Source organism: Pelodiscus sinensis, chromosome 2 (assembly GCF_049634645.1).
Source record: "Pelodiscus sinensis isolate JC-2024 chromosome 2, ASM4963464v1, whole genome shotgun sequence".
In the NCBI taxonomy this organism is placed as follows: Eukaryota; Metazoa; Chordata; order Testudines; family Trionychidae; genus Pelodiscus; species Pelodiscus sinensis.
Window position 1 is genome coordinate 56,219,527 of NC_134712.1, and position 288,358 is coordinate 56,507,884.

General features: G+C 40.7%; 1 protein-coding gene across 7 annotated transcripts; it reads right to left on the reverse strand.

Annotated features, from left to right (window-relative positions):
- Positions 1–3,588: 3,588 nt before the first annotated feature.
- SULF1 (sulfatase 1) lies at positions 3,589–157,358 on the reverse strand. 7 transcript variants are annotated; one of them, XM_075920559.1, is made up of 23 exons: positions 157,028–157,358; positions 121,119–121,215; positions 77,469–77,516; positions 77,144–77,203; positions 76,585–76,818; positions 69,206–69,445; positions 60,858–61,009; positions 58,716–58,885; positions 46,559–46,709; positions 44,999–45,174; positions 44,324–44,452; positions 43,994–44,050; positions 42,385–42,514; positions 26,365–26,581; positions 23,638–23,890; positions 20,818–20,914; positions 20,634–20,728; positions 20,135–20,200; positions 17,694–17,866; positions 15,385–15,527; positions 15,150–15,273; positions 14,126–14,248; positions 3,589–5,967 (listed from the first exon to the last, which is right to left on the reverse strand). In XM_075920559.1, exons 5-23 carry the CDS (start codon positions 76,754–76,756, stop codon positions 5,138–5,140), a joined length of 3,498 nt encoding a protein of 1,165 aa, XP_075776674.1. In that variant the 5' UTR covers positions 76,757–76,818; positions 77,144–77,203; positions 77,469–77,516; positions 121,119–121,215; positions 157,028–157,358; the 3' UTR covers positions 3,589–5,137. The 7 variants fall into 7 exon arrangements, with proteins under 7 accessions (XP_075776674.1, XP_075776673.1, XP_075776672.1 ...); XM_075920558.1 differs by lacking the exon at positions 77,469–77,516 and adding an exon at positions 155,772–155,869; XM_075920557.1 differs by lacking the exon at positions 77,469–77,516.
- Positions 157,359–288,358: the final 131,000 nt, after the last annotated feature.

A 288,358-nucleotide genomic window follows, 5' to 3' on the forward strand; every position in this document is an offset into this window, starting at 1 on the left:
CAGAGCTTAGAATAACGTTCATGATGTATAACATGCTGTGGTTAATGAAACGTATCGTCAACATTTATTGTAAACATGTGTTTACAAGCAACCCTTGAATACTTGATATTTGAAAATAAAAATAGTACATTGAGCCTGTTTTCTTTATGTCCAAAATCAGATTGTGTGTGGGGGCGCGGGGTTGATATGCAAGGCTGTGCACAGCAGTTAATTATGGAAGATTTGGATTCAGTTAGGCCCACGTCTATGCACACTGAAATCAATGCAAATCCTTGATTTAAGTGGGCAGTGGAGCAGGTTCTTAGGGCCAGATCCTGATCATGCTGAACTCAATGATGAAATCTCCTTTGGCTTCAATAGGCTCTGGACCGGGCCAAAGGAATTGTCACAAGCAGTGAAGATGATTATTGCAGTACAACATTTGGCTTAGGAATGTGGAGGGGGGTGGGATGGATAAGGTTCTTTTAAAATATGCTGTAACATACATTACATCTAGCTATTGGTTGGCATATGCGCATATTTTAAAAAAATACACCATTTTGTGACAAATCTCACACATTTATAGGAACAATTTATCCTGGAAGTTGTGATCGGCCAGCTTTACATAGATCTTCTGTATGGTTATGAGATAAATGCTCGATAAATGGCAATATCTTGGATGACTCAGCTGTTTGGAGAAGGAAAGCACTGAGGCTCTGTCTAGACTGGCCAGTTTTTCCGGAAAATCAGCAGCTTTTTCGGAAAAACTTGCCAGCTGTCTACACTGGCTGCTTGAATTTCCGCAAAAGCACTGACTTCCTACTGTAAGAAATCAGTGCTTTTTGCAGAAATACTATGCTGCTCCCGTTCGGGCAAAAGTCTTTTTCCAAAAGACTTTTGCGCAAAAGGGCCAGTGTAGACAGCAGAGATTTCTTTTCCACAAAAAAGCCCCGCTCGCGAAAATGGCAATCAGGGCTTTTTTGCGGAAAAGCGCATCTAGATTGGTCATGGACGCTTTTCCGCAAAAAGTGCTTTTGCGGAAAAGCGTCCTGCCAATCTAGACGCTCTTTTCCGAAAATGCTTTTAACGGAAAACTTTTCCGTTAAAAGCATTTCCGGAAAATCATGCCAGTGTAGACATAGCCTGACTGTTCCTGAACACAATAGGCTTTGCTTCAAGGGATATAATAGTCCAAATTTTAAAATAATAAAAAAAAATCAACCTAAGCCTACATGTAAACATAGATATATATGGATATTGTCATTAGGGGTGTGTCTAGACTACATGCCTCCTTCGACGGAGGCATGTAGATTAGCCAGATCGGAAGAGGGAAATGAAGCCGCGATTAAAATAATCGCGGCTTCATTTAAATTTAAATGGCTGCCCCGATCTGCCGATCAGCTGTTTGTCGGCAGATCAGGGGAGTCTGGACGCGATGCCCCGACAAAGAAGCCTTTCTTCATCGACACAGGTAAGCCTGGTTTCACGAGGCTTACCTGTGTCGATGAAGAAAGGCTTCTTTGTCGGGGCATCGCGTCCAGACTCCCCCGATCTGCCGACAAACAGCTGATCGGCAGATCGGGGCAGCCATTTAAATTTAAATGAAGCCGCGATTATTTTAATCGCGGCTTCATTTTCCTCTTCCGATCTGGCTAATCTACATGCCTCCGTCGAAGGAGGCATGTAGTCTAGACACACCCTAGTTGGCAATACAGGTATAGAACTCCTGTTCAGATGGAACTCCTGTTCAGATCAGAACTTCTAGATCAGATAAAGTACCCAGTAGAAATTCTGTTTTTCATCACAAGCTTTAGAATAGCCTTCACACTGGAAGAACGTCCCCAAAAGCTGGTACTCAGCTCCCTACTATGATACTTTCTCTTTATTTGGTGTTTGCTAAATGGCCCAAAACAATAGTTCCATGAATTCCTGTTGATTCAAGGCTTAATTCTGTCACCCTGGAAAAGTATCTTATTCCTACTGATTTTAATGAGAACTCACAAAATAAGGTGCTGCTGAAAGCAAGCAAGGGGAACAAACTCATGCCTCCAATCAGCAAGGTGTAATAGATGCAGCCTGTACGGAAGAAAATGAAATTAAAAATTAATAGTTTTAATTGCACACAGGCAACAGAAAATGCTGGAGTCAATATTCAGTGGTCACTTTTCACTGCAGCTGCAAAGTAAGAATCTTGCAGTTTCACTTTTTAAATATAAAGAATTATAAAAAAATCTATATGGCTCCTAAGGTCCAACCTTTTGAGCTGCCCCAGCTCAAGTTATTCCCAGGCATGATTGCTATTTTAAAAGTCAGTAAGACAGCAGGTTTTTGACAGAGGCTGAGAGCACTGCAGCATGATTTGCTGAGCTCTCCACTCTCTGGAAGGAATGTGTGCTGCTCTAAAGTGACATCTACTGGTTGATCAAGAGTAGCTAACTAAGTGCCTACAAAAGCTCCATCCTCGGAGCAAGAAATGTCACTCAGACCATGTCTATATTTATGCACCGGAGCTGGAGATCAATCTTCTGGCATTTGATTTAGCGAGGTTAGTAAACACCCGCTAAATCAAATGCTGAGGGCACCCCTAGTCAGCGCCAGTACTTCTTGTGGTCACAAAGAGTAAGGAAGACAATGGGGCTGTGTCTAGACTGCATCCCTCTGCTGACAGAGGGATGCAACTCAAGCACTTCAGAAGTGCAAATGAGCCTGGGATTTAAATATCCCGGGCTTCCTTTGCATACTCATGTTCCGACGCTGAGGAGTACAGGATCTGCCGGAAAAGCCTCCGCTGTTGGCAGAGCTGCGGCTACACTTTACTTTCACTTTCGACACTGAGCCTGATTGCCACAGCGTCAGAACGTGAGTATGCAAATGAAGCCCAGGATATTTAAATCCTGGGCTCATTTGCACTTCCGAAGTGCTTGATTTGCATCCCTCTGTCGGCGGAGGGATGCAGTCTAGACGTAGCCTGGGAGCATTTGCTCCTGTCAGCTTCCCACTGTGAAGACGGCACCAAGCTTGGCTTAAGGAATGTGGATTCTAGCTAGGTTATTTATCTACTGGAGTTGCGTAATTTAAGCTAACCTTCTCAGTCTAGTATAGACCTGGCCTCAGTCTGCAAGGTCAGCACAAAGGAAAGGTGAGGCTACCTGCGAACAGTCCTTGATGGCACTGACCTGTGGTCCATGCTGCTTAAACTCCCTCATTCCCAGCCTTGATCAGAATGCAGCCTGTAATGAAGGTTACATTACATGGAGTAAAGGCAAATGTCAATTATAGCTCTGGAAAGGACGGGAAAAAAGAGTGGGGACACTAAAGGGCTTGATTCTGTAAACCTTTAGTCATGTGAGCAGCAGTTGCCTCCTTTACTTGAACAGCAGTAAGGGTTTCCTGGTTTGGGCCCTGGTTACTTTGCAGCATCTCAAGAAGGGGAGATATATTATTCACAGTCACCATGAATAATTTGTAATTAAGTTTTCTAATACTTTACCGCACAGGTTTTTCTCCATTTGTGCCTGGATTCCTATGACAATACATGTAAGTAAATTAGAATTATTTTAAAAATGCAAATTTACTATGAAAACTGGACCATGTGGACTTCTCTGAAGGAAGTAGAGTAAAACACCTTTTATTTCAAGAAATATTGCTTCTAGACTTCCCTGAAGCCAGAATTGTTCTATAAAAGTATCACAGAAATATTGTACAAGATTTAAAAAAACCCACAGTTTTTATCCTAATAACTTGAAATCTATTTACAAATAGCATCACTCATGACCATAAATACGTTTGTTCTGTCATTCAACCCATGGCACATACATCAGATACTCAGCTAGTTAATTTTTAACATATTCACAGAGTTCATCATAAAGACTGCTTCTTAAAATTATTAAAATCCTACTAAAAGAATCTGCTTTTAAAATAGTTCAACTTAAACACTTAAAGCAAAAGAACATAAATTTAACCTGCAGTGCTTGCAATAGCCTAAACCCCCCACTAAGCTAAATACATATAACATAAGGAACTTTAATGTGAACTGGAAATGGTGGAAATACATCTGTATGAGGTGATTCTTTTTATTTTATTTGTTTGCTCTTTATGTTAAAAAAACTAAAATATTATGTTACCAACAGTACAAATTTTCAAAGTCAATTTTGTATTCTATGTTTGGTAAAATCTAGGGGAAAAAATTCTTTAGAACACAATCATAACAACAAAAGAAGTCTAGCCTACTATTCTGACCACATTTTATGCCTTTTATATCTAAAATATGTAACTTCAATATGATTTTACCATGCCCTTTACTGCCTTTAAAAACATTTTAAAGTCTCAAAATGATCAAAATACTTTCTGAAAACATAAAAATATTTTCCAGAATAATAAAATAAAAAATGGCAACAAAGCGTATTCTACTCATGTAAATCTTTGCAAGGATATCAGCAAATAATCTAAAAAAGTCATGGATTTTTAATACTGATGGTATCAACATGTAGGGAAATAAGCCAATTAAAAAAATCCTCATCCAGTAAGCAAAATAAATTTAAGAAATTCAAGGCAACGAAACATGCAATATTCTGCTAAAATATTATTTGACCAATTTGTCTTGGTCCATGCTGAATATCCATGCTGAATAGCTCTTTCCTGTCAACTCATTTTATTATTTCACAATTGCGTCTAAGAATTAGGAAACCAAGAACATATAAAAGATCATCTTAATAAATGGTCTGGCAGACAGATTACAAAAGTGCAATATCATTTACTCAAAAGCGTGACAAGAAATTCCAGTGGTTAAAAATAATTTATCAAAAATACATTATGCCGATCGCATGGGTGGGACTGTGACATTCATTTATGTAGGACCTTTTAGAAACAAAAAAGTAATTCAATGCTCTTAGTAAAGGAAATCATTACAAGTCTAGGAAATGTGTGCATCACTGCACTATCAAGTTAACACTGTTTCTTTTTTAATACTGCCGGAACCTAGTTTCTCAGTTATGGAAAACTGGTGTGAAATATTGTGTGTGTGTGTGTGTGTGTGTGTGTGGGTTCATTTCAGCTGCAAAATGTATCTGCAATAAACATGGAATGTCATTTGTCGTGATTACCATTACTAGTCTACTGATCAAAAATAAAGGGACTCATATATAGTTTGCAATTTGATCTAATCCAAGGAGAGTGGAGATGAGGCACTGCCTTCTACATTGAGTATTTGTGAAGACTCTCCTTCAAAGTTATGTTCCATCTTTTCCCACACAGTCTCCATTTTCTGAGACCTGATAGATAGATCCCTGATGGAGACATTTACAGCTTGATGAACAGTGGGTTCATCAGAACTCACAGGAAGGTATAGCTGATCTTCAAAAATTTCCTCTACTGGGTCACCATCCTGGTGAGAGTCTTTCTGAAGAATGCTAACTGACTGTAGAATGAAGCTATGCCTGGACTCCAGCTCTGTCAAACCGTTTCCACTTAAATCCATTTCAAAACTGCCTAACTCTTTATCCTCCAACCATTTTTCAGCTTGATGATTTCTCCAGTGTGCAGAATTCAAACTACTTTTCTCAGGAATATCATTATTTAATTCAAGTTTCCTCACTTGACTTAAAATTACAGTGCTCAAAGCTAGGGCTGCCAAATCAGTTGGCACGACAGGCTGAAACTCTTCTGCAATCAGACCACTTGAGTCTTCGTCTGACTCGGCAGAGGTCAGTTCCCCCCAGGTTAATGGAATATGTGATTCATCTAAGTACCCATTGTTCTGAGCAGTTTTAGTTTTGTCTGTTTTATTTTGCTCATAGTAACTGGTCAGCAGTGCAAACATTCTATCTAGATCCTTCAAGTAATTAGTCCAGTCATCCAGACTAAGTCTATAGTTGTATCTGTATTCGTACAAACTTTCATTCACACTGTATAAATCTTCCAGTCCTTGCCAGTTGACGTCCTCTGTGAAATTTGGCAGGTTAGCCTTCCCATCCATCCCATAGTTGTCCTCTGTTAAAAGAAAGAAAAAAGTCTAATGGGGACCATCACCTTAGAAATGCATGCAAAGATTCCACATACATTTCTTTGCTGTTCAAATTAGATAAAAGCACTAACCATTCCTAAGATACTTGTCTAATGAGTATTACACTCAACATTTTCCATCAGATCAGTAATATGGCCAAACAGGTTAAATTCTCATCTTATATGTGCATACACGACTCCTGCTGAGCAGAAAGGTACAAATTCTGCCTTCAGCTACTCCTGTTTAACCACAGTAAAGTCAATAGTGTAACCGAGAGCAGATTCTGGCCCAGAGGGATCTTTGTGCAGGAAGCCAAGGCCAAACCTGCTCCCCCCCATTCCACCCTAATACCACAGATGTAGACAAACTGCTCCAATCTATTGGCCTTTCACAACTGCCATGGTTTTTTTTTTAAATACCCACACTGGAATGGGGAATAAATAAATAAGTGATCAAATGGGCAGTCAAGCCTGCAAACCCTCAATGAGCTGATCTTCCATAAAGCAAATGGGAATTTGGTGCATGAATACATGTGGCATCTTGTCAGAGCTACCACTTATCTGCCTGAATTCTTCCTTCAGATACTGAAGAGAAAATGTTCTTTAATAAACAGCAGTTATGACTAGGCTTGGAATGATTTTTTTTTAATCCACAAATGTTGATTTCACCGTACACACACAAGTGCATGAAAAAATATTTTAATTAATAATAATCAAGATTCACGGAGAGGCACTGTAACAAAAATATTGCTTGAAAACTTAATAGAATTTGATTAAATGATATTTGCCTTGCATATTTTGTCATGTGATGTTGACAGTTTGTTCTTTAAGTGTTAAAATGCTTTAGCTTTTTGAATCTCAATTATTAGTGTTGTTAACTGACCTCCCTTCACCCTGTAAACTTCCTCAACTGTAAAATTTTAACATCAATACAAATGTAAAAACATCCCATAAACATTAATATAGTTCATCCATATCATTAAACCAGAATTCTGCCAACAGTAGTCATAAGAGATTTTTTTTTGTAAGCATGAATCTCAGTTGACAGAGTACATAGATAAAAAAGCTTTGTAAAAAATCTTCAGTGGAATCCAATTATAGGACTAATTAATTTTAAAGCAATAGAATAGCAAATTTTGTGAAAAATTATGTAGCATATAATGTTAGAGGTGCAGTAGTTTAAAGTTTTTTTTAAAAAATTAAATGCTTATTACACTGTCTCCTTTTTTGTTTCTTTGTTTTTTAAATTTAAGGCCAAGCCTACATGGAAAATGCTGCAGCAAAAACGCTATTATGCTGACAGCAGAGCCTCTCCTGGTGGCATAGTTAATCCATCTCTGCAAGAGGTGGTAACTATGCCAATGAGAAAAGCCCTCCTGTTGACTTAGCACTATCTACAACAGGGTTTGTGGATTTTTTACATGCCTGAACAACACAGTAATACTGATCTATGTCTATCATATAGACCTGGTCTAAGAGGAACATTTAGCTATACAGGCCTGATGCTGCACTCCTTAGAAAAAAAAGACATGAGCAAACTTTGCCTGGGCAATGAATGTCATCAGATGCCTGTAACAGCAAGTCAGCTGGATTTTATTATAGCTTATCCAAGTGGGAAAAAAAGACAAAATATTAAGGAAACCTAGCTGTGGCAGTTTTTGAAATATGATCAAAGTCCCCAAAATATTTACCCGTTGTAAAATATATTACCCTAATTGAGTGTAATTTAGCTTGACATTTGTTTTATAACATGTAACATCCCTTACTGATGGGCACCACTAGCTCATTGCATGTATTATAAGGGTTCTGTTCATCTCAAATGTTTAGTCTACAAGGAATACAAAAAACGATGAGACACACAGTGGAAAACTCAAAGAACGCAGTAGAAATCGCCTCTCTGACAATTAAAAAAAAAAATTAATAGCTAATGAAAGAAGAACCTGCCACAGTGCAGGCGGGATGCCCTAAATAACCTTTTACAACAACATATGTAATCCTGTAGTTTTATTTAATAGTTTTAATCTACATTGGATCCTCCATGTTTCAGATGGATCCTTAGCAAGTTTATGTCTTGTACTTTAACTTGCCCCCTTCCGTTATTCATGAGGCTGAAGTTGGAATCTTCAGCTCCTTATGGATGGTTCCTCGTTCCTTATTCAAAGACCAGAATTATTTTAAAACATCGCTGTAAGATTAATTTTTCAGAAATTTCAGCAAATGAATGTACTGCATGTAATAAAAGTTTAAATGACTGATCTTTTATTTATTAATTAAATACAAAAGTGGATTTTGACTGTCTATACATGACAAAATGTCTCAGGTCACCCTGGACCAAAACTTTGTTCCTGCCCATTATGCTTTTTCACAACATTCCTCCACCCCCAACTGCCACATTGAACATAGACCCTGAATAAGAAGCTGGGTATGTAACAAAACACATATTAGAGTTGCCCCAAGTGACACGTCCCTTTGGCTGTTATTTCACTGTAAAACAATGAAGATATGCCACTCCCAATGGTAAACCTTTAATGACACATACATTACCCCATCTTTTGTGTCTTCGGTGTTAGTAAACACACCATCATGTATGTAGAATTCACCTAAATTCAATATTCAGCCAACTTGTTGCAAATCCAACTCCAATATTTTCACAAAGATTATATGATGAGTACAAATTAAGTCTCTAGGAACTTTGGCTTCTTGTTAGATGAATTAAGAAAAGGGAAAATGAGTAAATTTATTGAAATGTGTTTAATTTGTGTTTCTGATATAAATAATTTGTTATGATTTCCATGGCATCTTTTGTGTACCTGTATTATACAACAAAAATATGAAAATCCATGCTGAATATCAGGCTGGTCCCAGGAAGAGAGGACTAACTTAGCCCTCTCTCACCGCGGCAGCTTGGTTTGAGGGGAGACGCGCCTCTACATGGCCGCTGTAGCTCCAATAGAACACATTCAGGGGAGGGATGCATGTCTCTCAGCTGGGGCAGGTCCATGTTCATCTGCTCCCTAAGCTTCCTTGCCAGAGTGATGAATGCAACAAACAGTGCACTTTCCCCTCACTCCTGATGAAGCCCAACAGCCAGAAATATCTCTGCATGAATTGGAGGGGAAAGGGAGAGCTTCAGCCAACCTGCCCTTCTAAAAGGCACCTTTTGTTCAGGGGTGGGGCAGTCCTGGACAGAGGCGGGGCATCCCCAGCCAGCCACTCTTACTTGCCTGGTGATTCTCTCTCTTTTCTGTATGATTTTATGAGACTCAATCTCATTCCAGGCACATCCCATTGTCCTGGCACAGCCAAACCTTTACCTTGCTTTTAAGTTATGATAAGAAGAAGCTATATACCAAATGTGGTGATCCTAGCTCAAACTGTTTAGTAAGAATTCTTGATCAGACAGACAGATGGACAGACAGAATGACAGACTCTGTCAAATCTATAGTAGAACATAAGAGCATATGAACATAAGAATGGCCATACTGGACCAGACCAATGGTCTATCTAGCCCAGTATCCTGTGGCCAATGCCCAAAAGAGAGTGAACAGAACAGGTAATCATCAAATGATCCCTCGCTTGTCATCCATTTCCAGTCTGTGTCAAACAGAAGCTAGGGATACCATTCCTACCCATGCTGGCTAATAAATATTGATGGACCTACTCGCCATAGACTAGCAGATTTACCTGGCTTGGGTGTGTAACTCAAGAAATGATTGGTGGGGTTTTGTTGGGAAATAAAGGGGAAATTTATGTAAATTATTGTAATTTTCAAAAAGGAGGTCATGGCCTGGTTCCATGAGGATCCATGCAGGGGTGGGGGGAAGACGGCATCCCTCAGCCCAGTGAGAAGCCACACGAGGGGAGGAGGGGAAAGGAATCCCCAGGCCCTGTGAGAAGGCATGGCGGGGAGGGAGCGGTGGAGAGATAGGGAAACCACAAAGTTGTATCTTAGGCCAGATCTTCACTTGCCATGCAGGAGATCGATCCTCTGGCATTCAATTTAGCTTATCTAGAAGAGACCCACTATATCAAATGCTGAGGTCGGCTCTGGTCAGTGCTGGTACACCTTGCAGTTGCGAGGAGTAAGGGAAGCCAATGGGAGAAAGATGGTGCCAAGCTTGGCTTAAGGTAAGCCAACTCCAGCTATGTATTTTATGTAGCTGAAGGTGCATACCATAACCCAGCCTTCCAGGTCTAGTGTAGACCTGGCCTCTGTTGTGAACCAAGTTACCCATAAGGAAGACATATTTTAATAGGAAAACCACTCAACTGCAAATGCTCTTAGGCAAGTTTTGACACATATTTTAATTCTCTGGGTAAATGCAAGTGGTGGGGTAGATAGTGATAGTGTAATTTATAATTTAATATTCTGGTTCACTGCTAAGTGGCATACCCTAGATAGACAATGCAATCTGGCATTATCCACACTTCTCAGCTAGAAGTGGAAATGCGTCCCCATCTTCCTTTCAGAGCGCTACAGACAAAATCTTAAAAACTTGACTTTGTGTTTGGGTAAGAATTTTATCCCTAGAGTAGCTCAAGGAATAAAACATCCACTGATGGCAAATCTGGATCTCACTCATAAGTCACATCATACAGCATATCAGTTTAGTTTGTATTCCACAATATGCACCACTTCACCAGCTACTGAAACTAGGCCAGAAACACCTCTCTTAGTTTGTTTGTGTATTAACAGATATGATTATGAGAACATCAATCTGGTGGTGAAATGTGCCATTTTGGGGATTTCTGAAAAAGGATAAGAAACAAAACCCAACAATAAAAAGCTCAAGAGAACATATAGGCCTATAAAATTGCAACACTGTAAACACAAAGATCAATTTTCTTATCAACATTCTGGGGACTTTCTAGGTGGGAGGAAGAGGGGAAGAGGCTAGATGAAGTAATAGAAGGGAGGCACTATTAATGAAACCTCCCAATGCATCAACTTAAGTATAGATAATACAATAATGACAATTGTACTATGCTCTTATAGTAGCACAACTGTCATTTTGTCCAATTGCCAAATGAAATACTATTCTGAGTGAACTGATATACTGCAAATCCCATTGTCAACTAGCCACATAAGTCATTTCAGGGCCAGGATAGCAGCAGAAGCTGTTTAATGTCTTTAACGGCAGCCAAAAAGTAGAACATCTTTCATATATAAGAAAAAACAGAATAACTTATACAGCAGTTTAAGCAACAGGAAAGCGATATTTTCATTCCCTAGAATTGACTGCATGCTGATTGGGTAAGTGAGTTACTTCAGATGCTGTAAACCCACATTAAAGAATGAACTTGGCATAAATTATGATAAAAATATAACAGAATAACAGAAAAATGTTTCCCCCTGCAATAAATCAAATATTGTTAAAACTAAACATGGAGGAGGCAAATAGGGAAAAAATTATATGATGAATATCAAAGTGCTTTTGTTCTTGAAGTATTTTGCAACTGATCAGATAAATAGGATAAGAACCAATGCAGAAAAATGCTGCCTGCTAAGGCTACATACATTAGCTTACATCGTGGCTCTCTCTTCTCAAACATTGCTCCAGCTATAATTCATGGCTGAGATTCCTTGCAGCTTCCTAAGGGATTTGGATATTCACATCACATCAAGAATAATGGCAAATGGGCCTCAAAATCCTGCAGCTTTAAAAGTCTCAGCCTGTTTGCATAGCTCATGGTTACCCTGAGCAGCTGTTTATGTAGAGGCAAGTTCTGCCCTTCAGCACAGAGCTCCCATAATAGGTGCTTCCTGAATGCATCAGGTAGAAACGAGCACGCAGTGTTCTCTCTCGATGCTGGCATTAAACAAACTGTACTGAGTTCTGGGTGGACATATACACAACTAATACGGTTATACTAGCTATAAATGAACATATTTAATTGTATGTTAAATTCTATATTAAAGCATTTAAAATATCAACATGTCTAAGGTGAGTTATTAAGCAGGCCCACATAACACCCAAGCAGTATTTAAAAAGACTCATAACAGCATGGAACTACAAGTTTAACTTCTGTTGTCTGGGACACGCTGGTATGCCAACATCTGTGGTCCAACAGGATCACAGCTGTTGCTGGACCTCAGAGCCCCAGTGAAAGAAGTTGTCTGTGGCTGGGACCAAAGCTGGTCTGGCAGCAGGTAGCATATAGGAGCAGTGGCCTGGGAGCATGGAGCCCGGCCAGCAGACGAAGCAGGATTGGGTGGGGAGCTTCACCGGTCCCATTGCTGCAGCTGCTGGGGCTGTGGAGCTGCTGCTAGTTGGGGCCATGGAGCCCTGGCAGCTGGGATAGAGCTTTGTCAATTGGGGCCAGGGAGCCCTAATGGCCAGGAGGTGAGCCCCTGCAGCTGGGGACATGGAGCTGTTGCCTCCAACTGGAGGCAGGGAGGCCCAGCAGACAGAGACATGGAACTGCTGCCAGGCAGAAGTAGAGAGCCCCGGTGGCTGAGAACGGGGCTGCAGCCTGGAGGGGAGCCTTGCCTTGAGCCAGGGGCAGGGCACTGGCTGGGCCAGTGGCCAGAAGGGGACAGCCCAGTGCCTGACCTTCCCTGGTCTGGTAAACTCCCTCCTTCGGGGCCACTCAGGTCCTGAGGGTGCTGGATCAGGGAGGTCTGACCTGTACATTCTTTTTAATTCTGTGGTACATGAAGAATAGATTCCTTTCAGAGATTCCTTTAAATGATTATTAAGAAATTGTTAAAATTTCTTTTATAAATAATATCACATATTCACAAGGCTTGTAGGAGCTGAACCAAAAGTTCTGGGTACAAATACCTTTGACCTTTGAGAAACTCTGGGTTGACCTGTGATTTACAGGTCTGTATTATTTATTCAGCCTAAAAAAATAATGTTAAATGACTTGGTGAATCAGTGGTTATAATGAGTTCACTACTAAACTTTATGACAAAAATGTCATCTAATGATACATGGTGCCATATTATTTTATGCAGGCCTCCAACATAAAAAAGCCATCTCTGTTAGATGTAAAGTTAAAAGTAGCAACAAAAATGCTTGCAAGAATGTCTTCATATGTAAGATTTATAAAGGGCAGTTTTATTTTAAAAAATAAAATCAACAGAACTGAAGAATCTCATTCTGCTTTTGTAGTAAATAACTGTTTCCCATCAGCCTTTAACAAGAAATGCACAAAGCTTTGAAATAGTATAAGGTTACACCGAACAGCTCATCATATCCTCAGTCATGAATTGAGACAACTGGGAAAATACAAACTTGGTCCCACAGGGCAACAGCTGATTAAATTAGAGATTTATAAAACACCAAGATGCATTCTTTTCATTGATTCCTGACTGCTGTGTTTGATACACACAACCACCAATCACACACTCTGCTCGTCTCATAAAAAGGACCAGTTACACAACTGTTGCCTCCTGAGACCCAATTATGCCCTCACATACACTGGTATAAATGACAAGTAATTCCAACACAGGGAATGAAGCTGCAAAGGTATTAAACTGATTGACAATGAGAACAGAACCAAGTCCAAATATCCTGGATCACTTGCTACCCTTAACTCTAACATGCAAAGCAGTGCTGCAGATAACCGGTAGAGTGATATTATTACTTCAGATTTCTCAATGTCTTTGCCCCTTTTTCTACTCTCTCTTTGAATCAGTTTTCCTCACTGGCAGCCATGAATAGTATGCATGTAGTATGCTTACTTATAGTAATCCTACCCCTAATTCTACCAGCGGGGGTCTCATCCAGTGCCCATTGAAATTAATGGGAAGATAGTTACTGATTTCAGGGAGTGCTTATAAATCAGAAATTATATTTAAACACATTTTTTTTATATTTACAAAACATCTATATAGTCTTCTTAAATAAAAAAATAGACTCTTTTTGCATAGATTCCCAATATAAGCATATAAGAAATACAGGCATGGAATAATTTAAATGAGCTGCATGAAATCTTGCTGTGATAATGAGCTAAGTTAAATGCAGAATGGCAGATCTAATAACCAATGGCCAGGTTCAATGGAGAATATTGTTAGAAAATGCATGCACCAAAGCTATGTTGTTTGCAACATGGCAGGATACAGACATTAGTTGAAATGGACTGGATCATGCAATTATTTGGAAAGAAGCTGCTGAGGAGAATAAAAAAGTGTGGATACCTGTGTGGATCATAGCTTCTTCCATCTTTATTTCCTGATATAGGAAAATACAAGAGTAACTTTTGTTAGTGTTTAGAACTTGTAAACCATTCACAATGTAGTTTCCATGCACAGCATCTAATCCTAAAAAGAAATGTATTTGTGTTAAATATAGACAGAGCTGCAGTCCAATAATAGTTTTCTGAAAGATGTGTTCAAAGAATAGAAAAAAATCCCACAAAAATCAGATTAGAAATGATAAATTGAAGGAATTTTTATGGAAAAAAGAGAAAAATAAGGTAGCAATGGTAGAACACATCCAGGGAATATTCCTGTAAAAGCACAATTTAAGATCAATCAAAATGAAGTGCAACAAATTCCAGATAAGGAAAGTATAAATTGCTTGGTTTTGTTTTGTTTTTTTAAATTCAGGAACACTTGTAAAAGGACTGTTCATATCTTGCTCTCCTTAAGCACAGAGAAAACATCTGTTCATTAAAAGTCTGCAACGTACATTCTCGGTTGCATTGTAGAGTTTGCAGTTAATTACATAGACAGGTAGGAACAAGAGGAAACAAAGACTTTAACACACGGTATCCTGTGCTTCTGGGTGGGGATGCTATTGGGAAGCAAAGACTAACAAAATTAATCCTGTAGGCAAGAATAGAAACAAAGTCCTACAAATCTATCTAGAGTGTAGCAACTAAGCAGCATTAACATGTTCTTCTATTATTTTTAGTGCAATGCTTTTAATCATCTTTCTGCCCAACATATTTAATATCCATTGTAACCCATACATATCGGCAATGAAGCGTTCAAGTTTTTAGCCATGAAACAATAATACATAGTATGTACTGATAATTAGGTATGCACAATTAATCACAAGGTTTTCAGAGAGAGAGAGAGAGAGAGAGAGAGAGAGAGAGAGAGACAAATAGATGTAACTGATCCACTTAGTAATTAAAAAAACAAAAAAAACCCCACAAAGACATCCTAACAAAAACATATATGAATAGATTCTTCTTTCTTATTTTTTCTTTTTTACCTGTTTCAAGTCCCTTGGGTCGTGGATTGCACTGCTTGTAACCTTGACAACTTCTCAGTTCCATTAGCTGTATATGTAATTGATTCAAAATGCCTCTTTCCACGGTGTGTACTGTGTTTGTCAGCTGTGCATCAGAAAAAAAATATTTGTTAACAAGTGTGCAAAAATACAATATATTAATGCTATTAATGGTCCTGATGATATTAAAGAGTTTGTAACATGGAAATAGGTTTACCTGATAAGGATCAGTGTTCATATCAAAATATTCCAAGAATCCAGTTGCAAACTCACAGAAGAGAAAATTGTGTGTCTCATTAATTGTTCGCAAACACCAGTAGGTGTTGTTATTTGAACTTGTGCAAGCACAGAAAGACCCCACTGTAATTGGAAGAAAATGATTAGCTTTAGACCGAAAATAATAAACACTGATTTTCTTTTAGTAAAACCTGTATTAATTTTAGTTGTTTTACTTTATTTTTCTGAAAAGTTCTTTAGCTGTTAGATTCTATTCAGAAACATGAAACTTCCAAAATGAATTAAATAAAAAACATATATGAATACACATTTTTTCCTTTTATTTTGTTATATGTGACCACAAATATTTATATTTCCAGTTTGAAATATTTTTATTTTGCAAACTGGTCTGAAGACTAAGGGCAGAATTTCAGCTGTCAGTGGAACTATGAGAATTTCAGCTAGTTGAGTATCTGTCCCTAGATTTCAATGAGGTCTGGACAAGTGAACATTTTCAATGTCTACACAACAGCTGTTCCTAAGTTATACATGTGCAACTCCACCAGCAAACACTGAAAATAAATGAACGGATTTTGATCAATGTTTTAAGACAAACCAAACAAATAAACAATCTCCTTTGCATTGTGATCAAACCAAAATTCTTCTTTCTCCTTCCAAATTTTGGCTTTGCAAGCATATTAATGTGAATATTTTTGGCTTTGCAAGCATATTATTCTACAAGAAGAGGCTAAAACCCAAAGACAACAACAGCCCTGCACCTTTAAGCAGAGGAAGTTGCTCTGGCCTGGTCAACGGAAGGGAATAGTGGATGATATTAGGGGGAGGAGGGAGGGAAGAATTAAAAATGGCTGCAAAAGCAGCAGCATGGTCCCTGACTCATCCCCTGGGAATGCAGGGCTTGAAAGGGGGCAGACCAGTGCCTTGAGTCATCAGAGTGGTAGCAGGAGAAGCAGAGATAGCTATGGGAGCAGAGGCAATCCAGGCAATTGGACATTGGCATTTGGGTGTGCATCGAATCTGTGTAAGACCTCAGGGAGTAAGCTAGCATTAATTTGTTGCAATCTTAATACAAATGTTGGGCAACTGGCCATGCAGACACTGGTGTGGATCTGAGGACACAGCATAGTCTTTTGGGCCCATTGGCTTGTATTCAGGTTGCCTAAGGGTTCCTAGCTGGACTTTGGTGATGAAGCAATACTCAGCTGGCATGCAAAAAGGGGCATGTTAGGGGATCAGCTAATACCAATGCGGTATGCTCTATGAGCTTGTCAGTGGGCCCTAAATATAATTGTGGTGCATCTATGATTTGGGGGAACATGATTTGGAAATGCTTAAAGCTGTTGAGCTAAATCTCAGAGCAAGGAGGAACTTGAACTTTTTGCAGGAGTTAACTTTATTTGGTTAGACATTCCATGAGTCCTGCCCAGGGTAAATAAGGCAAGGAAGTATTCCTATATAGGGAGGTGGCCAAATTCCTTGGGTTCATAGGAGGGGAAGTAATTTCACACCCTGGCATAATATATAGGACAGCTGAGTTGCTTTGGGAGGATGGGGTTCACTAGTCTGACTTAGGTGCTGTCATGTTTTTAACCAATATAAAAGATGGCATTAGAAGATGACCAGGAACCCGACTAGGGATGAGGAGAATGCAGCCAAGCTAATTGCTAATAGTGGCAAATGTCCTGTGCAGGTACTCCATAAGAAAGGAATAAATGGCTTGGAAAAGGTCTTAAAAAGAGACACCTTTTTCATTAAAGGAATGAATGTGGGGCATTTGGGGATTCTTGGGACTGGTGCAGCAAGGAGCCACCCCCCATTCTTATAGCCTACCTTAGCCCTACAATTGGAATGGGGGGTGGTGGTAAGGTCCCAGTAATGGATTTATTGAAGGGACCTGGAGGCAAAAAAAGTGGGAGCAGGTAAAAGCCTGCAGGTAACATGGGTTATCTGCTGGGTAGTCCCAGACATCTAATAACAAAGTTGCAGCCTCATTAAATCAATGTCAAATGTCCCTGAACTCCTTTTGGTATAGTCAGATGAGCACAGGAACACGTCTTTTTTGTATCTCTACAATCTGAACAGAGGCCTTTAGATATTTATATTAAAGTATAAATAAGTAATAACTACAAGTGCAGCTCTTCATTATCTTCTTTACACAGCAGTTACTTCTTTCTGCATTCTATGGCAGCAATGTAAGTGCCTTTATTGACTCTCCTATCTGGAAAATATCACATGACACAAGGGAACGAACCTCATTAAAGTCTGTACATGGAGATAAAGAATACTCACAGTTCCAGAAGGGTGCTGTCTGCCAGTGGTTATTATCGTGGGTAAAACATGTGAGTCCAGGAAGGCTGCATTCATCTCCTTTCTTCTGGCGCCTCTTTCCTTTTCTCTCCTTCTTTCTCCTGCGGTTCTCTTTGAATAGCTGAAGTTTGCTATCCACCTCCTGCGCTGCTTCTCTATTCAGAAGGGAAGCAGTTTGTAGTTCCCATAGAATAATTTCTATTTGTATCACAATGATGTGACACTGTATCCATATTATTATGTTATGATTATAGCATAATTACAATGTATATTATGCAAGGTATCATTGGAAAAAGTTCTGATATGCTGAATACGATTATCCTGTTTATAAACATGCATCATTTTTGTAGATGAATTTATGAATATTGACTATGTAGCTCTATGTGAAATATAGTTACACCTGGGTAATGCTCACTGGACAAGATGCTTTCAGTCTACATAGCTAGGTGAGGAAGGGCCTATTAAGAGTAATAGGTCATTGGAAAAATAAAAACAGGCCTTAGAAAAAGCTTACCCCTATCCAGTTAGCTCTCTTGAGTATGCTTCAAACAGCCTGTGAGTGATGGCTTTTATGACTCTACAGGGACATTAGACCAAGTCACATGATGCAAGACTCTATCTTGAGAGGTCAGTGTTTTCCCAAAATTGGTCATGGAACCAAGCTTTCAAACAAAGGGTTCCTGCCATATACTAGTCCTGGGGAAATTCTGCAATTGTTGCATTTGGAACAAAAGCTTACGAATATATAAGGTAGGGAGTGACATCATCCACGATTCTTCATTTCCCACTTAAGAAGATTACTGGAAACCCCTGAGAAACAAGACTGAAGTAGGGGAAGCACTGGACCCAGGCTAAAAGGATTTCTAGCCTGCAAATGAAACATCTGGTGATTCCAAATTGTTAAGCAAGTGCAATTTGGCCATTAAGAATCTGCAGTCTGCATGCATCATCTCTTAGGGTGAGAATCTGCTATTCAAAAACAATCTATTTAGTATATTAAGTTTGGTTTACTTTTATGTTTATTTGCTAAGTACAGGCAGTCCCCGGGTTACGTACAAGATAGGGACTGTAGGTTTGTTCTTAAGTTGAATTTGTATGTAAGTCGGAACTGGTACATATTGTAGGGGAAACTCTACCAAACATTTTTTTTTTAGTTTTGGATAGCATAGGGAAAGGTTAACTCCCCTCTAATGTTTGTTTTGCTGTCTGTTCCCCTGTTCAGAAGATTTCACATCTATTTCTGTCCCTGTGACAAACTCAGGACTAAAGGAGTAACTCATCAAATACCAAACAGCTCTGCACCATGCTTTGAGCTAATAGCTTTATTTCCACACACCACCCAGGGTTCTAGGAGGAGGGTCCTTTTTTTGCTAACACAATGAGGCCAGCACTTTGTTTGTTTTGGTGGAGTCTTTGTTTGCCCAGGGAGCCCAGCATGTATAGGGGGAGGAGGGGCGGAGAGGCTGCTTTTGTCTGCTGTTCGGCAGCCTGTTGCTCAGGGGAGGGGGCAGCCTGTTGCTGGCAGGGGGGGAGGGGGGAGGCGTGCAGGATGCGAGGCCGCGGGGGGGGGGGGGGGGGAGCGGGCGTGGGGAGGCACTTTTCCTCTGCCCTGCAGCTCTGCGGGATCCCTGTCCCTGTGGCCAGCTGCTGCAGGCAGAGGCCAGTTGGAGCCGGCCGAAGAGGAGGAGAAGGTGGATTCTAGGACCCAGGTGAGCGAGCCCCGGGGACGCTGCTGCGCTCCGGGAGCCCGGCATGTATAGAGGGGAGGAGGGGCAGAGAGGCTGCTTTTGTCTGCTGTTCGGCAGCCTGTTGCTCAGGGGAGGGGGCAGCCTGTTGCTGGCAGGGGGGTGGGGGGAGGCACTTTTCCTCTGCCCGGCAGCTCTGCGGGACCCCAGTCGGAGCTGGCCCGAGGAGGAGGAGGATCCTAGGACCCAGGTGAGCGAGCCCCAGGAATGCTGCTGCGCATGTGCAGGAGTTGCCTCACCCCGTTCGTATCTAGGGATCCGACGTAAGTCGGATCCACGTAAGTCGGGGACTGCCTGTAATCTGCATTGATCTGTTTGCTGTCCCTTATGATCACTTACATTTTTTTGTAGTTAATAAACTTGTTTTGCTTTATCAAACCACTGAGTTGGAGTGAAGTGTATGGGAATCTTAGCTCCAAGGACCAAAGTTGTTGCATATTCACAGAATGATTCATTCCATCCATTTCAATAGGATTTATGCCATTGTTTTTAATTTCCCAATGCCCATCCTGAGCTTCTGAGGTTTCAAATTCAGCAGCTCATCAGAGGTTGTCATCTTCTGTTATCCATCAGAAAACCACCATTTTGGAATGTGGATCAACACTGATATTTCCCAGTTACTAAAAAACAAAATAAAACTAATGCCCTGCTGATAGCAAAGGAAAAAATTACACTTACTTGAATGGATGAAGGTGGCTTTTCAGTTTCTCTCGGGCCTTCACACCTTTTTCTTTGTTGTAATAGCTACAGATAATATGAAAAACAGCTGCTTTGCATGACTCGATAAAACTTAACTCATTTTCTGAAGTTAATGCAAAAGCCATTCTGTTTTGTTTCACTAGCAGGAATGACTTGCATGACCACACCACACACTACATCAAAATTATTAATAGAGATGGATACAAATATATGACCAGAATCCAAATGCACCAATATTCTAAAATACAGATCTGGACCGTAATTCATTCATGATGGCTTCTATCTCTACAATGGGTTAAAGCAAAACCCTGGATCCAAATTTTGAGGAATTTTGGGTCTGAATCCAATTTTGCAGCTTGAATGCATATCTAGATATTAAGCTCACATTTGCCAATGTTAACTCTTTCTCACGGCATAAAAGCTCATAAGTTCCTAGAGAAATCAGTAAGACAAAGTGCTACTGGTAAATTTTTCTTACCTTTGTTTGCTACAATCACATTCATCAGGTTTTCTTCTTTTTAGGTGTCCTCTCACTTCCCTTAAATTCTTAATTTTATCTTGGAGAGCTTCAATCTGCAAAGCACATGTATATGACAAGTTACACTGTGATGACATAAGAATTCAGAATTTTTATTCTGAACAAATTTTGAAATCCTTCTAACCTCCTTATCAATGTAGGTCTTGTGGTCCTTCCAGGCTCTCGGTGATTGGTATAGTTCCCTCTCACAGTGAATGGTATCATTTGGAAGAATAAAACACCTAAAGATGCAAATATTGGGAATCATTTAACAGAACATCAGAGAGAGATCCATAGCTTTCCTTCTGTCCATCTGCCTCTTCCCCCTTCTTCCAACATCTCTTCGGGTATGTTTATACTACGGGACAAAGTTGAATTAAGATATGCAACTGCAGCTACGATAATTGCATAGCTGAAGTTGAAGTAGCTTAACTCAGCTTTTGGCGCTGTCTACACAATTTAATTAGTCAAAGGAAGAACACTCTTCCTTACTCCTTGTGAAAGCAGGGTTACCGGCATCGATCTTCAAATTAGCTGTCTTAACTTGACTGCTAATTCAATCCCTGGAAGATCGATATTGGCAGCTTTGATCTTCCTCTGAAGTGTAGACGTACCCTTCCTCTGTAGTGTAGATGTACCCTTCCTGTCCTCTCCTCCCCATAAAGTTTTCCAGTTGCACTTTGCCTTATGGTAGGTAAGAAAATTAACCAGAGGTGGCCGAACGTATTCACCCTTTGAGCCACAGACTATAATCTTCAGAAGTTCAAGAGTTGGACACCCCTGCCAGGTCTTGGAGCTTCTGCCCTGTGTCAGGTCATGGAGTCTGCAACTGAAGCTCCAAGCTGCAGTAGATGCCTCCAGTGAGGCTGAAGTCCCTAGATCCTTTTCCCTGATGGGTAGACACTTCTAGCTCCACCACCCTACCTCAGGACAGAGGCCTAGAGCTCTCCCGCCCTCAGTCTGGTAGGTGTAGAATGGAAGAGGTGGAGGTGAGGAGGGTCACAAGTGCACTTTCATTGTAAAAGAACTGCTTGTGACTTAGGTGCCACAGTTTGGCCATCCCTGAATTAGACTCAGTAATGACAGCCAGCGATGGGTGTTGGTTTGGCAGTCCCCTCAAATTGCCTCCTTCTGTTTTCTCTCCGTCATGGAGAAAACTCCTTTTAGACATCGGCTCTATGCTACATTAAGCTACAACCACATTCACATGTCAGAGATGCTCATCCCAATCAGAAACAAACCAAAGTATAAAACTGCATCAGCTTCTTAATCGCCACTGCTTATACAAGCACCAGCTGTGGAGAGGTAGGGTTTTTCCTATCTTTTCACACGTAGTGAATTTCCACTTAGAAGTTTCCACCTAGGAGCATAAAATTTCCACCTAGGAGCATAAAATTGGTAAGAATGTGACATGATTGTCTAAAGTAATGAATGAACAACTCATCAATTTGCTATGTTACACACTTCAAGTGGTAAAAAATGCGAACAGTTGGGCGCTAAAGTATCTGTAACTGATGAACAAAATAACTGGATTAAAGGCAGCTGTTTGGGATAACAGTTCTAGCAAGGGAAAACAACAATGAAAAAGCCAACACTGACTTAACTGAGAATATCTAGTGTTTCTGTAGCTGTACTGGCCCCAGAGTTTCAGAGAAACAAAGGTGGGTGAAGTAATATTTTTTATTGGACCACTTCTGGTGATGAGAGAGACAAGCTCAAAGCTACACAGATCTTTTTAGGTAACCTGAAAAAGAACTTTGCTTAACTCAAAAACTTCTCTCCCCCACGCCAACAAAAATTGATCCAATAAAAGATATTACTTCACTCACCTTGTATATTTCACTGAAACTAGAGAGAAACATCAACAGACTGTTTCCCCAAAGTTTCCCTTATTGGCATTCCCATACTGCTTCTTTAACTGTACATTTCTATGAATACACCCTTCACCTGTCATGCTTCAGTTGACTCTCTAGCTATGACTATACTACCAGGTTATTTCAAAATAAGCTTATTTCGAAATAATAAGGTGAGTGCCCACACTACCAAGCCTATTATTTTGAAATAATAACTACTGTTTGTGAAGCAGCAGCAGCTTATTTTGAAATAGTTATTTTTGGAGTGATTATTTCAAAATAACCTGGTAGTGTAGACATAGCCTCAGGCCTCTCCTCCAGAAGAAAATGGAAAGTCATAGACTCATAGGAGTTAAGAGATGGAAAAGGTATACTGACTCTCCTACTCTTACTCTTGTCATTGCAAGTGAGTTATTAATTATATAGCTGTGTGGACATTTTCTGATAATTCATTCTTTATTTGGAAAGTATTGATTTGTTTAACCCAGAACTGTTTGTGCAAAAGAGCCAGTTGTGATTAATTTCCCGGTTTGAAAAACTTTGAAAAAATGTTTCATTTTCTGGTCTGAAACAACATTTTGTTTGGGAACATTAGTTAATGTATAGTAAAAAATTTAAAAACCATAGATAGTAAAAGCAGAAACAAACACTTAAGACATTATCCAAATGAAATGTTTTGATTGGCTTTGGTCCCTTTTTTGATTGAATTATTGATTTTCATTTTTTGAGAGTTTTACTGTTTGTCTTGATTTGGGATGGGAAATTTTTTTAAATTTCAAAAAGTCTTGCAGGATAGGAAAACTATTTGCTGTTCACCTCTATTCAATGGTGCAGAGGTTTAACTTGCTTTATTTAAGTCTCTGGTGCCAAGTCCATTAATTAATACACACAGCCGGGAAAACTGGAAGCACTAGTCCCAATTCTGCCCTCACTTACAGAGGTACAGATGTGTAGGAGAGGGCCAAAGTATAAAATAATTATTTTATTATATTACCGAGTCGTGTTATGTAAATGGTAAAATATTGAATAACAGAAAGAAAAAAAGATAAAGAAGCAAATGCAGAATATGGGATATAATTTACTTTAAGGATAACCAGACAAAGCATTCATACTTGTGTGTCACTCTGACAGAATCAGATTGGCCAACAGCATTGGTGCCATCAGCTATCATTTCCTCTTCCACAGCACCACCACCATCATCACTATCTTCTGAATCCTCATTTTCAGTGTCATGACGCTTACTAATACTTTTGGACTGTAACACCTGTAGTTCTTCCTCCTCCAGGTTTATGTCAAATATTTCACCTTCAAATTCCACAGACAAGGACCGAGTTTGGCGAGTGTGAACAAATCGGGGTTTGTATTCTGCACAGAAAAGGAAAACATATTCATGCTCATAGGTATACAAAACAATGGATTTCATAAACTGGCAGCAAATTTCAAAAGGAAAGAAGGAAGGATGGATTTGCAATAAAGCACAAACTTGTAGATCTCACATCTATTTCTGGCCTTGCAAAGACTGTCTTGGTGTTCTTTAGCAGGAAATTCAGGTCCACATTTGCAGAGGTGATCTCTTATTTTGGGTGCTGTAATTTTTACGTTTATACATCTAGGGCCTGATTTTCAGACAAGTTGAGCATCCACATCTGCAGCTGAAACCAGTGGGAGGAGGGTGCAGAGGTCCAAAATCACTTGTTTAAGAGATGGCAGCTCTTTTTGCTTTCAAAGTTAGACATTAAAAGGAGAAGATTCATTTATGTAGCTGAGGTGGCTTTTCAAGGTATAAGCAAATCATAGCTCCCTCGTATTTTACTGCACTGCAGATCTAGAAATGACAAGATTTTCCTATTCTCATTGAGATCCAGCACTCATTTCTATCCCCAGAAAGACCTAAGCCTCTGGACTTAGAAATGTCACAACTTTAAAGTACAGAAATGTATAGGAATACAGACATTTTTATGGCTTGCTGCAAGTGCTGTACATGCTGACTTGTGGTAACTAGGTCACCTGGCTAGAAAATGGAGATATTAAAAAAGCTTCCCAAATAACATATTACATACCCTCTACAGCATTGTTAAGGTGGTTTTGTTTGGCTAGTTTTTTACTGTTGAACACATGGCATACATGGAATATATGATGGTATATTAAAGTTTATTTGCACTAAAATTGCATGACCTCCACTACACGTTTTACAGTGTATGAGCAATGTTGATATCCCAAACGCACTTTGATAAAACACATAAACTACACCACACTGTGTTGCATTCTACCCCTGGCCTCCCCATACCCCTTACTTGCACCAAGTAATGTATTTACTCTATATTTGAAAGAGTTTCCCTGTCTGTCTGTTCAAGAACTCCTCCTAAACAGTAAGAGCTAGGACAACCAAATTTGGTATGCAGCTTCCTCTTATCATAACATAAAGCCAAGGTAAAGGTTTGGTTGTGCCAGGAAAATGTAATGTGCCTGGAATGGGACTGCCTTTCAGAAAACCATACAGAAAAGAAACAGAATTACCAGGCAAGTGAAAAGGGCTGGCTTGGGGTACTTCCGCCAGTACAGGATTACTGAGAAGAGTTATAAAGGGATTTCATGTAACGGGGTGTCAGAGCAACAAAATGGCAAAATGAAGTTCAGAGCTAATGAAAGTAGTGCATATAGAAAACATAATCCCAACTGCACATACAAAAAGATGGGGCCTAAATTAGCTGTTACCACTCAAGAAAGAGATCTTGGAGTTACTGTGACTAGTTCTCTGAAAACAACCACTTAATGTGCAGTAGCAGTAAAAAAAAAAGTGTTTGGAAGTTAGGAATCATTAAAAAAATGGATAAATAATAAGACAGTGAATATCAGAAGGCCACTGATATTTTCATTGATCTCTCAATGAAATTAATAGGCAGAAGAATTCAAAACAAACAAAAGCAAGTACTTCTTCACACACAATTGTCCTATAGAACTCGTAGCTGTGTAACTATAACTAAATTTTAAAAAGAATTTGGTAAGTTCATGCAGGATAGGATCATCAGTGTCTATTAACCAAAATGCTTTGGGGTGCAACTTTATGCTCCAGAGGTCCATAAGTCTCTGGCTACCCAGATGCTGGGACTGGATGACAGAGACAACTTGATAATTGCCCTTTTCTGTTCATGTCCTTTGAAGCATATTACTTGCCACAGTTGGAAGGCAGGATACAGGGTTTGATGGACCACCAGTCTTACCCAGTATGGTCACTCTTATTATCTTATGTTAATTTACACCTGCTTTCTAATTATGTTTTCTAGTTATGTTTCTCAGTCCTTAATATAAAAAATTAATTTTGAAACTCGACGGCAGTTTCTGTTTCTATCAAACTCCACTAGAGGGCACTGGAGTCTAACTCTTTAAGTTACAAGCAGGTAATTTTATTGACCTTTGAAAGCTTCAGCTATCATTTTGACAGAAATCAGTATGCTTTAATGTCAGAGTTGCAAAAACCAAAACAACAAAAAAGTCTACCGTAAATATTGGGACAATACTACAACTGAATATTAGCGATAAAAGAAAACACTTGCTCAGGCTACCTCTGCAATAATTACAGAGATTTTGTAATTTACAGTACTCTGTTTTATCCCCAAAGCATACAATAGGTGGCACCAAAGCATCATCATTGCTATAATAGTGATAACGGATTCTGGTTGTTCTGAGTTTTTTAAAAGCAGTAATTACTCAAGAACTGACTGCAAACTACATGTGCATTTAACATATAGCCAGGTGAAAATAATTCCTTTCTGATGAAATGCCACTCAGTAAACCCAGTGCCCCCTTCCTGATTACCTAGGAGAGTTGAGATCACCTACTTTGGACACTGGGGTTCCTTGGGAATTGTCTTTGATTTTTTCTCTGGGTCCTGCTGGTTCGGTAGTCAGCATCTGCACAGTTGCATTCTTTGTCTTTACTGCTGTACGCCTGGGCGTGTATGCTTCGTGTTCTCTTTCTGATGGTGAGCATGTCACTAGATCCCTTACACTTGTGAATGCGAAGCTTTCCAGAAGAATCCTCAATGCACTGCCACTTCTGTGAGAGGAAAAATAAAGATGCATTCCCAGTGCTATTCCAACCTCTGTCCAACCTTTTTTTTTTTTTTTTTTTTTTTGGTAGAGGATTTAAGAACACTGTAAAGATTAAATTCATACACATTTGTCTCAAACCATTCTCTCATCCTAGGCAAACATGAACTTGAATGAAATCATTGGAAATCTGCATAAAAAATACAACCCAGCCAAAAAAGATACATAAATCAAGGGAATCTAGACTAAACACATCCTTGAAAAGAACAAGTAAAAAGCCTTAATTTACTGAGCCACAGAGTCCATCTGTCAGGGTTGTCTTCAATGACCCTCCCTCCCCTTTTTTCTTTGAAAATACAAGCACTGTTTCTTTGTTCTGTGACTTGGAATTTCTAACATGAATCAGGAAAAAAATGTAGATGAGCGAGAAAGATTGAGATAGGTCAATTAGAGGGTTCAATGAAAAAGGGACAAATTCTGATCTGATTTATGTCAATGCATGGAACAATTAACTCACTCTCTTAACAGAGTCCAGTGTCATGACCTACATCTTTTAGTGTGTCCACCCAAATCTTGTAGCCACAAACACCAAAAATTGCTGTCTCCATACATTTTATGTGCAAGGACGGAGGAAAAAAAGCAAGTGTATTACATCCCCAGTCATGCTCTACTAGACTGCACCACAGGTGTAACCAATATGCCAAACATCTGCAGAATAGATCATAGGAAGCATATTGGAGAAGGGAGGGGAAGACCCTTAGGGATAGACAGAGTGTGAGCATGGACATTTTCATCTGGATGACTCTGCTTTGCTGTTTATATCAATCTTGAGGGAAAGCAGTTTGCTCTGGAAGGGAATTGCTGAGACCAGCTTTGCACACTTTGTGAGATTCATAGTGAGGAATTAGAGAAAGCAGAATTCCTTCCAACTGGTCTGCACAATGTCTGTCTGGTTCTAGTGCCAACAGCCCTGAATCCAAGTGGAAGATTCCACCTGAATTTTTGCACAGGGGTCCACTGTTTTCTCATTTGAATATTAGAAAGCAGTTGGGCTTTTTCTTCCTTTCCACATGGTATTTGTCTTAAAAAGCTATGATCAAGAAAGACATTTAAAGCTCTTAGCCCACTTCTATTAGGAGACACAGAGCTATACTGCCACAGATTGCGTTATTTTAGTTATTTTACCATGGCAAATGTTTATTGTGGACCATTTGCTTAAAAGTGCCTCCAAGGGACTGAGAACTGCCTTGCTATTGGTTCATAGTGCTCTGGACACAGTCAATGGCAAGGTGTATATATGGAAACAATCTGTTGCCAATATAATTCCTTGTATGTCAACATAACTGGTTGTACACAAGGGTCTTGCACTGATTTAACATTATCTGTTTCTAAACTGACAAGAGTTAAATCAGTGCAAACAGTGTATGTAGGCAGGCCCATCAGTCAACATGTTCACAGGCTTTAGTACCTAATGTTAAATAATAAATGCATAGTTAGGCACCTAAATAAAATTGGCCTGATTTTCAGAGCTGCTGGACATCTTCAGCTTGCATCTTATAAACAACTAAATGAAGCAGGCCACTTGAATTAGGTTCTTTGGTAGGAATTTGAGTGTTTAATTCAGTGTTTGAAAACTGTGGTCTTAATGCATCTCTAACAAAATGATGGGGGACAATACTGTGAGGAGTGATTTAGAATCTTATACATTGCTTCCAACACATTGTTATTATTACTACTAATACATACCCTTGAAGCTGGGCATACTAAATACACTGCATTACCATCACAGATACTTTGTTTTCTTGCAATGCTTGGACTTCTCTGCCACTGGTGGTCCTCCATGTGGTGGTTCTAAGGCTCCTGAGGATTTCCTCAAACTGACGTATTCCTAGTGGGAATTATCCTTATGGCAAAATGAGAGCTGCATGCAGTTCCTCCTGGAATCCCTCAACCCTACTCCCACAGTACAGCCATACAACTTTCTTCCATCAAATAATGGCTTCTCTGTTTCTGAGGTATTCCCAGAATAGTTGAAGGGTGAAGGAAATAGACTGAATGTGAAACTTACACACCTGTCTAGCATCACTGCTAAAACAAATCCTGAAATGAACTTCGTATATGTCCCTATGAAAACAATAGCCATATGGTTTACAGCAATGTAAAAGAGAAATAAGAAGCTAAGTCAATTCTTTAGTACCCTATATATAACCATAGCCAACTTTGCAAATAAAAGCTCAATGCCTGAAGTCAACTGCAGCTTAGTTTAATAACAGCAACACATCTTTATTCACTTATGTTTTCCAATACTGATTATGAATCACAGCACTGTGATAGCTCACTCCGGCTTTGTGTGTCATGAAATGAGCTAAAGATCCTATATCCAATAAGAAAATAATCTCTTCAATATGTTTACCTTATTTTGACTGATCTAGTTACAGTAAGTTACATCTGAAAGAGAAAACCCTATATGTATTTGCTTGTTTTCTAAAATATTACAGTTGTATAGACACTTCCATATAAGGCCCTACTAAAAGGATTGGCAAGAGCCATAATCATTTGCACGTACACCTCAAGGTTAACTTCTACATGCTTCTTAATTCAACAGAAAAATGTGGCCATCATTATAGATATTTACAGGATGGTAGCAGAGAAGATATAAATATTAGATATATGTTAGGTAAACATTAGAAATAAAAACCTGGCATTATTTTACTACTATTTAAAAATGCAGGACTATATAAAATGCAGAATAATTTTATTTTTTCCTAAAATGAAGTATATAAGCAGCTGAAATACTTAATTCCTCCATTAAAGGTTGATTCAAAGTTTTATTAAATCTTTCCCACCTCTTGTAGGATCTGTTTAAAAAGAAAACTACCTATGCACGGATTTAAAATATGTATTAAATATATTTCATAGCATGAATGAATGGTGTTCATAAAAAAAGGTATCTAAGCATGAAACCGTTTAGAATTCTACAATGGAATTTTCTTAATATCAGAGATTCCATATCCGTGACAGAATAGTTATGAACTGACCACGTGCAGGCCTGCTGATGAGAGTGGTGGTGGGAGGGAAGGGCAAAGGGCGTAACTACCTGAGGGCTTGGTGATTCCAGGTGTGGCGGCCAGAGATCTGGGCCCTTTAAATTGATGCCAGAGTGCAATGCCGCACAGTCCAGGCAGCCCTAAGGGCTAGAGAAGGGCACTTCAGGAGACACTCCAGGCTGGCTTTCCTGTCCCCGCCCCTGCCAGGAGCATGAAGCTGGCACCCACCCGCACCTTCCCCAGGGGCCTGCAGAGGCTGTTGTCACCCCAATGATGTGTTATGCAAGATTTCAGACTAGAATACTATAATGGTCCCTTCTGGTCTTAAAATCTATACACAGCATAAATGAGTAGAAAAAATTTCCCCCAAAGATGCCCTTTACCAGGTCTCTGGATCCCTCCACCAAGGTTATATCAACACAAAATGTAGGCACATGCACAAATGAAACATTTATTTGATGACTCATATGTTTTCTTATTTTTCCCATACTTATTTTCTTCCCAGTTTCTCATTCTTTTAATACTTTTCTATTCCCCCTTACAACTTCCTTTTTTCTTCTCAACTACAGGTGTCTACTTTTTTTTTTCATTCTCTTTTCGCTGCTCGTGTGTCAGTTTATTTCTTATCTCACGTTCTCTAATCTCTTTCCTACCTTCACCTGTGTGCTCTCCTTTCATGTTTTCCCCTCTTTCTGGTTTCCTTCCTACTCTTCAACTTAACTACTGAAGTGAATGTATGGGAGAAAGTGACTATTCAGCACCCATTATGGATGGAGTCACGAGTCTTTATAGAGTCTTTAAACACAGGACACATGTTTATGTACATCAATTTCAAGGGAGTGGTGCCAGTTTATATCAGTTGGAAAAATGGTCCTTACTCTCCACCTGGAGCTTAGATGCCTTGGTTTCAATAGTATCTTGCAGGTGCCTCTGCAGAGCTACCTCCTCCACATGGATAGAAGATCCAGTGGCAGCTCAGAGAAGGAAGATGTAATGAAATAATAAATGTTGCTAATAAGCAGCAGCCACTTGGCTTTGCTCAGGAGCTGAAATTCAGCTGCATGACAACAGATGCACATACCTCAATGGGAATGCTGGATCTGGCATTACAGTTCAAGAGCAACAATAAAAAAAAGAAAGGAGTACTAAATCTTGTCCTTAGATGACTTCACTGGCAGTTATGCATTTGCACTTGATGGCAAAATTTGGCCCTGATTGGGTAAATTTAAAGGTGCAGGGGACCAGAGGCACCAACTAAAAAGTTGCTGTGAGTACATGATTCCTTAACTATATATTAGTTCTGGCCCAGCTCCAATCTTAACTTAAACTCTCCATTAACAAGACACACAACTGTGAATAAATTAACAAAAGTATTTCTGCCTGGGCTTTGAATTTCCAAATTCCTATTGGTTTGTACCTCAACCTCAAAATAAGTCATATGGCTTTATTCAGTATAATTCAGGCACTATGTACGTGTGTGCACACATACACCAATATCTTTCCTTACTGCATAATAAATACCCCACTTAAGAAGCATTTAAAATGAACATTGTTTAACCTAATAGACTGTGACAGCTCTGAGAGAGTTGCTGCAGCCTATCATATAGGGAGGAAATTAGACAATTTGTGAAAGGTGTCTTAGCAGTAGGCATTCTCAAAGTTTTATCAAAGGTAATTACTGCGCATTTGCACCAGACACTTTCATGTTAAATACACAGGCAAGTTTTATAACCAAGCTATAAACCTCTGAAAACCAGGCAACCGGAAATATAACACAGCTACAATGCTTTTACAGGTGCTGTCTAATTTCTGCAATGTTCCCTTTAATAAGCAACTTTGAATATTGCTTTTCAGGCTGGAGGTGTTTAAGAAAAAGCACGTGGTAGGGTAAAGAGTGCATTTAAAAGCAACTTTAAAATCGCACTCCCTTCACCTTTCTGTTAGTACTGATTATGACTAATATAAAATGGTTTGGATGGAAATATATAGTGAACTGCTCAACACAAACAGAAGTGGTTTTGTGTCACAGGTGCTATAGCACGAACAGCTAAGGGAGTTTCTATTTTAGCTCAAGTGCTGACAGCTTGTGCTACTGGAGTGGGGAGATCTGAGCTCCATTTCAGCTTTCACCATGAAGTTCCAAGTGGTCATGGTGTGCAGAATATTGCCAGACATACTGTACTTAGCTGGTGATAATATATAGTATAAACCAACAGTATGGCTACGTCTACATTGGCCCCTTTTCCGGAAGGGGCATGTTAATTTCAGAGGTTGTAATAGGGAAATCCATGGGGGATTTAAATATCCCCCGCGGCATTTAAATAAAAATTTCCGCCGCTTTTTTCCGGCTTTTAGAAAAGCCGGAAAAGAGCGTCTACACTGGCCCCGATCCTCCGGAAAAAGCGCCCTTTTCCGGAGGATCTTATTCCTATTCCTTTGAAGTAGGAATAAGATCCTCCGGAAAAGGGCGCTTTTTCCGGAGGATCGGGGCCAGTGTAGACGCTCTTTTCCGGCTTTTCTAAAAGCCGGAAAAAAGCGGCGGAAATTTTTATTTAAATGCCGCGGGGGATATTTAAATCCCCCGCGGATTTCCCTATTGCGATTTCAAAAATTACCATGCCCCTTCCGGAAAAGGGGCCAATGTAGACGAGCCCTTATTTGTCTGCTGAACTGAACCCTGAAAAATCAATTCAATAGATATGGTAAATATTTGGGGGTTAGAACCTACAAGTTCCCATGGGATTCCATAATGTAGACTTGGACTCTGATCCTCACTGAGGTCTGGGCAATACTGGTATAGAAATATAAATGTACATTGTGCTGTTTTACCACTATAAAAATATTACACACAAGGAGAAAGGGAGAGCAGCTGTCCCCAAGATGTCCTGTGTCAACAGAGAACAGGGAAGACAAATTTGAAATTGACAGATTTTATGGATAAACTTTCCCAGGTTTCTACATTCCTAGTTAGAATGCTATCACTGTTAGCACCCTCATTTATAAAGTTAAAATTCACCCTGTTGCCATTATAGATTCTATAGCAAATCAGATCACTCACAGTTCTGATGTCCACTGACAAAAGGACATTCAAATACAATAATCTATAATACTAATGTTGCAAATTTCTTCTGTTGATCTGTTTTACACCTTCCATGTTCATAACGTATTTTTCATTTATTAAATATTATTTATTGCAGGCTAAAAGGAAACCAACAGATTTAATTTTTAATCTTGTTTGTATCTCACACTTATGAATAGTCTCTGAGATATATGTCCACTGATTTATTACTGTAGGGTAGCTCACAAATGCTGGGCTACAGGCCCTGGTATTTTTTTTTTTTTATTTTGATGGGAAGTAGAAGTATTAATGCAGTGAATTGACTAAAAAACCCCTATAGAGATCATATTATTTTAAATTTGTAAAGTTATTTAAGACACTTTAAAATATGATTCACAGAAGATGTAGGAACATTTAAAATTACATAAAAATTATTCTGTGTTCATCGCTGCAAAGTACTCAAGAAACTTTGCACTTGATCTTCAATCTATTTTTCAAAAAGTTGATCTTCAATCATTTTTACCACAAAAAAGGTAACTAATTAAGACAACTTAGTTTCTAAAATATAGAGATAAATATAGATATTCTAGGGTCAGGAGGGATAGATGAGGAATCATATTTATTTGCCAGTTTTTCCATTAGGGATATTTACTTTCCCCTTGACAGTACTGTAATTTGGAAGAAAGTCAATACTAGAAGCATATGCACTTAGGTTGCATGTTAATGGATATCAAACAACATACGTCACTTAAGTAACCTTCTCTACTGGATCTTTCACATGTTCTCGCCAGCACTGAAGACTCGTCTTCAGTACAGACTCTTCTCTGATCTTCCATCAAATGTGTGACAAATAACCTAAAAGGAATGCTTCATGTTCAGGCTTACATGATGCACCTGAATAGCACCCACAGATGGACCTGAATAGCACCCACTGACATCCACTTTATACATCAAGTTTTAACAGTAATGGAAATAATGTTATTCCTAATGGGTCAAAGGATTCTTAAGACTTAAAGCCATATTAGACTAATGGTTGAATTTAGACCACAGTGTATTGGACATGCAAGAGTCCTTGGAAAGAAAGAGAACTACAATTACTGTAGTACTTAGGAAAACTATGGAAAAAGTCTAGAGCTAAATTCATGCATAATCCGGGCTGTCTCTAGGCATATACAAAATATGCAGCTGTGTAGAACACCTGAAAATGTGGGGGCACTAAATTTTCGGATGTAGCCATTTGTACTTGAATGCCTGAGGATTGCACTAACCAACTCTGCTGTTTCCTCTCTGGCCTCCCCCCATGGCTGCTGCAGGGCTATTCCCTGCCCCCTCCTCATGTGCTCTTCTCAGACAGCAGTAGCTGGCTAGTGAGGGCTCCCTGCTTCCAGACTGGGGGCAGAAAGGAGCCCCCAGCTTCTGCAGCTCTGATCTGGCCCCAGGGAATCCCTTGAGTCCCAGTGAATTGCATGGAGCGGGGAGGAGAGGGAAGCAGCATGGGGGGGCGGGAGGCAGGAGGGAAGCCCCAAGCCCCAGGCCCCTAACAGAAGTTGCATATATGGGGAGAGGGAGGGAAACCCCATCACCTAGCAGGAGCCACATGGGGAGCGGAGGGGAAGCATCTGGACCCCAGCAGAAGTTGCACGAGGGCCCCTCAGTTGCATAGAGCTTCAAAATGCACTGAATTAGAAGGAACTATCAAACATGGAAAACCTCCATTCGTTTAAATGAAAAGCTACACAACATTGTTAAAATATGTTATTTTTTCACAATTTGAAGGATTATCTCTGCTGATAAAGTTTTTCTTATCATCACTTTGGGCTAACACGTTACAAACAGGATGGTGTATATCACAGTCAGTTCCTGGTGATCCTTAGGAATCACTGCTGTTTCTGTCAAATAGGTGGGATTCTGGGTACTCGGACAGTTGTGTGACAGAAGAAGGACAGATGGAAGGGCACCCACAAGGTCCAATTAATAAAAGCACTTATGTACATGCTTAAACTTTAGGCTTATCCGTAGCCCCATTGAAGGCAACAAGTTTGCTCAGATGCTTAAAGTCAAAGCATGTGCTTAATTGTAATGCTGAATTGGCATCTCAGAATGGGTGGCAATGGGGAGCAGGCAGAGAAGCAATGCTGGGCTGATGTGGATACAGTGGCAGGAAAGAGCCACCACATACCAAGACAAGTGGCTACCACGTTAGAAAGCCACTAATCTGAAACCTGACTTGTGTAAAGATGAATCAAAGAAACATGCCTAGATTTGCATACAAATCAGATCTAGACAGGGTGCTCATCATGTTCCTAATTTTAACCCTGTAATTGCCACTAACAGTTTTATAATTGTATGTCTCTTTTGAGCAAAAAGGGAATTAAAGCAGCATTGACAAAATAGGATGATTGTACAGTAAATCAAACTGACATCGGTTATTGGAATCTATTTTTGGGGACATTTTTCAAAAATTATTTAGAGCAGACAGAACATGAATCACTTATTTGGAGAATGACAAGCTTAGGTAGCAGGCATTATTCATCATCAATGCCTTAACACTGCTAGAATAGTTGGGAAGTTGTACTGAAATCAATTGGTTTCTTGAGTGACGTTATTATGTTGTATTATAATTTTATCTGAGTTTTAGTGGGTGCCTGGGATCTGGCCATCAATTTCTGGCTAGCTGTCTGACACTTCTATTGAGCTCTTACCAGCTTATGTGTTTTTATTCATATGCTGCAGCTGGCCATAAAGTTGACCTTTACAGATGTATGGTCTGAGGGATATTTATTTTATGAGAACACAGATCCTTGAGCCAAACCAGACTGCACCTCACAAGCTACATTCTAATTTCCTCTACAATATTATCTGTAGGTTGATTGATGGAAGGAATCCTCATCACATTACAAACAGACAAACCTTTGGTTTGATATTGATATGAGAACACAAAGTAAAATAAAATGAAGTGCTGTCATTAGAAAACAAATGTAAAAGCATACATGAGGAATAAATAGCATGTATAGCCTATGTAAAATGCTCTTTGGTTTAAGGCCAGAAGAGTCTTACAAACTTACCACAAAACTCACATCTGGATTCAGCAGCATCTCTCTAGTGACGATCAGAGAAGACTTGTAAGACTATAAAAATGTTCTAGCTTACCCTAAGTGAATTTCATTATACAGGCCTTTAGCCAATTTTTTAAAACAGACCCAAACCCGAAAAATGATTTTAGGGCAGTTTCAACATATAAATATTTAATATTTTGCACCACTCAGTGAGAGGTGTGCTATAAAGGAACACAGGCAAGGTTGGTGAATTATAGCATCATACCTACTAGATGGTTTTAGTTCATGAGCATACATGTAATACAAACCCATATGTGCAGTTGCACCATCTTTTCTGTTCTACCAACAGGCTCAGTTCATTTGAACGGTCAGCAGATTGACACCTTATAAGTGCAGGATTCTTGCAAGATTCAGTCCTCTGTTGTCCACAAGACCAGAGCTGGCAGGTAGCATGGTACAGATGATACAAAGATGTAGGCCCATAAAATAAGCAAGCCCAATGCCAAGTTTAGGGTTGTTGTGTCACTCAACTGAGGAGTTGGAATCTTAACATTGAGCTTCACAATCCTCACTTTGGAGAATTTGATTTGTGTGTGTGTGTGTGTGTGTGTGTGTGTGTGTGTGTGAGAGAGAGAGAGAGAGAGAGAGAGAGAGAGAAGATTAACATATCAAATTTTAGACTTGGAGAGTGCTTGTTTAATAGTGGATCAGATACAGACTTTAACAGTAGATTTCACATCAGTTAAAGGTATCCTGATTGTTTAATCAAAGTTTTGAGACCCTGCGGTTCTGCCTGTCTAACTGGCCCCGTGCATCGAACTAGAAGCATTTTAGAGAATGATACCATACAGGTTCTGAATTTTAATCTCTTATATAGCAGACTAAAATTGGCCTCTAGGACCTTTCTTCTATCTTTACTATATCATTGATACCTACATGTACCATGGCCATGAGCTCCTTCCTAGAACTGTACATGAGTCTTTCTAGATCTTTTGAGCAGTACATAACCTTTGAACCTGGCAGGCAATTCACCCTCCACTTCCTCTGGTCATCACAAACCTATCTCTAGTTCTAATAATGACATTCTGCATTACTATTTTGTCATAATAATTGGAGTCCCCTCCCCCAGAAGGGTATTATCTGTGTGTGAGGATACTATGACATCTCTTAAAGGAGAGACCCAACTATGGGATAATTTCTCTCTGCTCTGGCTTAATGTTCTCCTTTTCTGTGACTTTCATCCTCCTCAACAGCACAAAGGCTGTGAAGCCTGTCAGACTAAAGGTGGTACCATTTTACTGTATCTCTGACAGTGTCCTGTGTGTACCTTTCCGTCTCCCTTAGCTAATCCAGTTCTGCCACTCTGGTCCTAAGACCCCATACTCAGTCTCTGAAGGCCATAAGTGGCTTACAATGAATATTCACTTATTCCGCCTGCCCTGAATGAAGTACATGTTGCATTCAATGCAATAAACTGGATAGCCCTCATAATGCTGCTGGACCTTTGCCTGCATGGTTTGTTCTTGTAGGGAGGCTGGCGGGGAGAGAGGGGGGAGAGAGTTTATAAGATTAGAGTATGTATGTTAGGTGTATCTGCCTCTCTCACACATTCTCTAAACTCACTCACAATCCTCCCCTATTCACTAGCTCTTCTAGTAGTTTTGGCGCTGTCTCTTTAAAAACCTGTTCTCCCTAAATTAGCCTGTCCTCTTATATAGGGATCCTGATGGGAGAACCTCATTAGTAAGCACTCTTCCTCACCTATCTGACTGCTTGATCAGCACATAGCCCCCAGAATACACCCTACCACAGTAGTGTTTAACTTCAAAAAGGGGAACTACACAAAAATGAAGAAGCTTGTTATATAGAGGTACAGGAACAATTTGTATAGTGGGGATGCTGAGAGCCAGTGACTCAAACTACAAATTCCATATACGAAGCCTAACTTCAGTCCCAGGAAAATAGTAAGGAACAGAATTATCAGAGACATACGTGCCCATGATATATTAGGGAAGAGTCAACACGTGTTTGTGAAGGGAAATCATGACTCAATGATCTATTAGAATTATTTGAGTAGATCAAAAACATGAAGAAAATGGCCATGCAGTTGATACAGTGTAGTTGGAGTTTTAGAAAGCCTTTGACAAAGTCCCCCATCAAAGGCTTTTAAGCACAATAAGAACTCATGGGACAAGATGGAAGGTCCTTTCATGGATCAATTACTGGTAAAAAGACACGAAACGATGACAAGAATAAATGATCAGTTTTCAGAATGGAAAGATCTACATAGCAGAGTAACAACAAGGATCTATTCTGAAACCAGTGTTCTTCAACATATTTCCTAAATGATCTGGAGAGGGGCATAAGACGTGAGGTGGCAAAGTCTGAAGACAGTACTAAATGATTCAAGATAGTTACGTTGAAAGCTTACAGTGTAGAATTATAAAGGAATCTCTCAATACAGGATGACTGGTCAGAAAAATGGCAGATGAAATTCAACATTGATAAATGCAAATAAATGCACATAGGGAAAATAATCCTAACTATAGATACAAAATGATGGAATGTGACCAACCTCTGTAATATGAATGGTGTGTAGAAAATGACTTGGGAATTGTTATTTACCTCTGCGCTGCGGTTTCCGAATGAAAGTAATAAACAGCAGGTTTAAAACAAACATAAGACACACGAAGAAGTACTTCTTTACATAATTCACAGCCATCTTGTTGCCAGGAAATCTTGTAAAGGCAAAAAGTATAACTGGATTAAAAAAAAGAATGAGTACATTCATGGGGGATTGCCTCTTGATAGCTATTAAGCCAATGTGATTAGCGATATAACCCCATGTTCCAGGTGCCCCTAAACTTTTGCCTGCCAGAAATAATGACTGGATGATAGGAGCTGGATCATTCAATAATTTCCCTGTCCTATTTATTCCATCTGAAGCATCTGGTACTGGCTCCTGATGGAAGACAGGATATTGGACTAGACAGAGCATTGGTCTGACCATTCTTGTGTTCTTTCACAATTATTGTAATAAATAGTCCTAGGGCATATACACCACTGACTAGAAGAAAACTTTAAGCCACTACAATGACTCCCCCATAGTCATAATCAATACTCAGTTAACTGTGTTCAATTCCGCTCTGGTCATAGGTTTATAACCAATTAAGCCACAGACAAATTTAGCTCATAAACTACGTAAAGAGGAGATATATGGGCTCAGATTCTCTGTGGTGTCTCGCTTCTGGAGGGGATAGCAGATATGGGGGCATGCAGGCTATGCTCCAAGAAGCCATCCACCAGCTGGGGATAGCAGGAGCACAGTACATTCTTGTCATGCCTACTCTCCACCCCTTACATTTGGTTTGTAGGGAAGAGGCAGGTAAGGAGCCTCCTACTCCAGCTCTACATGCTAGGGAAATGTCTAGCAGAAGAAATATGGACAGCTTTCACAATTCAAGCTGTGCAAAGGGAGCAGTGCGGCCAGAGAACTTGGCTCGTGGTATTGATACATTGGCCTGGATCTGGACCAAAACCTCTGGGTCTAACCAACCAAATAAGTTAGGTGGGGAGAGTGTGGCAAAGGTTGGAGTCTGAACTTTAACCAGTATCTGAATTTCTCAGCAGGCCCCTAGCTCACTTACAAGCCAAAGAAAAACATCCCAAAGTATGACAGAGAGCAGGAGAGGCTTAAAAGCCAACTTTGTAGATATAGTAAATCTGTGCAAAATTTGGAATTTATGCAGCCTTGTGGTCAGGCATGCATGTAACTGCCTATGTACAAGTGACCACATCCAATTTGTGTGTACTTACCATTTGGGTACATGTTAGTATATGTTCTGAATTACATGTACTTAACTTTGAAAATCTGCCACTTTATGCTGTAAGCAGAATTATTGTTAAGAAACACATTTAGTATTTTATCCTGGTACATCTTGTTCTATATATGCCACACGAACAAGTTAACTCTGCTGTGGGAATCTGGGACCAAATCTGTCCTTGGTATTACTATACAGATGTCAACTGCATTACCACAGGAATGATTTAGCTCATTAACTTTAGTTTAGGCTGCGGGTCCCTGATAGCTGTAGAGCCCTAGAAAAGTCATGGCTGCTGTTAGCCTATTCTTTTTCTATCTGATTTTCTTGTGCCAATATCCTTATAAAAGTAAAACAATCATTAGGACAGAAAGTTGGTCATTGATTTTTTCCTAAATATCTTTGAGTATGAACAGATCCTCATCTAGTACTTCAGGACTGGCTTTTGGATTCCATGAACCTATGGCTACAGAGTCCTTGCTTAATTCAAAGGAGCTCAAACCAATCACAGCTGTGAGAGGCAGCATCAAATGCCATTGCTATTGTAAGCTCCCTCCTAGCTTGGTGCTTGCAACTAAAGAGATAAGTCCTTCAAAAGAGGGGCAGCTCGATGTCTTACTCATGGGGATTAGGCATAGCATTGAGGGCTCTTCATGTTGCAATTCATCTTCATGTTGATCACTTCACTTAGTCTTATCTTTTCCATGTGTGTAATAAAAAAGTTACTAAAAACATATTTTGGTATAAGACATAAACATAAAATAACTGAAAAGAAAATATTTTGTTATTTACAAACATTTGAATCGAAAGGTCTAAATGAGATCTTTGATCTCTGTTTTTGTAGAAATAATCAGCTTTCTTCCACCAGTTTTAATCAATTTTTGCAATGGCAAGCACTGGAAACTTTAAAACTGTGTCCTTCAGTGAGACTGTGACATTGTGAATGTTCTTTCAAAAGTGGCTGTATTTTATGAGCTTGTGTGAGGTGAGAACTGTGGTAAAAGGCTTTCATGATGGTGTGCCAGTCAAAACATACTTCAGACCAATCTGAGATTCACTGTAATAGTGAGTTTCAATGAATGACAAGAATAAAGGCAGGAGTGAATTATTTTTCAGTGTAGGAGCTATGGTGAGTGCCATTCTGTTTGTTTTACAGAAGTCCACCTGTTTCGGATAAAGCATCAGAGGTGGCTACTGACTGAAACTGGAAATTAAACATAGCAGCACTTTTTATTCTCATTCAAAAGGATTTTCTAATATTTCTTTTAAATGCAATGATGGTAATTAGCAAGAATACCATAACTGGGCTTCTGAGAGAAAAATACACATATATTTTCAATCTTTATTATTAATAGGGAATATTTTTGTAAAACTCAAAAAAATACATACAGAATTCTACAAATCACAAGAGAGACCTTTTCTTCATATTATCACTAAATGTACTATGTTAATTCAGAATCAATTAAATATTTTGTGTCTAATTTTTTAAAATTCTTTAACCCAGCGCCCATTTTTTTTGGTAAATATTAGTGAACAGCTGTTGGTGCAAGTTTACTATTTGACATCTAGCTATCTGCTCCAACTAGCAAAAGAGCAGACAGATAATCAAGTTTTCATTTTACAAATGTCTATGATAGGTACTTGAATCAGCTGCCGATGTTGCTTTCACTATACTAGAGTATGCCAATACCTTAGCTGATGTGGTTATGTTACCCAACTGGTAGCATAAATGACTGCACAAAGGATAAAATCCTTTGAGTAGAGTAGACACTGGTCTTCCCTTAAGTCTGTCCAAAATTGTGCAAAAGGGGTTTTTGATGCAAAAAGGAGCCATCTACACAGCCCTTTTTTGTGCAAAAACCTTTTGTGCAAAAGGGATCAGAGGAGGAAATGCAAATGCAAGTGCAAGTGCAACACTATGCAAATGAGCACTTTATTTGCATTTCCTCTTGCGGAAAAGGGAAGCAGTGTAGATGTAGCCTTTGCCAGGAAAGAGCTCTTAGTTGAGTGTTTTCTGCAAGCACTTTCTGAATATCCTTCAAAGAGGATCTCTCAAATGGTGTTAATCACAAAGAATCCATGCTGTGAGACGGAGGGCTGTGAGGACAGGATACAGAAGGCAACTGTTGGCCTGGGAAATAATGTCTGCTCCCAATAGGAGAGACAGTGGAGGTGTGTAAGGTTGAGCACCAGTGCTGATGAGGCAATGCTGGTGATATAAGGATGAGGCAAGCATGATATACTTTGACCTTGAATAAGAATCTTTATCTCAAAGAAATTGGATTTCTTACAGAAGGGATTTCTTCCAGGATAGGAGAAAAGCATCCATCAGTGAGCCTGGGTTGAGACCTCCTCAGCAACAGACCCAATGGCATTTTCTCACTAACACACGAGAGCTTTGGTGCATTTGCTCTGACTCCATAGCCTCATCTGATGATGAGGGAGAGGATGCTACAGGCTTTTGAGATTGTGGCTGATCCATGTCTTGCTGAGGAGTAGCTGCCTGAGTGACTTCTGGTTGGTTAGTATTGACCACAGAATAGTACCTTTGGTGCCAATGGTACCAGGGTGCTCTCAAGATAGAGAACAAGAAGGAAGGGGAGGATATTCCCTTGAGTCCAGAATGATGAAGAATTTGGGAAATAAGGTCACCCTATTTTTAATGTAATGCACCAAGATATTTTTATATTTTCTTACTTGTAGAGACTCTAAGCACATGCAGTCTCTTTAATCGGTTTCAGCTAGACCTCATGCAGTATGGCACCACATTGTTCCCAGAAATACATTCCATTAAGGTACATACAGTTCTAGAATCATTTATTGCTCACCTGCCCTGGTTGCTCACAAGCCGTCTGATACCTCGCTTGCTGGCATAATTCCTTTACTCTTTCATATTTTGGTAAATGGTTAGACTGTTGGGCATTTTTGCTGGATTCCTCCTTCTTGCGCAGAAATTTGCTTTTAAAAAGGAAAAAAAGAATTAAAAATTGCATAGGCAATGCACTTCAAACATTGGAGGGGACCCATTTCATTAAAACAGCAATGATATTTAAGATTTAGTATTTGGTGGTCATCTTCTAAGACAGCAGTTCTCAAATCATGGCTTGGTTGTCCAAAAAGGGTTGGGAATCTCTTTTAATGGGGTTGCCAGGGATGGTGTTAGACTTCAGTCCTGGGTGGTGGGGCTCAGATTATAGTGACTCAGGCTAGGGGTGTAAGAAAGTAGTTGAACAGGAGCTGGTGCCGGGGAGGAGGGGGAGGGAGGAGCTGGCTTAAAAGCCAGTTCCCCCAGCACTATCTCTGCTGTATTGCCTGCCCCCCTCGCTGCCTCTATCAGAGGCAGTGAGGAGGTAGAGGGGGATACTACAAAGCAGCCTCTGCCCTTGTGGAAAGGGGCTCCTGTCACAAAGCTACTGCTGCTGCTGGGCTCTTACTACATTTAAAATGCAGAGCCACAGTGGTCGCAGAGTGAACCTCCCCTTTCGACTAATCATGTAGTCGATACAATTGTACATGATACAACTGTATCGACTACACAATTAGCAAAATACCCTTAACATCCTTAGTTCAGGCTTTGGCCCCTCCTAATCAGGGTGGCAAGACTTGGGCAAGCTCAGGCTTCGATGTCTCCCCCCCCCCCCCCCCGAGTCATGTATTAATTTTTATTGTCAGAAGGGCATTGTGGTGTAATGAAGTCTAAGAACTTCTCTTCTAAGTTAAAATCATCCACGTGCTTGTGAGACATAGCGATAGGAGCTTTTGCAGTTCAGGAATGGTCCACGTGCCATACTAGAAATCCACGCTAGCAGTCACTGCTTTAGGAACTATTACTGTGTCATCATATCCACAAGTTGATATGCACAGACTATCATGTGACAAGGACAATACAATGAATGATTGTAATACTTTTCCTCAGCGAATGTTTGTAGTAATAAGGAGCACAGCAATGAAAATTATAAATTGTGTGAGAAAAAGTTGAATAGCTATGTTTACAAATCTCATTTACATATGGACCTTTCTTTTACTTAAATCAAAAGGAGAAGGATTCCTACTTGAGGTGAAAACTACACAATTAACTGGCAAAAGAATGTGGCACCATCACATCAACAGCAGGACTTGGAGAAGAGTGATGGGGTGGGAAGGAAAACCAGCCAGGTGACCAAGTGAATGTCTGTGGGTCTGAGGTTAAAGAACAAATCTAGGCAAGTCTAAGGGATAAGCCCATGAAGTTACTGTGGAAAACACCCCTTCAAATCTCTTATGAAACAGCCTAAGAAGAGCCACAGGTAGCACAGCTTGCACTGGGGAACAAAGTAACCCTTTTAATTTACGTGCAGATTTTACAGCCTAGATGACCACTAAAAAGAGAAGAGCGCGAGCATAAGTAAGCTTGCCACTAGGCAAGTTTCCCAAACCTCTCCCAGCTTTAATAATTACCCTCTTTCCACCAGAAATGTGTCACGCCAAATCTTGGCCTTCTTGTTTGTCCGAAACCTGAAACCAAAAATAATAATAGTTATTGCTGGCATCCGGGACTGTTTCTGAATAGCTGAGTTAGTGTTAAAAATTTATTTGTTTAAAAATGACCTCTCAGCTCACGTATATGTGCAACTTTATAAATGTGCTATTTAGAGCAGTTTTGAACTGTGAAAACTGTGGTCACAGGGCTTGACACGGCTTATTTTGCCACAATTTCTTTTCCATTCAGCTGGTAATTTACTCAGGTGTTTGCTGCTGAATTGGCTTTGAGAAATGGCAGTAACCCACCTGTTTCCTGGCTTTTCGAGGTCCAGAAGTTTTAGGACAGACTTGCCATCCATATCTGGAGGCGCGTCAAGGCCTGCAATATCCAGAACAGTTGGAGCAAGGTCAATATTCAGCACGATCTGAGGCACTCTGCAAATTAACAGAAAAGGTCAGAGATGTAACCCTTCACATTCCTTCAGATTATAATAGTAATGAATGTTTCTGAGTACTTTGAAGCTCTAAAGCTCTAAAGTGCTAAGTGCAGAAGTTTTCCTCAGAGGAGCTGTGACTTTGAGAAGGACAGATCAATATCATTGGATATTGTCATAAAGAGCATGTGATCATGGTACAGTTAAAGGATTTGAAACAGGCCCATTATTCCTCCCAGCTCACTCATAATGAATCCATTCTGCTAAGCCAGAAGATGAGCAATAGCTGTCCTCGTTTGAACCAACTTGCTTTTAAACAATAAAGGACAAAGCCTAACTATTCAGGGCTACAAGTAATATAATTTCCTATTACACATTGCGATCACTTTATAACACACAGACAGACATGCTTTTATTCTTCTAAGGCAGTGTCCTGCAATAACAGTATTTATGAAAGGAAACCAAACACTTAGAGTGACCATCAGATAGGCTTAGAAACATTTCAGATGAGGTACAGCAGCTGTGCTGCAGACATAGGAGAACGTACACTGATCCCGGCTCTATACTTGGCCCACGAATAAAGAAAGGAACTCGAATATCAAAGTCATATGGCATTGACTTTCCCTTGACCAGTCCAAACTGCCCAATATGGTAACCATGGTCAGCAGTGTAAATGACGTAGGTGTTCTCCAGTTCTCCCGTGTCCACAAGCATATGGTACAACTGAAATATAGCATAGGAAAAACTCAGTCTCAGAATCAAGTATTTCAGAACATTTTTTGTACAACCATGCATGCATACACACACAGTTTTCCTATTTAAAATTGTTGTGCAAAATGTACCATTGGGAAACTATTGAAACAGTTATGCCAAGGATGAATTTGGCGCATCATGCCCTTAGCATGGTGTAGTAAACTGAATACAATGTTATTTTGCTACTCACACACTAGGTCTACATCTTGACATATAAGAGTTAGCTTCAGGGGGATTTCAGAAGTTTACTTTGGCAATTTATGGTGATATCTGACTTGTGTCTCCACTACCCACAAATCTCTATGTAACAATCATTGTAATACACTGCTTGGTAAATTACTAGCTCTATAACCGATGCATACTCAGACTTGCTCAAATGTGTTAGTTTGTAAGGGTCTCCTCTCCTTCATTGAAGGGATTGGAATGAAGCTATTTTATTGTTATTTGATTGCTACTAAATGTAACGGTGTCCCTCCTTTACCATCGGTGGAAAATCCTTTGGATCCATAAAGTCAAAGAGAGAGGGTTTGGAACAAAATTCTACTATGAACACCTCATGTGTCATATTATATGTAGTTAGCTGCCCCCTGTATCATCTATGCTCATAAACACTTTCAAGTAGGAATAAGAGATCCTCCGGAAAAGGCTTTATTTTCCCGAGAATCACGTCTAGACTGGAGCTTTTCTCCGGCTTATCTCCAAGCCGGAAAAAAGCGGCAGCCATGTTAATGCAAATACCGCGGGGGATATTTAAATCCCCTACGGATTTGCCTATTCCAAAGTGCTACATTAGCATCCCTTTTCTGGAAGGGATGCCAGTGTAGACACAGCCAATCAGTCTAACACCTGATTTTTGCTCTGTACTTCAGTGAACCCAGTTGCAATAACTTAGTTGAAGGATAAACTGTGAGGGAATTAGGGTGAAGTAGAGGTATGTGTGTATATGTGCCATGACCCTCTACAGATAAGGGACCTGATATTTCTTTATATATTTGCTCTATTGGCTGGGAGAGTTAAACTGATCCTGTAGCTTACTGGACACGTGTTAATGTTTTTCCTTTAAAAGCTACTTATTCTACTACCAGTTACAAAAGTGGACAACAAAATGGCTGTGTAGCATTGCCAGTCAGAGAATTTGTTGGAATCTGTGTTTTCACAGGTTTATTTAGGTTCCCTATCACTTTAAACATAATTATCTTCTCACTTACATAGGGTAAATCACAAGTGACTCCATTGAAGTCAATGGAATTCACCAGCACAAGGCAAGTAAAAATGAGAGAAGAATCAGACTTGGCATACCAGTTACAACAGTTTATAATAAAACAATTTATCTATGACTTTTTCAGTTACTCACCCTTTCCATGGAGTCATCAACTGACATCAATGTCTGAAGCCTTTTGCGCTGTAAGACATTTGTAAATTCCATGTGGATAGGCAGCATAGGCCCAGTGTATTGCATGATCCAGTGTTTATCCATGTTTGGTGCATAGTTATAGCTTGGTGTTCTGTAAAAGAAAGGAGGGAATTTGGAGAATTTCACACAGTATCACAGAAATTACAGGAAAAAAAGAACTGATCAGTGATCCACCTAATCTGTACCCTGTTAGTGTGTAGTGGACTGTATACATATATATATATTTGTATGTGATTTGTATGTTTGTGTATATGTATATTTATACAGATATAGATTTCAGGACATAAAACAAAAGCTAACTGATGGGTATTTAGGAAGAAATGTCTCCCTAAAGGCAGGTTATATCATTACATACAAATTAGTGTATGTGTGTGTGTTCTCAATTATAATAACCATAGTAGAATTCCCTAAATAATTTCGGAGCTTAATCATATTTTCACCAATGACTTTCAATGAGAATCAGGCACCTGAGTCACTTTTGAAAATTAGTTACATTAAACAATTTTATCCCATCTTTCTAATTCGATCTCATTTTACTTCTTATGAGTCATTTGTTCATAGGAAGCTTAATTCAGCAGGGTCACAAGTTCTGTTCTGCAGTGGGCCAGGTCTAGCTTAGCCATATTTATAGGCCAAAGAGGAGGATTAGCACAGCTATGCGAGATAGAATTTGGCTTTGTGCAAGCTAATACATACTCGGAGTTATCTCATACTTCCATGTCCTCTAGAAGCCTAACTCATCTTTAAAAATGCTCATGTCACAATCACAAGAAATCCATTCGATCAGGTGCCTTCACATTACATAAGCTAAAAAATAAAGTCAGCAAAACTAAAGGATGAAATTCAGAAGTCAAAGTGGACTATTTTCCCAATATTATTAAGGGAGATTGCAAGCATGCCTCACTACCAAGAACTGATCTCTAAATTAAACAATTTATAATTAAGCTTACAACAAAGACATTTTCCCACTAGTACAAGGAAATTATTATTAGCTTTTTTTGATTCATTAGAACAGCAGCGACTGTATCATCAATGTTTGGTTTTTTATGTCCCCCAAACAGCTGAAATGCTGATTTCATGACCATAATCAAATAAGGACATGAACAAGTAAAAGCACACATGCTTTGAGGCTTTGAGTTTTGCAGTAACCAGTAGGGTAGATACATTTGCAATTATTATCTATAATAAAAATATATTTATTTCCGTGTGTGCTAAATCCGGAAAGGATATTATTTTTGTGTCTGTATCAAAAGTATCATGCACCTCTATTGAAATATATAGGTGAGCTAAAGCATCAGGACAATAATAATAATCATTAAGAAGATCCTAGAATGGACTCTACATAATTTGTTGGGATGATGAAGTTTACCGTTGCCAAATCCCACACCATTATTTCTCAAAGTTCCTACAAAAGTCAAGAAATAGACAGAAACTGGTGGTTGATGGCATGTAAAATTTAGCATGAGAGAGAAATCAGGGAAACACAAATATTCCATCTGAAATAAATCACTATTAAGGAATGTAGGCAAAAATTAAACATGCAATATCCAGTGTGTCAGAACAGCTCATTAGTTCCAGTTACCCTTTATATGCAACAAACTTATATGCCTCATAAAAATTAAAGACAGAAACAAAACAAAATCCTGCACTGTAATTCTGACATGTGAATCACTGCCCCTGATTAGCTGAGTTTCCTTCCCCTATGCTGATGTCATTTGTGAGACTGGTGCCTTAATTTATATTTTTTAATATCTACCCTTTGTTTTTTTTCCTCATAATTATGTCTCACTATTGCATTGCATATTTCATTATGTAATCTTGAATCAATCCATCATTCAATTGAAAAAAAAAATGCTATGTGATGTGAAGCCAAATTCATTTTATAGCTGCTATATATACTCAATGTATATGGATATATTTTTACTAGTTTAAATAGATGATGAAAATAATGATTACATGTTTAATACGCTTAAATTGGTAGATTTTTTTAACCCATACATTACACATACAATGCATATGTAACACATCAGATAAAAGATTGCATATGTAGATTTTTCCTCACTCCCCTTCCATGTCTCGGCCACCAACCCAATTCTTCAGAAGAGCATCAAATAAATGAGCCACACCCCCTTGATTAAGACATTTGTTTCTAAGGTTGTCTTTACAGCATTCTGGATTTCCAATGTATACAGGATCATACAGAGCGTTGATGTTCAATTGATTACAAGACATGAAGGAAACACTGAAAGCACAGGTGTGTCAGTGCAGCAACAAATGCATGTGGCATTGGATGCAAGCTTTGGAAAGGTTTACACCCATGAGGGCAGGCAAGTTTGCAGATTTAGTTTTGGGGCCCATGCAGCATGTTCATGCCACAGCAGTAAGGAAAGGGCTCCTGGGGGAACCAGCATAGGGGTAAATCAGGTGCCACCCACAGGCTGGCAAGGGCACCATATCCAATTCAACTGGAAATGTTAAAATTGCTCAGTTGGAAATAGCTTAATAGAGCAGATGGTGGCCCATTTCTGTGGGTTTAGGATTCTGTTTTATGGGGATTCTAAATAATACGCTGTCAAACAAAACACAATAAGTATGTAATATGCTGTCAAAAACAACTTAGAGGTCTGGCGTATGGTTGGGCTATGTGGTTTGAACAAAAGAAAACAATATAAAAACAAACAAACAAACAAGGATTCCACCGGAATGAATTGAGGACATAGGTGCAGGGCCCTTCACACAATGGTCTGTGCATAACTTGCAGGTTTATCTCCTGGGGCTTGGTCTTCAAATAGATTTCAAGAAATTAACTTATTACTTTATTATCTTTCCTGGGTTTATATGGACATAGCAGATGCCTGGCCTCATTTTTTAATAACAGGTTTTTTGGAAGCCACACCAGGACCCATACAAGAACCTGAGCGAATTCCTCTAGCTACCTGGAACTTGGAGGTAGGAGGGTTAGCATGGAGCTCCACTGCCTGCTTTCAGATGGCAAAGCGATGTAGACAAATCTTAATGAATTCATGTAATCACAGAAATGGAAAGACTGGTCCCGTAATAGCCCATTACAGAGCAGCAGGTACATAGGGTCATGGATAACTTGTCAACTAGCGACTTCAACAGTCTTGGGAATCTCCTCTCTGCTATTACATTTGTCAGTGGGCTGAATGGTTATCCATATGTACACAGCAGTCTTATCTCAAAGTGTGCACGGGTCCAATGACCCCATCTGGCAGTCATATGGGTACTTTAGTTGACATTTTAGGAATCTAAATGGCTTTACTCAAAGCAGCATTCTTAAAAACATTTTTGGTACTTTCCGGATTGGTGAGCTAATGCTGGCGTTAATGTAGGGGGACTTTTGGCGAAAGAGGGCCTTAGAACTATGTGATCTACACCTGGAGGAGCAAGCAAGGACATTAAACATGAGATGGACAATGACTGATCAAGGGGACCGGGCAGCAATTGTTATCTTCTGGAAGGTAGCAAGCCAGGTTCTGCCCCATGGAATTTAGCTCTCAGTAATTCATAGTTAGGGGCCACAACAGCAGTGGAGCAGCAGGATACAGACAATTCTGATAACTGGGCATTGGGATGCAGAAGTATACAAGTCGTGTGTACAGCCTGAGATAGTCAGTTGCCATTAATCTGTTGGGATTCCATTCCAGATATTGGCAGACTGGCCAAGAAGGTGGTAGAATGGATTTGTGAGCAGAGGATTGTTTTTCTTATGCACATACATGGACAACTTTGTGGCCCTGGCAGCTGTGCTCCAGTGACAGGGCAAGTTCGTGTTGGCATGGAACGAGAAGCATGTTATAGGACCACTGTTTTATGCTAAGCCAGTGGTTCCCAACATTTTTTATGCAGCAAACCTATTCACAAATGTTTGGCGGACTGGTAACATTTTATTGGCATATTTATTATGTAAATAATGAATATGCAGATATGCAAATAAAACGTTACCCATCCACATAGACCCAACCCAGCCCCTTGTTCTCCAGTGCCTAACACCTTTTGACCCCCACTCCTATGCCCCATGTCCTTTGACCCTTTACCCTCTGACCCCTACAGCCCATGCCAACACCCTGTTGCCCTGTGATCCCACCATGCCTTCACCCAACACCCCTTTGACCCCACCCCACCCCTGCACTCACCAGAGAGAGGCTGCCCCCTCTAGGGAGTGTGGCTGTTACTGCTGTGTGGGCAGAGAGAGTGGCCTTCCTTTGTGCTCCCTCCCTCCCCCAGCGTGTCTTGTGCCCCCATTGGTAGAGGGGGAAGCATGGAGCCCTGGTGGTTGCCATTATGGGGGAGAAGAAGGGAAGGAGGCGCCTCCTAATTCTCCTCTTCCCTCTGCCCCAGTGCTGCCACCAGCAAAAGCGGCTGTGCAAGGGACGGGGGAAGCATGGAGCCTTGGGGAGGTGCCTCCTGGTCCACCTCAGCCCCAGCGCCACCACCTGCAAAAGTGGCTCACAGATAGGGGGGGAGTGTGGAGCCCTAGGGAAGTGTCTCCTTTTATGCCTCCTCCTGCTGCTGCTGGCAAAAGCATCTGTGTGGGCAGAGGGAATGGCTGTTGGCGGCATAAGCACCTCTCTCCTTCTTCGTGCCACCTCCCTCCCCGAGCACAGAGTGGGAAAGCGCCTCTTGCTCCACCTCCTGTTGCTGCTGTCTGAGCCACCACGGCTGCCGGAAACAGCCAGCTTGAGCTCTGAGAGATGCTGCGACCGGGCAGCCAGCGATTCGTGGCCCGGCAGCAGGCTGCAGACCGGCAATTGGGAACCACTGTGCTAAGTAACCCATCACAGGATGTGGCATACATTCAGAACACTCTTTGGGTAATGTGTAAAGGAGACCAGTTACTGCCCAGAACAAAAAAGAGATGTAATGCAGATCCATGCTGTCAGACATTCATTCACACAGGATCTAGCCAGCAGCCAATGAGCACCACCTTGGCAGCTAAGGCTTGATGGATTCTAATTGGGGTGACCCAATCCATTGTGATCATAAAAGGCTCAGCAATTTGGACTTCCTGGGGCATCAAATTATTCAGGGAGGATGCGGTTCCCCTGTAAAAAACTTTGGAGTCCAATTGTTTTGGCTGATATAAAAGGAGGCAGAAGAAAGGTCTGGGAACCCAACTGGATTCGTGGTGTGGGGGGGGGGGGGAGGGGGAAGGCAGCCATGCCAATGGCTGATAGGACATCAATGCTGGTACTCCATAGGAAAGGTCTACATTAACCAGATAAATGGCTTGGAAAAGGATTTAAAAGAGGTGTTCATTAAAGGAACAAATGGGGGACTCCTATGACTGGTACAGCAGAAAGCCAATCCCCCAATTCCTATAGCCCACCTTAACCCTCCTATGAGAGGGGTAGATTTTAAGATCCTGGCCATAGATTTGCTGAGGGACCTGGATGGAAAAAGAGGGAGAGCTGGTAATAGCCCTAATTACAGAATAACCATGGGTTATTTTCTGGGTACCAAGACATCTAATAATACAGTTGTGGCCCGATTAAACCCATGTTAAATGCCTCCTCTCCTCCTTTCAGTATAGCCAGATGATACAGTACACATGAAAACATCAGATAAAAGATTGTAGGTGTAGATTTTCCCTTCATTCTCCTGGCATAACTCTGCCAATCTGTAGCAAAAAACTATTTTTGGCATCATGTCAACTCTTTAGCTTTAGAGATTCAAATAAAGGAGCCACACACTTCTTCCATCAATTCTGACAGTTTTAGGGAGAAATGACATTGCAACTAAGTTCTTTAAATAACTCTCTCTGATCTGTAGAAATGGACACTGTAGAGAGAGAGACATTTATAAGCAGACATATGTCACATATTAAATAAAGTGTAACATTGTTGACTGTTCATATCAAGCATAGTATATTATAGACATATATATTAAAAATCATACTAAAATGACAACCCTGACAAAGAAAATTGTCCCAGTGTATATATTATTTGAAGAAACTAGCAATTTCCCACACTGTCCAACTAGTATTCCAGAGCAATATTGATCTGGAGTGGTTCATTCTCCATGACTCATTCGCTAGCTTCTCTATGGAATGGATACCGAGTTGAAACATTGGGTAATTTGGGAGCAATCCCAAAGAAGAAGGTATTTTCTCATGGTCTCTATTATCTCTTTTTAAATGTGTCAGATATATCCATGGACACCTTGCCCATGGACACACATATTGACGTTAAAATAGCTTCCCACCAGCTATTCCCCCCCACCCCGATATCCCCCATTCCCGCTGACCTCCTCCCGGCCAGCCCCACTCCCCTCCTGGCCGGTCCCCCCCATCCTCCATCTGAGATCAAGTGTGGCTGGTATTTTTTTGAAAGCATCTGGTATCACTAGTCTCTATTGTCTCGCCTCTGTTTACCCATAAACAAATCCAGTGCTCTCCTTGAACTATTGTCCTGTCCCTACAAAAACTCCTACCCTTGTCCAAGAAAAACGGTTCTGATACCTGGATTTAAACTGAATCAGTTCCATTGAGACTTTTTCATCTCCTGTTTGATCGTGCTGGGGGCTCTGCTTTGCTTGTCTCCTGCCCTCTGGAACCCCAATCAGTGCAAGCTTCGCAGAGTGGTGAGGTCTCTTTCTCTCTCTCTCTCTCTCTCTCTCTCTCTCTCCTTACACCAATCTACCTCTCTCTAACCATAGCCTCCTGACCCTGCCATGTAAATTGTTATATGTTTAGCTAGCCCTAACATTTGTAACCAGTTTCAATTTAGTTTTAATATTGTAGCTGTTAGATTTAATATTGTAACTGTTTTGTGTGTTTGGCTCCTCTCTCTCTCTCCCTATATTATATATATCTATTCACTACCGAGAAATAAATAACTTTCATTGTTAAGCTGGTTGCTTCTCTCTCTTTTCCTCTCTCTTGCTCACTCTTCCTCAGGAGTGTTGTTTTGCCTTCCCCATTCATTCTGCAACAACGCTTCTTGTACTCAAGCTAAAGATCCCTGTAGTGCCCAAAATCCTGTGGGATTTGCTCATCACGTGATTTACCAGTGAATGATTGTGGTGTGAAAGTGGTGATAGGGAGGTGCTGAACCTGGGGGTATATGAGGATGGCAGCTTAAAGTGCTGTTAAATCTAGCCTAACTGAGTCCAAAGGCACATGAGGGAGCAGTGTGGCATTACTGTTAACCCAGACTGTTGAGTCAGGGACAACTAAGGGGTCAGCTTGTGAGTGCTGATTACCCAATCCTCTCAGGTATGCTCTTTAGTGGGTGTAAGTGTCCATGTGTTACTAAGGTGGGAAGAACCCCATCCTAAGGAACCTAGTTCCTGCAGGAGAGCTCCAGTGGGAGGGGGAATTGGCAGCAGGGAGAAGTCAGGGAGAGCACAAGTAAGCACAATGATAGAATTGTCAACATCCCCCGCACCTAAGAAGAGTAACCCTAATAAATGAGCATACCCCAGAGTATTGGGCAAATCTGGTAACGGGTTAGTCACCACGATATTCTCTGCTGTGGTGGGCTGAGCAGTCAGCTGGAGGATGGGTCACCTGTTGTTTTTCAGGTGAGAAGATCACCTCTGAACGCTGTCAGCATCCCCTGGCTCGTTTGAGAGGCCAGGTGGAGGAGCTTTTATCAGGCAGGTTTTTGGTGAGGGAGTAGGTTGCTCCTGGCTGATGAAAAGGGAAGGGAGAACAGGTCTCCAGCTTCCTTTTCCATACTGACCTAGAGCTACATATGAGTACACTGGCACAGCAGATCACATAGTTATAGCTTATTTCACTTAGAACACAAGGTTTTAGTAAATGGTGGAAATTCTAAGGTTTTCTTGTCTCTTCATTATATATGGTTCCTCTCCTTTTAAAACTCTGTTTCGTGTTTCCTCACCAGACACCAATATTGCATATTTTACAGAATGCCAATTCTCGTGCTGCTCCATAAATAATCTAGAAGACAAATTTGCCTTGTTTTGTAAATATCTGCTGTTTCACCCAGAGATTAAAAGTACCTTTGGAAAGTGTTTGTGAAAGGTTTTAACTGTACCACTCATCCCTGGAGCATGGCTGTTGAAGAATATCCATTATAACTAGGATGCTTCTGACAGTGGCCTTGGGAACAGGAGACTTAAGCCTACCTCGGCAGCTGGCTTGCCTTCTTGGCAGCACAACAGCCTGTCATTGCACTGCTGGCTTAACTGTAGCCAGGAGTGAACAAACATATTATTTATGTAATTATGTATTACAATGAGAAATTTACAAATACTAGCACAACACTTAATATCTTTGCTATTTAATAAACGTTGTTAGATACAGCAGTCAAAAACTGCTGGATGCTCTCTACTTGATACACATATGTAACGGCTAGGAGTACTGTATGCATATACTGAAGAGACAATGGACACTACGTAAACATGGTCTCTAATTAAAATGTGGGAGCAAATAGTTTATTATATTAGTTCACTATTACATACATTTAAAAGCTAAACTGTTTGATTTGACCTTCAAAAACATATTTGCAGATGCAAAAGGTAACATAGAAAGGACAACTGCACCCAAAAGTTTGAGCCTACATTTAATTGTGGAAGTAAAATTGTGCTTGCAATATTGAAGGCCAGTTTAATACACAGCACCTTGAATTGTACTGCTTAACAAAATTCTCTGAAGACCTGGATTAACAACTCTTCACATTACTTTACTAAAGATTAGCCCATGGAAAACAACTGGGAAAAGGCGACATCTATTTTTAACAAGAAATGTTGCTCCATGTCAGGAAAGGCAACAAGAATTTACTTGTGTAAGGCTCTGGCCCTACAAATGCTTAACCATGTAAGTAGATTTACACTTAAGTAGTCCCATTGAATGTGCACATTTGCAAAGTCCTTCAATTATTGCCATCATCATCTGGGCCTCCAACTGCTTATCCTATTTATATTGCAATCTCCTCATGAAAGGCACATAACTTCTTTTATGATTTGTTGACTGCTGGCACTGTAATATATTAAAATACATCTTGGTATAAATAGCTTCACAGTGGCTGCAATCAATAGGGAAACTGCACCTATAGTATACAGACTGAACTAAAGGTTAAATACCCACTTCACTTCAGTTTGTAGTGGGAAGGGAAAAAGGGAATTATATAGGTTAATAAATCAGTCTTTTTACAGTATTGACTCATTTTTCTCTTACTCCTGAGTTGGTCCTGTCAAGGTTTTATTTTTAAATCTGTAATTTGATTTCTAAGCATCGATATAAATAAAAAAGTCACTTGAAATTAGATCGAAGGGAAAGGACATATAACTTTTACCTCATGACAATAATATGTCACAGACAGTCTCTGCAACAAAGGATAAATGGACATAAATCAGTACCCAGTTATTTTGAAATAACTCCCCTTATTTTGAAATCATAAGTGGAGCATCCACACTACTAAGCGCATTATCATCTCTGTGACAGTCATAAGGATCTTGCGCAAAAGGGTTTTTTTGAGCAAAATGGAAGCAGCTTCATTGCTTCTCTTTGTGCAAAACCCCCCTGTGCAAAAAAAATTGGCAGAAAATATGCTAATGACATCTCGACTCATGCTAATGAGTCCATCATTAGCATACTCTCTGCCGCAAAAACTTGTAGTGTAGACATAGGCCAGGAATTCTTTTACCTCTGAAAACACTATATGGCTCAGAAAAAAAATCCAAGAGCACAGAGATGATCTTCTTTGTACTTATTAAAAAAGATGTAATCCTTTATTGAATCTGAGAGTGTTTGATTTTCACTTTAAATTGAAGATGATGGGGTTAACAAGTGAACCCTCAGAAGTAGTCACAGCAAGTATTTCCATTTTGCTTGTCTTATTAAGTGTTTTCATTCAATGGGTGCATGTTCAATTGCATGGAGGAAGTGGAAGGATGGGGCTGAAAGATGGCAGCTTTGTGCAAGTCTATCTTTTCTCTTTGGCATGTCTATTTTGGACAAGAAAAGATTAAAAACAATATGGAAATTTCTACCTGTGTGCATTTGACTTTCCTCTTTGAATCAAGAAGGTGAGGACAAAAACACCTCACAAATATTAAATCAAAGAGGAATAGAAATCTCACAATGACAACGATGCTGCCCCTCATATAGGTGAACCCCATATCTCATTCTGAATCAAACTAACCTCTATTTTTTAAAACAGATAGTATTTTAAACAACAAGCAATAGAGACTCTCTACCAGCAATGAAATGATACATAATTTAAAGGCTCGTTTAAGCTACTGTCTTGTTAAACAGAATCTCCTCTTGCATGTGGCTGAGAGACTGAATTCTTGATCTGTAGGCATAACCTTCCAGCTCAGTTTGCAAAGCCAGTAAGCAGCGTTCAACCTGGTTTCCTTTCTTTACTGGAGAGAGGGATTACAGTAACATGATATCACAACTACATTTGAAAAACAAAATTGAAGGTCAGACGGCTGTAACCCAAGGACAGACAAAAGCGATCCAAATGATGCTTGACCACCAAGGTAGAAAACCCAAGGGTTAAATGTTCAAGTTACACTAACCCAAGAAAGAGGGATATTATTGCTCTTGCACTGTTTTCACAGGACAGCCACATATTTGTGTGAGACATGTAACTTCTTTCCTTTAGTCAGAACATGTTGCTAATGCTTTTGCTCTAGAAATTAGCTGTTTAGTAGCTTCATGCACCCAGATTGGCAGTTTGTCTTCAATTTGTCTCACTTCTTTGTCTGCTGACTGAACTCTTAACCTGCACAGGCATTCACAAGAAATACAAAACAATCCACACAAGTCTCTCTCTCGTGGCAGCTAGAGAAGGAACACTTTACAACAAAGATGTCAGGAAATCCAGGCCACCAAGATAGACAGGAAGAGACACACCTGATTCATGCTTTCTGGTTTCCAAAACAAGCAGCTTAGCAGATAAAGCTATTTTGATGGATAGTTTTCCAGTCTATACAAATAATATGAAGAATAGGTTGCACAAATACTCAGAGCAAATTAAATTTTCAAATGGACAACTGCAATCCACATGGCCTTGCAAAACAAAATTTTAATTGTTCCTTTACTGTTAAACCCATGGGAACTTTTTTACTTTATTGGTTCCCCCAATGCAAGCCAGGTGAATCCAGACTCCAAACACAAGAAGTCAGAAAGTCTTCAGAAACAGGATAAAACAGCACAGAGTTCCTGCCGGGCTTCTGGTTCAACCTGCCAGGTCCTAAAATAAGCTGGGTGTCCCAAGGACAAGAAAGGCCAGCCCATCAGGGACAAGTGACTGGGGAAGTTAATCCACATGATCACGAATGAAAGGATTAGTAGTAATTGGAACAATGTCTGTGCTTCACTGATCCATATAAAGGGGTTAGAACAGAAATGTTCCAGTCCTCTTATGTTATAATCTAAAACAGAAATAAATTGATTAGGATCTGCTGCTGCCTATAACCTACTTGCACACACACACTCACACACACACACACACATACACACACGACAACACACAAAAAGAGACACTGTGCCTGTGCCCCCAGTTTCTCAAATAAACACAAAACCTTTTAATCAATCATTTACTGGTCCCAAAGCCAATAGGAACAGCTATTAGAACAGCATAACCACTTTCCAAAAATAATAAGTATGTTATTGAAAAGACCAGACTGACGGGTTGCTTGGGAATCATGTAATTGCTGCTCTGTCAGCAAGCCTGGCATGAACATCTGCACAAAACCTGCTGAAGGACACTGCCACCATGAGCATAGTTAGTTAATCAGCTCTCAGGAAAACTATGTCCTACAGGAACATGAAGGAAGTAATATCTTTGCAGTAGGTTCTCCCACCATCAACTCTTGTGTCAACATATTGTAAGAAGCTGCCTTAACAAAGTGGCAAAGAACCTTGTGCTTTTCCAATAAAGAGCTCTTATCCAGAGAAATGAGTTCCTCACAAGTGTAAAAATTGGTATTGTCTATCCTAAAGGAACCAGTACAGTATACAGTGAGAATAAAAAAAAGGACTTGTATTTGCTGCTCACTATAGATCCCTCAAATTTATGTTCCTGCAGAGTTTCCATGAAAAATAATAAACAACAATACAAACTCCCAGCAATGGCACAATCCAAATTTTACTTACATGTGCTGTGAAGCATTTGGATAAAGCTCTGAAAATTGTGGTGCAGAATCCTCAGGGCCATGAGGTGCAGCATGGCTGATAACCATCATTATGGGCCTATGGGGATACATTCTCTTAGACATTTTGAAGTAATTAATGCTCTCATTAGTGATTAAGTCTGTGAAGTAGTCCTGTAACATACATTTAACACAAAATAAAAATTACAAATTGCACATCATTAATCAGATCACAGTATTTTGTTATACCAAGTAATCATTAGTGCTTAGGTCAGGAAGTAAAAATGTACCTTCAAAGAACACATGACCATAAAGAACACAGGACACACTACGCACTAATTACTTTCTGAGGAAGGTATATTAGATGGGAATGTATTTTGCAAAATGTGCTTACCTGTAAGATTATATTAACTGAATAATATTACCAGACTTGGGAACATGGTGTTTTTGAGCACAAAGATGTCTTAAATTTTGTTGATAAAGTTCCTTGTAAAAACATGATTCCAAAGTGAAAGAAACCACCCATACCGAATATCATTTCATATTTACAAGTAAGTCTTTATTGCATCCTTTCTTCAAAATATAGATTTCCCTCTATGCGATTTGGGAGAAGTCTACAACACTGAACATATTGCAAAAATATGGTTGTCTAGGAGTGGCTTTATCAAAGAAATTGCATTCAAACATATAAATATAGGGAGCATTTGAATTCCTGCAGGGTCTGTTCTTTTAATTGTATAACATAAAGAATTGCAGCTGTTGAGGTGAAGGTTGTTATTTGCTAATAAACTGGCTTAACCCACAGCCAAGGTGGCAAATGGGACTCTACAAGGGAAAAGGAGGAAATGGAAAGAAGAAAAAAAAAGGATGAAAACTTAAATTAAACCACCTGCCACCTCTAAGCGTTCTTTGTTGGCCTGGAGCTCCAGTGTGAGTTTCATTGAGAAAGTTCTGAGATGATGTTTGCAATTTCAAGCACTTTCAGGCATGACTAATCACATGTTGTGGATTCAAGGCCCTAAACAGCTGCGAAAGCAATGCCTGAGGGACTGGATCTGTGTCACATGCATATCAGTGTTAGGACAAGCCAACCAGCTGTAATCTCTCTCTTTCTCTTCCCCCCTCCTCTCTCTCTCTCTCTCTCTCTCACACAGCAGATACAGTAGCCTAGATGTCAATTCTCCTGTAGTGATGTGGAGAAGACTGACTTCATATTAATAGGAACCATGACAATCTGGTCACCTCCTACGGTACCAATGTTTTGGCAAGTTCTGATAGTCTGTTAAAATGAAATGCCCTAACAGGACGACACTGAATGGGTTATTGCCCTCTTACTTTTTTCCTATTTTCCTAAACATCATACATTCTTGCTATTCACAGAAGATGTATAAGGAATTTATAAATAACCAATATTCTTTATTTCCTATTTTACACTTTGTATCAGTGTCATATTAAGGTTGGGGAAATCAGAAACAGCTATTGTGAGTTTCCAGTGAAATCTCATTACATAGGTCAGAAACCACAGCTGCAGCATCTGTAGCATCCTCTACAAGCTCTGTTCTGAGGAAATTCCAGCTTACATAAAGTGATTTGGAAACCACAGAATTTCCAGTGCTGCATGGTTCTGAGAAATCTCTCTGCAGTGGGCAGGTCCCCTTGGCATACATTCCAAACTTTGTCAGGAGTACAAACAAAGTGTGAAGTTTCCCAAACCTTGTTTTTTGCCCTTATCTATTCTCATTCTCGTATCCAGAGCCTGACATCACTAGCACACTGTTTTTCCTCTCACAGTATAATGGAAAACAGTTCCAGATAAGCTGTGCTTAATATGGATAACAACTGGCAATACTCAGCAATACCATCATCTTAACATAAGAGATCAGTAGCATAAGGCACAATATTTACTTCAAGATAGGCCTTTCTTATTTTTTTTCTTTCATGGGACCATCCATTTCTTAGAGAAAAAGAGAAACCAGATTAAAGCCCCTACGTAGCTTTTTATCCATTTTACAATGGCACCTTTAAATTTGAGAACTGATCTCAAACTATCTGATTCTATGACTGTGAGAAAATGACATTTATTCCTAGGATGTAATCAATCAAAGGTGAAGTCATCTGATGCAGTGTAAATGTGTCTGGATGATACCTTTTCATACTCAAATCCATGTTTCTCTTTGTTGCCATTGCGACAAACTGTATAATTATAAAAGCGAGAGTTCTTGATTAATCCAACCCATTCTCTCCACCCAGGAGGGATGTAGCTGCCATTGTATTCATTGAGGTATTTCCCAAAAAAAGCTGTGAAAGAGAAAAGTGCACACATCAGAAAAAGTTTAGATTTTCACTCTGAATTTTCTAGTTCAACTCAAATGTACAAATATTTGAATGAAGGTTCTATTTTATTGTGCATCACAACATAAAAATGTGTTGGTATGAGTAAAGATGTTGCACATTATAAAACATCTGCCAATATTAATAGTTTCATTTTTAATTAAAATCACAAAACCATGCCTATAGCTGCTTTTGCCAACTCTGCTGATCTTAGGTGTTTTTCTTAAGCCCCAGATCTGGAGTCATATGATCATACGAGATTCTCATTTTTCATTTAAAATGAATTAGTTTCTAGCCATCACGGTTGTAGAGAAAAGTCTGAAATAGACTATATGCTCAAAACATAGAAGGTAAATTAAAAAAAAACCCTTTTTTAAAACACTCACAAGGAAGCCAAATTTCATGTTGTTTAGGATTTGGCTCATGATTTTTGAATGTTTGTAGTTGACCCAATTCCTACACTTTCTGGCTGGACAGGGGAGTTAGGGACATTGGTCTATTGCAGACTCATATCAATCCTTTGGAACAGATGGACAAAAATACAGCCTAAGGACACTGCCTTTGGGAAAGAAAATGCATCTTAGATAAGCCTAGTTTGAGAGGGCAGAAGAGAACTCTTGTCACCCCAAACCCGGTCAGTCTGCTACTACTGGTTCTGTGAGACAGAAATGAAGGAGATGAGACAACCAAAGAACCAGGCTATAGGTCTGCTGCTATTAAGCGTAGCTTTTAATAACATGGAAAGTTCTATCTCTGAGAGTTGCTCCTGATCTATTGCCAGAAGACACCTTCTTTATCCAGACCTGGCAACTTATTTGTTATTTCTTCCTTCACCCCTCTATGGATATAGATATATTTCATAGCTGCCTTCGCTTCCACTCTGAATCAGGTCATTTTTTAAACTAATATGGCCTTCTTCCTCAATTGTGGCTTTTTGGCCATCTAGTAAAATGCCATATATCATTCACATTTGATGAAATTCCTCCTCCCAACTGGTTAGTTGTATAATTGTGACAGTCACACATTTGCCTTGATGCCACTATAATGACACTTCGAATGTTATTCATAAACAAGGCCTGAACACAGTGAGCAAGATTTTCTGTCAACTCCTCCTCCCTCCAGCTACTGGAGGCTATCCTGGGACTGCTTGTGGGTGGCCATGTCTCCCTTCTCACTGCTCCACCTGTGATTCTTAGGGAAGCCAGCAAGGCAGGAAGTGGGGTAGAACAGGTGCCAGCTTTGCTTCCTGGAGCTGAGTATCAGCACATTTCACTCTCTGCAAGGAGCAGTAATGGTAGTTCGAATTAAGAGTATTAATTTGAACTACCTAGCCCATGCCGCGTGTAGCCGTGGGCAGGTAATTCGAGCTACCGGGCATTTAAAAATGGTGGCACTTGGGAACATGCAAATGAAGCCCGGGATATTTAAATCCCGGGCTTCATTTGCAAGTTCGAATGACTGCATTAGCCACCTTAGTTCAAACTAGGATGGCTAGTGTAGCCATACCCATAGAGAGGCAGCAGTGTGGGGATCCTCAGGAGAGGGGCTGGGAGCTAGGGTTGCCAGATGGTTTCAACAAAAATACCGGACACACTTGATATTACATCACAATCTACATGACATCTTATTTAGAAAATAACGGACATTTATATTTTCTCAATTTGTTTCCCGAACAGAAAGCTCAAATACTGGACTGTCCAGTTCAAAACCAGGGTGGGTGTAGGCACTCATGAACAGTCGTGTGGGAGGTCCAGGCTGCTCCTCCATTTCTGCAGCAGCAGCAGCAAAAATGACAAGTCCAACCCATAGAGCCACAGGTGTGTAGGAATAAGGTTGAGAATTGCAGGAAGAGAAAGATGGGTGTCATGGTTCACGCAGCTGAATGCTGCCCTGGAGAACTGGATTCTATGTGTTGCTATGGCCAATCACAAACTGAATTTTTCGCAGGCGATCATTAATTGTGTGTGCCTCTTTTTCTGGGCTCCCTACTTAAGATCCTGGATCTGCTTTGAAGAAGTGTTGAGTATTCACAGCTTCAAGTAAAGAATTGGGAGCTGTGCTTCCAATCCAAGAAGTGCTATATAATGCTAAATTCCCTGAAAATCATGTCTCGGGTATTTCAAATTGGGCACCCAATATTCTGCATTTCCTAACTTTTGAGAGCTAGAGTTTGCAAGTTTAATAGTGCTCTTTAAAATGCAGTGTTGGGGTTTATTTGGCTATGTAATTAGAAATGGAGAGTGACAGGCAGAATCAAAAGCCTGATTATTTCACTTGCTCACATTTGGAAAAATGTCACTCGGAGCTATTTTAAACTTGACAACTATGATATTATTTCTGTGGTAAAATAGTAAATAGTAATTAGCAAAAAACTAACACAAAGTTGTCAGAGGCACTTACACAACTACTACTCTAATGTATGGTGAAAGGCTGAATACTAGTGATCTGGGAACCACAGCAGCCTTGGTAATTGAGTTTGCCAATTTACATTAGCCAAGGTCCATTTATTGGTTAAAAGCTGAGGAGGATAAGAATAATTAGACATACTGAGGGACAAGACAGTCTTTTACTAAAACCATGAGTTTAGCCATGTCTTCAATGAATTTTCGTAGCATTACTGAGGACAGAGCACGCCAATAAAAGAACAGTGCCTGGTTCTCTGCCCGCAAATGAACACACATGCCATGCTGAACAGAACACTCAGATGTTACAGTGGCAAACCTTTTGTCTGTGAGCACACACTATTGCTATTCTGTGTGAAGTTCAAAACTGAAGAATCATAAAAGAAAATGGGATGTGCCAACGGTCTCTTTGGCAGCTGGCACTGTAATGCCCAAATGTTCTCCCGGGCTCTTCGAACACTCTGCTCATATAATCAACCCACATCCTTGATTTGGCTCTGGCTTTAAAGTTTCTGACTTGCCCAGACAAACTAGACTGTAGCCTCAGGGCATGCATAATTTTAGAAGCAGCTCAGCAAAGCTATGGGGCTTAGGAATCCATTTTTGTTTGTAATGAATAAAACTGATTATGATTCAATGGGAAAAAAGTCTAATTAAAAAGCAATGTCATTTTCATGAGACATCTTTTCACTATTGTATGTAATGGCCCCCACAGGAACAACAGCAAAGATGCATGCAGATTTTCGCATTTAATAGGACAGGTTTTATCTGCATTTTGGCTGTTTTGCTAACTGTTCCCAGGACACAGTATTTGCTACACTGGGATAACTGCAGTAAGTGTGTCAGCATTCAATTAAGTTTAAACAAACAATAACATGGCAAGGAGAGAAGTTATCTGGATATCCTTATGATTTAGGAATGTTTTTGTCATTACAAAAGATAAGCATCTGGTGAAGTGCAAGCGTCTAGTATAAAGGCAATCCTTAAAGCTTGTCATTGATTTTTACCTTTCCCACCAAGAATTAGGTAAAAGGCATTTAACTGGATTGGAGCTCCCCTCCACCCCCCAAAAAAAGTGGTATCTAAGGAGTTGCACGGAAGCAAGCCTTGGAGAATTTGAGACATGTATCTTATGGACTCTAAGGGTATGTCTGCACTTGCACCTTCTTTCGAGAGAGGGATGCAAATGAAGAAATTCAAAATTGCAAATGAAGCTGGGATTTAAATATCTCACTCTTCACTTGCATAATTGCATTATGGCACTATTTCGAAATAACAGACGCTGTTAAGACGCGGTTATTTCGAGAGAAAACCCTTCTCTCAAAATAACCCTTATTCCTCAGACAATGAGGTTTATCGGTTATTTCGAGAAAAGGGTTTCTCTCAAAATAACCTCATCTTAACAGAGTCTGTTACTGCAAAATAGAACTATTTTGAAATAGCACCATAACATGATTATGCAAATGAAGCAAGGGATATTTAAACCCCGGCTTCATTTGCAATTTCGAATGTCTTCATTTGCATCTCTCTCTTGAAAGAGGGTGCAAGTGTAGACATACCCTAAGTGTGAGATTTTACTTAGCTTCACCTTCTTGCAATATTAAATGTTTATACAATATTTATACAATTTTTTTCCCAACCTCTTTCTTACCATCAAACTATTTTGAAGACACTGCTCCACAAAATTAGTCATGTCACTAACATCTGTGCTACTGGGTGCCACATAGCTAGGCAGCGCAAATACACTGCAGAAATAGCCCTTTTCTTTCCATCAACCAACAGACATCTAGCACATGAAAGCTTCAGCTACCCATTAATGTTTGCAGGAACATTTTAGATTTTAACAAAACAAACAAAAAACCAGAGGATGAATTAAAAAAAAACCTCACCGCACCTCTAAAGAGACATGCTACACTAAGGTTTACTCACCGTGACCCAGACAACTGCTTTAGGTAGACAGCCCACTTCCTTTAACAAAACTAGCTATCAGGAAACCATTTACTGGAGTTGCAAAGAACTATTTGTATGAGATTTCAGCACTGACGCAGAATGATTCAATGCTTTTGGGGACAGAGCCCAACACAACTAAAAGGCCAGTACTATTCCAGTCAACGCCTCCTCACTTTTTTCCTATTAACTGAAAAACAGTTTCAAAACCAGAAACTTTGGGGTTTTCTCGTCCAGAGGTTTTTTTCCTTGTTACACTACTTTGAAATATTATAGTACTGCTATCAAATCACAAACAACACTGCTGGGGAATAGTATAAGCAGTATTCCACTTATACATATGGGGAAACTGAGGCACAAAATGAGTTTAATCTACAGCTTGCCCAAAGTGACAGGGGAAGTCTGTGGCAGTGCCAGAAAGAGTACTCAGATTTTTAGTTCCCAGGTCTGTAACTTAACCACAGTACCATATTTCTATTTTTACTGCTTTGTGGATATTTCTCAGTACCTGTCAATGTTGTCATTGTAAGATTGACATATTTAAGGTTTAATAACTATAACCTGATGCACGGGTTGTTAGTCCAGTCTTTTTATATATACATCTATAACAAAGGCATTTGGTTTACATATATATCAGGCTGGGAGCAGTACCTATTTTTTAAGGTTGCTCAGTTTGCCCCATTATAAGACTGTTTTCAGTGGTTTATGACTTTGCCATACTTCAATTGTTTGGGCTGAAATTTTATATGTGAATTATCTGTCTCAAGTGGAATTTTACAGGCCAGACCATAGTCATTTCCAACAACAAGGCTACCATGTTCAAATTCCTGTGAGTTTTTCTTTGAAAAGCCAGAGATTCCCCGCTCTTTGCAGCAGGGACTTGAAATTTATCTGACGGGAATGTGCTTTTGCTGTCCCAGCAGAAATCGACTCAAATCTGGCTTAGTTACAAGCTTTTGAAGAAAGATCAGTTTGCCCATGCTCACTTGAGACTATCTGGGTTCCCTGAAAATTCTGTCAGCACTGAGCATGTGCCAGCCTGGGGCTCTTCCTGCAACTGCAATGCAGGGCTGTGCCATGTCAACATCAGAACTGGGAGCCGGAGCCTATCTCTCTTGTACTCTCTATGATCTGACCTAGGCAGTGTGAGTGTCCTAGAGGAGGAAAGCTGCCAGATTTTAATACAGAGGGGACAACACAAGGAACTGGGGAGAGCACATGGGGAAGCAGCCTGGAACAAGGAGCTTGGGAAGGGTTGGAACCTGGGACTGAAGGCTGGCAAGGAGACTGGAGGTGGGTGGAAAGCATGAGGAATGGAGAATGGACTGCCTAATAAAGAAGAATGGGACTGAGATGACATAGGAATAGAGGAATGGTGAAGAGCGGGAGAGGTAGAAGGAGACAGAGCAAAAGGGATGAAACTTGAGGAGGTAAGGGAATAGGTAGGAAGATCTGTCTCCATTACGGTACACTCCTAGAGCCTGGAATGGAGCCTAAGATTGCGGAGCCATTTCTCTGCTGGCAGCAAATATTCCCGTAGCACTGGCTGGCACAGAGCTTGACAACTTGCAACTCTATCCAGTATTCCTATCTTAAGGGTCCGAGGTCCATGAGAGATCTAAATGTTTCAACTCTTTTGATGAACCATGTGGGTGATAATCTGAGGCCATATGGTGGATTTTTTGTTTTTTTTCTATATTTTTTAAAAACAGGAAAATTACCCACACAAATAGCACGTGATCATATAATTAAAGATGGCATCATAACATATAGATACCAGGGTATAAAAATTAAGGTTGCACAGGGAACCTGAACTTTTACTCCAAAAGAGAGTCTGCTACTGCTATCGCTATCAATTTTGCATGGAAAGCATTCAGATACTTTAGTGATGAGTGGCAGCATGGAACCCTAAATGAGCTAGTAAACACGTTTTAAACACCGAGCAGCTTTTCAGATGGATATGGTAAAGGCTTGTGAGGCAGGTCCGATGTGGATTACTAATCCATAAATCAGGACATGTTTCTAGCACATAATGCAGAATGTGAAGGCAGTGCTACAAAACACACGTTAGCATCTAAGATCCATAAACGTCAGAAAAACAAAATGGACTAATCCTGCCACCCTTATTCGCGTTGAACAGTATCATTAGACATTAAGGAGAATATTTTTCTCCTTGTAAAGTACCTAAAAGTTGTTACTTCAACAGTAATCTCGCTGAAATCAGCAGAACCACGCAGAGTAAAGTAATATTCCGTGTGAGTGACTGTGGCAGAATTAGGCCAAAAGAGGATAAATACTTGCTTGGTTTTGTATTTTAAACAGGATCAAGGAGCTCTGCAATACTATGTCAGAGAGACATGTAATGGGGGGAGATGAAGTGGAAGCCAATAGAGGTTAGGATATTAAATGCTGCAGCACTAGGAGAACTGGCATAAAGAGACATTCATTCTCTTGCTGTAAGAAGAAATCCATTCCTGTGCCTAACCTGTTAGTGGAGACAGATGTCTTTGCTGCCAAATACATTGTGAAGATTTATGCTTTTTGGTCCTATAGAGCAGAGTCTCTGTGGTCAAACAGTATGTCTGGACAAACTGCACCCTTATACCTAGTGAAGCTCTGTATCTTTATGAGAATCAGGCTGGAACCTAAAATGTTTACAGACTTATTCTTAAGGGATAGATGATGCATATATGAACTGGAGGTTTCACATCAAGTTGAAGCATAAATGAGAGGAATTAGAAGAGTTCTTTGCAGATAGAAAAGGGAGCATGAATGATTACAGAAAACCACCAAGAATTTAAAGAAAACTATTAAATCTTATTGCTGCTCACCAGAACAGTCCTCCTTAAATACATGTTTCTGTGTACAGTTATATCTCGAAAATCCGGGACTCGCTGGTCCGGTAACATCCATGGTTCAGCAGGGAGATTAAGGGCAGGAGAGCCAGCCGGGTGGGACATCAATTGGCAGCCAGGCTGGGGCAGCGCCAGACCAGAGCCAGAGACCTCCTGCAGCCCCCAGGAGCACTGGGCCGATGCCAGAGCCCCATGGCTTCCCCCAGCTGTGCAGGGCTGAGCTGGGGCTGTGCAGTGATGGGGATGGAGCCTGTGCTGTCCAGTCAGTGAGCAGTAGCTGGGCAAGCAGTCCAGTCATATTGGGGGGGCGGGGCGGTTGCCCACCTGGCAGCCTGCCAGCAGCAGGTGATAGGCTTGGAGGCCAGTGGCCGGAGATCTTCCCTGGTCTGGCAAATTCTCTTGTTGATGAAGCCAGACCAGAGAGGTTCAACCTTCAGTTTCAGAAAATGAAAGTGAAGATTACCCCATAGTAAATTCTCATCTTCATTTTGCTCACTCCCACCATAGGCAGCTTCTCTCCCGTGGGGCATTTGGTGCTAGTTTCCACTGTGGTACTAATATATTCCCACCTCCCATAACTGCTTCTACACAACTGAGCCTGAGTACTGACCAAGAGCTGCTTGCTCAGCATCACTGCACTGCCATGACAACATACATCTCTCACCTAGGTGTAATTGCTCAACAGCCTAGTCCTCACTCGAGACACCCAAATGTGCAAATACACTACCTAGTACAAGTGGGATTCCTTATGCAATCTTTGGCTGTAAATCTGGCATAGCCAGTAGTGGTACCCTCTCTCATGACACACACCTTTTCCCTGCTCCATCACAGCCACTGCTTTGCTCCTGATTTGAGACCACATTTGCCTTATTTTAGGCAGTGATTTAAAGCCAGTTACTGTATACACTCGGAATGTCCACCATCTTTTTCTAGAACAGAGGGCTGGACTTGTCTCTTACCTGTCCGATAACCAGTGTTGTTGAGATACACTGCAAAGGTCCGTGGTTCATGTGTTGCTTGCCAGGAAGGAGAAGAGCAGTTTTCGTTGTTTGTATATATGTTGTGGTTGTGAACATATTTCCCCGTCAGCATGGAGGACCGAGATGGGCAGCACATTGGTGTAGTCACAAAGGCATTGACGAAAGTAGCACCTCCATTCTCCATGATCCTTCTCGTCTTATTCATTACTTGCAAGGACCCTGACATAAAGTATAACTGATCTTATTATACTAAGAAACAGACATAAGAAATATCTAAAATACATTGATGTCATATCACCTGATTTTTAAGCATATTCATATATAATTACATTTCTCTTCTCCTATTGTGTTGAGCCACTCCATTGGCTCGCTCTAATTTTAAAGGAAAAGCAATTCCCTCCTTTAAGGAATAAGAAATTTTAATGTTTTAATATTTGCCCCTTACTCATGTGACCGTTCCTAAATCATGCAAGTGGTTTCCCATTGAAGTCTGGGGCTTCTCAAACACATACTATTTATAAAGGGCTATTTGACTTCTCAAAAGGATTAAACAAATATTGTTTTACTGCACCACATGCAAAACAAATAAACCCTTAAAATAATTAGTGGAGCATTAGGCTTCAATAGCTTTTGCAGTCACTCAGCTAGAAGTGACTTAATTATACGTTTATCTAGTGACAGGCAAAGCACAGAGGTTGTTTATTTGTTTTTTGTTTTTGTTTTTAAATCACACTAAAAGAGACCCCAACCAGTGACAATAACTTCGCTGGGTGAAATCTGTCCTGGTGCAGAGGAGCAGCACATTGGCCTCTGCAGTATCTAACGTGCTGTGATGTGAGTCAGCTTAGCATTTGCCGCTGAATTAGCAAAATGGTTTTTAAAAGCAGTCCCAAGCCAGCTCCTGTTAATTATGATCATGTCATATGCCCAGGCCTAGCTTAAGGGCTTGGAGATGGTTATCTTCATTTTTTTTTAACCCTTTGAAGCTCAACAAACTATTTCAGAGAAAAAAAATGAGGGCAGTAAGTAGGATCTTCAGGTGCGAAGCAGAAGCAGCCTTCTGCTGTGGAATGGTGAGCCTGGTCATTTGCACGAGGGTCTTGGAATACTTGCTGATAGCTACCAAAGTTTTGCAATGATCAATTGACGAACAAGACAGAAACTTGGGAGGTGGATGTGGCAATAGGCTAACAAACAGTCCCTAGAGGGTTTTGTACTTTTATAGCTCTGGGGAATTTTGAAAAGTGGATTTAGCTTCTCTTGTTATATTTTTAGTTTACTTTGCACAGCTGACATCACTTTGCTTACAGTCAATTTCACTGTTCTTTTGTGTGTGTTTATCACAGAGCAACAGGAAATAGATAAATACTTAAAACCCATGAAAAATGTGGCTATGAAGTTACAAAACTGCCAGGAAAGTTCAGGGGCAGATGTAATATCTGAAATTATCTTTAATTATTCTTAAACGGTTAAGTAGATGTCAAGTTAACCGGCTATCTGAACACTAGTTTGTTGGTATAAGTGTGGTTGAAATATTAGCATTGGCAACTGAAATTCGACTTAGAGTGTATCTACATTGCACCATTATTTCAAGATAACTAGCGTTATTTTGAAATAACATTGTGAGTGTCTACACAGCCATTCCATTATTTCGAAATAATTTCAAAATAACAGACGACTTATTCCGAAATCTGTAAACCTCATTCTACGAGGAATAACGCCTATTCTGAAATAACTATTTTGAAATATGGCATGTGTAGATGCTCCACTACTGCTATTCTGAAATAGCCCCTCACCAGGGACATTCTAAGTTATTCCTTCCTAGTGCATCCTGGGCTCTAAGTCGAGATAGCATGTCTACATTAGGGAAGCCTGCCTTGTACTAATTTTAAGACTTCCCTGCAGTGTAGACGTGCTATTTCGAAATAAGCTATTTCAGAATATTTATTCCAGAATAGTTTATTTCAAAATAAGCATGCAGTGCAGGCATACCCCTAGTCTTTCCCATCAAATTTCCCTTTTTTTTGTTTTGTTTAAGTGGGAGATGGAAAATGAGGTGTTGGACTAGATATTTTTGACTCTGTGGGAGCCATTACATCTCTCCTTTGAATAATTTGCTTTGCTGCAGTACTTGGATATGTGACCTTTAAAGATGCACACTTTGCAAAATTGGACCATAGGCAGCAAAGTTCATTACCCTTTCCCTGATGTTCTTTACACCCAGCATACCTGTATCGACACGGGTATAAGAAAATGTTCCAACTAAACATAGACCAATAGCAGGGAACTGTTCAGTTCTGCTGCTGCTATATCTCCCACAGCACATTACTGTCAATAGAAAGGCAACTTTCATTGCAGTGAGAGTTAGATCTGGCTCGTTGTTATTGTGTTTATTCCACCAGGTATGCACTTTACAAAGCTGATTTTAACAGATTTTTCCCCACTGGACATTCTGTAAATAGACACTTCAAAGGCAGGTTAGGCTGCCTCCTTTGCACAGCAAAATACATGAGGGAGATGAGACTTGCTGGTATTAACAAGTTACAATCTTCTACCATCTGTAGCTCGCCTCATTGCCTGTGTACCTTGCCATCTGGAGACAGTCCTCAGAGCCAATACGCAAATTATGTCAGACAACAGGACAATGATGTTGTACATGTCTAAATTGGAGAGGACCTGAAGTTTACCAGATCCCAGTGAATATCCTGTCTGGACATATGAAGGAGGAAATTTTGTCAGATGAAAAATTCAACTTGACTGCACAGCATATATTAATGGGGAGCACGTCTGGTAGCCAAAGCTTTATCTCAGAGCAAAAGTTTATGGGATGAAGCATTACTGCGGCTGGAGATTTTCTTCCAATTGCCCAAGAGATGGAGTTCTCTGAAAGTGCATCGGCTAGCCAGCTCTAATGATCACAAAACAAAACGTATTTCTTAGGCTCCCATGGAAGGATGCAGCCAGCAGAGAGAACCTTTCAAGATTCTTGAATAAGTCCAGAGTTTATGTTCCTGTGTGTGACTCTCTTGGTACTTCAAAAGTTCTAGTGAAGGTGATGAACAATAAACCAGGAAGGTGCCTGTCTAGGGCCCCATTACTGGCTGGACAGTCTATGGTTCTAATGTATTTTCAAGCTCTCAGTTGCCCAACCTAGAAGATGTTATTTCCTATATGTGAAAAATAATACATCCTCATTCCTAAAAACTGATTAACTTTGATTTCAAGAGCTGGTCATTATTATGTTTATTTTTTGCAGTGGGGAAGGGGGCAGGAAATACAGCCACATTAATTCTCTCTTACTACTATATTGGTATCAATTTACATACACTATTGCAATGGTTCCAAATCTGTGAGCCATATCCCCAAATCTGGTTCCCACCAAAGATGTTTTCCATCAACTGGAAATCCCAATGAGATTTGACAAGTCCCATTTCCTTCATGATATTATACATTGTATAATGTACTTGTAACCCACACACCTGGGCTATGTCTACACTGGCGGGTTATTGCACAAGAATGGCTGTTCTTCTGCAGAGCGTCCACACTGCCCACCCACTCTTGCAGAAGAAGATTTACAGTACGGCGTGGTAAGAGAGGGCTTCGAGCGCAAAAGCTATGCTCTTTTCTAACAGGTGTAAGCTCTCTGGCGCAAGAGCTCTTGCACAAAAGGGCAGTGTGGACACGCGGCAGGGATTTCTTGCGCAAGAAAGCCCTATGGCTAAAATGGCCATCAGAGCTTTCTGGCGCAAGAGAGAATCCACGCTGCCATGGATGCTCTTGTGCAAAAGGACGTCTCACACATGGCAGTGTGGACGTGTTCCTGCACAAGAGTTCTTGCACAAGAACCTTATGCAAGATGTTCTTGCGCAATAACCCGCCAGTGTAGACATAGCCCAGGTGTGGTTACTGAGCAATGCAAGTAGTACCTAGACCACAGCAACAGTTAAGACCAAGAGACCTCTACAGCATGGGCTGGGAGCCAGCTGGCTTTTAGCTCAGAGCGTAGAGGCTCCTATACTCCACTTCAGAGGTCCCAGGTTCAAATCTGCCTGGTGGTGGTTACATACTGTTGTAGTGAGGCTAGGGGGATGCCTTGTGTGTAACAGCCACCCTTCACTCAGGATAAATGTAAAAAGCTATTAAGCACATTTATGGAATAGATAGCTGCAACAGTAGAGGTCACCCCTGCTCCCCATTCTGCATAGAAATCTGAACTATGTGGATGGAGGAGTTTGACTGGGGACTGGTTGAAAATAGATGGGACTATTTGAGGGAAATGTTTAGAGAGAGAAATGTTTGGAGACAGTCAGAGAAGGCAGCTAGAAAGTAGTCCCGGAGACAGCCAGGAAAGCACTTGGGTAGCATGACTCTGAAAAAAACATGAAGAGACTTTGGGTGGCATGATAGCTGAAAAGAGGCTTGGAATTGTGAGCAAAAAGAAAATGTCTCCTGCTGTTTGATTCCTACTGTGTTCGGGGTAGTGACACTTTATGTACAGTCCTTGTAAAATACACAGGATTGCACCAAAGATACTGCTGGCTTCATCAATTTCTTCTAATTGAAATAAGCAATGCCCAGCACCCTAACTGCTTGCATCACAAAGGGTTACATTATTACGCACACTGTGGTACTTCCCAGCTTTCTGCAAACTATGTTCTGGATTTTACTTCCCTGTCCTATATACCGGGGAAGTGAATTTCACTTATTTTCCTTCAGTGATTCTATACTCAGAAAGCAATTTTCTTCTATTACAAAATATGTGCTCTGAAGCTGGAACACCCACGGAAAAAAAAGTGGGTGCTGAGCACTCACCAGCAGCCCCATAAACTCCTCCCCTTCCCTCATAGCACCTCCTACTTGCTGCAACCAGCTGTTCTGCAGTGTACAGGAGTCACTGGGGGGAGGAGGGAGGAGTGGGGGCAGGGCATGCTCAGGGGTTGGGCTTTGGGAGAAGGGTGAGGATGGGGTTAGGGTTTGGTGTGGAGCCGGGAAGGAGCAACTCCCATTGGCTGTGATTCCTGGCCAATGAAAGTATGGAGCCAGTGCTGGGGTGGGGGCAGAGTGTGGAGTCCCGTGACCTCCCCAACTAGGAGCTAGATCTGTTTGCCACTTCCAGAGTGAAGTGTGGTGCCAGAACAAGCAGGAACCTACCTTAGCCCCCCCCTCCCTATGCCATTGATAAAGGGCCAACCAAGGTAAGTCTGGCCCCCAACTCCAAGCCTCAACCAGCAGTTCCAGCCATGAACCCCCCAAAATTTATAGCACCATCCTGTATCCCAAGCCCATCATTACTGGTCTCACTCCAGAACTCGCTCCCCCAGCTGGAACCCCCACCCTCTCTGCACCCCACTCTCTGCCTCAACTGCAGACCCCCCACTCTCCAAATCCTTTGGTCCCACCCCCCCGCCTGGAGCCCCCTCTTACATCCCAAACCATCCCTGGCCACACCCCCATCCCAGAGTCCATAGCCCCTCCCACACTACAACCCCCTACCCCAGTCTGGAGTCCACTCACAAACCCTGAACCCCTCATTTATGGCCCCACTCCAAAGCCCGCATACCCAGGTAGAACCATCACCTCCTCCCATACCCCAACCTCTCTGTCCCAGACTAGTGAAAGTGAGTGAGGGAGAACAACCCACCAAGGGAGAGAGGATGTTGTGAGCAAGGAGGCAGGGTATTGGGAAGGGCCAGAAATAGGTGTGGCCTTGGGAAGTGTGTTTAGTTTTGTGTGATTAGAAAATTGGCAACCCTACTTGATTCTTGTACAGAAATGTGCAACATTTCTGTAACTGTAAGATACAAATCTACAAAATAGCTCTAGAAACTCTTAGACTAATAATATAGGATTGTGTATAGCCACTGGATATCTATTTATTATGCTGCATGGTTAAGTAAACCAGTGATTGGAGAAAAAACATGTAAAATAGGTTAGATAGCTCTGTGGGCACAGTGGGAAACCTCATTATGCCCGATAGCAGGATCAGTCCTAAGATAAGAAATATGAATTTCTTAATTATGGACTAACAGCCCAAAAAGTTGGATAGTCATTATCAAATCATAACAAATACAAAAATGCCCATAATTACACCAATGTAATGGTTACTATCTTTCTAGAGTATTTAAGGGAAAATATGCCAAGAAGGACTTCTTGAAGAATGTAAATATTTTAAACTTCTTTTTCTTCAGAAAAATATGTGAAAATCATTTCCTACATGTTTTCCAAGTTGTGTTCAAATACTGCATATACGTGGGACAACTAAACTGGCCTCCTTTCCTATACTTGACATGGGATGAAAATAGCTTGACTTTAAAAATATTTAAAAATTATATAAAAATCATATAAGCTTGTGAACTGCAATTAGGTCCATTTTGCATCTGTGTATAACATACGAGATTATATACTGCATATAACAAAACTAAAGTATAGCTCTTTATCCATCTGGTACATGCAATATGTAACACTAACTTCAACTTTTTAAAAAGTTATACACGTTCTCTAAAATCTGGGACTCTCTGGTCCGGCAACATGGATATTGCTGGACCAGATAGCCTTGGCTGACCAGGTTTAGAATCCTAGCCTGGGCTGGGCTGGCAGTTGGGAGCCCAGCCCCAGTGGGGTCAGTGTGGGGGAGAACACAGCCCTGGGCTTGGCTGGGGGCAAGGAGTGCGTAGCAGGGCCAGGGTCCAGGAGTGCAGCCCCAGTTGGGGCTGGCACTGTGAGAAGGGCAGCTTCTGGCTGGGGCTAGTGGCGGGGAGCTCAATTCTGGCCGAGGCTGGAGTCAGCTGGGCACACAGGGAGGAGGGGCGCAGCTTCTGCCAGGTCTGGAGGCAGCAGGGCTGGCCCCTGACTGGAGTTGGGATGGTGGAGGACGCAGCCCTGGCAAGGCCTGGCATGGTGTGGGGCTGGAGGCAGTGGCAGGATGCGCAGCCCCCACCTGGAAGCAGAGCTTACAGCCGGATAGGGAGTCTTGACCTCCCCACATCCGGCAAACTCCATTGTTCGGGACCACTCACATCCTGAGGGTGCTGGACAAGGGAGGTTCAACCTGTATAAAAGCAGATTGTTGAAACTAACAAATATTAGGAATAGACTTTGTTTTCTGAAACATTTTTTGGCTCTGTATTCTTAGAACAACATGGCTGATTCCCCTAAACTGGAATTAGTTGAGTTAAACCAGGTCAGCAATAACACATAGAATATATTTTTATCAATGTAATTTCCAAATTGGTTGAACATGTCTGATAATGTTGCAGAATAGACACATTTTTGAATGTCAAGTATCATGTATATAGCAGAAGCTACTGAAATAAATGTGTAAAGGAAACTGAACAGCAAACAACATAATTATGTCTCACCGAGCTCCACATCTTGGTCATCTGTAAGTACAAGAATAATGTTGGGTCTAATATTTTTTCGCTCCTGCTGCACACGTCCTCTGAACCTTGGGGATTTGACAGTAGTGCAGCGGCTTCTTAGCAATTCAGCACTGAGAACCGTCAGAAGGAGTGCAAAGCAGTAATACTTCATTATTGTTTCAATATCACAAGCTAAATAATTGCCCAAAGTTTCTGTTCCTTCGTTTTCAAGATCTGTGAAGAGAAAAAAAAAGAGTAGAACTGAAATAAATAGTGAATCAACTTGCAGAAACATTTGGAAAAAGGTAATATTCAGAAAAGTCAAAACTGGTAAATCTAGAATAGTGTGACAGCAACCCATGTAGATTAATTGTTACTTTATACTAAGCTAAGTCGTCATCTGAGAATACAGTAAGATGTTTTGCAGCTTCACTTTCCATTTTGCTTTCACTCCAACTTAGTCTACTGACTGCAATTATTATTCACACAACTTCCAATATATACTCACACTCCTCCCTCTCGTTCTTTTTTTCAGCATTAGAAACCTTAAATGCAGTACCTGCGTATAGTAATGAATTTCTATGATGCAGAGCTGTTCAGAACATCTGTAGGAGGAGACCTAAAAGAAGATAAAAGCAAAGACATGTTAGTCAAACAGCTCACAACTTATTGTGCTCTGAACTCACTCTCTAGTATTGCACATTATAACTTTTCTTTTGTCTACCAAAAAAAGAAGAAAATCTATCATTCACCATTGCTTACATAAATTAGATTACATAATACAATATCTTCCTTGTTGATTAGACTACATCTCTGTGTTTTTAGTGGTTAGTAAACTATATAATCATGTAATTGCCATATGTCAATACAAAATGCATACTCACCCTGTGAATGTCTAAGAATAATAAATACTAATTTCATCCCAATCACATCTGGAAAGCAATAGAATTATTTTAGGTTAACTCACCTGCATGAGACATTAAAAACTCATGAACAGACAGAATAGCATGGTTGTCATTTGTAATCTGCATTGTATCACTACACTGAGAAGTCATCTTTGTACTGTGAGATCTCATATTAAGTGACATCCGGACAATCTTACCCGTAACTGTCTCTCATCAATCAACGATAGAACTGAGTGCATCATCTATAATGCACAGTACCTCTGGCAAACCCTTCTGCTCAATACTCCCTTTTCAGAGTCAGCTCAGTCTGCCTCTCAGAACCCCTCTCTTGGTGCTTGTCAGTCAAACAGCCTTGCTATTGTAAGACCTGATGCAAGCACAGAAGTTTTGCTTTGCTGCAGCAGATCTAAACCTGCAACTGAAAATGATTGATTGGTCTTGAGACTAAAGGTTAGCCACTTACACTTCAACATTTTTTGCATGACTGACTGAAGCCTTGTGAAAACATCACATTACACAATATGGGAAAAAAGCCTGGAGTAATGCCATCTCACTTTAGGGCATTAACATGATGAATGCAATTTTTTTAATAAATTTTATTTTGGGACTACAGATGCATTGCAGAAGCCTCATAATAATAAATAAATAAATAAATAAATAAAAATAATAATAATAATAATAATAATAATAATAATAAAAGCAAGTCACATGGGAAAGTCTGCATGGGAATTAAGTTGCACCAGCCTTAATTAGAATGGAGCACTATTCCTCAGAAGGTCAGCACTCTCACACCTGAGACTTCATATCTAAGCATGCAGCATTAGCTAACAGCAGACAAATACCTAATTTAATGTGAGCAATCCATAACAGGAGAAAAAGGGATCCATCACTCATCTAAGAAGGTGATATACATCTTATGAGGGAGAACTTGACATAGACTGCTAGAAGAAGGATAGCTTGTTTTCACACACACCTATTATTTTAAGCTTCACAAGATACCCTATAAACAGTTTCATACCACTCACTCTGCAGGCTGTAATGACACCAGAGGAGTGTGAGTGTCTTTAAAACAAAAATCCATGTGTCTGGGGCAGAGTAATCCCGTCTTCCATTGTCTGTTCACCAACAAACATTCCGGTCTATGATTGACATTAGAGCAATGCAAAGCCAGTATGCATCTAGTGTTAAATGCCATTTCAGCGATTACACGACACTCAGATAAGTAGACTGGAAGTCTGCAATTAGGCTGGAGTGAGCTTTAAAAATACTTTAGTTTCCACATATTTGTTCCCGCTCACAGAAAAGCTGACAAAGAACAGGATTGCTGAAGAAGTAAGCATTCTTCTGACAGACACCACAGGCTTTTGACGAAAAAGCAAAAATACAGTTTCCCTGTCTGATCTTTAAATAGCAAATCTTTGAGTCACCTCACAAAGCCTGAAAAGATGTGTGAAGTGAGAGTCAAAGTTTAGTTTCTTATATCAGTTGTACTGTACAGCAAACTTTTCCAGACAATGTTGACCCAGAAAGTCACTGGGCAAAGTCACTGCACTGAGCAAACACTGGCACCAACATGTTTGAATAGTCCCCCACAGTAGGAATTGCAAGTTTCTGACAATTGTACCTCAGTGCTAATAAAATTTAGAACAGTCCAAACCAACAGTTAGTTATCTTATCTGGGTTACAATAGTTTGTCAGTGAGTTAAAAAAAATCCTTTTGGGTTAATTCTTTATATTATGAAGCAAACACTCTTGTTAGACAATTCCTTTTCTAGAAATAAAAGTATGAAGTACTTTCCAACTATTTAATATAGTTTTTCTCTTGAAAAGGGGGGAAGAGACAAATAACTAAATTGAACTAAATCTTAAAAAAAGCTTAATTTTATTTTTAAGTGTTCTTGCACAAGAGCACAGAAATTGATCACGCACAATGCTCTGAATAACTATCTTTTTTTTCTTTTGCACAGACAAGTCTTTATTCAAAAGTGACCTTTTAAAACCTTCTATCCTTTCACAGGCTGGTTTCCAGCTCCAGAAGGAAAGGAAGTAAAGAAGAAACCAGACAAAATGCAGAGCTTGATAGAGGAGACAAGGATGCAATGTTTATGTTGGATACGCTTTCGGAGCTTACAAGTGTGCTTAGAGTGAGGATATGTCCTTAGAGACATAGCAGTTGGTCTTGAAAAAGTCAAAAATAGGAGGGATTTTTAAGAGAGATCTTTTTTCTTTACATATTGCCTGCAGGAGCCATTCAAAGTGACTGGTGCAGCTTCCAGCATGCCAGGCACTGAATGGCAAGTCTAATATCAAATTGGACAGCCTGGCTGGATGGAAAAGAGAGCATCTTCACTGGCACCAGCTTGGGGGTGGCTTGGCAAGCCAGGCTCCTAGTCGAAGCCAGTCTACATGCTTCCCACCTATCACTTTCAGTCATTTGCTCTGAAGGCCATAGAAAAACCCAACAGTGATTCTGAAATATCTGTACTGACAAATTGTGTGGTATATAGTTATGCACAGTATTAATTTAAGTAAATGGGAGCTAGCATGCAGAGAAGCACCAGGATGGGGTAGAAGAGATCTAATTTGTCCCTCAATAGATATGCATGGCTTCTATTAATTTTTAATGTGCACATCAGATGGAAACAAGACCCTTCATCTTAGTATTTAACACAATTTGGTCTATAACAAGTACGTTGTTAAATACTATGCCAGGATCATGAAACTGTTAATTAGACAAGTATTTGCTATATATTTGAGAGTGTTTGTGTCTGTCTGTCTGATCATCCGTCCGTCCATCCATCCATCCATCCATCTGTGAGTTCGTTTGTTCAAGAAATCCTCCTAACCTGTAATTGCTAGGATCACCAAATTTGGTATGCAACTTCCTCCTATCATAAAACTTAAAGCAAAGTCAGGATTTAGCTGTTCCAGGACAATGGGATGTGTGTGGAATGCAACTGTTTCTCATCAAACAGAAAGGGAAGTCTGTGACATCAGGAACAGTTATACCCCGGAAAGACACAGAGGGAAAGCGAATGCCACAGCCCTGGGGAGCAGCCACTGGCCAGCCACCATGGCCTCTGCTGCCCCTGCATGGTTCCAGGCAGCAGCCACTGGCCAGGCAGCGCAGATTCCCATCATCCTGGGTCAGCCCTGGTTCCCTCCACCCCACTGCCCTGAGCCCCCCACCTCCTCTCCTGAATTCCCCCCCACCACACACACACACCTTCCAACCCGCTGGTCTGACTCCTGCATCCCCCACCCCTACCTTGAGCCCTTTCTCGCTCCCAACCCTAACACTTGCACCCCACACAACCTGAGTCTCCTGCCCTGAGCCATCCATATTCCCAAGTCCCTGCCCTGACTCCTGCACCCCTTACATCCCCAGACACCTGCCCTGAAGACCCGAGCAACAGCAGGTAAATCTTGTAACATTATATAACAAATGGTCATGTGAGGCTTTTTATTAAATTTGCATCAAACCAACCTGGTAATTTAGAAGACATTATTCTTTTCAAACATATTGCCTTGATGGGCTGTCAAATTGCACAGAAATAATACAAATAAGAAGTCTGAATTCCAGAGTTATATTCAAGTACTTCAGTTAAAAAATGCTGACAGACATTACTGTTATGAGTTAAGTAGTGTTAATACCTTTCTCCGGTTCTATGCATAAATTTGCTCCTTAAAACAAAGCAAACAAATGAAAAACACAGCAATCCCTTACTGACTATGAGGCATAACAGAGTAAAGCAGCATTTCAATTTCCTGTGGGATATCAAGCCTGAAGCCATGGAAAATACTTGTACAGTACAACAAAATCGGGAAACAGCAGGATCCAGCACCTTCTCTTAAAGGTTAATCCACTAATCTTCCTTGTAAAGCATAGGATTTATAGCAAATACAAAGTATGTAGTTCCTATCTAGCTCTAGCCTCTATCTATTTGATATATGATATATTTTGCCAGTCAATCAAATTTAGCTGCTCACCTTCAAACTATAATCTGTCCATTATTATGTTTATCAGGCTGGATAAATAGATCCACTAACTATAATTTAAGGTAATTGCAGGCTCAGAGATTCATAACCTACACTTTAACAGCATAATTTCACAAACAACCGCAGACAGGAGATTGCCACTAGCTGATTTGAAAAGGGAAAAGCCTGGACTCCTTTGTAATCATGTATTTTTTCTAACCCACTTTTATAATTGTATAGAATAAAGAGCATTTTTATTAGGAGATTTCTAGTTGCTCTACCATAGTAATTATGGGCAATTCCAAATTTCAATGAAATTCTCAAAATGCAGAGTTGTGTGAAAATCAGCTTACTGGGGGGGAGCAATTTTTACTTCAGTGCTATAGAGCTAGAGCTGAATCAATCCTTTAATAATCAAAACAATTCAAGCTTTATATTTTATATTAACTATGCACTACATGAAACAATAGTTTAAGGAAAACTTCTACCATATCTAGCACAAGAAAAGTGCTTTCTTGTTAAGTTACATACTTCTATTAACTCCATTTCCTAAATGTATTTTCTCACCATTTAATTTATTTTAAAACTTCATATTTCAGCACAAACAAGAAGTGCACTTGTCATACAAAGGAGGCTGATATAATTAAGCAGATGACGTGCCCCACAAGAAAAATCAGCCATTCATGAAAGCTGGTCACCAGAGGCCATTTCAAACAATGCATATTTCAAAGTAATCTAAAGTAATCCCTTCTCTCTACTGATTTGGTTTCCAGGCAGTCTTAAGCACATATGTGCGGAAAACAAGAGACTTATTAAAACCTGATGTTATATTGGAAGTTATAATGCAATAGGTTTATGATTGAATTCCCTGTCTCTGAGCTTTTAAAAGAAAAAAATCAGACAAGTTTATATGCTTATTGAGTTTGAGTGTCACGATATTTGTAGTTTATTAGCATTTGCTAAATAATTAAGACAAAGAAAAGTAATTAGCTGTGCACTACGTTTTAGAACACACTTCTAATTTCAGATTTTGATCTTTTAAAAAAGTTGACTATATCTTGACTTTCCAGCTACAAACTAATGTAATGAGCAAAATATTCTAAATATTTTTCAGCTTAAACAGTGACCTTTGTGTATGGAGGAATTTAGGTAATTTTAAAATTCCTTTTTTAAAAATCAAATATCTTTTCTGTAATTCTGCTCTGTTCAACAATGTGGGACATTATTAAAACATACTGTAGAATAACATACTGAGGATTCAGTGATCCAGTAAATAGTCTTGAGTCAGGCAATGATATCACAGCAGAGAAAAAGAGGAACACAGTTTTTGTATTTTAAGCAGAACTGGGGTATATACATTTGATTTAAGTATAACCAGGATGACTTGTAAATTGTTCAGGAATACATTATAGATATGTTATTTTCCTAGAAATAAAATAAAAGACTCTTTAAATTCACAAGGCTTGATATTTAGATTGGTTTTGATATATTCCCTCAAAAAACTGCAACTCTGATCTGAGGACCCGAGGACCTTTTAAAAAAAATTTTTCTAAATACTTTGCCTTTTGTATACAAATGTATATGGTTGTTTAGTATTTTCTTAATTTGAATATACACAAAACAACATGTTTAGTACAAAATTCACACAAATATTTATGCCTTTACACACTACACACACTAGGCAGAATATGCTGACATCCATATTATAATGTATGTTTAGATACACAACATAAGGCACTGTATTTTATTTATTTAAACTTATATCCCTCCCTTAGATTAACTAATTGCATTAGAATTAATGCATGTAACTGATTGTTAATATACATCTAGACATAGATGCAGACATGTACAACTGCTATGAATATCCACACTTGATACATTCTAGTGTTATTAGGGCATCTGCTGACTTTCCAATTTAAGGCCAAACCCCTGAAAATTTGTAGTCATGTGAGTAATTCCATTAAAATTCAGATTAACCACTAATCCCAACAAATTAAAACTGAATTTATCAGGATTTCTAGTCTGAGTCAAGCTAGTGCAGGATCAGGCCTTTAAAGAACTTTCTTGTAAGCAGGATCTTCCTGATCAGGTAGCCCTTCCAATTCTAACACCCATACCTCAATGTATCTAAGAACGATATAAAAAGAACAAGAGATGCATGTAGTTCCTATCTGATAAGCCTTACAATATAGAGAAATCAGCGTACTCATAACTGTAAATAGAAAGTCAGAGCAAACAAAACAATCTGTTACAGGAACCAGATGCTTCATATCCTTTTCCATAAAGCCTTGTCAGTGGGGAAGCTGCACTGACTCAAGGGATGGCTAAGCACATCATCAGGTATATCAGTGCCATTTTTAGTTGCCTTTTTTTTAACATATGGAGGCCCCAGGCATTCTCTCAGCCTCCTGAATTACATCACCAATAGGGGTACAAAGGTAAATCGACATCCTACAAAGCAGAGGACTTGTATCTACCTTAACAATAATTCTTCCAATCTCCCAGCATTGCTATTATCCTACAATCCCCATATCCAGTGTTAAAGGCATGCTCATAGCACACACCTGCAAACACTTGGAGGGGATTCTTCAGAGTGACCTATAATTGACCCACCACTAGGAAACATAGAATATCATCTTCACTATGCCCATAGCTCAATGCCAGAAGGAATGGCATTTCAAAACTGCATTTCACATCATAGCAGGTGAAAAAATTGCATTCCTGTGTTATTATTTAAAGCGATGCTCAGCTGCTTTTAAATCACCTTTTCAAACCTGGTATCTAAAGCTAGAGACTTAAATCCATGTTTAGGACTGATCCTACAAACACGTATGTTCATGCTTAATTATGCAAGTGAATACTACCATTGAAGTTGACAGGACTTAATGTTTTGGGAGCGGGGTAGAGGTGGAAGGGTTAGGATGTTTTGTTAAATTGGAACTTAATTTGAACTTTCATGAAGAGGGGCATACTTTCTTGAATCAGGACCTCTATGAATATGACAATGAATTTGCCATCAGTATTATGTGCAGTAAAAGCAAATTATATATTAATATTGGGATTTCATAGATGAAATTTTTTCCATAAACTAGATTCTAAAAAGTGATGCCCATACAATCAGGAAAGAGAAATAACTTGTTCGACTTAACAGCCAAAACAAAACTAATCAACAAAATATGAATTGTGAATATGAAATACTCAAAGAGCTGCTTGCATGCAATGTACAGACTGAGATTTAACAGACTGAGAGAGATTTATTGAAATGATCCCATTAATAATTTTGAATCACAAATGAATTTGAGACACAAGTGACTGGTACACATATCTGCTCCTTGCACTTTTGAGGGGGAAATACCTGCTTGTGCATTTTAGGAACAGTGATTGTGTTTTTGTAGGTATTTGCTCTTCCAGTGTAGGTGCACATATATGCAATTTTACAAATGTACAAGTGGAAGCATATAGGACATTTAGCTCAATAAGTTCATATGTGCATATGTTTGTTTGCAATTCATTTGCTTATTTTAGGAGATGTTCCAATACAACAATAAAGAGATTTGATGACATCTTTGAAGATAGTTATTTGCAGGCCTGAGCCAATTTTTTAGTAAACTGCCTGCTAGTGCATCAGGTTAAATGTATATTTTTAGCAGTAATGGAATAGGGAAGACTTTTACGCTTAATTATCTGAATATGCATCATGAATGGAACTTCAAGACTAGTGCCAGGAATAGAAACTGTTAAACATTACGTGCAGCCTTTTAAATGAAACAGTGCAGGTCAGAGATGGGCAGGGCCAAATTAATCAAAAACCACTCCCAGCTAATTAACATCAAAGAAGCAAGGGGCAACATTTTATATTCATACATGGATGTTGCTCTTGACTTAACCCAACTAGAACATCAAGAGATGTGGCTTCCTCTTTGAGCTGTCTCATCATTTATGATGATCAATGCCAGAACTCTTTAATGTCTGATTCTACTATATAAACATTTTTAAAGCTAACTGAACTGTCATTACAAATATCATACCACATGTCGGCTACTGCCATAACCACCTTGTTTGAATGGACAATTAGCCACTAGGGTCCCTGAATTCTGGATTAATCAAATAGCATTATAGGCCTTACTATTTAATCCAATCTACTTTAGTGTTTGTTTAAAGGGTTCTCACTATTAGGAATGAGTGAAATAGGAGTAAAATAAGAATCCATTGAACTTTTGTCTAAAATTCAAGCCATACCTGAATTTAACTTGACAACAATATTGCTGACCAGTATTGCCTCTTAGCCCTGGTATATACCCGCCTTATTTCGAAATAAGCTGAGGGTCCACACCACCAAACCTGTTATTTCGAAATAACGGGCTGGTTATTTTGAAATCTGTACTGCTGCTTTCCTGAGGGAAAAAGTTTATTTCAAAATAATTATTTTGAGAGTTATTATTTTGAATTTAGTTATTTTGAAATAATTTCCTCATACAGACATGCCCATAGTATCCTTACACTCCCCTGCAGGTCTATCTATATCCACCTGTTGTTCTGAGAGTAAGCTCTTTGGAGCAGGGACTATCTTTCATTGTACAATGCCTTGCACAATGGGGTCCATAACCAGTATGATAATACAAATAATAACAATAAAATAATAATTATTATTATTATTATTAATAAAGTATGAATAATGGGTTTTTTAAAGACTTTGGTTAACTCTTCCCCATCACGATTTTTCCACTTTGGATCCTCCATGAATTAAAAAATGTGAAATTACATTAGAAATGCTATTTTCCTCATATTTATGATCTTGCTAAAAGCAAGAATATAGTGATGGATAGTCTGATGTTTGTATTTCTGTGACACTTAGATTACAGTTTGTAAGTGGGTTTTGCCCACAAAAGCAACAGCTACCCATCTGAGAGCCTAGATTTGGATTGTCAAACAACATTGGACTGCAATTCCTCCTTCATTACCTCCAGACTTGGGATCCTCTCCCTTTGACTACAGAATCCCCACTCCACCTCCCTTGTCTCTGATTATAATTGTGCAAAAAGACAAAGTTATTTCTCAAAATAAAACATGGTTAAATGCTTAAAATGGTTAAAGGCCAAATTCTGCACTCTGTTGTGCTGGAATGACTCTGGACTTAGACAACTGAGGATACGTCTACACTACAGAGAACTATCAGAGTTGCTGTTGTTGATCTTCCAGGGTTCAAATGAGCAGGTCTAGTTAAGACACGCTAATTAGAACTGAGAGTGGCACTCTGGTCGATGCTGGTTGCCCTACTTCCATAAGGAGTGTTCTCCCTTTGACTTCCTGCAGTGTGGACAGCACCAAAAGTCGAGTTAAGGTACTTTGACTTCAGCTACGCAATTAACGTAGCTGAAGTTGCATATCTTAATTTGACCTTATCCTGCACTGTAGATGTACCCTCAGATTGATGGAAGACTTCCTATGGACCCCAGTGGTTACTAGATCAGGCCCTTACCCAGGTATAATTAAGAGATCAATTTAGTTCAGATCAGCTTTGCCTTTGCTATTAATAAACTTTGAAGAGTTAAAGTACTCGAGATTTGAAAAAAACTAAAATTAACTGTGAATAGAGAAAAGAGCATTTGAATCTTCCTCTCCCAAACTAACATGTAAATGTTAAGAGCACAGCTGGAATGGAATACATGGATTTGATTGGTTGTTGATGAGTCACATGGGTATAAATGCTTCACATTTACCACATTGAATGCTCATGATATAGGAGCTAATTCATATGCCATGAATACCTTTCTGTCTATGGTGCTTTTTAAAATAAACAAGCAAATATGACTAATTTATCAGGCTTTAAATGACTGTTTTCTAATGGGACCTCCCACCCTCACATGTTTCATTTTAAAGCAATGTCTCCTCATAGGCAACCTAAATGCAATGTCCTATGAGTTCTGTTTTACTCAGTGAAACTTTTTTTTTTTTGAATGTGGAATTTCATATTTAGTAGCACTGTTGACAAATTCCAGTGGCTTTTGGAAATATCACTCAAGGTGCTTTATTGGTGTGTTAGCAGATTGCAGATTGCAGACTTCTAGGGTCAATTCCAGAGACAATAAATAAATAAGCATTTGCCAAGGAGCTCTTCCTGAATAAGAAAAATCATAAGTTTAATATTTCGAATTTCTTATCAAAACTTATATTTTTCACTTACTTTGTTATCCTTCCAAACCACACAGGAAGAGTTACTCTCCTGGCACTAGGACATTAAGCACTGAACCCAGGAGAACTGGATTCTTTTCTTGCCTTCTCCACTGGCCTGCTGAGCAGCCTCAGGCATGTCACTTCACCTCTGGGACCCAGCATCTGCACTAGCAGAAGAGGGGTAATGGGAGTTTCTTCTTCTGCAAAGTTCTGGGAAGTCTGCTGTTGAAGAGGCTGATGGAAGAGCCAGATATTGGCTGCACCTACATATTCAATTCATTTGCCAAATTTGTATATTTCTTCATCTCAGTTGGTGAATTTTAACACAATTTTCTAACCATAATGAAGAGACTTATTTATATTAGCGCAGAGCCGAGGAACCACAGGCATGGACCTGTGCCCTGCTGCACTAGGCACTATACTGGGGGGGGGGGGGGCATCAGCTTCCCCGGGCAAGGTGTGTGTGGGGCGCTGGCTCTGTGGCCCCAGAAGGAACTTAGGGGCCTTAAGTGGAAGGTGCATAGCCAGGGGCATGCAGCTCTCAGTGCTGCCTGGGCCATGGTGCTGCCCCTACCAGCCCTCAGAGCCATTCGGAGTGCATGGCACGGCACAGGACTCCAGCAGCACTTTAAAGGCCCTGGAGCTCTGGCCTCCACCATTGCTGCAGTAGCAACAACCGGCAGCCCCAGGTACTTTTGAATCACCAGGCCCAGGGGCAACTGCACCTTTTACCCACTCCTCTCTGCAGGCCTGACTATATTCACACAGTCAGGAGTCTCCTAGAGCATGGGTTCCCAAACTGGAGTGTGTGCCCCGCTGGGGGAGTGTGAAGAAATTCCAGGGGGGGGGGCGTGAGGTGACCCAGTTACACCCCCCCCCCGTCAATAGCACCCCAAGTTTTCCTGATTTTGGGTGGGGGTGGGGGTTTCTCAAAAATCAAAAAGGGGGCATGATGCTGAAAAGTTTGTGAGCCACTGTCCTTCAGGCAAAGGGAAAAGCATAACCAGACCTTGTTGTGTAGTTACTTATTTAGTCCACAATATAGTCGTGACTATTACATAAATTCCTATTACTTCTTGAAGCTTTGATATAAGCTGATTGTACTTGAAAATGTCATTCTGCTCTGCCCATACTAAAAGGCACCGTTTCCATTATAACTAACGAACTTCTCAGGCCTTGTCTAGAGCAGGATTTGAAAGGTGTTCACTAATATGTCCCTGCAGAATCTACCCTGTGGCAGGAATCACTCCTGAAGGCAGCCGTGGGCAAGGGTAAATCCTGCTAGTATATCTCCATTGGGGCCATGCTGTCAGGGGGGGATAGAGCCATAGTACTTCCATGCAGTATGACCTACCAATCCGCAAATCTCCAGGGAGCTGGAAGATTTAGGGCTCATTTAATGGGATGGAAACATTATCCCTCTGCCAAGAAAAATCAGGGAGAAAATCTGCAAGAGGATCTTGACAAAACTGGTCTTTTTATTGCCTTCCCATGGGTTTTGCGATGTGAAGAGAGAGCCAACACTGAATATTAGTACCCCAAATCTCTATACTGAAAGAATCCTGTATTCTTCTGCAGTTCCATGCTGCAGTATGTGAGAAATAACAATTTACTACACTACAAAAGCCCAAGCAGTAGTCTAAACTTCCCACTATGTGTCAAACAAAGAGAGCATGGAGAAGACTTAATTTTTTCCCCCGAAGAGAATACCCTGGAAAAACACTATAAATGTCATGCATCTTGACAAACCATCTTAATGCTCTCTTCAAAAGCACAGTTCTTCTAACAGCCCTACATATCCTAATCCTTCACTTACCAGAAGCATGAGACAAAAATCATAGAACAAGATGCACTTTAGTCAGTCAATCAGACACCTGATTTTGTTTCATCCTCTTCTCCATTTTATTTTCTCTTTAGACTTCAAGCTTCTAGAGGCAGAAACATCATCTTCTTCTTAGCTGATAAATTAACTACCAGATTTTTGAGCCTATGTTACACGTGTGTGGGGCGCTGGCTCTGTGGCCCCAGAAGGAACTTAGGGGCCTTAAGTGGAAGGTGCATAGCCAGGGGCATGCAGCTCTCAGTGCTGCCTGGGCCATGGTGCTGCCCCTACCAGCCCTCAGAGCCATTCGGAGTGCATGGCGCGGCACAGGACTCCAGCAGCAATTTAAAGGGCCTGGAGCTCTGGCCTCCACCATTGCTGCAGTAGCAACAACCGATCAAACAATCAAACTGTTCAGTAAATATATACTAAGAATGATCTTAAAATCAACCATGCATTATGTTTATTTGTCACATGATACCAGCTTATTTTTCCATAAACTCGTATACTACATACATCATTTACCTTTGTTGCCAAACTATTGTATCAACATTGTAACAGTAAGAATCCTTCAAGTTTTCACTGACAGTGTATTGTTTTCTCCTTCAGACTGCACGGTTTTCATATAATATTGAGTTACACATGCGCTTTTCTACAGAACAGACTTAGAAAACAGGTTTATTAAAGCCCCTGAGAAATAGCAATGCTTTCTACGTTTTTCAATGTAATATTTATTAATCTGCAAATGAAACACTCCAGTGTTTTAAGTAACACCCATTACCACCTGGGTTATAGCAGTATCGTTGTAACAAGATATTCACTGCTCACCAAAGGAAACTACTGTAGCATATCCTTGCATAAGAACAAAATCCCCAAACTATAGACCCATATGTTTTCTCAAACTCACACAAACATAAGCTATACTGGGCAAGTAGGTTCTGCCAGGAAATTTTTCTTGAAAAGTCAGCAGTTCAGGGTATTCTGTAGGTATGAATTTTAAAAACCCCAAGATAATACAGAATAGAGCAAGTCACAAATTATCACCCTTAATTGGTAATCCATATTTCCCAGTCATTCTAATTACCCTAATGTTTAAGGCTGTGTATATCTATTTATTGCAAATATTATTTCCTGGCTTCTATGGTTTACAAATTTAAAGACTTAAAACAATTGTAATAATGGAATGCAGGTTTTAGTTTAGAGGTGAGGGCACTATGGAGTACAATCTTGTAAAGCAGATAAATATAAAAAACAACAAAGAGCAGTTGCTAATAAGTTTTTATTTTAATGTGAAATTACTTAAGACAAAGATTGAAAAGCACAGAGCGTATGTAAATTCCTGGACAGCGTGAAAAATGCCACAACTTAGCATCTACTACATGCCTAAGGTTTATAGTTTAAAAGATAATCCTTATGCTATATAGAATGAGTAGTTATAGGCTAACACGGCTACCCCTTGGAGACTTCATATGCTATATGTTAGGGCTAGAGTGGGCAATAAAAGGGCAATGGCTCACCAGGGTTAGCTCCTGATGGGCTGCTGCTATATTTACCTATGACTGCAGATACTGGCAAGTGCAGCTCCTGTTGGCTGCAACTCATTGGTCAAGGACAATGGAAGCTGCTGGAGGCAGTGTGGACCAGGACACCACTTCCAGCAGTTTCCATTGGCTGAGAACGGCAATCCATGGCCAGTGGGAGCTGCAATTGCCTGTACCTGTGGAGAGGCCGGTAAATATAGTAGTGGTGGCCCACCAAGGGTTAACCCTGGCAGACCGGACTTGGCCTGAGGACTGGTATTTGCCCACCCTGAGTTAGGGGAATACCCCATGGTAAAAGAATTTTGAGCTTACATTTATTTCTTCCTCTGTAAGGTCTATGATAGCTATAGAGCTTCTACAAATAATAGATAAACCTCTTATGATGTATTGTCTATTCAAGGGCCTCAAAACACGTAAAATATTGAGTGATTTAATATTTACTTCACAGGGATGAGATTATCACCCCATTTTACAATAGGGAAACTGATACACAGAAAGATTAATTGACTTTCTCAGACGCCCAGAAAATCTAGAACAGAGCCAAGAAGAGAAGCCACAAGCTACAACTGGAAGGGGTACTCTTGACAAAAATGCTTTTTTGTTGACATACGCTGTTTTGTTGAAGCTAAAACCTTTTATGGAGATGTATTAATTCTGACAAAATTTTGACTGGAAAGTTTATGAGGTCCAAACCTCCAATGACCTCACTTACCACTTCCTGAGGGACACAAACAGAAAACCCAACCTTCTTCATCTGAAAAGTGATGTTGTAATACATGTGTCATGGAAACATTCAAAAGGGCTTGTTTTCATTCCAATATGGAAAACAAAATTTGAAAACCTCAGAAGTTGCTGTGGAATGGGATTGTGTTCCTTTGGTCAGCTCCAATCTTAATGAAAATAATAGTGCAGATATTTGAGTCGTGCTAGAAAGACTTTCCAAAACCAGCACTGTTTTATAATTTGTTATGAGTCATGAAATGCTATGCTAGAAAGGACCACAAACCTGACCTCTGACCCCAAGGTAACCCTCCTCAAAGATATGTTTTCCTGTCTTGTTTCCATCAATTCACCCTTATATCTCCCCTTTCATGTTCTGATGTTAATTTTTCATTTTATTGATAAACTGAGCACATTTGATTAAGAAACAATTAAGAAAATAAACATAGAACTCTCTAGTGCCATATTAAGTGATTTGCAAAGTAAAATTAAGTTTTATTATTCTGCCCTTACATATTACAGGAATCTATTACCTCCATTATTTCTGTCAATATTTGTAGCAATTTAGGGGCTATATAAGGGGCTAGTGAAATTATAAGAGCAACTGTGGTGTAGCATCTATATCAACATACTGGCACTAGAGATGAACCACACTAAATTCTCTGTTAGCATCTTGTGTTAGGACTATTTATATTGCCTAGTGTGAGATACATCTGTATAATAAGAACAATGGCTACAAGCAACACCGAAAGGTTTATGTGAGTAATATACATGTTTATGTAATAACACCACATACACGCACGCATACAGAGCAAGAGAGCATTTTCTCATGTGTGTTTGATTTTTGCACACATCACATTTCCTCATCCTTTCCTTATGCTACTACCTTATAATACAAAACACATTGGTTCATGATGCAACATTCATTTTATAGGAGTTTTTAAAGCAAATTCAATATGCAGTGATCACACACTTTCAATTAAAATATCCCCTGAGGTTATCTGAACATTTTATTCCTCCAAGAGCTATGGTATTTATCATCTATGGGCTATTTAACATCAATGACTGTTGTAGCAATGTTGGTTATAGTTAATTATGCATGACATCACTTGTAGCAAGTGCAACATTTATCCAAAAAACCCAGTTCAAATTAGCATATTTTTACTAGTAAAATAATTCCGGATGTATCCCAGAAAAACACTGCCATGTCCAGGGAACATGTTTGCTCTTCCGCTTTCTTTGTGGAAGAGCAAACGTGCTCTTTCGGAAGCCCTGTCTTCCTCGTTCTACAAAGAGGAAGGGAGCTTCCGAAAGAGGGAGATTTTCCAAAATTTGGCCCAGTGTAGATGGGCCAAATTTCAGAAAAGCCTCTTTTGAAGAAAAAAATCGGAAAAAGGTATGCAAAATGCTGAAAAAAAGGTGTAGTGTAGACCTAGCCTCAGATAGCAAATAGTGTTTCAGCAGTTATCCGAACTCTTTGTACATGGGTTCAAGTTCTCATGGAAAAAAAAAATCCTCCCAACTTGTGTGCGCTTCAGAAAAATGCACTTGCTGGCATGTGAAAAGATTTTTTAGCAACTCCCATCTGCTGCAGTTTTATTCAACTATAGAATTGTTATAGAACAGAAAGAGGTAAAAGAAATAATTTCCTCTCTTATCACAAGAATAGTTCCTGAATTGTGACATAATAGTGCCCTAGTGACATAAAGTGCTTGCCAGAGCAGAAGAAAGGAGTGTTAGTGTAAATGAAGATCAGGCCCAGTATATTTTATGAGATTCAGGAACTAGTTTCATGCTGAGAGAAAGATTTATTAGATATCTTTTACCTCTATCTTTTCTATACCCATAATGGATGGAAACCCCAACGGAAGGTGACTTTTACCATCTAGATATCAGAGTTCCATAGATTGTGATTAAATGTTATTAAAGCAGAAGCACTGACACAGATGTATCTCATAATGACTAATCATAATTATATAGCATCATCCAATATTAGTAATTACAGGCTATCATACCTCTTTATTAACCACTAGACGATTTGACACTTACATTATTAAATGTTTGGATATATTCTTTCGCAAGAGCTTCTTGAATTCAGCAGTTTATCCTCTGACACGGAGTGATTATACTTTTAACGAGTACCTACTTCCTTCCTCCAACAAAATTGAAGCATGCAAGCAACCTAAAACCTTCAGCAATAAGCAATGTACAGAAGTGATTCTTCAAAGAGTATTCTTTCAGATTATGATTGCTACCACTAAGACAGTAAATGAGATAGCTTCCTAAATGTGTGATTGCTTCCTTTCCTTCTTGCAGTTTTCATTATTATGTCAGCAGCAAAAGATGCCCCCTCCCAAACAATAACAACCCCTCCCCCACGTAAGTCAGGACTGAAGTCACTAACTGACCATTCTCATTCTTGGTGTCAGCCCTTTTATTTTTAAGCTCACATTATAGTCTGCTGCTGCTAACTGGTGCTTAAGAGAACCTGTAGGTTATATGCTACTATACCAATAATTTCACAGTTCATTTCTTCCGATGACACTTCCTCAGAAAGTCTCTAAGGGTACGTCTAGATTACCGCGTTTTGTCGATGGAAGTTTTGTCGACAGATACTGTCGACAAAACTTCCGTCGACAAAGAGCATCCAGACACATTGAGTTCTGTCGACAAAGCAAGCTGCTTTGTCGACAGAACTCCATAGTCTGGACGCAATGTTACAGGCAATAACACCTTCTGTCGACAGAGTTCTGTCGACAGAAGGTGTTATGCCTCGTAAAATGAGGTATACCAGCGTCGACAAAACTGCTGAGTTCTGTCGACGTTATGTCGACAGAACTCAGCGGTAGTGTAGACGCTGGTATAGTTTTGTCGACAAAAGTCCACTTTTGTCGACAAAACTAGGTAGTCTAGACACACCCTAACTGTCCATCCTCATTCTTGGTGTCAATCCTTTTATTTTTAAGCTCACATTATAGTCTTCTGCTGTAAAGAGGTGCTTTAGAGAGCCTGTAGGTTATATGCTACTATATCAATTATTTCACAGCCCACTACTTCAGATGACACTTCCTTGGAAAGTTACAAAAAGTATGTAAAAAGGCCAGGCAAGAGGTATAATAAAATGAGCATTTTGCCAGCTGTGAAGTAGACTGCATACATTGGGAAATGGGCCTGGTCCTGGGGCATACTGAGCTCCTTCTGCAAGGTGCCAAGTGCTTTCAACTTGTATTGACTTCAGGATTGTCTCCAGTACGAAGGCAGAAATAACACATTTAAATAGGAGGAGAACATTTAAATCTGGTAGATGCATAGGCAGACCTTCAAATTCATAATGTATGACCATAGATGTTAGGGTAACCCTTTGCAAACTGTAATGCATCTTTTCACACAGCAGCCAAAGCTAGAGTTTACTCAATGGGCATCCTTGGTAAATCAGGGCTAGTGTGTGACTGGTCTGCACAACACTGCACTTACAGAGCAACTTCTGTGACTCTTCTAACTTAGGCTGTATCTAGACTACATCCTTTTTCTTGAAAAAGGGATGTAAATTAGACTATTCAAAATTGCAAATGAAGCTGGGATTTAAATTTCCTGCGCTTCATTTGCATAATGGCAGCCGCTGTTTTTTTCAAAACTGGGCTTTTCAAAAGAAAAACGGCAGCTCAGATGGGGATTTTTTGAAAATAAAACCGTTTTTCGAAAGATCCCCGTCCAAACTACCGTTTTCTATCGAAAAGCCCTGTTTCAGAAAAAACATGGCCACCATTATGCAAATGAAGCACAGGAAATTTAAATTCTGGCTTCATTTGCAATTTTGAAGTGTCTAAGTTACATCCCTTTTTCAGGGAAAGGGATGTAGTCTAGACACAGCCTTATAGAGACAAAGTGCTTCCTAGGCCACTGATGGGGATGCAATCTCCTACATGCATTTAAACATCATTATATATTCCCTGCAGTACGTATATGGTGAGTGGTGAATAACGGTGCCGTGCTCCCCCAGAGGTGGCAATGTGGGAGTAACCTTTCCTTGCTCAGAAAAAACTTAAAAAACAACAAAAAGTGCAGTAGCACCTTAAAGACTAACAAAACATGTAGATAGTATTGTGAGCTTTTGTGGGCACAGCCCACTTCTTCAGATGATACTTCTTCAGAAAGTTACAAAAAGCATGTAAAAGGGCCAGGCAAGAAGCAAACCTTTCAGCAGCCCCAAGTTTTGTGGAATTGCTCTGCTCTGACCTCCCCATCCTCACCTTCCCACTTGAGGCAGGACTCTTCCTCCATTCACGGATTCCCAAGAGCCCAAAACGGAGGGGCTGTAGAAAACTGGGTGGCTTTGGGGCACCACTCAGATATGGCCAGATTGTCCCTCTGTGTTCTCCCCTGTGTTAAATTGCAATGCCACTCAGACAAAATTTGGCCTGTCTGCTCCTCAGTCTTCAGAGGGATGGACAGGCCAAACCTGAGTGACTCTGCACCTCTCTTCAGCCACCAGAAATGTCAGGAAGTATGGCTAAGCTGCCTACTTCTTCCTCCCTGCAGTGAGCTTTCGCAAGGGCCAGCAGGAACCAAACCCTTAGTGAAGAATATAAATTCATAATGTATCAAGAATATAAATTCAAGTCAACAGATAATGTAACAATGTCAGTGCAAGCATTAAAGCAGTGATAAATATTGAGAGCATTTTAAAGTCCATTTTACTTAAAGCTTTATGTGACAAATGGGATTTAAAAGAATCCCTCCCCTAAAAAAAAAAAAATTCTGCTCAACAGTGAAATAGGCTGGCCCCTCAAAAATAAGCAGCATTCTTTCTAAAATGACACAGAGTTGAATATTCAGGCTATTTTTGATTATAGGGATATGAATTGTCTCGCCTGCCTCATATCATGAAAAATGGCACTTAACTGCTTGGCTCACAGAGCATTTGAATGGAAAAAGCAGAAGCATCATTAATATTTATCCTTTTCTCCTAACCCTTAATATGCATGCTCCCTTTTGGAGTCTTAGAAAATCCAGCAATTATCACATCAAAGGTCATCAGTCGGCTACTGAAACGTCAATGCTCTGCTGAAGGGCCACTGATGCGAACTCTGCAAATCACACCGGCAATCTTTTTTCTTTTCTTCCCTCCTGTGACCTTTGTTGGCTTTATTTAATCAGCTTAAGAGACTTCTCTTAGTTTTCTCGTGATGATAGACAGTATACTAGACATAAAAAAATGTATACCATTGTTTTGTTTATACAGGTGGAATAAAAGAATGACTGTTTAATCATGCTGCACATTACATCCATTCTGAAACAGCATTAAGGACCACAATTCTTTTCATAGTTTCAAGCTTATCAGCGTCCACAAAGGTAGAAAAATAAGACCCTACCATGATGCTAGGAAATTAAAATCTAAGAAAAACTCCAAATGTCATAATAGTCTTGATTAAATTGAGAGCATTGGCAACACTGAAAGGCTAGATTCTTAGCGCTGAAGATGTCAGATTTTGATGACACATAATGAGAGGAGCATCAAATTTTCCAGAGACAGAACAATGCTATAGAATAAGACTTTCATTGATGGAAGTTATGTGAGCATAGCCTCCAAAGTTGGTAGGTCATTCATGCATGCGGGTACTTGGCTGCTTCTATCAGCTGCACCCTACTCACTAGAAGTGAGTGTATCAATATAAAGCCTGGCACACTACAGGTAGGTATCCCCCATATGCCACATGCTGCTATCTAACTCATTATGTTGGGTTTAAGTTTTGCAATGTGTTTTGGGTTAGGAATGATGTAACCCGGGGATTTCTAGGTTCTAGTCATCAAGTTGCCAGCATGCAACTTTCTCCATCTTTCCCCATCCATATCCCATAATTTTCACACTTTTAAAAAATATCCTTTAAACCTATGCAGATCTTTGGGTGTCTGCCTTCTCTGATACATGGAGCCCATAGAGACGTGTTCCCTGAGTGCTTGGGTGGCTACCCAGGAGAGATTTAGGTGCCACCCAGCTGATTAGCAAAGCGCCCACAGCACTGAAAATGCAAGACCCACGAGCCCCCTGATTTTCAAGAAGAACTGCAATGGTAGGAATGGGATGATTTCTTCAAGGACAAATTGCTAAAGGACATAGTGAAACATGATTTACATTGTTGATGGCATTCACAGAGCAGTCGTTGATTATGGACTGCAAATAAGCAGTGACTGGTAGCATTGCATCATAATGCAAATCTGGGACAATGAGCAATGGCTGCAGAACTTTGGGTGCACAAGGCCACATTCCTAGATTTATGTACTGAGCTCATCCAATTCCTCCAGTAGAGGACACCAGCAGGAGAACTGCACTGATGGCTGAAAAGCAAGTGACAATAGCACCATGGAAGCTTGCAGTGCTGGATTGCTATCAGTTAGTGGGAAATCATGCTCGAGTGTGAAAATCCGTAGTGGGAGCCACTGTCATGCAATTGAGTAGGACCATTAATCACTTCCTGGTATATAGAGTGCCTCTCAGCAATGTGCATGACCTAGTAGATAGATTTGCAGCAATGGTGTTCCTGAACAGTATGGCAATAGCACCCACACCCTTTTTTGGAAGCAGTCTACCTTGCCACAAAGTACATCTACTGAAAGGGCTACTTTTCTATGGTTATGGTAATGCTGGTGGATCATTTCATCAATATTAACAGGGGCTGTTCAAGGAAGGTACATGACACTCGCATCGTTAGGAACAAAAGGGTGTTCAGAAGGCAACAAGCTGATACTTTCTTTCCTCATCATTGGTGATAATGCAATGCCATTATCTGAGTCTTTGAGGCCTAGCCTATCCCTTTCTCAAAGCAGTACCCCTCAACAGCAGCAAGGAAAGATTCGACTAGCAGCTCAGCAGGTGGTAGATGAAGGGAGGGAACACTGGCAGTGTTTACTCCACGTTAGATCTCATGGAGAAAAATATCTCAATGATTCCGGATGTCTGTTGTGTTCTGCATAATATCTGTAAGGCAGAGGGAGAAAGCTGCCACCACAGCCAGCCACGAGGGCCATCACAAGAGCTCACTATGGAACTAAGGGAAGGTTTGAAAGTGCATTTTACCATAGAGCCCCAGTAGTTCTCTTTGCTGGACTGTTCTTTAGGCCTGAAGCTTTGGGTGCTGCTAAGAACTGGGGAGAGCTTGCATTTAAAACTGTGGCTGTGTTACTAAAGCTATGAAATATGTGGTTCTTGCTGTACAACTATAACATCACTTAGTTTTCTTGAAACTAGTAGTTCAGTGACATTACATTTACAAACACTAGATGCTTTGAGTACTGCTATGTATCATGCAATGTGACATTTATTTAGTGACAAAAACTGCAGAAAAACCCAGTGGGTGAAAAACAGGCAATGAAATGCAAACTTTAAATATAAGCAGAATGGGACTTTGAAATGGTTGAGGCAGCCAACATTTCTGTCCATTTCAGTCTGCAGCCATTGTTATACAAACTAAGAACAGGGGGTGGTGTATTAAAGGTTTTACTTGCTGTGGAGTGGTAGGGATTCAGAGGGGGCAGGTGATGCTACGTGGAATGCTGGGGGTAGGAGGATGGGGAGCTGCTAGCATGGAGTTATTTAAGGACTTTGAAAAAAGGGGGGTAATCCTGGATTTATGGTCTTGTAGGTCATCCAGAGTCTACAACATTTGTGTTTTCTGCCTCAGAAGACCCATTACAGACTCTCCTTTTCCTGGGCCTCTCTTCTATTCACTCTCTCTGGCTCCATGCTATAGTCTATGTCAGTCTTCCAGGCCCTTAGCTCATGGCCTGATGTTGCACTGGTTTGCAGGCCCAGTCATGATAAGTATGGCCCACAGAAGGCAAAGAGGAAGGCAAAGGAATTTCATTTGCATGAAACCATAACATTTTCCATAAGCAGATACCTCACTCCTGAGGGGAATAAAGGCTATTGTGGTCCTGGAGCCACCTGGGCCTATATGCCACTAGTCTCTTTACTGCAAAGCTCCAGACAAACTTGTTGCGTAGTGGCATGGGAAAGTGTCCAACCACAGAGGAGGAAACCTTTGGGAGAACTTCATGGAAGTTTCAAGATCTCTCAGAAGGACATATCTCGGTGTACAAAGTGCTTTGCCTAGCCAGAACTTCCCAACACCACAAGGGAATGAAAAGCATCTAAAAAATCTGACCAGTTTGTTGGGTGAGAAGAGTTAGCAGCACACATAGAACAATGAAACATCAGTACTGAGGGGGCACCTTGGGGATGGTCTAATCATCATTTTTAAATGTATGCACTATAAGGGGAGATGTGTGCACACACTTACTGGAGGTTTCTCTCCCATCATCAGGCTTGCCTGTACTTAGCTGGTGGAGCTGTCTAGACTACAGTGGAGTCTCAAACAGCTCTTCCCACCAGTGTCTCTCCTCTCCAAGGTATCCATGGTGATTTGTTGGGTGCTGGTCTACATCAAGTACTATATGCAACTCATTGCAAAAGTGGGAGGTGTGTGACTGAGCCCCAGCTCAATTGTTGGCTTCTCTGGCCTTGTGGTAGGCTGGCCACATTTGCTTTGCTTTCATGCAGCACTGTTGCTAATTCCTGTTATACCTCTTTGCCTGCATACACCGAGAAATCTTTTAATAGAGGTTCACTTTTCTATAGATGTGCCTGCCCAGGCTCATCTCCCCACAGGCCCAAGAGATCTAATGCCTCCTGTTTATCCATTACAGGAGTGCATCTAGTGTATAGAGTTGGTTGGTTAGTTGCTCACCACAGGGGAGAGATGCTAGGTGTGCTTCTCAAGATGGGCATTTAGGAAGACGCATTTCAAATGCTGGATGGAGAGTTATTACCAGAACTCTGGGCAGTGATTTTATGATTGTGACCTAAGTGGGATAGGAGTGTGAGGACTGTCAGATCAACATAGGTCATGCAGCATCTATACTCACACTGCATCACCCTTAGCAGGTTAACAGTGACTCCATGCTATTTGGTGAGGTGGTGTAACTGAGTCTATACAGCAAGCAGATAATATTGGAGACAAATCTGAGTATAGGCGCCTGCATGAATGCAAGGTAACTTATGTCAACTTAGATTTATAGAATAGATTGGGCCTAAAATGACTTGACCATCATTAATTCTAACTTTTTCCTCTCTTAAACTTGTACAGTGAATTTTTTGGATTCCCAGAAAAATCCAATGCTAATCGAAATATGACCTTTTTTTTCCCCTCTGTCCTGAACTATGCTGAATTAGGGTAAATTAAATTTACCAGGCAACATGATGGCTTTCTGCCCTGAAAATAGTTAACAAATGATCAGAGACCATTTCTCTGATGTGTCATGTCTTTTCTTATACTGTTTCTGGGTCTGATTATATAGCCAAGTCATATCACCAACTCTCATTAGTAAGAAAAGCCCTTTCACCCATTTGAATCTGACAGAATTAGGAGTTTGCCTATAGACTGCCATGAGGCAATCCCCAATAGCTTCATGCAGCTTATTGTTATTTAATTGTGTTCAGTGTTCTCCCCGATGTCTTCATTAAAGATACACAGTAGAAGTGTCGAATACGCATATCTACTTTCTGCACCGAATGCCACCAGGTACATCCTGCTGACCTGGGTTTTGTTTTGAATGGAATTATTAATACTGTGCTCTCTTTCCCTCTCACAATACTGTGCTCTCTTTCCCTCTCACAACTACTTTGATATGTGCTAAGATGAGGCACTTAAGGAGATTAATGTACACATGACCAAACTAGAATTTTATCCCTCCTCACTGGCTCCGTCCCTTAAATCATATTGTTCAGGCTCCCTTCTTATTGTAGGCCAATTTTGAAAGGAAATGCCCATGGGCCTCCCACTTCCAGACAGGTGTAGTGACAGCTCAATTGGGTTCTTGTTGTGAGGGAGAGGGGGCTCGTTCCTTAGACCCATCTGATAGCATTTTATGAGTCGATACCAACATTCTTCAGCAGCATGACTGGAAACCCTGTTCTACCATTTAACTGGCCATTACTAGAAGGCTAACAATGCCCAAGAATGCACTGTGCTATGAAGGAGGCATACTTTAATGTCACTCCTAGGTGTAGTTTTCTCTACCACATTGCTCTGTAGATAAACAGAAGGGTTCGGAATCTACAGGACTGCTGGGCTAGACTCTTCCACAGCTACTACAATCACTAGAAAAGATTTTGTTTAAATAAGTGTACAAATGCAAGTAGCTTGAAAGGCAAAATACTGATTTGTTTAGATAGAGACTGAAAGTCCTGTTTGGGTTCAGAACAGGATTATCCTTATCATGCAGAAAAAACCAGAACATACTAAAGTATTTTATCTTGATGGTTCAGCATGAATGCATCATGTCATCCTCTGGGAAACAGACGTTTTAGTAATCTTAAATGGATCTTACAAAGCACAGAAGCAAGCAAGTTGTTGCAGGTACCTGATGGCCAATGAGATGTAATGAGAACAGAGACATTCTACTCTCTCATGTTCTCAGAAATACATTTGACTTATGGGCATCACATTACCGTGACATATCTCCCTCTTTCATTAGCATCCATCTTCTCTGGAACTCTACCACTTGTGGTTGTGAGCTTGTGAATCTGACTCCCCAAGCAGTCTGATGCAAGGTAAGGACCATATCTATCACACAGAGTGCTCTTAAATTTACAGTAAATGAGGGCTTTAAGCAACCTCAGGGGGTACTCTAAACTAGGCCTCTAACTTTTATTTACAGTAACTCCTCGCTTAATATTGTAGTTATGCTCTTGAAAAATGTGACTTTAAGCAAAGTGAAGTGAACATAAGAATGTAAGAACAGCCATACTGGATCAGATCAAAGGTCCATCCAGCCCAGTATCCTGTCTGCCAACAGTGGCCAATGCCAGATGCCCTACAGGGAGGGAACAGAAAAGGGAATCTTCAAGCAATTCCTCTCCTATCACTCATTCCCAGCATCTGACAGAGGCTCTGGACACCATTCCTACCCATCCTGGCTAATAGCCATTGATGGACCCAACCACTATGGGTGTATCTAGTTCTTTCTTGAACTCTGTTAAAGTCCTGATCTTCACAACCTCCTCTGGCAAGGAGTTCCACAGGCCAACTGTGTGCTGTGTGAAGAAAAACTTCCTTTTGTTTGTTTTAAACCTGCTACCTATTAGTTTCATTTGTTGACCGCTAGTTCTTATGTTATGGGAATAAGTAAATAACTTTTCCTTATTTACTTTTTCTACACCAATCATGATTTTATAGACCTCTATCATATCCCCCCTTAGTCTCCTCTTTTCTAAGCAGAAAAGTCCCAGACTTTCTAATCTCTCTTCATATGGGACCTGTTCCAAATCCCTAATCATTTTTGTTGCCCTTTTCAGAACCTTTTCCCATGCCAATATATCTTTTGTGAGATGAGGCGACCACATCTGTGAATCCAATCTCCCTAACTGGCCAACTAATTTAAATGGGTGGGGTGGAAGGGAGTGTTTAGGTAACAGGGAAATGTCTTTCACCGAAAGACATTATATACATATAGGGTACGTCTAGACTGGCAAGATTTTGCGCAAAAGCAGCTGCTTTTGTGCAAAAACTTGCCAGCTGTCTACACTGGCCACTTGAATTTGGGCAAGAACACTGACGTTGTAATGTAAGACTTCAGTGCTTCTTGCGCAAATACTTTGATGCTCCCGCTCAGGGATAAGCCCTCTTGCACAAGAATACTTGCGCAAGAGGGCCAGTGTAGACAGGCACCTTAATTTTTTGCGCAAGAAAGCCCAATGGCTAAAATGGCCATTGGAGCTTTTTTGCGCAAAAGTGCATCTATACTGGGCATGGATGCTTTTAAGCAAAAGCACTTTTTGCACAAAAGCATCCATGCAAATCTAGACACTCTTTTGCAGAAATACTTTTAACAGAAAAACTTTTCCATTAATAGTATTTCCGCAAAATCATGCCAGTCTAGATGCAGCCATATAGTATAATTTTTAAACAAGTTCTAATCAGATGGTTATCTGGGGATCTCCTTATCAGCTCTCTGAGCTTCTCCTAAGGCAACCGTCTTGATTTCAGGTGGGATATTTACCAAAGAATGCCTTGATGCACGGGCACCAGCTGCCCCAGGCCTACCCCCACTCCTCTTGAGCGCATCATTGCTCCTTACCCAGGCCCTCCTGCCTCCTGAATACTGCCAAACAGCTGACTGCTGCGGGCAGGAGACACATGGAAGGGAGGGAGGGCAGAGTTGCTGATTTGTGGGGCCTTCTGGCAAGTGCTAAATGCTGGAGGGGCATCTGAGTGGGCCACCTGAGTCCCAAGCCCCCACCTGCTAAAAGGCAGCCAAATAAAGTTATAAGCAAACAGTACACAACTTTAAATGAGTATGTTCTCTAATTGATCAGGGATGAAACAATGTTAACTGGAACAATGTTAAGTGAGGAGTTACTGTATAGTCTTTGGACTGGATGGACAGAGAGCGGTGTGGTGTTTAGCTGAAGTTGCTTATTACTAGGTTTTAATCCTTTCAACAGCAGCCTTAGTACATGAATAGCAAGGATACTTAATAAAAACCATGGCAGAGAGATCAATGGATGTAAGTAAGTTATGAAAATGTAGCAATACACAAAGATTCAGTCTCAGAGGGTTAATCATGTTAGTCTGTACCTGAAAAAACAATGATGAGTCCCATGGCTCCTTAAAGACAAACAGATTTATTTGGGCATAAGCTCTTTATTTGGAAGACAGGGGAGGTATCACGTGAGGATTACCTGTTGTGATCCCTCCCTCAGAGGCATCTGGTATTGGCCACTGTCGGCAGACAGGTTACTGGGCTAGATGGATCTTTGGTCTGACCAAGTATGGCCATTCTTATGTGAGGAAGCTTTCATGGGTAAAAAACACTTTGTTAGATGCATCCCCACTGGCCATGACAAGCATTGACTAGGTCCCCAGTGCTACTGCAAGCAGAGGACAGCCACACATCTGCATCTAATGAAGAGGTTTTTACCTACAAAAGCGTATGCCCAAATAAATCTGTTAGCCTTTAAGGTGCCACAGGACTCCTCGTGGTTTTTAAAGATTCATTTACATCTGAGGTCCCCTAGTAAAACAGCAACCAAGGTTAGCTCTTATACATATAATGTACCATTCATAAAAGTTTTGATGCAATCAGTTTGCATTTCACACATATGCACGCAGCTGCATAATTTCTTACACAGTGGTTTATTTTAGAGATGGGTGGCAAAATTTCTGAGCTATTCCCCCTCTCATTCTATCCTCAGGAATATATCAAAAGGACACAAGACCTAAAGAAATATAGATGACCCAAGCTGTGTCACCCAGGAAAGAATCTCCTTAGATTTGTCAGTGATTATATTTCCTTTTTCAAGATGCAAGATACTTGATTCATTATTGCAATAATGTGAGCCTGGACTGTATATTTTTACATTACTTTCTTTCCTCAGTACAATGATATATCAGTTCTGCCAAGCCTCTTAGATTTATTTTCTAGTAAAGCATGAAAAATCAAATGATTATGACTTTCTAATGCATTCTGCAATGGGAGGGGGAAGGTTATGTTGATGTTCCAGAATACTGCCATAAATCAGAAATATAATTATTTATGCAGATGGGGGGGGGGGGGATGAGTAATACCTCAGAAATAATGGCATCTCGGTGAAACGTGACTACTACTCTGTGAAAGTATTGTCTTATTAAACTCTCTTCCCTGAGCCATGAGCAGGCCCACTGACAGGGGCAGCAAAGGATTGCCCTGGGGCCCAGTGACACTAAAGGGCCCAGAGCTACCTGCTACCACTGCCACTCGTGTGGCAGCGGTAGCAGCCAAAGCCCCAGGCCCTTTAAATGGCTGCCATAGTGCTGTTTGGTATGCTCTAGGCAGCACTGAGGGCTACCTAGCCCTAGCTCTGCCCCTTCTTTCCAAGGCTGCGCCGCTTCCAGGGGCATGGAGCAGGGCCCCCTGCCATGCCCAGAGATCCAGTGAGGCCCCCACTGGCCATGAGAAGCAGTGACAAGGTCCCCAGTGACACAACAAGCAGAGGACAGCCACACATTCTGTTTTGAGCCTTCTGGTTTCCTTACCTCTAGGAAGAGATTTCCACTTGATTTTCAGCTTCTGCTTCCTCTCCCCAGTCAGCTGTTTTAAAATAAAAGTGCTGACTCCTAAATGATCAGCGAAGAGCTAGAGGGGGAAGCTTAACTAGGACCTGCAGTTCACATATACTCTCCCTTTACGTCTGCCATGCAAGAAGGAAAATCAGGGGAGTTCCAGTCTTCTACCTTTCAAAGCCTATATAGGAAGACAATAAGGTTGTAGGAGGGCAGGCTGGAGAGAGGGGAAGGGAAAAGGAGAACTAAAAGCGGTGGAAAGTTTGACAAGGAGTAAAGAAAGAGTAGGAGAGAAGGAGCCAATAGGAGAAGTAGAATAGAAACAAGGAAGTGCCTGTGGATAGAGCCTTTGACTGGTTCAGTTTTGACAGAGAAAAAGAAAAAGGAAAAGCTGAGAGTCCGTGAAGGCACCGTATGTTTACTGGAATCCTGGTCTTGAATCTTCTCCTGTGCTGAATACATTCTGGCTGCAGCTCAAGTGTAGCATTGCCAACTCTGGTTGGACACATTCCTGGAAGTTTTATCACATGACTTTAGCTTTAATTAAAGATTCATCTTTAATTCCTGGAGACTTCAGGACAATCCTGGATGGTTGGCAGCTTTACTCAGGTGAAATTCCCCTATACACTAGTGAAGCTGAGATGCTGTAACATGTGCAGACACAAACGGCTACAAAATATCCACCCACACGTATGCATTAACACACCATCAAGTGAAGCAGAGATGTGAGAGAAGAACATCTGAGCTCTCCTTTGAGCTGTGTGTACTTTCCCTGGGGCAATGAGGATTAAAAAAAAATGAGGCAGAATTAGTTGTCACCTAAATTCCCCCTAAACTTCCCATTAACCCCCATGCAGGGGCTCAGGGTTGCAGTGGGAATAGAGCTCTCTCCTCAAGTCCTGAAGCTGCCATGGCCTCCCCGTCAGCCCCAGCATGGAGCTGCTCCACTCAGAGGCTGGAACACTAGCACAAGGAGCACAACATACGCATGTATAGAGAACCTGGCATCTAGTCAGTGTTGATGAGCAGATCTGATTCATGAAAAGGTAGGAAATATGAGCTAGCTCATGACATCAGGGCTTGAAAGTTCGCTGTGCGTTGTGGCACACAGATAAAAAACTGCTGTTCTGTAGCACCCCAGTTGCTAAAATGAAAACTATTGTGCTCCCAGAGACTTTGATGAGAACAAAGCCTTCTGAGTACACCCCATTGCTACATTATGCAGAGAGAACCAAATTCTGCTCTTAATGCTTTGACATCCTCTGACGGAAGGTTTATAGAAGGCTCCAGAGCCTTTATTAGAGGATGTGAACACATTTTGCAAACATTAATTATTATGCCCATAGCAGCATCAAGTAAATACTAAACCTTCATGCTATTAAGTGACCTGCCTAAGGTCATACAGCAAGCGTGACCTAGGAAAGCTAACCATTACAGGCAGTCCCCGACTTACGCGGATCCAACTTATGTCGGATCCGCACTTACGAACGGGGCTTTTCTCGCCCTGGAGCTCATGGGCGGCGGGTCACCACCCATGTCCTCCGGGGTGAGAAAAGCTTCTCCTGGTCTCCCTGGTCTGCTGGGGGGGTCCAGTGGCTTTGCTGGACCCCCCCAGCAGACCAGGGGGACAGGAGCAAAGCCGCGGAGCATGCCCGCAGCGGGACAGCTCAGGCGCACTCGGGCTGTCCCACTGCGGGCATGCCCCGCGACTTTGCTCCCCGTCTCCCTGGTCTGACCAGCAGACCAGGGAGATGGGGAGCAAAGCCTCAGAGGACGCCATCAGTGTGACAGCCGCGGCGCACCTGGACTGTCCCGCTGCCCGCGTGCTCTGCAGCTTTGCTCCGCGTCTCCCAGGTCAGCAGACCAGGGAGACGGAGCAAAGCCGTGGAGGACTTGGGCGGTCCCGCCACCCCTGTCTCCCTGGTCTGCTGGGGGGGGGGTACAGCTAGTGCCCCCCCAGCAGACCAGGCTTTTCTTGCCTACCCCTGGGGTAGAGCAGCTGGGGGCTGCCGGGTTGGTCCCGCAGCGCCGCTCCGGACCAACCTGGCAGCACCCCAGCTGCTCTGCCCCAGGCGTCCTGATTCAGCCGCTGCTGGTCAGTTTCAGCAGCGGCTGACTTGGGGACGCCTGGGGCAGAGCAGCTGGGGTGCTGCTTGGTTGCTCCAGTAGCACCAAGGAGCCGCGCTACTGGAGCAACCCAGCAGCACCCCAGCTGCTCTGCCCCAGGCGTCCCCAAGTCAGCCGCTGCTGAAACTGACCAGCGCTGACTACAGGAAGCCCAAGGCAGAGTTGCTCTGAAATCAGCCGCTGATCAGTTTCAGCAGCATCTGACTTGGGGACGCCTGGGTTTCTTAAGTTGAATCTGTATGTAAGTCAGAACTGGCATCCAGATTCAGCCGCGGTTGAAACTGATCAGTTTCAGCAGCGGCTGACGCCAGTTCCGACTTACATACAGATTCAACTTAAGAACAAACCTACAGTCCCTATCTTGTATGTAACCCGGGGACTGCCTGTATTGTGCAATTATATTGAACTCCAATCCTAAACTTGAGTCATCTGATCACTCTTCATTTCTTCTGGCAGGTATACAAGAGAAGATTTCAGACAGAACATCAGGATAGTCCTGCTGTTATTTCTTTTTAAGTGAAATTCAGTTTGCCACTCCCAAATATTGTGAAGTAAGAAATGAATTAAAAGAAAACTGGAGGTATTTTCAGAGCAAGAATGAGCTTTCCCATTCCCTTGATGATCAATAAGAAATCTACTGTTTAGGCAAAACCAGCTTCTAAATTGCTTGCTATGTAGCTACAGGCATCAAATTCCTTGGGGTGGGGTGGGGGGGTCCTGAGTCAAATGAAGCTATAGATTTGAAGCTGGGTGTTTAAGAATTCCCGGTGTTGTTTGCAAAGGCCCAGAGCCTCATAGGAAGATGCTGCTGTTTGCCAGCTTTGCTGAATGAATGATAAAAGCATCCAGATCGACTTTTAAACAGACACAACTTGTCATTACTTGCACTGTCAGAGTCTGAAAACCTGTGACCTTTGCTGTTGGGGAATAGCACTTAACAGCCCAAAGGTACATTAAATGAGTTTAACACAGAGCTAATCTGACACCAAAATTAATCCAGATTTTTTTGATAGAATAATGGTTTCTTTCTTTCTTTCTTTCTTTCTTTCTTTCTTTCTTTCTTTCTTTCTTTCTTTCTTTCTTTCTTTCTTTCTTTCTTTCTTTCTTTCTTTCTTTCTTTCTTTCTTTCTTTCTTTCTTTCTTTCTTTCTTTCTTTCGCAAATCACAGAACTGGCTGTATTTCTATAATGGTGAAGAGATCCCTCAGGTAACTAGTACAGATCAATAATATGACTTTTGAAATGTATCTCTTTATTGATATTTATAACCTGTAAATGTAAAAGAACACATCAAGTGTTCTAGTGCCTCCAAAACATAATACTGAGTACCCAAATAAAAATTTCCAGAGGGGTAGCTGTGTTAGTCTGTAACTTTAAAAACAACTTTTAAAAATAACAAATAATCCTGCGGCACCTTAGAGACTAATAAAAAATATATAAATAGTATCATGAGCTTTTGTGGGCACAACTCACTTCTTCAGATGATATGATCTTGAGTGGACAAATCAAAGTATTTAGTTTTAAACCACTGAAATATACCCATCATATGACTTACAATGTGGTACTGTTGCAAAAAGTGGGCATTTAAAATGGCTCTTCCTCACTCACATCTGCTCCCTGGAAACATTAAGAATCAGAATTACTAACTTTGATAGCAAAAATAAGTTTTTACACACTTTTTACTCACTAGCTCCGTAGTGCTGATTCAGCTAGTAGAGAAAAAACTGGATTTTAGTCCACCTTGTGTATCAACTAAACTGTTTGGTGTTCCAGTCTGATACACCTTAACAAAGCCACCAAAGGAAGGGGGATTGCACAGCTATCCCTGTGGGCATAAAGTAAAGATAATGGAGCTGCAGAGTGGAAACTGAGCGCCTAATTAATCCTGTCGTAGCATTAATATAGGAGGCATGCAAGATGGAAACTCAAGTTTGATCTCAGAGCTTTGGCAAAGTTTACAGGGCCCCTATTTAGGTGACATCTGTGTACTTGTAAACTGCGCATATTTGTTGTTGAGACATAGCAAGCAGGGAAGCTCACACACTGACTTTTTCAAGTCAATCTGTATTTTGTTAGAATACCCACCAGTGAGCAACAGAACAGCTCAGTAAACCTGGAGTTCTTTCTGGGGTGAAAAATATTGCCTCCAACTACACATCTTCTCCTTTCCTTCCCTCCGCCACAACTGTTGGGCCTTTCTATTCCTTCCTTCTCCCACTGGGAAGTCATTTCTTCCCATTCTGAGACTTACATTCCCCTGCACGTCTTCCCCAAGCCAGCAGCTAGCTCTCTGCTGCTTTTCCAGTCCAACAGTCTGCTATGTCTTTATCTCTGCAACACCTCTCCTCGATGCTTTCTGACCTGAATGGGTTGAAATACAGCCCATATACTGGGAAAGAGGTGTCCCTCCAGGAGTTAAGTATGTCATTTCTGGACTCTGTCATCCCAAGAGCCAGATCCTCTGTCTTCCTTCCTCCCACATCACCTCCTAGCAGCCATTGAAAGCCTGAATACTTGCCAAGTCTTAGAGCGTCAAACACTTATCCTGTTTCCTAAAGATTAAAAATTTGTGCAAATGATCAAACCAAATGCATTAAATACAAGGGCCTTCTGCCAACTTCAATTTAGTGCAAGCCACAAAACCATAACCCCTCAAGAATATCAAGTATAGTCTCAACATTTGCTTTGATATGGTTCATAGTCACTAATTATAATGTTAACAAGTCAATCCAAAATGTGATCCAAATACAAGATCCGCTTTCTAGTACAAGTTGAACCTCCTTTTTCTGGCGGCCGAGGGACTTCACCCTTCATGAATGAGGGACTTTGCTGGATCAGGGGAGGCCTCCTGCCACCAGCCTCCCAGGACACTCCTTCTCCCTGCAGCTGGCTCCGCTTTGGCCCCACTGCCATTGGGCTTCAGCCTGCAAGGCTTGGACATGGGCCGCGGCCCACTGGGGCTCTCTCCGGGATGGAGTTCCCCAGCCACTCTAGCCCCACTTCTCCCCCGCCCGACTGGGAATCCCTGGGAACAGGACTTGCCAGCTGCTCCACTTCTGCCACACTCTGCTGGAGATCCCTGGGAGGGGGCTGGATGGCTGTCCTGCTTTTGCCATCCTCCACTGGGGATCCCTGGGGATGGGGCTAAACAGCTGCCCTGCTTTTGCCTCTGGCTGACCCACTACTGCCCCACCCAGCCAGGGTTCCCCTGGGATGGGGCTTGCTAGTCCCTCTGCTGACTCACCCAACTGGGGCTGCCCCACGGATGGCGCTCACTGGTGCCACTGGCCGGGGATCCCTGGGACTGGGACTCCCAGGCGGTTTGCACTCCTGGGTGCTGGGGCTCTGGGATCCAGCAACATCTGTGGTCCAGCACCAGAGAATCCTGGATTTCAGAGGCTCAACTTGTAGTTTCCCCCAATCACATCCTTTCTCGGTTCTGTGTGTGTTATCAATTGTTATTCATAATTCTTCATTTTCCCTAACAGGCGCTCCTCACAGTTTCCCTCTGTGTTACTGTTTACTTCAGGAAACACACTAAGTGGAGGGCATAAATAACTGTCAGGGTTGCAAGGTGTCTGGTTTACAACAGGAACACTTGGTTTTAAAGAGACTCGAGTGGCTCCAATCAGCACTGCTGACCAGGCTGTTAAAAGTCTAGCTGGCATACCTGCCCGGCTCCACACAGCTCTCAGGATGTGTCCAGCATGTCTCTCTGGCTCCTAAAGCAGAAAGAAGTCAAGGGGGGGGGAAGGGGAACGACTCAATACACTTTCACCAGCTGCAAGCACCAGCCCGAATGCCAGTTCTACAGCTCCCATTGGCTGGGAACCATGGCCAATGGGAGCTGTGTAGATGGTGGTTAAGAGCAGTGCAACCCTGACTACCTCTCAGCTGACGAGCCAGAGGGACATGTTCTTGCTTCCTGAGAGTTGCCAGGGGTCTGCACCGTCAGGAGCCCACACCTTCCTCAACTTCCTCCTATGCTCCAACTCCGTGTCCCAGCCCTGACCTCCCTCTTTTATGCCAACCTTCTCATCTCCAGGTCAGACTCCACACACTCCCATCCAGAACACTCTTTCCACTCCTGAACCCCAACCCCCTGCTCCAGTCCTGAGTCCCTTTCACACTTGGAACCCTCATCCTCAAGTTCAACACAGAGCCTACACCCCCTGCTGGGAGTGTGTGTGTGTGGGGGGGGCAAGGTCTCAGAGAAGGGGTGGGAAAGGGGTAGGGCCTTGCTGTTTGATTCTCTGCAATTAGAAAGTTGGCAATCCTAGGCACTGTTAATATTAACAAAATGTGCAAGACTCCAAAGAAGCCGGCAAAGGATGCATTCATTCCTGTAACAAAGTGTCAGCACATAGCTGCACGGTTGACCCTACTCATAGTTCTGGCTATTTATAAATATAGAGTTAACGGTTATCCAGTCTTGTTTTGTTAATCAATAGCTACATTTTATTATTTTAATAATTTTATTTTACAATTGTATAGCCTTGTAAAAGAGTACTGTGCAAGCTACAAGTCTAGTCATACTGAGCATGTCTTCTAGGGGAGTTATGGGAGTTCTCGAGCTTTAGGCCCTACATATAAACTGTATCACTTCTTGATAGGCAGGCATCCCCAGGGTTGATGGAAACAGTCTGATATCTATCCAAGGTTTTTATATAATCCTCATTATCAAAGAATATGAAGTGCTTCCTAATCATTAGTATATTTATCCTCACAATACCCTTATGAGGTAGGGAAATACTATTACCTCTAGCACAGAAAGGCAAAGTGTCCCCCCCCCCCGCAACCAACCAATCTACCAACGAAACTTGTGGTGTAGAAGGGAGTTGAATTCAACCCTTCCAAGTCAAATACATTTGCTCTAACCATGGGGCAAGCCTTCTTCTCGGTAGTATGCCACAGAGGACAAACTGAGGGGAAGAAAGGGCAGCATTATCTTGGTTAATTGGCTCATTACAGATCATCTCTCAATTCACACGTTTCAACAATAGCTAGCTTATCCTGATATCTAGCCTATCCAATAGCTAGAAATCCTGTCCGCTTGACCCTCAAATGAAAAAATAAGAGCAGAATGTGGTTGATTTTTCACCAGAAGAAATGTTTTCCTCACTTCCAATATTTTTTTCAGGTGAGGGACTATATTTTAATCTGAATAGAAACTGATTGCTTATATGATCTCCAAATCTCAAACCTCCCAAACTGCCTAACAACTCATCTTTGTGAAGAAAACAACTCATTTCACCCGCAGTGAGAGAAAGAGAGAGAGAGAGAAACAAATTAACAACATGCTGTGACAAAGGTGGTTCCATCCAGATGCTGAATCCTAAGAGAGCTACAAGTGACAACATTTCTTTATTCACTCGTTGTGGTCCCAATTCAGTACAATGATTAATTATTGAAGTCAATATGATATGAGCACATGCTTAGAGTAGTTCACGTTGTTAAGTACTCTCTCAAATACAAATGGATTTAAATTATTTACTGAACCAGGGCCAAACACCACTTTCCCCAACCACCAAACATTGTCCAAACAGAAGTGCTGAGCTAACCATACCCACCTTCTATAATTAAAACATTACTTACCTTAATAGGGTTCGCTGCCTCATGAGCACCCCCTTGTGACCAACAGCCATTCTGTAACACCCTACTTCTGTTTCCCCTCTTTTTAGTCCAAGGGTAATTTATACATTCCCCTGCTAGGGTCCATTTTATTCAGTCCACTGGCCCCCCTCTGTCCCAACCTCAGTTCGGTCTCTCTCACTCTCTTAAGTATGGAGTCCTCCTTCCCAGAGTTGGATCCCAATTTGGTCACCAATCCAAGGCTTTTCCTGGCTGGAACTCACTTTTCTGACTCTTCTAACTTGTCAGTGTAGACTTGACCTGAGTTGCAAACTATTCAGGTGTTAAGGTATGAAGAAAAACCTGGCAAGCTACTCCCCTGGTCTCCATACACTGCCACACTTTCTCCTTTCCCTCCTGAAGCTTTCTCCTGTTCTTATAGAGCACACCTGTTCTCCATTATGTGACCCTTACTTCCCTGCTCTGGGGAAGTGAGTTAAATTGGTCACAGGTGAACTGTGGCCCATCTCCCTTTCAGAACTAGCCATCCTCTGACAAAGTTAGAACTTTGTTGTGCCTGAACAACCAGTTATGTGTGTATGCTGCAGTTTTGTTGTAGTTGTTACTCTGAGTTTTCTGGTTTTAATCCTGAAATTGGGAGATGTATTTCATTTTCAGGATTTTTCTCCCCATATGCTGAATGATGCGATCTAATCCATATCTAATCCTAATGGAGCTATAAGGTTCCTTCCTTATGAGATATTTTATATTCCCTTTGCCCCTACCCCCTCCCAAAAGACACTTTTTGGATGAAGTTGTTGGCAGTAGAAATGTGTGGGCTGGGGGAAAAACAAGCAAAAACTGCAGTCTACTGATACACTGATGCAAACGGAAATATGTAAGAGGACATAGGAAAAATTGATATGGGCAATCCTCTTGCAAAATCCATTTCTTCAAGCACTCTTTCAAACCTATTTTAGAAGTGTTTAAATCTGACCACTTCTCTTTTTAATTTTGATTACACTTCATAGCAGCAATTCCTTATTTAGGCACAATAATGCAGCTGACATTGGCTAGGCAGGGAGTGACTCATTTAATATGGTAGCTACAATATAAATACAGGAAAAGATTCATAAATAGTTCCAAGAGACTGACATTTAGAATAATTCATCTTGCAATCATGACAACTATCATTAGAGCTAAATGTCAAGCACCAGATTTCCAAATAAGTCTGAGGATAAGAAAACATGTAATTTATGCATCCAAATGTGCAATTTTTTGCACAATTACAGTGAGTTTATATGCACATCAAACTAATCATTTGCAGGAGCAATTATTACTGCATACAGTTTTAATGCACTAATAAAATCTGGCCTTACGTGTTAAATTCTCCTTATAGTAGATAATTGGCATTGGTTGTTGGAATGTCAATGGTAATGTATCAGAAAATCTAACTCCGAGATGGAAGTTTTGCTATTATTAATAAATTATTTACATTTGACACATAACATTTAGGCTCAGGTCAAAAAACTGTCTTCCTTTTCACTGGCACATTCCACCTTTTTCAATTGTACCTTAAATAAGGACACTTCGTTTTATAATAAACTTTCTCAAGACATTCCTAATGTCTTGCATGAATATGGATTACATTTGTGCATACCTCATACTGAGCTTATGAAATAGTTTCTTTGTGGAAGTTACCATGACCTTTAACTCATGGGAAGATAAACACTTTCTTGAAATGTTTCTCACCACAAATAAATTATAGTTAATGATGGGTGAATCTTAAAATATGCAGGTCAGATAAGCACTGTCAAGTTCAGATGTTTATCCAAAAACTCCATAAAAATGTAAATTTTAGAGATCTGCAGAAATGGGCTAGAAGCCATTCAAGAAGATATCTTCAAGATATTTATGGTACTTTTTGTTTCTGGTCAGGCTGGAAGCATCATGAAAACTATCATTCATATTATTTTGTAACTTCTGGGAAGAATTAAGAAGTATAGAGGATTACAAAAGAAAAAGTTAATCAAAAGTTTTCAGATTTTAAAAAGAACTTGGTTTAAGTTTCTTTGATTCAAGCTGATCATCCATCTCTTATTAGACCTCGACTCAAAAAGCAGAACCAGAAATTTTGGATGTCATAGAATCATAGAATACTAGGACTGGAAGAAAGCTTCTGAAGTCATCGAGTCTAGTCCCCTGCCCTCATGGCAGGACCCAAGTGCGGTCTAGACCATCCCTGATAGACATTTATCTAACCTGCTCTTAAATATCTCCAGAGATGAAGGTTCCACAACCTTCCTAGGCAATTTATTCCAGTGTTTAATGACCCTGACAGTTAGGAACTTTTTCCTAAAGTCCAACCTAAACTTCCCTTGCTGCAGTTTAAGCCCATTGCTTCTTGTTCTATCCTCAGAAGCCAGGAAGAACAACTTTTCTCCCTCCTCCTTGTGACACCCTTTTAGATACCTGAAAACTGGTATCATGTCCCCTCTCAATCTTCTCTTTTCCAAACTAAACACACCCAATTCTTTCAGTCTCCCTTCATAGGTCATGTTCTCTAGACCTTTAGTCATTCTTGTTGCTCTTCTCTGGACCTTCTCCAATTTCTTCCCATTCTGTATGCCTGAAACTGATTGTTCCTTTCTAAGTGGAGCACTTTGCATTTGTCCTTATTAAACTTCATCCTGTTTACCTCAGACCAATTCTCCAATTTGTCCAGATCATTTTGAATTATGACCCTGTCCTTCAAAGCAGTCGCAATCCCTCCCAAGTTGGTATCATCTGCAAACTTAATAAGCATACTCTCTATGCCAATATTTAAATTGTTGATGAAGATATTGAACAGAACCGGTCCCAAAACAGACCCCCACCCCTGCAGAACCCCACTTGTTATACCTTTCCAGCAGGATTGTGAACCATTAATAACTACACTCTGAGAATGGTTATCCAGCCAGTTATGCACCCACCTTATAGTAGTCCTATCTAAGTTGCATTTGCCTAGTTTATTGATAAGAATATCATGTGAGACTGTATCAAATGCCTTACTAAAGTCTAGGTATACCATGTCTACCACTTCTCCCTTATCCACAAGACTCGTTATCCTATAAAAGAATGCTATCAGATTGGTTTGACATGATTTGTTGTTTACAAATCCATGCTGGCTGTTCCCTACCACCTTATTATCTTCCAAGTGTTTGCAGATGATTTCCTTAATTACTTGATCCATTATCTTTCCTGGCTCAGAAGTTAAACTGACTGGTCTGTAGTTTCCTGAGTTATTCTTAGTTCCCTTTTTTAGATGGACACTATATTTGCCCTTTCCCAATCTTCTGGAATCTCTCCTGTCTTCCATGATTTTCCAAAGATGATAGCTAAAGGCTCAGATACCTCCTCTATCAGCTCCTTGAGTATTCTAGGATGCATTTCATCAGCCCTGGTGACCTGCAGACATCTAACTTTTCTAAGTGATTTTAACGTGTTCTTTTTTTATTTTATCTTCTAAACCTCCCTCCTTCCCACTAGCATTCACTATGTTAGGCATTCCTTCATCAGACTTCTTGGTGAAGACTGAACCAAAGAAATCATTAAGCATCTCTGCCATTTCCAAGTTTCCTTATATCTCTGCCATTTCCAAGTTCCTTTTATCTATACTTTAAATCTCAGGCCTATCTCTACCAATTATTGATTGATAAGGTTTTCCCTGTGTTTGTCTTTCAAGTACTATGGAAGTATCACAGTGGTAGCCGTGTTAGTCTGAATCTGCAAAAGCGGCAAGAAGTCCTGTGGCACCTTAGAGATTAACTGAAGTGTTGGAGCATAAGCTTTCATGGGCAAAGACCCACTTCATCTTTGCATCTGATTAAGTGGATCTTTGCCCACGAAAGCTTATGCTCCAACACTTCAGTTAGTCTATAAGGTGCCACAGGACTCCTCGCTGCTTTTGTCCTATGGGAGCTGCAATATTGTGCTGGTGGCAGGGGCAGCACAAGAAACAATTCTGTCCTCTCCAGCCCCCAGGCTAGCAGCATTCAGAGAGCTGCTCTGAGTAGCGTGTGGAGGGCAGGACAGGTAGGGAACCTGGCTGAGGCTCCTGCAGACTAAATCTGGTTGCTTGGAGGGCTGGATCCAGCCTGAGGCTGTATTTTGCATGCCCTTGATTAAGACTGACATCATGTGAGTCAGCAGAGGTGTGACAGGGAAACAGCATAAATTAATGGAGCTCAACTATGCCCACTTTACTGTTCAAATACCTTGGCAACTGAGTTATGGAAATGGATTACTTGAAAATGAGATATAGCCCAAACTGGGAAGTGTTGGAAAAGTGTGGAATAACATTTCAGAAGTTGTTTATGACAAGCATATCCCACTCAGATTGAAAGCCCAGGGTAAAGAGACAGCAGGTTCAATGTCCACAAATATTTAAATGAGATGTATCTGTGCAATAAAAAGAGTTACATGAAGAGAGATTGTGAAATGAGAGCATTATGACAGAAATCCAAATTATAAATGCAGGTGACAAAACGCAAAGAGTGCAATTTCAGTGGTTTAGACATAGAGGCTTGCAGACGAAGATGACTTTGGAAAGTAGCATGACAGAAAAGGGTACCTGGAAACAGATGCTGAGGAAATCTGAGGTAATGATAGTAACTTTGATGGACTGCATAAAAAAAATGGTACACAGGTCAACCTTAATGCCACTTTGGACAGGTGAAGATGGCTGACGCTTGCACAATGACCCAAGCCCAAGTGGGGGAGGGAGGAGAGAGGAGAAGCAGAAGATGACATGGTATATGGGGCAGATCATTTACATAAAATATACACACACCGTCAAAAACTAAAGCCTCTCCAATTGTTGTGTGGCAGCCCTTATGATATTTTATGTTGCAAGACCATCTCTTTTTTTAAAAAAGAACGAAATATTCATAGGAAACTGATGATGATAATTGATGATGAAGAAATACTTTTCCTTTTAAGAGTAACTAAGGTCAATGTTAAACAGCTGCTACTAACGCTAGATTTTATCAGCGCATCTGAACAACTTGCGTTCAAGAGTTTTAAAAGAACCGATCAAGGAGCTTTCTGAACTGTTAATGTTGATTTTCATTAAATCATGGAATACTAGGTATATTACATTTAAAGAGGGCAAATGGGATTATCCAGGTAATTATAGGCCTGTCAGCCTAAACTTGATCCTTATGAAAATAATGGAATGGCTGATATGGGATTTACTAAAAGAATTAATGGAGGGTGATGTAATCAAAGCCATTCAGCATGGGAGACAGATCTTCTATGCTGATTTTGTTTTTATGAGATTACAAATGTTGTTAACGGCAATAGGGTTGATGTAATAATTTCTGTAAGGCATTTGCCATTTTGATTAACAAATCAGAATGATACAAAATCACTGTGTCACACAAACAAATTTAAAACTGGCAGACTATAAGGCTCAAACCACAACTGTAAATAAGGAATCATTTGAATGGGTGGTTTGTAGTGGTGTTCCAGAGGGACTAGTTTATTGGCCCCATGCTAGTTAACATTTTAATCAGTAACCTCAAATAAAATAAAAAATCATTACTGAAGAGCAGAGACTCTGAAAAGGACTGGTAGATCATGGTAAGTAATCAGCTGAACTCGAGCTTGAGTGTGATGCTGTGGCCAAAAGGGCTATAGTGTTCCCTGGAACAGAGGTTATATTATCTCTATTTGTCACTGGTGTGACCTGTACTGGAATAATGTGTTCACAGTTCCAGAAGGATACTGATAAACTGGAGAAGGTTAAGAGACTATGCAAGTGATTAAAGGATTGGAAAACATGCCTTGTAATGAAAGACTCAAGAGGTATATCCACATAGCCTGCAACATAGAGTTCAATCTGTTGAGTTTAACATAGAAAAGATAACGGGTGACTTGATCAGTTGCTGAAAGTACTTACATGGGGGAAATAAATTTGATAATAGATGAGCCTCTTTAGTCAAAGATAGTCGGTCATTGGAATAATTTACCACAGGTTTTGATGAGCGCTTAATCACTGGAAATTTTGAAGTCAAGAGTGACTGTTTTTCTAAGACATATGCTCTAGTTCAAATAGGAATTAATTCAGGAACAGATTATATTACTAGTGCGGTCTTTTCTGGACTAATAATCTATGGATTTATAGATATATTTTATTGCTATCAAAAACACAAATTAAAGAAGAAAACTATAAAACCTGTTTCAACAATCTGAATGAAGCACTCAACAGGTCATTCCTTTACGCAAGACATTGCTATTTTGGGAGAGAGGAAGAATCAACCAAGTGCATGATCTGATTGTCTGAATAGTCTTACGTTCTTTATAATTATCATTAAATGCTGCCTGAGGAACAAGCAATCTAATTTACTGAAAAGAACCCTATATGGTTAGTTAACATTTAAAATATAAATCAAGTGGGTTCCAAACCAAATCTCCATCCAAAATCCCTTGAACTTTGGGATGCTCAGAAGACAGATCTGGAAATTGGGCTTTAGCCTATTGCTATAATTAACAGTGGTGAGACCGAAGAATGAAAGATAAGATTAGCCAAATAAACATAACTACTAGCTTTATACTGCTGCAAATATTGGACTTAAATATAATTGAGGTCACATGCAAAATACATTTGATTTCTTCTAACTGCCTTTCATTAGTAGTGATGTCTCAATTTTAGACAAATTTATTTCTAACCTCACAAATCTATTATCCCACATATATTTGCAGATGATTTCACCAGAAATAATTTATGTAAATGAGGTGACAGGAAATGTTATTGATGCTGAAGAAATGAATCTCAGAGGATGTTAAGCTCATTGCATTATAATACATCTTGTGATTCCATTGTATGACACAGTCCCAAAATGTGTTCTGTATTTTGACTTTGGCAGGTTGAGAAGTAAGGTTTGATAATCTATCCCTAGTTCCTTAATGCACATTTTCCCACATTACAAAAGCACCAGGGAATTTCCTGTACTAGGCAGAATCTGCCTCTCAGTTATCTGGGACTTAAAATAGACAACACTGCAAATCGTGTCTGAGTTGCATTGGCAGAGCTATGCAAGACAGCTCACATCGCACTTGCCTGCACTTTGGCCAGCTGCATGCAATGATATTGCTGCTTGCATTCACGATCACTTACTTCACACAAACTAGAAAAAACAAACCATTACTTTTTTTTGGTATACATCTTTTCTTTCAGAAAAAAGTTCTTTTGTCTTGCCATGACTGTCCTTGGCCTTCAAAACTTGAAATATGTCTCTTTCATAAGGACTAGAGAGACATCTGCTTTGTTCACATGTTACTTTTGAACAAAATAAATAATTTCTTTATGTCTCAAAAATAACATCAGTAGTAACAATATTTGGATTGCTCAGTTACCTTGTGTAATCATTTATTGTTTCACTAAAAAGTAAAGGGTCCTTGACTTAATCTTGAGCCTTTATAGTTTGACAAGATGGAACCAACAGATGATTTATTACAGTTAAATTATTGACCTATCTTAATAACTAGGCTATGCTGCAAAAGCTTGTAGCATGGTTGGTTTCATTAATTATTGGTTAAGTGTTTAATTTCTATACCTTTGAAGATTTTCTGCTGCTAATGAGGTTTGGTTAATTCTCACAGCATTGACAGAAGTTTGTATGTCTTCTCCAGTGTGTTTATTATATTCAAGACCTGAAAAGAGAGAAAAATGAGTTAATATTGTAAGCTGCTAAGTATCATACATTTTAATTATCTCACAAGGCCCATTCATACTGATCTTTTGCAGAGCCAAGTTCAGTCATGTTTAATTACCTCAATGTATCAGAGCCTCAATTAATAAGGTGCCATTGTTAAAATAATTAAAAAAGATAACATTTGCAGTAATTTTTTCTGAATGTCCTGATGCTGCATCTTCATTCCTCAAGTAGATACCAATGCACAGCTACAAAGGCACCACATTGGCTGACTGGACTTCCAGTTGAGAAAAATCAATAAGGTAGATTGCACTGAGATTCATGAGAGCCATTCATAGACAGATATGAACTATACAGCATTTATTTGTAAACGTTATTTTGATAATTAAGTTTTCAATATGCAGTGTAATTTTACTAATGTATATAATTTCAGATTCATACAGTCATAGCATTCTCTAGCTATTTCTCTGCAAAAACGTACCATACAGGGCATCCCTGCTATAAGTCGCCCTGGTATACATCCGTTCCGCCCTAAAGTTGTTGACACTTGTAGGAGGTGATGCATTATAAGTCTTCCCATTCCCTGCTCTTAAGCTGTGCAAAAATAACCCCCCCCAATTTGTGCAAATGGAAGTCAGCCACGGGGCGGAAAAAAATTCCCCGCTTTAAGTTGTTTCACTATAAGTTCAAGTTTTTTGGAACATATCTTGGACTTAGAGTGAGGACAGCCTGCAATTGCTATCAACTGTTGCAAGTTATCTGGCAATATCACCAAGACATTTATTTTTACTAATTACACTACAATGAGTACTAGTACAGGATAAATTATAAATAACTCTAAAATCTTTAGAAGTAAAAATGGAAAAACCTCATAGAAAATGCCCATTGAAATAACAAAATTATATCCTTGCTATTTTAGAGGTTTTTTGGATCACCCTTTGCAGCTTAATGGAAAGTTATAACCTTGTTGTATAATTCTAAGGAATAGCTCCAAATACCAGAGATGTCAATTTCTATAACTCTAATAGCCTGCAGAATACGAATCTGTAGGTCCTTCTTAAATTTCAACTAGCAGAAATATCCGGTGTCGCCCGGGGAAAGTATAGCAAAAGGTGTGATGAATGAACTACATCAAATACATTAACACAGCATATTTTATTGGAAATACTTTTCTCCTATATATTAGAGAAATTAACATAGCTAGTGATGTGCTTACAAAATGACAAATCCCATAGTGTCTCTTTTCTCAATCCCCACAAATCAGGAAGGCCCAACTTCCCTTAAAGACTTATGCAAACCAATAACTGCAGCCTCCTTGCCAGAACCCCTGAGGAATTGAGGGGATGTTTCCTGGGCTCTGCAGCAGCAGCAAATCACTGCTACCCAAGTAGCCACTCCCCGAGTGCCTTCAGTGCACGCTCCATGGGGCAACCTGAATGGACTTCCTAGCAACAGCTGGACCGGTTGCATTGATCAGACAAATCGAAACAACTTCAGACCAGGTTCAATTAGTGATATCTAGATGATCACGACATGCAGCACCTGAATGTAAGTATTCTAATGAGAACAGGCTGTTCTGAGTGTACCGTGTCCTCTTCAGGCTCCACGGTGCTCAAAACCTTGTCCTACTACCCACCTCCTCTTTGTACTATGAGCTGAATCCTGCAAAGTGAATAATGCCCATGGCACTTGCTGATAACACACACAGCCCTGCCAGGAGAGCGCATGCAGCCCAAAGGAGAACGAGTGGTGGGATGGCTCATTTGGGTGGGAGGGGAGGGAAGCAACTATAATTTCCGGAAGAGGTTCAGTCGGAGCCCGACTGCGTGAAGATGTTGAGAGGCTGTGATAGCTGGAGGCTTCTCCCAGCCACAGTTAGCAAGGCTAGATCCCAGCCAGCATCAGCCACATTTGGGTCTGTCCTGGAGACCTGCTGGTGCCCTAGTATAGGGGAGGTTGCTGATTCTCTGCTCCACTGCAGCCTCTCCCCCATGGTCTTTCCCTTGATGGTGCTGCAGGTGCCCACATGCTTTATCCTCTAGGATCTCGTAGTTGCAGTTTACGTGACACGCTTAACAGAAAAGTCCAGCAAATGCCTATGATCAGGCGCTACTAAAAGCTAATTATCAGTGGGCACAATTGCAGCTCTCAGGGGAACTGATTTCGAGATATAACCAATCTAGTGATTGAAGTTAGGAAATCAGGAGTATCCGTGCAAAATTTTGTGATTCTATGATCAGGTGCTGCTAAAAGCTAATTAGCAGTGAGCCCAATTGGAGCTCTGGAGAAACCGGGGGAACCAATTTCAAGATCAAACCAATACAGTTATTTAAGTTAGGAAATCAGTAGTATCTGTGCAAATTTTGGTGTTTCTAGCTCCTATTGTTTCGGAGACCTATCGTTTCAGAGGTCTTTTGGAATTATCAGTTGGCCCAATTGGGACTTTGGGGGAATTGATTTTGGGAGCTAACCAATCCAGTTATTTAAGTTAGGAAATTAGTAGTATCCATGCAAAATTTGGTGTTTCTAGCTCTTACTGTTTTGGAGATCTTTCGGGACAAAACAAACAAACAAACAAACAAACAAAAACAAACAAACAATCTTTCAGAAATATTTTTAAGATACTCATTTAATTTTTTTTTGAATTCTCTAGAACATTTCTTACATTCATTTTTTATAGTTGTTAGCTCATTTACTTGATGATTTGCAAAATGTAATAATTTGCAATACATCTACCGCTCATTAAAGCTAACTAGTCTATATTGTTTTTAAACATCTCCAGTAAAGCTACCAATCGCAATTTTTCTTTAACTGTGTCCCACATGAAACAGGACTGATCCTTAACACCAGGGCTAAATTTATTATCTGTCTTCTTCCTATTGTAATCAATAATTAATATATATCTACTTTCCTTTTGAGAATTACTGAAAGTCCAAAATATCCTAATGAAGAAAGCTGTTGTTCACTACAAAGATCATAACTCTAAGATTAATACATCTCTGTGGGACCATTATTTCATGTGTAGGAACAAGAAGCCAACCCCTCAGTAGAAAATGGGAAGTTTCCAATTTTCATTGGAAAGAAGGGGAAACAAAATCTCAGAATTTGAAATCAGGTGTCTTGAAGCACATACAGCTGTAATATATTTCCTCAAAATGAAATGTAGCCTGAGCCTCTTTAATGCAGAACAGGTCAGCACAGTGGCACATACAGAGCTTGGCTGATGACTCATCATGTCAGCTAATCAAAAAGGATCATGAATTTTAAAGTGCTGGCTTTTTATATAGCCAAGAGTGTGAAGGTTGGAATAAATTTGAATAAATTGCCAATCTATGGGTACTTAAATTACTTCGTAGTTGTTGTCTAAAACTATCGCACTTGGAAACCTGAAGTTTTGAAATCTTACCTATTTCTTATGAATAAATGTCATTTTACACTGCTTACTTTTTACAATAAGAAAAAAGTATTTGAAAAAAAAGTAAAAAATTTCTGAGCAGTAAGGTAAGAAAAGTCTCACTAAGATAAAAAGATATCATTTGCTAATAATATATTTATTAATTATTATTATTATTAGGATTGTAGTCCAACACAGTAATTACCGTATATACTCAAGTATAAGCCGAGTTTTTCAGCACATTTTTTGTGCTGAAAAATGCCGCCCTCGGCTTATACTCGAGTCAGCGTCTCGAGAACTGAGGCGGGCGGGCTCAGCGCGTCTCTGCCGCTGGCCGGGTCTAGCCGCGTGAGCCCGGAGCTCCGGCCCCGGTAACTGAGGCGCTCAGGGCGGGGGGCGCTGCCGGGAGCGGGCTGGGCTCCGTGTGTTGGGGGCCGTCGCTGCGCGGGGCGCTCGGAGCCTCTGCCGGCCGCTTGGGTTGCTGGTGCGCCCGCAGGTGCTGCTCGGAGCCAGCGGCCTCGCCCCGGGGCCACCGGCAGGGAGGCTCGGGGAGCAGCCGAGAGGGGCTCTGGCCTGGGAAAGGTCCGGGCGGGGGCGGCGGGGGCTGAACTGGTTGGGCCGAGTGTCCGAGCGTCTGTTCCCGTGTGTGACTGGTGCTGGCGCTGGGTGCTTTCTTGCAGGCGGCCCTTCAGGGGCTCATTGGATTGGCGGGAGGACTTTGAGCGGGAGTTACGGTATTTTTGATGCCATATTGTTTTTGTTGACCCCTTTTTCCACTTACAGAGCTAGGTTATTGTTTTTCTTTGAAATAAATATTCATGTAATTTTATTGGTATCTATCTTCATTTTTTACATTTATCAGTAGCTGCCTCATTTCCTACCCTAGGCTTATACTCGAGTCAATATTTTTTCCCAGTTCTTTGTGGTAAAATTAGGTGCCTCGGCTTATATTCAGGTCGGCTTATATTCGAGTATATACTGTATGTGCTCGGTGAAGAATTTCACCTTGCTCCATAGAAATCAAGGGAGTTTTGTGGTTAATTTCAATGAGAAAAGGTTTCAGTGTTAAGTGCAAATACATTGATAACAGGATTTGCTTAATGGATCAAAAGGTCTCAGTTTTACACCCCAACAACTTTCTTTGGAGGACTATGTTGATAGTACTCAGTGTGTTACGTTGAAGTGGTTTCCTAAATCCATTACTGCAGATGTAAAACAGAAATACAACAGGACTTCTTTAAATTCTAACTATAAAGTTTGGGGCTAAGTCCATTTCCCAGTCTAGAAAAAATAAACTACACATGCTATTAAATTTTCAAGTAGGTTGTAGCTGTGAAAATCTGTAAAGTCTCCACCTTAAAAGACTAAAGTTCAGAGTCTTAAAAGGGTAACAGACATATATGACACAAAGTATACATTTATAAAGCCACCAGAGGGAAAAATTTTATACAATCTTTGCTCTCTTTTCTCAAAAGGATTAGGTTTCTATTTTTTTTTTTTTTTTTTTTTTGGTCTGGAACCTAATATAAGGTAAGTAAGAAAATGTTAACATGATATTTAAGACAATCAGAAAAACATGATATATTTGTGATTTCTAATCGAAACACATTTGAACATTTTGTTCACCATTAAGGTTATACATAGGCACAAACAGTCACTGAAGAGTTTTTAGCCACTTTTCCCAGAGAATACCCTTAATATTGTGCTCTCTTGATTCAGCATGCTGGGACAAAGATTCCAGGAAATTCAGTACTGCTTCCAAAAGTCAATCACAGTAGTCAGCATTTATAGTGCACAAAATGCCATATTATGTCCAAGCGTAGGTAAACCAGATGGTTAAAATAAGGAGTCACTCAAACCTTTGCCCAAAACTATGATGTAAATGTAGTTACATTTCCTAATTCCTTGTTCCTCATTGCTTTTGCATGTTCAATGGACAAATCAGTTTACAACAATTGTACCTGGCTTTAACATTTTTATAGACCTTTTATTACCAAATCATTTGAAGAAAGACAGACAAACCATCTAGTTTTCATTCATTATCATTAGAATGCAAAAGGGACAGTTGAAACTAGATGGGACAAAGCAACAATAAATGCACTGAAAGAAGCAATCCTTCACTGACATGGGAGCTGACTAGCCAATGTGCTTGGTAATTTTTATCTCTAATTTCTAGCTGAGGGAAAATCCACAAGGGACATAAAGCCAATTTAATCAGCTCTACCCTAAACCAGGGGGAGGGGTGTATGGGTTGGGTCCAGGGCACACTATGCTCTCTGTGGGCCCTGATTAGCACAATGGCCCCTCAAGAGGCATCACAAGATTAAGCAGTGCTTAGGCTGATGTAACATCCATCTGCAACTGGTTCAGTGCCTACCCCAAAATAGGATCAAGGGCGGAAGAAAGGTGTCTTTCAGCCACATGATCAGAACTGCACCATGCTTGGCTCCCTCACAGCTGAGGAGAAAGGCCACAATTCCCATTTAATAGATGGAGACACAGAGGTGTAGATAACTTAAATTATTTGCACATGGTCACCCACTATTAAAGACAGAGCTCTGAAGAGAATTGAAATGTTGGTCTCTAATCCCTGGTCAGTGGAACCATGCTATTTCCCACATGGCTCAATTTACCACATTTTATGTAAACAATTTTTCTCCACAAAAACTGTGGTGTGGCTAAAGGCTGATGCCATTCTGCTGAGTCTGTCATAATCTGAAGTGTATGCCAAGGATGAACCCATTACCTATTATTAATAGGTAGAAGGTTTAAAAGAAAAAAAAGGAAGTATTACTTCACCCAGTCTACCTGTGGAACTCCTTGCCAGAGGATATTGTAAAGACCAGGACTTTAACAGGGTTCAAAAAAGAACTTAATAAATTCATGGAGGATAGGTCCATCAATGCTTATTAGCCAGAATGGATAGAAATGGTGTCCCTAGCCTCTGTTTGTCAGAGGCTGGGAATGGATGACAGGGGAGTGATCAGTTGATGATTACCTGTTCTGGCTCATTCCCTCTGGAGCACCTGGCATTGGCCACCATCGGAAGACAAGAACTGAGCTAGATGGACCTTTGATCTGATCCAATATAGCCGTTCTTATGAGCCAGTATATTCAACAAATCAGAAAGACGCAACATGAGAGAACTAGGAAGGTTTGCAAGTGTTATTCTCCTAATTTTGAAAAATAAATAAGGATTGCTTATATTTTGAAAGAGTTACTTCTTCTTGTTAACATGGCCATCCACCAAGAAATGTAAGAGACAGACTACTCTCCCTCACTCCCAAAATAAGAGCAAATCCCACTGAAATCAAGAGGAATTGCACCTAAGTACCAGAAAATTGATTTTGGCCACTAACTTGCTATTAAAGGAGTATTTTTCTATTATTGTTGTTGTTATGGGAAATAAATTGGAAGTAGTACTTTGGGAAGGAAATGGCATTACAAAGGCCAGGAATGTAAAAGCGGAGAAACTAATCAAAAGATTGGTAATGAAAAAAAGAGCAGTTAGAAAAGCAGATAATGCAGAGGGAATACAGCCCTCTCATATCTTCCATGTTCACATTAAAAAAAAGTTCACTGTACACATATGGCAACAAGTACATTTCCTTCTTTACTTAGGTTTCTCATGTTTTTCCTGGAGAGAGATTAATTATTTCTTATCTTCTGTCCTGATTACCACTCTATCCCATATGCTGAATTACGCTACACAGATGAATAAAAATGGCAAAGCTAAAAAGCAGCAACAGCAATACATTTTGGACTTCAAACAAAAAATAAAAACAGTGAATTAGTGTGGAAAGGTGATAATAAAAGAAGATATTTGATACATATTCACATGAGAATTTAGGGCCTAGTCTAGTGTCCATTGAAGTTAATTAAAATCTTTCCATTGATTGCAGAGGGCATTATACTGAGCTCTTAAGAGAGTTTCCTTAGCTCTGTTTTACACATTCCCATGTACATTATAGGGTTGATCAAGACATAGCATTAGGAGGGCTGGTGATTCCACAGTGCAGGTGTTTTGTCAAATTTGGTCTCTGAGGTTTTTTTAGGTGCTGCTACCATTGCTGGGCTTCACTTTGCTTTTTCAGTTTGGGCTTCCGGCTTCACTCTTTAGTTTTTGTATATAATACAGGGAATCTGGTACAAACAATGCTCCAGTTTTATTGCAGACAGGAACTTAAAAAGTGTTGTGCAAAAACAACATATGGGCGTAACCCAGAGGCACTGAGACCACTGACAAAGGAAAGTGAAATCTGCTCTTCATCCTTAGCTGAGAGCCAGCAGGCTTTTAGTGCATGTGGAAGAGGCTCATTCACCAAGCTCCAGAGATTCCAGGTTCAGTTTTGCTGTCAGATTCACATATGGGGAGCTCATCTGGGATGAACTGTTGGGAGGTCTCAAAAGTTCGGGATGTGCTTCCTTAGCTGATGGAAGTATGTAACCAAGAGACATTGAGACCACTGGCTGGGGAGCGTGAAGTCTGCTCAACAGCCATTGCTGATCTCCAATTGGTTTTTAGCTCATGCAATAGAGGAATAGAGCTTTAGCCCCTAAGGTCACAGGTTCAATCCTTCCTACCCACGACCAGGGTCAGTTGGTTTTACACAGGGCCTAAAGAGTATTTGTATGATGGGCTTTATGCAGCTGTCACTTATTCTGTTTTTGATGAGCAGGTCTTCTGCAGCTGCTGGCTCCTCTATTGCTGCTTTAGCAATAGTCCTTGCTGCATCAGGAATATTTTTTATGTTAAAAAAAATACAGGATGGCACAATGTGCTAGGAAGACAGTGATGCTCAATCCTTGTAATCATTCAAGAGGTGCCAACGTTCTATCATGATCTACACCCTGGGATTGTAATGATCTTATCTGACCTCACATGGGACTATAGTTGAGAAAACTCCAAGAAAAACCCACGGAGCTGCAGGAGATACTGTTTGCGATTCATTAGAGGAGCCCGTTGATTCATCTCTGAATCCGCACTGAATTTATGTGCTCAACATGGTCCTAGAAGTGAAATCTTTCATAGGGGATGAAAATCCAAGACCTACATTTTCCTTACAGATTTAACTGGGAGTTATTCATCATTTCTTAAAAAGTGTTGTGTATGGAATTTGTTTATAGTGCACCCCAGAAATGCTTCATTGGAGTAAAACAGTTTTTGTGTGTTCAGTTGTGTAAAGTGCTTGGATATTTTTTGGAGTGGCAGATTCTATAAATATAACAACTTGATAAATTATATAGAAACATTTTAGTGCAGGTTGAAACTGTCTGCTCTGGTACTCACTTGTTCAGGAACATCTGCGACATGGCATAACCACAGATGATGCTAGAAAAGAGAACCTCAATGGCTGGGAGTGGGGGTTAGCTGGGAATCCAGTGGCAGAGGGATCAGGAGCCCAGCTGGGGGGTGGAGAGCAGAGCCAGTCCAGCGGTCAGGATAAGGGAACCTGGCCAGGTTTGGCAGTGGAGCCTGGTGGTAATAAAGTTGGCAGTGGTGAGGAGAGCCCTGCCAGGAGGCTGGCAGCCCCTAAAGAGAGCCCAGAATCTGGTGGCAGAGGGCCTGGAATTGACTATCCCTGGTCCACTAACCTCCCTCTTCCAGGACCAGTCAGGGTTCCAGGGTGTTGAACCAGGGAGGTCCAGCCTGTAGTAAATTGTGACTAACTTTGCAAATACCAGAGATGGGAGAGGAAAACTTAGATCCATTGGGTTTTGCTGGGCTATCTATGGGACTGATCCTGGGAGTTGCTGAATACTCTCAACTTTCACAGAATATTATCTAGTTGACTTGCTTGTCATGTTTGTAAAGATTCCTCATTAGAAAAATGGCAAAAATTAAGTCAGCTCCTTTAACAGTAAGGAGTAGTGGGACTAGAATCATAGAACACTAGAACAGGAAGGGACCTCGAGAGGTCATCAAGTCCAGTCCCCTGCCCTTACGGCAGGACCAAGCGCTGTCTAGATCTTCCCTGATAAATGTCTGTCTAACCTGCTCTTAAATATCTCCAGTGATGGAGATTCCACAACCTCCCTAGGCAATTTATTCCACAATCTCCCTAGGCAATTTAATCCCCCTGGCAGTTACAAAGTTTTTCTAATGTCCAACCTAAATGTCCCTTGATGCAGTTTAAGCCCATTGCTTCTTGTCCTATAATCAGAGGCCAAGGAAAACAAATTTCCCCTCTCCTCCGTGAGACACCCCTTTTCAACACCTGAAAACCAATAGTGTCCCCTCTCAGTCTTCTCTTTTCCAAAATAAACAAGCCCAATTCCTTCAGCCTTGCCTCATAACTCATGTTTTCTTAGACCTTTAATCATTTTTGTTGCTCTTCTCTGGACTTTTTTCAATTTCTTCACATAGAAACACAACACCAATCTAATAAAAGTATCAGCTCATTTTTATTCACAGCGGAAGAAATGCATGGTAAAAACTGTTAATTAGCATCTTTCTCATGAAGGATGCAAAGCTGTTTAGTCTTATCAACAACAAGCAAAATCTTGCATTCCTTACTCAGGTAAAACACATCAGCTTCAGGCAAAGAACCCATTAACTCCCTTAACTCTGCTGGGAGCATTGCCTTAGTAAAGAATGCAGGATTTCACATGATGTGATCAGCATGTCAATTTCATATTGTTTAGAAAATAAATGCTCTGTTAGGAGAATGCCACCTAAACTAAAAAACAGCTTCCCCCGCCGATCAAAATCCTTTGATCATTGCATTTTCCCCTCATAATTTTATGGATTTGACTGAAAAACTGCCATATCATTGGACCTCAGGATATGGATCCTCCACTTGGAAGACTTTGATAGCTTGACACTTCGATCTATTGTTGCATTGTACAACAGCATCAGTGCAAGGATTCAAGTTTGCTTCCAAGAGCATCTTCCATTTTTACCAACCTACACCATTGCATAGGGTCAGATTCTGAAACCTTACTCACATTCAACACAACTTTGCTGTATAAAGTACCCCATCACCATTCCAATGGAATGAATCACAGAGTAAGGGACTACTCAGTGATCGTATGGATGGCAGAACCCCAGAGACATTTCTTTTCTGATTCATGTCCATTTATAGCAATGTGGCTACTCAGTCTATAAAGCATTCTTAAATGCATTTCTTTTATGAAAATGTAAAGGAAGGAAACAAAGAATTTGCATTTTAAAAGATATTTATCTGAGGAGGGTTTTTTTTTTTTTTTTTTTTTTTTTGTGAGGGAGTTTCAGTCCCAACTAAAAATATGGAAAAGAAAATAGTTTTGAAGTAAACTCAAGGTAAATGAGGAGAAAAAAAGAAAACAGGAAAAGTCTTTAGATGTGACTTGATGGAAGTTAATGAGCCCCAAAGTATGTCTGTGCTTTCTTAGTTGATAAAATATCAGCATCTCTATCTGCCTCGCTGTTCTGGCAGATCTGTTTTTTCAGTTTGTTGTTTAGTGAAAGACACTAACTAGAGGAAATGATACTTTAGAAAGGAAAAAACAGAGATTTAATTATGAAGATTTTCCTAAGCTTTAGCATCTACTTAAAACAAGAAAGTCATAGTAGTTTGCAACCTGCCTGTTCTGAATTCCCCACCTTCACTCGCAACATAAAGATTTCATTCCGATAGCATAAAAATGCATCAAAAGCATTGTTAACAGAAAGAGAGTCTAGCAGTAATTTAAACATTTGAGAGGTAAAGAAAATAACTGACAGGGAAATCTGCCTCTCTGATTTAGAAGTAAACACATTGGCTTGTCTAGACTGGCCAGTTTTTCCGGAAAATCAGCCGCTTTTCCAGAAAAACTTGCCAGCTGTCTACACTGGCCGCTAGAATTTCCACAAAAGCACTGACTTCCTACTGTAAGAAATCAGTGCTTTTTGCAGAAATACTATGCTGCTCCCGTTCGGGCAAAAGTCCCTTTTGCGCAAAAGTTTTGCGCAAAAGGGCCAGTGTAGACAGCTGAGATTTGTTTTGTGCAAAAAAGCCCCAATCACGAAAATGGTGATTGGTGCTTTTTTGCGCAAAAGCGCATCTAGATTGGCCACGGCCACTTTTCTGCAAAAAGTGCTTTTGTGGAAAAGCGTCCATGCCGATCTAGACGCTCTTTTCCAAAAATGCTTTTAACGGAAAACTTTACCGTTAAAAGCATTTCCAGAAAATCATGCCAGTCTAGACGTAGCCATTGTGTGCTTGAACTCAGGCCCGTTGACAGATATCAGCAAAGGGGGCAACTACGCCGGGGTCCAGTGATTGTACAGGGCCTGAGACTCCCAGCTGCTGCCGCCACTACTGTTGCAGAGGCAGTGCGTGGAGCCCTGCTCCCTTTAAATTGCCACTGGAGCCCAACATAGCCCACCATGAGCACCTCTAAGGGATGCGGCAGAAGGAGCTGGCATGTGCACTCTGGGCAGTGCTGAGGGCTGGCTGCCCCTAGCCCTGCCCCCTTCTGCTTGAGGCTTTGCCCCTTTCAGGAGTGCAGAGCTGCCCCCTTCCTTCTCCGCCCAAAGTCCTAGTGTGTCTATTTGTTTCCCTGCTTGAATTAAAAAGGTTAATCATAAATAATGAGAAGGCTATGGTCACTATATTATTATAATGTCACTTTCTTTGTATATTAATTAATGGAAATGGGTATATATCCCATATGCAATGATGTACCTATGTTAGTCCCAGGATATTAAAGAGGAAGGAGGGTGAGGGAGTACCTTTTATTGGACCAACTTCCCTTGGTGAGAGAGACAAGATTTCAGCCTGAAGAAGAGTTCTGTGTAAGCTCAAATACTTCTCTGTCTCACCAGCTGAATTTGGTCCAATAAAAGATATTACTTCACCTTCTTAAATATCCCAAAGACACATCAGAGAGCTCTGCTTTGTATTAGAGTTTACAGTACCAGTAAGTCAGAACTGCTAGAAGGAGTTTAATCATATTTACAATAGCCTTTTTTTCCATGGGCTGAAATGTGATAAAATGGCAACATGACTATGAATGGAAAAGTTACTTCTCCCATGACATTTTTCTCAGTGCCTTGGAAAATCGTTTTGGGTGGTTTCAGACTCTAGATGTGAAAAAATAAAGCAAAATCCACAAGGACATTTTTCTGAAATTGAAACCATACTTTAAACTAATTTTCCTATGCATTTATTTTGTTTAGATTAATTAAGACTCCTGCTTTACGTTAGCACAAAATAGTTAACATTTGTAATACATTTACTGAGGTTTAAACAGTTATGTAATGGTTTTGTATCTATTACATTGTTAACCTTAAGCAAATTTGTTTTAATAATCAACTGAAATATTGTTCTTACCATACAATAAGTGGCTATTAGTCTAATAAGATGCACATTTAGGAACATTCTGATGTTCCTCAGTAAAAAAATGATTTTCCTCTAGCTTTACAAAAACTTACTTACCAATGTTTATAAATCTGTATTAACTATATTCCATAATGTATCCCTACATATCATCTGTCTTTCTGGCTATGTTTACAATTTGTGTACCTTTTTCCTATAGTTTTTTCAGAAGACGCTTTTCTGAAATTTGGCCCATTTACACTGGGCCAAATTTCAGAAAAGCCTCCTCTTTTGGAAGAGCCCCTCCTCCCATATGAAAAAAGAAGACAGGGCATCCGAAAGAGCGTATGTGCTCCTCTGCAAAAAAAAGCAGAAAAGCAGTCGTGTTCCCTGGACATGGCAGAGGTTTTCTGGGATAGTATACCCCGTAGTGTAGACATAACCTCTCATAAATATGTACAAACTACATAGTGGGAATCCAATGAAGGTTTGACTTATAATCAGAAGAAATCAGAAATCCCAAGGTAAAACAATTCCAAAAAGCTAAAACTAATTACAATTTTCCAGAATCTGGGGATATATTTAAAGATTGTTGTTCTTCTGGTAGTGAATGTTCACTTACACTTTTTACAAGATACTGGTTACATAACTTCATACACTGACATTCCCCTTTTTCCACATCCTGCCCATTTACAGGAAGCAAAGTCTGGACTACCCTGTGGAGCTGAGAGCAAGAGTTATATTAGCCCACCAACAAGAAGTTTCTTAAAATGTCAAGAATCCTTTTTACAAGCCTGCCCTTCTACTTTCTTTTGTCTAGCCTTTAGCGTATGCACTGTGAAGTCTTCCTAAAGCTGGTTAGCTGAAATACTGTTATCAGTGGCCTTTTCTTGAAATTTTGTGGGTGGGGATTAGCCCCACCAAAATGCCAGAGCATATAGACACAATCTTTTTGGCTAAATTCCTTTTCTTCTGGTACATGACATATGACTTCGTGGAACATGAATGCTCATTGTATAATTTCACTTTGTATCTAAACTACTGTTGTCAAAATTCTAGAGCTAGGTATCCAACAACGTAAGATGTTTGAAAATAAACCTATTCTACTTTGTCCCTCATTGTATCTAAGCCCTTTCAGAACTGTTTGAGATCCCTGCCTCCCAACAGGCAATGATTTTTAGAAACAAATAAAATGCAGTAAGTCATAAAAAAGTGATTTACAGATCATACTGAAACTGACTTACCTATCTCTCTAAGGGTATGTCTACACTACCCCGCTAGTTCGAACTAGCGGGGTAATGTATGCATACCGCACTTGCAAATGAAGCCCGGGATTTGAATTTCCCGGGCTTCATTAGCATAAGCGGGGAGCCGCCATTTTTAAATCCCCGCTGCTTCGAACCCCGTGCCTATTCCGAACTACCGTTACTCCTCGTGAAACGAGGTGTACCGGTAGTTCGGAATAGGCACCCTAGTCCGAACTACCTAGTTCGAGCCCCGTGTAGCCGCGCTGCACGGGGTTCGAAGCAGCGGGGATTTAAAAATGGCGGCTCCCCGCTTATGCTAATGAAGCCCGGGAAATTCAAATCCCGGGCTTCATTAGCAAGTGCGGTATGCATACATTACCCTCCTAGTTCGAACTAGGAGGGTAGTGTAGTCATACCCTAAGTTACTTCCTTGGCCGCTCATTACCATATCTGAGCTCCTCATAATCTTACATGTAATTATACTCAATACCCCTGTATAGTATGAAGGCTGACTTATCCATTAGGCACAGTAGGCACAGTGCCTAGGGCCCACGATGCTTTTAGGGGGCCACAAAAAGGTTTTAATTTCTTTTAAAATCAGAAGAAAAAAAATGAACTTTTAGGGTCAAAGAAAATGTTGTAATTTTTTCTCACATCAGAAAAAAATGAAACTTTTAGGGCCCATGAAAATCTATTAAATTTTGCCTATAACAGAAAAAAAATGTTGAAGTTATAAAAAAATTATATTTTAATATTTTTTTATGGAGGAAGGGGCCCACAAAGGCAAAAGTGCCTAGGGCCCATGAAAGTCATAATGTGGCCCTGATGGTATGGAACTTAAGAACAGGGAGACTACGTGACTTGCCCATGGTCACAGAATGAATCTGTGGCAGAGCAGGGAATTACCACTTGGTTCCAGAGTAGTACCCTAATTGTTAGGCAAGAAGATAGATGAATTAGTGAAGTCCATGGATGATATCACCCAGTTTTAGGGTTGTGCACACTAGATATGTAATTTATTTAAAATAGATCTATTAAAGGAATGGAAATCACTAATGTAGATGCACCATACTGGCTTAGCCCTCACTTGAAATCAGTTCTAGCTTGCTTCAGTATATTACTGAATTTAGCTAAACCTACTTAAGTAAGAGTTAAGCCAGTGTAAGTATTTTAAGGGTTTGCAGCATAGACAAGGTTAACCTCAGAAGTAATGACAGTTGAAGAATAGGATACAGCAGCATAGGATACATCAAAAGCGAACCGCACAGCAAGCAGCTAAGCAAATTGTGTTGGCCACTCTTATTCTGGTTTAGCTGCCACCAAGAAGATATGAAAAGATGGGAAATAAGTGAAGAAGCAATGAAGTAAATAAAGAATAGATAAATACTATGAGGGGAAATACTGAGTAAGAACATATTTCCCGGCCAGTCAATTCAGTGAAAAAGTCAAACACAATATCAGAGTGATTGCTTTTTACTATAGACAAAACATATATAGTTAGCATGCAGTAAGCTTATACAGTTCGTATGAGTGTTTGAAAGTATACCAGTTGAAATAAATATCACAAACAATCCAGTCCTTAAACACTGGTGTAATTCTTCTCTCCCCAACTCTTCACTTTTTATTACTTGGGGAAATGAAGCTCAGATGTGGGATGTTCTGATATTCTAAATGGAGTGAATGATGCACAAGGTGCTCAAATCATTTGCACAAGGTCACACAGGGTATGTCTACGCTACAGAGTTAGTTGGAACTAACTTAGTTCGAATTAGTTAATTCGAACTAAGCTAATTCGAACTAACGCGTCTAGAACTAAAAACTAGTTCGAATTAGTGTTTTGTTAATTCAAACTAGCAAGTCCACATTGAGTGGACTCTGAACAGGGCTTAAGGATGGCCGGAAGCAGTGCCGGCTGGGCATCAGAGGAGGACTTAGAGCGTGGAGATGCTGTCTCAGGCTAGCCGAGGGCTGCGCTTAAAGGGACCTGACCCCCAACCTGGACAGACAGTTCTCAGGGGTGCCCTGCTTGCAAAGCAGTCCTGGCTTGGAGTGCCCGGAGTGCTCACACTGGGCACATCACAGCACTCGGCCATCAGACCGGCTGCACTTGCCATCTGGGGAGAGGGGACAATTGGGGGGCTGCAGGAGAGCTTCCACCCCCAGAAGCCCGCAGAGCCAGCCCAGTCCTCCCCATCGGGGGCTCGTACCCCATTCCTCCCTCACCTCCTTCCACTTACCCTTCCCTAGCCCCCCTTCCTGATGTACAAAATAAAGATAACGTTTCTTCCAACATTGACTCTGTCTTTATTGAACAAAACTGGAGGAGACTGGGAAAAGGAGGTGGGAGAGGGGAAGAGAAAGGCTGGAAGAGGGGAGGGCAACTAACATGATCAGGGGTTGGGAACAGGTCCCAGATGAAGAGAGGCTACAGAGACTGGGACTGTTCAGCTTAGAAAAGAGGAGATGGAGCGGGGACAGGATAGAGGTCTCTAAAAGCAGGGGTCGGGTGGAGAGGGTGCATACAGAAAAGTTCTTCATGAGTTCCCATAAAGAAGGACTAGAGGACACCAAAGGAAAGGAATGGGTAGCAGGCTTCAAACTAGTAAGAGAAAGTTGTTCTTCACAAAGCAAAGAGTCAACCTGTGGAACTCCTTGCTGCAGGAGGCTGTGAAGGCTAGAACTAGAACAGAGTTTAAAGGGAAGTGAGATCAAATCATGGAGGTTGGGTCCATGGAGTAGTGATAGCCAGGGGGTAGGAGTGGTGTCCCTGCCCAAAGTTTGTGGAAGGCTGGAGAGGGATGGCACGAGACAAATGGCTTGGTCACTGTCTTTGGTCCATCCCCTCCAGGGTCCCTAGGGTTGGCCGCTGTCGGCAGACAGGCTACTGGGCTAGATGGACCTTTGGTCTGACCCAGGACGGCCATTGTAAGCTCAGGGCCGGGGGTCTCAGTGGACCCCCTTGATTTTCATGCACACCTGCTCCTGAGTGGCCAGGCTGGCAGCTCTCCTGCCCTAGACGGCCACTTTCCTGTGCCTAGTGCGGAGATCGTGGACGAGGTCCATGATGTCTGCACTAGCCCAGGAAGGTGCCTGCCTCTAGCGGTCCCGGGCAAGCTCCCGGGAGCCGCCAGCCTGGTCCCGGGAAGAGGGGGTGGGCTGGGGGACATCGGGTGGGTGGCTCTGTGCCGTGCCAGGTGCAGGGTCTGCTGGCTGGGTGCTGGCAGGCTTGCACCTGGCACGGGCACCGTAGCCAGCCCGTGCCCCTTTAAGGGGTCCGGGGCCGGGAGGGGGGCATAGAGTTTCCCTGGTGTTGACCAGAGTGGCCACCAGGGAAACCTGGGGAGGACTAGCCTCCCACTAGTTCGAATTAAGGGGCTACACACCCCTTAATTCGAACTAGTAAGTTCGAACTAGGCTTAATCCTCGTAAAATGAGGTTTTCCTAGTTCGAACTAAGCGCTCCGCTAGTTCGATTTAAATTCGAACTAGCGGAGCGCTAGTGTAGCGCCTATGAATGTTAGTTCGAACTAACGTCCGTTAGTTCGAACTAACATTGTAGTGTAGACATACCCACAGAGATGTAAGCACACAGGTTAAAGTCCACCATACTACTGGCTCTCGTTTGCTTTAACCTCTTGGCCATCAGACAATCATTCTACTGAACACAGGGATGCCCAAATCTGCTTTCTAATAGAAAGGAGAACTTAAAAATGGTGTTTTCTAAGATGACAGCAGCTGCTGATAGAATCGGTATGGTCCTAAGTAGAGCTGGTCAAAGAATAAATTGGCAGACAGTTGATGACATTCATAAAGTTTTTAATTTCAGACAACAAGGAGCATCTGGGGGAAAGCAGAATAGACATAAGTTGACTCAACCAGGTGAAAATCACCAGACTGACTCACTGGAAAAATAAAATTATGTCGACTAATAATTAAATGAGTGGGTAAAACATTCTTAAAATGAGTTGTGTACGAAATAAAAAAATCCAAGTTACACGGGTTAACCCTTTAGTCAGAGATAGTAGGAAGTTAATTGAAAGGAAGCTAAAAATAGCCTTATTCCACATAAATGCTAGTAACATATTCATGTTCAATATATTATTTTCAATTAATGAGACTATAACAAAAAAGGGATGGAAGACCCAACATTTCTGAGGATTAATGTCCCATGACACAGAATTTGCTGAAGTAAAAGGCAACATGCAGTAGGAGAAAAGGGAAACACAGCCAGTGCTAATGATGGGTGATAATGTGCAGAAACAAATGCTACAACATTAAGAGCAGTGAGACACTCTGTGATAATACATAGCATCAGAGGTTCACTTTGGATTTCAATTCTTAATGATCCTGAAAACACCTAACCATGGTTGAGGTCACTTTGAAATTCTCCCCAGGCAATTCAAGGGTCACAAAACTCAGCTAAAGGGGTCTCAAAAACTTTTGGTGGATTTGACTTATATTTTAGGTTTGTAACAAAACCACAAACCCAGATAAATCTCATTTAGCTTTGGCTTCCACAGTTACAAACATTTTTCATAGTTCTATATTCAGGCTGAAAACAAAGCAGCAGCAGGTGACCTAGAAGTGCTAGAAACTTAAAGGGAAGTTAGAGAAAGTCAATCATACACATTAACTAATTTTACAGGAAAATGTAGAGTGGAGCTTCACAGTTAGGAGAATTAACTAGTTAGTGGTAGATTAGGAAAGATTAGGCAAAAAGAAAGTGACAAATACCTAGATATATTGCAGGGTTGTTTTCCTATATTGTTTATAAGTTTTCAACATAAATCTAGGAAAGACTCCCAGCATAACTTTATTTGAAACTCAGTAACAAACTGAAGATTAGGAGTATGTAATGCTACCATGTTTATAATAGAGGAAGCACTTTCTTTAAAAAAAATAATAATATAATGTAGTGTTTCTACAAGAGGCCTGATTGCCAGGCCAGAAAACCCAAGTCTTCTCTTACAGAACATCTGCAGCATAAGATGCTTCTCCCCAAACTTTTCCCCACTATTTCACAAGTATCCCTTAATCTTCATCCACTGGAGTAAAAGGCTGAGATTCTTGAACAAGATTTTTTATAATATGATTTTGATGGGAGAGAGAGGCTTAATAAAAATGAGGACTAATCCGAAATGAAATGTGGAATGAAGAAGGGGCTGGATATTTTCCCTTGCTGGACACTGAATGCCTCCATTATGTCTGGATTTATCGCATACAGATTGAACTTCTCTAGTCCGGCACCCTTGGGACCTGACCAGTGCCAAACCAGAGAGTTTTGTGGACCACAGGAGTTCAATATTGTCTAATAGCATTATCAACACTTCCACTGCTTACTGGGCTCTTAGGAGACATTTAGAGGTAAATTAGAGCTAAACAACATCACAGAACACTGAGAGCCAGGACTAGTGACTATTAAACTTTACTGGACTGCAGGAAACCTGTCCACACCCATGATAAAAGGGTATCTAGCTAACTAAAATCATTCCAGACCATGGATGCTTCCGAACCAAAGTGTGCCAGACCAGAGAGATTCAACCTGTAGTGATGTTCCTAAGCATGCAGTTGTCTGTGGCGTTGCAAAATTAAGGGTATATTACTACTGAATTTTCCAAATGGTAAGAGGGAGGCTTACAGTTGGGCCTGTTTCCCTGAAGAATGCTACAGCTGAGGACAGAGCAAGTAGTTTTCTCCTTAAAGGGTGTTGCATTTAGAGATGCAAATCTTTCTCTCCACAGAATTTTCCAGTGTGGAGCTCTTCCACTCTCTTTATAAAAAAATTAGTAGATACCAGTGACTAGAGCTCAAGAATACGAAGCATAGTTCCTGGGTTTTATAGGGTCAATACAATTAGTTGTTGTTCCCTGCAAATGTGCAGATCTTCATGTGAGCTCTAAATACACCCAACAAAGGAATGGAGAATAGAAGCTGGGGAAGAGCCAGTTAACGGTTCTGATAATTACTCTACTTTTTGTTTGAGATGTACTCATCAGTGGTTACTATGGATCTACAGTAGAATGAAATAGAGCTGGTGTCCCAGAGGAGAAAAGCTCTGTATCCCATTACCAATCCGACAGCCCTTTCTGGCCCCTAGAGAGAGCCAATCTAACTATTTTGATTTAAGGAAAGATGACTGCCATATCTGGAAAAATGAACACAGATGATGGAAAATATTCTATGTTAAACTGGCTAAGCTGAAGTTGCAATATTTCCCACTTAACCTCAATCAAGAAAAAAGGACGACACAGGCCAAAGTGGTTAAGCAGAGAATAAAGCAGAGCAGAACACCCCTGAAATCAGCTAAAATTTACATTATTGCTTGCTTTCATTAGAAATACTTTATAGCATTTTGCACTTTCATTTGAAGCTTCTTTCCAACACCACAAACGAGTGACAAATTCCTAGACTAGGAGAGCCACAGGGTAAAAATATCTTAAGGGAGAATAGTTCACATACTGCATACAGCAGGGGAGAGGAAGCGAGTCAGGGGAAATGATGCCTCCAGGGCTTTTCTGATTATATCAATCTCTGGTGTGCTAGCAGCATCCCAAGATATCCTACCATCCCATCTTTCCAAGTGCATGATAGACTGCATGGTCACGTGGAATTACATAGTTTCAGCCTCAAAAGATTTTAGTTCTATATGCAACTACATAAAGGGAAGCACCAGTTTCCCTCCAGCTATCTTCAAAATTAAAAGTGGCCTTTCAGTTTGAGAAACCTGAATACTTCTCTGCCAGGAGATAGCATCAGAGCCTGAGCAGATTGACTTATGGCTGCTCTAGGTGAGAGGTGCAGGAAAAGCACTGATCACCAGAGACCTGCAACACTGATCGATGGAGATAATTTTTTTCTCGTCCTGAGCGTGCAGTGGAAGGCATAGACTGGGGGCGAGAACTACATGCACTTCACCAGGGGTAGCCCCTGGCAGGCCTCCAGATACTTTGTTTACCTGAGCATCCACAGACATGGATCTCCGCGGTTCCCAGTGGTTGCCACTTCCTGCAGCTCCCATTGGCTGTGAATGGCGAACTGCAGCTACCAGGAACTGTGGGGCTTTGTGCCTATGGACGCTTAGGTAAGCAAACCGTCTTGTGGCCCACCAGTGATTAGCCTTCATGAACTACTTGCGACTGGCATATCAGAGGTTTGCCACCTCTGGAATAGAGGTCAACACACCCTTTGTCAGAAGGGGAAGAGTGAAACCTACCTTGTAGGTGACTCCAGTGCACCCAGCCAAGAGCCTTCATTTCTGTAAGGGAAGATAGTAACCAAACACTTCCCACATATCTGTAACAGAGGAAAGACTCCCACCACCAGTTTCCCAGGTGAACATGCAATTGATGAAGATTTCAGCATTCTCTGGAATTTTCTGCCTTTCTAGCCTAGATACCCCTTTCCTCAATATCCCTAAAACTGTGGCATTTTTCTGCACGCACCTACTTTGGCGGTGGTTGTTCTACTGCTCAACATCCTGCTTCACTAGGTCTAAAAACAATCCTGCTCCCAGATCTTTATCTGTAGAATTGAGAGGTGCCCCAGAATTAATCTGCACATGCACATGGAACCTCCTGCCTTTTAAGACACAGGAATCAGATCACAGTCTTAAAAAAAGGTGATTTTATTAATAAAACAAAGATATACTTGGTAAAACATTAATCAGTAGTTAGGTGTTACAGAGCAACTGAAAAAAAAAGGTAAGATTAATACCACAAATAATTGTTTCCCTGGGATTCAGTTTAAAAATAATAGTATAAGGGGGTAACATGAGCTCAGCACCGACAAGTCCAACAAATCCAAAAATAAATAGAATAAACTCATTGCATCTGACTAAACATTCCCTGTTCTACTTGCATATCTGTTGGCCCTCGGTTCCCCATGCCATGCTTCCTGGCTTAAGTCAGCTACCTGGCCAGCTTTCCTGCAGTCACACAAAGACAACAGCAGGGAGGTCCTGCTTCCAGTTCAAAATCCCACAATCTGTTTTCATTGACTTTCCTGGCTGCATGCATTCACTTCCTGCTTCCCTGGCATTTCTGGAGACTTTCTAGGGTTCAACTCTTGCAGGCAATTTAGTTAACTGAATGGCTGGAATGTCCAGAAAAGAGTATTACCCCTCACTTGCTCACAGATGCAGGATGAGCGAGTAGGCTAACCACTGATTTCCTACAGATACTAAAAATCCGGGAAGTGGAAAGGGTACTAGATTGCCTCCCTGCTCTGAAGAGAACACAAAGTCAGGAAATAATTTTATGAGATGGGATCATATGATAAGGATGGACAGAGATGGGATCAGACCGATATTGAAGCCAGATGATATTCAGAATCAGATATGAAAATAGCATCTAAACAGTGGGACTGACAAATGAAGTATGTAAGCAGTGTGCTGAATCTCACCCAAATAATGATTAATACTAGGACAATTCCCAGTATGTACTTTTTTTAAAGAAAATCTTCCTTAAAAAGTCTTGTGTTTTGTAGGTTGTTCATACTTCTATTTTTCCAGTACTAGCAGTTCCTTATCTATCCATCCAAGTTCACTTGTGGTGCTTGTCTCAGGATATGAAAGCCAAAGCACCATTTGCAGAGAAAGCTGTCTCCCACCCATAAATTGTGCTCTTCAAGTTTTCAATTTCATTATTTCAGTGGAGTTGAGAAAGACCATGATAATAGAAGAAGAGACCAGCCACATGGAAGACCTTGAAGATGATGATTAAAATGGGGAGCTTATATTTAATACCAGCTCTGAGTCCAAAACGTGGTTGGAACATGCAAGTGGTGTACTCTTGGAGAATGTGTGTGGCCCAGCAGACAAGCTACTGTGCTCTGGACCAATTGCACCTTTTTGATTGGGATAGTTTCACACTTAGGGCATGTTTTACACTTAGGACATTTAATTATTTCAAAATTAAATTAGTGTCCTAGTGTAGACACTATTTTGAAATAACTACATTTGAAATAATAATTCCTGAAATAACTATTTCAAACTAAGCTTATTCCCCAAGGAAAGCAGGAGTACAAATTTCGAAATAGTGTGGATGCTCCACTTATTATTTTGAAAAAAGGGGAGATATTTCAAAATAACTCCCTACTGTAGAGCAGGGCCTTATAAATTAAAGAATCTCTGTAAACCAATCCCAGGCCACACATATAAATGAATCTCTGCAACTAATTCAAATCCAAAAGGACAGCACACACTCTTATTGCCAGTTATAGAAAAGAAAAATGGCATTTTTGGCAGGTGTGGCTAGTTGGATGCCTAGAAGTAATGAATAATCCACACCAACACTAAGGCTGTTGACAAACTCAGGGCAGGTGCCTTCAATGTAGGTTCATGTTATACAGTTGTATATAAATGTTTTCTTCTTTCCACCAGCATGGGAACTAGCCCACCTTTGGCAGTAGCAACTTTCCAGGTGCTAAGAGTTGGGTTTAGAACTATGTGTTGTAATGCACTAAAGTTTCCAATATCTACCACTGCAGCAGCCTCAACATCTGTGCGCGATCTGCACTAACTGTTTAGTTAACAGTTTTGTTTGAAATATATTTATTGAGCCTGCTCTAAAACAGAACAGGTGAAAAACCAGTGTGCTGGTTTCCTTTAGGAGTATCATTGCAGATCTTACTTCCCATGCTGAAATGGGGAGGGGAGAGAGGCCAAGGGAGCAAGTGTCTCCACAACTGCATTCACCCTATCTTTACAATCTACTCCACAAATCCATTATGCATGCATAGGGAGTGATGGGTAAGAGGTGAGAGGAATTCACATAGTCCCCTCCATACCATGCCGTGTAGCAGGCAGGGAATATAGTTCATTTCTCATGCTTAAGTGTGGGGGAGTCAGACACTTTTGGGGAACGGAGCCACTGGAGACTCAGCACCTCCATGCTGATGGCCTTGTGCTCCCCAAAGATTCCCAAACCCCTCTCTTTCTCCCATGAAGCAGATGGAAGCAATCCCTGGCTTGCCAAATGAAAGGACGGTTTCCAAAAAAGAACTTCACAGAGTTCCCTGGCATCCATGAAGCTATAAATGGAGTTCAAAAGCACAATCTGCTCCACTGGATTCTGTTTACATTACAAGATGGAATTCTCTAAAAATGTATTGAGGGGTGACTTCCTTGCAAGTAGGTCCCCTGATGCGCTGCTGTGGTGCAGACAAGCTCTACATTCAAAATGCAGGTGGAGGTTTATCCAAAGAGACGGAATTGAGGGATGCAATGGGAATGAAAAGCAGTAAGAGGGAGCAATGGTTCTTAATCTTTTTTTTTCAGATCCCATACCTCCTCCCCCGCCAACACACTATAAAAACTCCACAGCCCAGCTGTGTCACAGCAACTCTTTTTCTGCCTATAAAAGCCAGAGCTAGTGTTAGGAGGCATCAAAGAGGGCAAGAGCCTGGGATCGCAAATGTTGGAGGCGGGGAGGCAAAACAAAGCTAAGCTTCTTCAACTTCAGCCCCAAACAGTGGGACATGGGGCCCTGAGCTGCAGTCCCAAATGGCAGGATTTTGGCTTTTTGCTCTTGGCTCTAGGGCAGGGCTACTCAACATGCAGCCCACGGGCCATATGCAGGTGGTTTAGGATTATGTGGGGCTAAACACATGGCCAGCAGGTGGGATCTTTTGAACATGGCTTCCACTGAGAGCACACTCCACAACAGTGAGACATCTCCCAAGTGAGGATGAGCACTGAAAGATGCAAGCAGACGGGCTGGCTGGAACAGACAGGTACAGGGTGTCAGCGTTTCTAGTCCCCAGGGAGGAGGTGCTGGGAGCACTGGCACATTGTGGGAAGTACTTTGTATTCAGTGCGAAAGAAGCTATTTGCATAGATTTGCATATATATTTGCATGTATATGCAACAACACTTAAGTTGCAGCCCTTGGCATGTGCTGTAAGTATCATTGTGGCCCCCGGGGCTTCCAAAGTTGAGGAGCCCTGCTCTAGTGAGTCTAATGCTATTGTGAGCCATGCTTGGTGGACCCCATGAAAACTGCTTGCAGACCCCCAAGGGACCCCTGGGACCCTTGTTGAGAACTATTGAGCTGGAGGAAAATGTAAAAGGCATACTTACTTACTTTCTGACTTTGGAGGTTTAAGGAGTGGGGGTTGGTTTGTTTTTTATGTCTCCCCTACAAGCTCCTCAAACAAGCAAATAGCTTGATTAAAGAGTCTTGTGTCCACAGAGCACATATGCTGACTTTTCTCCTCCACCTCCTTCTATTTTCACCTCCCACATTGGGGGCACATTTCCAAGGAGCACCTCTGCACCAGAGAAACAAGGATCAAGAACCCTCAGTGTCACTGTGTGTGAACTGGAATCTGAATTCACACAGCAACAGAGTAGAGAAAGTCTTAGCCTATAAGTCTGCATTGCCAGCTATAGGCTGAAATTTACAGTGAGATAAGAATGTTGACTTTCTACTGATACTAAAATAAAAGGAACTAGCATAATGCCTGGCAGATAAATAGAACTAGCGTTTACTTCAGAATATTTTTATTGCTCAAACTGCAGTAATCCATTCCCTCTAATCCTTGATTCTGGTGGCCAAGTAGATATTGATGCAATTTCAGTTAATACTTTGACTCCAAAAGTAAAGAAGATAATAGGAAAAAACATACCTTGGATTGTTATTTATAATGTTAGATATAGATTAAAGAAACCATATATCAGAGCTAATTATCTTCTTTAATAGAAATAATGGAGAGTGACAACAATTATGTCTCTGTAGGCTCTGTAATTATGTCATTGTAGTCTCTGAAAAAATGGAGTACAATGACTGATTTAATATTTAAATTAAAAAAAAAAACTCACCAACACTCTAGGCTTACTTTGAAATCTAACATTTTTGTTTTCCTCCGTCTTTGGAAAAATGGAAAGTGGAGAGGCATTCTCTTCTTATTATTTATTGTATGTTCAGTTTATTATGGCACTGCTGTTCTCTAATTTTGGACTGGCATACTTCCCACACAGCCAAATTAGTGGGAGGCAATCCTCATAAGGTTTGGAACAGCCGAGTCATGAAACATATGATATTGAACCTCCAGTTTCTTTTTTCTTTGCCTTCCATTATCCCTCTCCCTCCCCCAAGTCAGATATTCCCGTTCCGCCCATGATTGCTTCTCTCTCCTAACCCTCACAACTCCTGACCTGTGCTCTATAACATCTTTGATCCCCTTACATTTCTCCTTGTACTCCCTTCTCTCCCTCCCCCTCCTCCCCCCCGCTCAATTTGTACTGAAAGAGGTGCTGGGGCTCAAGCGATTTTTTTTACATTCATAACTGGCACAGCATGCAGCAGACGTGCCGGGACAGTGAATGGCAAAGCCCTTGAGGTGCTGGGATACAGCCCTGATGCAAATTAAGCAGAGGTAAGCACTGGATCTGTGGGGATACTCTATCAACTGGGAGCAGTGGATATTACCAGTGTAATGGACAAACTCACTTAAGCCACTTTGCAAGGAAGGGAAGGGATGGTTCCTTGTGCCCATAAAGGCGTGGCCTCGGGTGGAGCTGGGGGCAGCCCTCAGAGCAGTAGCAGCGTCAGCAGTGGCTGGGAACCCTGGGCCCTGACAGTGGGCCTGGGTATTACAGAAATACTTTGATGTAATGCAGTAAGATAATTTAGAATAAATGAAGTAGACCTTAGATCCTGCAATTACATTTTCAATCACAGACCCCCATAGAGTCCCTTTGACTGGATGAAGCTCCTAATAGGTGCATTGGTCTGAACTAGCTGATCCAGTTGTAATTTCAAGACTTTAATTTTGTAAGAGTGTTTTCATGGATTATTTGAAAGTAGGAAAAGTGACTGAACTCATTTCCAGTTCGCTAAAATGGTTCAACCAGCTTTCCTTCTAATCTCTTAAATGCAACAGGGTCTCAGTAAATGCTGTAAAAAGTCAGAGGCCCATCTGTGGAAGACAGATTCAAAGAACCGGTAAGAGCTATTTCAAAGCCATTTAGATAAAGTCAGTGCTCACCCCCATTTACTCATCATTCCTTGTGTGCAGGTTAATTTTAAAATCTGAAGGCCTATTCGTCTGCTGTTGCACTCAACCTTATGCTCAGCTGAAAGACATATTATAGTCTAATAATTAAAAGGTGCTTTTGCAAAGCAACAATTCAATGCATAGTTCAGCTTCACTTTTCCTTCTTTTTAACAGTTTGTTTCCAGAGTTCATTTAAAAGCACAGAAGCAGCAAACAGACACTTCAATATTCTGAGGCACAATGAAGCAATTCTCTCCATGAAACCAGATATTTGTTCTATGCAACTACACACATTTATCCCTTTGCTCATCATGTTTGTCCATGCTTGAGACTCCATCCTTGTTACAAGGCTTAGTTGTCACACACAGCTCTACAGTGTGCTGTCTGTCTGTTGCAATAAAACATTAAAAAGCCTGTAAGTTTATTAGGAAAATTTTCAGAAATGCCTCAGGGTTTGATCACAATGAGAAAGGGCAAAAGTCATTAAAAATATTTGCAAGTTGAAGATACAGTATTGCCAATCCCAAATATTCACAAATGATGAGTCTGACTTAAAATCATAGAACTTTTTTATTTGTAAAATATATTTTGGATTCTATTTATTTGCCTTCCGCTTTCTGAAATGAGGCTGCAACAACTTTATTCTCTCTCTGCAACTGGAAGGGCTAGATATTTTTTAAAATAAGCTCAAGATTCTCATATAACCTCTTGATCTCAATAGTTGTGGCTTTAAGAACAACACAAAATGTCACAAGACTTGTACTAATATTGCAAGTACTGCCATTGGCACGTCTACATTTAGATTCATAGGCTCAGTAACACTTCTTTGTCTTTTTACATGAAAATAGCTGAACAAGATTAGGGTTGGCAGATGTCATCCAGTATTTGAGCTTTCTGTTCGGGAAACAAATTGAGAAAATATAAATGTCCGGTATTTTCTAAATAAGATGTAATGTAGATTGCAATGTAATGTCAAGTATGTCCAGTATTTTTGTTGAAACCATCTGGCAACCATAAACAAGGTGCAGGTTCTGTAACAATGATTAGCTTTGAACACTGGAATTATAAGGTTGGAACAGGCCACTGGCCCGTTTTTATGGAGGTTCTTGAGACAAGCCGCCTTCATAATCCCCCATATGCTCATTTTCCAGAACCAAGTACTCACCATTCACATACCAAAGCACTTCCATTCTTCTCTATGGGTCAGGCACCCCAGCTAAACTTCATCTCCCCATGATATATTGGAGCCACACAACTGCCACATGATTCATTGTAGTGCATCATGGGAGATATAAGCCTACCAGAGATTCCTTACTATAGAAAATTGGAGTGTGAGGCACCAAAATGACTGCTCCCATGAATCACCAGAGTGGAAGTTTTTCACTGTCAGCTTTTCAATTAAAAAGCTTAACATTTCTATAGAAAACTAGATATTTTAAATAATTTTTCTGATATTTAGGTAAAAAAACAACCATTAGTTGACCAAATTTACAGTACAGACCTGATCCTCTTGCAGCTCTGTCTCAAAGAATGTAAACCTAGTTTTAAGGAAAATTACTTTGTCACAATCTTTTAGTGATGATGTAAAAAAAGGAGATAGCAGCAAGTAGGCTCAAGGTTCTACCAATACTATATTTGTGAGGTGTCTGAAAAATATTCACAAAAATGTAATTGTTAGTTATGTATCAGTCTGTACAATGCTCAGGGTTGGAAATATGTCCAGGCAAGTATTCAGGGCAGTAATGGGAGCCTTAGTAAAAAGAGCAACTACTACAAAATGCTTCACTATGACCAAGGGTATGTCTACACTTGCCCCCTACTTTGAAGTAGGGAGGCAAATGATGCATACCAAAGTAGCAAATCAAGGCCGGGATTTAAATATCCCACGCTTGATTTGCATGTTCCCGGCCAGTCACCATTTTAGAAATTCACTAGTCCAGAGTAACTGCCCGCGTCTACACGCGGCAGTGAAACGGGAGTCCGATTTAAAGTCCTAACTCGAATTAGCTGGTATTCCTCCTGCAATGATGTTTGCCAGCTAATTTGAATTAGGGGCTTTAAATCAGATTCCCGTTTCACTGCCGCGTGTAGACGCGGGCAGTTACTCCGGGCTAGTGAATTTCTAAAATGGCGACCGGCTGGGAACATGCAAATCAAGCGCGGGATATTTAAACCCCGGGCTTGATTTGCAACTTTGGTATGCTTCATTTGCCTCCCTATTTCAAAGTAGGGGGCAAGTGTAGACATACCCTAAGTGATTAGTGATGGTTGAGTCTGAAAAGGTCCAGCGCTCTAGCATGGTGACCCTAGGCATCCCCATATTGACACACTATTGCAATAGTATTTATACAAAATATGCCTTGTTGAGGTATCATGTGAAAGTTAACAGCATGCTGGCTATATTATAAAATTGACATGTTTACGTTATATGTGAAGTAATGAATTACCTTTGCATTATATTATTAAAACATGGTTAAGACCAGAGAGGACAAACCAGTTTATTGTCCGAGATATCTCAAGTTACATATTAGTAGTGCTCAAAACCATTGAGTGAAACTGGTGGGAGTTATCCTGATAGAAAGACAGAGAATAAACGAGGCTCCTGAACCCCAGAGAGACATGGGAGTGTGAATACCCAGGAGGCCTCCCTGATTTGTAAGACAAAGACATCTCTTTGGGGGATAGAATTGTAAGCAGGCTCTGAATGAGCTATCCCCTGACATCGAGTGATGAGCTGTAGGGGGGAAAAAACTTTCAGAAACAGATCGTGTTTGCATAGATGTGCCTACTCTGCCTAGATGCACAGAATGATGGAGCCGCTGTGCTAAAATGATCACCTTTGGCTGATGCTGAGTTACAAATCAGCATTGAGTGCAGGGGTAATGAAATGCAATAGTCCTTATTGTATGAGTAAAGGGCAGAAAAATACACTTACCCTGCCCTGACTGAGGGAGGTCACCCTCAACTGAACCTCACTCACTTAGCAGGAGCAGAGGGGGACAAATCCCAGTGATGATGAGGGATGTGTGGACACTGTTTAAAGAGTTCTAGATGCCATTTGATGCCTCTCCAGTGCTTAGAGTTGATTAGACTCAATGGAGAGTCATTGTTTCTATTCAGAGCTTACCAGAGTGGAATCATGGAGGAGCAAGTCTAGAGGCTAGTTGCAGTATAGGAACAGTGGTAAGATGAAAGACAATGCAGAGGCTGTGGCAGTAAGGCTCCCTTTCACCCAGTGAAATCACTAAGGGTCTGCACTAAATACTAGAATCTCAGAACACAGGACTGCAGAGATGACAGTGAACAACTGGCCACAGCAGTGTAAAGCAAGAGCAGCAGCAGCAGCATGTGACCAATGGCAGCATAGGCAGTGGTAAACAGCTGGTGAAGAGGTGCCCAGCGACCACAGACATTGCTTAATGGGTGGGAAGCGAACATACCTCTGAATTCTGGGTTTTTGCTAGTGGCATGCAGTGAAGGATGGTGGCGGGAATGTTAAAGGAATAGGCATTCTTCAAACTTACCCCACAAGGTATGAAACAATTGCATGTGTTAATGGTCACATACTTTTGACTACAATAAAGGTGTTTTCCCAAATTAATACTTAGTTCCATTTCCCTTTTAATAAAAGTTCTTTGCAGTTATACATAGACTCAGTGCTTAGGCTTGGGAAAATATTGCCTCTTAGAAGTACTCAGGGATGGCATTAGTTATTCCCAGATTATTGGGTGGAAACTCAAGCTGGTTCTCTTTGTATTAAGAGAACTCCTAGATGTTGAACTTGGCCCTTGCTGAAACCAACTCTCTTTGGCATAAGGGTTACATAAGGAATAGAGGAAGACTCCAATATTTCTCCTTCACTTTAGGAGACAAAGAAACCAACCAATTGTATCTTTGATGGGACCTGGCCATGCCAGCCAGTATAGGCTAGAAAGGAGACTGGAGGGAGGAAGGGAAGGAGGGAAGGTGAGAGAAACTATCTTGAATAAAACTTGCTGTTTTAGACTTTTATAAATCTGATTTCACTTTTGTTTTCTGATGGGCAACTTTCCCTTCATTTCTTTTATTTTGTATCCCTTCAAGCCAAGCTCTTTTGTTAATAAACTTATTTTGCTTTCATCATAAATAACAAGTGATGTGTTATTTCAGTAAAATGTATGCTTCTGGAAAACCGATAGGTTGGAGTGTTTCTGCAAAAGCAGCAAACCTAACACTTTCTTTATGAAGCCCTGAGCTGAGTGATTAGGAGGCAAATTTGGAATCGGCAGGGTCTGCCTGCAAGAAATAACCATGTTGGGCAAAAGCCAGAGTGAGGCTTGTGGTTTGCTGGCAGGCTGGTGGGGTTGGAGTTCGGGACCAAAGATGCAAAGCTATAAGACACTAATAGCACGTCTACACAGCAGGGCTAAAGCCGAAATAAGCTACGCAACTTCAGCTACGTTAATTGCTTAGCTTAAATCAAAATAGTTTATTTCGGCTTTTGGCGCCTTCTATGCAGCAGGAAGTCTGAGGAAGAACACTCTTCCTCCGACTTCCTGTACTCCTTGTAAATTGCGGGTTATAGGAGTCAGAGTAAGAAGTCTTCCAGCTCGACATTATGTCAAAATAACTGTGTGTAGTGTAGATGCCGACTATGTTATTTAGGAATAACATCAGTTATTCCAAAATAACACTGCTGTGTAGATATACCCTTGGGATTACAAGGTGGATAATGGTCCATCCCCTTACTTGTCTAGGTGAGTTTCCAAATGTCACATGTGTCAATAAGCACCCAGAAAAGTAAAGAGAACACCAAGGACTGTGGAAGTTTCCTCATCACTGGCAAATTGTAAATGAAAAACGAATGTTTTGGGGATGTTCCATGGCCTGCGTTATGAAGGCCTGTACTGATCCCTAGGTCCCTTTTGATGCCAGAATCTATGAAACTCCTTAACCCTTGTTATGCCCACAAAGCCGTTGACATGACCACCTTGATTTTGGAGAAGTATATATATTGAGAGTAATTGCAGGCTGGGTTTAAATAGGATCCTTGCCTAGGCATTTTAGTTGTAAAGATAGTTTTTTACAGTGCTATGCAGGGGGCTGGAACAATTGGTATAGTGGGGGTGCTGAGAGTCATTAACCCAAACTATAAATCAGGTATATAATGGAAACCACTTCAAATCACGGGGTGCTGCACCTGCAGTTCCAGCACCTATGGTGTTGTGCGTCTTCAAGGGCAATAGATGGCCAAGTGAGCACACTCTCATAATACAAGAACCTGAAAAAACTTTTAAAAAAAAGAACAGGAACACAATTCAACACCATATTGAGGCAAACACCTTAGCAGAACTTGGGGTATTTTTGCTTCACCACTGAGTTGTCACTGTTTAACTTTGCAGTTCTCAGGGCACTTAGAGTGAAGTCCTCAACTGTTATCGTATCAATTTAACTCCCCTTTCCACTAAATCCCTAAGTGTCATGGTTGTATATATTTTTAAAAAGCCACGAAAGTCATGACTTCCATGACAAGGGTGAAGCCCTTTTTTTAAAGACAACCCCTGTCATTAAATAATATTTAAAACTCTTTATGCTCCCTGGGGCAAAACTGAAGGCACAATACTAGCTAAAAATCATTTTTATTCAGAATTCTCTGTAATAAAATGATCTAGTCAGAATAGAATTTGCAAACAATTAAAAAAATCATTCTTTCCATAGTTGCCTAACTTCCTATGAGTGTGGCTTTATAATGTCTTCCACATTTGGAAATAATGTCCCCAGCATCACAACATTTTAAATAGTTTGCTTTTATCAGTCCCCGCCTCGAGTGAGAACTGTGATTATAACTCTCACACCAATACTTCCCATTTATATCCCTTTCCTTCTAATGCTGTCCTACATTCTATTTAGCCTGCACTTTTTTTTTTTTTTTTTACTTATTTACATGCCACTTGGAAAGATACCAACTTTAAAAAAAAACTGAATTTACACCAAGCATTTTTAAGCTTTTCTTTCTCAAACTGAGTCATGCCAGTGAAAGCTCAGAAAAGGCGAGCCAATATGAAACTTCAACTTCTGTTGCTTAGGCCTTGAACCAGCTCACCCACCTTGATTATAAAGTGCGAAATGGAGGAAGCCCCTGACAACTAACAGACACATAATTAAGACAACCCACAGCAAAACACATTCTGGCTAGAAAACAGTTCGTGGGTTCTGACTTTTGCTTGTAACGTTGGGTTAAAAAAAAGACACTTAGGGAAAATAAGCTACAGAGTTAGTCTGAATTTGACTCAGTCTTCACTGAGGAGGAACATGAGTAAAACTCTGATTTAGGGTAAATTACCCCATAACACAAGAAGAACTGGTAATACAGACATACCTGGTATTCAACATACTATCAAGCAAATTAGCAGCAACAAAAATGCAGGGGTTTTTAGATTCTAGATCATGCAGCAATTTTTAGATCTTTTTTGTACCTCTGGAATTTCTGACCTTGTGTGTCTATTGGCAAATCATCTGGGGGGGGGGGGGGGGGGGGGAGATACACGGTAGTTGTATTGGTTCCAGCTCTTTTCTCAGATTATTTTGATCTCACTCTGAGGGACATCTTTGTGGGCTCTGAACACTTTTACAGCTGTTAGGATGCTAATGGGAACTTCATGTGTACCCAACACAAGTGCTCTCAAGAAGAAAACAAATGTCAAACTGAGGTATGTAGAAGTCGCCATAAATATGTCTTTGAATGTTTACCATTCAGAACAGTAGATTACATTGTGACAAGAAGCTGGACTACCCAAGGGGCATTGTCTTTTTAAGCAGCCCGCATCATTAAAAGGGAAGGGGAAACATAATTTAACATCCCCACTTTCTTCATAAGCTTTTCTGACAGTGTTGGGCAAACTACTTTTCCATATTAAAATAATAAAGAAGATGGACAGTTATATATATCCAAACATTTTCTTAAAAGATTACATCTGATGACCCATCTGACAGAAATCCATGGAGAAGGAAGCCTTATAATTAGACTGTGACAGCAGAATGTGCAATGCAATTCACATTCCTGAAACTGCTGCACCTTGTCTTTGTTAGCAGGCTAAACCATATTTTCATAGACAGAAGCTGACTTAAAAGACTTCATGTCAACCAAAAATGTGTAGAATAATGTGAAGAAATCAAATTGTATAGGCAATTTTAGCACAAGCCTAGTTTTGGGGTGGTTTTTTGTTTTGTTTCTGTTAAAAAAATAAAGCCTTCAAAAGTTTCCACTGCTCATTAGAAAGAAAAACTGGGCTGAGTGAAAAATCAATATGCTCCAGTTTCTTCACTCAATCCCAGTCAGGTTATGCTGTCTTATTAGGATTTAGCTAATACACTCTTTAAAATTGCTATGGGTCATTTATGAGGATACAGTCTTATTAAAGAACATGTTTGAAAATACAAGCTGAGAACAATCTGTAAAGCAGCCAAACAGCCTGCTCAAAAAAAAAAAAAAAAAAGTTGGTTTGAGGCAAAACTATATGTGCAACTTGAAACATGGTTTTATGGGCATCGTTACACAGTTGAGTGCCAAAATCACAAAGCACCAGCCATAAATCCCCTTGCTCAGAGCCTACTAAACAGATCTTATTTCAGAACAGATTTCATACAGAATATCTCACCTGTATATGGTGAGGACAGTGTTAGATTTCTTTCACAAGTAACAGAAACCAATCATTCATGGGCACCACAGGTGTGTGAGAGGTACTGTATGGAAGATCTGTTATAGGGGCAAATGGAACAAGTCATTTAGTTTTTATTTAAGGAAAGACATTTTTATGGATTTATTTTAAAACAAGTCACTTCAGCCTTCAGTAAATGTCAAAATAGAAAGAGTAAAGGAATAAACTGAGAAGATTAATTCTAAAATATCCAGAATCTAATGTGTAATCACTTTTATGGCTTTTTATTTAATTCAGTGGCTCTTTCCTCCCCAGATACCAATGAAATTAATAGTCATTAAGTGAAAGTGACAGTAAGTACTTACAGTGACTAATTTCTAATTAAATTTCTGCCTCTCTTCATGCCTAGCGGTAAAAATCCCGTTACATTTAATTAACACTTCAGATAGCCTGTTTAGCATCTATAAATATACCCGGCCTTTAATGATCCGTTATAGTGATGCTACTTAGTTTTCAATGACTTGTAAAACTTTCACAAACAGATCTGCAAATGAATTACATCCATCTGCCCTGCTGCAGCTGCAAGCGCATTGTAGTCTCTCACTTCCTCCTTTCCTCTGGTTCTTTCCTAACTTTTAAATTCATGTGTGAGCCAAGCTGTTTATACTCCAATCATCAGGAGCCCATCCAGGTCTCTATAAAGGAGTCTTCCAACTCTGCAGACATATCAAATGCATTTTCAAAACATTTGGGTTCGTTTCACAATGAAGCAGAGACAGTCCACGCTGCATAAAAAAAGCAGTTAACGCATCTCAGAAACACCATGCTAGGGGCTTTCCCCCTGTATTTTCCCCAGTAGTTTTCACTAATTCGTTAACGTAAAAGGAGAGATGGTCATATTACTAGAAAATGAAACTACTATTATGATAGCACTGGCGATCTCTCATTTACTGAAGGTTTTTAGCACATGTGTGTGTGGAGAGGGGGTGGGGGGAATAAGTAGCAGATACACTGCTCCAAAGGAGATTTTCTAATCTACACCTTCAAAAGCGTGACCTTAACTGCATTAAGATTGTTAGTTCTATAAAGACAGCCAAGCATCAAGCTATGTTCGCAGTTATCTGTCAGCTATACAATAGCTGCATTGATAAGGCAGCAGCAACTGGCTTTGACAAGTGTGCTGTGCTAGCATTCCATTCAAAACCATGAAGGGAAAAGGGGGGGGGGGAGAGAGCATTAAATGCCTTTTACTTTACCTGAACAAACTGCTTTTCTTTTAGCTGCTGAAAATGAATCCTCCCTCTTCTCCCAAAAAGCTAAATAGCTCTTCTTTTGCTGGCAACTCACACTTGCAGAAGACCACACAGCTCCAGCAAGGCAGCCTCCTTTCCCTAATCCCCACTCGAATGTGATGACACACACTAACCCCAACCATCTGTTGAAACACGTCCTCAGGCACTCAGCACAGTGGTGTGTCAAGACGGGCTGCCCAATCCAATCGCTGGGGCTGGGTGTCTCTTAAGGAGCTGGAGGGAGAGACAAGGACAGAAACTGTAGCTCTGAGAACTCTTAGCAAAGTAACCTGAGATTTTGAGAGAGAAAAGGACGGCTAGAAAGAAGAAGTGGGAGGTGCTAGTGGGAAGGTAGAGGGAGTGGATTGTTCTGGTGGCCAGTTGTGTTCTCACAACTCCTTGTATTCCCAAGGGACCACTGGGACCCTCACAGTAGGATGCACAGAAGCACAACAGAGCCAGTAAAATCTTTTTTATTGCAGGTCTATTGAGGGCAATCTCCTCTGGAGACACTTTCCTAAAAAGAGATAAAAGATGAAGCCTGAGATCCTGATAAAGTGTTAATGTGGGAGTCGTTTGCACGGAAATGTGACATTTGCATCTTGAAATCCAAACTCCCACCTTGCCATGATTACACTGTGGCTGCCTCCAGCATTCCTGGGGAAGCTAGGGGAGAGGCAGCTAAAAAGCATAACTTTCTTTTTTTCATACAGCATAGAGGTCTGCACTGTTTACCACACGTCTATGCCTCAATATTTAATGTCAATATGTGGATTTCTATTAAACAGCACATTTTCAAGGGCTAAAAGTTGGCTAATCCAATTTTTTCAAAATTGTCTTTTTGAACACGCAAGGTTTTTGTAACCATTAAAACTAGATCTCTTCATTCTGTGATTAAAAGCACATTCAAAATAGCTTATGGACTACTTCCCTTTAAAGTTTTTGTTTCCAGTTTCTGATCAAACTAGGACAGAGTCCTCCTCTGACTTTCTCACCCCCTCTCTCGGTGTGTTTTTAAAATGGAGATGGCCTCAGACATGTTAATACTATAGAGCTAATTGTCTTTATATATAAGCATTTTATACCCAGTACAAACACATTCTCAAGCACTAGAATATCTGGGGTCTGTTCCTGGTCCTGCCTCTGTGACCTTGTGCCAATTTCTGTGCCTCAGTTTCCTATCTATAAAAAGGGGATAGTGGTACTTCTCTGCTTCACAGCGATGCTCTAAGGAGAAAATCATTAATTTATGTGAGAAGCTCAGGCACTAATGATAAGTGCCCAGAAAAGCTTACACAATAGAGCCTTCCTTTCTTGTTCACTAAAATACGATGGTGTGGAAGGGAGAGAGATTTTTTTAACCATGTGCCAGATTTGACAGTTTGCATTAATTCTGCATTTCAAATTAGGACAATTATTTCATTTTTTTAACTGAAAAAGAAAAAATTAAAGGAAAAGTGCTGTTCTGGCATTCAAGGTTATTCCAAAAAGGTGCTACAATCTAATGTGTAGAAAAGTTTGCAACAAACCTTTACATACACTGCACAGTCATCTAAAAGAGAAAATCTTAAAACCTAGAAACATTGATTTGGTTTCCTTGTTGTTTAATACCTTGTGCATGTTGTTTGAGATTATTTTAGAATCAAGCATTTTATAAAACATGAGGTTAGAGAGTTATAATTTGTGCTCAGTTAGTAGTTGCCATAGGTGACCTGTAGAGGAAAAGGAAAGGAAAGAAAAAGAGAGCACTAAAGAGTTCTGATTGCATTTGTTCAAGTTCTTCCCAGAAGTGATTATATGGTGTCTGTTTCAGCCTATTAAACTGAAACTGCGTTCACAGATGTTTGGTATTCATGAAAACATTACTACTTAAGCTGCTAAATCCAGAAAAATAAGCAACAGAACAATATTTTCAACAATGCTAAGTGCTAAGGCAGGGATGAAACTACTATTCTCTTGGGTATTATAAGATTTTAAACAGTGACAATTATTGCTTCAAGGCAGCTTTTTGGATTTTTTATCCTACAGGACTGAGGTCTGGAAAGAGTCTGTGTAACTTTGTAGATTCAGAAAACCCTGGAGGCATTATTAAACTAGTTCAGATTCTCTTTGGATATACTTTGAGTACAAAAGTAAGAACCTAAGAAACGGCAAAAGTGTTGAACAACAATATTAGATTAGTAATAGTCCATTAAAATGCACAACAGTCAGATGTGGAGCATCAAAGACACAAAAACAATGCATGATATGTCATCTTGGATTCTGAATCTTTGCATAAATCATTAATCATCTGAGGACTTGCTCAGTTCTATGTCTACCAAATGAGAGGCAATGAAATGTTAATATTTAAAACTAGCTTTAGTCAAAAATAGTTAAAGTTTGTTCTAGCAATATGAATGGCAATTATATACAATATAAACATTTTGATATAATATTTATTTGCCTACATGGACACCCCCACTATGTTTGTGTATATAGTACAAACAGTAAGTATCTTACACACATACTTGAAACTAATGTTGTTATTTCCTTATATCAGTATAATCAGTGGTACCACTACTGATGTCAATGAAGTTTCAACAGTGTAAAAGTGATATGAGATCATGAAGAGGACTTATAGTTGTGTGTTTTACATGACAGTCTTCAAAGAAATTTTTCTCTAACAAAATTTGAGTTACAAACTATCACCTCCAAAAACAATGTACCAACCTTTAAGCACGGTGCATTACCATATTTTCAGGTAAAACAAAACTGCTGCTGATTCTGTAGGATATCATAACTGCTTCTCCTGTGACTGTAACCAGATTTAGTTTTCCATAGAAGTGACTGTTTATATCAGCTAGACTTCTCCATTTTTCTCCACTCTTTCCCCCTACACATACCCTAACTGCCATCTGCAGAGTTTTGGTTTTAAAAAGTGAAATTAAAGAGCTACACTGAAAGAACTGGACCTGAAGTATTGTTAAAATAATGCATCATAAAATACATTCCCAAATTGACTCTCAAAATGGTAAACTCCTTGCAGGGTCAGATTGACCTCACTCAGATACAGCTTGTAACAAAGTGAATAATGCACTGTGGTAAGTAACCCAAAACAATCCTAATATGCTAGATTAATTGTAAGTAACTGTGATATTGAAAAATAGTCATTTCTCTTTTGCTCCAACAGTTAGCATGCCTCTTCACTTATTAGTTCCAAATAGTTTCCATGGTAACCAACCAGCCCTTGTAAGTCAGTCTAGACCAGGCATGTCCAAAGTCCGGCCCGCGGGCCAAATGCGGCCCGCGGTCGGATTTAATACGGCCCCCCGCTTCTCCCGGCTCCCCGGTGCTTTTTTTAACTGGCGCGCTCAGCGCGCCGCTTCGGGCCGCCGCCGCCGCGGTCCCAAACCCTGCCCCTGCACTCCGCTTTGGGGCTGAGAGTGCAGGGACAGCCCCCGCTTCCTCCCCCTCTCCTGGCTCCCCGGTGCTCCTCTGACTGGCGCCGCTTCCGGCCGCGCCGCCGCCGTCCATGGCAGCCGCTGCGGTCCTAAAGTCCACCATGTAGGCATGTAGCCTATGTACTGCAGTCCAGATCTCAGTTTCACCCTTCACATTAGTGTAGGCAAGTTTTTTTTTCAATTGAGATGAATACATTGTAAAATCTCAATGTCAGTTGGTCTAAATCAGTTATAAATATATTTGGACACAACATGTATAGTTGGTGTTATGTCGTTTGCCGTTTGCAATAAACTTTGCATAAAATAGTTAATTTGCATTTAATTTTAATGGTTCAAAGAATGTCAGGCAAAATGGTCGGCCCTCACGCATGTTCACTTCATCAAATCTGGCCCTCTTTGAAAAAAGTTTGGACACCCCTGGTCTAGACTCATCCCCTCCAGTTCAGTTTAGTACACTCCATCTCTCTCTCTCTCTCTCTCTCTCTCTCTCTCTCTCTCTCACAATGTGACTTAGATTAAGTTTATAGTTTTAAACTCTCCAAACCAGTGGAGAAAGTAACTTGAAATTACTTACAGGTCCTATCCTATTGCAACCCAGATCCCTGCCAGCTCTTTAAATTATGATAATGATGGGGTGATCACTTGTTGCTGAGTATAACCATCTTCCATGGGGGCTATGGACCCTCAGGTGGCTGATAAAGGCTGATCCCTGAACCACAAGTTCTACTACAGTGAGGACAGATGTTTCCAGGTACAGCAGGAGGCGTTGACTGTGACTAGAAGCCAGTTTCGCTTTCCTTCTACACCACTTCTCCTCTTTAGTATGTCGGCAGGCAAATTCAAAATGCAGAAAGCCATTGTGTAGGACTTGTCTCCACTTTGAGTGATCTTGGGCAAGTGTCTCCCAAGTATCAATGTCCAATGTTGCACTTAAGTCATCCTTTATCAAATCCTTATAAGGCTTCCGTTGTCCTCCCATGTTATGGTATCCTTCTTTCAGCTGAGAAAAGAGAACTTGTTTGGGGAGGCGATGGTTTGGCATCTGAACAATGTGATCAGTCCAGTGAAATTGCTGATGGACAATCATTATCTCAATACTGGTGGTCTTTGACACTTTCAGAGCACTGATGTTAGTGCACCTGTCTTCCCATTTGATCGTCAAGATCTTGCACAGGCAGTATTGGTGATACCTCTTAAGGACTTTCAATTGATGTATAAGTCTGAAACCTGGACAACGTACAGACAATAGTGTCAGGAGAATGACGGTTTGATGGACAAGAAGTTTGGTGCCTGTTTGAATGTCACAATCTTCAAAAATCCTGTGCCATAAATGAGTACGGCTCCACTGGCATAGCTCAGATGATGCTGGACTTCCACATCAATATCTGCCCTGGATGAAAGACAACTTCCAAGGTAGAGAAAATGATCAACATTCTCCAGTGCTTCTCTGCTTATTTCAATAGATGGGGCACGTGGTACCTCATCTGGAGAGGACTGATGGAGCACTTTGGTTTTCTTGGTGTTGAGGGGGAGACCAAGACATGCATAAGCATCAGCAAACACATTCAAGGTAGTCTGAAGATCTTTCTCAGAGTGGGCAAAAATCAGTATTGTCATCAGTATACTGAAAGTTCACGATAGATGTGGTGGGAATCTTACTCTTAGCTTTCAGCCTGCTAAGCCTAAACAGAATAATCACCATCCATTCTGTAGATTATTTCAATGCCAGCTGGGAGCTTCCCAACAATTAGGTTGAAAATGGCTGCAATAAAGACTGCAGACATGGTTGGGACGATGATACAGCCCTGTTTAACTCCTGTTTGTACTTTGAAAGGTTCACTCAGAGCCAGTGTTGCCAAGAAAAGTCTCTTTCAAGTTGTCATGAAGCAACTTTAGGACATTGATGTATTTATCAGGACATCCAGTCTTCAGAGGTACAGTTCAAAGGGAACAGTGATTCACTGAGTCAAAGGCTTTAGTTAGATCAATAAAAGCTATGAACAGTGGTTGGTTTTGCTCCCAACACTTCTCTTGCAGCTGCTGTGCAAAGAAGATCATATCTGCAGTTCTGTGACATGATCAGAAGCCACTCTGTGATTCTGATAACATTTCTTCTGACAGGCAGAAGATGGGTTGCAAGGATCTGTGCAAGAACTTTGCCTGCAACACCAGGGAGAAAGATACTATGATAGTTTCCACAGTCCACCCTTTTAAAAAGAGAGTAACAAGGCATCCCTCATTTCACGGGGTATCTCCTCCTTTATCCAAAATTTAAGGATAAGCAGGCCGAATTAACTCTGATCCACTGTCTTCAAAGATTTCAGTAGGGATACCATCTGGACCTACTGCCTTGTTCTTTTTCTGCTTGATGGTACTGTATACCTCATACAAATTAGGAGGGTCTCCAAGCACATCCCTAGAACGTTGGTGGGGGATTTGCTCAAAAACTTCATCTTCAACTATGGAATAATGATTAAGATCTTCAAAACGATCTTTCCAGCAAAAATGGATTCATTGTCCTTCAAAGGCGTGATTTCATCCTTTGAGCAAAGGGTGTTCATGCCATGGCAAGCTGGCCCATAAACAGCCTTAATAGCACTAAAGAAACCACAAAATGTTGGAGTTTTGTGCTTTCTCAGTCCACCATGTGTTCTCGAGTTCTCTGGTTTTATATTGGACTTCTGCCTTCGCCTTAGCACTGGCTTCTCTCTTTGTATTGCAATTTATATCATTCTGCCAAGCACAACGTGCCATTCTCTTCTCATTGATGAGCTGCTCAGTTTCAACATTATTCTCATCAAACCAGTCCTGATGATGTCTAGTGTAGTAGCCAATGGTTTACTCACAGATATTGATGATTACTGCTTTCAGCTGGCTTCAATGTTCCTCAGTTTCTTCTGGAAGCTCTGATGGAAACTTTTCTTCTAAGACTGCTTGGAAGTGGTCATGCTTAATGGGGTCCTTCAGATCTTGAACCTTCAACTCACACCTGATCTGTTTCTTCTGCAGCCTCCATTTGGGGGTGATCTTAATTTTCATTGCGGATCAAATGAGGTGATGATCAGTCCAGCAGTCATCAGCACTTGTCATTGCTCTTGTGAGAAGTATGTCACTATGCTCTCAAGCATGAGCTATGCCATAGTCAAGAAGATGTCAGTGCTTTGAACATGGGTGTCTCCAAGATGTTTTGAACTTGTCCCTTTGTTGAAAAGGGGTGTTTGTGATGATAAGTTCATGTTCAGCACACTTGGTCAGGAGCAGGATTCCATTTGAGTTGCTTTTTCCAGCTCCTTTATTAATTGTTCCTTTCCACAGGTCTGAGTCTTGTCCAACACATGTATTGAAATCCTCCAGAAGAATGACTGTATCTTCTTTAGGGGTCTCAGATAAAATTGTTTTCAGCTGAGAGTAGAAATCTTCCTTTACATCCACATCAGCGTTCATTGTTAGCACATAAGCACTCACAATAGTTACCTGTTGGTTTTTGGTGAGCCCCAATCAGAGTGTTATAAGTCACTCATTAATGCCTACTGACAGCTCAGAGAGGCATCTTACAAGCTTGTTCTTACTATCAAAGCCATACAACCAAAGTTCATCTAAAGATTTTCCTTTCCAGAAGTAGGTGTATTCTTTCTCCTCCCTTACCTATCCTTTATCAGCTCTTCTACTTTTGGGAAAGGCAGCAATATCGATGTTAAAGTGATTCAATTAATGAGCAAGGATAGCTCTACATAGCTTTGGTCAGTCACTTCTGAGGTCTCCATGAGGGTACATACATTCCAGGTTCTAAAGTTGAAAAGTTTTTTACATTTTCGACTGCTGGGGTGGTGATTCTGCTGGATACAGCTATCCAGCCAGGAGGAAAAGAGGCAAGACTATTTTAAGGGCACTTTTTCTAGCCCCTTCCCCATGGGGGGTGAGCATAGTGTTTGCTAAAGAGGTCTGTTCAGTAATGGGTGAGGCAACCAAGATGCTCAACCTGCCTCAGTCCTCGAGCAAGATCACACACACACACACACACACACACACACACACACACACCACCTGTGTGCCAGTCTGTGACCAAGAACTTCCACATCTCACTGTCTTGTTCCTGTCATCACTCGCCGATTGCCATTGGTTTTTTGACTTGGGAAGGTGTTGTTTTCCCAAATCTGGACGATGCCTGTGCTGGACTTCTTTTAAAGTGGGGAGACTGGTGCACAACAGTCACCACACTGTCCTTGACAGATAGAGGGGTTGAAGCCAAAGGCATGGACACCACAACAACTGGAGAGCCACTGTCTGCTGCAGCCTTTATCCGCCGCAGAGCCAATGTAACATTACACAACAGTTTCACTTCCATTGTGCAGTTATCCTCTGTCTGCTCTGCCGTTGAGGACATCTTGGATCACACTTTGTCTGGAACCTTGCCCTTGACCATTCTGCCATGGGTGACCCTAAGGGAGTACATGACTTCAGGCAGCGTTGCTCTCGGGAGTCATTGGAACACGCAAGCCTCTCCACCACTACCAGATGATGATCCATGGAGAGGAACTCTTCAATAGGTCCTTGATGACAACTGCCATAGCTCAGTCAGCTCCTGTCAGAGCTGCGCACAGGGTTCACCTGCTTCCTTTCACCTCTGTTCCAGAAAGGAGATTACCCATTAAATAAGTCTTGGGCCCCATTTGTACTGTGGGAGAGATAAAGCTCTTAAAAATTTCAGCCAAGATTTTAAAATATTAGGTGCCTAATATTGGCCTCCTAAGTAAAAATAACCTGAATTTCAAAATCATGGCTCACACTAACATGGCGCTCCTGCTAGAAGTTAACAGAAACTGAAAATGCTCAATATCTTTGCAAAAAATAAGGCCATTTTTACTTTATCTATATTTAGGCCCCAAAGAGACTGTGTTTGAAAATTCTGGCACTTGCAAACATTTTGTAGGTGATGCGTGTATCTGTGTGTGTATCCCACATACAAAATAAATAAGTGGAAAGAATGATTAAGGTTAGATAGTCAGGAATTCCATTTAGGAATTGCCCAAGTTAAGATTACCTCTCAGTACAAAGCATGGCTGGTACTAAACTCAGTTAATTTTTTTAAATATGAAGTTTCCTAGGATTACTGTTTTGTTTTGTTCTTCCTCAAAAAGGGAAATAATAAAAAAATCTCTAGTAATTAAAAGTGTAACTATAACTGGTCTTCAGGGTTGGAATTTTAGAAATAGGCCTTGAATAGATAGAAACGTGGGCAGAGTAAAGGTGAGGTGATGAAAAGTTAATAATAAAAAGTCACTTTAGCACAGGGGTCTGCAGTTTATTAAAAGATTGCCAACATAACAACCCCAACACAGAAGGTGCACACAGGAGAATTGCACTGGTTGTCAATCCCAAATGTGTATTGCTTCACTTGCATCATCTACACATTTTTTCTTAGTTATTGCTTTTTCCCCATCTAGCAACTAATTGCTTAGTAATTTATTTTCAAATAAGCCAATACTACACAAAAATCTAATTTAATAAGAGTGCCTCTCACTCTCACATAAACCTGTTCACTTTGGCTAAGAGATCCATTAAAAAACCCTACCAAACCCACAAACAAAAATAACTTATTTGTCGTGATGTCCTTAAGAAACAGAAAAAGCTAGCAAGACATTTTTCCAGACTAGGGGCTAAAATGAAAATTTAACATACTTGAGAAACTATGGTTCTTTTTCCCACTGCTGTCAGTTGGCCAAGAATCCAAACCCCAGCCCAGTAAACAAGTGATCAGTGAGAGTCGGAGGAGAGCTCACTCCACCAGACACTTAACAGAGCAACAGCAAATGGAGGAAAGAAAATCAGCAGTCTCAAAGCAGTGAGCACTAGGCATGTTACTCCTTAGCCCCTGTATAGAAAGTGCTAAGGGCAGAGGATATGTGAGGCTTATAACGCTTTAACTGTGAGAACTCTGTGAACTACGGGCTCTCATAATTTGTGCTGACTTCACATTTTTGGACCCAGCTCAATTTCATTACAGTAAAATTTTGAGGTAAACCATCCAAAACTTATAGCAAAATTGAAAATATGCCAGCAGCTTAGTTAGAAGACAAAATTTCTGGTTGGCTTTTAGTGTTAAATATTAGCAAATGGGGGACAAATAATCATTTTTAAGTCTCTCCATCTTAAATAGTTCTCATCACTCTCCTTCTCTCTCCCAGGCCCAAACCTTGTAATGGGGGGGGAGGGGGGGGAGTGAAGGGCAAGAATGATTGATAGGTTAAACTCACCAGACTCTAAAAACTTTCATTATGAAGGTTCAGCCTGGACATTTCCCCGTGAGACTGCCTCTAATATTACATATAATCAAGGTACTACTTGCCTAAGAAAACAATAAGATCACCAGTGTTGCTCTGGACAAAGCGTGGGAATACACTCTGCTTCACATACAGATTCATTTTTTTCCCCTAGCTGTTCAAGGAAATAATAGTTATCCTTTTATTTTTATGGTGACAATTGATCATCAAGATTCCATAACTTTTTAAGAAAGAATTAGTTAACCCTTTTGCAATCTCATGTTGAGCCAGACTGAGAGAGACCATTGCAAAGGTGTATGGGAGTGGAGGCAGCACAGAAAGAATGCAACCTGCGCAAGGACAATACCTCTATTGTTTGGCTTTGGGGGAAGCACAGGGACTGCTACTCCTGCTCCCATCCCCACCCAAGAACTACCTGAAAAGGAGGCAGGCAGATGGCAGTGTCACATGTAACATGGGGAACATTGTCTGCCCACCTCTAATGTGCAAGGAGCAGGACCAGGAGAGAAAGTGCCTGCCTGAGCCAAAATTTCCCTGGTGCTCTCTCTGGAGCAATGGACACCATGTTCCTACCCAAGGAGATGACACACATGCCAGGATCCAGCCCCAAATGTGCTGGTATAGACAGGGCCCTCTGTACCTGCTGTTCTGAGGCTAAAGGCCCTTTGTTGCTAGTCCCCATATCAATAAGTACCAAGTCACATGGAATTCTGCAAGCACACTGTAACAGCATGGAAATGTGAACCACACAATGGACCTTAACTGGCTAACTAAAATGGAGGCTTTGTCTACACTCAAAAGTTTAAAGTGCAGCTATGGCAGTGCTTTAAACTGAACGTGTGGCCATGGCACTAGCACTGGGAGAGAGATCTCTTAATGCTCTTTTAAAACCACTTCTACGAGGGGAATAGCTAACAGCACAGAGAACCTGTAGCCTGGTTCAAACTGGGGCTTTACAACACTGTAACTTGCTGCACTTGGGCAGGGAGAGTGCTTTTCACACCCTGAGCCAGAAAGTTATAGTGCTGTAAAGTCTTAGTATAGACCTAGCCAGAGATGGCCAGACTTTTTTGGGGAAACAGTTTTAGTTAGAAAAATGCAGAGTCATCAAAACTGCAACACTTTGCAGAAACCCCTCAACTTCCATGCAAATAGGTTTCTGAGGTCCAGGATGGAATTTCTGGTCTGAAAGTGAGGGAAAACCCACCACTCCAAAATAGTCTGCTCTGCCAGATTCATGCCATGATTATGGCATGCCAGATTCATGCCTACCCTAACCACCAGGCTATAGAGGCTGGGCAAAAGGGCCTCTGCAGGCTGGATCTGGCCCACCAAGGGGTGGATCCAGCCTGTGGAGGCCCTGCTGCTTCCCTTCCCTCAGCCTTATTAGGTCCTGGAGACCGAGGGAGCACACAAAGTTTTCTCCACCCTGCCAGGAGCATGTGGCGCTTAGAAGCTCCAGGCGCTCCTGACAGGATTGGAGGAGGCTTCGTGCGCTCGCCCACCCTCAGGCCAATCAAGGCCTGGGGTGGGAGAGTGTGCAAAGCCTCCTCCCGCCCTGCCAGAAGTGTGTGGTGCTTTTACGAAAAGTGCAGGGTGGAGACAGAGCGGAGGAAACTTCATACACTCCCCCATCCCCAGGGCCTGATTGGCCGGGGGTAGGGGAGCGTGGGAAGTCTCCTCCCAGCCAGGGGCATGGGCACCTATGGGGAAGGGCGGGGGGCAGATGGGAAAATGCACTCCCCCACTCCCAGACCAATCATGGTCTGAGGGTGAGGAACCCAGAAAATTTTGAAGTGGCCCCTGGCAAAAAATTATTGGCCACCCCTGGTACAGAGTGAAACTCTCTCTCATTGTATAGTTATTTATACACAAGCAAATAGCTCCAACTAGCAGTCTGGGGTGGGTAGGACACAATCTCTCATGCATTCTCCCCTTTCCTCAGGAAAATTCTTGAAAGATCTGTTTCTGGTTCTAATGCAGAACAAAACCAAATGTTGAAACCTCAAAATATTTCTCAAAATAGAACGCTTGTTTTCTGGCCAGTCATACCCTAAAGATGACAATTTAAAATGTATTTCATTAGCTGTTTGTTTCTAATTAAAAAAAGATGAAAAACTTCTCCCATAAACCCAAAATACTCTACTCACCATGCCCTTTTAGGTGTCAAACTATCAATAGCTCTTTATTTCTTGATTCCATCACTAAAACTCCCATTTTACCCCCTGAAAACTTCTAAAATTCACTTACGTGTTGTCACTACAAAAAACTACAAAAATAGAAAAAGTATCAGAATAAATAAGATAGAGGCTCTAGTCTTATTGGATTATTTGAGAAACAGTCGATAAAGTCTCCACTTTAAAATTGAAATTAAGCTCTGACTGCTGAAGTAAAGTTTCTCCAAAACCTAAGAATTCCCAGGCTAGATAAGATTGCAGGTTCCTGCAGCCCAGTATATTCCCTTCAACTGGGCCAGTGTCACGTGCTTCAGAAGAAGGTGGACAAAACCTTGCACTAGGCAGTCATGGAATTATCCATGAACTAAATGTACATTATGTAGAAAAGCATTTCTTTCTATTCACTTCAAATTGTCTGCTAGTGAATTTAATTGAATGTCCTTTTTCCTTGTCTTATGAAAAAGGGTGAATAGAAGTGGCAGGTCTATTTTCACTGTACCGTTCAGTATTCTGTGTATTTTATCATGGCCTCATTTATTTGCCTCCTTTTTCCAGTAAACATCTCATATTATACACAAAGTTGGACGGATAGCCTGATAAGTCACTTTGCATCAGGGTTTGGCTGCAGTCAGAGTCCTGTTAATCCAAATGGGAAGTGTAAACTTAGGGGCTGTGTCTACATTGGCACCCCTTTCCGGAAAAGGGATGCTAATGTAGACTGCGGAATTGCAAATCCCGCGGGGGATTTAAATATCCCCCGCGGCATTTGCATTTACATGGCTGCCGCTTTTTTCCAGCTTGGGGATAAGCCGGAGAAAAGCGCCAGTCTAGACGTGATTCTCCAGAAAATAAGCCCTTTTCCGGAGGATCTCTTATCTTACTTGCAAGTAGGAATAAGAGATCCTCCGGAAAAGGGCTTATTTTCCGGAGAATCACGTCTAGACTGACGCTTTTCTCCGGCTTATCCCCAAGCCGGAAAAAAGCGGCAGCCATTTAAATGCAAATGCTGCGGGGGATATTTAAATCCCCCGTGGAATTTGCAATTCCGAAGTCTACATTAGCATCCCTTTTCCGGAAAGGGGTGCCAATGTAGACACAGCCAGGGTGTTCTACTGGATAGCTGCTGGAGAGGGCCATGATTATCCTGCATGTTGGGGCAGTCTCTCAGGATAGGAGTCGAAAGCCCCAGTCACTGCCAGAAAGTAACATTTGCAATCAGTATTGTCCTATTTTGACCAACAAGTTGTTAACATCTGGAGGCCTTTCTGGAGCTCTCTCAGGGAGACCTTCCTTCTCCCCTTCATCTCTTCCTGTTCTGTGAAAGCAAAATCCATTCTGGTGGCCATGGTAATCTATTTCCCAATTCTTCTTGGCTACGTCTACACTGGCATGAATTTCTGAAAATGCTTTTAACGGAAAAGTTTTCCGTTAAAAAAGCATTTTTGGAAAAGTGCGTTTAGATTGGCAGGATGCTTTTCCGCAAAAGCACTTTTTGCGGAAAAGCATCCGTAGCCAATCTAGACGCGGTTTTCTGCAAAAAAGCCCCGATCGCCTTTTTCACGATCGGGGCTTTTTTGCGGAAAACAGTACTATGCTGTCTACACTGGCCCTTTTGCACAGAAGTCTTTCGGGAAAAGACTTTTGACCGAACGGGAGCAGCGTAGTTTTTCCGGAAAAGCACTGATGATTTTACATGAGCTCGTCAGTGCTTTTCCAGAAATTCAAGCAGCCAGTGTAGACAGCTGGCAAGTTTTTCCGCAAAAGCAGATGATTTTGCGGAAAAACTTGCCAGTCTAGACACAGCCCTTGTGTCTAGCCAAATTCAGACTCTCATTTCCTGGCATATGCAGCAATTATTTGCTATTAACACCAACCAAATGGCAATGACAGTGTACTCCAAGTGTTCCACACTCAGGAGAGAATTTTGAAGGGACTGAAGCAAAAAGCTCTACTATTTGGTTTACAGTTTCATTTTGGAAATAGGTCAGAGGGAGCAAGGGATAGTCCAAATGATTTGCAGATCACTCTTCTTTCTTTCCCCATTATACCTGCAATTGTGGGAGGATGGGAACCAGATGTCAGTCTGTGTTTTGGGGATAGCGCAAAAGGCATGACTTCCTTTCTACTTCTGATGTTGGAGGCTGGTCTATCCTTGTTCCAGAGCTGCTCCCAGAATTGACCGGAGAATGACAATTTGGTATTGCAGCAATTTTCAAGGTTTCAAAATGTCTTTAGGTTCCACACTGAAAAAACCCAAAGGCTTTTGAACGGTTTCACAACAATGGAACTGTGTCCCAGAGTCTATTTTTGAATGGAGGGCCTCAGACTTTTGATTCAGGAGGGAGTGTTGAAATGGCAGTGAATGAGCCCTGTGAATTAGAACACTGGCCTGGAATATGGGAGACCCCGATTCAAGTCTCCTCTCTGCTTGATTCAAAGCACGAATGGAGATAGGGATGAACTTGTAAGATGCTGGATTTCCATGGACAAAGGATCACCACAAATAGGTACCTTCAATGGACACTTGCTTTGTTCTTACTTAAGGTCAATCTTGCCTCTGAACACTTTGTAACTCTCACTTGGGGCAGAGATTTTGGTGGTGACAGAAGCAGATAGACCATGAATCAGGATTAGCATCTCCAGAGAGCAGTTTATGTTTGTATTTAAGAGAATTTCAAGGAGGAGAGTGTCCTTTCCCTTAAATAAACTAGCCTGATTCAGGAACATCATGAATTGTCTCCTAGTGCTCATGCTACTCATAAAGCTAGGAATATAGTGTGCTAAGGAGGACCCTTTGAAATGTCCTTTCTTTGCAACATTAAGAAAGGTAACATGGTGCCGCTACTTCACAGTAGCATTCTTGCCAGATCAGTGCATGCAAAGGTTCTCTGAGAAACAGATGGGAAACAGCTGCATGCATACATCCACTGAGATCATGGCCTTGCTAAGAAACCAGATCTTGCAGATGTTAAAATTTCTACATTACCTTCTGAATAAAATCCCAGTAGGAATTGTATTTTAAATATACCCAGCTTGTCATTTGTTCCATAGAGACCCTTCTTCTTTGGCACAGTGGGTGAAGTTTCACTGAGCTGAAGAAAATACATAGATGGCACTGACAGAAACACTTGCAATAATTCCAAGTTATTAATCTAGCATCGTAATATTATGCCCCTAATCCCACAGTTACATCAAACAGACAGAATTTAATTGAAGTTGATCAGGCTCCCCATAGACATAAACATCTAGTCCCCTAAATCTAGCTGCAGAGCCTGAACCAATAGTTGCATATAGGTGCTGATGCATCAGATGCACCCAAGGCACAGTAAGGAGATAATTGTTCAAAAGCCATATCACACCATTAATAATAATAATGTGTTATTAAGCAGTGGGTTAGTATTAACTACACATCATGCTACATAGACAGCCCTGAATATCTTATTTTTTCCTCTTTACAAAAGTAACAAACCAAACTCATCTGAAGAAGTGGGTTGTGCCCATGAATGCTCATGATACCATGCACATTTTTTTGTTAGTCTTTAAGGTGCTCCAGGACCAATAATTTTTTTTTTAGCCAAACAAAAGTAATAGAGTTTATTTTGGAAGTGGCTTAGACTGAAGATCTGATCTGTCTCTTTCTTGGGCTTAAGTAAACCAGCAGCTACTTTTGCACATTGACTGAGAGTTGTCTTTAACTTATCCTTTAGTCAACAACATACTTTTCCATTGGAAATCAGGTACATTTTCTTTGAAATAAACAGAAGTAACTCATTAGAATACAATTTTGTTGATTTTGAAGGGGTTAAGGCCCTTTGGTGTAAATTCCACTCCCGCCTCCCTCTGCCTTTCTTGAAATTAGCACAACCTAAAGCAGCTTGCATGAACTCTTTCTTATGCTAAACAGACCTTGTTAGTTTAACTGAACAAAAGCTTTGATTGTAAATGTAAATATGTGTGAGAATCTAGAGTCAAAGTACTTGGTGGCTTTTTTTTTGAATGACTTGGATCAGTGCAGGTTTCCAAATAAAGATTTTAATTGCATCCACTTGCACCGATTACAATATCAAAGCACAGAAGTTATAAAAACAGAAGGTTCATGCACAATGGTTATTTTGCTGTCTGTTTTGAAAACAGACTAAATGCAGTTATAACTATCAGTTATTTAAAACACTTTAAAGATAATCAGTAACAGAATGGGCTGTATTTTTTAACTCAAAATGCAACATAAAATCACTGTACAGTATACCAGGATCCAAACTTTGCTCTTGTTAATATTCACAACACAACAGAATTTCAATGGAAAGTGCATATATTTAACAAAGGGTAGAATTTAAATAATGTAATAAATACAATTTAAAAGACTTAGTTCCAAATGTTTCAGTGCTTCTAAGAGGTGGTTTCTGTGGGATGACACCCATCTCATTAATTTACATTTTGAATGAACAACATCATTTAGTACTTACACAGGCCCACGCCAATTCACACTGATGACCAAGAAACCCAAGGTTTACAAATTAATGAAGAAAGGGAAATCTTCAAAGGCATGGAAGGGAATTAGGTGCCTATCTCCCATTGATTATCAATCAGAGCTTGTTGTGCCCTTGAAAAATCTGCCCTTCACTAAAGTGAACTAAAGTAATTAAAACAAAGTTAAAGCCATATTTTCATCATTTATTTTAAATAGCAATTATGTTTTACATTAATATTTTATAATTCCTGATATAAACTATAGTCTGTTTATGTATAAACAAAACATATCTCAGCCTTTGATAGGAAGTGGGAAAGAACACATTTTGTTCCAAAAGTGGATTAATCAGGTTCCACTGTAGTGCTTTACAATTTCAAAGAATTTGCAAACGTTAATAACAACAACAACAACAAATTGTACATTCAGGCCTCTTCCCACAAAAAGAACCAGGCAAGTAGACCAGGCTGCCTACTTGGAGTCTCAGTGACTTCAATGGGACTCATCACAGGCACAAGGGTTCACTCATGCAGTTCTCTTTACAGGATTAGGGAGTTATCTCCTTCATCCAAAGATCTGAAAGCTCTTACAAAGGTGAGTATTGTTCTCATTTTACAGATGGGGAAAATAGTTCAGCTAAGCAACCTGACAAATTCCCACAGCAAGCTAGTATGAGGGTCAGGAGGAGAACTCTCAGTCATATACTAAATTTATAGGACTACTGGCCTTTTTATAACTTGAGTTCATTTAACTTCAATTTTTTCCCCTTTCCTTATCATGGACTCAATTCTGTCTTCCTTACTCATGCCATTGCTCTGCAAGTAGTTCCACTAAAATCAATGGGACTACTCATAGACTAAAGAGCTGCTCAAGGTAAGGGAAGACCTCAAACTGGCATACTGTGTACATTCCAGCCACGCTTTTTAATGATGGCCAACTTTTGCACCCAGATCTATAACATGTATTGTTGCACTTCTGAGGATTTACAGGGAATTTCAGCTTCAGACATATTTAAACTAGCTGTCTTACTTAAAATCTATTTCTGTCCAGTTGAGTTGTCAGATTTACAGGAGTATAAAGAAGCTCCCAGTGTCTGACAGATGGAGACTTGGGGAAGCAGGACAGGGATGGAACTTGTGGGAAAGGAAATATTGGCTCTATTCTCCCTACCAAAAGGTGCTGAGTGCCCCTCAATTCACAATGTGATAGTTGATTCTAGAGATGTTAGTACAGTTTAAAAAATGCTATGAGAAGACCAAGAACAACAAAGCGTAATTCTTTCAGCCATGTTTATAATGGGATAATGAAAGTGGGGAAGGTTGAGGCCATTCATTTCAGACTATCTCCACCAGTCAGTAATGGGGATTACACGCAGAGACAGAGACATGTAACACACACTGACTCATGCATATATATTCAGGCAGTAAATACACTTTTTAAGAACTGAGACCCTTGAAGGGTAATCACAGTGGCTATAATCTTTTCTGATATCCACCACTTTCTTCCTTCTGGCCTTACACCCAAAAGTTAAATGGAAAAGATCATTCACTCGTGTTCAGGACATTTACACTGCTCAGGTCGTACAACGGGGCCGTATTCTAGTCTCAAAGACCAGCTGGGAATTCTGGTCCAGGATAACTCCCCGAATTCAGATAGCTGGCAGTGGCGGCTGCTGCCCCTCCAGCATAGGGGGGGTGTTTCAGACACTGGATGGCCATGCTTATCTTTCAATGGTACAAGGTCCATTGAATCTCTTCTGTCAGTTGCACAAGTTAGAGCAGCCCCTCAGCAGCTTTAATACACTATAAGGACAAGCAGCCCAGAAGCCTTCTTCTTCAACACCAACCACCATTAAACCCCTAGTAGAACTCTGCCATGGGGGTGGGGAGGAGAACCTGACCCAATGTGTTTAAAGAGTAAAATATTCCCCTGGAATCCTTGCCACCTCCTGATTTTATTTTGCACTATTTCAATGCACCAGTCAATGTTGCCTCTGCCTTTCAATCCCCTCACTCCTATGACTGAACCTGAGGGGTAGTTTAAATGGCTGTGAACATCTTTGAGGGAATTATGTGTTTTAATCATGCTTATATGATGAATATTTGAGGCTCTATATTCATTGTGTAATCAGTGATAAAAATTTAAATCCTCCAAAAATGTTAGCCAATTTAAAGCACCCAGGATTCAGTTAAGGGCATTAAGGGATTAGAAAGTAGAGATAAAGGTAGCCAAGGGGCAAATTCAAAGTCATTATAAAACCCTGGTAAAATAAAAAAAATCTTTATGGTTTTAAAAAGGAATTAAAACAGAGACGCTTTTCCTAGGAAAATGTGGTCATTTTATCAGGCTTCCCTCTTTATCTATCTGACTTTGAAACTGCTCGAGATTCCATAGAAGTCTCACTGAATGTTCTGTATTAATGCTGCCGTGAGGAAAATCCTCAGAGTTTTTCTCCTTGGCTAGTCCTGACACAATCAGCAGTTTCCACTCTGCTGTGTGGAGGGCAGCAAAACACGGCAGATGTGGCACAGGACTGCAGCAGAGGTGAGGGGAAGAGAATGGATGCATGAAACACAGCTAGCCCTCACACATAGCAAATGTCACTCTGTGTGGTAGAGACCTTGCAGCTTTTGAGTGGCAGAGCTAGGGAGCAATAGCTCCCTTCCCTGTGTGTTGTTTTTCTCCTTTTCATCATATAAGAAGAAAGGAGAGATATTTCCCCTTAAGCATATTGATATTCCCTTCTAAAATGTACCCTAAAATGCTGACTACACTTCATCAGGGAGATGAGGGAGGCACACATCTATCTACTCTAGAGAATTTGGAGTGACTTAAGCACCCATAGCACAGAAGTGTGGGACTTAAAAACACTGAAACCAACTACGCTCACACAATTAATGAGCAGAATTTTAATCCACTTTAACTATTTTTGTAGCCCAGGGCTATACATCTCAAATGCCTAAAGTACATAGATCTCTATTTGGAGAGATAAATAAGTGGACTGATTTTCAAGACTGCTGAGCACTGCAATTGCTGTGTACTTCAATACATCTCCTATTATGTCATTTGGGAGTGGCAGCTGCAGAGCAAATCAAGAGCCTGCCCCTGATGTGCTTAAAGTCTAATTCTGGATGTGATATGAAAAATAGTCAGTGAAGGGATGGGGTATGGAAGGATGGCATTATGATTACATGGTTTCTTGGTTTATGCGTGTGAATTTCTGGAGGGTTAATTAAAAGGGATTATGATCCTCCCCCCCCCACCTCGCCCCCCAGTAATTGACTTGTTTCTTTAAAGCGCCATGGAAGTAATCGGTCTTAAGGGAAGGTAGCTGAATGAAGACAGGGCATTAGCTTTGCACAGCAGATCAGGGAGGATAGTCAATGTGCAATGGCAGTATGGAAAAAGCACAGAGACAATTGGGAAAATAGGCAGTCAGAACAGTGAGACTAACCTCAGTGCCAGGACACAGCAGGAAGGTGGGTAGGAGGAGATTGCACTTAAAACACTTTGCACTTTTGCAGTTACTACATTCATTAGAGCAGTGCTCAAAGTTAGAGAGGAAAATTCAGCTCTCAGCATATAACCAATAAAGTTATTTTGCAGTTATGCCAATGACACGGCAGAATTTGAGTCACAGTCTCCAGGGAACATCTACCTTTTGGTTACAGTATTTTTAACATAAGTTGCCAGCAGCTGTGGGAGGAAATCCAACAGAAGCATTTTTTTTTATACCACACACACAATCCCAAATGCCCCTCTTTCCCATTGTTGCCATATTGAACAAAAGAATTATATTAAGAATCGCTTAGTACTAAATATCTTTTACAATATTTGCAGCAATTATACAGTAAATAGAAACACTTAGACACACAGTTCATTTCCTGGCCTCTCATAAAATGACACCCTCTTCCTATTTGTCAATTTCACAAACCACTCTGTATGTTCAGAGCTAGAAGCTTGCATTTCCCCACCATTGTAAAAACTGTTCTCTCTTCTAGCTACCAAAGCCTCACATTCTGTAACCTTTGCCCTTTCATTCAATCAGAGCCAAAATGCTACCTTTAGAAAGCTAGCACACCAGATAAAATGGAAGTATGAGGCTGTGTAACCAAATGTGCTATTATCGTGCCCTGTTAGTGGCTGAGATTTATTAAAACCTTGATTTGAGAATATTTAATCCATTCAAAATATCATAGACTTTACATCTTTTTAAAAGGAACCAAAGCTTTTGTAGGTTTGGGTTCTACTCAATAGTACAATGCCTTTAAAACGGTACCCCTTTCCCATTGTGGCAACTCAAGAAAAGTAAATATTTAAAGAAAAAATAAATTTACCTGCATTTGCTTTGTAGCCTCCCTGCTATTATTATGAATTACTCAGAATGATCTTTCTGTCCAAAATCAGCTTTTCCCCTGACACAAGAAAACTTCACCTTCTTTTTGATCCTACAAGTGAAGCCATGTGGAAATGATTGAGAGTGACGTCACAAATTCAGCATTATGATTTAAATTCAGGAACAAACGGGGGTGGAGGATTATATCCATGATTGCTGCATTCGAGTCTTTTATATGCAAGCTTAAAAAAGAGGTCCTGGCTCTGAAAAACCTAAAGAGTACCAGGTGATCTTTAATAAGAACAGCTGTTTGTCCTGGTGTGTTACGCCAAATTTTCTCCTTCCCTGGCTTTACTTTTTTGCAGAGAGCCAAGCACTTTCTGGTTCCTGTCCTCTGTATCATAGGAGACGGCTGTCTTTTAGAAGGAAAATCACTTGAAAATCAGGTCCTCTTAAAGTGCCTCAGGTTGAACACCCAATAAATGGAAGCACCCCAAATCACATGCTGTTCCTGAAAATCTTGGCCCAGGTTATTAATAATTATAGTATGTATTTGTATAATGCTTTGAGAATTCTCATTTTTTAAAAGGAAGGAAGTATCACCAAAAATGATGTGAGAGCTAAAGAAAATGCCTTGCAGTAAAGAATCTAAGGCTATGTCTACAGCTGTTCTTCCGCAAAAACTTGCCAGCTGTCTACATTGCACGAGCATTCTTCCAGAAGTAAATTTACAGTATAGCAATGTAAAACAGGGCTTCTTCCAGAAGAATTATTCCTCTCCCCACAAGGAATAAGCCCTCTTGCGCAAGAGCTCTTCCAGAAGAGGCCAGTGTAGACAGGCAACATGAATTTCTTGCACAAGAAGCCTCTATGGTTAAAATGGCTGTCAGGGCTTTCTTGCGGAAGAGAGCATCTACACTGCAATGGATGCTCTTGCACAAAAGCACCTCTCTTGCGCAAAAGCACATGCCAGTGTAGACGCGCTCTCGTGGAAGAGTTTTTGCACAAGAATTCTTCCACAAAAGAGTTCTTGTGCAAGAAGCTGCTAGTGTAGACGTAGCTGTAGAGTATATCTACACAGCAAAAAAATGGCTCGCAGCAGAATGCCTCAGAGTACAGTTTTTAACAGGGAGGGTCATTAGCCACTGGTACAAAGTTCCTCAGAAAGGATGGTTTCTCCTTCTCGTGGAGTCTTCACATCAAGATGGGAGGCTTGCCTGTAAGATATAGTTTAGTCAGACAAGTTATTGGGCTCAATACAGGGCTAACTGAATGATGTACAATGGCCTGTGTTATACAAGTAAGACTAGATGATCTAATGCAAGTGTGGGCAATAATTTATGAATGGGGGCCACTTTCACACATTTTTAAGAGGTTGCGGGCCATCCCAGAGGGATGGGGCTTTCAAATAGCAGGTATTGAAAGGGCTTCCGCCTCCCCTCCAGCTCCCAGGCTTAACATTAGTTGGGGACAGGAGCTGCGAGCCCTTTCAATTTCTGCTATTTAAAGGGCTCACTGCTCCCGGTCCCGCTGCTAACATATTGCCTGGGAGCCGGGATGCTAGAGCCCTTTCAACTGTTTCTATTTAAAGGGCTCACAGCCGCTGGGTGGCTGTTGCCTGACAGCCATAGGGAAGGCATAAGTCCTTTAAATAGAAGCAACTGAAAGGGCTCGCACATCCCTGGCTCCCAGGCAATGGGCTAGGAGCCAGGAGCTGTGAGCCTTTTCAATTGTTTCTATTTAAAGGGCTTGCGCTCACTGGATGGCTGTCAGGCAATGCAGCCACCCAGCAGCTGCGAGCCCTTTAAATAGAAGCTGTTCAAAGGGCTCGCCGCTCCTGGTGCTGCTTGTGTGTTGCCAGGGAGCCGGATGTGCAAGCCCTTTTAACTGCTTCTATTTAAAGGGCTTGCACCTTGCCCCTGGCTGCCAGGCAACATGTTGCCTGACAGGTGCAGGGAAGACACAAGCCCTTTAAATAGAAGCAGTTAAAAGGGCTCAGCATCTCCGGCACCTAGGCAACACACTAGGGGATGGGGCCTGGAACTTCCGTGTGGGCCGGATCAGTTTTAGGCACGCTAAATCTGGCCCCCTGAGAGATTTTTGCCCACCCCTGAACTGAGTCCTTCTGGCATTAAACTCTGTATCTATGACAAGCAGTGATAGTTCCTGGAAAGCTTAGTTTCTATGCACAATAGCTCTCAATAGGTAGCTGAAGCGAAAAAGGTAACCAGTTACAGGGTAATGTCTATTAAAGAGCTATGAAAGAAAAGGTGAGACAAGAAATGGTACCGAGCATTGGTGAGAAGCCTTCTAGGGATGGTATAGTGACTGGCAATGGTAAAAGCAGAAATGGCTTGCTACAAAAGAGGACTAATATTCCAGATTTTTTAGTGGCATGTAGATGGCTGTGTAAGGGGCAAAGGGGGGAACATGAATACACTCAGTAGGGACATGCCTCCCCCCCCCCACACACACACTATCGCTCTACTACAGAAAAGCATTTAGACACATGCTCGAACCCATCTCTTTTTAACTAAGTTTGCTTAACATTAAACATCTGTTTTGCTGAATAAGGGTGGATTGCTGAATTAGGGCCTGTGCTCAGCATGGTGATCTGGCCATTGCTGGATGGTTGCTTGGGATCCTCAAAAGAGGCATGTGTTGGAGTTTGGAGTCTTGCATAGGAACTTCTCTCCTTCCTCCCAACTCTGAGCTGGAAGAGGGTACCAGCTCTTCTTTTCTTGAGGGGAAAAAAAGTACTTTTGCTAGTGACAACCTTAGCAATCTCCAATCTCATTGGATAATGAGTAGCTGCCCACTTTGTGGAACAACTGCTACCACTCTCCACCCTTATACAGCACTGGGTCTCGAACCCTGAAGACAGAGAGGAGAGCCTGAAACCAAAAGACCTGAAGAAGATACATACACCTGCAGAAAGAACAGCATAGGAGGAAGGAATCGGGAATGATAGCATTCTGCTGGAGCTGGAAGAGCAATGTTGAAGGGGCAAAAGAGAGAAAAAACAGTAAATGTAAACTAAAATAGAGAAATTGGTTTGAATATACCCAGGCCTGATGATGGGAAGTGGGGGAAGGGGCAGTTGTCTCAAGGCCTGGCAATTCAAAAGGGCCTGGGGCTCCCAGCTGCTGACTCTCCTGAATATACCATAGAACTCCTAAGGCTCTACACATCCAAATGCTTTTCCTGCTGTTTTACAAAGCCATTAATTGAATTGCACATCGATAACACAGTGACTGATCCAAAAAGCACATTCAGAGACCTTTTCTGAAGATCCCCCTCCACTCTGAAAAAGCTTCTAATCTTCACCAAATCTCAAATTGATCCCAGGTCCTCTCCTCCCTCAGCCACAATACAGATTGCAGCACTGTCTGTGGAGCCAGGAAGCTCAGCTTAATACGCACAGCCTCTCCCTTTTCTCTTGCATGGAAAATGCCTATGATAATAAGGAACACGGACATGATCAGTTTATCCAGTACAGACACTTAGGCTACGTCTACACTGGCATGATTTTCCGGAAATGCTTTTAACGGAAAATTTTTCCGTTAAAAGCATTTTTGGAAAAGTGCATCTAGATTGGCAGGATGCTTTTCTGCAAAAGCACTTTTTGCAGAAAAGCGTCCGTGGCCAATCTAGACGCGCTTTTCCGCAAAAAAGCCCCGAACGCCATTTTCGCGATCGGGGCTTTTTTGCAGAAAACAAATCTCTGCTGCCTACACTGGCCCTTTTGCGCAAAAGTTTTTTGGAAAAAGACTTTTGCCCGAACGGGAGCAGCATAGTATTTCCGCAAAAGCACTGACAATCTTACATGAGATCGTCAGTGCTTTTGCAGAAATTCAAGCGGCCAGTGTAGACAGCTGGCAAGTTTTTCCGGAAAAGCAGATGATTTTGAGGAAAAACTTGCCAGTCTAGACACAGCCTCAGTGAATATAATGCTAGATGATGGGAATATTTATAATCCCCACTCTTTTTAGGTATTTGAAGTAAGCCAACAGACAAGAATTTCCCTGAGGATAGACACATGGAAGTATCCAAAACCCTTTTTTTTTGTTGGTGTAAGGTGTGATGTATCTTTCAGCACCCATGAACTGTGAATGAGTCCTAAATTCTTCCTGAGTGCTAAATACATCCCAAGGTGTGTCTACACAGCAAAGTTATTTTGGACTAATAGCCATTATTCCAAAATAACTAGGCGAGCGTCCTACACAGCAATTCTGTTATTTCAAAATCATTTCAAAATAATGGATGGCTTATTCCTAATTCTGTAAACCTCATTCTATGAAGAATAACACCTATTCCGAAATAGCTACTCTGAAATAAGGCGTGTGTAGACACTCCACTTCTGCTATTTCGAAATAGCCTCTCACTAGGACCATTCTAAGTAATACCTCCTCGGACTCTAACTCGAGATAGCGCGTCTATATTAGGGAAGCCTGCCTCGGTCTAATTTTGAGGCTTCCCTGCAGTGTAGACATACTATTTCGAAATAAGCTATTTCAGAATAACTGTTCCAGAATAGCTTATTCCAAACTACTCTGCAATTTAGATGTAGCCTTAGTGCCAGGGAAACATTACATTTGATAGTGATTTCAAAGACTATCTATCCCTTGCTGCCTGTAATCTTCATTAACAAAGCAAAACAAAATTGAGAGAAGAACATAAAGCCCCAAAGGTGGTTCATTTCAATATTTAATCCTTTCTTCACTCCTTAATAAGGGAAGGAAAGCAATGTGCATACCAGAAAAGACATGTGCCAAATTCAGGAAGTTGCCCAGGAAGTGCAAATACCGTTTTACAGAAGAAAAGGACAGAGTAGGCATGCCACCTATGGTTCATATCTTGCTCCAAAATGAGGTTGCACAGTGGACACAAAAGTCCACTTGCCATTGGAGAGAAAAGCCCAGCTGAAAGCTTGTAAGAATATTTTAATTAGGCTCTTCACACTCAGCCCCCAACTATCTGAACAAACTACTTAACAGCACCTCATTACCAGTGTAGCTCCACCTGTGGCAGTACAACACTGAGTATCATCTATAGTACAACTTCCACCACTGCTGCTACTCGTGGTGATATCTAGCTCTGGAGTTAGCCAATGCAGACAAGATGATTTACTGAAAGTAGTTCCATCTGAGAGCAAGGATTTGCTGTGTATTAATACATTTGAACCTCTTTAATTTGGCAACTCTGGGAAACAAGGTATGCTGTACTAAAGATTTTGCTGGGCCAGGAAGGAGCTGTGGGGTCTAGGCATCAGGGGTGGGGGTGGGGTGCTTACCTGCTGCCCTGCTCCTGAGGACACACGTGCATCCATGCTTCCCAGCACTCCCAGGCACTGGTTCCTGCTGCTATAGAAACCGGGGGGGTGGAGGGAAGCCTCGGGGAAAGCTGGGAGGGAGAGCAGGGGAAGCAGCAGTGCACAGAGCCACTTCCTCCTTCATACCACAGGTGTTCCCAGACTAGGGACATCTGGAATACAGAGGTTTAAATGTATTCCAATGAGAAACTATTTTAGGGCTGGTACTACAAGCCAGTGTTCCCTCTAAGATTTTCCATCCATGAGTGGAGTGAGTTTGGTGAGTTCTGTCTCATGCACCAATATTAAAGTCATGTGTGCTTGTTCAGATGTGTACCATTGTGACAGGCGCCCAAGGTATTTACAACTATCATATATAAAAAATGTTATAGAAAAAAATATTAAGATTAATGAAAATGGAGATCCAATACTTTACATAAAAAATAATGCCCCAAAATATTCCAGTATGTGCCAGACTGGGCAGATAACCTTTTCTCCTTGTAAAACCAAGGCTAAAATATTTGAACCCCCTTTCCACAGCCCTGTGTCAGTCAAGCCCTTAATATTGATGATATGGAGAAAATTCAGATAGGGAGAAAGTTGGCATGCAGTAAGGGCATCAATTAGACAAGAATAAGTTAAGAATGGAAAGCGTAAAAGAGGAGAAAAGAAATAAGGGACGAATGGAGAGGAGAAGATGAGAGAACAAAACCCAGAATTAGAAAAAAAGGAAGAAGGGGAATAAGAAAGTGAGGAAAAAAGGGAAACCAAAAATTGGTAGAAAAATTACACCAAAAATGATGTATGTTTCAGGGGAAGGAAAGACGGAGAGAAAAGAAAGAGCACAATTAACATAACACAGATATGGTGGATACTTAATATAAAGCTGCTTTACTGACTAAATATTAGACTGAATAGCAATCAAAAGTAAAATACGGGATAAAACAGACTGTGTGGGGCCACACAAATAGCATTGTTTATCTAAGGCAGCAAAATATTGCAAGCAGGGGTGGTGTGAGCAGGACCAAGTTAAAACAGAGAAGTTCTGAACCAGGGTGAAGGAGCATTTGGAAAGAGAAGGGTTCAGAGCTATGGGCAGTCTGAGTAGGAAGAATTTTTTTGGGGTGGGAAGAAGAATGGATCCTAGAAGAAGGGGAATGTTTTTAAGCTGACTGGGGGGAGAATTCTGAACCTGGCTGGCTCAGGTAGGAGTGGTTAGGAATGAGCCTTGGATGTGGGGCTCAGATGGAAAGAGGGTAGGAGAACATAGGGGCAAAAGGAACTTTGTTCTCAGCTGGGATTGGTTGGCCTGGAAGAGTTGAGCTGGTGTGAACTGGTGGCTGGGACAGACAGCCCATCGGGGATATTGGTGGTAAAGGACAATGAGACTCGATGGAGAATTGGAAATAAATATTAGCTCCTCCAGGTTCACATAGGGATAAATACTATTTTCACTGTCCACGCCCCCCCTCTGTTTTAATTAGCTTTCAAAAACTGGCCCTGTCATGGGGTTAGGGTGGTGAAGGGAGCAGCAGGAGGAAGCCTCCTACCTGCAGCCCCATCAGCTGCTTTGGACCTCGCCAGTGTCATTAACAATCAGTGGTGAAGTCTGTTGCAGGGTGGGGAAGAGGAGCCCCATGTGGGGCTGAAGAAACAAGCGAAGATGAGCCAGGTTCTGCTGGTGGCTGAACCGTGCCTGAGTCGGGGGCGCAAGGGCGGGATCCTGGAGCTCACCAGCAAGACATGGCCAGAGCCTCTCCATTCTCCCACATGCACACAAAGGGATCCAGCCACCGCTGCCGCTTCTTCCCATCAGACTATTTTAGTTCTTTCACTTTATAATGCAACTTTCTATACACTCAAATGCAAGAAGGGTTTGTAAATATAAAAGGCCACATCCTCAACTAATGTGAATTGGCATAATTCCATTGATTTCAAAGGCATTATGCCAATTTACAGCAACAAATGAGCTGCTTCAGTATCTCAAAAATCCCATACAGCACTCATTGAAAAAACTCCAGTTGAAATAAATAAGTATGTGGTTTAAGAAAGAAGCATTGTGCAAGGCTGAAAAATCTCCTCTGAGAGTTATTTCTATGTAGATGACAGGAAATCTCCACCACATCATTTCCCTGAACATGTGGGGGTTTGTGCTGTACTAAGTCAGAAGAATGGTCTATCTAGTCCAGTATTCTGTCTTCAAGCAGTGGCCAATACCAGGTGCTTCAGAAGGAATGAATAGAACAGTCAATCAAGTGATCCATCCCATCATCTACACCCAGCTTCTGACAGTTAGAGGCTAAGAATATCTTGAATATGGGGTTGCATCCCTTGCCACCTTAGCCAAAAGCTATTGAGGGCCCTAACCACCATGAGTTTATGTAATACTTTTTTGGACTCAATTATTTTTTCGATTTCACAATATCCTGGGCAACAGGCTCCACAGGTCGACTGTGTTGTGTGAAGAAGTCCTTCCTTTGTTTTAAACCAGAAGCCTATTCATTTTGTTAGGCAACCCTTGGTTCTGGTGTTACCCGAAGGAGTAAATAATACCTTTTTATTCACTTTCTCCACTCCATTCATGATTTTATTGACTTCTGAAATTTCTCCCCAGTTGCCTATTTTCCAATCTGAAAAGTTCAGTATTTTTAATTTATCCAAATATGGCAGCTATTCTATACCCTTAAGAACTTTTGTTGTGTTTCTATGTACTTTTTTCCATTTCTAGTATATCTTTTCTGAGATGGGAAAACCAGACCAGCATGTAGTTTTCAAGGTATACCATAGGTTTGTATAGAGACATTATAATTTGTTGTGACTTATGATCTATCACTTTTCTAATGGTTCCTAATTTCCTGTTTGTTGTTTGGACTGCCACTGCAAATTGAATGAGTGTTTTCAGAGAACTGTCCATGAAGACTCCAAGATCTCTTTCTTGAGTGGTAACAGGTAATTTATACCTCCCACCATTTTGTATGCATGTTGGGATTATGTTTTCCAATTGCATTACTTTGCATTTATCAACATTCAATTCATCTGCCACTGTGATGTATTGTGCAATGAGAGACCTCCTTCCTCTCAGGGTTCCAGAGATCAGGCACCAGCAGGAGCCTGAACAACTGCATGGCAATTTTACAGCCCCACAGTCCAAGTCAGCTGACCCAAGTCAGCTCCAGACGTTTAGCTGCTGTGTAGATGAAACCTTACAAGTTACAAGGCTGTGTCTATTGAGCATGCTCTGGGAGGTGGGTGGGATATGTGTTTTTCCAGAGATGGAGGCAGATTAATCTTCTATGTGAATCTGTACTGCAGAAGAAAGCGTCTTTTTCAGTTCCAATCTGTTTACTACACCCACAGATGCCCTCGCTCATCCTCTTCTGTTCCCCAGTGTATGCCCATTCCTCAATGAAGAGGGGAAAACAACAGAATACGTGGTCATGACAGAAGTTCTTAATGACTTCTTTGTTTCGATTTTCATCAAGAGGTAACAGGATGCCTACCTTAGTGAATGCTAGTGAAAATGAGGTAGGTTTAGAAGTTAAAATAGGAAAAGAACAATTTAAAAATGTATTAGAAAAGTTAGAAGTCACTGGGATCTGATGAAATGCATCCTAGAATACTGAAGGAACTGACTGAGGAGGTATATGAGCCATCTCTGAAAAGTCATGAAGGATAGGAGAGATTTCAGAAGAATGGAAAAGGGCAAATATAGTGCCCATCTTTAAAAAAAGGGAAATGAGGACAACCCATGAAACTACAGACCAGTCAGTTTAACTTTTGTGCCAGGGAAGATAATGGAACAAGTAATTAAGGAATCCATCTGCAAACATCTGGAAGATAATAAGGTGATAAGCAATGTTAAACATGGATTTGTAAAGAATAAATCATGTCAAATCAATCTGATAGGTTTCTTTGATAGGATAACAAGCCTTGTGGCTAAGAAGAGGGGGAAGCAGTACATGTGGTATACCTAGACTTTAATAAAGCATTTGATACAGTCTCACATGACTGTCTTATCAATAAACTAGAGAAATACAATTTGGATGGGGCTGCTATAAAGTTTTGGAACCGATTCTGTTCAATACTTTCATCAATGATTTAAATGATGGCATAGAGAGTACACTTATAAAATTTGCAAAAGAAACCAAGCTGGGAGGATTTGCAAGTGGTTTGGAGGATACGGTCATAATTCAAAATGATTTGGACAAACGGTCTGAAGTAAATAGGATAAAGTTCAACAAGGACAAATGCAAATTACTCCACTTAGGAAGGAACAATCAGTTTTACACATTCAGAATGGGAAGCGACTGTCTAGGAAGAAGTACTGCATAAAGGGATCTGGGAGCCATAGTAGACCACAAGCTAACTGTGAGTTAACAGTGTGACACTGTTGCAAAAAAAGCAAACATCAGTCTGGGTTGCATTAACAGGAGTGTTGTGAGCAAGACACAAGATGTAATTGGAGAAGCTCCAGAGAAGAGCAGAGAAAAAAAAAAGATTAAAAATCTAGAAAACATGATCTATGAAAGAATTGGGTTTGTTTAGTTTGGAAAGAAGATTGAGGGTATGTCTACACTAGCCCCCTAGTTCGAACTAGGGAGGCTAACGAGGGTGACCAAAATTGCAAATGAAGCATGGGATTTAAATATCCCACGCTTCATTAGCATGTTCATTAGCGCCAGTGATACGGGACTTCAAAGTAACCCCTTACCTCGAATTAGCTGGTAAACCTCATTCCAGGAGGAGTAACAGCTAATTCGAGGTAAGGGGTTACTTCAAACTCCCATTTCACTGCCACGTGTAGATGCGGTCAGTTACTCCGGGCGAGTCAGTTTCCAAAATGGCAACCACCTGGGAACATGCTAATGAAGCGCGGGATATTTAAATCCTGTGCTTCATTTGCAATTTCAGTCGCCCTCATTAACCTCCGTAGTTTGAACTAAGGGGCTAGTGTAGACATACCCTGAGAGGGGACATGATAGCAGCTTTCAAGTTCCTAAAAGGGTGTTACAAAGAAGTGAGAGAATTAATTATTCTCCTCAATGTCTGAGGATCGGACAAGAAGGAACACACTTAAATTGCAGTAAGGGAGATATAGGCTGAACATTACAAAAAACTTCCTGTCAGGGTGGTTAAGCACTGGAATAAATTGCCCAGGGAGGTTGTGGAATCCCTATCCCACTGGAAATATTTAAGAGCAGATTGGGCAGACAACAGTCAGGGATGATTTAGATCAGTGGTGGGGAACCGCCAACCCACAGAAAAATCATTTGGGGGGCCGCACACAAGTGAGAAGCAAGCAAGCAAGCAAACAAACATCAAACAAAAACAAAGCCTCTCTGACGTGGCCCCTGACTGGGAAGGAGAAAGACACTCTCCCCATTCCACTTGCACACCAGAGCCTAGAGGAGCTCAAGCTAGTAGATTTTTTGTGCTCCAGCTCTGCAGGGAAGTGGCAGGGGTCTGGAGCGCCAGCACGGACTCCCCAGTGTTGGGGGAGGGGGAGGGAGAGGGTGAGCTCTTGAGATCCCCTCCAGTTCTAATATTCTATGATTTTAAGTTTGCCTCTAACCTGAGAAATGGACCTATTTTAGCAGAAGCTTCCCACCAAAAAAAATTCAGTCTGAAACAGACACTTGCCATGGAAACCTTCAGCCTCAGTGATTAAAAACTGGCAAAGCTGCATGCCCCCGAAAGCAGGGCCTTGTAATAGAAAGTGCCAGGCAACGTTCATAACAGGCATTGCTACTAATAGCACCTAAGAGAGGGGTTGGGCAGCTTTATAATTTGATGGAGAAACCACCTATTAGAATGACCAGATATTTGACTAAATTCCTTCCCATCCAATTTGTCTGTGCTGTAAATAAAAGCGCTTTGTAATATATCCTATTACAAGAAAGAAATGATTCACTAACATATAATAGATTAATTGGTGCCTGTGTTCCTGCTACTCAGAGTGACGCGGCACTAACTTTTTCCATTCAATTTGCTGCACCTTCTTGATCAATCCATCTTCTGTTCCTTCAAGTCAATATAAAATCGAATCTCCTCTTTGGAGGAAAAATTAAGAAGAGCAACAAAGAGAGCATGGGTATGTGTGAGCAAATATGTATGTATGTATGTTCCTCAGTCACACAGGGAGGAAGGGTGTTTCGCGTGGTTAGACTTGTCTCCATCCCACCCAACATATTCAGTGGTGTAGTTCCACTGACATACTGAGGAGTACACATGGTAACAAATATAGATTCTTTCTCCAGAGCACTGGGACAGCAATTCCCTGAATTTTTTAAAAAAAATCTCCCTTTGGTATTGCTCACGGGACAGCACAGCAATACGTTGTCCCTCATGGATTGGACTGTAGACAAATTCAGATAATGTCTTTGCCTTAATCAATGTTAAAGTGTTTTTCCATGTTGTTGATAACCAGCAGCTCCCATTAACTTCAACAGGAGCTGCAGGTGTTCATCACCATAGAAGGCATAGTTTTTCAATATAAGTGAATACTGATGAGGAGAGATATGGGTTCTCTAGAGTAATTTTTTACAGATTTACTTGAAAAACCATTGTTTACTGTACATCTTAAGCGTCTTTAAACAAAATTCTTTCCCTATTCGACAAACACTGAATTATTTCCTGTGGTTTTAATTCCAAGGATCTAAATTTTAAAAAAGCCCACACAGACCACACAGACACACAAATACACAGAGCTTTTTTGGCATAGCCACTTCTTTTTGTCCCCGATTGATATAAATAGGAAACGAGCCTTGTGGATAAGGGAGAAGTGGTGGATGTCATATACCTAGACTTTAGTAAGGCATTTGATACGGTCTCGCATGATATTCTTATTGATAAACTAGGCAAATATAACTTAGATAGGGCCATGATAAGGTGGGTTCATAATTGGCTGGATAACCGTAGACAGAGAGTTGTTGTTAACGGTACTAAATCCTGCTGGAAAGGGATAACAAGTGGAGTTCCGCAAGGGTATGTTTTGGGACCCGTACTGTTCAATATCTTCATCAATGATGTAGATATTGGGATAGAGAGTACGCTTATTAAGTTTGCAGATGACACCAAACTGGGTGGGGTTGCAACTTCTTTGGAGGATAGGGACATAATTCAAAATGACCTTAGCAAGTTAGAGAAATGGTCAGAGGTAAACAGGATGAGGTTTAATAAAGAGAAATGCAAAGTGCTCCACTTAGGAAGGAACAATCAGTTCCATACATACAAGATGGGAAGCGACTGTCTAGGAAGGAGCATGGCGGAAAGGGATCTAGGGGTCATAGTGGACCACAAGTTGAATTTGAGTCAACAGTGTGATGCTGTTGCAAAAAAAGCAAATATGATTCTAGGTTGTATCAACAGGTGTGTTGTAAGCAAAACTCATGAAGTCATTCTGCCGCTCTACTCTGCACTAGTTAGGCCTCAGCTGGAGTACTGTGTCCAGTTCTGGGTGCCACATTTCAAGAAAGATGTGGAGAAATTGGAAAGGGTACAGAGAAGAGCGACAAGAATGATTAAAGGCCTAGAGAACATGACCTATGAAGCCAGGCTTCATGAACTGGGCTTGTTTAGTTTGGAAAAAAGAAGATTAAGGGTGATGATAGCGGTTTTCAAATATCTAAAAGGGTGTCACAAGGAGGAAGGAGAAAATTTGTTCCTCTTGGTTTCTGAGGACAGGACAAGGAGTAATGGGCTTAAAGTGCAGCAGGGGAGGTTTAGATTGGACATTAGGAAAAAATTCCTAACTGTCAGGGTGGTCAAATATTGGAATAAATTGCCTAGGGAGGTGGTGGAATCTCCCTCTCTGGAGATATTTAAGAACAGGTTAGATAGACATCTGTCAGGGATGGTGTAGACGGAGCTTGGTCCTGCCTTGAGGGCGGGGGGCTGGACTCGATGACCTCTTGAGGTCCCTTCCAGTTCTATGATTCTATGATTCTATGAAATAAATAAATTCATCAAGGATCTTAATGCGGCACTGGAATACTGAGCATGATAGTTAATTCAAGCTCCTTCTGATGTCTGGCTTCTTAGACTGTATTAGTAGAGAACAAAGAGTATTGTCATACATAATGAATGGCTATTTGTAGAGAAGTGGGATTTTTTAAAAATTATGTTTTGAGGACAAGAGAAATTTTCAAACTGAACTAATTTCAATTTTTTTAGGGTCCTGATGATGCCATGGATCAATAAAATATTAGCATCCCCAAAACTTTTGGAGGCACATATATAAAAAGAGGGGCTCAATTTTCACACCATTTCTAGTTAGAAAACAAGTATGATATAATATTTAGTACCCTTTCAGGTGCAGATGAGAAATGGAGACCAACGATCACCTCAGAATCTACTTCATTATTCATTACATGATTTATAAATCCAGTGTGGGTGGGCACAGAGAGATTGAGTGCTCTTGTGTTGCTGGCAGTTGCCAAGCATTTGGGCTAAAAAGAAAGTGAAATCTATGAAAGGAAAACTTATTATCACAGATTCATTTATTTGAAGAAAACCTTTCCAATTCCAATGTATGAACATGTGTGTGTGAGAGATGAACTCATGCTAGAAAAAAGAACTCAAGAATCACACACTCCAGATTAGGGACAGGACTCATTGGCTTTTGTAATGGGAGTACTGGATGAAGGGGATGTAGCAAGAGCATCAACAGTGGCTGCAGGCAGCAGCAGAGCAGCAGGGTATAGAAGAGCACCGTTGCTCTGGAGACACCTATTTCAGAAGGCAGTTAAATTGGTGAAGTTTCCTTGTGTACATAAGGCCCAAAATGTTGTAACTGGCAGATGACATGGCAGTAAATTCAAAGGACAAGAGCCAGGGTCTAGCCAAATTGGCATTCTCCTAACCCTCGTAGGATTTTGAGGTGGAATTGTCATAACAGAAATTTAGAGGGAGGGTAATCAGACTATATTTTAACAGATTTATAGGGGGAACCATTTGTCAAGTGGATTTCCTAGATAATTCAGTCTTTTTTTTTTCTAGATAAAGCTCACAGTTCTGCTGGAAAAAATAGTGAAAAAATGGAATTTGGGATTTTTGTATTGTGACAACACCTAGACACCCCAACTGGGGACCACAGTCCCATTGTTCTAGCATTGTAGATATATATGCTAGTGACAAGGACTGACATATGATTGTCCTGGCTTTGAACAGCTTAAATGTTTATACCCATTACTTCAGAATTAGCCAAAGTAATATTTTAATAAACCATATATAAGAAAGGGAATCTAAGTAACAAAGTTTCCAAAGATCAGAAATAAAGACAAATACATAGACCATAATCTGACCTCTTTTGTTTTAAAGGTTGGAGGAGAGTGGAGAAGAGAAGATATTCATGAATATCTCCCTCTTTCTGGGGAGGTATTCATGAATTTGGCAATTCAGTGTTTCAGTGGCCAGCGGCCAGCATGAGCATAAACAGCAGAAAACCTGTCTATTTGCTTGTGCCTAGACTGAATCTCTATGAAAGGGAGTTACCTGTGATTACAGGTGCTGGGGTGCGGTGTGTGTGTGTGTGGGGGGGGAGTTTGTATAGTATTTTAATTCACTTGCTGAAAGTAAATAAAATTTTAAATCCTTCTAAGTACAGTAATAAGTCATTCCAAACCAAGCCTACTCTGTGGGTTCACACAAGTCACTGGCTTTGTGGCTAACATTGATGAATTTCATAGCACTATCTGTTAGGACTCAGTCTTTGAAAAACAATTTGATCAGTTTCATTTTGTAGACAACACGCTTGCTGTCTGTCAGATTTTAGTGAGTGTTTATCTGTTACACTGGTCTGCAACTTCTAATCACAAGAGACATTGTCTCTGTTTTTTAAATCAATATTATTGAGGTTTTTGTTCATTGGGAGAAGGTTTTCTCTATTGAAGTAGTTACAGAAAGCTTTTAACAGGTGCTGTGATAATTGTTCCTTCAAGCAAAGATGTAATTCATATGATAATCTGTCATCATCTGCCATTTTGCCCTTTCTCTCTGTTTTTAATGCTATATTGATCTGAGCTTTTATAATTGGCCTCTTCAAACAATTCACTTTCCTCTGCTCTGATAAAGGGGAATTGTAGGTTTTATTTCTTTTAGCCCTTTTCATTAACTTATATACCCTCAATATACATTTGAAACTACAGGAGAGCTTTTAGTAATCCATGCCATGGAATTTGCTTTCATGGAGCATTCAAACTACAGTTTTGAAGGTAACATAAAATAGATAGTTAATTTGAATGTGATCTTGCAAATCCTGTTCAATCAGATATGAAACGACTCATGTGAGAAAGGACTACCCATCAACTAACTCAAATAATGGAATAAAGATTGTATGAAGAGTCCAATCACTTCATTTTTCCTGTTGTTTTAAGAACACTCAAGAATTCCATACTTGTATGTGCCATTCACCTTATTTTAGCACCCTCCCCATGTATTTTTTAAATGTAAAATGCCTTGACACTTTTGAATACAATTATGCACCTTTCTATTGTATCCTGCATAATCAGATACACTGAACTAATGCTACATTTCAATAGAGACTTAGAATTATAAAGAAGAGATGCAGTCCCCAATCTGAGGCACATCATTTACAGCAACAGAGAACAGGAAAATAATTATGGGAGCAGCTAGTTGGCTGAAATGAGGAAATACTGAGTAAGCAATTATCAGTTTGTAATCACTGTGACCATTACCCTCTTCTATAGCCTCCTTTAAAGCACATCTTTTGCACCTGGCACTTCAGTGAAATGGCAGCTGAAAGAGGATGCTAGGATATGTCCATAATAGGTTGCTCCCCTGCCTTCAAGGAGCAAGCGACCATTTCAATGGCCGCAGATGTTAATGTAAGAATGGTCACTCATAGGTACTATTCTTCATTGGGAATTCTAGAGTCCTCGTTTGTAGTCAACAGCTTGCGCTCTTTAATTCATGACACAGTCTTTATGTTAAAAGGTCTCAGGAAAGCTTTGATAGCTTCTGCTTCAGACGTTTTCAGCAGATTGTGAAAATACTGTGTTGATATAGAAGGCCATGTAGCATTCCTATATTTATTTACAATAAAGACCCTCATTACAATTTTCCGATGCTTTCTATATAAGTTGATATATGTGTCAGATGTGTAGCTTGCTCAAAACTATAGCACACAAATTTGTGTTAACTGGTTCTCATTAAGTTCTTAAATGGAAATACTAAAAGATAGCTTAAAATCAGGTGCATTTAATAAAGCTCTATTTGAATTGGCACACATGCTGTTCCCATGTGTTTTTCAGTTAGCTAGTGTTGCAAGTTTATCATATATATTACCTCTGGTTAAATGTTACTTCACTCCAATAAAAATAGGTATCATTCACAATTTCAATCAAATGTTATTACAGTAAATCCATGGCCAGATTCATTAGCTAAATGTTTGACACACCCACTACATTTACTGTATTTTGGAAAATTACTTCTGCTTCTCCATTAGATATGGCTCTGGAGAAATTTAAAACAAAGTCTAGAAAGGGGTTTTCTGTAGAGTATACATTTTCAGTTTTAACAGAAACACAGTGGTGCACTCACTATTCACCATAGTTAACCTTACTTATTAAAACAGGGGAAATACTTTCAAATAAATCATAATAAAATTCTTTACATGATGGAGACTGCATTTAAGAAACTCTGTGTCATATTTTCACTGATCTTCAATAGGAAGGAAGGATTTTACAGGTTCTTTACAGAAAATCCTTTGGGGGAAAAGAGAGGGCAGACACTTCTATGGGAATCCTTGTTATCCCCTTGAAGGTCTTATGCCATGAAAACCTGCTCTCTAATGAGGGAAAAAAGACTGTCACTCTGTCCAGTGCAGCCTCTTCAACTGACCAATTTGAATCATGCAAGAGTGAAACAATGCAGAGCCTGACTTGGGCAAACAAAGATCCTGACATAAATCCCTATTGCTGCAAGGCAGCATGGCATACCTGCTCCCAAACTGCCAAGCAGGTCCTGGCACTACAGATTTGATATCCTTTGACTTGAAAGACATTTTTATATCTTTGGATTTTATGGATTTGTTAATATATGAACAGCATTTTAAAATAGATTAGTTTTAGACCCCACAAATTTTGCTCACAAATTTTGTTCATGCAAGCCACCTCTCCTCCCATTTGTGATCTTCTGGCAACTACTGCAGTTCCTTTTATCGAAGAGTAATAGTATTGAATGTATTGTATTGAATGTAGAGCAGTTCTACAGCAGGAAGCAAAAAGGTGTCAGCATCTTGTGACCAACAAGATCTCCATGGAACACAATCTGGCAACGTATACTTTACAGCAATACCAAGGAAAAATAGAAACAGAATTCTTCCTTTCATTACTAAGATTATGACATTCAAGTAGAGTTTTAAAATTAAGTTCCATATTTGAAAAAGACTCTGATGTTTTAATTAATAGTCATGTCCATAATAAGAGATACTTGTGCCTATAAATGCCTTAGCAGATGTTTTTCACTGCAATGGCAGAGAAGCAGTGTCTTTTTATATTACTATTTTCTTTCCTTAAACTGAAGTCAGACCAGAGGTCACTGCAGATTTTTTGTGAGGAAAGCGGATAAACATACAGTAAATACAGCAAACTTAACTGTGAAAAATAAAACAGAAATCCTACAAAGCAGGATGAACTCCGCTTTTCTGAGAAATGCAAGCATTTGGAAATAAAAGCCATCTGAAATTGTAATTTTCTTTTGAAGTAAGATTTCTCAGTGAGGAAAGCAACTTCTTTGGCTCAGGAGGGTATAGTAGCAATATGAACTGAAGCACTTTGGAAGGGTTTATAAAACTTAAGAACTCATCCAAACGCAAAGGAAAACATATAAACAAACTATTTGATTCACAAACTATGCTCTAAAATGTCAACTTATTCCATAGGTCTCCACCTGCTAAGGATGAAATCTGGAACAAAGATCCAGAGTCAGGTCAAATCCTGGTTTTCCACAGAAGAACTCCCATTAACTGCAGGACTTGTCCCAGAAATAGAGACAATGAAATAGTAAAATGCATAGCTAGAAAGGAAGTAGAACTTCTTACATTGCAGCAATTTTAAATACTAATGTAATGCTTGTGTAACATGCCTGATTGACAGCTTCAGAGGATGAAGAATAGTTATAGCGCAGACAGCATTCTTACCTCCTCAGGTGACCTTGCCAATGTGCCTTATTCCTAACCTGAAGGCAGTATAGCCAGGTACTTCAATATCCCTGTCAGGTTAAATCCTTAACCTCTCAGCTAGGGCAGCCAATGAGGATTCTAATTAGAGTTAACTGTAGTGCTGATATCTAAAAGGAGACCAAACTCATTTTATAACATCACATGGCGATGACTGTTGGTCTGATTAGAATTTGTACTGGAATTGTGTAGGTGACAGGTACTAAATCCATTCCCAGTTCTCTAAACCAGCCAGTCTTGCACGGGTTTAATTTACATAACCCAAATTCCGTAAGAGTGTCAAGAGTAAATGAATATCAAAATGGATTACAGTGTGGTGTTACTTACACTGATTTGACATTTTATGAGTGTTCCAAAGCGACTGGGTATTCAGAAGAAATTCAGTCCTGGCATAAATCAATGGAAGTCACTTTTGCTGACTACCAAACTGAATTAAGGTGCAGAAGTGTTGGAGATTGTGCAGTTATAAGCAGAATATGAAAGGAGGCAGAGGCAGGTTTGCCAGCTGTTGAATCACACAAACCCACACACCTTTTCCTTGACCTCTGTCCTGCCCCTTCCTCAAGGCCCTTGTTTTGCCCCTTTATTGAGGTCCCACCCTGCTTGTTCCATCCCCCTTCCCATCTCTTGCATATAAAATAAACCATTCCTTGTCATTTTTTACTGTTATACCCCATTCCACTTCTTCAGAATGCAAATTACATTTCTTTTGTACCTCCACTGGAAGATACTTTGGGGCAAGTTATACAAGGCCATTTCTTGACCATTTTATTCCAATGCAAAACAAACTACTACTTATAATGATCAATTTGGCCCAAAAAACTTCTATGAGAGTTCCACCTACTTATCCCAAGCTGCTTTGAATGAATTTGGCTGCCAATCTCGATTTGAAATGCATGGAGTAACATCCAGGATGAAGTGAGCCAAATGTACTGAGTGTTCTATAACCAGTTTCCTGCAGCAGTCTAATGATTCAGAGTGATAAAACTGTGGTAACCCAGAACGCCCAGTCTGCCTGAAATAATTTGTACAGTAAATTTGAGTCAAAGTAACAGATAGTTAAAAGAAAAGGCTGATAAATATGATTCAGCTGAAAAGTACGTTCCTTGCATGCTTTCTCATTGCACTATGTTAGATTTCATGACACCAGCAAATAATGGGGTGTGGTATCATTCAATGTGTTCCAGCTTAGCTAGGAAATTCTTAAGGAGGCAAGAGGGATTAATTCAGAAGTTCCTCAAATTGTCACCAAGCATTTTAAACAGCTATAAGTCCTTAGGTCTTGACCACAGAGGTTTATTTATTTTTGTATGTGCACTGTTAGGGTGCTCATAGCAAAATTAGAACTGCAGGGTTTATTTTTATTTGTGCTTTGGGTACTTTGAGATGGCATACTTGCTGTTAGTTTTAGAAAAGGCTTCTATACATTACAGTTAACATATGTGTCGCTTTTCCACATCATGCTATTGACACTTCTACCATAATCTGAAATACAGATTTTCATCTAGTTGTGATACATTAGTATATTGGAACCATTATCCACATAATCAGAATTTTCTCTAACTAGATTTAACTATATCAGCCAGAGTTCTAAGTGATTGCATTCAAGGTCAATTCTTTATTTTCAGTTACAGGAAAATACCATTCTATGCACATTATACAATTTTTTACTGTATTTTTATACCCTTGGATTGGCTTTTTACAATCAGTGGATATTAACTGGATTTAATATTACATTTAAACACAATGACTGAATTTCTAAAAATATTGTATTTCAGAATGTTAAATGGATATTTGTAACTGACACAGTAAGTGCAAATTTACTGCCTTTATGCATCTGTAAGTAATCCATGGGCTTACAGCATTTGACTTTGTTTCTCCAGGAGGATGGAAAAGAAAAGTAGTGGGAAGGAGACATGGATCTTGTGTCTCTGCACATGTGCCACAGAATGCAAGGAAGAAAAATTAAGTTAGAAAGACCCAGAAACTTTCAAAATAGAGTGACAGTTACCATACATCCACAGTAGCTGCTCCGGGGCTCTACAAGAAGTTTTCTTTGTAGGTACTCTCCCTAACAGGTCAGATCCCATTCTGAGAGCTGAACCAATTAGAGCAAGAAGATTGGGAATAGGGGTTATAAAGGAGTTGAAAATCACCCATGAAGACTCAGGGATTATCAACCCCAAACTTAGAATTTTGCCTGCTATGGGGTCTAGGTTCCAGTATCACATTGGAAACCTAATTAATAAGGAAGCTCTCCATTAGATTAATTCATGATCCACTGACTGTGGTCTTCTATGGATCTAGAAAGAGAGAGAAAAAAAACCTTACTCATTCATTAATCTTAAGTTATACCCTACATGTATGGAATTCGGAGACTATCAATGTTTTTGCTGGTGCTTCAGTACAAATTATGTCCTCTCTGTTCCCAGTCAGCTGACCCTTGCAAAGCTGGGTTTGGGCCACAGAGATAGACCAGCATGTTGGATTCAACTCTTCAAAGAGCCACAACTCATACAGAAAAGCCCCATCAGGATCTTCAGAACTTTTGGGGAGAGAAGTTAAGGAAGAGAAAGAAGGAGGGAAGGTATCTGGCTAACTCAACAGATCTGGGCTAGAGGGCAGGAACTTGAGAAGATTGAGAGTGTACCCCTGTCCGGATACTGAAATAAGTTGTCAGCTCCCTGAGGAAAATAGTTCGTTCATAGCTCCACTTCATCCCACTATGAACTGGGATTAAACTGCCAGGGATGGGGAATACACCATGACCCTTAGTAAATTGTTAAAAAAATTGCAGGAGCTTCTTCATTCAGACAACGGACACCTGCAGTTAACATTCCGGGTGTTTCTCCACTAACCTCTGATGCAGCTTGGTATCCACACTGAACTCAATGAAGATATTTTTCTCATTGGCCTGGTCAAATTTACATTCGTGGTAGAGGCAAAACAGAAAATGCTGTGAGGCAGAAATTGGCTCTTTGGTTGTGTGGTGCCCAGCACAATGGGGCCTTGACCTAGATGCTATTGAGCTAAAAATTATAATAATAATCCCAAAGTTCAAGTGATCTTGCTATACCATAGATTGTTCAGATCTGATTGGAGTGTCAAACCAAGCACTTTGAAAATGTAGATACTGGCCATAACAGCATTTTGTAGACAGACACATAGGATCCCTCCTCTGAGTAGCAGGTGCCAAATATAAGCACAATGACAAAGTCGATAGATGACCTTCCTAGTTGCCACTATCTCTGAAAGGCAGATTTTGGAATTAATACTCTTCTCCAAACAAGAATCATATTGTCATGAGGAAAGGATTATTTTTTCCAGCTCCTCAAGCCTTTCTGTTCAAGTTAAGTTCTTTTTCCCACAATTCTTGGGAAATGGTTCTTGCATGATATTGTGCTAATCCTTAAAAAACTATGACATACATCGGTATTCCTAAAACTCTGAAGAAATATCTTACAGATATGGATTACATACACCAATTATACTCTATTCATCTCATCATATCCAAAATGCCAAGGCCACAGAGCCTCAAAGTTGCTAGAGGGAAATCCTAAAAATCTGCCTCAAGTTGGCATACCAGGCATCTGAGAAATATCGTAGACATCCTTAGAGGAACAAAGTATGTGCTTTATCTGACAAAGATTAGTAATGTACTGGATACACATTTTTTGGTAGCACTACTGATTGGTTCCCACATAACTTCTGAGTTTATAAAATTCTTGCTTTACATGGAAAGAACTTCTATTCCGGCCTACTTTTCCACTATAATATTTGAACTCTGTTTATCCTTTCCCTCCTTACTTCTGGAATTTATCGCTTGCTACTTCCCATGAGTAATAAAGGTCTGTTTAATTTTGATGTAGGCATTAGGATGAGCTCTGGGACCCAGCCCCTTCACAATGTTCTAGGGCCGAGGTATAAACTTAGGTCCAAATGTCTACATTGCAAGTAAACACCTCATGAACTCAAATGAGCTGCCTGGGACAGCTGGAGGGGTCTAATTGCAGTGTAATCACATACTTAAAAACCTCCTTCTTATGTATTAAGAACAAAAAATAATTCTAAGGATATTGGTCTCATATGAGAGGAAAGTGGTAAAATTAATAAGAATGCAGGAAAAAAAGGCATGTTTTCAATACATTTTCCTGTTCTGTCTCTGGGAAAAAGATAATGCAATCATATTGTATACTGTATATTCTACTAATATTTCAGAAGAATGTTAAAGAGCAGCAACTAAAATTAGACATTTTAAAATCAGTAGTTCCATATAACTTGCATCTAAGGGTATGTCTACTCTGCACAGAAATAGCTACTCCATGTCCACACAGGCTGCCCATTATTTTGAAATATTTTTTTGAAATAACAGGTGCTCTATTTCTCCATCCCAGTAAACCTCATTGCACAAGGGATAAAGGATGGCTCGACATAGCACTTTATTTCGAAATGTGGTGCCGTGTAGACTAGTGCTAATTGCGTATCTTATTTTGAGTTTAGGGTGCTGTGTAGAGGCACCTCAAGAGTTTTAAAAAGCTGGCTGAGGAGCTTGCTGGATCACTAATTTTTTTTCCTAAGTTTTGGAATACCATGGACATTTCAGAAGACTGGAAGAAAGCTAACATCGTGACAATGTTTAAAAACGATGAATAGGGTAATGTAGGTAATTATAGGCCCTCAGTCTGACATCAATTGTAGGCTAGATAATGGAGCAGTTGATACAGGATTCTATTAATATTAAAGGAAGGTAAAGTAATTAATGCCAATCAACATAAGTTTAAGGAACCCTGTCAAACTAACTTTATATCTTTTATTATGGGATTACAAGTTTGGTTGATAAAGATAATAGTGTTAATGTAATGTACTTAGATTTCTGTAAGGCATTTAACTTGATACTACATGACATTTTTCTAGATTTTTAAAATCAAAATATTAAGTTAATACAGGACATGCTAATTGGATTATAAAATCACTAACTGATAAGTTTCAAATGTAATTGTAAGTGGGTGTATTAGCAGGCTTATGCAGTCAGAGGCCAGGAGAGTGCTAAAGATCAGAGCAAGCATGAGGAACTAGAGTTCACAACCAAGTGTCAGGAACTCAAGCAAAGAGGAAGCACCATTACTAGAGCTGGTAAGGGAGTCCATTTGTTTCATGGAAACTTTCTTTGAATTCCCCCTGTACTAAACAGGATGGCTGGACCAATCAAGGGCCATGAATGAAGCTGTGGGAATGGCCTTCCAAAGTAGTGTTGTTACCAGTGGTGGTATGACCACAGGGTCTATGCAGTAATGATGCAGCTCTACCGTGACTGCTGGATAATGGTCATTTTGCAGTCATGGGTTCCAGTCTTTTCCCTGCGGAATCTTACAATAGTGAATCATCCATTAAATGGGCATGTTTCTAGCAGGGTCTCAGGGATCAATCTTGGCTCTTTGCCTCTAATATTCAGATCAGAGTGGTTCAGGAGCAAAACTCGCTATTGACATTATTCAAAAGACTCACTGTAACTGTGAATTCATCATTTCATTTATGATAGTAATATATATTCATATTTAAACAGTATGATGGGCTATATTTAGTTTTTAAATAGATATTATTCTCACACCAAATCAATTAATGTAGTGCAAGTTGATAACTTAATTGATTATTAACATTGTAAGAGCATCCTGATTGGTTAATCATGAGATGAAACTGTTTCAATATCCTGCTGCAATGAGCCACAGGAGACACATTAAAGAGCCACTTTTGGCTCCTGAGTCTCATTCTGAGTATCACTGCTGTCTGCTAGATAACATTTTTATTAATGACCAGGAGGGAAAATAACTGAAAATGGGCGGATGATGCAAAAACTGGCGAGTGGGGTTGTAAATAATCTCTCCTGTTAAAGCTATTCTACTGTGGATAAATAATGAAATTGTGATTAGAACAAGAGGATTGGACCCAGGATCTCCCAGGCAGTTGCTCTAAGCACTGAACTACAGATTAACTCACGCTTGCTCTCTTTCTGGCCCAGTGCATTTCCCACTTCGGTTAAATACTTAATCATGTTCAAATCCTTTAGGTGGGGCAATTACCTGCCACTCTTCTCCCAGGGGCACATATGGCTCCTGTGCCCTGCACCACTCCCAAACACTGCCCTCTGTCACTATGGGAACAGTGGGGAAAAGCCTCAGGATAAGTGGCTCTGTGTGCTGCATTTCCCCCAGCTGAGGAAGGGGGGAGCATCAATTTACAGAGCCACTTCTTCTTCTGTACCATGAGTGTTCCTGGATTAGGGATGCTCAGAGTACGGTGGTTCAAGTGTATTGAGATGCATATTAAAAGTTTGCTTGAATATATTTTGCTGGCTAAAAGGGATGCCCAGGCACCTTCAATGAAGAAGTAAAAGGACAGCACTTTGGCTTTATAAAAAAGCAACGAGGGATGACTGATAATGCTGGAGAGAACTTTACGTGAGATAAGCTTCCTTAGATAAGACAATAACTTAGGCCTTGTCTACACTGCAGAGTTCTGTTGGCAAAAGGCAGCTTTTTGCTGCAAAGGAATAGAGCTGTACACACTGCAATGCCACTTTTGGCAACAAAATAAAACCACCTCGATGAGAGACATGGGACTTTTTGCACATAGATGCTGCTGTTTGTTATGTTGACATATCTTCCAAGTAAGCATGCTCTGGCTGGCTGGGGGAAGGCTGGGGCTGATTTCCCACCTTCTTCCCCCAGAAGTGAGGCCAAGTCCCACCTCCTGGCCTCACACCTGGGGCAGGAAGAAGGAATCAGCCCCAGCCTTCCCTTGGCCAGCCAAAGCATGCGGGGGGAGGAAGGCTCAGACAGCACACCATCCCAGCCTTCCACCCATCTGGCTGGAGCATGGGGGGAGGGAGACTGGTGCAATTCGCCGCTCCTGCCTTCCCCTGGCTGGCCAGAATCAGCCCCCGGGGGAACCTCCATTGACCACCCTTTGCACGCATCCCTGTCTACAAGCCTGCCCAGTATCTTGCTATGATTGCTTTTCCGACAGTTTCGTGCTTGGCTCTCCTGCAGACATACACACTTTGCCTTTCCAAGTGGGAAGCTTTGACATTACTCCACCTGGAGATCTCACGGAGCTGCTGCATATGCCACTCCCCGTAACTGAGGAGGCAGTGGAAGAACTTGGAGGTAAAAAGAAAACCATGCTGTTGAGGAGGGAGAGATTGCTGTGCTATGAAGTAGGGCACTGATGTGGTAGGGGTGTATCCCTCCCTCTTCCTTAGATTTGGTTGCTCAGGCTGCTGTTTGAATTTAAAGACAGCATGCCAACACACTTTACCCAACACACACCGCTATGTACATTGGACAAACGTCTCAGACACTTTGCCAAAGGATCAATGCCCACAAAACAGATATCAGACAGGATCACAAAGAAAAAACAGTTTCTTGCCATTTCAACCAGAAAGGACATTGACTCAACGACTTGATTACCTGCATCCTGCTTCAAAGACCTTTTAAGACTTCACTTCAAAGAGAATCCTCTGAACTGTCATTCATGCTTAAATTCGACACTTTACACACAAATTTGAATAAAGACGCTAATTATCTTACCCATTACAAAGATAGCTTCCTCAATTATCGCCTCTAATATCATTAGCTCACAGACATTTACCTCCACCCTGTTCCCCTACCCCATCCCCCTTCTGTTCTGAAATTTGATTTGTCCTTTTCACATGTGTTCACTTTTTTTAAATTGTATCCTTTGGTATATATGGTTGTGACAATTTTCTTCCACTATTTGATCTGAGGAAGTGGGTCTGGACCACGAAAGCTCATCACTTATTAAACCATCTTGTTAGTCTTTAAAGTGCTACACAGTCCTGTTTTTTGTTTCAGCTGCACCAAACTAACAGCTACATTTCTACCACTATATTTCAAAGACTCATTCAAGGTAAAATGGCCAGTTAACACCTGTCTAATGATAGTGAGGAAAGGAGAAGGAGGAAAACAGCTGGGGGGGGGGGGAGGAGAGTGGGAAGGAGGAGAGGGAGGCATGTAGCATCTGCAACAATCCCAGGGTATGTCTACACTACAAAGTTAGTTCGAACTAACGGACGTTAGTTCGAACTAACTTTAATAGGTGCTACACTAGCGCTCCGCTAGTTCGAATTTGAATCGAACTAGCGGAGCGCTTAGTTCGAACTAGGTAAACCTCATTTTACGAGGACTAACGCCTAGTTCGAACTAGCTAGTTCGAACTAAGGGCTGTGTAGCCCTTTAGTTCGAACTAGTGGGAGGCTAGCCCTCCCCAAGTTTCCCTGGTGGCCACTCTGGCCAACACCAGGGAAACTCTATGGCCCCCTCCCGGCCCCGGACCCCTTAAAGGGGCACAAGCTGGCTACGGTGCTCGTGCCAGGTGCAAGCCTGCCAGCACCCAGCTAGCAGACCCTGCACCTGGCACGGCACAGAGCCACCCACCCGATGCCCCCCAGCCCACCCCCTCTTGCCGGGACCAGGCTGGCGGCTCCCGGGAGCTTCCCCTGGACCGCAAGAGGCGGGCACCTTCCTGGGCTAGTGCGAACATCGTGGACCTCGTCCACGATCTCTGCACTAGGCACAGGAAAGTGGCCGTCTAGGGCAGGAGAGCTGCCAGCCTGGCCACCCAGGACCAGGTGTGCATGAAAATCAAGGGGGTCCACTGAGACCCCCGACACTGAGCCCTGAGCTTAGAATGGCCGTCCTGGGTCAGACCAAAGGTCCATCTAGCCCAGTAGCCTGTCTGCCGACAGCGGCCAACCCTAGGGACTCTGGAGGGGATGGACCGAAGACAGTGACCAAGCCATTTGTCTCGTGCCATCCCTCTCCAGCCTTCCACAAACTTTGGGCAGGGACACCACTCCTACCCTCTGGCTAATAGGACTCCATGGACCCAACCTCCATGACTTGATCTCACTTCCCTTTAAACTCTGTTCTAGTTCTAGCCTTCACAGCCTCCTGCAGCAAGGAGTTCCACAGGTTAACTATTTGCTTTGGGAAGAACAACAACTTTCTCTTACTAGTTTCAAGCCTGCTACCCATTCCTTTCCTTTGGTGTCCTCTAGTCCTTCTTTATGGGAACTCAGGAAGAACTTTTCTGAATGCACCCTCTCCACCCAACCCCTGCTTTTAGAGACCTCTATCCTGTCCCCCCTCCGTCTCCTCTTTTCTAAGCTGAACAGTCCCAGTCTCTGTAGCCTTTCTTCATCTGGGACCTGTTCCCAACCCCTGATCATGTTAGTTGCCCTCCCCTCTCCCAGCCTTTCTCTTCCCCTCTCCCACCTCCTTTTCCCAGTCTCCCCCAGTTTTTTTCAATAAAGACAGAGTCAATGTTGGAAGAAACGTTATCTTTATTTTGTACATCAATAAGAAGGGGGGCTAGGGAAGGGTAAGTGGAAGGAGGTGAGGGAGGAATGGGGTACGAGCCCCCGATGGGGAGGACTGGGCTGGCTCTGCGGGCTTCTGGGGGTGGAAGCTCTCCTGCAGCCCCCCAATTACTCCCTCTCCCCAGATGGCAGCCTGCGGCAAGTGCAGCCGGGCTGATGGCCGAGTGGTGTGATGTGCCCAGTGTGGGCACTCAGGGCACTCCAAGCCAGAACTTCTTTGCAAGCGGGGCACCCCTTAGAACTGTGTGTCCGGGGTGGGGGTCGGGACCCTTTAAGCGCAGCCCTCGGCTAGCCTGAGACAGCAGCTCCACGCTCTAATTCCTCCTTTTATGCCCTGCCGGCACTGCTTCCGGCCATCCTTAAGCCCTGTTCAGAGTCCACTCAATGTGGACTTACTAGTTCGAACTAGCAAAACGCTAGTTCGAACTAGTTTTTAGTTCTAGATGCGTTAGTTCGAACTAGCTTAGTTCGAATTAACTAATTCGAACTAAGTTAGTTCGAACTAGCGCTGTAGTGTAGACGTACCCCCACTAACCTAGATGTTTCATTTATGTACACTTTGAGAAGCCAACTAAAAACCAGAAAGCACTGTCAATTTGTCATCATTGCAAATACATTGTGTTCTGCACTGCTGTGGCAAATTACAGAATAACTAATTTAAAATCTATACCTCCATTGTGTTATTAAAAATAGGGCATGTATAGGTTTCCAAAGACCATCATAAATGTAAATTAACACGTTATAATTCATCACTATCTCTAACTGAAACTCTGGTTGCCATGTGTTATGAATATATTTTTTGGCAACTGCTGCAGATTAATCATGGAGAGTGAAATGAGGATAAATATTTTCCCATTTGGCATACACCCCCTTCTTAACTTTCTCCTTCTTCCCCTCCCATGGTTATGTCATTTTTCTGAGAACGGAGGAGCAGTAGCAGGATTACAAACTTGAATGGAAAAACTTGCATCTACTTTAGAGTACACACCAAAATAAGGTTAAATAGGTTACCGTTTGAATCAAGTCAGGATGTTGCAAAACCATCTATAAACACTACATGACATTTTGTTGTTCCTGTATTTTGTTGGAAGGGAAGCTCTGGGTTACGACTGTCAGATAGCCTACTCGATTCAGACAAACCAAGAGAAAACAAGCTCTGTAGAAATAATAAAATACAGGACTATGTAGCACTTTAAAGACTAACAAGATGGTTTATTAGATGATGAGCTTTCGTGGGCCAGACCCACTTCTTCAGATCAAATAATGGAAGAAAATAGTCACAACCATATATACCAAAGATACAATTTAAAAAAAATGAACACACATGAAAAGGACAAATCACATTACAGAACAGAAGGGGGATGTGGGGGGGGAGGAGGGGAAGGAAGGTGAATGCCAGTGAGTTAATGATATTAGAGGTGGGGAAGGGGAAATGTCTGTGAGTTAATAGTATTAGAGGTGATAATTGGGGAAGCTATCTTTGTAATGGGTGAGATAATTGGAGTCTTTGTTAATTCCCCTGCGGAGAGTGTCGAATTTTAGCATGAATGCCAGTTCAGAGGATTCCCTTTCAAGTGCAGATTTGAATGTCTTCTGAAGTAGGATGCAGGTTAGCAGGTCATTCAGACAGTGTCCTTTCTGGTTGAAATGACAAGCAACTGTTTTTTCTTTGTGATCCTGTCTAATGTCTGTTTTGTGGGCATTGATTCTTTGGCGAAGTGTCTGAGACGTTTGTCCAATGTACATAGCAGACGGACACTTTCGGCACATGATAGCATAGATTATATTTCTGGAGGCGCAGGAATATGTATTCTTGATCTTATAACTCACTTGGTTAGGCCCAATAATGGTGTCAGCAGAGTGAATATGTGGACAAAGCTGGCAGCGGGGTTTGTTGCAAGGGAAAGTACCAGGGTTGGTATTAGTGTGGTATGTCCTGTGATTGTTGGTAAGAATCATCTTGAGGTTAGGTGGTTGTCTATAGGAGACTATGGGTCTGTCTCCCAGAGCTTCTTGGAGTTTAGTGTCCTGTTCCAGTATAGGCTGTAATCTATTGATAATGTGTTGGACAGGTATAAGTTGGGAGCTGTAGGTGATGACAAGTGGTGTTCTATTATTGGTTTTCTTGGGTCTGTCTTGTAGTAGATGGTTTCTAGGTCTGGCCCACGAAAGCTCATCATCTAATAAACCATCTTGTTAGTCTTTAAAGTGCTACATAGTCCTGTATTTTGTTTCAGCTACACCAGACTAACACGGCTACATCTCTATCACTATTCTGTAGAAATAATGACCTTTTAGCTCATGAGAGTCTTGTACATAAGCCTTGTTTTACAAGCATATTAAAATAAAGCCCTTCCATTGTCCAAACTGGACTGAGAGCTTTTGCACTGTAGCCCTGATTCACTGGAAACTCCACACATTCTTGACCTCTGTGCCACAGAGCAAACGAAGCAGCTGCACAGAGTCACATCACCAATGATAATCATAATGAGAAAAACATTGCTTAATGCCCATAAACAGCCCATTTATGTGTTTGCTATGGAGCAGGTTGTTACATTCAACAAACATGCACTTTCCATTCCTACAAGCTTATAGGCACTGTGAAGAACTAGGCATAAATCGACAACAACATTGATAGCCAATTCATGATACAGTAGCAATAAAAAGTTTGTTTCATAGTACACTATTAGGCCCCATTCTGGAGTGGAGGCCAACTATACTAGATGCAGTGCAAGTGCACATTTTGAAGACCAGCTCTGGGATTCATGTTTGTCATACAAGTACAAGTAAAATAAATCAGTAGTTCTTTAATAAGCGTATGTAATTGTTTGGAGAAATGGAGCATATTAAGCTCTGTAAAGCTTATGGGGCACACCTAGAACACAAAAAATATTGCCAACTGTGCACAGGGGCTCACAATAACCCTTTGGATCAGATTTGCTTTGAGTAAGGCTAATCACTGGGACATCGTGTTCCACCATGCCATGCCAACCTCCACCCACAGCAGTAAAATGGACTGTTGGAAAATAAGAAATAATATTGCAGGATCTAGAACTGGTTATGATGGAAAATTGGACGGTCTCTAATTTATAACAGTACAAATAGTTTTACTACTCTACCATGCTACATCATGGTGCAGATTACTGCTTAGTTGAGAGGGCCTGTCCGGTCAACTTTTATGTTTTACTACACAAAGGTCCATTTCACTGCAAATAACACACTTGTACCTGACTGCCCCCAGCAATCAATTTGAAAACAAATTACTTCATTGTATTTTACAGAGAAGGTCTTTGTAAATCAGATGCCAGTGTGCACTCTCTAGTGACAGCATAGAGAACTGAAGGCCAAGGTGAACGGAATCATTCATTTAATCATGACTAAATTTTCAAGTACTTAACTATGACAAGAAGTGGCAAGATGTGCCGTGAAAAGATGAGCAGGTAAGACAACATGGACTGAAGTACAGTACTAGCAATATGCACCTGGCACCCTTTGCAACAACTTTAAATAGTGACATTCTCTAAATAAGATCTAAAATACATAAGCACCTAAAAAGATTGAGGTGATGCTGGTACAACAGGGAAGTGCTCTCCAGAACTTGCTTTCTTTGCAGTATGTGGTGCTGGGAGTCAATGTTCCCTCTATTTTTTCCCATCCACATGCATAATACATTTTGTTACGTGCACCAAGACATGCACGGGTGAATACTTCAAGTAGAAACATACATTTCTGGCTGTGGGCACTCTGCTATTCAGCTGGGCAGCACCTGAATCTCCCCAGGGCTGCCCAAGAGTTCAGCTCACAGGGATCACTGCTGGGAGTTAGGGATGTTAAAAATCATGTAATGGGGTAATCATGTAACCTCTGAAAATCTTAGTGGTTCCATGGTTATCTGTGCGGTGGGCTCTGCAGTATAAAGCTTAGCCATCTGTTCCTGGGCTGGCTCTGCTCCTGGGGAGAAGGCTTCACTGCCACAGCATCTGCTTATCAGTTAAATAGTTAAGTTGTTTTCACACAAACATCCCTACTGGGATAAACTTAAAAAACAACAAATAGTCTGGTAGCACTTTACAGACTAACACAACTAACTAAAAATCCCTACTGGCAGTTCTTTTGGATATTTGCTAGTGAATGCCCAAAGAGCCCAGGCACCAAAAATATTTTAAAATCCTTCTTTTAACTGCAACTAGCCAAGAGACAGTTACTATCCTATCAAAACAGACTTGGCAATGGCATTTGTGATCCTCAGACTTGATCTTTGAAACTCCTTATATCTTTGAATAAAGCCAGACACCCTGAAAAACCTCCAACAAGTAAGTATACAGAAGCCTGCCTACTTAGCAACAGTTCTGTGAACACATCCACTCAGTGCTCTGTCTCTAAACTGGTTTCACATTAAACACAGATTCCAATTGAAGGACTATCCTGGTATTCAAAGCCCTCCATAAGGTTGCTTATTACTATAGGAGAGATTATCTCCTTCAATGGCTGGGTTCCACTGGGACTGTTGGATTGGCAACTGACACTGGGAGGCTTGCAAATATAGGAAGCAGAATTAGAAGTGGTTGAACCTGGTTTATTTTTTGCCCCGTGACAATTAGATTACATTTTAGTATATTTCTATTACATTTTTGACAAATTTAAGGTTTCTTTCAAATGAAAAACATTTTAAATAAGATGTTCGTTTAGAATCTTGTTCTGCTTCAGTGGGAGAAATGAACCCTATGTTTTCCTTCTTTTTTTCTTAATGAAAAAAGGGAGTATGCAGGGAAGCTTTATGAAAGTGAGATGAAATGGAGGGACAAGAGCCTTGATTGTTTTCCTTTGCTGGGGGAGGGGGAAATAAAAACATTACTTTTTCTCACTTAAGCAAGAGAAAGAGAATTAAAAAGTGAGGGAATGTTACTCTTCAAAATGAGATTATCAGTTTCCTCGCTTTTTAAACCTCTCCTGAAGGTTTCCAGTGGGGAAAAAAGGTGGGCCAGCAGTATGAAATCATCAAAATATTAGAAAGTGGCTATTTCTCCTCAACTTTAAATCAAGCAAAATCCTTAAACAACAAATATTTAAAATTAAAAAAATAATCCGTAAAAATAGTTCCATTAAAGAAAAGGCAACCAACCATCTCTAGACTAAACTGTCAAAGGAGCTGAATGGGCTGGACTATCCCATGTGATGAGAAAGTCAGAGGCCAAACCTTTTCAGAGCTAAATGCAATGCTAATTTCTTCAACTGAACTTTCCTGTTCCTGCCTACACATACAAATCCTATGACACTAGCCAAGCCCCTTCTCCTAGGCTGTGTCTAGACTGCATCCCTTTTCCGTAAAAGGGATGCAAATTAGACATATCGCAATTGCAAATGAAGTGGGGATTTAAATCCCCCCTGCTTCATTAGCATAAAAATGGCTGCCGCTTTTTTCTGGCTTGGAAAAAAGCGCCAGTCTAGACGTGGGTCTTTCAGAAAATAAAGCCTTTTCCGAAAGATCCCTCATCGCTTCATTTGCAATTGCGATATGTCTAATGTGCATCCCTTTTACGGAAAAGGGATGCAGTCTAGACACAGCCCTAGGGTACATCTAGACAGTGGTACTATTTCAGGATACCTCCAGTATCCCAAAGTAGCTATTCCCTTTGAAAAAAGCCCGTTATTCTGAAATATAATGGGCTCACTATTCTAATGTCCTGTAAACCTCATTCCACAAGGAGTAAGGGGTATTTCAAAATAGCAGTTTATTTCGAAATTTGGCACTGCGTAAACATCACCAAATTATGAAGTAAGCTATTTTGAAATTTACTCAAAATAAACTACACAATTTTCATAGCTCAAATTGCATATTTTATTTTGAGCTACATGGGCAGCATTGACTCATCCCTACAGTCTGGGAAACCAGAAAAGGGTTCAGTGGTGGTGGTTGTTTCTATTTTACAATACCTGGGGAAGTTCTCAGCTACTGCAGTGTTGGCTGCCACAGACAAAAGAATGAAGGAGTAAATAATGAGTGTAGTTTTGAAAGGGTGGGAGGACAGGGACGGTATTGCCCTGCCAAATGGCAAACCTCAGGCAAGCACAGAATTTGCCTCTCTCCCCTCTCATTGGCCCTTCCCACAATACAGAAGTCAAACTAAAACTATGGAGTAAATCTATGATTAGTGTTACCATATTGGATACAACTATTTATTTTTTCCTGTCAAAATCACCACTGCTTTTACATTAGTGCTAGAAGGATCAGAAAGATGAGCCATTAGACTCTGTCCCTAGTAAGTACAGTGTGAAGGTTGCACTACATCGGGAACAATCTCCTTATTCTGGGAGTAGCTTATTCCTTCTGGTGTTCTTAGCACCTACCCTGGCCAAACCTACTGACAGGGGAGGGGATAAAAGGGTCAACTGCCCCGGGGCCCAGTGATTCAAAGGGGCCCAGGGCTCCCGGCCACCACCACTGTGGCAACAGCAATGGCTAGAGTCCCAGGCCCTTTAAATCACCGCTGGATGCCGCACCGATCCAGGCAGTGCTAAGGGTGGGTGGGGGCTGCACCCCAGGCTGTGCTGAAAGCTGCCTGGGGACTGGTGTGGTGCACTCTGGGCTGGTTGTCCCAGCCCCAACCATTCCGTTTGACATCACATCTCTTCCAGGAGTGCACAGCTGCTTTTCTCAAGAGCCTATGGAGGCTGTCAGAGCCTCTGACCTTGGCTGGTGAGCAAAAGGTATAAATGAGGGGGCAAAAATATGCCCTGTCTCCGTTCCATCCTCCTCTCCCTTCATCTCCCTGCTCCTTTCTCCTTCCCTCAGCAGGTACCACTATCTGATCAGTGCATGACTAAGTGTGAGTGACTCAGAGGGGTCGCCATGTTAGTCTGTAACTTTAAAAATGAGTTGTCCTATGGTACCTTTGAGAGTATCAAAAAAATACCTACAGTAAAGCTCATTATATATATATATATGTATTTGTTAGTCTCTAATGTACCACAGGACTACTCATTTTAAATGAGGGGCAGAGTGACATGTGGTCTCCTTTCTTTTACTCCATGACTGTGCCTAGACTACATCCTTTTTCTGTAAAAGGGATGCAAATTAGACATATAGCAATTGCAAATGAAGCGGGGATTTAAATCCCCCCCGCTTCATTAGCATAAAAACGGCTGCCGCTTTTTTCCGGCTTGGAGCTTTGCTGGAAAAAAGCGCCAGTCTAGATGCGGATCTTTCGGAAAATAAAGCCTTTTCTGAAAGATCCCTTATCCTTCTTAAAATAAGGGATAAGGGATCTTTCGGAAAAGGCTTTATTTTCCGAAAGATCTGTGTCTAGACTGGCGCTTTTTTCCGGCAAAGCTCCGAGCCGGAAAAAAGCGGCAGCCATTTTTATGCTAATGAAGCGGGGGGGGATTTAAATCCCCACTTCATTTGCAATTGTGATATGTCTAATTTGCATCCCTTTTACGAAAAAGGGATGCAGTCTAGACACAGCCCATGTGTGGTTGGATACGGGCTAAGGAACTTGACCAAACACGCTGGGAATATTTAAATATTTAAAATATTCAATGGGTACAAATACTGGGCCAGACTGCCATCCTTGTCATACTGAGTTATAAATTATTCCCTGATTCATCCTGTTTAACTCTATGCCCCGGTCTACACTAGTGAGTTATTTTGAAATGAACCCCCTTAGGCTGAATTTAGAAGAGAAGTGTCCACACTACCAAGTCCATTATTTTGAAATAATGGGCCAGTCATTTTGAAATCTGTACTCCTGCTTTCCTCGGGAAATAATGTTTATTTTGAAATAGTTATTTTGAAATATCAACAATGTGGACACTCCATTACTGCTATTTTGAAATAACTTCTCCCCAGAGTAATTTGAACTAATTACTCCCTAGTGCTTCCTAGGGTTCTATGTCAAGGTAGTGCGTCCACATTAATGAAGTCTGCCTCAGACTAATTTCAAGGCTTCCCTGTCGTGTGGACATGCTATTTCAATTTTGTTCTTAACTTGATTTTAGTTATTTTGAAATAGTTTCCTAGCATAGACATGTCCAAAAGGACTTCCATAGTGAGGTACTATTCAATATAAGAGTGGTAAAAATGTCTTATGATGAACAGCAGGAAATAAAACGTTATATAGTTTAACTTTATTGATAAATGTATTTGTGATTCAGGTTTTCCATTCTGTAATGAAAACTGATCTGTAATATGCTTTGGTTCTCAGCAAGGATTAAATACTGAAATGGATTCCCTATTGCATATAGATCATAGAATTGAACAATTTAGATCAATACATTATTTTAAAATATAGTACAGATGAAGAGTTAAAGTAGGTATGTTCCCTTTTTCAAACTAGAAGTTATATAAAACAGCATAGATCTCAAAATTCCATAATACGGATGAGCAAAACCACAAAAATATATTTTTTTAAATTAAAAAAGGTACCACATTAAGAAAAATGTCTTGCACGTGTATGTAATGTGCAGAATAAGCAATAATGAAACCCTTAAGAGTATAAGCAGCTTTAAACCAAACATACCCCTTTTTGCCAAATAGCCCAGCTGATCAACAGTTGTTAGAAATATTTTATCCTCCAAGTGTGAGTAGTAAAGCAAATTGCACTTTTTTTTACCTTTGCACTTTGAGAACTGTCCATGTTATTATGAGACTATAGAAGAGCTGAATCTCTTAAGTACAGGCAAAAGGATAAAGAGAAGGCGCTGTTGTGAAATATATGTCAAGTCTTGGCAGAAAACACAGCTGGGCCCCCTTCAGTCTAGTCTATTAACTATCCTCACTGGGTTGAAATCCAGTCCTTTCCTACAAGCACCAAGCTTTTGTAATGTTCTCGCGACCCACAGTTGGCCGTCTTGCTCACTAAATGCTTGCATATGCATAAACAGAACAAGGCATCCTTTCCCGTATGCCCCCTTGAAAGCCTCACAAGCTGAAATAAACGGTAGCCTTTCAAGAAGGGTCTTAATTAGCACCCATTGTTCCTTGTCTGGCAGTCCAGGCAGAAAAGCCCTATGATTTGAAAAAAGAAGATCACAGCAGGAATCTAACTTTGCAATTGAATCAATCTGCAAACTCCGCAGGACTTGTACACTGAAAAATAGGAGGGACTAGATTAGGGCATTAATTATAGTGGATCATTCACAGTGCTACAATTAAGGGTTTGTCAGCATTTCCCTTTTATATTTTTTAAAGGGAAAACAAAATCATAAAAATTCACTAGAGACTGCGACCTCACATGCAAGCCTCAGCACAAGAGATGAAATACAGAGTTAAGAGATGAAATACAGAGTTAAGTCTACACATCAGCTTTAACCTGTAGCATCTGCACCATAGATAGTTATTTGTGAAGACCCCTGAATTGGTTAAAAGTTAAAAAGTGTTTCAGGATGAATGATGAATTATTCTTTTGCTTTGATGGGAGTAGATTAGACCGACTGCAGACTCTGTACTTGGGATTTTGTGTATATAAGTATATAAGTATCCCATCTGTTTAACATCTTCCGTATCCCTGTTCACTGGAAGTGTACTGAGATGGCCATGGAAAATATACATTACAGCGTGCAATGCTTCTCCATGGTTGGAATGCCCAAATTAAGACAGAGCATTTTATGCTGGGAGCTAGTTTCTCAACTCACAATTGTTGTGACCAGGTAGTACCCAGGATATCAGAGAACCAAAGTGAATGAGGTAATATCTTGTATTGGACCAATGTCTGCTGATGAGAAAGAAAAGCTGTCAAGCTTACACAGAGGTCTATTTCAAGTCTGGGAAACTTACAGCTAAATGTAAAGGACAGGGTGTAATTATAGTTACAGGCTGTATTCTAAGAGCATTAGAACATAAGAACGGCCACACTAGGTCAGACCAAGGTCCATCCAGCCCAGTATCCTGTCTTCTAACAGTGGCCAATGCCAGATGCCCCAGATGGAGTGGACAGAACAGGGAATCATCATGCAATCCCTCTCCCGTCACCCATTCCCAGTCTCTGACAAACAGAGGAGGGACACCATTCCTACCCAGCCTGGCTAATAGCCATTGATGGACCTCACCTCCATGAATTTATCTAGTTCAGTTTTGAACCCTGTTAAAGTCCTGGTCTTCACCACATCATCTAGCAACCTCTATCCTAGAACCTCTATGTAGTCCTTTCCTCTCAAATGTATGGGTCCACCCAGGCCACTCTCTAGCCACTCTCATGATGGGAGAGAAAGAAAACGTATTTAATCATAATTACCAAACTCCCCTGCAAGAACTGTATTCCCTCCCTTCTATTTATGTTTCCTTGCTTCCCGTGCTAATTTCAAAAAGATGGAAAATAAGCACTTTGTGTGCCAAAGAAAATTATGCTGTAGCAAATACCTCATTTATTGCAGTAGCTGTCAACAGGCAGTCATCTATCAAAACATGGAATGGGGACAATAACACATTATAGGTGCATATAAAAGGAAAAAATGTGCATCTGGATACCATATAGTAGAAGTAGAAGTAGAATCTTGAAATGAAATATTAAAAAGAATGGAAATCCAATTCCATGTTTGGTAGCTCTTCCAAAAGCTGTTTTATACCAGCACTGTTATTTTCTGGACATATTCTAGAATGTGGTAAATACAACTCATTCTCTTTTAAAAAATTGCATAGCTAGTACTGCTGGTCAGAAAATGGGTATTTTCCCCCTTCCCGAAATGTTGCCTCATGTAGTTTAGGTGACTCATGCCCCTTTCTCCGCTTCAGGCCATCTCCTCAGGTAGACATCTCATATGATACACCATGGTTTCCACTCTTAGCCCTGGTCTACACTAGGAAGTTATTTCAAAATAAAAAAGCACACATCCACACTACCAAGCCTGTTATTTCAAAATAATAACGCCTCCTTGTCATGAGGAATAAGCTTATTTCAAAATAGTTATTTTGGGAATTATTATTTGAAAATAACTTATTTCAATATAATTTCATTACTGAGCTACTCACACACCATGGGAGTCCCCCATTGTGATACATCATGGGAGATGTCATCTGGCTGGAACTCCCAGCCAATACAGAAGAATGGAGTCTCAAAGTATCTAAACTATAACTCACATCAGACATTTCCAAATCACATTTTTTTCACCTGTTCAGCTTTTCAATGAAATGGCAACATTTTCTATGGAAAGCAGACATTTCACAATAGGCTGCTGAAAAATATAGTTTTCTCAATGAAAAAAAAAACAATATTGAAGGAAAATTTTCAGCCAGACTTTGTAACGGTCCTTGTAAAAGTATGCTTTTCATCTCACGTTGAATCTCCTGAGACTTTCCATGCTTTCACCATAAAAGAAGCTCTTTTCTTTTGGTTTTATTTTAATTCAATCGAGTTTTCCTACCAGATTGTCCAAAATTAGAGGAAATAACTTAATACTCCTAACTTTCCCTTAGAAGAAAAAGGGTTAAGGAGCTTTTAATCTTTCTGAAGTCAATTTTACTCCACAAATGAGCACGTAGTTTTACAAATGAGGGATAGATTTACCTAGTTGTCATGGTTAAAGAATACACATGGAAAACTGGGCATATGCTATCACATTTAATTTGGCATTTTGAGAGAGGTACTATACAAGAAAGCCTGCCAGGAAAAAGGTCCATGTAGCCAAACGTTTCTGTCTAAGAATCATTGGTTTTTACCGGTGTTTAAATAGAGTAATGGACTGTAAATCAATATTACCGATATTGCCCTTCAGAAAATCATTAACAAATTCTATAAAAACATCTGACAAGTCAATAAAAGGATTTGCTCCATTTCAGATGCTAGTGACACCACAGGAAGTGTTTTTGTATTACACTGAAGAGAGGTCTTGATTGGACATAGCTGCAATTCGCAATGTAAATATTTTAAAGAAATAACTAAGGATACAGCTAGACTGGGGTGGGGGGTGTTTCGGGATACTCCGCCGCGTCCAGGGAATTTTTTTTTTTTTTTTTGCGGAGAGCAAACACGCTCTTCAGAAGCCCCTGTATTCCTCATTCCACAAGGAAGAAGGGGGACTTTCGAAAGAGTTTTTTTCCAAAATTTGGCCCAATCTAGATGGGCCAAATTTTGGAAAAGCCTCTTTCGACAAAAGTGTTGGAAAAACATACGCAAAATGCAGAGTGTATTTTGTGTATCTTTTTCCGACGGATCTTTCTTGAAAAAATAATCACAAGTATTTAACATTTGAGCTTTCAATCACTATTTTCACTGGAGCAATCTCGGGTAATCACAATTTAAAGAAATAAACAAAATTGTTGAAGATACACATTTAAAGAAACACTTGTATTTTTTAAACTTTAAAAGAAAATTTATGTAAAAGAAAAACCCATCTTGCTATCAGGGATTAACTAATGCATGAACAGAGGGCACTACAGGATAATTGCCTTCTAATAACTGCCTGCAGTATATGCAAATTAAAAGATTGGCCTGGAAAGTGCAAAAGTACTAACACGATAAAAGAACAGTCATCATTCCAGTTAAATAAAGAGAGACCAACAGCTGGTTGCTGATTAGCTTGCCACTAGAAATTACTATGACTCTGGGGAGGGGCAGAGATTAGCATTGATGTCACACTCTTCATCAGCAAGGGTTGGGGAAGCTTAACGATCCAATGAGTGGATCAAATTTGGTGATGAATCCCGATCATATTACACGGAGGCTCATCTTATATACACTAAGAAGACTATGACATTTTGGTTGAACAGAATATAATTTCTAGCCACCTACCTAACACTTTTCACATAAAAGTGATGAGTCCCATTTCTGTGATAGCCCTGGGTGATGCTCAAGCCGTGTCTCAAATGGGTCTGTGCAAGACCAACGAGAGAAATAACACACTGAAATTCCGATTTTGCTGTATTACATTCACTGAAGGAAGAGAGAGGTGGTGTAGAGAACCAGCATGGGGATTTAAAGCCATTATTTAGTCAACACAGGGTTCATGAGAAGCAGCAATGAGTTATAGCAGTCATGGTGAATTCCTTAATATGTGTACTTAGGCTCGTATGCGGTACTGACTTTAGCATAGTGTGTTCCAAGTGCTTGCCTCAGAGGCATTTGTAGTGTTAAAGGTTATGCGGTCAAGAGGAGGAAGGTAACTAAGTGGAACACCATGAGAATCAATATTGAACTCATAATATTTACCACCATGTGTACATTAAAAAAGACAGTTGAGAAGCATATCACATAGCCCAGGGTTACATGATTACCCAAAGACAGACCCTATCATAATATATATATATATATATATATACAAAAGGCAGTGTTAAGGTTTCCATTGGATACTGTCTAAGCCTCCTGTGTTTTGTGCATTTAGTTTTTCAATCTACGCTCAAGAATTGGTCATGTCCGATACAACTAGATAACAACTTGTTCTAATATAATGAAGATTTGAAAAAAAATCCTAAACACAAATTGTGCCTCGAAACAAATATGAAAAGGGTGCTAGATCTGGTTTATACTGTACAAATTTCAGTTCACTCATTTATTTCATTATTTACACTGAAATAAATGAGAGGGGAGATAAAGAAAGCATTTTAACTTTGCTAACATAGTGTCTTGGCAAAGGGACAGATTCTGAAAGAATCTATAAAAGGAACATGTATTTCTGATATTTAAGTTATGACAAATTAACATTTGGCTTGCGATGCAAACAAAGGCATTAATAGGTATAGACATGTACGTAAGGAGGGAATAAAATTTTGTCTGGTTGTATTTTTTAAATAGTTTATTTTTGATAATGCTACTTCCGTGTTTTTACATCCAGATTTTAAGTGTGTCTATTTTTGTAGTATGTAAACACCAAATAATAAGTTAATTGTCCTGATGGAAATATTTTTATTTGTACATTTAAAAGTAAAACGGTTTCAGATTCACCACTTGCGCTACTTTCTCATCACTTCTATTTACAGTGGTTTGCACAAATATCCCCAAAATTTCAATTTTCCACAGATGTGAGGACTTGAATAAACTCCACCAAAGTTTGCCCAGTTTCAAGCTGTAGCCATGCAAAACTTGTTGGTTTCCTATTGTTTCCACACACAACAATAAATCCTTCCTTGGCACCAGAAAGAAGTTCACTAAAAAGTTCATGGACTTCATTTGCAAATTTAGTCTTCAATGTAACAGACAAATGTTAGGATCACACCCTTGTTCCTATCTGTTTCTCAATCCAAGCATGGTTTGGCTCAGCCAGTGTTTGAATGAAAGACCTCCAAGGAACACCTACTGTGTGTGCATATTAGAGGAAGTGATGTTGGTATTCAGCCAGTAGACCTTTTCCCTTTGAGTGAATAATGCCCCTCTCCTGGAGCAGTGGCCTTTTGGAAAGCTGCCTTTTGGATAAATGTAAAACCAGTGCCCAGACAACTTGTCTTTAATCCCATTACCCTTTGTTGCTGGAACTCATGGCCAAGGAAGGTATCTGAAAATACTAGCCAGGTGGCATATGGGAAAAAGGGAGAAGGATTTACTTGAACAATCGTGCAGACAGGAACAGTCTGTGCATGTTTGGGAAGAAAGTCTGAGGATAGTAAAAGCATGGAAGGAGGAGATGGGGAATAGTAGACCCACATGCTCTTTCTCCTGTTCTCTCCCCACCCAGTAAGTGTTGGAATTGGAATAACAGTTTTGGGACGAAAGATGCTTTATATGTCTAAGCTTTTATTTTTATTTGACAACTCTCAAAACTAGTTGTTAATAGGGAATCATCAAACGAGGGTGTTTCTAGTGGAGTTTCACAGGGATTGCTACTAGCTCTTGAGGCCACCCAATATTTTAATTTAAGATCTAGAAGTAAATGTAAAAGTCACTGCTGATAAAATTAGCAGGGCACAAAAAGATAAGCAGAGTTGTAAATAAGTATAAGGACACGACAACATTGTACATTTTGGAATAAAGCCGGCCTTACCTGCAAAATGAAAGAATGTGTCCTGGAAAGGAGTGACTCTCAAAAGAATTCAGGGTCATAGTGCATAAGCTCCCAGTGTGATGTGAGGAAGAGGAACTAATGCAGCACTTGGATGCATAAACACGAGAGTAGTGAGTTGGAATAGTAAGGTGATCTTACCTTGTATACGGCATTGGTGAGAATGATGCTGGAATATTGTGTACAATTCTGATCGCCACATTTTTAAAAGGTTATTGAAAAATTGGAGAGGGTTTAGATAAGAGCTATTAAGTGATTCCAGGGAGGGAGAAAAAATACCTTATAATGAGACAAAGAACTCAATTGCTTTAGCTCATGAAAAAGGTGATTGAGTGGTGACTTGATTGCAGTGCATAAGTACTTTCAAAATGGGAAGACACCAGGTTCTAAAGGATCCTCCAGTCCTGAAGACAAAGACATAGCAAGAATCCATGGCATACATTTTTAATAGTGAGGGTGTTTAACCACTGGAACAAACCACCAAGGGAAGTGGTAGAGTCTTCATCTCTTGATGTCTTCAAATAAAGGTGGGATGCCTTTCTGGAAGATAGACTTTAGCCAACCATAAGTTATGCTTCAGTTAAACACCTGTTACAGGGTAGTAGTGTGAAATTTAAGGGCCCATGATATATAGACAGCCAGATTAGATCATGTAATGGTCTCTTCTGGCGTTAAACTCTATGAATTAATAATGTTATTACTACTAAACTTGTCATTAACGTCCTTATGTGAAACTGTTAAACGACCTCACTTTCATAGCCCCTTTTTCATGTATATTAGTCCCAGAATCCAGAAAAATTGTTTTATTAGACATATCAGTTAATCTTTGTGTATTTGTCTGCACAACAGAACTACTGTCTCCTGGCATCATTTGTTAAAAATACTTGAAAAAGTTGTTTATATTTCAGTTAGTGTTTCTGAGCCTATTTTGATGATTCCTCATCTGCCTATACAGTGACATTAATTGCAACACTAGCAGTATGTATTCGTCTCTGAATGATACTGCATCCTTTGGAACTAAGCTAGCAAAGACATCGTGACACTTGTGGGTACCCTGGCAGCAAACACTGTATGCTTCTCATGAGAATTTTTCTAGAAACCTGAAAAGCCATAGGAAGCATTTGAAAGTGATGGGAAGGGGGTAGGGAACAGGCAACACTAAAAACTTGGCAAAGTTCTCTTTTTTTATACTTCAGTTCTGCTCTTCAAGATATCCTTCTATTAGACAATGCAGGCTTCAGACTTCACTCTCTATTATCAGAAAACTCTGTTGCCTAATCTGTACAGACAGCAGACAGAGGAGAGTCGAGGAGTTTCTATGGAGATAGGAATTGAGGAAGAAGTGCATTTTCTCTTGATTCGTCCAGGCTTCCTGATCTTATAAGGGGTCATTATAATCATTTATCTCTCCTTCTGCAGAAAAGATGACATCCCTGGGAGCAGTTGCAAGGTAGAGTTATGCTCGGCCTTGAGTTAGGATATTTGATACAGCTTCACCAAACCTAATATTGCAAAGAAAATTCATGTCATGTTTGGTCTTATACTAGACATCTAGTATGTAATATATAGAAGGCATGCATCTGCTCTGATCACTGTTTTGAGCTCATCTGCTCTCAACTAACAGGAAGCTATAAAATTAATTAAGAGCTTAAATACAGTGACAGAATTTCTTAAAGGCACAGTGCTATCTTACTAAGTGTTTTTCAGTAAAGCCAGGCAATCTACATCACAGGGATTCAGAAAGAAGGTGTAGGATATGAGGCTATCTTAATAAATTGGATAAGAGCAGACATACAGATATGACCCAAATAATCATTTGTCAACTATGGGAAAAATTTAGTGAAATTCCACACGAGCATGTTTGGCTCCTGACAGCAGCTACTGACAATGAGGGCACTCATGTGCCTGGCCCCTCCACTTTGCTCATGGAGGAGAAATGTATCACTAGGAAGTGAGATGGGGGCAGGGAAGGGACAGATCTAAGACTGGATTTAAAGAAAAACTCAGAAAAACCCTCTGGTTTGGTTGCTGTCATTTTGTGTTGGTCTGGAGATGCTACTTCACCCATATAAGGTATCATTGGAAGGGGAAAGAGGACTTCAAACATCTGTTGTTTGGGAAGTTTTTTTTAAAAAAAGGATCTGTTTTTATTTTGTGTCATATCTGGACCTGTTTTAACATCTACTTTTTGTCATAATTTTCCTTGGCATCACTTACTTACTAATGACTTTAAGGGACTCTTGTATGGAAACATATTTACCAGTTTATACTATTTGGGAAGGGCTTTTTTTTTGTTTCCAAAAATTACTAGGGAACAGATGTAATGACAATGTGTTTTTACAGATTCTGTGGCAACATCTAAAGGGCAGGAAGAAATTCTCTTTTCCTTCCCTTCACACGATATTCTTCCTCAGCAAAAGGAAAGCACATTATGTTACACATAATACTGTATGGGTCTGTACTTGAGGCTGACAAGTTATCTGTCCTCTCCTTATGAACTTCATAATTGTCCAGGGAATCCACAGACTGTTTTATTACCTCAGGCAGCTTTGCAAGAACATTTCGATGTATTTGAATCTGTTTTTGATTTAGTAAGATAGGTTCTGTAGAAGAAAATGCAAACAGTTGGGGTGCTTTGGGTGCAGAGGAGGGGAGCCTACATGACTGCAAATACTATCCAGAAGCTCTGAAATTCTCATGGGAGTTTAATGAATAGCAAGAACTGCCTACCACAATGCAGAGTTACTAAAAACAAAAAACAAAACAAAAAACCCCACAAAACCTACAAATCATGTAATGTAAGAACTCTGGAGATTACTTGGAAACCTGGATGAAGTAACTCTATGTAACTCTCCGAAATCACTAAGATTAGAACAAAAAAATTAAGTGCAGATAACCTGAGTTTTGTGACACCTTTTAACGTTATCTTTACTACCACCATTTTTAATCTGTCTTCAGGTCACCTTTTACCTGTTTTCTCATTTCTGACAGGACAAGAGTGGAGTTGTGAAAATACCATCCAAAAAGTTCAAAACAACTAGTTTCTTTTAAAGTAGATTTTCCAGATTTAATTTACTTATCTTAGTCTGATAGAAACACATTCTAAGTTGTGGATAAGTGAATTTAAACCCACTGGAATTAACATTTATTTGAAATGAAATTGATATTATTTGATTATGTGGAGAAATTAATATTCATTGATTGCAATGACAAACTTCACATAATAAGATAAGGGTCGGTGTGTAAGGCTCTCATGATGTTCTATATTAATGATTGGTTCCTGTGACAGTGGCCCATTGGTGGTTCAACCGTCTGTCACTATCTCTTGTCAAGCTTGAATACTCACTGCATCTAAACACACTGTTGTCATAATCTGTATCTGAAAAGGTGTCATGTAAACTATTACCTACAAACTGGAAATACACTGGTCCCTAAGATCATGGAATGGTGTATTTCTGGGGTGTGCACAAAAGACTTTTCTATAGATTTATGCCAGCAATGTGTGGTTTAAAAATGTTTAAACTAAGCACATTAGGAGGAATTTGATAAACAAGCCTTCTCTAGATGAAGAAAAGAGGTCAACACCTCAACCCAGGTGTGGCCAAATTCAATGGGCTATTCATTTGTATTGAAAATTGCAGGAAGAGTAACAGGGCAGAAAACAGTATGGAGTCTATATCAGACAGCATGGTGTCACACCCTGCTGGGAAAAGGAGCTTTGTCTGGGCTTACTTGTCGAATACATTTCAAAGGTTTACTGCACTCCAAAAAGAAAGGAGAGAGAACCCCATAGTTATCCATTACTGGGCAGATATAACAGGCCAGAGCATTTGTACATCTGAGAAAAGTGGATCTTTCAACCAAGAAGTCTTTGGGAACTGAATATAGATGAAAAACCTGCTTAGGCAAACACTGTAAATTGATAACACTTTTAATCTTAGAAGAATATTTTATTTGTGTTTGTAACCATTTTTATCCTTTCTTCTTGCACTTGGTATCACTGAAGCCTCTGCTTTTTTGTTTAATGAACCTGTTTTACTATAAATCAATTCAGTGCTATGGTTAAGACGGTTTATCAAATTCCAGTTAAAGTAATGAGGAGCAGTGTGTTGACCCTTTGAAGGAGCAATGAGCTTAACTTCTCTGAGTGTTCCAGGAGAGGGCTGGACAATTCAGAGAAGTATCTCTGGAGAACTTGGCATCTTCAGTGCGCTGTAGGTTACCTACTTACAACTGGCTGAGTTCTGAGGAGTTTACTGGTGAAGAAGATATATTTGTATGGCAAAGAGCTGACACAGAGTCTAATGCCCAGCAAAGCTCACTCTTGCTGAAGCAGAGGGGTAACACAGTGTCTCAAAGTTTTGGGTGTCCTGAACTGCACATCACAGTTCTGAAATTCAAGTGGTATTACCACTAATTATTAATCTTTTAAGTTAGGTCTACACGGCAGTGCTATTTCGGGATACTAGAAGATACTTCTAGTATCCCAAAATAGCTATCCCGCATCTTAATAGCAAGCCCATTATTTCATAATATAACGGGCTCACTATTCTGACATCCCTGCAAACTTCATTCCATGAGGAACAAGGGATGTTTCGGAATAGCAAGTTATTTCAAAATTTGGCGCTGTGTAGACAGGGTCAAATGACAAAAGAAGCTATTTCGAAATTGACTCAAAATAAGCTATGCAATTTGCATAGCTCAAATTGTGTAGATCATTTTGAGCTACGGGTGCAGTGTAGATGCAGTGTAAGCCTTCCACATGTCTTTGAATTATGTTACAGTATCGCCTAATAGCTAAACTAAAAATAATGTTTCTATTTCTAGGTGCTATATAGGTTTGAGGCACTGTCCCTTCCCCCAAAGAATTTACAATTAAAAAAGAAATGAAGCCAGCAGGTGAAAAGATAGGAAAAACCTCAAGTTATGCATGTCTTCTGAGACAATTTTTAAACCCCAATAAACCCATCCTTCCTTTTGTGCCAAGCAAGTGTCAGAAACAACTTTCATAGCCCACATACCCAGTTGTGTAACCCACACAAAAACAGATTCAGGACCATAATTACTGCGTGTGTTAAGCCAACAACAAAACCTCCCACACCAACTTGTCAGATGGTGACGGAGTTACTGGACACTGAAAATCTCAAAGGAAAATCTGTACTGAGAATTTCAGCTTCTCTCCCCACTTTCTAGAGAGCAAGGTTTCTTCCTATACTATGGTGTATCTTAAGGAATACTCGTAACCCCCTCTGGAAATCTGGTAGATGGACTGCCTTCTTCTAATATTACCCAGGAAGACAGCAGGCAGGGCAGCTCTCACATGAAATCATGTTTGTCTTCTTCCTCTCTCACACACACACTAAATCAGGCATCAGCAAAGAGCTAGACCCTGCTGCTGCCATGCAGAAGTTAATTTGTTGTCTTAATAACAGGCTCCATGGGGGAGGGAGGAGGGTGAGACACTGGTTGGGGGGAGTCTAGCCCCCACCTGAAGCAAGAGATGTTTCCACTTTGTACAGGGATCCATCCCTTGTCAGAGCCTGGAGCCTCCTCCTCCCAGCAGCTGCCAGCTCTCATTCCTCTGACCTGGTGTGCAGGACAGCTCAAGACTCCTCCCCCAAGCACTGAGCAGGCAGCCTCAGTGCCTCCAACTCTCCCCTCACCCAAGTGCTGGGCAGAAGAGCTCCAGGGACCAGCTCCCCATCACTGTATAGCCCCATCCACCCCAAGTCGTGGTTGCCTAGCCCCAGCCCCAGCAACATGCTTCCCTGAAGAGGAACAGAGCAGCCTGCTTGGGCCAGGCCAAGGTGAAAAGGCAAGCAGGAGGGGGATCAGGACGGAGTGTGGGTGGGTACATGTCAGGCTGTTTGGGAAAGCACAGCCTTCCCCTCTCTATCAAATGTGCCACCCCTGACAAGGTCAGAAAGATAGAGAAAATTAGTCAAAATGCTCAAAGGCCTCATGCTGAGGCACAGTACTTCCAGACAAACCACATGCTACTCCAGGAGGATGAGGACCAGGACCTGCAGGAAAAAAACAATGTGGACCACAGGCCCTGATCAGCCAGGTCCTGGCACTCCTGCTGCTGTGCATGCTCCTCAATCCCCTGGACACCATCGAATGTCACTTCTGGTGGTAGACAAGTTCGGACTGGTGGAACCACATCGTCCTGTAGGTATGGCACAACTAGCAGTGGCTGCAGAACATCTGCATGTGGACAGCCACCTTCCTCAAGCTCTGCGAGTGGCTTGCCACTGCCCTCAGATGACAGGACCCCTGCGAGTGATCTGCCATCCCCATGTAGAAGTGCATGACCATCGCCCTCTGGAAGCTCACTGTGCCAGACAGCTACTGCTCCATTAGAAACCAGTTCAGTGTGAGATAATCCATAGTTGGGGCTGTACTCATACAAGTAGCAAAGGCAATCAACCACATGCTGCCATGGAGGGTCACCACTCCGGGCAATGTGGACAGTGTCATTAATGGCTTTGTTGCCATAGGCTTCCCCAACTGCAGGGAGGCCATAGACAGCACACACATCCCCATTCTGATCCCCATCCACCGTGCCTCAGACTACATCATCAGAAAGGAGTACTCTTCCATGGTGCTGCAGGCCCTCACGAAGCACAAGGGACACTTCTCCGACATCAATGTTGGCTGGTCGGGAAAGGCATACAGTGCCTGCATCTTCCAGAACTCCTGACTGTTCCAAAAGATGCACACCAGCACTTTTTTCCCTGACCATGACAGAGTTGGGGCCGTGGCCATAGCCATCATGATCCTAAACGATGCAGCCTCCCTCTCACTCCCCCAGCTCAGGTCCCCTCCCTGCACCGGCAACCTGGATTCCAGCAAGGAGCACTTCAATGCTAAGCTGAGAAGGTGCTGCCTGGTCGTGGAATGTGCATTTGACCATTTAAAAGGGATGTTCAGGAGCCTCCTCACCCATCTGGTCCTCAGCAAGTGCAACTTCTCCTTTGCGGTGACATCATGTTGTGTGATTCACAACCTATGTGGGAGCAAGGAAGAGACTTTTCTTCCAAGCTGGGAGGCTGAAGCTGACCGGCTGGCCAGGGAATTTGAGCAGCAGTATACTAGTGTCATTCAGAAAGCACATCAAGTAGCTGTGCTCATCAGGGAGGCCTTGAGGGAGAGTTTGGGTATGTCTAGACTACATGTCTCTGCCGACAGAGGCATGTAAAATAGGCTACCTGACATAGTCAATGAAGTGGTGATTTAAATATCCCCGGCTTCATTAAAATAAAAATGGCCACTGTGCTGTGCCGGCTCAGCTGATTGTTGGCACAGTGCGGCAGTCAAGACACGGATCAGTTGATAGGGGAAGCCTTTATCGACTGCTCCCTTATGCCTCGTGGAACGAGGTTTACAGAAGCGGTCGACAAAGGCTTCCCCTGTTGACCGATCCGCATCTTGACTTGCGCGCTGTGCCGATGATCAGCTGAGCTGGCACAGCGCAGTGGCCATTTTTATTTTAATGAAGCCAGGAATATTTAAATTCCCGCTTCATTGACTATGTCGGGAAGCCTATTTTATATGCCTCTGTCGGCAGACATACCCCTTCATGCAAGGGCACTTGTGAGACTCTACCCCGTGCCTCCCCACAAGGGGCCCCTCCATTTTCTCTATTTGTCTTTCACCCCCCACCCCTCAGTTCCTCTGCCCTCCCTTCTCACCTTCCCCCGCTTGTTCAAAACAAATAATAAAGATATGTTTGTTGAAAAAACAGGATTGTTTATTGGGGTGACACAGAACAGGGGAGGGACTGTGTGAAGAAACTGGAATGGGAGAGGGGAAAGGAGGGGCTCAGAGATAGGTCTGGGTGCATTTCTCCTTGGGAGCCCATGGAATTCGGTAGATAGTGTGGAAGATGGGGGCCACACCAAGCTTGCAGCTGTCCCACATGTGAAGAAAAAAGTTACAAGGACAGTCATCCCAGGAGACACTGTGCATGAGGCCTCACCCTAATCTCCAAATTGACACTGAAGGTCTGGGTTCAGATAATGGTGATGTGCTTTGAGCAAGGCCATATGTTGCCTAGACAGTGGGCACTTTCCTGCAGGGGCACAGACATCCCAGTGGAGCATTGCAACAACCACAGCCTGGGGACAAGCAGGCATGGGAAGGTGACAGCCAGACCAGGAGCCTGTGGGCAGGAGGGGGGATGGGGTGGCTCAGCTTCCTACTGTGTCCCACACATGCCAGGTCCACCACTGGTGGCATCCCGCAGAGAGAAGACTTTTATCCCTGCCCGCTGGAGGGGGGCATGTTGGGTGAGGTGCATGTGAGCAGCAGACACTGCTTGCCAGAGACAGTGCTACTGGGTTTCCCTTCTCTTCTTCCCTCTGGCAGGTTCCCATGCAGAAGATCAGTCCCCTTTGCATCACTGTGCATGATCGCGAACAGATGCTGCTACTGGGAACCATGGAGGTTGGAATAGGGCAGGCCTCTCCAGGATCCTAGTGAGAAGGACTGAGGGGTTCCTATGTGAAAGCACCATGGATTTCAGTGCTCCAGTCTGGCACTCCATGTGCACCCACAGGCACAGGGTGTTTGTAAGACCCTCAGGCTGAATAGGTCAAGAGAGGAGCACACAGCCCCTTGCAGCCCACTGCCTGCCCCTGCACGTATATAGGGAAAGTTATAGAACTCACCTGAAGTGCCCTCTCCAGGTTCCTCTGAAGCCTGGAAAACATCCAGGGTGAGGAGCGAGTCCTGACTGGTGGGCATGGTTACCTGGCTCACCTCCTACTTCTCGTCATCTTCATCTGCCACCCTATCCTCCTGGAGGCTGAACCAGGCATGTCCTGGCCGTACTCAATGAGGGTGGGGGATATGACTAACCCCCACTCTCAGGATGGTATCCAGTTGTAGTAACTACAGCTGTGTGGTGCCACCCTAGAGTGTCCGCTCTGCTTCCTGACCTTATGGTAGGCCTGCCAGAGTTTTTATTTTCATCCAGCACCGGTTGAGTGTCTGGGTGTGGCCTCTGTTGGCCAGGCTGGTGGCCATTCAGTCACACACTTCTGCATTTCTCTTCTTGGTGTGGAGATCCTGGAAGTTGGTCTCCTCCCCCCTAGACCTTGATGAGGTTCAGGATTTTCACACAAGTCCAGGCCAGAGCTCTCCTCCATCCCCGGTCTGTGGCAGCCAAGGAAGCATCAGGAGTGGTGGCAGCTGTGGGAGGGACTGCTGGAGCATTGAGATCACTCATGGCTGCCTTGGTTGCTGCTGTGTTACATTGGGTTTTCACAGCTTGCCACATGGGACAAGCCCTTCTCCTGTTGCCAGGTCTTTTAAGTGCCTCAGGAGAAGGGGAATAGTAGAGATACCAGGTGTGGCCAAAGCAGAGAGAGCTGCAGCTGCAAGAGGCCCCTGGAGGCCAATTATTTCAAATTAGCAGCACCGGAGCGTTCACACGAATGTTATTTCAAAATAGCAATTTTGAAATTAGCATTATTCCCCAAGAAAAGCAGGAGTACAGATTTCAAAATAAGTGGCTTTGCAGTGTGGACACTCCGCTCCTAAATTTGACCTGAGGGGATTATTTTGAAATAAAGCCCTAGTGTTGACCACTTGGCTTGGGTTCATATCCTTTGGTGCATAAAAAGATTTCAACATTCATTGAAGGAAACACCACAAAGACCTTTACCGTTATTCTCAGAAATTATTAGTTCATCCCCAAAGCTAAAATTGATCATATGAGTGCAGTGAGGCCCTATGCACCCGCAGAAATTTCTAAGGCAATGGAATCTCTATATATACTATAGGCAGAGTGAAACTAATAGTAGTCCCTAGTGATCTCAGTTTTACTGAAAGGGACCACCGAGAATGCAGCAGTAACAAACTTCAAAGAATTGTGGCATAGCTGAGAGCCCCCCCCCCCCCAATTCCACTTCACCATGGAAATATTTCCAGCAGATACCTGCATCTGAATGGGGCCCAGAATGCAACAGGATTTAATAAAAACTATCAAAACCAGCACAAAGACCTGTTCCTAGACAGAGGCTATATATTTAAGAACTATGCAAAATATTACGGAGTATGCATGTGACTAAATCCTTTAGAGAAGAAAATCCCTTGGACTGTGTTAAATTAAATAGGATTATGATTTTCATTAATCTGCATCCAATGTGACCATACAAGGGTATTAGGTTGGTAATATTTAATATTTAAGGAATTAGACAGCTGGTCACTGCTGTTACAGAGCCAAGTTCAGTGATTGTTTAGACATGAGAATGTTAAATATTCCATGGTTAATGACATAGTGTGATTTATAATGTCTGAATTAAATGTTTATTTCATGCTCTGTCTGGCAAACCCATTGAATTTAAGTGGAAGGAAATTGATTATGCATAGGTGAAAATGTGAAGATGGTTAAAAGAGGAAAACTCAAAGAAAACACACTTAGGCATATAAAACACATGGAAAATGTCTAGGACAGGACTTTTAAAAGCTCTCAGCACTTGCTCCTTCTGAAGTCACTTTGCAAACTCACATTTATTTCAGTGAATAGAATTAGACCAACAGTAAGTGAGCTTTCAAAAGCAGAACCTGACATCTTTCGATTTCAGAATTAAATGTATCTGACATTGGCAAGGTGTACCAGGACATAGCTGTGCTACACTGGACTTTGATTATAAATTGCAATCTGATGTATTTTGTTGAATTATAAAAAACAACTACCGTAAATGGTAAACTAAGCTTAATTTAGAAACTGGATCAGTGAATGCCTTTCATTTTGAATTCATTTCAGTTTCTCTCTCTGGTTCAGTTTCTCAACAGTTCGAACTAGGTGGTTAATGTAGGCAACCGGAGTTGCAAATGAAGCCCGGGATTTGAATTTCCCAGGCTTCATTTGCATGTTGCCGGGCGCCGCCATTTTTAAATGTCCGCTAGTTCGGACTCCGTGCCCGCGGCTAGGACGAGGTGTACCGGTAGTTCAGAATAGGAAGCCTAATCCGAACTACCTAGTTTGTGCCGCGTGTAGTTCGAACTAAGGTGGTAGTGTAGACATACCCTCTGTTTTAAAATGCAAAAATAATCCTAAGAAAAGGGCCAAATCCCCAGAGCAGCATTTAGTCCTCTTGAAGGGAGAGGGCAACAAAGCAGCTTCCCATCCATTAATCATGGGAGCAACCAGTGGCTTGTTCTGTCCCCAGCATAACTAAATCACATTGATTTGTAATGGCCTGCTAGCAACTATTACTTTGGTAGGGATTGTGACGCAGTACGGGGTGGCCTCTGGCTGGGAAGAACTGTCCAGCTGGCTCTGCCAGTTATATACCAGCCAAAGATTATCTTAGGAAGGGGGAATCCCCAGTTACCCAATTCAAGAAGCTTGGAGTCCCCTCTGCACTAATGCAGAGTCACAATGGGATATCACAAGGCTAAGGATCAGGGAAAAATGAAAATTATTATTTAAATTGAGAAAATATTTCATGTTTTTACAATAAACTATTCTCAGAAGAGAGAAGTTTGGTAAATCAAGGTTTTTTTAAAAAATCTTTAATGTGCTTAATTAAAAGAGCTTTCTTTTTTAACACACGTATAATGTGTTCAACATTTTCCATCAGGTGATATCTACAAACAGGAAACCAAATTTACATAAGAATGAGCTCCACTCCTGCTCCCATTTAAGTCAACTGCAGTTTTGTTGATTTTGTTCATTGATTTCAAGGGAATAAGGAATGAGGCCATAATTATATGGCTCTGTGTAGTAACTTTTGAAAATCAGAATTTTAGCTGTGCTGAGGTTTCAGCCACATCTTTTGCATGGATAACTAAGACGCTTTTCCTAGAATGACAGAACAGATGCTATAAAATGAAAACAGGGCAAGGTCAGGACTGGGCTTCAGAGGAGAAACATGGTATCAGCAAAAGCAGGTGTACAATGTTTTGTGCTCTCTTCATAATGGGAACAGAATAAAAAGAAACAGCTGATACATATGCAAATATATAAATTGACACTCCAAATTTAAAAAAAGGATGGGAGGAAAGGCCAGTAATCATATCAGAGTATAAGTTTAATCATTCAGGAGTGATTACTAATACAGTACAAAAGACAAAAGACTAACTTAGTCTGAGGTGTAGCTCTGCTAACCTTTAGTCACAGATCTGGTTAAATTATAAAACATATTGGCCAGTGTATCTTCCCAAGACATGTGGAGTTAGAGGGCATGTTTACACTGGCAAACTATTTAAAAATAACAAATTGATTTAAAAACTCTCAAAATAGCATGTCCACAGTAAGGGGAAGCCTCAAAATTAGTCTGAGGCAGGCTCCCTTAATGTGGGCATGCTACCTCAACTTAGAGTGCCAGGAAGCAGAGGGGAGAAACTAGTTCAAATTACTCTGGGGATAAATTATTTCAAAATAGCAATACGCTACCAGTATTTCAAAATAACTATTATTCCCTGAGAAAAGCAGGAGTACAGATTTTGAAATAAGCAGCCTGTTATTTTGAAATAATGGGCTTGGTAGAGTGGACACTCTGCTTATTCATTCGACCTAAGAAGGAGAGGGGTTCGAAATAAAGCCCAGGTGCAGATCAGAGCAGATTGAGTAGAATTTTACTCTGTTGAAATCAAAGGAGTTGCTTTGGAAAATAAGGTTCCACTCTATATGAACAGGAGTATTAACATCTGGCCTTTTACAGTGGGGTTTGCTTTTTAACATGATGCTTGTAATTATGTTATGGGGCCCCTAATTTAAACATTGTCTCTCAATGACCTCCAAAATAAATCTGATCAATCAAGATCTCTTTTCTAAGCATCTACTATATTGAAAAGCTGGAATGAAATTGAAACTTTATTGTTTGTGTCTTGTATATCATTACTTGTAAAAGATTTTGCAGGCTACAATCCTCAGTTATAATTGTTCAACTGAAGTTAACAGAGGACAGAATTTGTCCCAACAGCTAGAATTTAACCTTTCCTTTGCTGGCGTACAAGCCAGACTAGAATCCAACTCCTTGTCTCAGTGACATATTAATTTTTTTGCTTATAAGACTGTCTGCATATGTACAGGAAACCCACTGGTGAAAAAGCTACAGTTTTTAAATAGTCATTTTTCTGATCTGAACCTTATTTTATAACATGAGGTTTTCTTTTATAGCTGTGAATTCACAGTTCTTGGATGGTGTCTGTAACATCCAAATGTCTTGAGTTTCTTAGATTTTCTGAACATTTGAAGTCCAGAAAGACTCATAGCAGTTCTACTGGCACAATATTTATCATACAAAATTACACTGAGAAACCACAAAGTAGGACTATTTAAAAACAATTGTTCTTTTGATGAGTGAATATGACCACCTGCAGGTGTCCTCTAGAAAGCAGCTATTTGTATGATGTGCACAGAACAGCAGCGGAGGGGTCTTCAAATAAGTGAGCTCTATCACAAATCATTTTTAGACGTGACGAATGGCTCCATTGAGCAATATCCTTGGGTAGAATTTTTTGGATCACAGTGCACTGACGTTTTCCCAACGAAAACTAAGTCTGGCTCCAAATGATCAAATCTGATCTTGATTTAGCTAGCTATATAGCCCTAAGGCCACAATGCATCCATCTAATTCCCCAGCAAAAAGAGAAAGTTGTTGGGGAAAGCTAGCATAACTAAGCCAGAATCAAATAGTCATCAGCTGATGCTTGCAATCTATTAAACTGCTGAATTACTGCTACTTATTTCAATTTAATGAGCACTGAAAAGAGTTACAAAGATTACATTTCTTAACTTTTGCCTGTTTCTTTGTAGGTAAGCTACTGATGCTTTCCCCCCACCTTAGAGTATGTTTAGAATGACTACAGAGCTTTTCCGGGATACCGGAACGCGTCTGCTTTTCCCCACAAAAAAAAATGTCGGAAAAGCAGACGTGTTTTGTCAGCATTCCTGTAAACCTCCTTTCATGAGGAAGAAGGGATGGTCCAAAAGAGGAGGGTTTTTCCAACATTTGGCTCCATGTAGACAGGCCAAATGTCAGAAAAGCCTCTTTTGGAAGAAAAGCAGAAAAAGATATGCAAATTGCGGATCGCAATTTGAGTATCTTTTTCCAATTTTTTCTGTAGTGTAGACATTGCCTTAGAGGAAGAAGTGATAAAATACATATTTGCTTTCCAAAGTAGACATATTAATTGAATCAGGGTTTTAATTATCTTTATTTATGGGAGGGAGGAATATCATCCTAAACAGAAAAATGCAGTATCAAACCAAAAGCTAGTTGCTAGAAACAATCTTCCTAGCCACTTCTTTAGCTGCTCCCTACCCCCAAAAAACCCTTTTCTTACACAAACATGCCTTGAGTTAAAATCTGTCAGAGGAGTAAAGTTCCTCTGCCTCATGCATAAAAGCAAAAAAAAATGTATCACAATTAAAATTACAAATTAGAAGTGTTAATTGCCCACATAGATAATAATTTAATAATCTCCCATTATGGCATCAGTAGGGAGTTAAGAAATCAGATAAGCCATATATATTGGCATCAGATAAGCATAGAATCAATATTAAAGACATTGTAAGGCTATGTAATGCATCTCTGCTGATACTGGATTGTTCTCCATCATATACCATCATCTTAATCATATACCATCTTTAGGTCTACTCTAGCTTTAACTATCCCAGGTGACTGGGGATGCCACAAGTTTGCCTTGGGAGATTAAAGACTAATGGGTCTCCCTGACTGACATTTTCTGGGTAGTCTGCCTACATTTTCCCTTAATTCCTTTTAATTCTGAATGCTAATGTTTCTCCCCCTTGGTGTGAGTGACGTAGGAGATATCTGTAATATTTTTTATTAAAATTATATGTTCCATCTGTCAATTACATTGTAATTGTGTTTTTTATAATAATTCCAGGGATTAATTCTCATCTCAGATTTGCGGACAACATAGTATTAATTGCCGAAAGCACCAACCAATTGCAGAGCATGCTACAAAGACTTGACAAGAAAAGCAGTCAGGTATGTCTGAAAATGAATCGCTGCAAAACAAAATACATGCAATCAGATGTCTTACAAAAATCCCGAATAACAATAACAGGAGAAGAAATCGAAGAACAGTATATATATTCGGGCCAATTAGTTAATATGCACCAAGACCTAAACGGAAAACTTTCACGAAGGATTCGGGCAGGATGGTGTGCATTCAATTCTATGAAGGACGTCCTCAAAGGAAAAATCGATAAGACCACATGTACAAATATCTTCAATTCAACAGTGCTGCCAGCCATGTTGTATGGCAGCGAAATGTGGGCACTGACGAAGAGAGAAGAGCCACGACTATTGGTAGCTGAAAGGGAAATGGAGCGAGCTATGTTGGGAATTTCCCTTCTGGATTGTATTCCAAATTAAATGATCAGAGAACGCAGTAGTATGAAAGATATTATCGTGGCAATCAGACATAACAAAATGCAATGGGCAGGCCACACAGCACGGCTCACGGACAACAGGTGGACCGCAATTATTGCTGAGTGGTACCCACGAGAACAGAAAAGACCATCCGGTCGGCCTCCAAAAAGATGGGAAGATGACATTGTTAAACGTTTTGGATGAATGTGGAGAAGAAAGGCAAGAGTACGAGAAGAATGGTGGACGTGTTGTGATCAGCGCAATCTTAATGATAGCTGAAGTCCGATCGATCCAGGTGATCCAGGTGATATAACAGCCTCATTAAACTGGTAGGATTTCAGTTGTACTATTTAATGAATTATTCTAGAATCACTATAGAAAATGTGATTAGTGTAGAATAAACAGAGACCAGCCTGGAACTATACAGGTGTGGTATATGTAAAAATAATCAGTTTGACTGCATGCATATATCATAGAAAAGAAGCAAAGCAGAAAAATCAGAGATTATTAAGATTACTCTATATGGCTATGTCTAGATTGCAGGCTTCTTTCTGCCACACTGCCAAAGCGCATCGAAAAAGTGATCTGCTTTTTGAAAAGATAGCGTCCACACTGAATGGACACTCTCTCAAATTTAAGCTGTGATTACTATGGATGGAGTGACCACCATCACACCTGTGCTTTTTCCTCTTTCCTCTTCTTTTGAAAGAATTCCCTTTTCCCTGTCCACACATGCCTTTTTCCGAAAGAGCTCATTCGGAAAAAGGCTTCTTCCTTGCAGAAGGAGGTTTACCAATGTTGGAAAAACCCCTCTGATCTTTCGATTTTTTTGTCAAATGAATGTGAGTGCAGTGTGGATGTAAATGAAGGGTTTTTTTGGGAAAATGACCATTTTTCCAAAAAAACTCTATAGTGAAGACATAGCCTATATTCTTACTTTCTGAAAAGTCTGCTTCTGGAGTCTAGCTGTTTAGGTTAGAAGATTTTTTTCTAATTATTTAATAGAATGAGATAAAATTAAGTTGGTTCCACCAAACTCTGCTTTGCAAAGAAAAGAGCCATTGAAGGTGGCTTTGGCAAAAAACAAACACAAAATAAACCCCACTTGATATAGTGTTAGATGTGGAATGATGATATAAGATTTGATAATAAAGATTATTTTGGGGGGATTTTTTTGTATAAACAATATTACAATAGACAGAAGAGATTTTTTTCTTAAAGTGAATATTAGAATTCATGATTACTACTTTGACAGTAGTAATTGCTCACAACACTCCACTAAGCTTTCTCTTCACTCAGCTAGAGAGTTACATTTAAGGACAGTTCAGAATCCAAGTCATCTTAGCCATTAAACCTCTTTGTGATGCTGCCAGTTGTGGTGGTGCCTTTAGTGTGGACACCTGCTCAGAAGGAACAGAACAGACACATACTCATTTTACACAAGCTTTTCCCACAGAGCATCTTGAGGGAGACTGCATCCCTCCTATTCATGGTCCCCTTCCCTTTGATGATTGAATAATACCCTTCTAACAGCTACAAAAACTGAGTTCATGAAAAAGTCATATTAGCAAAGTATATAAAGTAGTTAAAAGTTGTTTTTAATTCAGTTTACCAGATGGATACTAGACAAGCCAGCATGATATGTGACTAACCAACACTTCTAATCACAGGTGCCCTGCAACCTTCAAACCAGGGCTTGGGAACCAGGAATATAGGCCCAACAAACATTAGACAGTAATGGCTTTCAGTCACTACCAGCTGGTTCTGTAACCCAGATGCCAAAGGCAATGCAATAAAAGGAGCACAATGAAGATTTAAAGGAACAAAATAAAAGTCAGGTAAAGCCTAAAAATTGCACTCTGCTGAATAACCTGCTATTGGGATTGCAGCTATCGGGTGCATTCTCATAACGTGCAAGCAATGTTTGTATCACCTTTTCAGTTCAAGACTTATTTTTAAATTTAAAATCTTTACTGCAGTGTTTTTTGTTCAGCCATGGGAACACTTGCAAATAAAACTCTGTCTCAAACACTGACCAGCTTAAGTTAAGGTTGTAAATATTGATTACTTCATTAAAAAAAATCCCAGGCAGCACTGGAGTCTCAGCTATGAAAACAAATTTCTCTCTTAAAAATGGTTTGGTGCAGCTGAGAAATTGTGCGGTCTTCAGCAGGCCTGTTGATGGTGGAGGAACAGTTGTCTCAGGGCCCATTTATTTAAAGGGTCCTGGAGCTCCCAGCCACCACTGCTGCCACTGCAGCCACAGCAGAGAACTGATCCCCCCTTAAATCACCTCCAAAGCGCTGCTGTTCCAATGGTAAATCCCATACTGCTCTTGATATTTTATTACAGCCACTGGGAGGAAAATATTCATTAAAGGAACCACAGACATCAACTGTGCTGCAAACATTTTCAGTTCACAGTGTATTTAATTAATAGCCTGCTATATGCAGACTTATAAAAGTGCCTTCACTCTGTTCCAATGTTTATGGTAGTGATGTGATTTTTTGACTTTTTAGGAGCCATCATAGTTAAAATAGTCACTTCATAAAGACAGTTGTCCATTTCAAGCTGATTCAGTCAGTGATGTCTTTTTTGTAAGGGGAAATATTTATAGCAATAGAATACATTCATTCAGTCTATAACAAAGACAGAAAAGCAGGTCCTACCCTACCTGCTCCTGCAAACTCTGGCTACAAATGTAAAAGGCATTCTTCTGCTCTAGCTTCCAAACAGTTTTAGATACTTTCCTCTGAGCACCTGCATGGGGAAGCTGAACTAGAGTTAACTCCTTGTTCATGTAATCAAATAATGTTGCCTGCAACAAGTTACATCGCTTCTACCTCCTCACCATATTTTGAGCACAGATTAAAAAAAAGTCTAGAACAATTTTTGATATAGTCACCCAGAGAATTGACACAATAAATGCAAGTGTGGGGCTGCATTCTCCATTAATGTACACCAATTTTAAACTTCTATAGCTCCACTGCCTTGAATGGCATTTATTCTTGATTCACAATGCGGAAAGAGAAAGGATACTTAAGTGCATAGAGTCAAGGCAGTGAAGGAGGGAGAACGCAGCCGGGTATTACACAGACCAGAACAGACAAGTGAACTCAAAATTCCTTGAATAAAATAAATAATAATGTATCTGAAAGTAGGAACCACAGTTATTTTAGGGGACATGAGATAGGTCTTTCGATTCATGTGTACATTTACACAAAGTAGGCAAGAGACATTTTGATTTATAAATAGTGAAAATTATCCCCTTTGACCACTATAAAAAGTTCAGGACTGCATATTTCTCAAGATTCAAAGGATAGACTGTGTAAGGTATGCTCTCCCCTTTTCAGTGTATGACTTGGTTTATTTGAGGATTCAAATAATCTAATAATTAAATCCACATGGGGCTGGAGTATTTTAAACCCCTCAGCTCTGTTAGACAGTTATTAGCCTTTGAATATCTTGCCAAGAGATTTTGTAATCACTGTGTGCCAATGTGCTATTGTAACACTGACAGGTGGAACCAAACCTGGGCCATTGGGAGCTTAGTGAATGAGTCTCTACCACTTGAGCTATAAAGCCAGCAGGCACTCAGTTAAGGCTGTAGAGTCACTCAGGCTAAGTCTAGACTGCAAGCCTTTTTTAAAAAAGAACATCTAGACTACAACCAGTACTTTTAAAAAAGCTAGCCACTTTTTTGAAAGAGAGCACCCAGACAGTCTGGATGCTCTCTTTCGAAAAAGCACAGTTTGCATTACATAGACTCTTTTTTCGAAAGAGCACTTTCGAAAAAAGACGTTATTCCTTGTAAAACAAAGTTTTCTGCCATCGAAAAAACTGAGGCTTTCTTTCGATTTACTTTCAAAATAATATGGCAGCAGTCTAGATGCAGGGGACGTTTTTCGAAAAAAGGCCACTTTTTTCGACAAAAAAACAACAACAACCCTGTAGTCTAGACACACCCTCATTGTTTTCTCTGTGCCACTACATGGGACAGTGAACCACACCAGTGGTTGTCTGTGTGCCACTACATGGGACAGTGAACCACACCAGTAGCCACATTTATCTTCCTTGAGCCTTAACTTTCCCTCTGTAATAGTTGTACTTCTTGCTACTGAGAAAAAGGTTAGAATGAGCAACGAATAAAATATAATTTAAAAAAATCTAATCCACAGCCAAGATTTCTAAGCTATCTTTCATGCCCAGTGGTATTTCTAAGCACCTAAATTATTATTTTTTCTTTTTTTGTGTCAGCAATCTCCTTCAGAAAGCTTTTCAACTTATATTTTGGATTTTTTGTCCCCAAGTTCAAAAGAACCTTGCATACCATTTTCTTTAATGTTGCTTATTTTGCCAAAATAAATTAGCTTTCACAAAGAAGCTCCCTGTCGTCACTTTGCAAAGTACTTCTCTTCTGAAGACACCTACAATTTTCTCTTTAATTTCTGATATGGAAATCTAGGGCTAGATCTTACTCTGATAATTATTTCAGTTTTATACTCATTTTGATTTGGTTCTAAACATTCAATAGTTCATGTAACACTTGTATGGCTTATTTTTCCTTTCAGCCTTAATATTGACAGGGAGATAACAGGGGTAAATGCTTCCACCCTTATTTATTTTTTTTAAAATATAGTATTTTGGTTCAGATCTGATGACAGCAGCCTCTAGATCTTCTACCAGTTCTGTGACTCTGAAACATATGTGGAATTGGCAGACCGCCACATAGATTTTAAAATCTTTTCTTTGCCCAGCTCAGAGGAGCCACATCTGAAAAAATATGCTGGAATAAATGGTAAGAGCCCAACAAATTTCCCTTTTAATTTCAATCAATGTGGTACGAGTCCATTTGCTCAAAGGCGATTTAATGGAGAATACTTCTAAGTCAATATCCTGACAGTTCAGCCCACTTGGATTTCAGTTGTATCATCCCAGACTGCAATGATGGTCACAAGAAAGAACTGGGGAATAAATGAATGAAACAGATCCTTAAATCCTATACCCAGACTAATGGGACAGATGCTGTTTTAACACAGTGAGTCTTTTCCTTACTAGTCTATTGGGGAAAGATTGGGTTTCTGCCAATGGTAGTCTTTCCTTTCATAAATCTTATAAAACTGCTTTTAATGCTTTTATTTTTTAGTACCAACCTGATCATCTTCTCACTGTGATTTAGTAGAGATCGCCACATGCTGCCAAAGAATCCTACATAATTACAGGATTTATGGGTGCAGTTTTTTGGAGGAACTCATCAAAATGGTAACAGCTTATTACTGAAGCTAAATAATTTACATATTTGCCAAGGGCAACATGCTGGATATGGCAGAGCCTATTGTTAGGCACAAGTTAGAGACGGGGTTTAGGATCCTTGGTTAGTTCATTAATTTTTTAAGAGACTTAGGCAATTCATGAAGAGACACCCTCAGCCTGTTGATCAAAAGGCAATCATTCAGCCTGCTTCCCTCTCTCCTTGCTGTAAGAAGCAGGGGGCAGTTTTAGTAATTTCAAACTTGTTAGCTATAATTAGAGAGTAGAGACAGGGGAAAAGGCCAGTGGAATGACTGAACCTGGTTTTTCCAAGAGTACTTGGGATATGTGGGGTACTAGATAATGAAAATCTAAATTCCTTCTAAGAATAAAATAAAGGTTTGAAAAAAATGTTTGCTGGATAAGTTAAAATTACATTAAGATGGGAATAGTATCTGCTACTTCAGCCCAATTCTCTTCTGGGCCAAGTTTACAGATTGCAAATATGACACAGCAGAATTTCCACATAAGGTTAAATGGATGTATAGCTTCTCTTCCACAGGAAAAAAATTCTTCTTGTAGACAAACTACAGATGCCTACTTTGCAGACTTTGTTTTCTCAAATTGAGGTTTTCCATTATTTGCTTCACAGTATTGTTATTAAAATGAACATAGATCATGGTAGAGTGAAAGCTTTGTTATCCTTCATGTTGAGGGATTGAGGGTGCCAGTTAATCAAATATTCCTCTTAACTAAGAGTTATACTATCAATGGCCTATACATGTTCAAGGTACTCACCAATCCAATAGAAGTACCGTACTGCAGAGTGGCTGTTTTCTTGCACTTAGGTGTATACAGGCAAAGTTTTCTATAGAGTACATTATCTTATGACACTGCATATCACACATAACGTACACCCAGATCACTAAGGATACACTTAACACTAAAACTATACAGAACATAATTTATTCTTCCTTTGATTATTCAGAAGACACTTTGGGGTCTTGCAGTGCCTCAGGGTCATCATTATCAACATCAATTATCGATGCAGAAGTTGTAGGATATAAGGTCATTACAGATTCAGCTCAATGACCCTCAATGAAAGCTGCTTATTTTAATACATCCCTGCTATCAGCTCACTTCCTTGTCTTCTGCCTCTTTTGCATAAAACTAGAGTACAGAATATGCAGTTGAATAGTGTGCTGAGTAGTATATTAGTCCCGGTTACTAGAGTGAAAACTTTAATTTAGAGATGTCAATAATAAGGGTTAAGAGCTTTCCAGTTAGTTAAGTGCCAAATAATACAGCTTATACTGTATTAACAATATGTAATATATGTATTATGCCTTGGTTATGATAATCTCCTCCTCTCTGGTCTTCCCACCTCATGTGCAGCACATTGAGAATGTAGTAGCTAAAAACCATTTTGGTCTCTTAACATTGCCATTCTTGCTGATTTTCATGCCGCTTCCTATGACACTCCTATACTTGGAATAAACCTCCCTACCTAGTGCTCCAATTCCTTTCCATTCTAACTGTGCCTGTAAGCGTCTCACAAATGTTATGGCATCAACATTTCCTTTTCATTTGATCAACAAGTCTGCCCATTCCTAGTCTGAATGAATACAGTTGTAACAGCCAAAACTGACCCAGTTTACTGGATGGAGAAGTCTGGGTCTACACTGCACCCTTATCTTGAAATAAGTTATGCAATTTGAGCTACGCAAATTGCGTGGCTTATTTTGAGTTAATTTCTAAATAGAGCGCTATTCCAAAACATACCTTAATCCTTGTGGAACGAGGTTTACATGGATGCAGGATAGCAAGTCTGTTATATTTCAAAATAACAGGCTTGCTCAAAAGATGGAGAATAGCTATTTCGGGATACTGAAAGTGTAGACACAGGCCAAATTAATTAAAAAAAAAAGTCTGGGAGGGATGTGTTAACTTCATTATCAAGAGATAAGGCATCGACCAATTACTGCAGAGATAACAGAATACAAGAGGAAATTAATGTTGTCAATACTATGGACTTCTCAACTGTATAATGTTCAAAGTAAATAGTGCATGTTACATGAGTCCAGACCCTACCACTACTCTCTCACCCTGTATTCATGAACCACATGATGCATGGAAAAGGGGGGTGAGTGACGGGGAAAGGATGTTAGGACCAAGCCACTTGCACTCTGGAGGGCTGTGCTCAATGGTGATTCCTATGTGCTATTGTGCATAAAGACTGAGAGAATTGCTCAGGACTCTCATGTAGCATTTGTGGAAGGAAACAATAAAATATGTGCATCAGTTAGGTAGTACTGAACCTGCTATGGTAACTAAGAAAGGGCAGGGAAGGCATCTTAGGAAAGAGAAGGTTCTTTTGCCCCACATTGGTTCTAGACTGATATTTTCTGTGTCTTGGCCAAGTGTGGTACTTGGGCTGTGCACAAGCATGAGAATTTGGCCCATAAAAAGGGAGACAAATTACTATATAGAATTAGATATGAACAATTAAGTTTGATCAGAGAGTTGGATATACACATTCCTACAGGTTTTGGGTGTGCTGTTGCTGTTTTATTTTGCCTCCTTGTAGAGCCATAGTCCTAACTATCCAGTTCAGGTTTGGACCCGCAATGCTAACCTCCCTAAACTAAATACTGATACTGTTATAGTGCTATTATGAAAAACAGTGGCACCCCCCTTACCTCAGACTTGGTGTTTAGTTTTGGTCATCCTATCTCAGAAACAAAGAGGTTCAAATATGCATGATGAGAGTGACTAGAGGCATGGAAAGATTTTCTACTGGAGATATTGAACAGACTAGACCTTTTTTTACTTTAGACAGAGATGAATAAGAGGATACACACCCACTCACATACTGAGGCATGTGCAGATGGGCACCACCAATAGAAACACATGCTGTCAGTTGTGGGCGCTCTGCTCATCAGCTGGGTGGTACCTCAAGCTCTCCTTGGTGGCTGCCCAAGTGCTCAGCTTATAGAGAATATCCACATATATATATTGTGGGGTGAGGGGCTCAGTGCAGGAGGATGGGACAGTCAGCGGTGTTATTCCCCAAGGCCAGGCAGGGCTAGTAGGGGACACACTACCTGCCCACCCAGCAGCATTACTCCCCAGGACAACATGGGTGTAGTGGAGGACGTGCTACCTGTCTGCCTGACAGCTGCTCCAAAGCTCTCTGGGGCTATCAGAGCAGGTGGAGTATCCTTGCTTGCTGCCCCCTGCGGTCATTCTGGAGCATAACTGACCCTGTTATCACAGCCCTCCCTTTCCATTTGTCTGTCACATTCCATGCACATCCCAGTGTCCTGGCACAACCAAACCCTGACTTGCTTTAAGTCAGGATAAGAGGAAGCTTCATACCAAATTTAGTGGTCCTAGCTCTTCCTGTTTAGGCATTCTTGAACAAACTCACACATGGACGGAGAGACAGACACAAAAACTCTTTCAAAAATTTAATATATAATGTATAAATTGAATGGTGTAGAGAACATGTATTGGGAACTTCTATTCATCCTCTCATTATACAACAACAAATGGACATTCATTGAAAGTGGAGACACAGCTAATTTAAAACTAACTACAAGACATGCTTTTCTCACATAAAACACTACGGCTGTGTCTACACTGCACCCCTTTTCCGGAAAAGGGATGCAGATGAGACAAGTCGGAATTGCAAATGAAGTGGGGGATTTAAATATCCCCCGCTTCATTTGTATAAACATGGCTGCTGCTTTTTTCCAGCTCGGGGCTTTGCCAGAGAAAAGCGCCAGTCTAGACGGGATCTTTCGGAAAATTCCTAGAAACCATCTACTACAAGACAGACCCAAGAAAACCAATAATAGAACACCACTTGTCATCACCTACAGCTCCCAACTTATACCTGTCCAACACATTATCAATAGATTACAGCCTATACTGGAACAGGACACTAAACTCCAAGAAGCTCTGGGAGACAGACCCATAGTCTCCTATAGACAACCACCTAACCTCAAGATGATTCTTACCAACAACCACAGGACATACCACACTAATACCAACCCTGGTACTTTCCCTTGCAACAAACCCCGCTGCCAGCTTTGTCCACATATTCACTCTGCTGACACCATTATTGGGCATAACCAAGTGAGTTATAAGATCAAGAATACATATTCCTGCACCTCCAGAAATATAATCTATGCTATCATGTGCCGAAAGTGTCCGTCTGCTATGTACATTGGACAAACGTCTCAGACACTTCGCCAAAGAATCAATGCCCACAAAACAGACATTAGACAAGATCACAAAGAAAAAACAGTTGCTTGTCATTTCAACCAGAAAGGACACTGTCTGAATGACCTGCTAACCTGCATCCTACTTCAGAAGACATTCAAATCTGCACTTGAAAGGGAATCCTCTGAACTGGCATTCATGCTAAAATTCAACACTCTCCGCAGGGGAATTAACAAAGACTCCAACTATCTTACCCATTACAAAGATAGCTTCCCCAATTATCACCTCTAATACTATTAACTCACAGACATTTCCCCTTCCCCACCTCTAATATCATTAACTCACTGGCATTCACCTTCCTCTCCCCCCTCCCCCACATCCCGCTTCTGTTCTGTAATGTGATTTGTCCTTTTCATGTGTGTTCATTTTTTTAAATTGTATCCTTTGGTATATATGGTTGTGACTATTTTCTTCCATTATTTGATCTGAGGAAGTGGGTCTGGCCCACGAAAGCTCATCATCTAATAAACCATCTTGTTAGTCTTTAAAGTGCTACATAGTCCTGTATTTTGTTTCAGCTACACCAGACTAACACGGCTACATCTCTATCTTTATTTTGTAGTATTTCTATGATTTCAGCTAGGACCATAAGGTGCCTTGGTATGTGAAACTGAAAGATATTGGATCAAATTCTCTGCTGGCATAATTCCATTTTCTTCAGTGTTATGCCTATAGAGAATTTGCCTCATTCATTTATTTATATTTTTAAGTCCCACTAAGTCACAGGCCTGTTCTTTTATCCAAACCAGCTTGCCCATCCTAATGCTTCTCCATTTTCATCTGTTAAGTTACCCACAGGTCATTTCCTTGCTTTTAGATGATTTAATGTATACTATTGCTGAGTCCTCCACCTTTCTAAGAACAGGTTATGAGGTCCATTTTTTGGCAGACTTCATCCTTAAATGAATAACATTCTACAAAACATTGTTTGATCAGCATTTCATCCCATGTTTTAAAACTAAGAGTTTCCTGCTTGCTTGCTCACTCAGCGGCGGCAAGGGACTTTTCATGCAAACTCCGACTGTAACTGTGCGCCAGACTAAGCAAAGTAAATGTCTCTCTTATGGATTGGTTTTGGCTAAACTCCAAAAGAAGAAAACAGTAAAATTATATCTTTGGTTTGGAATTTCCCAGAACAATCAGGATCAAAGGAGAGAGTGACCTTCCCATGCTTTCAGATCCTATACTTTCTTTCTGATGGTGAAGGGTGGGGTAGAGATGGGGCAGATGGAAGAAAAAAGAAAGATGAATGTTTTTATATGTAGGGGATCCCTAAATTACCTGCAAGTATTTTTTGTACATATATATCCAGGAGGTGCACAGCAGTGACACATTAGTATGAGCTGAGCAAATTATTTTATGGTAGTAAATCATTTGGCACATTTCACCTTTTTGTTTGCTCATGAATTATCCACAAATGAGGCCTGGTTAGAAATACATTAGTTCATTAATCACAATTGTTCAATTAATAGTTGGTGCACCCACATTTGAGTGACCAGTTTGTTTTCAAGCTGGTGACTTGTAAACAGTATTTGGTATTTGCGCTATCTGATCAAATGTGTCTGTTTCATCAATAGGAAAAGTCTTTATTATTTTGTCTGAAAGTTATTCACGAGCCTTCATAATTGTACAGTAAATTTATTGTTTTAAAACTTTTTATTTTTCCTAAAAGTGGAAATACTGTAGTCATGTTAGATATAGATATAGAGATATAGAGATTTTTTCCCCCCTGAGTTCACCATTCAACTCAGGTTAGTTAGTTGACAACCAGATTCAATGCTTAGTGGAATTAGAGAAGCCAGAATTCAGAAAACTGTCCAGCCCTCTGATCTTATCTCAGAGATTTACAAAATTATGCTGTTTGAGTATGGAAAAAAGTTGAAAAATAAATCCGTGCATTTCATCTCGTACTTTGCATAATTTATAAGCTCCTGTTCTACTCCTCTAGTTGACAGTGAAATTACACACACACACACACACACACACACACACAGAAACAACCTTTTTAATGTACTCTTTTTTTAGGGTTGGCCTATATTGGGGGTGGGAGAGAAAAACATTAACAGTTCACTCCTCAAAGATGATAAATGATTTCAGTAGTTTTCTTTTCCTTTTTTCTGTTCCTGCAGCACTAAACATATGTAATTTGAAAGATGTAATAATTAGTGAGGGATTATAAAAGGATATATCAACCTTACTCAAGCAGTATCAGCGTCATCCCTTATAAATTAGATCTACTTTAAGAGAGAATCTCATGGAAAGAGATAGTGAACTGGACCATAGTATTGTGGTTGGATAATTCTGAAAACACTCTCACTTAAAAGGGCAAATTTTAATTAGAAGGCTCCACTATTTATGCAGAACTAAATTATGATCCTACTGAGAAAGATGATGTCAAGTACCACCTGAAAATATACAGCCATGAGACTACAAAAAGCAAAAATAGATATTAAATATTGCAAAGAGAAGGGATTGTTAAAAAGGGGAGTTATTCACAGTTATAATACATCCCCCCCCATTCCAAAGCAGAAACTGAATCTACTTGTAAGTCCCACCACAAATAAGTAAGATAGCATTGGTGAAAGTTGGTGCATTTCCTACAACTCTGCGAATAAAAGAGATTGTCCATTATGGTCTTGCAAGCCAGTACTCTGAAAGTTTGTCAGTGGATATGCAAAACCTGGAAATGACCACGAGTCTGGTGCAAAGGAAATTATGCAAACAAGGAGAACTTTGGAAGTAAAAGGACCACAGATCAAGCAAACAACAGTTCTGGAGGAGAAAGATGATGTCAGAGGTCCATATAAAAGAAAGGCAGATAAAAACAGAATTAGATTTGAAGTGGGAGTGTCCAATTTCAGCTGTACCAAAGAGGATCTCTATACCATTGTGAGATCAGAATCAGACCCCTGCTTTTTTCAGGATAACAGCTATGATAATAAAGGGGATATGGCAGATAGTTCCATTTATATTGATATTAGTAATGGACATGAGTTATAATATGTGTATGGCAGAAAGGTTAAAATAAAGTATTTACTTGTGTCACTAGGGGAGCTAGGCTACTGCGATTTTGGAAAACGTAAGTTGTGAAGTTCAAAAACTGTGTTCATGACTATCTCAAGTCATAACTCAATAGAACAGACAGATGATTTTTTACCAAGAAGTCTGTGAACCTGCCTTTCTAAAAGTAGTCAAGGGATATTTCTCATATATTGAAGATCAACACTTTACCCCTTCCCCAGTTCCTGTCCTGTGTGAATGCCTTGGTAAATTCACTCCATTATAAATTTGTTGAGATAGAGTAATAATGAGTGGGTTTATGCCTATTTCTTGTATAGAATGCCATTAGTTTCTCATTTAATTGTTAAAATAGCAAGTGTCATATGGATAACAATGTAGAGAAAATTGAGATTTATTTACCATTTCCATTTACAAGGAATAACAACTCCTCTGACTTTGCAAGAGAAAGAGGAACCAGCTGAGATTAACTTGGTAAAGAGAGTGAAAAAGAACACGGGGAGGGCAGCTGTCTCTGACATGGACTGCAGAGGCCGGTCTGACTTGATATAGAGCATACCTTTCCTTTCCTACAGCAGGTGCAAGTGTCCTATGACTGAATGTTACAGGAGTGGATATGTATAAGTAAGTGAGAATGAGTTTTATTGGTTTCTAAGTTCATCTGATTAGGTAACTTCTAGATCTTAGAAATAGCTAGCTGACCACAACCTTCTTGTATGTAATCAGACAGGCTTATTTCATACGATGCAAGTAATACTGGAGGCTTAAATTATCATAACAGTTTTAACATCTGCTCTGCAGTGGTATAGGAAGTATCAGTTCTCAAGGATGCTAGTTTAAAGGACAAATCAAGAACATTATGAAAATGAGAGAGAAGAAAAAAAGGTGTACATTTGCAAAGAAAAGATTGTTTAATTAGGGTTTTTTCCTCAATCTATTGTTACTTGCATTCCAATAGTGAGTAGAGAGCTTAATTGGGATCACAATCCTATTCATATTTCTTCTACTTCCTTTCTGCCTCTTCTTTTGCATATCTGTCCTTTAAAGGCATAAAGAACACATAAATACTTCCCACTCCAGAATGACTAGTATATTCATAGTAACTAAATCCTTCCCTGAGCATCTAAAAGAGTGCAATGAGAAATAGTTCTATATTATCACAAAAAATCATTGGAACTACAATGCAAGTCCTTTGTATGTATATGAAATATTGCTTGTTACTTCAAATAGCTGCACACACATTCTGTAAGTGTCAACAACTCTTATTTTGGTGCGAAGATTTTTTTTTAGGATTTAACAGAGCAAATAGGGTCAGTGGAAATTGCCTTAGTGCTTAAAGACCCCAACCATTTGCAAAGTACCTTTAAGGTGCCGAGCCATATGATCAAAGATGTATTTCCTCAGAAATAACTAACTCTAAAATTCTTGTGTGAATCAGTTATTTTTATTGCTTTTGAATGTGTTAACTTTTTTCTTTTGAAAGTCAATAGTAGTACTTAGGAGATGGCTAAATTAACAGGCTTGGAGACTGAAATATATTATGCACAGAACCACCAGTCCAAACCTCCACACACTACTTCATCAAGCTTAACCCGCAGGTCACTAAGCTAAACTGCCTCCATCTGGTTTCATAGCCAAATATCTTGGTGTTAGGAATGTGAATTCTAAAATCCTTAACATTTGAAGATATTAGGTGGGGGCTGCAACTCATTCTTCAGTCAAGGATGTTTGTCCATCAGTTGTCAAGGTGCTTCACAGTTTTAGTGTCTGGAGAAGGGGAGGGCTTATTGAGTTCATCCTTATTGGGTTACTCCTTGATTACTATGCCAGTACAGGTTGGACTTCTCTGGTCCGGCACCCTGGGGACCTGATCGGTCCTGGATGAGAGATTTTGCTGGACCAGGGTGGTCATTCTGGACCTCCAGCTGCCAGCCTCCTCTAGCCCTGGCTCGACCATTGCCCTCACACTGGCTCTCCCCCTTCTCCCTTGCCCTGCTGCCCAGTCAGCCCCGCTGTCCTACCTGGCAGCCTGCTACCTATGCTCGCACTGGGCTCCTGCTCTAGTGCCCAGCATTATATTTAAAGTCCTAAGTTGTTTAGGGCTATGCTATAAAGACGATATGAAAGGTATGTAAAATCTTCATCACTGGAGAGTTTAAAGAGCAGGTTAAACATACACCTGTCAGGAACAGTCTAGCAAATTCTTAGTCCTGCCGTGAGTGCAGGGGACTGAGCTAGAAGACCTCTTACCTACGTCGTGCTTTGGCTATAATATTAAACTTGGAGTGAATTTTAGAGTTGCATGAAAATTGGCATTTTTTTTTAAACTTAAACCATAGCTTTGTTCACATGTGCTACATTCCTTCACATTAACTTGGGATTTTAGGTTCATGTGTAGCCAACTCAACACCACTTGACTTAGCTCACTGTGTTTTTTGTGGCTTCCTACTAAAATGACTGTAACTTGGAGGGAAAAAATAATTTGTTAGGGTCTGAGCCAAAGCCTGTTGCAGTCAGTGGAAAGACTCATGTTGATTCAAAGCCCACTGGAGTCAGGCCTGTGGATCTTACTACCTCGTTCTTATATATCACTAGTCTTCTGTACCCTAGTTTCTCAGGAAAAAAAAAAGTCCCAGGCCTCTAAAGTGCAAATTAGTGGCTCTTTGCAGCTACCTTTTAAGTCAATTAGCACTAAAGCTTCTTGGAAAATGGAAAAAAAATCATTTGATTTTTCATCAAAGCCCAATTTCAATGTAAAATTTCCAACCAACTCTAGTTACATTCAAAAGCGCTGTCAGACCTACTTTTGTAAATTTAAGAAGCATTTTCTCCAAACTGGGGCATGCACAAGGGGAGGGGGCAAGTAGGGACACACACCCCTCAATAATCTGTGGGGGTCACAGAGCTCCTTCACAAGCAGAAAAGTTTAAATTCCCGTGCATGCCCTTGTTTCAACTGAAATCAACAACAAATGTCAGATCAGGTCCATTCTGAAAGTGTGCTATAAACATACAGTCAGCATTGTTAAATCAACCTCTGCAGAAGCAGAAGTTAATCAAAGGTATGTGAGGGGGTCATATAAATTCTGCACTGAGCCACCAGGGATAGGCCAATCAGTGTGGGCAGGAGGCCAGGCCACCTGTTCCCTGCTACATGTGCTCCAAGTGAAGAGTTCAGATAAAGGGAAGCAGCCCGGACCAGATGAGGGGGGCACAGCAATGGAAGGAAGTACATTTTTGACTCCTATAGAGATTCCTGCACCGCCCCACATGGCAGAGCCCAGAGACCTCGATTACTCACCCAGTGGCCCTATGGAGGAAGTACCATACACTGAGGAGGCTTCCTGCACTACCCCCACCAGCAACAGAGAGGTAAGGCCTGTAGATCGATTGTTCACTTGCCTTGCCCTGCCCAGGGTGCTTAGTCCTGACCAGGAGATCAATCCCCTAGAGTGCTGGATTATTTCACTACCCCAGCTAGGAGGCTGTAGGGCCTCATTCTACTTACTTATTTTGCCCCATCTCTGGGGCCACACATTGATTGCTGCTTTGCCCTGGACAAGGGGCTGATTCTCCTGAGCATTTGACTGTTTTGCTGATACTGTCAACAAAGCCTCTGTCGACAGAGAGATGCAGTCTAGACGTAGCCTTAAACAACAATATTTAGTTCTTGTATAGCGTTTTCTATCCTCACTGCCCTGTTTGTAAATTGATCTGCCTAAGACACACTTTGTTCAGCCTGATAGGAATGAGACACAGCTAATATAGTCCATCCGAGAAAGACTACTTCATCTCCCTGTTCTTTACAGGATGGATTGATCAGATGGATCTGAAATTGCCTCTTGAATTTAGTGCCAAATGATATTTAATGAACATTGCTGAAATGGTTGGCAGCCTCCCCTCTGGAAACTGAAATAAATATAATCTCTTTTGATCCTCTGGCCTATAGCCGATCATACTATAGGCAAAAATCATCCTGCTTCTTTTAATACTCTTCCTGGCAACACAAACACGGGTGTCATCTCATAGGAGGTCTCTCATGATTTCTCACCTGGAGTCAAAGTCCTTAGTTAACAGTGGTTGGTTGGGATAGTATATTCAGCAGCTACTGGGATACTGGTAAATATAAACAAATCTAAGATTCCAAGATGCATGGAATACATAAATTCAGCATGGTGGTCCGCATAAAAAAGCAACAGATGCTATATATGAAAGACGTTTGCTTTCCATATTATATACATATATTTATTGGAGTTCATGGATCTCTCTCATCTGAGAGTTTGGTTTTACATAATGCCTTTCATAGTCAAGTTATCAAGTGATTTATAAAAATGATTGAATTAACTGTGGTGACTGCAAAGACTGAAGGCAAACTAGAAACTGTTGGATGACCTGATTAACAGCTTGTGCATAAGCTGTTTATCCATAAGACAACACATGTAATGCAAAGTGGAATTCTCCATCACAGGCTCATTTCTTTAAATAAAGGCTAGTATGATCTTCACCAGAGTGAAATTGAAACCAATTTTACACCCAATTTAACAGGAAATATTTTTTAACTGCCTGCAACAAATAACAACCAGCTGGTTTGAACTGCATTACTTACACTATTTGGCAAAATAGTCTGAGATCAAGTGACGGAACTCTATTATAAATTAATCTCAGTGTTGGCCTATAAAACAATATGCTTGTCCCCATTTGTAAGCCTATATGAATAATACGTCAAGAGTTCATGGCATGAGTTATATATGTTGAGAAAGTGAACAGAGATTGTCCATACACTACCCATGCTCTACAAAACAAAACAAATTTGGAGGAAATGTTTAGTTAAATGAACAATTGCAACATTTTCCTGGCTCTCCATTGCCAATAATATGACTAGGCTGCATTCAACTAGTCAGATGAACCAATTGGTCTGCTAGGAAGGGTCCAGAAACAAATCTGTTAAACCAGACAGAGATTAATCATTTGGATAAGATGACTGTCAGCTAGCCAATGGTTGAGAAATACCACTCAAAAGCCAATTTGGGCCCAGTACAAAAAGAGTGGGACTATTCACAATAGGAAGTAATCTGCGTCAAGTTATGTTTTATAGAATCAACCCCTTACTAAGGAAATCATATCAATATAACAAGAAACCAGTAAATTAAACATTCTTCTGGACTGTGAACCAAATGATACTTACAGCCCGATTCAGCAAGATACTTATGTTGTAGCTGGGATACTATTATCTGTGCGTAATTTGCAGAGTTTGTTTAATAATACTATTCATAAAACAAACATTTATCCAGAACTTGGAAAGAAGGCTCTTTTGTTTAATGTAAATTTTTTTTGGAGGGGGTGGAACCCATACACTTCACCCACATCCCAGCTGTTCCACTGCTTGTTGGAAAGACCGTACCAGCAAGGGCAGTCAATCAGTTTCTGTGCTGTTACAGCCAATTCATTACCAACAGCCCCAGAGCCTTCAATGTCCCATATTGATCTTGAAAGGTGGCAATTTGCAGAACCAGTGCTTACTTTTTCTTTGTTAAATTGATTGAAATCTAGCACTGTAAAACTGTTACTAATTTGCAGAATGTTTCTGGGTGCTTTGTGGAGGGTTGGGTTATATATTAATATTACTTTTAGAGAGACACACAAAGATTCCAAAGCTTCAGAAGGATAGCCCAGTTAGTCTGTAACTAGAAAAACTTAAAAAACAAAAAGTCTAGCAGCACCTTAAAGACTAATAAAACATGTAGATGGTATCATGAATGTTCGTGGGTACAACTGGAACTGGGTTGTACCCACGAAAGCTCATGATACCATCTATGTGTTTTGTTAGTCTTCAAGGTGCTGCTAGACTACTCATTGTTTTTTAGAAGATTCCAAACAATACTCAAAATATAACCAAATTGTCAAAAATATCAGGAACTTAGCCAATGAAAATCAAAATCTCCCTCCTGAGCAGAAGTGGGAGTAAATAGATATGGATTTGCAATGGTGATCCAAAGGTTAACAAATTTGGGCTGTCTTGGAGTCACCCAAGTCAGCACTGGGGATGTCAACTATCATTACCTGACATGACAATCATTCCATTTTGTTTTTAAACACTCCTCCCAGAAGTAGTTATTTCACAGACTTTGCTCTCAGTCACAAAATGTTTGTGTATTCAATAAACAGATGCATGTTAAGTACTTGCCTTAAAATCTGAAGATGTAAGATGCTACCATATTGTCCTCTGTGATCTTAGAACTATGACAGAGCAATGCAAACTGGCAATATTTGTCTAAAGAGCCTGATTCTCAGCTGGTGTAAATCAGTCCCCTGAGTGGATTTACACCAGCTTACAATCTAGCACAGTAGCAGACATTTGTGCACACTATACAGGCTATATATGATCCATAAATATTGCTCATAACTTATAGCCTAGCATCATTATTATTACTACATGTGTTTCTGGAAGATCCCTGAAATAAATGCTCTACCGAGATTCAAGAGTGCTATTTATATTTAACAATATATATTCATAACACAAAGGACTCCCTCTTTTTATTTTCTAGACTCACATTGTTTTTGTAATCTCTTATGAAAATATGTTCAGTTTTATTTATAGTTGATTCTGTCCATCTATTTTTAACTTTTAAAAATACTAACCTATACTTTAAACTTTGATGGGATGAAGGATGGAGGGAGAGAGAAGAAAATTTTACAACTATTTTCATGTGTGCATGCACACACACATATCCAAGTTACCATAGCAAATCAATTTACTAATGCCCCCAGATGCTAGAAAATAAGGCACAGAAATATCTTCCTTATTCCAATTTCATTAAAGTGGCCTTTGTCAAAATTGTTTCCATGTAGTGATGGTATGTTACAAATAACCTAGTAAGGTATGGAAGTATTTACCAAATTTACATGTCCCAGATGATGTGGCATTAACACCTAACACAAATGTGTAAATCACACTGGAATACTATAAAGCACAGAGGACTTTCATAAACGTATCCCCTTGGCTTGTGATTGAATTCCCTTAAGGGATGCCTTCAGAAACACAATCATAGGAAAGGCAAAACATAGTTCCCTCATGTAGCTGCCAATGCAAATGGTGGGAAGTTTGTATAAACAGTTGTACCACTCCCTTGAATTCTTACTGCTGACAGTTGAAAAGGGGTCACGCCACGGCCACAGAGCATTGCGGTTCCCAGTGGCTCCATTTTGTCTTTTGCAGCTAAGGGGAGCGGAGGGAAGTGGCGTGGGCTGAGACACCACTTCCTGCTGCTCTGCTTGGCTGCAAAGAGCAAAACAGAGCAAATGGGAGCCGCAAGGCTCCATGGCCATTGTGTCAGTAAATAAACAAACCGAGGCAGCCAGTTAATGTATTTCTCAAAATGGTTTCGCAGAACACTTTCAGAAGCACAAATCTAGACCATCCCCGACAAGAGTTTGTTTAACCTGCTCTAAAAAATCTCCAGTGATGGAGATCCCACAACCGCCCTGGGCAATTTACTGCTGTGCTTAACCACCCTGATAGGAAGTTTTTCCTAATGCTCTAACTGACCCTTCCTTGCTTCAATTTTAATCAATTTTCTCTTGTCTTATCCTTAAAGGTTAAGGTGAATAATTGACTCCCTTCTCTTTTATGTACTTGAAAACTGTTATGTCCGTTCTCAATCTTCTTTTTTCCAGACTACTCAAACCCATTTTTTTCGATCTTCTCTCAGAGGTCATATTTTCTAGACCTTAAATCATATTTGTTGCTCTCCTCTTGACTTTCTCCCAGAATGTCCACATCTTTCCTGAAATAGGGTGCCCAAAACTGAACACAGTACTGCAGTTGAGGCCTACTCAATGGAATAGAGTGGAAGATAGACTTTTGATGTCTTGCTTACAACAATACTGCTAATACCCAGAATGATGTTTGTGTTTGCTGTAGTATTACATGTCTGACTCATATTTAACTTGTGATCCATTATGACTCTTAGGGTATGTCTACACTACCACCCTAGTTCGAACTAGGGTGGTTAATATAGCCATACGAACTTGCAAATGAAGCCCGGGATTTGAATTTCCTGGGCTTCATTTGCATGTTGCCGGGCGCTGCCATTTTTAAATGCCGGCTAGTCCGAACTCCGTGCCCGCGGCTACCTCGTGGAATGAGGTGTACAGGTAGTTCAGAATAGGAAGCCTAATCTGAACTACCTAGTCCGTGCCGTGTGTAGCCGCAGGCATGGAGTTCGGACTAGCTGGCATTTAAAAATGGCGGCGCCCGGCAACATGCAAATGAAGCCCGGGAAATTCAAATCCCGGGCTTCATTTGCAAGTTCATATGACTACATTAACCACCCAAGTTCGAACTAGGGTGGTAGTGTAGACATACCCTTAGACTCCTGTCTGCAGTACTTCTTCCAAGCCAATCATTTCCTATTTTATATTTTTGCAAGTCATTGTTCCTTTTTTCTAAGTGGAGTTCTTTGCATTTGTCCTTCTTAACTTTCATTTTATTGTTTGGACCATTTCCTTCATTTTGTCCAGATCACTTTGGAATTGTAATCCTCTTCTCCAACCTGTCCCCTTCTCCTCCCCAGCTTGAAATCCTTTTCTTCTCTCCCACTTTTAATCTTTTCAGTTTGGCACTTACAGATTGTTTCATGCTTTGAATGGAGATGAAATCAAGTGTTTAAACAACACCTTTAAACAAAAGCATTTCATATGGCAGATGAATGGCTCCTGCAGGACTTCTATTAAATACAAAACTCCTATGACATCTTTTTTAAAAAGGCTGAAAAGCTTTTTGATTGAATAGAAGAGTTTAAATCAGTGTACTAAATGCTGGTTTTAACAACTTTACACTGAGGTATATGACCCAGTATATTATCACTGGTTTAATGAGACATTGTCAAGGGTGTCAGGTCCACGATCCTAATGCATCTTTCTATGACAATGTTAAGCTTATTTGTTCAGGAGACAGAGCTTTAGGGAGGCCTTAAGTACATGGATTGTACTCCAATGGGAAGTAAGATCTATGACAAATCTCATCACCTTCCTCTCCTCTTCTTCTACATGCCTTCTCTAATATTTACATGCAGCAGCATGCACACATTGTAAACCATTTCACTGCATGCACAGTTTTCTCTCTGCTGAGATGATGAGAGAAAGAATTCACACATGTATCAGATCTTTGTCATATCACTTAACACGTTACTGGAAGACTATTAGACTCTACTGCTGCGTCTAGACTGTCAAGTTTTTCTGCAAAAGCGATTGCTTTTGCGGAAAAACTTGCCAGCTGTCTATACTGGCCACTATGAATAAGCACAAGAACATTGACGATCTAATGTAAGATTGTCAGTGTTCTTCCGCAAATACAATGACTCTCCCGTTCGGGAAAAAGCCCTCTTGCGCAAATGCTTTTGGGCAAGAGGGCCAGTGTAGACAGCTGAGAACCGTTTTGTGCAAAAAAGCCCCAATGGTGAAAATGGAGATCGGGGCTTTCTTGCGCAAAACCGTGTCTAGATTGGCACGAACGCTTTTCCTCAAAAAGTGCTTTTGCGCAAAAGTGTCCGTGCCAATCTAGATGCTCTTTTCCACAAATGCTTTTAATGGAAAAACTTTTCCGTTAAAAGCATTTGCGGAAAATCATGCCAGTCTAGACGTAGCCTATGGGTGTGTCTAAACTACATGGCTCCATCGACGGAGCCATGTAGAATAGGCTGATTTGCAGAGGGAAATGAAGCCGCGATTTAAATAATCGTGGCTTCATTTAAATGTAAAGGGCTGCCATGCTCTGCCGACCAGCTGATGATCAGCTGTTTGTCAGCAGATCAGGGCAGTCTGGACGTGCTGCGGTCAACAAGGAAGCCTTTGTCGACCGGCGCAGGTATGCCTTGTGAAACCAGGTTTACCTGCACCGGAAGACAAAGGCTTCCTTGTCGATCGCAGCACATCCAGACTGACCCGATCTGCCGACAAACAGCTGATCATCAGCTGGTCGGCAGAGCGCGGCAGCCATTTAAATTTAAATGAAGCCGCGATTATTTAAATTGCGGCTTCATTTCCCTCTGCCGATCAGCCTAATCTACATGGCTCCATCGATGGAGCCATGTAATTTAGACACACCCTTTGGTAATGAGAGCAGTGAAAGAATAGAATAGAAAAAACTGATATGAAAACATCAGATGCTATACTTTTAAAACTCAAGCTCTTCAGCTATGCAAACTAACCTGAATGACCTCCTCTGATTACCCCATCACCAAGCTTTGTCATTCTGTCTTAAGAAGGGGCTGAACTGTAACAGTTTCAGTCCCCTGCAGCCCGCAGAGTTTGTCAAAAAGGGCAAATGGACAAGTTATTGTGAAAACACATTGTTTGAGATTATTACTTAAAGACCATCAGTTTAGCAATACTTCAAAACTTTCATACTAAGATAAATGTCTCAAATAGATTTGTGTGTATGGGAATCTCTCAACATGAACTATTAACCCATGCTCAAAGGGCCATCTTTATTATACCTGGGGAGCCCCATGCCAAGCTGAATGACTCTGAGGATATTTTATAGCTGTTGTTGGGGATGCACAACTCCCTTAGAAATCCTTGTGGCATGTTCAAAACCTTCTCAATACTCAGCAACCAATTCCAGCTGCTAGTGCCCATTGACGCTGCAAATTTGTAGTATTCAAAGAAGTTAAAGCTACATATTTTGAAATGCTTTACTGTTCAGATAAGATCCACAAAACATTTGGAAGCTGAAGCTCTGAAAAAATCAAGGTCATTCATGTAGGTGCCTAATTAGGGAGTTGAGCACTTAACTTTAGACATGGACATATGAAAACTTATTTGGAAAGTGTAAAAAGGAGCTTCAATTTAGCAGAGAAGGTAGGAAGGAAAGCATTAACTTGAGAGACTGTCTGGAGTTTTTCTAAAGATTGCCTTTTGATAACAATACTCTACTCCTCAGATTATGTTTGCACAGTAACATTACAGGGATTCCTGATTGACTTTTCATCCTCCTTTGAGCACTGGTATTAATGGCCATCTTGTTATCCCTTGACATCTTTAGGGAAATATTTCATGGCTCACTACTGAACAATAAAATGTTTAAACATGAAAATAAATTCTATCTGCTAGTGCTCTTTGACACCCCCCCCCCCACACACACACACAGCAGCAACTAGTGTTAATGACTTTTTAATCTCCTTCTTTACTTTAGATAACATAGCTCATCTCTTTCCATTGGTACTTGATTTAAGTTGAAGACAGCTTGATTTAATAGAACTGTTGCCATGTAGTATTCTGGGGAAGCTTTAGGGAGAGGAAGGAAGTGTACAGCTTTTATAATATGCATACATAAAGAGAGCTACAAAGTGATTGCCCCAGCTACAAGCAAACTGTATTCTGGTTCTCATGGCCAGAATTGTACTGAACAGTTTGACCTTTCTAAGGCTTACCTGAAATTATCATGTTTCAAGATAACGGATCAGATAATATGAAGTATTTAGTGCAAGGTATTTAGGTTTGTGGTAAAAAAAAAGGGAAAGGGAGTTTTTAAAACAGCATTTAAACAGATGAAGGACATAATTGCACTACAAAGTGTGCAATGTTGAAATCATATATCTTTAATGCCTTACAGGCTGTTTACATTTAAAATGATACAGTTCTACTGCTTCATCATAGACACTAAATAAGCCAGGTGGAAGCTCAGGTTATAGAAGAATTCTGTCGATCTACACAGGGTGTTTGGTAGCACTGTCTACACAGAGAATTTGGTCAACTTAACTATACTACTCAGGGAATTGGAATATCACAGTCCTGGTCAATGGAGTTAAACCAACCTACTTTTCTAATGTAGGCCTAAGAATCACACCACTCCTTACTTCTACCCCGGGGCGCCATTTTGGGAGAGTACAGGGTGCAGCAGCCGTGCACTCTGGGACATGACTAGCTTTTCATCCCAGTCCCCAAATGCTAAGGGACTGGAGAGAAAGTTCTTGCATTCCATGCATGTGTCTCATACCTGGCTGGTGAAGGGAGTTCACCAGCCAGGTATGAGAGGCATGAACAGAATGCAAGCACTTTCCCCTCACTCCTTTGGCATCAGGGGAACAGGATGAAAAGCTAGCCATGTCCCGGAGTACATGGCTGCTATCCTTCCTACCCTCCCAAAATGGTGCCCTTGTTTTACCCAGAGGGTATGTCTACACTACCCCCCTAGTTCGAACTAGGGGGTGTAATGTAATCATACGGAGTTGCAAATGAAGCCCGGGATTTGAATTTCCCGGGCTTCATTTGCATAAAGCCAGCCGGCACCATTTTTAAATGCCAGCTAGGTCGGACCCCGTGCCGCGTGTAGCCGCGGCACGGACTAGCTAGTTCGGATTATACACATCACTTGGAAGATACACAGAGTTATCACCATAAATATGTGAAGCTGGTAGGAAATTTTTTTTTGACAAAATATTTTTCATCAGAGCATTTGACAAGATAAAACAAAAGCTTTTTTGGAAATTTTTAAATTTTGATGGAATGAATTGTGAAAACAAGGGGAGGGAGTTAAGTGACTCACCTGGGATGTGGGATATCTAGTTTTTGTTCTGATTTAAAGCAAAACCAAATTTCAAAACCTGTTTTCTAACCCACCTTAGTAATAAGTTAAAAAAAAACACTACCTTGGATAAAGGGAAAATTAAGGCATCCCAGAAAGCACCAGTGAAAGGTCTGACATTTTAACAAGTGACCCCTGTACTTGTAAAAATAGCAAAATAAGTCTATTGAACATACATTAAGAAAAATCTGTTTGAAAATAATTTTAGAAATAAAAGATAAGTCAAACGCACTTAAGCTAACTTAAGATTTTGGCAACAGCTATTCTTCCTGACTCTAAAAGATCACAGGCACTATCCTACTATATATTTTAGAAATGTGTGTCTGTCTGTCCATCCGTCTGTGAGTCCATTTGTTCAAGAACTCTTCCTAAATGGAAAGAGATAGGACTACCAAATTTGATATGCAGCTTCCTGTTATCTTAATGAAAAGTAAGATCAGGGTTTGGTCAAGCTATTCTTTTTTATCGTCAGTTTCCTTTCAGATCTATTAATGGACTGAAAAAATTAAAAAGTAGGAGTGTCTATAAATTGGTGGGTTCCCTCTCCTAACTAGGAAAGAACAGCACCATACAGGTGACTATTTGAGGCCCAAGCCTCAAGGCATAGTCAGTCATTTGAACATAAAACATTCCCCTGATGTAGGCTTTTCCTCTAGGCTGTGTCTACATTGGCACCCCTTTCCAGAAAAGGGATGCTAATGAGACCAGTCAGAATTGCAAATGCCACGGGGGATTTAAATATCCCCTGCGGCATTTGCATGAACATGGCTGCCACTTTTTTCCGACTCGGGGTTTTGCCGGAGAAAAGCGCCAGTCTAGAAGGGATCTTGTGGAAAATAAGCCCTTTTCCGGAAGATCCCGTCTAGACTGGCGGGAATAAGGGACCTTCCGGAAAAGGGCTTATTTTCCACAAGATCCCGTCTAGACTGGCGCTTTTCTCCGGCAAAACCCCGAGTCGGAAAAAAGCGGCAGCCATGTTCATGCAAATGCCGCAGGGGATATTTAAATCCCCCGTGGCATTTGCAATTCTGACTGGTCTCATTAGCATCCCTTTTCCGGAAAGGGGTGCCAATGTAGACACAGCCCTTGAGTTTTCACCCTGGAAAAGTAGGGCATATGCCTGCTTATAAACCCCCAATGAACTACAAGACAGGCAGGCATTCTTTAAAGTGGCTGTTTCATCCTGATACACTATTAAAAGCTCCATATGGCAATAAATAACAATGAAAAAGCAAAATGACAGACAAAGCTGTTATAAAACACTGGCTAATTAGAAATTTGAGGAAAACAACAACTTCTACACACACTGGAATTTTTTTAAAATCAAAATCTTATTTTCCAGTAAATCATATTTCAGTGAGATGCCACTCATATTTTCCAGATTGGCTATGGATGTTTTATAGAATTTTGCATATCAATAATATTTTGGGTGAAATTATGTCATTCTTTACTACAATGCTCTTTACAGCAACTTCATGTGGGCTAGTTAAAGAAAATCTAAGAAGTAAATTTAATTTCTTACAAAACAGCTGACAGTTGAGAGTGTCAAATTAATTTTCTCATTGATTTTATTGGAAGGCAATCAAAGGCTAGCAGGATGAAGGGCTCCATAAACTGAGTTGCATACTACGTGAAGAGAAAAATTAATTCTATTTCTATATCCTTCAGCATATTTGGAAAATACTGTAATATCTTTCATACACTGTGATTAATACGCACGCACAGAATTCATCAACTGGCTAAAGCACTTAGCAACTTGCTTTTCTGATAACACAGTGCTGCAGAGAAGTTATTATTTCTCACAAAACAAATTCCCGCACTCTTTTAGTATTGATGTCTGTGCAAACATTTACTTGAACACATGAATTCTGCCCACCAGCTTTTGTATGGATTGAAATATCTGCTATACAAATTTGAGAGTGGATGGGATAGCTAAGAAGTATTTCCTTCTAAGCCCTATCCTTTGTCTAATGGGATTACTTTACAGTGGCCAAGATCACACTCCCAGATCCATACCTGCTTCTGGCAGAAAGGAGATTGCTAGCCATCCTAGGATCTTACAGATGGCTTTCAGAGAACCCATTAACATTCCTACTGAGATATAACGTTCTTATAGAAAGTCTCAGAGGGGTAACCGTCTTAGTCTATAACTTAAAAAAATGAGTGGTCCTGTAGCACCTTAGAGTCTAACAACAACAACAACAAATATATATATATATATATTTGTTGTTGTTAGTTCAGAATACTATATATATATATATATATAGTATTATGAACTGTCTTGGGTACAACCCACTTCTTCAGATGAGAGGAGCAAGAAGCAGGTTGTGCTCACGAAAGCTCATCATAATATATACATTCTACAGGACCATTCATTTTTCTATAGAACATCTATCAGTGACATATATCACATTATTTTTTTTCATTATATTGTGAAATATTATAGCTGACTTGGATACTTTACAGAATATTAGAATCCTGGCAGTTAAAATGGAAAAGACCCAATGAATGTCCACGATATATTCTGCCCTCTTATTATAGCCTGGGCTGGATGCTGAACTGGGAAACATATTCTGAGGAAAATTCAGTCTAGAATATGGAGAGAGAGAGAGAGAGAGAGAGAGAGATTATACACACATATACATAAATATATAAAAGGAAGAAGCCTATTATACAACTTTCTGCTCTGTTAGTGACCAGATAATCTTTCAGTGGAAAGTCCTTGAGAAACAAATTAGAATATTTGCTATAAAACTTATTAATGACATCTTCAGCTGGCCTTTTCAGTCCACTAGAAGTATTATAATCCTATCTAGTAGAGTTCCTATGTGGTTATATGGCTCAGGGTAGCATTAAATTAACACTGAAAGAATTTAGGGTTCAAAATCTAATGAAAGAACTGAAGTAGGATGTTCCTGTGCTAAAATTTAACTCAAGTAGAGCATCAGAGGAAGTGTAAAAGCAGAAATGATATTGTGTCTAATGCAGTAAAATATTAACTGGATAAAATAGACAATACAGCATACAAACTTGCACTGGCAAGAGCAGTCTGGATCATTTTAACAAGTCCTTACATCTCATTTTTGTGATTTTGTGAATGAGCAATGGTTGAGAAAATGAGTGACGTCCCACTCATCCAAACATACTGGAAAGCTCTAATCTGCATTACTGCCCAAACTATGATATATTTATTGGAAATTAGAGACTAGCAGCTGTATTCTCTGGTTTGCCAAAATCACTTTGTTCCATCTAGACTTAAAGCAGCTGGAGATTTGCACTGGAGAATTTCCTGTGTATAGGGGCAATCTGGCAATGTAAATCTTGAGGAGATTTTCACTGCTCCTGTATTGGAACCACCCCTACCTGGCAGAAGGAGTGAATTTACTGGAGTAGGGATAGGACATGGCAGGTGAGAACAGCAGAACGAAGGGGTGTGGCAAAGCAAGGCTTCACTATTTTTAGTCTCCAACCATCCTAAACCTCTTATCTCTTATATTTAATCCTCCCATCATTTGCTCCAACTCCATGGCACAACTGGCCATAGAAACAATTAAATTTCCTGGCATCAAGCACATGTTTGGTTAGTAAAATTAAATGATCTTAACATTGGACAAGCTTGATTATTTGCTCTCAAAAAATATTGTTAAAATCCAAAATAAACTGAGGAATATCATTAATTTGTTAAGCTCTTTGCATGATCTCCACTGACTTCCTTCTGATTGCTGTTGACCAAGATGGTACATAAAATGACCCAATATAGCAGTTGAAGGAAAAATATGAAAAGTACTCAAGAAATATGTATAAATTATTGTTTGCGATAATTTTCCTATGAATGTGACTGACTGAATAGGAGGGGTGGTTCTAGTGGATATTGAGATGTGACAGCTCTATGTATCCTCTTGCCATTAATATGATATGCAAAGACCTTCTGAATAAAATTGTGCCTAAAACCTTTACTCACATATGCAACTGTACTTTATAATTTTTTTTACTCCAGCAAAATCTACTATACGAATGTCAAAAATTTGATTTGTTTTTCAATAAAGTTGTACATCTTAAAAAATTATCAGAAGTAACTTAAAATAAACAAAAAAATCTTTGCTTTTTTGGGGGAGAGGAAGGGATTGAGAAGGGCATAACCATTCTCTCTCTTTCCCCAATTTCCCATTTACAAGTAAATGGCTGCAATAATTATTGGGTCAAATTAACCTCTCACATAAGTCAATGCAAGCAATGGAGTTATGCTAAGACTGAACTTGGACCATTGTTTGTTAATTGAAGAAAAGGCAACTGGATTGTAGAGGTTTTAAAAAATACTTTTAATCTTCATGGACTCTTCTAAAATTACTAGCCAATTAGCCCAACATAAGACAGGATTTTCAGGTCTCTCCTCCACGTCGGTCTTCTCTCCTGAGCCTCCAGTCTCTCGCTCCGTCTCTCTCTCTCTCTCTCTGTCTCCTCCCCCTCTCTCTCTCAGCTCCCCCCTCCCCCCTCTCTCTCTCAGCTCTCCACCACCTCCTGCCTCTCTCTCTGTCTCTCTCTTCCTCTTCTCCTCCCACTCCTGCCTCTCACTCGGGGGACTGCGGAGCCCAAACGGTCACTTGCTCCCTCGCAGTCTGGCTGAGCAGCAGAGAAGTCAGCCAAGTGCCACTGCAAGAGGTGAAGGGGGACGAGGCGGTGATGTTCACGGCCAGGGGGTGGGGCCTGGACCCACTGTCACACTGCACGTCACCGCCGCGTCCCCCCGTTTGCCTCCCACCGGGGTGCTCGGCTGACTTCTGAGCCACTCAGCTGGGTTGCTGCGGGGCAGCAAGCAGAGCAAGCAGCAGTTTGTGCCCCGCACTCCCCATGCAGCACGGGCCACCCAGAGGGAACAGCCAGCATTTCAGCAACAGCGCCGCCCATAGGGAACAGCCAGCATGTAGGCAACAGCGCCCCCCCAGAAGGAACAGTCAGCATTTCGGTGTTATAGACTCACAGACAGTGGGCTACTATATATATATGATGATGCACTACCATTTAATGTTTAATCATAGATACAGTCTAATAATCATTGTTTTAATTGCTGTTACTTATCAGTACAGTGAATTTAAAAAATGGCAAAAATCATTAAGGGGTTCAGTTCTCAGGGTTTTGTTTTGTTTTTTAAGAAAAGGAAAAGGAAAAACAACTTTCTTTGCTACTCAGAATGTAAACATTATGTATTTCTCAGCTATACCGCTTTTACTCATTACCTACTTCCCACTTCCCTTCCTCCAATGAGAATCTATGTCCTGTACCATTTTTCAAAAGAGCTCTGCTTCTTAGTCAATAGAGCAAAAGACCCAATGATTCTGGGAAAGTCCATTTAACTACATATTTCTGTGAATAGAAAAACTAGTTGTATATGTCAGAGGGAAAATTTGAAGACAATAGCCAAATGACTGTACCTATGTCATTGTTTTTATCTTTCTTATTTTTAAGCAGCTGTCAGTTATACATACTATATCTCTGAATGAATTCAGATGTGTTGTACTTTTTAACAGAATTTTAGCCATCTTATTTTCTTAGCTAGTCGTTCTTTGTATGCCATAATAATGTGTGTTTTGTAATATATTACAAAACATACATTATGCAGTAATGTTTTCCCCAGGAGCCTGTAAAGGAGCACACAGATGTCTAACAAAGTTTAATATGCCATTCCATGACAAAGTGGAGAGGGATTTTCAGACCTTAGTTTCAAACCCTGATTGTTTAACTGGTTCAGTAAAAATCCTTCACACCTCAGTAAACATTAGACATTCTGGTTATCATTCAGTTCCAGCTTGGCAGGAATGGGCAATGCAGCTATTTTTATATAAATGCATATAAATGATAGCCCAATTAATAAAATCATGTGCAAATTAATATGTTGAATCTAGCCCTTAGGATCTACAGATATAAGATTTGTCTTATCAGATTATTGACTTTTGTAGGTCCCAGTATTTTCATCTTTCTATAATGTAATTTCATGGTGAGGAAGTTATCTCTCCACAATTTTCTGTTTAAATGGCAGTCATCATGAGTAAGAAACCACACACAAGGAACTTTGCAATTAACACTTTTTAAATGTCTGACTTTCTAAAAAACCATCAAATTAAAAAGATATTGTTCTTAATGAGCCCCATATTCAAATTACTTCTCATGGTTCAAGAAAATATTAACAAGCTGACAAATCAGTCCACATAAATCCCAAAGATCTTAACTATTTTAATGATGTATACTGAGGAGAGAGATAAATCATATTTATCTTACTAGTAGAGCATGTAGGCTAATGATCTGGGCTTTTAACTTATTCAAAGGATCAAGTTTTTCAGAACTAAAGAGACTGAGAAAACCTGTAGAAGGGTGATTGCCAGCTGGGGTCAAGACAAATTTCTGTCCCTGTGGTATAATAGTGAGGAATTAGTCAGTTTTAGTTGGGTGCCAACTCCCACCCCCTTTTTTATCCAGAGCATATGATACAGACAAGACTAAATGAAATACTAAATGATCCATTTATCTCAGTATTCTGTCTCCAAACAGAAGTTAGAAGCTTCAGAGGAAGATACTTGCTTTGAGAGGAGTGGAAGTGGGTTGTATTGCTAAGCCAAGCAAAGAAACAAAACAATGTGAAAAAGCCATTCTTCTTGCACTATTCCTGATGTAGCAAAAAAAAAATGCTGCACAGCGAAAAACTCTGAGGTTGGGAGATTGCCTAATAAAAGTTGTCATAAGTTTATGGAAGAATCTGTACTTTTTGTATACTGCTCTGAAGTGAATAACTGAACCTAATGGAATCTAGCCGTTACTATTGTTAGGAAATTTATTGTCCTGTGAACATGAATATTAGTATTTGTTTTCTGGGTGGTCTCCTATAATTTTTATTGTGAGTTAGATTTTATCATTAGGCAAACCCCAGAGTATGGAGTACCATCTTGCTACACTGTCCTTGGGAAACTGCAAGAAGGCATTCTGTCTGAGAAATACAGTTCTTCTGAAGCTCCCTGTGACAGTGAGATTTGACTGAATATATGTATGAACTCCATTTTGTATTCGGACCTCCATTTTGCATTAAATGCTAACCACATGTCTAACCTTGTCCTACAAGGTCCTTACAGTATATTCCAGAGACTACCCTGACAACTAGGTGTCAAGCTTCCTGAAAGACTCTCTGTATTTAACTTTCACCTGTAAAAGGATGGACTCATGGCTCTTTCAACCCCTAGTGGGTAGGTGAGGCATAGGAGATCTCTCCTCTCCAGCATCTCCTGGTCTGCTCCCCTTGTGGCTCAACCCTCTGGCCAAGTCACATTTTGCTTCCCTCTTTTCCAGGTTAAGAGACAGTCCAACAAATAGTAGTTTTATGTCCTTACAAAAAGCCTTCAGCTTTAACTCCAGGCCTCCTACTCCTCACACTCTACTCCCAAAGCTCTCAGTTGTCCTTACCTTCTTCTGAAGAGCAGGTGATATAAAACTCTCTTTCCCAGTGGGTCGTAAGAACCCAGACCCCACCTTTATACTGGGTTCCAGTTCAGGGACCCTATAATCAGTAGCTAAGGACTTCTACCAGACTATATGTTTCTGCCTCTCTGGACTTCCTTCTACCATAGCCTCTCAGAAAGCATCTTCCATAGCCTTCCTATATTTATCATTCTTTTAGGGCCAGGATTTGTGGGCTCTCTGTTAGACTCCCCTAATAAATCCCAAACCAAATGTATTAAATGAGCTTCTTAATTCACAGATTTTTCATGATTCATTTTTAGCTATTTTTTAGTTCTATGTAAATGTCAAAAACGGGGTTTCAAGGGTTCAAGGTTTTGCTTTATATATATGGTACTTAGAAGACTTTCAAGTATTTTCCCACATTCTTCTCCAAAAAGGATCTACTTAAATGTTTATTAAGTCTATAAAAATTACTAAAATCTTAAATTAAGATTTGTATTCTTGTTATTGAACCCCTGAATTGGAGGTTAGTGCATTTCATGAAACTGTCACGAGGCCTACATTTTAATAAACATATTTACCATAAAAAGAAACTGATATTTAATAACTCTACAGCATTTGCATTCTACAGGTTAAACCTCTCGGCTGTGTCTAGACTGGCAAGTTTTTCCGCAAAAGCAGCTGCTTTTGCGCAAAAACTTGCCAGCTGTCCACAATGGCCACTTGATTTTGCGCAAAAGTACTGACGTTCTACTGTCCAAAATCAGTGCTTCTTGTGCAAATGCTTTGACATTCCCGTTCGGAAAAAAAGCCCTTTTCTGGAAATGTTTTTGCGCAAGAGCGCTAGTGTAGACAGCTAAAAACTGTTTTGCGCAAAAAAGCCCCAATGGCGAAAATGGTGATCGGGGCTTTCTTGCGCAAAACCGTGTCTAGACTGGCACGGACGCTTTTCCGCAAAAAGTGCTTTTGCAGAAAAGCATCCGTGCCAATCTAGACACTCTTTTCCGCAAATGCTTTTAATGGAAAAACTTTTCCGTTAAAAGCATTTGCGGAAAATCATGCCAATCTAGACGTAGCCCTCTAGTCTGGCACTCTTTGATCTGGCAACATGGTCTAGCATGATTTTAGTTAACAAGATGTTCACTTATCATGGGTGTGGCCAAGGTTCCTGGCTCAATGGTCTGTGCTGTTATTTATTCTAATTGACTCCTAAATGTTTTATAAGAGCCCAGTAGGCAGTGGAAGTGTTGGTAATGCTGCTAGACAATACGGACCTCCCATGGTTTGGCAAATTCTCTGGTTCAGTACTGGTCAAGCCCTGAGGGTACTGGACTAGAGAGGTTTAACCTGTCATACTTTCTTTCCTTTGCTGCTATCCACAATGAAATCCTGAGGATCATGAGTATATTCTTCTGGGGCTTTTGTGCAACAAGACATTTTCTGAATTACAGCCACAATTTGTAATGCAGCATTGTTGTAAATCCCATGTGTTCAAACCTCCCTATCTAGAGAGTATCCAATAGAAATGCAGAAGTTTGCCACAACTGAAGTAATCTACACGGTGGAGTAATATGCCCTACAGGAGTGTGCTGTTTTAAACAGTATTACATTAAAGTGCACAAGAAAAACTTTAGTACTCACTAGCAGGGTTTACCTGGACCAGTTAATATTCAGCTTGCTAGTGCATTTTGGAAATCACACTTCTATAAAGCACACTACCCCATTGTGTATACAAGCCCTCAGTATTTTTTTTGGGGGGGGGGGAAGAAAGGGGGAATTAGGATGGGTACAAGCCAAAGAGCAAGAATAAACAAACTGTACTGGGAAAGGCTGAAGTCAGTATGAACTGAAGAACTATTTCCACGATTTAGTGGACAAACTTTTTTTTTGCAGATTGGGGGTGTTTTATTGATGTTTAAGGTTAAAGCCAAAACTAAAACTAAATAAAAATTTAAATCAATCCCAGACCTGCTTAGGTGTGCCCAAGCTCCCCTTGTTCTATTCCTCCACCAAATGCCTCTCAGGGTTCTCTCTCTGTGTCCTTTTATCAGGGTACCTCACCTTCAGCAGCTGCTGTGTCTTGCCTGGCCTTCTGAGAGACTTCTCTACTTCAGAAACCATCCAGGGGACACCTGTCTCCATGGGATTTTTCTTTGACCCTCCCAAGTTTCTCTCCAATCTTAGCTCTAAAGACTGATCACAGCCACCTTGTGCTCTAGACTCTCTCTCTATATATATACTTACCACCCAGCTTATTTCCCAGCTGGGACTTGTAAACATCATTCTGGTGCAGCCAGGTAGCACAACTGATTTCTCAGGCTCACATTATCCCTTTCATTGTCTGTGTGGTACCCTTCACCCCATCAAAAATCACTCTGGCTCCATACATTAGGATTGTCTTTCAATTCTGATCCAACCTCATGAAACAATGGATTTTTTACACTGGGGCATCATTGTGGCTGATGAATCTGCAGCTTTTCAGCCTGGGCATATGGGTAAGAGAGAATGACTGGACGGACTATCCATCAACATATGCAAGAACACCAGGCTGGAGAGAAAGAGGCAGGAGGGACTCTGCCTAGCCAGAAACAGACAAGATCTCAGATGCATAGAAGGCAGAGATCATATTGGAGGAAGGTAAAACTCATGACTTTTGTAATTTTGAAAAGATCTGGAACTCTCCACTGCTTTTTTAAAGAATAAAGTGACTGGTTAAGGAATTTCTTGGCTAAGGCTTAGTTATTTGCTTTACTGTGATGTTATCCCAAATGAGTTGAACTAGAAGTCAGAGTACATACAGCAAGGTGGAACACCTAGAGCATGAATAAGCAACAGGCAGCTTGGAAGGTCATCTGAACCAGTGCTTTCACACTGTTAGGGTGACTGAACTGTGGAGTCCCTCACCCTAATGAAGGGCTGAGACAAGAGATCTGCATCTGGGAGTGTGCCCTATAAACCCAGAGCTAGAAACAGTGACTAGACCCAGTTGGCTTAGAAGCACATGCGTCTCAGCATTTGTGCACACTTACACCAGACTGGTATCTCAACAGAAGCGAACCAGTTTGCACACTTCTCTTCTTTTACTGGGGACTTGGGGCAAATCGATCCAGAATACTTACTCCCATATATCCAGAAGGCTCCTCTGGCCAACATGGCTTTGCCTGCTCATTGCCCCATCCTTACTCACTTGTTTATCATCTTTGGGGCATGGAAGAAGGCAGGAAAAGTGGAATATTAAATGTACAGCATCTAGAGTCAGGATCCAAATAAGGGGGTTACAGAGGGGTTTTGTGGAGACTTTATTTCCTTGTGCAATTTTGTGGGGATGAGGACACAATTTAATAATTATTTTCTTCTACACAGGACCTTCACTGGATTGACATGTCCTTGTGAATGCCGGATGTGTCTCCAGCCAGAGCCTTATGATACCACTGAAATTGGGCAAAGCAAGACAGGGATTCGAGGACTAAGAGCATTGTCCCTATAGCTTGGAGAGTCTAGGTCCAAGTCCAGGGCATGATCTTCAGTTCCAAACATAGCAGCACATTGCAAGATAAAACCTGGCTTGCCTTTCTTGGAACTATAGAACTATGATGCCCCTAAACAATGTTCTTTCAACCATCAACCTATATGGGATTCTTATTTGCAACTGTTGCACTCTGTGCATAAATATCGATAAGCTAGAGTTCGGAAGACATCAAAGTAATATGTGATTCACTGTATCATTTTCTGATGAAATATTTTATAAATGATGCATTAATTCTGTCAGGATGCATCCCATCAACATGGTTCATTAAATCTGACATTGGCCCAATTTTCTTTTGATCTGTTGTATAGAAAAGAGAAAGAAAAAAATATTTTTATCTCCTCAAGAGCATCCCCTACCACTTGTCTTGAAAAACAATAAATGTTTTGCTTTTAGGGAAGATGTTTTTCTTGTTACCTGAAAGCTTCTTGCAAAGGTTATTTCACTTTTATGTATTCTCTCTTAATTTGTGGATGCTAGTGGACCTTTATTGCAGTTTGCCTCTAAATAAACACAGTGGATGATAGATCAGATTATTGTCTCTTTATGATATACCAGTGTCACTGCCTTGGATGGGCAGCTGATTTCCTCAGTATAGCCTGAATGATATAAAGACCACTTTTCCCATATAGGGCTGAGGAAGGGGATGTGTTGCTGAAAATGGATCACAGTACAAAGTATCTGCTTTAAACTCTATTTGCAGGCTTGACTATGAAAGATCAGCATTGGTAGGAGTTAAGTGACTAGACAGGCCCAAAAGAGAAATGTTAAGCTTTATATAAAAATGAGTTAGTCCTAAAAAAGATTCTTTTAGACAAATGCTAATGTGACAGACTGGGCCGGGTCTGGGCACAGCTGAGGGTGTCCATTAAGGGTGAATGGCTCAAAAACCAGGGTTCCTTACAGCCCCAGACTGGAGACCTTCCCAAACAGGTCACAAACCAGTCCTACCGAGCAAAACCCCTCAGACACCCCAGCTCTCCCTGTGCCACAATCAGCTCCGGGCCTAACACATAGATGAGGGGTTATAGAACCCAATCTTATCTACCCCGAACTGGTCTTTCCAGTCCCAAAGAACCAGCCACAGTCCCCAGTCAATTTATACTTTGGCTCTTACCCACAAGATCATGCTGGGCCAATCCTTTACAATCTAAAATCTAAGGCTGCGTCTAGACTGGCAAGTTTTTCCGCAAAAGCGGCTACACTGGCTGCTTGAATTTGCGCAAGAACACTGACGATCTAATGTAAGATTGTCAGTGTTTTTGCACAAATACTATGATGCTCCCGCTCAAGGATAAGCCCTCTTGCACAAATGGTTTTGCAGAAGAGGGCCAGTGTAGACAGGTAAAAACTGTTTTGCACAAAAAAGCCCCAATGGCGAAAATGTCAATCGGGGCTTTCTTGCGCAAAACCGCGTTTAGATTGGCACGGACGCTTTTCCGCAAAAAGTGCTTTCGTGCAAAAGCATCCGTGCCAATCTAGACGCTCTTTTCCACAAATGCTTTTAACAGAAAAACTTTTCCGTTAAAAGCATTTGCGGAAAATCATGTCAGTCTAGACGCAGCCTAAAGGTTTATTAATAAAAGAAAGAAAAGCATGAGAGTAAGGTTGTTAAGGAGAATATATTATATGCATCGAATCACCAAGTTCTCAATGCAGGCTTTTAGCAGAGATGTTACAAACTGCTATCTTAAAAGTCTCTGGTGTACATCCTATGTCAGGATGGGCCAACGATTCTTCCCAGCTCACTGTTTCTCACAAGGCTGCATCTGGGATCAGGAGCAGAATTGAAGGCAAGATTGAGTCTGCCTCATGGCATTTTATATCCATCCCTGGTATCTTCCGAACTGGAGCAGGTCACATGGCCCAGTGACCTTTCCCTGTGTCTCAAGTCAGCAGTCATGGTATTAGCTGGTTTGCAGGTCCCAGACAGCTTCCTTAGGTGTGGTTTGGCCTCTCTCTTAGAGCCTTGTCCCTGGAGTCTTGCTAATTATATTGTCATTAACTGAACATTCCTGGCTTATTGCTCTGTCTCAGACAGAGAATCTTCCAGCATCAACACAGAGTAACATATTTATAACTCCACATACAGACATTATACAAGTACATGAACAAAATACATAAAATCAATAGAACATAAGCTTTCATCTGACATCTCACATGGCCCCCTTTGTACAGACCTTGGGGCAAACATGGGCACAGCAATGATCTTTAAAATCCAATAACGTTACAGCTAAGCATTCATTTTATGCAAATGGAAAACAGCAGAAGCTGTTAAAGGACATTTGATTTTGCTGAATACTGTAAAGATGTATTATGTTTCACCAAATCAACACAATATTCTAAGGAAAAAAATATTTCCATTTATTATGCTACTATTCTTCAACATCAGAGGGGTAGCCGTGTTAGTCTGAATCTGCAAAAGCGACGAGGAGTCCTGTGGCACCTTATAGACTAACTGAAGTGTAGGAGCATAAGCTTTCGTGGGCAAAGACCCACTTCATCAGATGCATCTGACGAAGTGGGTCTTTGCCCACGAAAGCTTATGCTCCTACACTTCAGTTAGTCTATAAGGTGCCACAGGACTCCTCGTCGCTTCTTCAACATGTAGTTTTCAAAATGGAAGCAAAGAACTCCCCAGTTACCTTTAAGTTACATGTGGTCAGACTCAACTTAGTCAACTGTAGTGAAAGTGAGCATTGGAAATATACCAGAACAGAAGAGTACTTCTCCATAGTTTCTTACAAATATCTCAGCATGGACTTCTCAAATCTCTTCTGCAATGTGAAACCAAGAGGCAAAACTAGAACAAAAAAAAGACAGTGGGGTTTGTGTGTGTCATTTCATTATACTGGTAGCGGTGTCACACCCTAATTTGAGTATAACTCTCAGGGCTCCTCTTCCTTCAGTCACTGAAGTCTTCAGCAAGATGACATAATTGGCTCTGAGGGAAGGGATTAGCTGCATCATGCAGTCTCTCAGCTTCTGGTATGTCATGGATGACCACATGGGGGGTTAGCGATCAAGTGTCATGTTTCTGTACCTCATACCCAATAAATTGTTTTGTGAAAAATTGTATTATGAAGGAGTCATGAGTATCATAGAGAGAAAATGTGTCAGAGTGGATCTAAAATGACAAGGTAGAGAATAGCTATGGTTTGTGGTCAGGGGCTTTTAAGTAGAGCCAGAGCTGAAATCTGGATTAGTATCACCCAAATTAATATATTACTTAGATAAATGTACTTTAAATTATTGCAATATCCATGCTAAACAATAATATTAAGCACATTTACTACTTAAACTGTAGTTATACTATTCCTATATCAATACACCATTACAATATTTTCATTCTCTTATTACATGTTAAATATTCATTCAGACATTTTAAAACATAAAATGAAAAGCTAAACGAACTGAAGGATCACTCGTCAGGCTGTGACTTTAAGAATAAGTCTACACAGAGTTCCCAGGTTTGGGTCTGCCTGCAGGCAGTTGCAGATGCATGACAAAATCTTAGCGTTAGCCATTTAACCATACCTGTGGTGGGATAGAATCAGCTGATGTGGGCTCACATGACATCAGCTGTGGAGCTGTAAATGCAATGTGGGCATTGAGGCTTGGGCTGCAGCTTTGGTTCTGGGTCCATTCCCTGCTGTATGATCCAGAGCTTGGGCTTCAGCCTGAACCCAAACGTCTACACAACGATATTACAGCCCTGCAGGTTGAAACCTGCAAGTCTGAGTCAGCTGCCATGGACTAGCCACAGGTGGTTTAATTGCTGTGTAGATGAGGGATGTTTAAAAAGGGTTTAATACAGTAACTGTGTAACTGTTAAAAATCCTAGTAGTTGCATACACTGTGGGCCCTGGTTGCATACTGCAGAGCCTGCAGTGCAGCCAGCCAGGAGAGGCCCTAGACGAGCTGCCGGCCCTCAACGGCCGTTTATCTTGGCACCCTAGGTGACCGCCTCGTTTGCCTGTATTGAGGGGCTGCCACTGCAGCCAGCTCCCCAGGAGTGGAGCTGGCAGACAGAACTGATAGCTGGAGCTGGTGCACGCCAGGAGCCATCTGAAACTATAAGCCTGCTCCTGGAGTGCATCAGCTCCCCGCTGCTGGCCCTGCTCCCAGGGAACCTGCTGCTGCCCCATGCTGCAGGCTCTGAAGTATCGAAGACCACAGCATGAGGCTGCAGCTGGCTCCTCAGGAGTAGGGCTGGCAGCCAGGAGTCGGCGCATGCTGGAAGCCAGTTTATAAGCCGGCTCCTGGCGTACACTAGCTCCCGGCTGCCGCCCTGCTCAAAGGAAGCCATCTGTGCTGCAGGCTCTGCAGTACTATCTCCTGGCAGCCACCAGCTCCTAGCCCCACTACAGGGAAGCCTGCCATACTGCAGGCTCTGCGGTACAAGCCTTATACTAGAGCCTGTAGTACAAGGTGGCAACCAGCTCCCAGGAGCAAAGCCAGCAGCCGGCACACCCCAGAGCTGGTGCACCCCAGCAGGGCAGAAGAATATAACCACAAATGTAACTGATAAGCTGATGCTAAGCAGTTAAATGGTTAAACTCTTACATTGCTAGTAGAGACATACCCTATGAGGCCCACCTAAACAGATTTAATATGACTATGTCCTTCTCTGGTGTTAGCATTGTAATGCCAGATATACCACAAATTACTGTTGAAGGCCAATTTGCAATGGAGTGCTTTTGACTGCAACACTGAAGAATATGTGAATTGGCCACAATTGCTAAGTCTTAGTCTGCAGAGAGTTGTATGTTACGGACAATGACTAACTGCATGATTATTAGCTAATTATGATGTCCGCAAAGTATGCTTAGTTAATTGAATGAATTATTCACACATGTGGTCCTAAAGCGATTCTTTTTAAAATACTGGCATGCATATTTTAATAAGGTAGTAAAACACCCAATATATCTGTGTTAGATGCAAGTGATGGTGAGTAATGAGGTTCTGAGTGCGCTATTCATTTTATTAGCTCACTATGATCCAGGTTAGTCAAGCGATTTGTGGAATGGAAGTATTTGTGAAAGAGAAAGGTTGCTAATAAATTTACTTCTTTTTTTTCCAAAGAGGCATATGCGCCGTTATTGCATTCGTCCAATGATGTTACAAAGTGAGACATTTTGTCAGTAATCCCCAATGGCTGACAACCGCTATATTTCAGCTCAAATATGGTTTTCATGATCCTGGAATCCGCTGAGGAAGGGGAAGAGTCAGTGTGCTTTTCAAAGGCATAATAGAGAAGCAGGCCTGGGAAAGGGGTGCCCTTTGCTGCAAATAGGTGTAGCCAGCATTCCCTGAAAATTGCCCTCTTAGCATCCAAACATTCCTAGTAGGGGTGCAATTGCAATTACTATCTAGCAAGCTGGACAATTCCCCTTCAAGCCATAGAAGGGCTGGTGGGGTACTGTTCCCTGAAATGTCTCCCTTTTGTAGCATACCACAGGATAGGAGGGTGGGAGAAGGAAGGGGTAATTCTACTCCACATATCTTTAATTTTCTTCTAGCGTAGGAGACATGATGGCCATTCATACACTCATCATGCCTAATATACAATTACAGGCCTTTTATAACATTTATATAACAATGTATTAATAAACAGTGATGGTTAGATCAATTACAGAAGAATATAATGAAAGACATTTATAGCCACATGTTAAAGCAGACTAACATTTTCCAAGATTGCAGCTAAACAGGCTTAAAATGATCTCTTGATGAACTCAAATGCTGTTTTCTCATGGTGAGGAAAAACATTTCCCTCTCATGAAAAGGACGAATCATAATCAGTCTGTCACATATAATTTGCCAATTTGCAATGCTTGAACAGCAGGAGAGCAAGGCACATATTTCAAACATTGCTATTGATAGAAGAGTTTTACAGCAGCTCCCAATTACTATGCTGAATAAATATCTCAACTGAAGACAGTGGTAGACTTAGATAGCCATGAAGGCATGGTGCACTGGAACCAAAAGAGTCACCTGAGAAGTTTTGGTTCTGAAGCTGCTAATTATTTAAACGTGTGTGGGAAATCAACTTCTGTAACACACTAAGGATCAGTCAAAATGAACAGATGTTCATTTAGGAAACTGCAATTGATCTGCCAGAAAAGGAAAATCTTCCCTTACATCACTTCTTTAGATGCAGAGATGGAAATTTGTATTGAATGGTTCTACAGTAAGCATTTAAATAAGGCTGCAAACTTCACATTCACTTTTGAAGGTTCTAAAATGCACTTACAAAGTGAATGCCATAGTTTCATGCTTTTTGCAGATAATGGCTATTTTTAGTGTCAGAAATTTCAGTGGTAATTGTAGCTACGTTTAGTAGAGCTACAGGAAGTTAGATCATACAGAAACTTCTTCCCAATCAAATCACCATATTATATGGCTTGACATACAAAAAAGATTAAAAGAATAAGATACAGAAGATCAAAACTATTTTCAGTTAAGAAATGTGAAAAAACTCCCCTGAATGCATTATAAAGCTTATAATTTTAGGATATATTATAGCAGAAAACAGTGATAGTGTTACCATTAGGGTAGATAAAGCAGAAAAATAATGAGCTTAACTCCAATCTTATTAAAACATATTTCTATTCTGAAAAAGCAGCTCTGTAAAAATGGCATCATAGGGTTCCATATTGATTGTCTCGATTTCCATACAAAATATGTTCCATTTACAAGGAAAACTTTTTTTTAATGGCCAAGCCCTGTAAATGCAGATTTTTCTCTGGGAGTCAAGCTGGACTCTTTCCTTCCTGTGAATAATCACCAGCGAAAGGTTCATCCCAGTTTGCCACATGTGCAAAAACCACTGTCCTCAATAACATGTTTATACAGCTGTAGTTGATTGGTATGGTACTGGCAGCTGTGCTTCTTAGGGTTGTGCTTCCCAGACAGGAGCCTGGGCAAGATTCTGTGAAGCTTTTCTTATTGTTATACACAGCTTGTTGGACCCAGACCCAGAATACAACAGAGCTTTTCAAACACTGAGTGATCACTGAACACCACCGCTACAGGAACGAGTCTGCTGGTGATGATGCAGGCTGGATAGAATCCAACTCCGTGTCTCCTCTCTGCCTTGACTCAGTAAGAAAAACAGGAGATAAAACGGGGGCGGGGGAAGGGAAATCCATGAATTGCCATGAAAGGGGTCAGATCTGACCGAGAACATAAGGAAGAAGAACTGTGGAACAGAACTTGCTATTTTTACAGTCTCTTTTCAGGCTAGAACTGAACTTTAAATCCTCACCTGTCTCAGAATTTGTAATGTCTAACTAAGTATTCAGGAGGCAGGTTGATTAAAAGGCAACATGTCACTTTTTAATAGTCACACAGCAGCTTATTTGGTTGGTTACACACAGCAGGTTCACGCAGGCATCGGCATGATAATTTCCATGTTACCTAGCCTTACAGATTTTACCTTCATTTCAGCCATGATACTGAAATGACACTGGAGCTTTTACTCTTTCCCCTTGAATTCAGTGAGTATCTAACAGATGGATTCAGATGGCATTGAGGTCCAGAGCCATAACATGTTAGAAATCACCTCCCGCCCCGATAGAACTGGTAACTCTTGCAACTCTATCATGAGTCTTGCCGTATCAGTCGTCCTTAAAGCCCCAGCTCCTGTGACTATGCAACAATTTCAGATTTCATGTGAAGGCAAAGTAAGTGTCTAATCATCAAGGTATGAGAGAAAAGACTCAAAACATGCATCAAGCCTACCATAATGGCTCAGGGAGCAGAAGGCACCCATAGGATTAAACATAACTATTTTATACAACCATGATTTAAATCCAATCTCATGATTTTGGAATATTTGGGGCTGGCAGTATTGCAGTCCTCTTCCTTCCAGTCACTGCTCTTCCCTCCCTACACACTAAGTTGAAGTCTCCCTCTCAGTACAGCCCCTGAAAGAACAGCATCTTTCCCCATTCCCAAGTTCCCCACTTTCAAATTTCCCCACTGCCTCATTTCTTTTCTCTGTATCCCTCAAGGAGTGGTCCATTCCTAGCAGTTCAGTTTTATGAGGGAATTCCTTCAAGAGCCTCTTTCTCTCCCCTCCCCACTCCCTCAAGCATTAATCTCTATCTTTAGGGCTTCCTATCTGTGACCTGATATGGTGTCTGATGTAGTTGGGTCCAGTGATTAAATCACTTGTGTAGATGGTGTGGACAGAGTTTGCAGTGGGACTGAGTGCAGGGGTGGGTTCCTTGATAATTATGATAGAGGTGTGTTGTGTGGTTACTGGAAAGAATTTGTTTGAGGTAAGGGGTTGTCTGTAGGCGAGGGTTGGCCTTTCCCCCAAGGCCTTTGAGAGTGAGGGGTCATTTTCCAGGATAGGTTGTAGATTGTTGACAATGCGCTGGAGGGGTTTAAGTTGTGGGCTGCTGGTGATGACAAGTGGAATTCTGTTGTTTTCTCTTCGTGGCCTGTCTTGAAGTAGTTCATGTCTGAGCACTCTTCTTGCTCTGTTGATCTGTTTTTTTACTTCTCCAGTTGGGTATTTCAGTTTTAAGAATGCTCTCTATGTATCCTGTAGTAGTTTGTCTCCATCTGTGGGATTGGAGCAAATCTGGTTGTATCTTAGGGCTTGGTTGTAAACAATAGTTTGAGAAGTGTGTCTTGGATGGAAGCTAGAGGCATGAAGGTAAGTGTAGTGGCCGGTAGGTTTCTGGCATAAAGTGGTGGAAATGTGCCCGTCATGTAATTATACTGGAGTATAAAGGAAGTGGATCTCTTGTGTGGACTGAGCCAGGCTGAGGTTGATGGTGGGTAAAACTTGATACAGATAGCTGGATCAGATGAAACTGCAGTGAGTGGAGGACTTTGAAGAGGCCTTTAAGCCACTTGCCTACTCCTGATTATCAGGCAAAGCAGGGGCTGAACCAGCTGCCGGCATGATTGTGAGCAGCCTAAGCAATTGTTCTAACACACACTCCATAAAAGCCATCTCACCAGCTGGTGATTCACTAGAGAACACTGTGTTCTGGCACTGCTTTTTCCTAACACAGGCCCATACATCTGTGAGGAATTGGGGATGCTGGAATTGGTTACAGAGGCGAGTGATTCACTATATATCATGGAAATCCTGTATTGCCCTGTTAAGGCAGCTTTCTGCACCCTTTTTACACTGCTAGAATAGTACAAAGGGGATGGAGCTGGGGAAAGGCATCTGGCATTTAGACATCATTAAAAAAGAATCAGTATAGTACCCTAATGCTCAGGAAAGCCCACCATGGGCCAAAGCATTGGTAAGTGGGGTTTTAACCTTTTGTTGTTTATGTTTAAAGGCCACCCAAAGTGTTGGATAACTTAAGCCAATTTTAATTAAAAAATGCATTAGAGTTTGCATAGTAGCATTGGACAACTTAGATTAGAATAGATGCCAGTTTTTCGGCGTTCCCTTTTTTGTAGTGTTACTATATAATTTTAGCCCTCGCCCCCACATATCTTGACTGCATTTCACTGCTTCCTTGGTGATGTTTCACTATATATGGCAGAACACATTTTGACAGAATGACAGATTCCGTCCTTTCTTAAAAATCAGTGGGTGGAATGGGGGTGTAAACCAGAAGAGATTACAGTTCGGTGTATATGGTTTAGACTGAAAATCCCTAAGGACACATCAGAAATTCCGGTAATTTACACTCTCCTGTCCACCATCCCTTTCCTCCTGGTATGCAGCTGTATATATATGTTGAAAATCGAAAGGATGGAACATTGGGCACAATGCGACAGCTGTGTACATGGAAAAAAATAAAAGATGGAAGTGGAACCTGTCTTATCCTATTATCAATGCACTGCACTTCCAACTTCATTTAACAGCAGGTTGTGTGTACATGTTCACCCTGTTTTCTGGGTGTCTACAGCAGCAGCCTCATCCTTAAGTTGGCCTAATTGGAATCTTATTTTTGCCTCACTTATTTTCTCACTCCTGTCAGGAACATTTGGTACTGGCATGTGTAACAATGCTTGGGAGGAAAGTCTTATTTCAAACAAACCCATTGACTTTTCAACTTCTCTCTTACCACAGCTTTCAGAGTCAAATTTACCCTCCTGGGGCCCCCCATCATTCCAGAGCAGAGGCTGGACAAAAAGAAAATAATTTGTTCACTTAACAGAAAGAAAGTCTATACTCCCAAAACAAAACTAGTCAGACAGCTAGCTTAAAATTAACAGGCCCTGCTGACTGATTTCTTTTGGGGCTTTTCAACAGTCTGGTGACAGTGGGCTGTGAATACAGATAAATGAGAGGTCAAGCAATCCTTCATTTTTCTAGAGGCTTAATTTGCCCACAGATAAGGAATTGAAGGACAGAAGTAATATTTGAGACTAGTCTGTAAAACAACAGGGAAAGGATAACAGCAATAAAAGCTCATTCTCACAGTTCCTCCCTCCTGAAAGGTTAGCACTCCCCCTTAACCTACATATTTTGTCTGCTGCAAAAGAGTATAATACCAAAGACATTACCTGGCAACCAAAATTACAATGCAAATACTAGCAGAAAGTTACAAAGACATCAGACCTACCTGCCATTCTCACAGAGGATGTTTTACAGACTATTTACCACAGAGGAGTGTTTTGTGAAATCATAGTTAATTTATGTAAAGAGCTTTGCAAGATATAACATGCAGGAGAAACAGTAAGTATTATGTAACAAAAATTTGCTACTAGGGAGAGGACAAATCCATTCTTTTAAAAGAATAGTCACCCCCATTTTAACTTATTTAGCCAGGTCTCGCTACATACACATTAATATCCTCATATGTACATTACTTTTTCCTCCAGAAGGAAAGGTCCATTCTATAATATTTTTATTCTCTTCATCCTGTAGTTATCCAAGAAAGAAAAGGACAGAAACCAGAAATGTACCAGAATTTTTGCCAAAGACTGCTACTATATAGTGATAATACTGGGTAGATTTTATTTTCGTAACTAACACTAATACACACACACACACACACACACACACACACACACACTCTGCTTCGGCTTCAAATAGAAAAAAAAAATTTTAAATTTGAAACTCTGTCCTTAATTCACACTCTTGTCTTAGATATGGCCAGGGTCTCAAACTGGAGAGATTTATCAACCACATATGTTACAATGCCTTTGTGCTACAAAACTGCTTAAGGAATTTCAATCTTACTAATTTAAATTTCCTGAAATGTCCATTTGAGCCATACCCTTAACTTTTTTTTTAATACAGTAGAGTTACAAAAAGAAAAGAAAATACGTACTGGTCTACACTGCAAGTATGTCTGCACTATGGGACAAAGTCGAATTAAGATATGCAACTTTAGCTATGTTAATTGCATAGCTGAAGTAGCTTAATTTAGCTTTTGGTGCTGTCTACACTAGACTGCTAATTTGAACCCCGGAAGATCGACAGCAGCAGCTTCGATCTTCCTCTGCTGCATAGACGTACCCTTAGAAGTTAACATTGGCATGGCTACATCTGTCGACGTGTGAAAAATCTATACCTAAGAGACATAGTTAAGCCGATCCAATCCTTATGTATAGACAGTGCTAGTTAATGGAAAAATTCTGTCAACGTAGCTACTGCCTCTTGGGGATGTGGATGAACTACAGCAAGGGAAGAACCCCACCACAGCGCTGCAGCTTTTCAAGTGTACACATAGCTTAATGGGAAACGATTGCATTTTGAAGTGTAAGAGCCATAGAAATATAGAACTTGAAGTCAGATCTGGTGCTAGACATAAGCAGACTGAACAATTGCTTAGGGGCTCAGGGAACCCTATTACTATTTACTTTTTATTATAAGAAAATGTCTGTTTCAGTATTGTTGGGCAAGAGTAGGGAGAATTCCTGCTGGGGGCATCTAGTGGTTTACCCCAAGCTCTGCTGAAAGGGACTTTAAGAGGTCATCTAGGCCAGTCCCCTGAACTGAGGCAGGAATAAAAATGTTCTAGACCATTCCGGAAAGGTTTTTGTCTAACCTGTTTTTCTTAACCTTCAATGTCAGGATTCCACAGCCTCTCTGTAATTTGTTTTGGTGCTTAATTATCATTACATTTAGGACATTTTTCCTAATGTCTGACTTAAATCTCCCTTGTTACAATGTAAGTCATTACTTCTTGTCCTGTTGTCAGTGTTGAGGGGGAACAATTTATCATCGTTTCCTTTAAAACAATCTTTTACGAATCTGAAACTGTCATCACATGAACCCCCCCTCTCCAGTCTTCTCTTCTCCACACTAAACAAATTCATTTTTTAACATCTTTTTTTGTAGGCCATTTTTTCTAGGCCTTTGGTCATCGTCATTTTTATTGTTCTCTAGACTTTCTCCTATTTGTCCACATTTCCCCCCAAACTGTAATGCTTGGAACTGTACACAATACTTCAATTAAGGCCTTATCAGTGCTGAACAGAGTGGAAGAATCACTTCTCATGTCATGTTTACCTCACTCCTGTTAGTACATCAAAGAATGAAGTGAGGTTTTTTTGCAGCTTGACAATTGACTTCTTATTTCCTTGCTGGCTTTTTATAGTATATGATTAGAGCCCTATCAAATTCACAGTCTGTTTTAATCAATTTCATGACCAGAGCATTTTTAAGCTGGTCAGCTTCATGTTTTCAGATGTGTACATCTGAAATTTCAGGGTGTTGTAATCCAGGATGTGGTGGGGGAGGGGGTGCCACAGGATGGCTACCCTGACTTCTGTGCTGCCCAGCTCTGAAGGAAGCAGCCACGGAGGTTGAAGCTGAGGGAAGTTTCCATTGATAGGTCTGATCTCCCCCATATTACTGGGAGTGCCCCATTCAGTGGCTCCTAGTCTTGGCTGGGCTGGGGAGAAATAGGACTGTGCTGATTTCAAAGCTGGACTCTGAAGGCAGCAGTCTCAGAGCTTCTCTGGAGACAGAGGAAATACCTGAAAGTGAAGGTGAGTCTGCTCTCCCATCACACAGAGCAGGAAGAGGAACTCCCATTTCTCCCCAGCCCAAAGCTGGAGCCCTGCAAATAGTAGGAGCTCCTGGCTGGCCCACTCCTAATCCTGTTCCCCCTCTTCCCCCAGGCCTATAAATACATTCCATGGCGGAAGTCTGATTTCACAGTCCATGATTTGTTTTTCAGAGCCGTGAATTTGCTAGGGCACTATCTATGATGCAAATTTCCCTTTTAAATGCAGTTTGAAAACATGAATTATAAATTATAAATTAGAAAGCTAAAGTCTCTCAAAGGTATAATTTGGCATTGTGACACTGGTCCAAATTAAGCACTCATGAATAGAATGCTGGCAACACTACCAGTATTTCCATACTAGGACATCGATGCTAATGACTCCTTTGTTCCATAGCTATATTGTTTATAATATACTGTGCCATACATCTCTTATGAATGTACTATAGAATTCCATATTAAGCTATGCTTAGTCTCTGATAAGCAGTTACTGACAGATTTATAGCCTACTTCAAATACCACCATATTCAGTGGATGGACTCCCTATTTCTTCAATGGGCTTGGAATTCACTGGGGCCAGGATTTCACCCCATGAGTTCAGGTATCAGAATCTGAGCGAAAACATGTACTGTATGAATGGGTTTGAGCCAATGGAAGTTTTGCCATTGACTTTGGCAGAGTCAAGGATTTCACTCATGTTGAATAGCCCTACTGATTTCGGTGGGTCTACTAACAGCCTAAAGCACCACTTGACAGGCGTAAGTGTATCAGAATCTGGTCCTTTACTTTTTTAAATGCAATCACTTGTGTTGGAAGATCAAAACAGAACACTTATTAATTCAGACTGAATAACTTACAAAATATCACAATACATTTCATTGCAAGCTTATATAAAAATTGTTCCTGCACTGCAAAGTCAAATTTCATCTTTTTAGTGACTGACACTTTTTTATAACAGGATGTCAGATCTCAGGCATCACCATCCTGTCAACCAGCCAAGCCCTCTCTTCTGGGATATAGAACCCTAACTCAAGGGTGGGCAAATACTGGCCTGAGGGCTGGATCCAGTCTACCGGGATTAGCTCCGCATGGGCTTCCATTTCTGTATTTACCTGCATGGCAGCAGGAACTGAGGACTATATCTCCTTTCAGTCCTAGATCACTGTTCCCAGCCAATGGAAACTGTGGGAAGCAGTGTCCAGGTCCATCCAGCTTCCCATTGGCCAGGAACGGTGATCTGTGGCCACTGGGAGCTGTGATTGCTTGTACCTGTGGTGTACAGGTAAATATAGTGGAAGTGGCCTCCAAGGGCTAACCCTGGTGAACCACCGCCATGTTATTGTCTACCCCTCCCCTAACTTCACCTTCTAAGTTAACGATAGATGCACCTCAATCGGTGAGTCCCTTGTGAATAGTTCCACTGACTGACACTGTTTACTAACAGCATTTCTAGATTGTCTCTATCCAAAGGTCCACTATAGCCCAATTGATCAGTTTTACCTTAAGCCACTTTAAGCCAGTTTTACCTTAAGCCATAAACCACACAGAATCTGTGAGTACTTCAGAGAAAACACAAACATGTTTATTTAGGAAAGAATAAAGATATGACTAAAAACAGAGAGTGATGGAAATTAGTGGTTAGAACATACATACATATAAACCCATGAACTTGGTTCTACACTTTATTAATAGTTTCCTTTACTACATAATGAAGTAGATTTTGCCCAAAAGTTCAGTCTTTTGCAGAGCTTGTTGGTTTCAGATAAACCAGGATCCAAATATTCATACACCTTTTCAAGGGATTTCCTCATAGAATGGGTCCAAAGCATCCTTCCTCATGCTCTGTTATGCTGAAAACAGCCTTTTGTTTCCATTCACAGGGTAAGCCCTGTCTTGTAAATTTTCTTTTTCTAATTTTTAAGTGGTTAAGGCTGTTTGTTGTTGTCTCTGATGAATTCCCATTCAAAGTTTTAATATTGCAAAAGGCTAAACAATTGAGTCTTTCGTAATGTGACAAGGCAGAGTAACAACTTTCTTTTGGCCCCCATTACTGAGACACCTGGTGACTAATCTTGATTTTTGACTACAAGTTCCATAAAGCAGCTTTCAATATAAAGATATTATTCCTTAAATATTAGCTCTATTTACATTTCACAACGATTAGGAATCTTAGCAAGTTAAGAGCTTTTTGTATATACCATATATGCCACTTTTTATGGCTAGATATTCTTCAAGACATGAGTTTGGTGTAATGAGTTAATGAGGTCTGAGGTAAAACTTGTTTACAAAGACAACCCTGCATGTCTCTGTGCCACTTATAGAAATGAGGGATTTTTAAATCTGAGATCCATTCTTATGTAGTGCTACTGGTTACTTATACTTACTAGAATAATGAATTCAATAACAAGTGGTTTTATGTCAAAGTATGATTCCCGAATAGTATCCTATATATAACAAGATAGCATAGTAAAATTCTGGTAAATGCTTTATGACATTTCAAAAAACTTCATAAATATTTACAATGAGGAAAATAATGATGATCTCTGCTTCCCTGTAACTTTGTTTCTGGCTTTCATCATCTGAGATAATGCATTTTCAGACTGGCACTGATGAGTGCTATAAAAAAGTCACTTGATATTCGTCAAGTGTAGTGAACCATAGAAGCCCCTAAAATAGCAACCACAAAAAAATATTCCAGCTAACATTTCCATTAGAATATCTAACTAAAATGGTTGCAAAATAACAAAGGCAAAAGGAACTGTATTACATGATGGAAATCCCTTTCTCTCCTACTGTTATTCAGAATTAAATGTTGTTTCATCACAATAGGGCTGCGTCTAGACTGGCATGATTTTGCGGAAATACTTTTAACGGAAAAGTTTTCTGTTAAAAGTATTTCCGCAAAAGAGCATCTAGATTGGCAAGGATGCTTTTGCGCAAAAGCATCCATGGCCAGTCTAGACGCGATTTTGTGCAGGAAAGCCCGATCGCCATTTTAGCCATCGGGGCTTTTTTGCGCAAAACAGTTCTTGCCTGTCTACACTTGCCCTCTTGCGCAAGTATTCTTGCTCAAGAAGGCTTTTTCCCGAGCGGGAGCGTGAAAGTATTTGCACAAGAAGCACTGATTTTGTACATTACAAAGTCGGTGCTCTTGCGCAAATTCAAGCGGCCAGTGTAGACAGCTGGCAAGTTTTTGCGCAAAAGCAACTGCTTTTGCGCAAAATCTTGCCAGTCTAGACGCACCCTTAGATGTTTAACAAATTACTTAAAAAACATGTGCTAGTTTACAGAATGGTTTACTGAGAGATAAATACACATTTACTACCTACAAACTAAACAATACAAGGCAA

Bases quoted from the DNA above. Each gene is read 5' to 3' on its own strand.
- SULF1 (XM_075920557.1), bottom strand. From the start codon at position 76,756: ATGAAGTATTACTGCTTTGCACTCCTTCTGACGGTTCTCAGTGCTGAA. The intron at 46,710-58,715 runs GTAAGTAAAATT...TTTCTTTTACAG, and splicing joins CCAAATGCTTCACAGCACAT to AACACCAAGCTATAACTATG. The intron at 45,175-46,558 runs GTGAGTAACTGA...GCTATATTTCAG, and splicing joins TTGATGACTCCATGGAAAGG to TTGTACCATATGCTTGTGGA.